This window comes from Larus michahellis, chromosome 15, assembly GCF_964199755.1.
Source record: "Larus michahellis chromosome 15, bLarMic1.1, whole genome shotgun sequence".
Classification (NCBI taxonomy): Eukaryota; Metazoa; Chordata; class Aves; order Charadriiformes; family Laridae; genus Larus; species Larus michahellis.
In genome coordinates this window covers 3,521,645-3,765,437 of record NC_133910.1, presented here as the reverse complement: position 1 = coordinate 3,765,437, position 243,793 = coordinate 3,521,645, and the positions used below count along the sequence as shown (strand labels likewise).

The 243,793-nt window shown below is 51.9% G+C and overlaps 3 protein-coding genes and 1 long non-coding RNA gene across 30 annotated transcripts; all 4 read right to left on the bottom strand.

Moving 5' to 3' along the window:
* Nucleotides 1-1,864: 1,864 nt before the first annotated feature.
* On the bottom strand, nt 1,865-17,654 carry LOC141751602 (uncharacterized). Its single transcript, XR_012590031.1, has 4 exons — nt 17,575-17,654; nt 17,157-17,228; nt 7,653-7,792; nt 1,865-2,001 (listed from the first exon to the last, which is right to left on the bottom strand). It is a non-coding gene; the product is annotated as an uncharacterized LOC141751602 (long non-coding RNA).
* A 5,710-nt stretch (nt 17,655-23,364) lies between these two features.
* Nucleotides 23,365-147,298, bottom strand: EHMT1 (euchromatic histone lysine methyltransferase 1). 25 transcript variants are annotated; one of them, XM_074609333.1, is made up of 29 exons: nt 126,571-126,663; nt 126,312-126,421; nt 88,056-88,143; nt 75,821-76,377; nt 73,128-73,169; nt 65,204-65,381; nt 63,746-63,882; nt 62,654-62,842; nt 61,872-61,952; nt 59,683-59,803; nt 57,879-58,010; nt 55,773-55,918; nt 52,895-53,038; nt 51,104-51,330; nt 50,236-50,400; nt 49,641-49,723; nt 48,238-48,344; nt 45,816-45,938; nt 43,291-43,392; nt 42,404-42,508; nt 39,569-39,723; nt 38,587-38,754; nt 38,061-38,205; nt 37,012-37,089; nt 35,711-35,826; nt 33,098-33,184; nt 28,435-28,513; nt 25,100-25,275; nt 23,365-24,835 (listed from the first exon to the last, which is right to left on the bottom strand). In XM_074609333.1, the coding sequence occupies exons 3-29, from the start codon at nt 88,099-88,101 to the stop codon at nt 24,652-24,654; spliced, it is 3,873 nt and encodes a 1,290-aa protein (XP_074465434.1). In that variant the 5' UTR covers nt 88,102-88,143; nt 126,312-126,421; nt 126,571-126,663; the 3' UTR covers nt 23,365-24,651. The 25 variants fall into 25 exon arrangements, with proteins under 25 accessions (XP_074465434.1, XP_074465422.1, XP_074465418.1 ...); XM_074609321.1 differs by having other exon boundaries at nt 59,683-59,923; nt 126,571-126,620; XM_074609317.1 differs by lacking the exons at nt 126,312-126,421; nt 126,571-126,663 and adding an exon at nt 147,207-147,257 and having other exon boundaries at nt 59,683-59,923.
* Nucleotides 147,299-153,210: 5,912 nt separating this feature from the next.
* ARRDC1 (arrestin domain containing 1) lies at nt 153,211-190,349 on the bottom strand. Of its 3 annotated transcripts, none has more exons than XM_074608846.1 (8): nt 190,140-190,349; nt 172,227-172,337; nt 158,691-158,741; nt 157,966-158,120; nt 157,299-157,481; nt 156,739-156,915; nt 156,144-156,555; nt 153,211-155,139 (listed from the first exon to the last, which is right to left on the bottom strand). In XM_074608846.1, exons 1-8 carry the CDS (start codon nt 190,255-190,257, stop codon nt 155,075-155,077), a joined length of 1,272 nt encoding a protein of 423 aa, XP_074464947.1. In that variant the 5' UTR covers nt 190,258-190,349; the 3' UTR covers nt 153,211-155,074. The 3 variants fall into 3 exon arrangements, with proteins under 3 accessions (XP_074464947.1, XP_074464945.1, XP_074464946.1); XM_074608844.1 differs by having other exon boundaries at nt 156,108-156,555; nt 190,140-190,345; XM_074608845.1 differs by having other exon boundaries at nt 154,940-155,139; nt 156,108-156,555; nt 157,299-157,478; nt 190,140-190,345.
* A 14,584-nt stretch (nt 190,350-204,933) lies between these two features.
* Nucleotides 204,934-211,376, bottom strand: LOC141751537 (glutamine synthetase). The gene is made up of 7 exons (XM_074608545.1): nt 211,351-211,376; nt 210,962-211,137; nt 210,258-210,419; nt 208,379-208,525; nt 207,362-207,489; nt 205,956-206,155; nt 204,934-205,676 (listed from the first exon to the last, which is right to left on the bottom strand). Exons 2-7 carry the CDS (start codon nt 211,125-211,127, stop codon nt 205,355-205,357), a joined length of 1,125 nt encoding a protein of 374 aa, XP_074464646.1. The 5' UTR covers nt 211,128-211,137; nt 211,351-211,376; the 3' UTR covers nt 204,934-205,354.
* Between the last annotated feature and the right edge of the window lie 32,417 nt (nt 211,377-243,793).

The window sequence follows — 243,793 nt, the reverse complement described above, 5'->3', positions numbered from 1 at the left end:
TAGAGAAAATTGTTAAAGACGGAGGCTCCGGTCTGCCAGACGACGCAGAATGGCGTTATGCAAAAGACAGCAAGGGGAGGGCAGTGAGAGAGGTGCTGTGTTATCCTTTTATCATGAAAAAAAGGATTGCAGAGTGAACAAAGGGAAAGAGAGGCCCCATAAAGATCCAGCTCCGTGTCATGGTTGTGGTATCGTCTGCAATACGAACAGTACCCAGAGCTGCTGGGGCCAATTACCATTAGCTGCCGGGCAAATGCAGAGTAAGAGAGACCCTGCCCCCAAGAGTTCATCGGTTGGGCTGGGACTATTGACGGCAAAGCCCCTGGGTTGTATCTGCTTGACACAGCAATTCCGGCTCCGCACGAAGGGGTGCACAAACCTCCAAGCTAGCGCCATCCCAAACTCACAGCACCACACAGCTGCCCCAGCCCGGGAGAGCAGATCAAGCTTACCATTTACAAGAGCTTAGTCTAAACAGTCAAACTGGAGGAAAGGGAAACTGAGGCACGGCGCTCACAGCCACAGAGCAGGTCAGGAAGGGAAATCGGGCACCACGAGTCCCAGCTCAGCATCTTCTCCACATCACCTCTCCACCTTGAGCGAAGCCCAGGAGCGGTTGCACTCATTCTGTTGAACATCATTCCCTTGTAGATGGACCGTGACATGAAACCCAGCAGCCATTCCTTGATGGTGGAAGAAGTTAGCTGAATTAAGGCTGCTGGCATCTTTGCTTCATGTCCCACATAGCTAAATAACCAGGCAGTCAGCTCAGAAGGTACTTCAACAAGCAGGACCAAAGTCTAAATTACAACACACTAGAAAATGCACAGCTGTAGATAACTACAAAATCACAGGACGCAATGAAGCAAAGCTGTCCGTCTGTTGAAGACAGACAAGAAACCTTCTGCCTGGCACCCAGTGTCCCACTTACAGCGTTACTGTACCGTATCCGAGCCCCAGCAACACCATAGCAGTGTTTGCCCTGTGGAAAAGCCACCCGCCTGCACGCCCCCAGTGCTCATGGCGGGGGAACGGCAATGAGATGATGGATAAAAAGTGCTAGCTATTTTTACATCAGGCTTCACGCTTTTACTCTCCTTGGTATTTCCAAGATCATTCCTACACCACCGCTCTCCAAAACTGACCAGCCAGGGAGGAAAGGCAACAAGCTCACGCCTTCTCTTCCAGTGCTGCGGACCTCTATTCCACTGAGGACTTCATCATCAGAAAGGGGAATTTGGTGAATCTTACCCTGTCTTCCAGTACATCTCTGTCTGTGGTGCAAAAACAATTAGACATCTAATCCTCATTAAGATTCCCTCATTAAGATTCAGGTCTATCCTCTGCTTAGGCTCTTCTAAAATTCTACCTAGATGCTTCTCAACATCTAGATGTCAAAACATCTTTTCAAATCTGACTTTAGACAAACTGAAGTGACGTATAGGCTTAGCCCTGAGTGAGCATCACTCTTAAAATCCAGGAGTGAGAAGCACCATAAGAACTGACAGAGCACCAGGACTCTTCTGGTCCAGATCAGGAGCTAGATGAGTTAGCAAAGGAAAATCAGAAAAGTTCGGAAATTTCATCAGTCACTTGCCCAAAGGTTAACGCAAGTTGAAGACAGCCCGCTCCCAGGTTCCCTTCCACGTAAAGCCAGCAGTGTCTGTACTTGTCCCCCGCAGACGTCTGCTGCGTATTATGCAAAGCTCCCAGCGCATCAGGTGCATGTCAAATCACACCGCAAAAGGAATCACACTTTGCCTGGATTATTTTCAGCTTTATTATTGAATGCAGATTGATTGAGGAGCAAGGGCTCGTCATCTTCTCAGTGATGGGCAAGAGAAGCTACTGAGGCATAAAGAGAGAAAATACAGAGAAACGAACATACGGGGAAATGGGTCCTTGTTTACAGTAGCCAAGTCCTGGGTTGAGATGCCCAATGACAAGGTGTAGAAGGGCCCAGATTTCCAAGGTCCTCTAAGGTTTTGAAGAACTTGGGGACTGAAAAAGAACATTACACGGTGAGTATAACACACTGCAAAGCCCTCTTCTTCCTCAGTTGTAGGCTGGCTGTTGCTGTGACAGTTCATATTCTAAAACTAAGGGAAGATGATGGTTTGATTTCTGGATACCTGCAGCTTCAGTGGGTGTTTCTGCACCCAATATTTGCAAAAATTTGGCACTTGTGCATGCAACATCATTAATTAGGTACTTGCTTATGCAGTAGGTCTGAGGGAGGTCAGGTAAACAGTATTTTCATGCACTACAAAAAAAAGAGCCTTTCCTCTGGAACAGCTGGAAACAGCTGTCTGAGCAAGCTTGTCTCCCAGAAGGCATCACTATGGAGCAGAGAAGCGGTATGGAGTAAAGACAGCATCTAAAGTGCTGCAGCTGCAATAAGTGAGCGCTCCCCTTCAACCTTTGATACAGACTTAGGAAATCCTGACAAAGCTAGAACCAGGTTAGTGGCACTCACACATCACTTCCTCTTGCAGAACACTATTGCAGGGAAATATTCCTAAAAGTACGTTTGAGCCCTTTCACCAGCATGTCCCAAGTCTTCCCAGTTTCAAGATGGTTTTAGTCCTTTTAACATAGGAAAAGTAATAGGTTTTAGTGACGTGTGGTCAGATGAGAGAAAACAAGGTTTAGTTTCCTGTAGAGGGTCTTCAGCTCAAACAGCACACAAAATAAGAGGCAAAGCATACAAAAAAAGTGGACAAAAGCCGTCTAAAAAAATGGGCATTTAACTCATTTTGACTGACTTAGATTGCAGCTATATATTCAGCCACACATGACATACGCAGGCAGAGGCAAAGCCAGTGCAGCGATAACTTCTCCCCCTTCCCAAAGGCCTGCAGATGCAGGAGGTATTTTGGCCAACACGCAGCAAGCCTTATTGTCTGCTGGCAAAGTGCTGACCCAAGGGCCAGGAGCCGTGGGGGCCACCAAGGCTTTTCCATGAGCACTCTTAATCTTTGGTACGTGGGCACAACGAAGGCCTTTAAATCACTCTATTTCCCCCATCCCGAAAGAGGCATCAAGACATCCTTTGCTTAGCTTTTCCCTGTTTCAGTTATTAACTCCATAGTCCTGGGATGCTCTTTCCTCCGGCAGAGTGCTCACCTCAGCAAAGCTTCGAACCCACTCGGGACCTCCAACCCACCTAATACATAAATTTAAGAGAAAGGCTGAAGGTCTGATGAGGTGCTCAATGAGCTACAGTTAATGGGTGGATGTGCCGTTACTCTCTCTAGGACCAGATCAAGAACCACGCAGCAAGCAAGAATAATAGGAATTAAAAAAAAGCAACGCACACTCCACAGCCTTCTAAGATCTGAAAGGTTAATGCACACAGAAGGGGAGAAACACAATAAAAAGCTCTGGAGCTACAGATTAACTTTAACTTCTCAGAATCTATTATTGTCATTAAGGAAGATATTGAAAGGCAGAAATAGGAGCTAGATGCCCTACTTCCACTGCCTTGCCCTGGGAGTTGGGGTTTTGTTTTCTTTTATGCCTTTCAATATCTTCCCCCTTTTTTTTTTCCAACCTGCAGTGAAATGCAAATCACGACGACTTTGATAAGCAGCCTGAAAGCTGAATAATATTGAGAGGCAGGGAATCCCCCAGGCTTAAGGCAGGTTGGTGAATTGTAAAGCAGTTCCCCTTACAAAAAAAATGCTCTTTTGTATCTGTTTGCCAGCCTGAGCCGAGGCAGAGGGGAGCCAAAGCCTGCGCCAGGAGATAGCTCCATTTATAATGGTACACCTATTAGGCAACCAATCCGTTTAGCTTGGGTGCTCATTGTTTATTCAGCTAATGGTGAAAGTTATGTCCACATTCTAGTGTAAATTAAGTATTCAGCTTTTTTACAAGGCACAGTAAGTCGGTCAGCCTTAGCCTCAGTAATTAGGGCTTACTGTTTAATTAATCTCTTGTGGTCACACACATGATACAGCAATCTCTATCACACTCTCTCTGTTGGCCTACATGGTAAAGTGAAGAGAGGCTGAGGAAAAGGAGGAGTTAATCCTTTAAGCATATCACTTATCCCCATTGCACAAACACGAAATGAAGTGGGGGGGTTGCTTTCCCTCACCGGTGGGAGAACATTTAGGTTGAGCCAGCAAAAACCACTCCAGACATTAGCTCATTGCCCAGGAGACCTGTCACACCTACAGACGGGACCAAGCAAAACCCATGGGGACCTGCTAAACGGGAAGGAGAGGGCTGCTACAGCGTTGGCTTGAGAAGCGCTGAGCTAAGAGGGCTACAGCTTCCTCCTTGCCACAGGCCTACAGGCAGCACAGCCTCCGAGCCCCATCTCCCATGACTGCAGTCCCAGGCACGGTGACCGTGGACCACGGCAGCGGGGGACACCTGGAAAGACCCGTTTCAAGGCCAGGCTGGACGAGGCTTTGAGCAGCCTGCTCTAGTGGGAGGTGTCCCTGCCCAGGGCAGGGGGGTTGGAACTAGATGATCTTTAAGGTCCCTTCCAATCCGAACCATTCTGTGATCCCATGTCCTTGCCAGGAGCAGCAGCAGCCCAAGGCACACACAGGGGCTACGCTTCCACTTGCTGCAGATGGGGGAGTATGAAGAGGTCAGAGCCCCCATGAAGGAGTGGGGGGGAAGGAGAACATGACAGTGTGCAGCCAAACAGAAGTGTGGTACAGCCTGAAAAATCAACCCCCAGGGCCACAAAACAGGGGAAAACCAGTCATTGGACCAAGATGACTGCACTAAAGAGGTAAATAAGCAATCTGAAGATTTTCTTCAGGTAATAGAGCCAGCACAGAGGGGTTTAAGAGGGTGCAAACTGCTGTCAATCCGGAATACAAAAGCGGGTGATCACCAGCATTTTAAGGTGCTTCTCCCTTTGACAAGAAGTACCGGCTGCTCGGAGCCAATTGAGGATGCTGTAAACCCTATGGGGCAAGAGCCCCCACGGAGGGACTGGAGCACACGCTGCACCTGAGCTGGTGGCCAAGGGACAGAAACCCCAGCCAGGGTCTGGCCTCCTCAGGCTGCCCAGAGCTGCTGGGAAGAAGGTGGGAAGCTGCCTGGGAGGAAAACCATTCACCTCCAGCCTCAGCTTCTTTCCCTGCCCGGCTCCGCGCTGCCGAGACAGGTATCACCCGTGACAGCCAGCCTTTGCGAGGGGGAACATTGCCCATCACCACCACAAACCTCAACTAGCAGATTGATCCTGCCAAAGCCGCCCCGCAGCCGTGGGGCAGCAGTGACCAAGCCAGCACCGCCTGGGTTCCCCTTCCCGCCGGGTCGCTCGGCCCTTGCGTGGGTGGCAGCGGGAGCCGAGGGATGCGGGAGCCGCTCGCTGCAGCCTCAGGATTTTTCTCGGGCTCCAGCGCCCTCTGTTCCAGCACGGACAGAACTGGAACTCCTCTCACCCGGCATCACATCCCAGACGAAGCTGTGGGTACCACCGACCCACACCCACGGGCTTCCTGCACCTCTGCAGTCCGGTATCGTCACCTCTGCCTTTGGCTCTCCCCATGCTCATCAACTCCTGGCACTCAGGAGGGTGGCCTGACAAATTAAGCAGGTTAGTGGTTTATACAACACTTTGAAAGACTAATGATTTGCACGGAAATTTGCTGGGGGAAGTTTACAACCATCTGCCCAGCCCAGGGACATCGGCTCATCGAGGCATCTGGAGCATCTCTGCAGAGAGCTCTGCTTATGGCTCCATCGGGAGCACAAGACACGGCCTCAGGGCTGGCACTGGATTTTAAGCAGCCACCAGTGCCATGCTGTACAGCTTCTCCATCCTCAGCACGGGCACAAGTGGCTGCTTCAGATATTTATACAGATACTCAGCCACTCCTTGCTGATTCCCACAAGCTCTGGGAGCAGGCAGGAGCAGAGCACCCACTGCCCACCACAAGCTCTTCCTCCCGTGATGCCGGTCTCAGGGAAGCTGGACCCCCGCCAGGGCTCTCATCCCTGCAGAGGGGTCCAGCTACCCCACCACGACCTGGGAAACCTTTCTCCCGCTTCCCTGGGGTCGGGCAATGTGAGAAGTTGGTCTGCATGACAGACGGATGACCCCATAGCACAGAGCCACTCCTGCAGCTCCTTTCCATACTCATATGCCAGACTCCACAAGCGGGCCAGACTAAACAAGCCAGTCTGTCTCAGCCAAGGGAAGCTGCTAGCGTTCATTCAGAAAAGCTTACAGCCGAGCCTCCCAAAGCAAAGTCACCCTGCTCTGCACGAGAGAGGTTTCCTCTCAAAAGAGGAGAGCAGTGACTTTGCCCCATGGTGGGTCCAGTCAGTCACTTGTGTGAGAAAGGCAGGTGTTGCTTTTGCAGAGGAGAAAAGCCGTTTCCATCAGAGGTGACATGATAAGGGAACGACCAAGAGAAAGAGGCTCCAGCAAAGGCTTGTAGAACATCTCTTATCACACAGACAAAAGGACAAACTGATTCCTACTGGACTAGTGTCTAGAAGGGCAGTCAAACATTTAACCAGGGCTAATGACACTGAGCAATCTTTTACCAAAAAGGAAAGAAATAAACTAGTCAGATAATCCCTTTAGGTGTAGCATAAAGAGAAGTAAACAGAGGCAGGACACGTGGGAAGAATTTTAGGCGCCTCGGACAGACTGTGAACCCTGGAGTACCCAACCAATGGGAAACAGGGGAGGGAAAAATTTGGCTGGGATTAGGGAATAAAAAGGTGTGTTTCAAGAACTGGAAGTGTGCCTACTTGCTAGGTCACTCGCTCTTGCAAGAACGTGAATGAAAATGTGCTTCACAGAGGATTCTGCCTGAGCCTATTTCGTTCGGACCGGAACTTATTTCTCACTCTCGCAGGGATGAAGGAAGTACTTTTGTCCATGTGCTGGTTTCTAGCACTGGAACCTGTTGTAGGTAACTGGGACGTCATGTGCACAATTAGTCATTTCTAAAATTTTTTAAGGAAAGAGTCTAGCTCTTTTTGGAGCAGCTTTCAGAAATGCATATGTGTAAAGCCACTTACTCGGCCCTTTGCTGTTGCAGAGGTGACCATCTCCACCAAAACCTGCAAACCCCCTGCCCAGCTGCTCCCTGGACTTGGGGGCACCTTAAGTCTTTAAAGCTCCAAATTTCCACCAGAAAACTTTCCTTCATCTCTAAACACCCACCTCTGGTCATGCCTGAAACTACCAAAGCCGTTGCAATGCCAAGCGAATAACCCACATGCTCACATTTATCATGGGTCAGGCACTTCCCTTCTAATGGGCTGCACCCCAGTTGAAGCTCCTGATGCTCCCATCACTGGGACACTGCATAACAGAGGTGCCACCACCTCCTCCGAACCAGAAAGTCTTCTGAGAAGACCAACCTCAAGCAGAGGGCGTGCAAGCTTCGACTTGAGAAATAAGCACAATAGAAACAGTTCAGCATCCAACAGCTGTGTCCCTTTGGGTAGTTAGTGGAAAAGTCACACCTTTCCCCATGATATTTCTCCCGGTTGCCCTTTGGGAATCTCTTTCTTAGGCACTTGCCTCTTCCCTTATACCTGGTAGGTGCCCAGAAGCTCAGTATGTGCTCCCAAAGCTCTAACACCACCACCACAAATATTTCTATATACATGGATATATATATATATATAAGCATACATAAATATAAATATGTACGTACACATTTATAGCATAGCACTGGGTTCTGTCAGGCCAGGTCGTGCATGCTTCCACCTCGGTACAGATGAAGGGATGGCAGCATTTTTCTCCATGGTGGGGCTATTTGCAGGAGACAGCCAAAAATCCCGAGATGCTTCATTCCTGTCATAAAGGGGTTACATAAAACAATAACAGGTCACAGCCAGACATCGGGGACACCATAGCACCGCTAGACTCTTCAGGCAGTGACATTACAGGTGGCATTAGGGACCAGCGGGTGATCGGTGTACACCACACGCTAAAACCCTGCTGTAATCACCCAGCATCAGGACACAAGGAGGTGGCATCTCAGGAACACAACTCTGATGATTTATGATGCACTCAGGACTCTCCAAAGGCATTATTTATTTGCATTACCAAGACGTCTTAATTATTCCTCCTCACATTAGAGGAGCTACTGAGAGCTTCTATTACTGAGAAAATAATTTTTAATCAGCAAACAGAGCACATGCCACTACCAAGCATTTATCGCAAGTGAAGTCAGATGGCTGAAGAGTTCGTATTTCAAACCCTTGCTGTATACAGCTGCGTGTGCCTGAACTGCACGGGCTGAACCATAAATGAGGGAAACCACCAAAATGTAGCAAATCTGAGCAAGGTTTTCGGTGGGTTGTGATGCAGAAGAGCCCCAGCAATGCCAGAAAGTGGGACATTAGAGGAAGAAACTGCAGCTAACATTTTCACATCACAAGAACTGGCAAGAACGGGGGTTAAAAATAACAAATAAAGCAAAGCAAAGCAGATTTAGGACCAGGAGGCCCATCTTCTTGTCTGAGTTTTGGCAGCAAGTGGTGTCCAGTGCTCAGAAGAGGGGCCCTGGAGGTACCTGGCAACTCTGCACAAGCACTAAACCTACTGCCAGCTTCTGGAAAACAAGCACACTGTAAACAGCTCTAAAGCATTTCCATTTTAAAAAATTATTTTAAAGCAAAATTTCAGAAAGTGTTTATAGCCCTGTGGGATTCTCATAAGCACCTCGCCAATAAGCACCCGATTCCTGATGAAGTCAGGATTACTGCAAAGTGGTTTTCCTCTCCCAGAGGAGCTGAAAGCGTGGTGGGACACGTCTGCTGGTGTTACCGTAGTTCCCAAAGGGGACGGTGACATCAAAGATGCAGCGATGGGCCCCATCCAACCTCCACAGGAGACATGTCTGCTATTTCCAGGCTGGGGCAGTCCAGAAGGTGATGCCCCATCACCAAACACCCAACACAGCAACCCAAGGTGACAACAGCCCCTCAAACGGGGCTGCTGGGTGCTTCCTTCCCCAGGAGCTCACCACTTAGACTAAAGCAGAGATCCAAGTCTCTTTTTTTCCCCCTGACTGCAGTGAAAGTTTTTTGCAAGACAAAAAGTAATGTCATTAAGAAAACCTGTGGGAATCCAGAGGGGATTCACATGTATTTTAAAAAATTTGATTCAAGCCCAGGGTTGCATTATTGCTAGCAAGAAAACATTCCTGTGCCACTGTTTGGTTTTCTGGGATCACAGAAATTGCTTATGTTCTTAAAAGAACAGAGAATCGATCTGAAGCAAAGAAAAAAAACCATCCAAACCCCAGTCTTGCTCTCCTTGGAAGTTACCCTGCCTCAGTCTGCTGCAGGCTGGGACCTTTCACAGAGAAAGAAACCCACAAAACTCAGGGACAACTGGGACTCAGGGCCCAGCTGAGGAAGGCAGGCTGGCTAGAGGCAAGGCCATCCAGCTGGAGCAGTCTGCCTTTCACGAGCAGCTGTTAGGTGATCTCTTTAACATCTAAGAAGCCCGTATGATCATCAGATCAGACACTTCCCCAGTTAACTAACCAGTCGTCTGGGACCTTTAGACCAGTTGCAGCCAGGAGTGCTCCTCTCCTTGGGTCAGTTCTCCTCCATGAGCACAGCAGTGTGATGGTCTCTCCCCCCACCCTCCCAAGGAAGCGGCGAGTCCCCATGTTCCTGTCAAACGATGGCGTTCGCTATTCAAGTTACTACTTGGCAAAGTACAATTGTACAGCCAGCTTTTTAAATACTGGCATCTCTACAAGTTAAATATAGTAATTACGGCTCACAAGCATTCAGGGGAGGGACACGTTTCTCTGCCAGTGAATGGGGCATTCAGTATCCGCTTGACATTGTCTCCTGGAACGTGAAAATTAGAGGGATCAGCACTGGGGTGGAATAGAAACGTGCACTAATGCCGGCAAGCAGGGTGGTCAGCCCAGCTCCCAGAACCATTTCCACTCTGCCTCTCCATGGCATTATTCACCTGAAGCTACTACAGAGCAACCCCCCCCAAGGTCTAAAGACCGACATTCACCAGGACCACAAGTCAGCCAATGACCAGAAGGGCTTGGTGTTGAGTAGACAGAGATCTTTTTATTTTTGAGCAATGAGGACAAAGTTAAGAGCAACAGGAGCTGCTGTGGGAGCAGGACTTGGCTCATCGGGTATTTGAGCTGAGCAAGGTTGATGGTACCTCCTATATGGGCAGCAAGGTTGTGGCAGTGGCTCCAAGGCACCCCCAAAAGCATCACCAGCTGTTTTTGTAGCCTGAGCTAAGTGGGAACAAAGTAATGGTACATCCTTGTGCTCACAAAGCTGTCAGGACCACTATCTGCTCTAAACAGTTATCATGGGCAGCGGGGTGGAGGGGACAACCACCCAGATGAGCACCATCGAACCACCATCCTGAACAGAGCAGGGACAGGCCCACCAGCCATTTCTGGGGAGGAAGAGTAGACCACATCACTTGAGCAGGTAGCCATAGCCATATCCACACAGGTTGATAGTTCTATCTAAAAAACACGCGGAAAACCAGTACACCTTGTAGGAAAAGCTCTCAAAAGCAAGGAGAGCCAGGCGGCGTGTTAATAAAAGACTGGCTTTGTGCTCAGGTTCTAACAGCAGTAGAGGGCACGAATGAGGGAAAAGTTACAAGCAAAACGAATCACATCTAAATCATCAAGCCTCACTGTTGTGGCAGTGTGCTCTCCCCTTTCCTCCCCCTCCCCACCCCCCCGGCTCCTGCTCAAGCCACAGCCATCAGCAGGAGTTGTTATGAGTTGCACCTGGACTTTGGGGGGATGGCTGGCCCCACGGACAAAACCCTGTCTGGAGTGGGGACCTAGATGTTTTGTTCCCACGTGAATATGTCTATAGGTCAATTCTCTTACTCCATAAATAGTGGACAGCCCAAGAGCCCTTTGAGCTCTCCTGCACGGCAGGGGGCTGCACGACAGGATCTCCCCTTGAGTGGGGACGCTCACTTAAGGTTCTTCTCCTCGAGGCTGAGAGATTCCTTGCCGCAACAGATTCTCAGTGACTAATAGCACACTAAACTTTGAAATCTTAGCTAAGTGATATAAAGGATCGATCGTGCATATATAATCCTTTAGACATAAACCGTTACCCAAGTCTGGGACTAGGATTGGATCCAGCCGCACCCAGACTCCTCTCTGAGAAGGAGTTTAGAAAGCCAGGGGGTCCTTTCTGAGCCTCGGGACTCAACGGGAGGGTCTCCCCGAGAGCTTGTCTGACCCTGGCCTCTATGCAGTAAATAACCAAGTGTACCTTTCCATCAAATCTCATGAAACACTGTCACGTTCACTACTGACTTTGTTAAATCACTGGTTTAGATTAATAAATATTTCCCTACTTCTCTCTTGCAAGTGAAGTTAATCACTCCGCCAGCGACAGCTGCGACTGATTTACACTATCTGGGAAGAGAAAATCTGAAAGGAGGACGACTATTTTGCCCACTTTGAGGTCTCGTCTTGCTGCCAGGATGGAGGAACGGGCCTGCAAGGTAGTTCCGTACAGCTCTGCTCTTCTCTTCAGTTCAGCCCCAGCTCCATCAGCCTCCTCTGCCAAGTCAGCCTGCAAACATGAGGTCCAGCACTGTGCTTGCGCTGCCAGGCATGGTCTTCAACCATCCATTTTCTGACCTTTCCAAGCACGTCATTTGTTTTAGACACAACCAGGACAAAAATTCAATATTTTAATCAGAAATCAGTCACTTGCTTTAGTCCTAAAACATTTGATAACACGCAAGAACTGATCAACCCGGTTCACTGTTTCAAATATTTGTTTACTGAGGTCTTTACTGTTCCTATTTCAGGCAGTTTAATAAAGGATTAGTTCTTGGGAACGGATGCATTTTTCACTTCACTGAGAAGTAAACACATCAGGCTCATTTTGCTTTGCAAGTGGCATAAAAGCTAAAGAGCTCAATACTTTCCAAGAGAAGTGTTATGCACTCTTGGCGTTCCCTCCTTGTCTCACCTTGGAGCCCTATAAACCCTCTCCTCGCTCAGAAGTGGATCTTCTTCCTGCACGAAGCCTGCAGAAACACACACAGAAGGGTTTGGGGGCTGCACAGACCAACCCCAAACACCTGTGTAACTCTGGGCAGCAGCTCCCAAAGCTGGAGGACCATTAAAATCATAGAATGGTTTGGGTTGGAAGGGACCTTAACACCCATCCAGTGCCACCCCCTGCCCCGGGCAGGGACACCTCCCACCAGCCCAGGTTGCTCCAAGCCCCGTCCAACCTGGCCTTGAACCCCTCCAGGGATGGGGCAGCCACAGCTTCTCTGGGCAACCTGGGCCAGGGGCTCACCACCCTCACAGCCAAGAATTTCTTCCTCAGATCTCATCTAAATCTCCCCTCTTTGAGTTTGAAGCTGTTCCCCCTCGTCCCATGGCTCCCCTCCCTGATCCAGAGTCCCTCCCCAGCTTTCCTGGAGCCCCTTTAGGGACTGGAAGGGGCTGGAAGGTCTCCCCGGAGCCTTCTCTTCTCCAGGCTGAACCCCCCCAGCTCTCTCAGCCTGTCCCCACAGCAGAGGGGCTCCAGCCCTCCCAGCATCTTTATGGCCTCCTCTGGACCCGCTCCAACAGGTCCATTCTTATGCTGAGGACTCCAGAGCTGGACACAGTGCTCCTGGTGGGGCCTCATGAGAGTGAAGTAAAGGGGGAGAATCACCTCCCTCACCCTGCTGGCCACACTTAGATGCAGATGCGTTCGACAGCATCCTTGTTTCTTCCCTCATTGTGTTCCTCTCTTGTTATCTACTGAAGACACAGTTGAAAATAACATTTAATAATGCTGCTGGGTTGTCAGTGACCTGCAGGACACAGCCTGCGCGAGACTGCAATCCAGCAAGTGTTTGGCATTTCTGATGTGGGGGCCTTTCTCCCAGGATGTGAAAAAAACCGGCTTCTTAATTAAGTCCTGGATATTGATTTCATTTTCATCCTATTAACTGCTTTGCCCTACATGTGTTTGCTACACCGTAGGATTCCCCTTACCCCTACCCTGTGTACATACAAATGGAAAAGATAAAACAGCTTCATTAGTCCTATCTACTCTTCAGGCACCAGTTTCATTTTTTGCTTTAAAATGCTCATGAAAGGGCCTCCGTGACAGCTTCCAGGCCTGCGTCTCTGCAGCAGAGTGAAGATGCACGAACCATCATCAAGAGTTCTGCTTCTTTTGAAAGAGAAGAAGAAAAACCTCCGCACAGCCCATAAAGAAACCCATCTTCCAGGTAGCCTCACACATCTAGCGTGGGGTAGGTGACAGGAGGTAGAGGGGCCAGAAAAGCAAAAAGTCCCTAGATCTAGTGCCACATGTTGAATTTTTTTTTTTTTTTTGGTAAAACAGTAACAACAGTTTGTCCTTAAACACTGAGCCCCAGCAGGGTCTGAGCAGCACAAGGTCAGGGCACCCTGTGCCGGAGCTGCTTTTCCTGCTAAGAGGAAAATCAAAGCTTTTTTTGTTCCCCCCCCAAGCAGATACAGGAGAAAGCCCCACCCATGAGAGGCGCGAGACAAATACCAGGTTAGAGAATGAAAATATGGAGAAGAGTAGGAAGACAACAGATGGAGGAGAGCAAGCAGAAAGCCAGCGCTTTCCACAATGCTAGAGAAGAAAAGTACTGAAAGGTCTGAGATTTTATACTGCACCCTCTGAGGTCACTTGATCAGTAACCACCCAGGTCACGAACTTATACAGCCACATGGTCTTTGCCCCACAGAATTCACAACCAAATTAAGACTTCACACCAGAAAGGAAAGCAACTAGAGGGGCGACATATTTAGACAAGTGAATCAGGGAGGCATGTAAACATTTGAGGGGGGGGAAAAAAAGCAGTTTTCAACTCTTCATTGTCATTTTTTTAGGATGTCAAAGAAGGGGACTAAAGGAATGAGAGTTGGCTGGGAAGCTCAGGGATGACGTTCCCTGCAGAATTTAGAGCTGGCAGAGATAAGGTGAGGATAAAGCCCAGACAGGTTTGTCAGGGCTTTACTGCACTCCCCAACCTCCATACCTTTGAGCTCCCTTTGATTTTGAACTGAAGTCCCAGGAATTTCTAGCACTCACAACTGTGAGTAAATATTTCTGTCATCCAAATCTGGGAATTGGCCTGGAGTGCAGCTGGGTAAGGAAAGCAGCCTGACACTGCTTGGTGTCTTAATACCAAGGGCAATTACTTAAAAGGTCAATGAAGAACAGTCAATCACCTGAACAGTGAATTTAACTTTCTCTAGCATGAATACCTGCTGGCTTTCAAAAGCATGGTTGATGGCCAAAGGCTTCTGGTAAAGCTTCGCATTTGGATCTGGCTTGTTTTTCCAAAGCAGAATTGAGTTAGATAATTCGCCTAGCTCTAGGACAAACTTGGGTGTTTACACTGATTTAAGAATTAGCTTGAAAATTGTACTACGTGCCAAGTTAAGTGGCAGCAAGGCCTGGCTGCATAAGAGGGATCTGGGCTCTATTTCACTGTCCAGATTTTTCTTTCTCTGTTTTGCTTCAAAAATTAAGGCTCAATAACATCAAAACAGCATGTCCTTAGGTCCACCCTCAGCTGGAAGGAGTCATCATAGACATCGCCGAAGCTACATTCGCTGATGCTGCGAGAAGCTCTTGGTTCTGCAGATCTGTAGACCAGGCAGCACTTATTTCAACTGCATTAGCAAGAAAGGTCTGGAATAGTTAATTGAAATTATTTAGCCATAATGTTTTGCCCTTCTCCTCCTCTCCCTGGCATAATGTTTTCTAAATTGAATTCCTTTAACAGAATCCAATATGCAGCAAAACTGTTGTTCTAGAGAAATGTAACATTTCAGGTCTGGCTGACGGCCGCCCCCGCAGCTTGGGGAGGCAGCAGCTCCCAGGGACCCCTTTTCTGTCCCCATCCTCTGCCCGCTATCAGCGGGAGCCGGGCACCGCAGAGTCCATGGGGCAGTGATGACTCCGGGATCAGCCAGGCAGTGCAGCACGGGTCCAAGGATGGCTCAGCACCAGGAGCTGCATCTCCCATCCCATGCTGGAAGCGCAGGGAAACCCTCACTGAACAGGGCCATGCAGCCCTTGTCCTTTTTTCCTGCATGTAGCTTATGAAAGATTATGGAGACATTGCAAATAATTGGAGGAAAACTGATTCTGCGCAGGCCAGTAGGCCTCGAGGTCCAGGCACCGTCCAAAACCAATGTGTTTCACCCACAGGGGAGGTTTCCACACACAGTCAGGGCAAACGCAGAGGCAGCGATCAGCCTTCAGGCAACAGCAGAGGGTCCGGCAAGTGCTTTTCTAGGAAACAGAGCTGCCACGCCAGCAAGCAGCTCCCAGCACAGGGACCGTCACCTTCCAGACACACAGAAACACAACCCTCGTAGGAAGTGAGATGCAGGAGTCTGCATACAGCTGAACCCCTGCGCAGAGAAACCATTTAAAGTGTTATGCTCCAAAGAGGAGGTGGCTGTATTTGTCTGTAGTTGCAGACCCTGGGTCTCCTGTTATGGGAGAGCTGGAGAGCCATACTGGGAGGTTTCCGTGTCCTGGGAGGTGCCCAGCACAGCAGCATGGGAGGCTGCTAATTATCCCAGAGCCACATCCATTCGGCAGCCAGAGCACTGAATCCAGAGCACACCCGGCCTGGGGGTTTGCCACCACCTTTACCAGCAGATACGCTGCACAGAGAGACAAGGATGGAAAGTTTCCAGGTCATTCGGTTTTCTTTTCCCTTCTTCGCAGTGCGCTAATGAAGTTTGCAATAGTACTTTCACCACCAAAAAAAACCCCTAAAAATATATATCTGCCGAAACAATTGAGTATGTTTTCCAGAAGAAGCTTTGTCCTCTTAAAAAACAATATTATACCAGACTCTCTTTTTGTCTCCCCCAATGCCTTCACGAGTTCGGATCCAAATCCCTGGCTTTCTATCAGTCTTCATATGAGAGCAGGAGGGTTTCCTCCCACAGGCACACACAGGACCCAGCACAGCAGCACCCTCATTAGCTGTTAATGACTTGGGGTGAGGTTTTCAAATACCTGGAAGCAAGTCCGGAGCACAAAGGACCACCCAATCCACTGGGAGGTTCTGTTCTCATTTTACTGATGGGGAAACTGAGGCAAAGAGATATCTTCCAGCTGCTGAGAAGGCAGAGGAATGACAGAGGAATGTATAGAGGGATGGGTAGGAGGATCTAGTTAAAACGCGCCACCTCCCCAAGACACGCAAAGGCGCCACCTCCCCAAGACACGCAAAGGCGCCACCTCCCCAAGACACGCAAAGGCGCCACCTCCCCAAGACACGCAAAGGCTTGATACAGGGTGAGCAAGAGGCAAGGCAGGGGATCGATTGCTCATCCACCACCAAACACAACCAATCCTGGGGCGGAGCAGGGCACATTGGGGTCTCACAGCTGAGCAATTTAGCCACGTTTGAGTTCAAGAAGGGGACTTACACCCAAATGAAATGCAGGGATAGCTTAGGCACAAAGCGCATCGACACAGACCCACCTGAACCCATTTTTGCCTCCCATTTAACAGCCAGCAGCTCGGCACTTCCCGACTCCAGTCCCCGCGCTGGGTGCGGATGCTGAGCATCACGTATCCATCCCCCGAGTCATCAGCTCCTGCTCTTTCTCCACCCCAAGCTCCGCAGCTGCAGCTTCCCCTCAGGTACCGAACTTGACCCAGAGGAGCTGCGGCTGCTCTGGGAGATTTGCGCCACAGGCAGAAAAGCAGCTCCCTGCTGGAGCAGGAGGGAAAACACGCGCCATCCTCAACAAAACAAAACGCTTTCTTGCCACAAGAGTTCCTCAACTTCTTCCAACTCAAGTCTGCATCAAAGGAATGTTCATGATATAGTTGAGGATGTTCTCCCCAATCCTTTTTTACTCATTCATACAGTTATTTTTGCTAATGTTGCAGACCACATTTGCTGTTCGCAAATTCCCAAGAAACATATTCCAGCTATTTTCCACCAACAGCTGCACAACTAGAGAGAAGTTCTCCTCCCAGCAGAGGCAGAAGAAAAGGATATTTGTCATATTATGTCTGGGTGAAGCTTATCTGCTGTTCGGAATTATATTTACAGAGCACAACAAAGACAAAGCCAAGTGCACTAATTGCTGCTGCTCAGGTGGAATATTTTCTGCCCACCCTGAGCCCTGCATCAGTGGGGCTTTATACTTTACCTGGTATGAGTGAGCCACACAGAAGGCTTTTATTATTTGCCCATCACCGCTCTTTCATTGCTGCTACACTTTCTGAAAGAAGGAAAAGAAACCCTCAATGATTTCTTGCGTGTTGCTCTGCTTTTCAAACAAGGATTGCTGATTATTTTTTTTTAAGCTCATTACAAGTCACAGACAAATATACCACTATTTAAACCAAACTCACTCTGAAAACACAGATGGAGGCTCCTACAGAGGATGGGGAAGCTACCAATAACCAGGTGCTTCACACCCTCGACACGGTGGCCTCCAGACACCCACCTTCCTGGGCTCTCAAGGGATGAGCACAATACAGTAAGCTACACCCAAGCAGAGAGAACTTCTGGCCCAAACATCTTGAGATTTTCTACCTTCTCAACACCACAAATCCTCATCTTACCTCTAGTCCTGCTTATTCAGCTACAGAGCACCCCACCAACCCCAGCAGAGCCCAGGCACCAGCACACAGCTCCCCAGCACTGATGTTTTAAAGCATCCCCGGCAGGGTGGGATGGGAATTACTTTGCTTTTAAAGAGGGTCAGCTGGTAACACTTACCCTTCTCCCCCTTTCCCTGGGGAAGGGAAGAGCATCCCAAATGCAAAATGCAGCTGTGGTTCCTCTGGTGTCCCCCCAGGTGCCTGTCCCTGTCCTGCTCCCCAGCCACCCCCATAAAATTAACTCAGCACAAAATGCTCTGCCTGGGCTTTTTATGCCTTTTGCAAACCCCCCCTCAGCGGTTCGCTGGGCGCGTAGGATCCATGTGTGTCCAATGCTTTCTATTCCTGCAGCACCGTTAAAGACCTCTGCAGCCAGGGAAGTTGGCAAATGGATCCCTCTTAAAATAGCCGGCCCTTTTCCTAATGTAATCTCTTGTCATTCTTGTTAGATAGCAGAGCTCCAAGTATTTAAACAACGTCTTGGCTTACTGTGCCGATGCCTTGCTCCTACCAGGTCAGCTGGGGAGGTTTGCTGTAATGACGAATTTAATCCAGCCAAACACGAGGCTGTGATGGCTTTAATGAGAGCATTGGCAGCCCTGGGCATAAACCCCCTGGTCCCAGCAGGTCTAAGGAGGGGACAAGGACCAGGACCTTCACCTTAGGTACCTGTAAACCCTTCAGGCCTCCACGAGAAAGGAAGGTGAGGAGCTGCTTGACAAACCCCAGCTGTTCTGGCCACCTCTGCACATGCTGATCAGGGTGTAACGTGGTCGGGACTCTCTCGTTGCCTGAGTTTCCTTCCTTCCACTTCCCCACCCACCCCAGAGGGGCTGGCAGGGGGGCATTTATTCATTATAAATACAAAATTTAGAGCACAAGTCTGGTGAGGAGCGGCTGAGGGAGCTGGGGGTGTTCAGCCTGGAGAAGAGGAGGCTGAGGGGAGACCTTCTCGCTCTCTACAACCCCCTGAAAGGAGGGGGTAGCCAGGGGGGGTCAGTCTCTGCTCCCAAGGAACAGGCGATGGGACAAGAGGAGACGACCTTCAAGTTGCACCAGGGGAGGTTTGGGATGGACATTAGGAAAAATTTCTTCACTGAAAGGGTTAGCAAGCTTTGGAACAGGCTGCCCAGGGAATCCTGGAGGTATTTAAAAGCTGGGCAGATGTGGTGCTGAGGGACGTGGTTCAGTGGTGGTTTTGGCAGTGTTGGGTTGATGGTTGGACTCGATGATCTGAAAGGTCCCTTCCAACCTAGGCGATTCTATGAGATACAAAATTTCCAGGCACGGGGGCATTTCCTTGCTGCAAGGGCTGTTGAGGTCCCTTTGGCGCTGCCGTGAGAGCAGAGGTGACGCGAGGGTTGGGCTCTGCCCGAGCTCCAGGGGAAGCAGCTCTCGCCAGGCTGGGTACGGAGCCCTGGGCAGCCGGGGCTGGCCGGGATGAGCCGCATCCCACGCTGGAGCTGCCGCCGGAGCCGTGCCGTTCGGTGGCTGCAGCTTCTCCTGGCCCCAGCTGGACCGAAGGGCGCTGACACCTCCCCGGGCATGCAGGTCCCTCCAGTAAGACCTCGGCCCCCTGAGCCTCCCACCCGGCACCGCCAGCAACACGGCAGCCCCGGCAGAGGCTCAGTGCAGCCGGGAGGTGCCGAGGCCTCTGTAACGACTCTTGCGGCTGTTAAACAGAAATTAAAAAGCTGAGTCGAGCAGGAAAACTCAGGTGTGAGGCTGAGCTTGGTCAACCTCCCCCTCCCAATTAAAACGGCAGCATGGCACCTCCGCTCGCAGGCGGCGTTAAGTAATATTTTCTTTTTCTGGGCATTTGCTCCATTAGTGCTGTTGCCTGGGGAAGGGTTGGGGGGGGGCTGATCCCGACCTTCCGCCGGCATCAACACCTCTCTCCTCGCCTGCTTCATCGCCCCCATCCCATCTGCAGGCTTTAAACCTGACCCTCAGCCTGACGCGAGGCTCCCGTAGCCGACAGCCGGGATATCAAGGCCCTTCCCTGCCGGCAGCGCCAGCGCCCGTGGCTTTTCATCCTGCCCCGTAACACTGGAAAGGAAATTAAAAGGGTGATAAGGGAGCTCTTTCGGCAGACGAAGGAGCATTCTGTGCTATCAGTGAGATAAACTCATATTTCTTCCTGCCCTGGCAAAGGCTCAGAAATGAGACGTGGGGTGAAATCGTACGTTTATAGACCTTTTATAACTCTTACCTGCCGCTCCCAGGCTGTGGGATAACCGTCGCCCTCGCTGGCATTTCCTCGGTGAGGGAGGTCAGCGCTGCGGGACGGAGGGAGAGATGGAGTCTATAGAGAGCAGAAGCCGGGTCAGCTCCGGCATTTCAGGGTCATTCTATGGCTTTGCTGGGTAAGTTCAGCTGCAGGGTGATGGCCACCGCCTTCGGGTGCCTTTCTAACACACACCCCCCTGCCCGGCACCCCCTGGAGAGACGAGCTCAGCAGCTCCACGACCTCTCGGTGACGGCAGGTTGACTCGGGGAAATGCTGTGACATCCCGTGCGGCTGGTTTTGATCCATCCACGTGTCACCCCCCTGGCCCCAGAGCAGGCGATCGGCCCCTGTGCGATGCTTCCTTATAGCTATAGGGGGCTGATGCCTCTCGGGAGGGGTTGAAGGATGGAGCCCGGCTCAGTGTCACAGCCCGGCCCCCCGACAAGGGACCCCGAATCACCCGGCCCCGCTGCTGCAGTGCATTAGCACAACCCCCCCCCGCGCCCCGAGCTGTGAGCGCGGTGCAGCACCCCAAAAAGGGCCGTCGCACCCTCTCCCGCAGAGTCAGCGCTGGGCACAGGACACAGCTCGGTCCAGACCCACAGTGCACCCCCACCTTGGCCTGGGGCATCCCCAACATTCACTGGGGGGGATCCAGTGGGAAGAAGGAGGGGAGCAGGGATATCCCATGCATGGAAAGAGAGTGGCATCCCCTCCAGCTCTGTAAAATCAGCTTTTTTGCCCCATTACCCTCCTCCCAGCCATGTGGATGAGGGTGGGATGCTGTGGGGTGTAGAAGATGCCCCACCTGAGCTCCGCACCCAAATCCAGCATCCAGCCCCTGGTCCCGCTCCCCGGCATGGCTGCGCAACCATGGGGATGTCCCAAAGCATCGCAGACCGAGTGCCGAAATCCCCAGGAAAAGGCAAATGAAGGATTGACGGTTTCTTTGCATCTCTCACACCACCCTCAGAGTGAAAAATTCCTGTTCAAACAGACAGCCCTGCTGCGGCTCATCCTCACCTGTGGAAATGTGGTGAGGCATTAAATATGTAGATTTAATTTTCATTTATTTGCACAGAAAAGCAAAAGCTGGGGGTTACCTGTGACTCTGCGCGAGCCGGTGATGTTCAACCTCTGCCCATCTCCCCCGGGAGCAAATCCCCTCCGCACCCAGGACCAGCATCCCGTGACCCCCGACACCGCCGGAACCACGGGTGTTTCCCACCCTCAGCCCCAGGAAAAGGACCGGTTCCAGGAAAGTTATGTTCAGAGATTAGATTTCTCTGGGGGTTTTCCACTTCTCACCTTCAATTAAAGCATATTATTTTCATTATAATGCTTAATTATACAATATTGGAAAGTATTATTATAATTAGCATTAGCCCGTAGTTAAATGGTCTCGACGTGAGAGGGCACGTGGGTCGCTTCAAGGGCCCCGCTCGCTTTCCCCAACAGCTCTGGCTGTTCCTGACTGCGCCCCTCGCAATTCCAGCGGCAAAACCCCATCGTTTCTCATCCAACGCAACCAACCTACAGACACGGTGTTTTATTGACCTCAAGCTGCCAGACGTGGGTGGTTTGGGAGATCTCACCTTCTCCACCAGCAATGAAAGTGCCCAGAGGGAGGAGGACGGCAGCAAGTGTGCCAGTATCTTTCCAGTTTCTGAAGGGGGCCTACAGGAAAGGGGGTCTCCCTACAGGAGAGGGACTTTTTACAAGGGCATGTAGTGACAGGACGAGGGGTGGTGGCTTCCAACTGGAGGAGGGGAGATTTAGATGAGATCTGAGGAAGAAATTCTTGGCCGTGAGGGCGGTGAGCCCCTGGCCCAGGTTGCCCAGAGAAGCTGTGGCTGCCCCATCCCTGGAGGGGTTCAAGGCCAGGTTGGACGGGGCTTGGAGCAACCTGGGCTGGTGGGAGGTGTCCCTGCCCAGGGCAGGGGGTGGCACTGGGTGGGCTTTAAGGTCCCTTCCAACCCAAACCATTCTGTGATCCTAAGCCCAGAGCCCAGCTGGGGCTGGGATGGTGCAGGGTGAGGCTGAAGCCAGCAGGGACATCCCCAGCATGGGGAAAAACCACCTGGGAGCTGCCGAAGCTGCCAGCGGGACAGGGATGGGAATAGCGACACGGATGGGGACGAGCCGTGAGGTTCTCCAGCCGCGGGGCTGCAGAGTTGGAAGCCGGGAGCAGCTCTGTCCCGAAGCGACCCACGGATGAGGATGATGAGGGCACCACGGGGGCTCTGCAGGCGACGAAGGCTCCTGCTGGGTGGGCAAGAGGTGGGTGAGTGTGTGCAGCCGTAGCCAAAGCCCTCCCTCCTCCTCCCACCCCGCCGGCTGGCATCGGGATGGGCTTTTCCTCCTGTTTATGAATATTTTTGTGAGCGATCGATCGGCAGTGACTCAGGGCGGCGCGTGTTTTCCCCGATGCGGGGGGGTTGAGGGTGGCCGTGCTTCGTCACCCAGCCGGGACCTGGCACCCCGGGGACCCCCTGGCACCCTGGGGCCCCCCCCGGCCCCACTACCCTGCGACTCACCCCCCACAGCAGCCCCAAACCCAGCCCCTGCCACAACCCCCCAGACCCTCCCCACCTCCTGGGGTAGGAAACAGCTCTGGGGGCTGCGGGTAAGTAGGAGCTTCTCCCCCTCACCCCTTTCTTTGGCCTTTTTAATTTATTTAATTGCCCCCATGTGGGTGCTGGGGGGGGATCACGGGCCCCTGGAAGCTGCGCCGAGCTCTGCCCAGCCGTGGGCACCGGCGCTGCCCCCCCCGCCCCGCAGCCAGAGCCCACACAGGGTGAATTAAAGATTGAAAAATTAGGCAAAATTTAAAAACCAAACCCCCCCTGAACAAGAGGAAAATGGAATCAGGTTTCTTTTTTCCTTGCTTAAAAGTTTGCAAAGGTTTGGGTTGGTTTTTTTTTTTTTCTTTGTTCTTTCTTAATTTTCTCTTCAAGGCCAAGGATGAGAAACTCCCCCCTGGCACCAGCCCCCGCCCCGCACGCTGCCATCGCCACCAGCAGACATAAAAAGCCAAACTCCTTTTAAAGCACTTTTTTTTTTTTTCTTTTTTTTTTTTATTGATTTCATTGAAAACAGAACAAGAAAATGATCAGAGCCCAAAGACTGCTCCTTTAAAACTGTCAAAAACATTAACAGAAAAAAAAAAATAATAATAATAAACATGACGGCATTATGAATGTTCTAGAAGAGATGAACAAAAAAACCTGTTACTGCACTAATTACAGTATTTAAAGATATATGCAAAAAAAAAAAAAAAATTAAGATAATGACCTGCCCAGCCACCACACAAAAGGTGATGGCAAATTTATTCACACTACAATACTAACAATTTAAAAAAAGTTTTGTTTTTTTCCTGCATTTTTATACTAAAATCACTTTGTTCTTTTTATACAATTGATAGTTTATATTCACGTGGTGAGCAAAAAATCACACCAGAATCAGCACCGTTTTGTTTTGTGGTTTCTTTTTGTTGTCGTTTTTTTTTGTTTGTTTGTTTGTTTGTGGTTTTTTTTTTTTTTTTTTTTTTTTTCTTTTTAATGCTAGTCCCCAATGTTTCGGTAATGGTAAAAAATAAATCAGTTTATTGAAACCTCATAGCGTGTGGCTTAAAAATTAATCGAAGGTGCCCAGCGTTGAGAAAAGTGATGGGAACAGACGAGCTGGTGGCATCTAGGATCTTCTCGCCATTGACGTGTCCCGTCTGCTGTTGGCCCCAGCCGGCGGACGTGAGTCGAGGTTCTCTATTATATATATATCTCATTCGCTTTATTTGTTAAAAAAAAAAGAGAAAAAAAAAAAACAACGACTGATTTTCTGAAGAAGTTAGTGTCTTGTACAATCCCCATCAACCTTCCCTCTCTAAAAGCGGGGCGAGGGAAATCCTTCCACGGACGAACCGAACACTGAGACAGAAACGCGGCCGAGCGGCGCAGACGAGAGCTGGTTTGTAACGGAGAAAGCCCGGGAGGGAGCGAGGTCTCGGGGGAAGTGTCTCTGGTGGGCTCAGGAGAGAGCCGGGGATCAAAGGGATTGTAAGGACTGTGGGTTTCTTCTCCTCGGAAGAGAAAAAAGCCGGTGGATTTGGGAACAAGGAGGGTATTCGTTAGAAACGCCCTCTAGCTCCTAGGGAAAGGCCCCACCGCAACGTCCTGCGAGATGCGGGAGAAATCCATGATTAAGAAAAAAAAAAAAAACCAAAACCAAGAAACAAACAACTAAAAACCAACCAAACCAACAAAAACCAACCAGCAGAACCTGCCCCGGGGCTGTGCCGAGCAAACCCAGAGGCCGGCACCTCCCTCCCCCTCCCTGCTCCCCCAGGCTTTTAGAAAGAAAGTCCCATCAAGTATTCAAAGTTTATTACAAGTGAACTGGAGATGACTTGGCATGAGCGATCCATTCAATTAACAATAGTCGGAGGACGGCGGCTCTCCCTTGGCTCTGACAACACTTAGCACATTAAGAGACGGAGGCCAGGACAGCTCGCATGGAAAAAATAAAAACGCAACAGCCACCCCTCCACACACAACTGTGAAAACCAGCAGCTTTCCAGGACCGGGGAGGGGAGAACAACATCACGGAGGCGGGATTCGCTTTTACTTATTCCTCAAGTAACAGTCGGTGGCACAGCCCTAAGTGTCACAAACCCCTGGCTTTCCTTGAGCGGTTTTTTTTTTTTTTTCTTTTCGAGTTTTTTTTTTTTTTTTTTTTTCTCTTTAAATGGAAATTCAGACAGTATGTGAATCTCTAGGGTTAAAACAAGTCAGTCTCTGGGGAGCGGAGCCTCAAAAGGGGCCGGCTGCCGTGGCAGAGCTGGTGTCGGGGAGCCCGTTTTCCTGCGTGTCCTGGGACGAGGTGCTCGCCTGCCGCTGGGCCAGCGCTGAGCTCGAGTGTTTGCACTTGGGTGAACCGCACTGACAGCTGAAGTATTTGCCTTTGATGTCCCAGAACCTGTCTCCGTAGTCAAAGCTGCCAAGAGAGAGACAAGAGACGGGGGTCAGCGCAAAGCACCAGCAGGCAGGACCAAAAGGGAGCGTGGGCAGCGCAGCACACCAGGCTCAGCAAACCTCGGTGCTGCCGCCATCTGGGTTTTAGAAAGCTTCAAGGGACGGAGCGCGCTTGTAGGATCCCTGGGGACACGGCCCAGGGAGTGAAGGGACGGAGTGAACCAACTCAGGAGTGGCAGAGCTTTCATCCCTCCTCACCCCACCTTTCCCCGGCGACAGCACCTACCCGATTTCTTCTCCGGCTTCTATATGCCTGGTGCTGAAGAAGGCGATCCTGGGGAAGCGCAGGTCCTGATGCGACATGAAGACTCGCACCGGGATGAGGTTTGGCTCGCAGAGGTGGTTTATAAAGCGGCTGATGTTGCCGTAGAAACGGGCATCTATGCAGTACACCTCTCCATCCTAGAGGAGAAACGTTGCATCTTTCATTAGATGAGGTCGGGTTTCGTGGTATTACTGCTACTTGTTTTAAAAAAAAAAACCCAAACAACAAATGACCAAACTCTTGCTCATTCCCCTAAAACTCTGGAGAGCTTCAAGAACCACCACATCATGGCTGGACACCTACTGTGGGTTTAAAAGGACTGAACACACACACTTTCATATTCAACAGTACTCTGAAAATACAATTTTCTGCACGTCCCTCTGTCCCCACAAGCCCAAAGATCTTTTAAAATGCCCCTGCCACTGGCTGCCACATCAGCTCTCCCCAGCCCTGCTCCACTAAAGCACCAGTTTGGCGTAGTGGGATCGATGTTTGGTGCAGACAAACACCTTATGGGTAAAAGCCACCGGGTTAGGGGATCCGGCATCTGTTCAGTCCTCTAATTGAACACGACAGCTAGGAAACACAAAGCCAGAGCCTCGAGAAAACACAGTTTTTTGCAGATAAAAGTAAAAGTGAGAACACAGAAATTCCCTTTCCAGAGAACAAGTAATATTTTGTTTTCCTTGAAAATAAAAGAACCCCCCCCTCAGGGCTTTTTTATTCCAGCAGAGAATGACTGTGCAAAGCAGAGACTTTAATTACAGAAGCTAATTTCAGTTGCAAAGAGGCCAAAAGCAAAAGGATCCATTAGCGGTGCTCAAACCCCCTTTTGGGCAAGCACCTTGCAATCGTTAATGGATGAGCTGTGCCAGATCACACCACCCGCCTGGTCCAGCAGCCCAGGGAAGATGTCCCAACGACTCGGGGAGGCGTCACCCCACATGGTCCCACATCACACACGTCGTTGCCAGCTCTAGTTTCAGTTATAAGTAATTCCCATCACCCCCTCACTTCCATCCATGGAAATGCCATGGTTGGTGAGGACATCATCACCCACAGCCACATCTAGTGACCACCTGGAGAGACCTGAGCTCTCCACCATGCAAGTCAAGATGTATTTCTTGAGAAAGGAGCCTCCTGCCTTGACCAGCACAGGCAGCATCCTCACTGTGAAGCTGATGAGGAGGACAAGTCCCAAAGCAAACTGCTTCCCACCTTGCTACGAGGGTATCAGGAACCTAAGAGTGACATGGTGGCAAGTAGAGAGGAAGAAGAGAAGCCATGAACCTGCTCTGGCATGAGATGAGTCTCCTTCTCAAGAGTGGGAAGGCACCAGGGTTTCCTAGAAGGGAGGACGCCTGCAGAAAGCCCTTCTTGCCCGGAGGCGGGGGCACAGGGATGCAGCAGCACCCAGCCCCCACCACTGCCACTCCTCAATGGAGCGCAGCAGGGCCACCCGTGTGAGCAAGGACTGCAGAGGATGGGCCTGTGTGTGGGGAAGGGGTGGCTTAACACGACCAGAAAGCAACCACAGCAGCTAAAACTCAACCTCGTCTTCCCAAGAAACTGCATGGGTTTTTTCCAGCTCTCTAGTACAGAGACAAGAAAACCACCCCTTTAGCCAGTGGAAGCTCCAAGAGCATCTCTTGTGCTGTGTCTTCCTCCTGGGAACCCAGCACCGGCAGTAAGTTTTGGCCGTTTGATGCTTGCCCTCTTTCAGGCATGGAATGGGATGTGACTGCAGGACCTGGCACACTGAAGGGTTCACTGTGCACGTGGCCTTGCGTGACAACTCAAGGTACAGGGACATCAGAAATGACATCCTCACCCTTGTCTCTCACTACAGCACCAGCCCACCACCCCTTCAAGACACACCAGGCCCCCACGGCTGCCCCTCCCAGGGTTGGGGTTCACAGCTTTAATTTCCCATTGTTCAGGAGGCTGCAGGACGCGTCTGGCTCTGCCCTGCCCTCCTCCACCCAGCACCACAGGCTTCTCGTAACCATCACTCCATGACTTGGTGCCTGGTTTTCTACAGATGCACCACTACGAAGACACCATGAAAAAAGATAACGTGTTTGCACCCCTACTTAGATCTCCACTGAAGGCTTGACACGAGCAAACGCAGAGGTTCTCCCTCAAGGCAGCCAGGCAGGGGTCAACCTAAAGGCAAGGAAAGGCCCAGGCGAGCTCTCGCTCATAAATGCACAAATCTTAGAGTCATAGGGTTGGCAGGGCCCTCTGGAGATCACCCAGTCCCACCCCCGGCCAGAGCAGGGTCACCCAGAGCAGGTGGCACAGGAACGCGTCCAGGCGGGGTTGGAATGTCTCCAGAGACGGAGACTCCCCCACCTCTCTGGGCAGCCTGTGCCAGGGCTCTGCCACCCTCACAGCAAAGAAGTTCCTCCTCATGTTGAGGTGGAACTTCCCATGCTCGAGTTTGTGCCCATCAGACTGAAGTCTCTGCTGCTTTTCAACTCCTTAATTACAGTTTGACCCCTCTTGTTTTCAGACTGACTACCAGACTCAGTACTTATCTTTTTTCAGTTGTTGAATGTCTGTTGCTTTAAAAAAAAAAAAAAGTAAAAAAATAAAGTAAAGCTTCATTGTCACTAGCTGATGACAGAAACAAGACAGGGACTGTTTTACAGCCTTCCTTGGAAGCCACCCCACGTCTCTGAGTCCCCAGCTCACCCTTCTCCTCTTTTCCTCTCCCAAGGAAAGTCTGAAGTGATGGCCTTGCTTAAAAGCTTTAGATCGCATTTTTCAAAGCAAGATTTCTGCTCTGAGACAGCCCTCCGCAGAGCAGCCCAGGAAAACTACCAGCAGAACAAGCCTCACGCCCCTGCCGGGGTATCTGATGGATCCCTTTATAAGTGAAGAGGGCTGGGTTTCTTTTTCAGTCTTCCAGCTCATCTTTTTATGAAGAACTTACAGAGCTGCCAATCACCACAGATGCACGTCTGCATATACACACTTGAGCATCGAAAACTGAACAACTGAACTCAGGATGTCCAAATGGTTTTGACAGAAGAGGATCTTGCACCGAAACTGGCGTGGGCAGCACGTACCATGGTGACCCAGCACTGCCGGACTCCGTTATCATTTTAACAAGCCCTAAACCTTACCTCAAACACTCTATATTTTGATTAAAATGCACCGAGGACGTGGTCCTTCTCTTTGCGGGCTTTCAGATCACGCTGTACATCAAGATGGAGATAAATACTGTCTCTGCTCATTTGGAGAAGCAAGACCTTGGGTTTGTCTCGTTAAGACGCCTTCCGATACAGTACCTTGTTGTCAAGGTCAAAGAGGTAGGAGTCCTCTTCACGGACGTCTGCCTCAGAATCGGATATCAGCTCACCAACATACCTGCGGACAAACAGGAAAGGCAGAAATAAGATGCTCGTGCAACCACAAGCTTGGGGTTTAACACCTCTTCCTGGGAAGAAGGAAAGAAAGGGACACAGCCCGGCTACGGACGGCAGCCCACAGCCTGGGCAGCGCAGGCCATCTCAGAGCCACCCGGGCAAACTCAGCTTTGCCAACTCACAGCAGCTAAAACCTGGCTCCAAACTCCGTCTTTTCAGGGCAACAATTTTAATATTAAAAAATGGAGTCCTCCAACAAAATTCACTTTTCCTGAGGACTATGTTTCCGTTTGCAAACCTCTTCCTTGGCCAAGATCAATCCATTAAGCCAATTCTCCTTATGTTCATGGTGCAGAGTCGGCCACATCCTGGCTCCCCCATACACCCCTGCAATGCTTGTGCTGGTTACAACCCAATGCAAAATGTTTGTTTCCGTCCTTCCTATATTTTCCAGGGTACTTCGACCAGTTACATATACTACATACCTTAAAAAGTTTTGGTTTACAAGTCTTAACTCTAAAACCGGTCCTTACCTGCCCGGATCTAGGCTTCTTTCTCAAGCCCTTTCAAACTTCTTTCTCAAGCCCTTTCAAACCTGAATAAATCAGAGCTGTGGTCCAAGTAACAACCACCTTGTTGTAAAACTGGTGCAAGGCAGATCACAACCAGGTCCTCCGAGCACTGCAAAGCACGTGCTGCTTGGCCTGGCTTGCCCAGAAGGACTAAACACACGCACCACCTTTCACACCCCAGAGGGATGCTGGTTTTGCTGGGAACTCCCTTGTTGCAGGGGTCCCCGTTGCGCTGGTATCCCCACATTTACATCCCCGGCTCCACGTTAAACAGTTTTAGGCTGCCAAGGTTCAACGTTTCCTGCCCTGCCCTGCTTGCAATCAAAGTAGGAGACACAAGAGGCGAGGTGCCAAGCCAGAGGGAGGATACGAGAGAGAAACAACAGCAACGGTAGATTCTGATATGTAAATCTTCCCAGTGTTTAATGTGATGCTAATTAATTATAAGCAAAGGATTCACAATACGAATAAATATTCTTCGCAGCATCAACAGAGACTTCCATGATCGGCAGCCATTACAGCAGCATCCCTCTGCAGCTCGCAAGGCATTTTCGAAGCGTTAACCAACCGCACCCACTTCCCCCTGTGGCTCACGGCAGCGTTTAACTCTAGGGCTGGGGAAGAGCAGAGCCACGAAACACCAACCTGGAGAGGACCCACGCACTCCGCGACAAGGGATCGCATGGCTGCAGTTCCCAAATGTGAGCGATCCGGCCAAGTTGCTCTGCCAGAGCAAGAGGCTGCCGCCGCATGTGATCTGCCTGTTTGCCCCCACCCCATCTTGTTATTTATTAAGCGCTCCCATAAGGCTGCGGCGTTACTGGCAATCACATGCTCGTTGGTGACCTAAAGCAATACGAAGATGATGGCCAGAGAGGGAGAGGAATTGCTGTAGCACGGCACAGTAGCCAGCAGCAGCTGAGAAACAGCTGAATAATGCTGCACGGAGAGACACTCTGCTCAGGGACAGCCACTTCACGTTTACTACCCAGTGAAACAAAACCCCACAATCTAATTAAAAATTGTTGTTTTGATGTTCCTTTAAAGACTATTCCTGTAACTCATTTCCTTTCCAGGACTGCTTCCCAATACAAACGGTTCCCTACTTGCCCAGATGCAAGATTATGGAAGGATGTGCAAGATGTGCATGTTTCTACCCCAAAAAAGAGCAGGAGCATCAGTCCCTTCAGTTGTGGCTGCCCCATCCCTGGAGGGGTTCAAGGCCAGGTTGGACGGGGCTTGGAGCAACCTGGGCTGGTGGGAGGTGTCCCTGCCCAGGGCAGGGGGTGGCACTGGATGGGCTTTAAGGTCCCTTCCAACCCAAACCATTCTGTGATTCTATGATTTAAAAACTCCTGCAGTCAAGCCAGTATCTTTCTTCTCAGCAAGACATTCGGCATGCTGATGGCAAGTAACTACATGTCAGAGCTTTACAGTGCCACTCATCACCGCAAGATCAGAGCACGCTCCATGCAAAAATCCAGAGCAACAAGCTGTCCCTAGCACAGGCTCCAGCAGTTTCCACGGATGGGGGAGACAGCACGTCTAGGGCTTCTCTGGCTCAAGGTATGGCTAAAATACCTGGCTGGATGCAGATGGTATCTTATTACAGCATCACTGTTTTGTACAGAAATTAAATATTTGGAAACCACATAATGGACATGCACCGAAAGGCAGAGAGCGGATCCTCACAAACCTCTGGTTTCTGCATCCCACTAATTCAAGGCCTCTCCAGTAACAGCTCTTAACCAGCTGCGCCGCTTCCAGAACGAGCAGTTACACCATCTGACAACCAAGCACCAACAGAGCAGATCCGAAACAACCCACAGCAACAGGGCGAGCAACGGCAACGTCTGAGCACTGAGAAATTTGGAGGTCGGGGAGAAACCTGCACACGAGCACCTTCCTGAGCATCTACAGGATGAGCCTAAAATCTCCATGGGAGCCCAGCGGGGCAGGGAGGATGGCACTGCTGCATCTCCCCCCGCTACGCTGCTCCTTCCAGGATGGCGCTGAAGGTACTGGAGACTGTTAGTAGGAGGGTCTGGAGCTTCTGAAGGGTCGGAGGAGCCCTGGAGATGAGGGCGGGAGGGCTGGCTGTCCACCGCGCTGGCGGAGCTGGGCTCCCAGCTGCCAAACTGCTCCGAGCGCTGCTCAACGCTCCCTACAGAAGCTGCTGCGGGCTGCCAGAGGGACAGCCTGCACGCAAGCAGAAAGGGAAAGGGAAACCATTTTTGGAATGATTACTGAGAAAAGCTGAAAGGTACCTGAAGCACGGAGCAGGCTGAAAAGCAGTATGTGTGTAAGAATGGCATTTACACACAGAACCAGTTGGGATCAGGCAAGTTTTGCAAAATAAAAGTGTTGTGAGAACTATTCCAGATTTGCCTCCCATACGGGCATACGTGAAAAATTATGGAATAAAAGCCATCCTTACACCAACACAATTATCATCCTTCCAAAGCAGAGTAATAACCCCCGCACAAAGCGAATACCCGCTCAGGGCTCTGATCCTGAGGTTTAATGCAAAACACTCTTCCTCAGGAGCCGATCCCGGGAGCTGCTGTGTGCAAGCAGCCCCCAAGCACTTTGCCAGAGACGAGGAAAAGAAGAACCCAAGTCCGTAGGCTGCACAAAGCCTCACAGGAAGGACACCAGTGCAGCTGGCTTGAGGAGGAGAGAAGGACTGGAGCTGGTGAGTTGAATAAATAACGCGTGCGTCTGAGAGTGACAGGATCCTGCACGGGCAAGACATAAATTAGCTCAGTTTTTTAGTATGCAGCTCATTTAGATGATGAAGAAGATAGCGCCTACCACGGAAACAGTGTCAGCAGCTCCTGGCAAGGGTGGAGGAAGAGTTAAGCGTGGTTGTGGTATCCGCGCCCCATCATCTCTGACGCGCTGCACAACGCGCCCATCGCTGGTAATTACACCATCACGCAGGGCTGCCCCGTTTCCTTGGGCTGCCCGTTCACCACTGCTTATTTCTCTCAAATATTAGCATTCCAGTAGGATTTGGTAAAGTCTCTGCCTTTTTTGTTTGGGAGTCATTTGCTCGCAGACGCTGGCTCATCTCTGGGCCCTGACCCAGGACACAGAGACTTTTGGTACTTAACAGGAAGCTCCACCTGAAGACAGGCCGAAGACACTCCCCAAAACCAGCAATTTTAACCTTTACCTCTGAAAAAACATTTTATCACCTGGCAGCTCCTAACGTGGAAGAAATACTTGGCTGATTCCCTGCCAATTTTTTATTTTCCTCCTTTTTTTTTTTTTTTTAAATTCTGCAATGATCTTCCTCAACCCCCCGCCCCAATTCTATAAAACATCAATAACTAGTTCCAAAAAAACCCTAGCACCTACTTCCACGAAGGGCATGAGTCCAGCCTTATTAAGGTCTTAATCGCTTTCCAAATACTTTCCAAAATATTTAATAAATATACACACCGCTTTTAAAGCCTAAAAACTGCGGGGTTCTACAGCAGTTTTTTCATTTGACATAAATCTGAACATTTTTGTTCTTAAGTACTCCGTTGAATCAGGGCCGAAACATGTGCTCGACGCCAAGCGCTTTACTGTTTTGCTGAATCAGACTAAAGCCGGAGCCGTGACACTGGAAAACCTCTTGAGAAGTCAGTATTGAAAAAGAAAATGATCTGATATAAAAAAGTCATTCCACATTGCCTTGGCCTTAAGTGTCCTATATCCAGGGTGAACACGTGAGTTGAGCACATCTGCAGCACAACCCAAACATTTTTCCCCCACCGCTTGCGTTTCAGAGGGGTCCGAGAGCGGAGCACAGATCCCAGCAAGACAGAGAGGGGTGGACAAAGCTCCACGGTACAAGGAAAAGGACAAACAGACCAGGAAACAGAAGCAGGAAACCTCTGACTGAGGGCAAGCAGCTCAGCCAATGTGATTTGCGTGAAAACCTCTCCTTAAAGAGGAGCAAACCATCCCGGCCCGCGGGAAGCACTGCGTTTGCCTGAGCTAATGAAAGCTGAATAACTTACTCGCACACAAAGGTTCCCAGTGGAATGTCTTGCATTGTTCGCACACCCCAGCCCATCTTTTGTGTCCGATAGAGCTGCAATCGAGTCCTAGAAAAGAGGAAATGAAGCCACATTAACTGCAGCACTCTGCAGAAAGACAACAAATTTTCACAGAGATGAGCAAAAAAACCCAGCAGCCTTCCACCAGCACAAACCCAACGATGATTTCGATATTCGACACCTCCAGTGCTCACGCTGGCACCACTGTGACTACGCTCCATCCCACCGCCGCTCTGAGCCTGCGGGCACATTCTGGGATGGGAACTGCCAGGGAACAAGGGACCGGTACCCACCAAGCCCTTCTCCCTGCCCAGCCGCACCTCGCAAGGTGCACACCTAGGGACCGGGGAAGAGCGTGTGGGACTGGCTGCTCTGTGGGGTTATCCTGTTGATTTACCCGTCGGTAGCGGGGAGATTTAGATTGGATCTCAGGAAGAAATTCTTGGCTGTGAGGGCGGTGAGCCCCTGGCCCAGGTTGCCCAGAGAAGCTGTGGCTGCCCCATCCCTGGAGGGGTTCAAGGCCAGGTTGGACGGGGCTTGGAGCAACCTGTTCTGGTGGGAGGTGTCCCTGCCCAGGGCAGGGGGTGGAACGGGATGATCTTTAAAGTCCTTTCCAACCCAAACCATTCTACGGGACACCAGTATCCCACCACCAGCATTTCTTATCCCTTCCCTGCGCGCACTCGGGGGAAGGCAGGGAAGGTGGAAGGGGACTCAAGGTAGCGCAGCTCTGCAGGGAGGGGGCTGCGAGGGGAAGGCAGGAGCTTACGCTGAATTAAGAACACCTTGAGCTGAGTGCTCTGATCCCTTTGCCCTCTGCTGAGGCCAGTGCATTTAGCAGCTCCATCATATCCAGCTCCCTGGCTGAAAGACAAGGAAGAAACGCTGCAACTTGAAACTTCTTGGTGTAATAGCCGCTCTGTGGAATTTTACTGATGGAGTTTATAGGCAGAGAAACAATCCTGTAAGTCATTCTGCCTCCTGCTCAGCCAGAACTTGAGTTAAGTGCAGGATGAACGGTCTCCAGGGCTAGGGAAGGCTTGCTCTGTCCCCAAGGGAACTAAAACCCACTCTCAGCAACGCTGTTATCGGAATAAAGAGAAATGTGATGCTCACCTTAACTTCACCCTGTTGCTTTTTCCAGTACTTCTCTCCTCTTCCCCCCACCCATTCCCTCCTTGCACCGTCAGCTCAAACCAGGGGCTGTGCATGTTCTCACATTTGCCCACAGCTCCTGGAGCCTTCACCAGGGCAAAACATGACTTTAAGAGAACAATCGCTCTCAGATAAACCCGTTATAATGCTGTATTTCAGGCTTGAGGAAAGCTCCCCCATGTCTCGCTGCGTCCATCACAGCAGAGCAGAGAGCCACGCTCAGGTCCAGGCTCTGCGGGGCCGCAGCTCCCACCTCCGCTTCCCGGCTGAGCTGGGTCAGCCTGCCAGATGGAAACGTGTGCGCTGCCGAGTGGAGTTAATTTGGAGGAAATCTGATAAAGGAAGCAGCGAAAATGGAGCAGGAGCACCCATGTGTCACGCTGCAGCCCAAATGCAGGAGGTTTCCTCTGTGGCCTCCCCAGGGACCCCCAGCACAGCTCTGCCAAGACACCTGACCTCATCCCTAGCTTCCCAAAAAGCCGCTCTCCCAGCCTCCTGGTCAGGTTTCCAACCCTTCCAATCTTTCAGAAAAATACTTTAGCAAGGCAAAAAATGCAAAAGAAACAGCTCGAGCTGTACAGCTCCTAAATAAACACCCACGTAGACACCGGAGCTCTGGAGCTTGGCAGGCAAAAACAGAGAGGGGTAAAGTTCTGTGGAAATGCATCGAGCTTTTTCCTTACTTATTTTTAACGTTGCAAAATGTCATTGAAACTACAAAGCTTGCAAAAAAGAAAGTGGTGTCAGTACTACAAAAAATTTGCAAAAGTCTTTTTTTCCCAATGGGATTTCTTTGAGCTTAATGTGGTGACAAACTTCTCCGTAGCACAGGTCCACAACAAAACATGTACATTTTTAGCCTGGCACCAAAATCCTAGCAGCCTAATCTGCAGCACCGAGGCCAACAGGTATTCAGGTATCCAATGCAGGGGGAGTCATGCCAATAACTTGGAAATTTTAAGCAGCCAAGCCTGGGCATGCTGGCCTATATTCCTAACATAGACTGCTAACTTACAAGATCTTCTAAATGAAGGTTTTGCAGTTTCTGTTGCTGTTATTTTCTTCACAGATCTTCACCTGAGAAGTTATATCCAGGCTGCTCACGCAAACCCACAAGCCGTTTATGTGTTTGATGGTCAGGCTGATGAAGAATGCCGCAGTTCCACGTGACGGCAACAGGGGCAAGGTGCAAATATTAATTGAGCTCATCAACCCACTGCTGCTTCATTCCCACCGGCAGCACACAGGAACCCATTTGCACCCCACCACTGTGCGGTGGCACCTGCCCCAACTTCTGTCTCATCTCGGGAAGCCCTGGGTTTGGGGGGTTATGGGCGAGCTGAGACTAGAGAGCCAGAAAGCTCAGGAGTTTGGTGTTGGTCTTGCCGAGACAAGCTACTTTTGGATCCTCCTGCTCACCTGAGCCCATTCTGCACCACCCGGTTCCTACAGGTCCGCCAGCACGAGCACGCGTGGTTACACTCAAAGATCAGCGGCGGCTCAGCCATGTTGAATTCAGGCAGGAGTCGGCCGTCCTGAAGAGGAGAGGCATTCAAGACTGGGTTAGTTGGCTGTTCTTGTGACGCCCCCCAAACCAGAGGCAGGCCAAGAGCAGAAATTGCCCCGAGTGTAAAAACAGGCCAGAGAACCCCAAGGTAGAGGCATCCCTGACCTCCCCAAAACCAGCCTGAGACCTCAGCTTCTGCAGTGGTTTTGCTCAACCCTGACAGCAGCACAGTCGCCACGACCACCGGCAGCTGACAAACGGCAAGAGACCGTCTAGATTTTTGCTGCCTGCCATCACCCTACTCACCACCGAAAAAAAAATAATGTCACAGTGCTGTGCAAAAAAGCGGTGTGCATCATCATTATTATCATTTTGCAGTGCTGGAGGGCAGAAGCGGATGCTCCGTCTGGCTCTGGAATAGAGCCTAAACTTCCAGATTACAAGGCCACTACACCCAAGTTCTGTGAACCACATTATCTTCCCAAATAACACTCCCAAAAAAAGCTACAATTCAATTATTTATCAACCATATAGGATCAAGGAAGCGATAGGCGCAGTTCATCATATTTAACAAATTTGGCTTTTAAGGCTTGAAAGATGTAATCGCCTATTAACGTGTAAATAAAATGGCTACAAAGCAAAGAAAGATGCCAGTATTCCCCCTGGGAGAAACTTGCAGAAATATACAGAACTTTTGATCTTAGCAGAACCTGTCCAAATATTAACCTCAAAACCTCCCTGGAGGACTGAAGCATCCTTACCCAAAACAAACCAGGCTCCTGGCAATGGTGCAGTTAAAACATCTTTACTTTGCCTTCATCCAGAAGGATCACAATAAATAAAAGCTAGGAAAAAAAAAAATCTCTCTACTACCCTCCCCTTGTTTACATATTACAGCGTTTTCCGTGTTGCTCTGAAATGGAAGCTGATTTCACGCATGGATTATTAAATGCTCTCTATCACATGGGTGTAATTAATGGCTCAGTTGGCATGACAGTAACACAAATAAATAACACAGAAAAGCTTCCCTCAGTATGCATTTTGTTATTGTCACATACTTTCAAAGCTGAGACTACAACTTCAGGCATTTTAAAACAAAACGCAGAGGAGCTGTGCAAGGCGGTGTTTTTGAAGTACTATTATAAACCCTGAATTGTGCAAAGTTCAGCTCACGAACACGAGTCTAACCCACCATGAGGTTCTGCGTCCTCACCTTATCATACCAGCAGCGCATACTGAGTTGGCCACACATGCAGTTACTGGAGGAGCAGTCGTCTATACACACGCAATACTGGAAGAGAAGAAAAGGGGTTAACTCCACGCCACTCACACAGAACTGAAAGAGCAACTTCTGTGACGGGTCAGAGAGGAAACCACAAGCCTTCGCCTTCTCCTGCTGCAGCTCATTAGCCAGAAAGATAACCAGCCTCGTCGGCTCAGTGGCATTTTTACTCCATTATTTGTTTCTGTGTGCAATGAATGTCAAAGTACTCCAGCTTGCAGGAAAGGATCCCATACTGAGCCATCCTCATTGCTCATAGGAGGACGTCCCCGCGTGTTAAGTAACCTTCCTCCATGCCCTATGAGCTGTATTCCACGCTTGAGGACAAGGAAGGCTCCAAGGAGGAACCAGAGCTGGGAGATGATGCAACGCGATGTCTCAGTCCTCCCCTGCTGCTCGCTTCTTCCCACACGGGTGCTCCAGCTGGCTGCTTCCCCAGCACTCCCAAACCAGCACCGTCCCACCATCAGCTGCCACACAAAGGGCTTGGGCACGGGACGTTCACCTCAGCCATCTCAGAGCTGTGGGTCACCTTCACCCTACACTTGCCCACCTCTGCTTTCACAGCTCAGCCCTTCAAGGACTTCCAGTATCACAATGAAGCCCTTGGCCTGGATGCTGCAGGCAGCAGGGAGACAGCATGAGGAAGGTCTCCCAGCAACTCACTAACTCTCCAGATACAGAACAGAGGAAAAGGATAAATGGGAAACACACCAGCCAGCACCAGATGGCTGATGCTACAGCACAGAGCTGATTACGGAGGTTAGCTTAAGTCTCAGAAAGGAAGAAAAGCAGAATCCCACCTCCTAGAGCAAGAGCTGGAGTTTAGGACTACAGCCTTAGCTGGAATTTGATGGCAATAATAGGATTTGCATTCCCATTTTGCATGCAAAGCCGGTTCTGAGGTGCAGTGCACTGCAACAGCTCTGAATGCACACACCAGGACAGGAAAACACACGTGGATACACACGCTCCCTCACCTGTAAATGAGTGATGTTTCTATCAATGTCCATCGGGGAGGTGACGCAGTTCTGTGAAACGTATTTGTAGTTGCTAGGACAAGGCTCGCTGTCCACTGAGTTGACGCAGGGAATCGGGATCCGCTCATAACCCCGGGCAATGTCTCTGTCAGTGGGAGAAAGAGAACTGTCACAGAAGAAAACCTCCCCCCGAACAAGGGGCCATTCAAATGCCATCCTGGGGCAGAATTACTGTCTTTGATCACTGAGCGTTCAAAGCCGGAAAGCAATTCAGACTAGAACAGAGTTTACTTTTTTCCACCCTGCCTTACAGATTGTTCTTTGTGCCTGTGAATATTTCCATTTGGAGGATGAATTTACAAACCACGGTCTGAATCAGCATGTGCTTAATTCTTGCTGAGCTCAAACTGACCTTCACACCAGTTTAAAAAGCTAAGCGTGCCCCTACAGTCCTTTCTTAAACCAGGCCCCCAGCCTCCCCCATGCAAGGGAGGGGGCCCACAAGCAAAGCCAGCCGTATTCTCACCTGCTCACGACCTTCTCTATCTGGGCAGGCTTGTCAGTAGATGATTCTTTGAGAGTCTTGTTCATCTGTAGGGCCACCCAGACCTGAGAGTTAAGGCTGGAGCACTGGAGTGGAGTCTCACCCTCCTTGTTCTTTAAAGTGACATCCGAGCCACGGGAAAGAAAGAGACTGCAAAATAGCAAGAAAGGATAAGCATCCCCCAGGAGAAACCGCGCAAGGGGAAAATGAGCTGAATCACATCCTCCAGCCAGCCCTTAAGGGGCAAGGAAGAATCTGTAGTAGTGAATAATCACCTGAGTTTTCTTTATTAAGCATGGTTCAGTGAATCCTTCTACGTGAAGGCGCTGGCAGAAGCCACAGACTGGAGCTCTAGGCACTCACGAGAGCTCTGGGCAAACCTCGCCTTGCTTCAGGGCATGACAAGTACCTTGCTGATACCAGCCTGACTTCAGACAGGCTTGAAACTCTCTGGCAGGGAAAGATATGAGGGGGGAAGAGTAGGCTGGAAATGGAAACGTGCCACGGGAAACTGGTATTGGACTTGGCCCTTGTTTATACTCACCAGCTTTTGGTGAGTAGACATGATGACTTTATTCGTAACAATGATGAAGCAAAGGAAAAGCCCTGTTATGATATTATGCAATATAATTGCAAAAGAAAGAGCTTTAACGAAGGATGCCCGACGCCTTTGTGCTGAGGAGCCCAGGCTGAGCACAGCCCCTCAAGCTCTCTGCCCAAGACTCCAGGACCACTCCACCTTTTCTGATCATTTTTTACAGCAGCTCTGGCAGCAGCGAGTATTTCAGACCCACTGCCCCTCGGAGCGGGGGCAATGGAGAAACAAACCCTCCATCCCAATTTTGTTTTGTGCTTAAATGCCAAAGGCATTCCAAAGGATCTCCCGAGCTTGCCAGCCAGCGCCCAGGCAGAGGGGAGTGAGCAGGGGAAGGGAGGGAAGCGGCAGGGCTGGAGCCGTACTTACACCACGCACTCGTAGCGGTTCTCTCTGGCTGCAATATGCAGGGGGGAGTCCCCGTGAATATTCACTGCGTGTAAATCACACTTAGCAGCCAGCAGTATCTCCGCTATGTCAACACAGCCAGAAAAAGCAGCCCAGTGCAAACAAATATTTTCCTCCTGGAGGGAAAGAAAAGAAGAGTAGAGGCTGTTTAGCGCATTAAAACCCTATCGCTTTGGGACTTCACCATCCTTAGCTCGACACCTGCAGCGTTCAACATGTGGCTTGCAGTCTCCTTCTCTACATTGCTCCTTCTGGCTGGGACTAGCAGGGCGGGCAGGGAAATCTCCGCGCAGACAAGCAGGGAGTTCTCACTCCAGCCGCCTCCACGCACCAAAGACGGGGAGGCTGCACACAAAGCCGTCCATCGCCTGCCTTATACACGCAGGCAAATCGTCTGTCTCTAAGCCACAAAACAATCTGGATCAATCCACGAGAGAGGTGACAGACATGAACAAACACGCCAGAAAAGGCTAGAAGCTGAGCTTCCCCAGCCCAGCCAGACAGGGAAGCCGCCTGTCTCCCAGTGCTACAAAATGAAAGAGAAAAAGAGCAGAGCACAAGCTATAGGCTGTATGAAGGTGCTAGAAAGCGAACCATGAGCCATAGGGAAAGCAATCAATCCGACTTCAGGCATCTCTTAAATACTGTATGTGCTCATCCCTCACTAGCAGCACTAGAAATAGCTGGACACTCATCTTTTTGATGGAGATATTTTAAGCGATGATACTCTGTTTTCTGTTACAGTGCAATTTGCAGCACACTCCGAACCCTTCCCCATGACAAGCTCTAAAGACATCGATTAGAACACTGCAATGATAGTAATGATCACTTAACTTTTCTCTTTTTTTTTTCCCCTTCTTTTTTTTTTTTTTCTTTTAAGCAAAAATAAAGCATATCTTTTAGTCATCGCAACTTAACTTAGATCCTTCCTTAAATGGGGAGGCTACTGATATACACCAGGGAGTGGGGAGACCTCTTTCTATACGGCTTCTGCCTCCCATTATGTGAACATCTAGAAAAAAAAAAATCCCTAATCAGCATCACATACCAATCTACAGAAAAAATTAGTCCTGTCGATTGCACAGCACGTGCTGCTGCTCAGACAGGTTACAGACACCCAGACTCGCTACTTTGCCTTGCATTGGCCACTGCCTAACAGCAGCATAATTACAATCAAAAGCATTTCTCCTGGAGTATGATGTTTCCCAGCAGAAGTGACATTGCTCCTTAATGCCTGCAATCAGCAGCCACCAAACGTAGGTACAGTAACGGATATGCGATATGTACATCTGCTAAGAGGATATTTTTCTTTCAAGTAAATTGTTGACTGAGCTGATTTGATTTTCATCGTTTAATGTGTGATCTTGTAACTGGTAGCCAAAAGGCTTCCGTGACAGATCAAACAAGTCAGTTTTGTTCAGAGTCAGCACAGGGGTTCTGAAGCAACGCAACAACCCAAAAAGCCCCCTCTCTCACCTTGACTTTTGCTTTTAGGAACAGTATCAGATCCGGACCTCCCTGGGAATTATCGAAGCTACCAAGGAAATAGAGCCCCTACCAAGAAGGGGCTTTCAGACTGGGGACAGCAACTCCTCAGGAACAGCTGAGTTTCCGAGTCCCACAAGACAAACATGCCAACACCTACCCCTGCTAGCACCCAAGACACAAAACGAGGCATTTGGGGAGACAAATCCAAACCAGCTGCTTATATCCCTTGGATTCAAAAAGCACTAGGAGCCTCAGATAAGAAAATACACTGCCACGAGGCATGCCCGAGTGTGAACTAACGGTGGGGTAGGTATAACTCTGTGCAAAAAGCAGAAACCCTTCATTTATCAAACTATCTCGCGTCTACCAGCCAAAGCCTGGAGTAGCTCATCGCACCCCCGGTTCACACCCAAGCTTGCCTTGCAGGTACTTTCAGGGGTTTCAATATCCTCAGAGACAGAAAGCAAGAAATGAGAAACATACTATTAATAAAAAAAGAAGAGGAGCAGCGCTGATAGAATGAGTCTCTTGAACAGAAACTTGGATGACTAGGGAAAAAAGGAGATGGCATCTCCTCTGTTTACTTGAAAATCCCTGTGAAACCAGCTGGCACAGCCCGACACGCAGCACTGCCGGTCCCACGGAGCTCCCAGGGACTCAAGTAGGGAGTACATCCCACTCGAGCAGGATTTACAGAGGTGAAGAGCAGGCCAAGAGCCACCTCCAGCACGCTGAGCTGCCAGCCTGGGCACACTCTGTCCATGTTGGTGGCTACGTGCCTGTTATGCCTAGGAAAAGCCAGGCTTGTGATACTTGCTGGCAGTGTCTGCCCAATCCATCCAGAAAACACACGTACAAGCTTATGCCCCTCAAAAGGCGCACAGGATATCCCTAACCCTAACCCGCACCCAGCGCACACTGGCCTGTGACCAACGTGGAGCTGGTAAGGCTGGACTCGAGGGGGACCTGCCTGGCGCAGCGTCCGAGTGGCAGCACGGTGGACCCAGGTGGATTAGAAGCAGCGAGGCACAGAGCTGACTACAGCCTGCAGCATGACAGCCAGCATCCTCATGGGCTACGTCAGAAGGGCTGAAGGAAAAGGACTTTTTGCCAGCCTGTAAACTTCTTCCTAGAATATGGAGGAAAGTTCTCCCACCAGACACCATTCACTCACTGCCCCAAAGCACCTTTGTCAAAAGACCACTGCACCTCCCTGCACTGAGCCCCAGATCTGCCTCCTTGGGCTTGTTTGGTTTTTAAACAGAGATTGTGACTAATTTCTGAAACGGATTGCAGGAAGAACCTCACATTGTCACGGATGTTGATGTCAGACCCCTTCGCAAGCAGCAGCTTCACCAGCTCAATATGCTTGTACTCGGTGGCCCAGATCATCGGCGTCCAGCCTCCATCGTCCTGAGGAGGGAAAGGAAAGGAAAGGGTAAGACACAGAGAACGGGCAGGACAGCTCCTGCTGGCTTCACAAGCCCCTTGGTAGCCACAGCAGGGTGCACCTTGCTTGGGAGCCACAGACCCCTTCCCTCCCCACGTCTGTCTCATCGCTCTCCTTTGGCCTACACTGCTGCAGGGAGAGGTCCCCCAGGGTCCGGCAGCCCCAGGGTGATTCCATCCAAGATGCCTCAGCAGGTTGGAGTTTATTTGCAGCTCAGCACACTGGCAATGGATCTCCAGGGCGTTCAAATACAGCTGACTGTCTAAAAGGCACATCAAACACTCAGCTTGTGTAAAAGCTCTTACAAAGCGCCCTGAGCAGCTTGAGGGAGCTGGCCTTCCCCCAAAACGAACCCCAGTCCAGCGCTGCCTCACCCAAGGGAATGGATAAGTTTGGTGATGGCAAGTGCCAGGTTTGACCCATCCCACGGCACGTCCATGATCCCGCCACCCCCCTGCTAGGAGGAACACAGGGACACCCTTGAGCAACACGCTCCACCAGCAAATTCAGGCTCAAGGAGAAACTGCAAACCCAGAGAGAATGCAAGAAGGCTTCCATGAGGTCAGCAGAGGGGACTGCCTTCCCTGGCACACCAGGATGCCCATGGCACTGTCACCCTATAATATTTTTCAGGTGCCCCCCAGCAGCAGGACTGTGTTTGAGTAAGCACTGCGCAGACATGCTGGTGAGACCTGGGTCCCTGAGCTGAGAAAAGCAGCTTCTGCCCCTCGCAGAAAGGCCTCACCTGGCAGTTGACATCCATCTTCCCGTTGGAGAGGAGGTACTGAACGACGTCGTAGTGCCCCTTCTTGGCAGCCAAGTGCAGACACGTGGAGCCCTCTGCGTCCTGGACACAACCACAGGACAAGCACTCAGGGGACATCCCTTCCCACCATCTCCCATGTCTGCGTGACACCAGTGACACTTAGGAACAACAGAGAAGTTCACAGACGGAGGACTCCAAAGCCCTCAGCCTGCTGCCAGGAGGGGAGAGCACAGCAGCAACCAACACCGTTACGGAGCAGAGGGAGCTTCCCACAACGCTCAGAGGTGCAACAGGTGCAGAGCAGGAGGCTGAGAGTACAAAGAATATGGGAAGAGACGCCTTTGCAAAGCCTAGGGAAGGCTTTGCAAAGCCCCAGACTCTCGCAGACTGATGCTGCCGTTTCCCAACAGACCCTCTCCAACTCTTCTCCATGTGCTGCAGAGCCGAGGGGAGGCAGAAATCCCTTAGAGAGGCAGAGCTTGTACTTTACATCAGAAAAGTAGCCTTGTCTCAACCTGAAATGCTCCGTTTATACAGGTTTTTTGCTGTGTTTTATTAGCACAAGGCCTTATCCCAGCACCTGGCAAAGAGGCAAGGCATGTCCTCCACAGGGGCCACGAGCCTCCCGAGAGGCCGAGTCCCCAGAGAGGCTGAGTCCCCAGCCGTGCCCGCAGCCGTCTGCCAAGATAGAAGATAAAGAACAATGCGAAGGTTGAAAGGAAAAATGCCTTTGGGAGCTGAGAACAGAGGGTCTGGTGGAGATGGACAGGCTGTGAGTCATGACGGAGACACTCCCACACTAACACCAAAGATCTCCGTGGCTGGAGCCTGATTTTTATCAAGCGTTTATATCCCAAGAGCTTAGCACATAGCAAGGCCAAGAGACCAGGAAATAAGGAGGAGGAAATGAAAGACTGAAAAACCAAAGCGACTCCTTCCTGCTAAGCCCCTGGAAGCAAAACCGGAGGAAAGAGCTTTGGGATGGAGCCAAGCATAAAGCGCAGCACGGGGTTAGGGAGCAACCTCCCCGAGCAAGGATGGGACGTTTCAGGTCAGGGATTACACTGTGTGGGCTTCGTGGGGTAAAGAAGGGGTTTCTGCACCCCTTAAGTGCCTAACATAGCTTTCCCCTTAGAAGACCATGAGCCAAGTGCAGCTTCTCAACCCTATGTTGTTGTTACTGTAATTTAACATAAAGTTTCTGCAAGTTTTGAATGGGGCTTTTACGCCCTATTAACAGGATCGACAGCTTTGCCCTGGCTCTGACAAGCCCCCCCAGCACCGCCCCGCACCGTCCTCAGCATCCCCTGCACCCGCAGTCCGGCCGGGCCGGCTCGGCACACACCCGCAGCAGTTAACGTCCCCATTTCTCATCAAAATGGCTGGAGTTGATTTTAAACTGCAATGATGCTGCTTTCAAAAAGATGACTAATTTAGTGCAAGAAACTAATTAACATAATAAACTAGTCTAGACTTCAGACGTGATCTCAGGCTTCTAATTTGCTTTTGCAAGCTCAGGATTTTTTTTCCTTCCCTTTACCTTTAGAAGCGAAAAAAACACCCCTCTTATCTTCCACTTGAATAAATCAGGTGAGAGATGTCTGGATTACTCCAAGATGCTCAGGACAGCGGCCAGCATGAACCCACACATCCTGTCCTGCCCTTTCCCCCTTCCTGGCTCAGAACCAGGCTCCCAAGGATGCGTTTAAGGCTCGGGGTGGGCAGCACTCGGTATCTTTGTGCAATCGTCCTGGCCCTGCCAGCTCCTTCGCAAAAAGAGCATCCTGGCCCCGCCGTCCTCCCCAGCAATAGCAGAGGAGCGCGCCAACAGCAGCAGGTTGTTACAATAAGAAGTTTACGTGGGGAGGGTTCCTGTGCTCCAAATAGCATCTGATTTATGGGACTAATAAACGATCTGTATATTTTCCAAGATTGCAAAGCAACCAGAGCACGCTAAAGGCAAACAGACAGCTGCATTTTATTGTATTTGTTTAAATTAAAGGGTAGGGTTTAAAGACAGGGTCCAATTTTGCCACTGCGGCGTGATTGCATGAAACCGCACATCAGGCCTTTGGAAAGCAAAGCTTCCTCTGTCATTTTTGCTGGCTTGGCAAGCACCAGCCCATTTTAAAATGTCACCCCAAAAGCTCATCATTAGAGTCTATAGAGAAGCAAACTCCGAAATCAAACCCCTAATACACTCCAATGGATTTGTGACACTAATACTTCGTGGTCCCGTATGAAATCAAATACCCCCTACGTTTCGTGCCACAAACTAACGTAGCAAGTGGCAGCACCTGCCCCGCGCTGCTCACAGCCAGGACACTGCATCATTAAAATGACACCACCAACAACCACAGCCTTGCCAAGCCTTCGCGCCCAAGACAAGCGAGTCCGTTTCCCCTGTGCCTGCGCACTTCCACCCAGGGCTTAGTATGCATCAAGAATGAAATGGTGGACAGAGGCTTCTTCGGGAGAAAAAAAGATAAGGAACAAACTGCTACCTTAGGATCTACTAGTGCTCCAGCCTTGATAAGGTATTTCACAGTTTCCAGATGGTTGTTTTCTGCTGCTTCCATCAGTGGCGTCCTCTGGTCTTCAGAGCAGGTGTCTATATTAGCACCAGCCTGTTAAGAGGCCAAGGAAACACAAGGACAATTACAACCATCACTGGTTAGCAGAGGAAGGATGTGGTAGTAGAGATTTAGCGGCGAGTTTTGAAGGCAGTCCAACTTCACCTGTTTTGGAAAGCAGCGCGCACTGCCTGCCCTCTCTCCTGCCTTCTGCAGCCAGTAACTGGGGCATAAGGAAGCCAACAGCTGGTATTAAATAACTCTTGTTATTAAGGCATTTTGTACTGCCACTTTCTGGATACTGTTTCTGTAATAAATCAGACAAATCGGCCTCCTCCTTTTCGCAGCAGCTTTGTTCTAGGTCTATCATTTCTATGGACGCAATGAACAAAACAACCAGCTCTTCCCAATGTCACCAGCAGCAGGAATAACTCACTGATTGCAACAGAGGTAGGAGCTGTAAAAAAAACAAACTCTGGAGATTGTCTAACTATTCCTGTTGAAGTCAACGGTAACACTTCTAGAGAGGTCTCTGAGCATGGGTTCAGTTCAACATGGAGTGCCTTCGACCAAAACCATACCCTTTTCCAAAACGCACCTGTGCCGTGTATCTTGCCTGCGTTAGCTCTTTGGCTTAGCTCAGTAACCCACCCAATCTTAAACCAAACTCTCAGAGACAGCACAATTCTTGGCAGGCCACGCATGCACACACGCACGTGAAGCACAGACCTGTTTACAGCACGACACGCTGACTCAGGTTCACCTGGCACAAGGAGTTGGCCCCGTTGCTTCCAGGTGCCTCCCACTGAATGCATTTGTTTGGATTACTTTTAAACAGCTACAGCTATTTAAACCAGACCAGAGAAGAGGCATTTCAAGCTTAACAAGCTGGGGACATTCCCAGCCAAATACTGTGGTACTGCAGTAGCCAGACATCAGGGAAGAGATGAGATGATGAAGGATTTGGGAAACGAACCAAGCCTACTGATACTCGTTTCACGTTGTTTGTAATATCTCGCAAATTTTGCTCCTTTTACTCATACAAGTCTTCACGTGCAGTAACTGAATGAGCGAGAGCAGCAGGGCAGGCCCATGGCTGCATCTTCAACCAGCACTTTGAAAGCCTCTGACTCCAGATGATGAAACGCGACATCCCAGCATGCTCATTTGCAAAGACATGGACGGCATTGCTGCTTTCTCAAAAGCCCTTTAAGGTCTCCCAGACACACAGGGTAAACAAAACATACTTCCAGTCACTCCAGGCAATGTATGCCAGTGCAAAAAAAGAAAAAACTATTAACTTTTTTAATCCTTCTTTTTTCCTCACATCATTTTGAAGCAGGTTCAACGAGAGCACCCCTATGCCTTTGGCCATCTTCCCTCAATTGGAATCCAAATCTCAGCCAATAAGCCAAACTTGCATCTTTCATAGAATCATAGAATCATAGAATGTGTTGGGTTGGAAGGGACCTCTAAAGGCCATCCAGTCCAACCCCCCTGCAGTGAGCAGGGACATCTTCAACTAGATCAGGTTGCTCAGAGCCTCATCCAGCCTGGCCTTGAATGTCTCCAGGGATGGGGCCTCCACCCCCTCTCTGGGCAACCTGGGCCAGTGTCTCACCACCCTCAGTGTAAAGAACTTCTTCCTCATGGCTAATCTAACCCTGCCCTGCTCTAGTTTAAACCATTGCCCCTCGTCCTAGCGCTACACGCCCTTGCAAACAGCCCCCCCCCAGCTTTCCTGTAGGCCCCCTTCAGGGACTGGAAGGCTGCTATAAGGTCTCCCCTTCTCTTCTCTTCTCCAGCCCGAATCACCCCAACTCTCTCAGCCTGTCCTCTACTCTTCACATGTGGCACATTTACACCATAGAGGAAAATGGTGCTGGAGTTACGCAGGTTTTGACAGAAGGGAAGACAAGAGCCTGCTAGTTTGTGGGCTCCAGAGCCTACCTGCCTTCATGACAAAGAGCAACTTGGCGGCAGCTTGCAGGTCACCCGCAGCCTGCCCGCGGTCACCTGCGCTGGCACATCTGGCACAGCGCTGCTCTGCTGGCTGCGTTTAAGCAAATAGGTTGCCACATGCTCCACAGTGCCCTACACCGAAGCTTCACGTGCTCGCTGCCCAGGCTGTGAAGCTTGCTTGGAGAACTGCCTAGAAAGACAGCTTCGGTCGTGTTCTCCAAGCCCTCACGCTACTCTCCACCACTCCACCCTCAGCAAACCCTGAGAACAAGGAGGGTTTTATAGGAGGGACATTTCAGCGCTGATTTCCGAGTGTGCATTAGCCACGTGGGGCAGGAGACCAAAAAACACAGAAAATTACTTGAGCAGAAGAACGTAAGCAGAGACAGACCTGAATCAGCATATGGCAGATGTCCACGTGGCCAGACTCGGCGGCAGCATGGAGAGGGGTTCTCTTACTCTGATGCTCCATTTTAAAATTAGGGTCAATTCCATCTACTGAAAAACAGAGCAGAGATGCTTTCAACCACGATTCAGAGATTAGAGAAAAGCGTAACAGGAGAAGCAGGTCTCAGCTAAAGGCTTTTAAGGGACGGGTTCCCAGTCCATCCTCAGCCCTTCCCATGACTCACTACGCATTTTTAGGGTAGTCCCACAGACACTGGATACCTAACAGCCCTCAAACCAAGAGCTTCAGGAATACCATGGAATTTAATACCTTTAAGGCATTACAATTCCTACCCAGGCCATCTCCCTCAGATTCACAATTCCTCACCCCTCAATGCCACAAAACCAACCAACGCTACACACAGATAAAAAGGAAAAAGAAATGCTGCTTTTTTTAAGGCAACACAGAAGCTGGAAACAACAGTCTCATTACTACCCGGCCTTTATGTCTCACCACTGTTAACTGCAATTAGTCTTAGTGATCCTCGTTGCATCACTGCAAACACGGGGCTACAAAATGGATGGAGCGTCTCCAACTAACACGAGCTCAGGATCTGGCCAGAGACTCTCACAGCTGTGCAAAGACTGACAGATGATGATGACGGCCAGACAAAGATGTCTGGGCATGATAACATGTTGCATATGATGAGGCCGTACTTAAATATCAATGAATAACATTTTTGTGCTATTGAAGACACGAACAATGAAGCTAACACTTGCTAGAAGAAAAAAGAAGAATCTGATAAATGAAAAGAACAGCAAGCGTCCAAAAATGTATTGCGAAGTACTGGAGTGGAAAGGAAATGATCCCAAGGAAACATTGTGTCCTTCAAACGGGGCTATTATTTGGGAGTATTTGTTGGTAAAAACAAGCTCAGCAGCTCAAAGTCACCTGGTGACCGACAACTATGTACCCCCCAAAGAAACCCTGTGTATTGACGGGCTCCTCCTTTCTGCTTTCTTGCTGATGGGTCTCAGCATAAGCTGACTCCCATCTTTTTACCTCTTGACTGGATGCAAATACCCAACTATCCCATTGCACGGGGAGGAAAAGTTCTGTCGGACTGGAAAAATCACATGTAGGTCATTTGGGGACAGAAACAGCTTCTCTAGATAAAACCGTGCCCAAACGCAGAAACAAGCTGGGAGCAGGTCCACATTTCACAGAAAGATGAAGCCATTTCCAATGACACATCACTTGCAAAAGTGGCTTTCTCCTCCAACAAGGCTCACAGGGGCAGTGGGGAATATGACGTGCTGCCATGCTGGGAACTGGACTCTAGCAGCTGCCTGGCAGGAGCTGGGAGTACTGCCAGACACGCAATGTCCTGGGAAGGAGCCACCTACCCAACATAAGCAGGACTTTTTGCAGCTCTCCTTGCCTCGCAGAGAAGTACAACTGCTTTGGATGGAACCGTAACTTCTTGGGTCTGCAGGAGTGGGGAAAAGAGGCGTAATTAATACTCACTGAAGAACACTCCCAGCATTTCACCCCGCCCCACTGCTACCCCATGTGCTTGACAAAGTCTGTTCCTACGGTACAGCTCAAGAGTGCCAGCAAAACACAAGAACAACAACTCTCCAGAAGGAGATCTTCAAACGTCCAGCTCCAACCCCAGCCAGCCTAGCTCTAGCGAGGGCCGTTATCTATTCAGTGCCGCCCATCAACAAATTCTAGGTCTCACTACCGTAAATGGGAACTCCTAGTAGTTACAGCTGCGGTTGGAGGGCCAGTGAAAAACTAAATCCTCCAGATAAATCAATAAGACATTTAGAGCGATAACTGTTTTCTTGAATCTGTAATCTGTTGGGGGTGAAAAATAACTGAAGTCAACAGAACAAGGTCTGAGTGAGGCCAAAATCCAGAGAAGCTATATCTCAGTCTTCTCTAGGTTAAGCATCTTGCCTGGGAACTGGAGAGACCCAGCAGCCTTTTTCTTACTTTTCAGAGTCCAGGGCAATCAGGGCACTTTCCAGAGTTTCTTTAACTGGTCCCTGGGCCAGGCTGGTAGTAGGCTTTGGAAAAACTGAAGACCCAGCCATGTCAAACCCTTCAGCAGCTGAACTTTCTGGCTTGTCTTCCTCTGACAACCGCGTCCCAGTGCCACTGAAGAGAAAAAATGAGAGACAGCCAAAGCAAAGTCATTAAAAATACACAACGTTGTGTATTTTATACCAAAGAAGGAAAAGAAATGGATTTTGAATACAGATACATGTAAGTGAAATCGAAACACAAACCAATATATTTTACAGCCTTTTTGAGAAGAACTTGCCCCAAAAAGGAGTTGCACTGCCCTATGATTACTTTTTGATGTACTTTGTGCTACAGGAAACCCAGGAACACGGGGCAAGTCATAAATGCCACCAGAAGATGATCAGATGGTAAGCTGGAGCACTGTTCAATGCAGGGATGGCTTGATTTGTGTTCTCCTCTGCTTTTTCATCCTCTCTTTATACTTGTTCCCATTGGTGCTATAGCTAGGTACCACATGAATTTCCCCGTCCCTTACCAGACCTGGCAACACCAACTCGTTCCACTAATTTCATTCCTAACAATAAGAGGAAGGAATGGCTTTAACTCCTGAACCCCTCCTATCTCCATAGCTTCTGCTCCAGCTCACCCTGTGGTCGTCACGTTCTCCCCTGACACAGTGAGCAACACAAAACACGCTCGCAGGTTCCTGCAGCTGAGTTTGGCTTGTCAGAGCAGGACCAGAGAACACCTTGCTCCATCAGGAGCAGCACAAGTGTTCAAATGCAAAGCACAGTCTGGCATGAGGTTTGAGATTGCCACGTGCTCCCAAGCTCACCTCCCCGTCGTGGTGTCGGCCCTCCCCTCCACAGCCGCTGGTTTCTGCTGCTCGTAGGTCAGCGACACCGTCGAGGTCGTGTCTGCTTTTGCTATTGTCACCTCCTTTGCCTTGGAGGCCTCTTCCCCGCAGTGTGGGCAGTAGCTCGTGTCGTTGACCTGGGAGGCACAGTTCTTGTGGAAACGGTGGGAGATGCTGCTCTCCGGCTGACACTCCATGAAAGTGCCCTAAAAAAACCACAGAGAAGAAATTCACACCTTGGTCACTACGTGCCTTACCCCTTCTACATGCTTCATCCGCAGATCTCTTAAATACTTCATTCATCACCACTCTTGTCCCTGGCGCTTCCAATACAGTAAGCAAGCACTGCCACTTCTTTAGAAGAGAACAAAACCAAGGCAAAGGGGAAAAAACTCACTTGGTTAGGGACTGCAAAGCAAGTTTTTTAATTGCGCTTGGGAAACAGAACCAAGAAGTCCCAATTTCCAGCTCTTTCCTCTAACGCTTGAAGTCCTTGCTTACGTTTCTAGAAGTGCCAGTGTACTGTAAGGACGCCCCCAAAACTGGAAAAGAAAACTTCAGACCTGTGTGCTAAGCCAGCATTAAAACTACCTAACAAAGCTGCGCACAAACCATTCGAGGACCTAATTAAATCAGCTGTTAACCCCAATGTAACCTAAAGCATGAGAATTCTCTGCTTGGACCAGCCCCGTATGCTGTTTAACCCCAATAATGTGGCTGACTACTCACTCAACAGATTTGGGCAACCTTTCTTAAAATTATTTTCCCTTTCCAGCAAAGTCCTCCAAACTGAACTGAAGGTACCCCAGAATTCACTGCCCTGTGATATTAGCGCTACCCAAAGCCCTACTGTGCTCTGTGTTATTAGTGACTGATAGCACAAACACTCCCAGGTTCACCTGTATCAACTATGACACGTCCCTCAGAGATGTACGAGCGTGTAAGGAAAGGCTAGTTAAAACCCATTCTTCTCCTGAATTCACGGTCCTCCCAAGCAACCTAATTAACTCTATTTCAGCTTTGCAAAATGCGTTTAAGGGTTGTGAGGATTTCATCTTTTAAATGATCTTTGACTCAGCATGAAAACCCGGGATGGCTCCGTTTATTACAATTATGCTTGAGACTACTGTAGCATCCTTCATTGAGTCATCTTGAAGAACACTAGCATCAGACAATTAAGCCTCCCCATCACCCTATGGGGCCCTCAACTGGTGTTTTTCAGCTTTACCAACAGGGAAAGTAGGACGCAGATGACTTAAAGGAAGGACGCTGATGACTTAAAGGACTGGACCAATGCTATTAAAAGCCTCGGTGGCAGAAGCAGCAGGAGATCTCAAACATTGCCTTGTTCCAGCGCCATCACTCAGGTTGCTCGTCTAAGCCCTCGTGAGCAGGCGGGAGGACAGAACCATTCTTGTGTACACAGATTCATTTACAAACCAAGCTAATACAATTTTTGATGTGATCGATCTGTACAGAAAAAGAAAAAAACCCCTTGTTCCAAAGAAATTCCTATGGCGAGACTTCCACTGTGTGAAATCCCAGTGGAAACCCTTCAGTAACACCCCTTGGGGTCTCCACGTAGATAAAGGTGACGATTGCAGCTACCCTCACACACATTTCTGTTGAAAACACCACCTGACGTGCTGTGGAACGAGGTGGAGCTGATGCCGGGAAGTCAGTAAACCCCTTTAGGTACCATCTCCACCTTCAGCTCTTCCAGCTACTGCGACAGGTACCCCCTTCCCTAGATTGAGAGCACGGACTTACTGCAGTGCAAAAGTATCCACAGCCAGGGCAACACTGGTGTTTCACCATCCTCCCTCTATGGTCCTCACACAGCACCAAAAGCTGGACTTTGTTAGACGGGCGCATCAGTTCATACTTAACCACACTGTTTGTGCATCGGCCCAGCTGGAACAGGAGAAATTAAAGGAAATGAAATTACTGGAGACCAAAACACTCTCTGTGCTTGTGCGGAGGAAGATTTTGCACACTGCCTTGATGAGGCCTGGCTTTTTCACAGTAATTCCGATGTGTGCCAGATAGCATTAGCAGTGCAGCAGGAAGCTGTGAAAGCTGCTCTCACAGGAAGAAATGCATCATTTACTAACTAACATGCATGTGGACTCTGGGTTGTTTGTTCCTTGCAAGGGAAAAAAAAAAAAAAAAAAAGGTAACTGGAAATACGCAACAGCCAAGCAGCGGCAGAAGGGGCAGTCCCATGGGCCTGACTCACACAACATACACTCTCCTTTTGCCAGGAAGAGCGGGTGTCGGTGACCGAGAGAACAAGACCATACGCACTAAATCTTGTTAGCGTTCAAAAAAGTATAAGTCACAGGAAGATAAAGGGAAAAATAATCGCTCTCCGTTGCCAGCGAAGTTATCGTCTGTACTGGTTCCAGCACTGGCCCCTGCCCAGACCACAGGGATGAATAGCCAGGCTTTCACGAGAGCTCAGCTAAAGTCACATTTTAAGCGTGTTTTCCGAAGGATTTCACCAATGTACAGCTCTGGGCCTAAAAAGCTGTCTTCTCGTGCACCACCTTGTTGTTAATGACAGCAGGCTCCATAATTGGGGTTCACTTTTCCCAACCGGCGTTACTCGCTCTGCTGCGTCAGAAGGATCAGCGCTTCCTTCTGCTGCCCCTGTTCAAACATCTACGACATTTTCACATCCCCGTTGCCACCTGCCAGCGTGACGCGACACTGTTTGGGTTCTGCAAGTTCCTCTTGATAATAACCTTGCTTTCCCCAGATGCTTGGCAAAGGACATTTACAAATGAGAAATATAAACGTGAAAGGCTGCTAGGAGGAAACATCCCTACCGAAATCCGTGCACAGTTAACCGTGCGCTGCCACCATGAGCAGGGGAGTCAGTCGGGAACACGGTGACTGCTCATCACCAACAGCCTGTCCCTCTGGTCTAGCTGAGGTTTGATTTGCTGCTTTTTCCTCAACAAAACTAGACTTTCACCCTAATTTTTTTTTTAAACTCCACTTCTCCTGCAGAATCAACACCCCTACAGAAGAAGAGAACGGATTTGAACCTAGGCTCATCGCTCACCCCTAGCATCTCTGCAACTTACCCTCATTCCATCTGCAAAGTCTACCTGCGGTTGTGACGCCCTGGCTGGACTGGTCACTGTTAACACACAGACCCCAGGGGCTGCAGGGGGTGGCAGGAGAGGACCCTTCCATTGATTTTTTTTTTACTTATGAGCCAAGGAAATCTGATTAACACGTGAAAAGCTGCACTGTCCATGTGAGGAAGTCCCTGCATTATTATGTCACACTATATTATTTGTTAGAAACTCTAAAAAAGTACAAAATGATTAATCGCTATTTTCCAACCATCAGAGAGTGCAGCGGGGTGCTCATAACTATTTATAACATTCTCCAAGGACATGACAGTCTGGAGAACCCACTATTCACACGTATAATATTCTTATTAACATCTATGAGTCACTTATTCCATTATGAAAAAGAATCTAAGATAAAGCATGGCCTTTGCTATTCCTCTCTCTGATTTACCCAGGGACAGAACTGCCAAACCAGCGTAGACGCGAGAAGGAACTCTTTCATATACCTTCTGTTTATTTAGAAACCCTGGGGTCCCCCTCTCTCCTGTAAGTCTCCAGGCCATTCTCTCTTTAATGAATCAATTTTGCCATGCTTTGGAAATTCACTTCTCCGTAGGTACCAGCACGTACTAACAGAAGCAAAGCTGGGCTGCAAACCTGATTATCCCTTTCTCCCTCCATTCACCTTTCTCCTGAGATCCTACAGAAGAACCAGGGATATTCTCACTCCTTGTCCTACCACCAGCAAGTATCAGAGCACTGCAGTGTGACTGCAGCTCAGCTGAAGCTTAGAAGAAACGCAAGCGCCTCCCAGTAAAAGGAGGATCTACCGAGCACGTTCCTGTCCTGCAGTCTCACTTTCCAGGCTCTGGGAGGGAGTCACTTCTGCCATTTATTTCCACACTTCTGGAACCAGTAGAACCCAACTAGCCCAGCTGTGATCGACTGGAAGGCATCAAGTGCAATCGTTTTCACTCAGTCAGACCTGGAGGCTGGGCAGGGTTGCCAGGACATAAGAAGCTTTGTAACAGAAGCCTCCTGGGGGAGGAGGAAAGAGGAAGGCTGGGGCAGGCTGAGCCGGTGGAGGGCATGCCAAGTTCCCGAAACTCAAGAGCTGGCTACGGAAAGGTTTGCATCAGCTCCTTCGTAGTCAAGGGAAACCAGCTCCAAGCTTCTTCTGATTGGATTTTCTCACTTTGATGCATGCTAATGTATTTTAGCCCACTTGGCCTGAAGTTTGTCTGTTACACCAAGTTGATCCAGCGGCACAGGTCAGGACAAGCAGGAGAGACCCACCCAGCGCCTCTCCAACTGCAGACCGCACCGTCTCCTCCCTTCCCAGTGGCTTCAACCCGACTGTGCAATACACGCAGAGCGCTGGAGCCCTCAGCTTAGCGAGCGAGATGTTTGCCCTGCCATTCCTGCACACCAGTGGGCTCCCGGTCTAGCAGGCTGCAGAGACCCTCCGTGACCCCACAACATGTTCCCGGCATAGCTTTTTATTCTTTATGTCTCTGTCCTCGGCAGAAAAGTCTGCGAGAAGCTGAAAGACAGGCTCCTACCTCATTATCCACACTCTCCGTGGCCATGCACTGGTTGTTGGCTAGCGTGGTGATCTCTCTGCTTTTGGGGGTTTCCATTCGACAGCTACAGAGGGGGACTTCCTGAAGACCATCTACTTCCATTGCTTCAGGACCATTGGAAAGACCTGGAGTACAGAAGATCAGTAAGTCAACTCTGAAATTCTCTTCCAGGAGAAAGGATCAGTCCATCAACACCACCCATCCTCTAGCATCCTCCCGTTCCATGTCCTGAAAAACTTTCAAGGCATTATCTCAACCCTGTAAAAATACTCCTTTGTTACATCAGCTGGAGTTTGCAAAAGCATCCTGTACTGTTTCAAGTCCAGCCACACTACAGATGCCTGTGCTGAAATCAAGAATAATCAGTTAAGAACAGTTTACTCTGAGAAAAGCTCGGGAAACCTAAGGAAAAGCAACAATGAGGTACAAACTTTTACCAGCCTGTTTCTCCTCCCCACCTGCCCCAAAACACTGTGGTCTGGCACCAGGAAATTCATAGGAAACCCCTCAGAGTTGGAAATTTGAATAGTTAGTGGAGTGATAAATAGAGAAGATAGGAAGGCACAAACTTCTCTTTGCAGAGGCTTATTATACAGATGGGAAAACAAAATTCCTGGCACTATTTGGTCTCAGCCAACCAAGAATTATTTATTTTGGAAAGACAACAAACCAGGGAAAAGAAAGGAGCAAGATGCTCAGACGTTCTTGCCTTCTCACGTCTTTCAGATTTTGAACATTTTCAAAACTATTTAAAGGTGGATAATGGCTATTGAGGGGGCTCACCACCAGGTATGGGGGCACAGCGTGAATGTTCTTGTGGCTCCTCTGGATTCAACTCAATCACTAGGTCACCCATGATTGCAAAACACTGGCCTAATGATAAAGGGGTTGCTTTTAGTCCTACACTCCTAATCTAACCCTACAGAGTTGTAATGTCTCTTTGCAATGTTTTCACTACAGCAGCAAGCCCTCAAACATTTGCCTTTGGACTGGTTAACCTTGAAGCGTCCCAAGCTCTCCCTACCCAAGCCTGCTGTGGGACTGAGTCCCAGGGAGAAGGAAGCCTGCTGCTATTGTTTAAGCTTTTGAATTGAAAGGTATTTTGCTGCAAATTTTCAAAGATGAACTTCATTGCTGAGGGAGATTCCCTTTTAGCTGCCCCGGCAATGGCAGCACTCCCCCCGCAGCACCTTGCCCATGGCTGTGACCCCACCAGCTGAGCACAAGCCCCTTTCATCTTGCAAGAGTTTCCTTTAGCCAAGAAGTTGCAAGACCAAGCCTAAAGAAAGGACAGGGTATTTCAAGACATACAAGCAGAGGGAAAGTCCTTGCAGTTTTCATGTAAAATCCTGTCAAGATATTAAGGGTTTAAGAGCTTTTTCTAGGACCGCAAATCACAAAGCTCATTCCTCGCCTTCCCAGCTGTCACTTTCATAATCTTTTTGACATCCAGAGGCTCCCATGAAAGCATCCCTCACCCATCCTGACCCTCCCTTGGTGGTGAACACTCCCACCTGCTCTTTGATGTGCCTCTATCAAAAAGCCAGACAACTTTTGAAAGCGAAAGAGCGATGGGGGACAGATTGACGGATCCAGGTCAGCCAGGAGCAGCTGGATCAGAGGCAAGTTCAGCACTGGGAACCATGGCTGGGGGCGAGCACCTAGGAACCGCGCGGCTTGTTCAGCCCCGGGAAGAGGAGAGACAAGAGGCTCTTGAGGGGAGGCACTGGAGAGAGACTAAATTAGCGTCCTTCAAGGAATGGAGGGGAGCTGCTGAGCAGGACAGGAGGGCTGGGACCCCTTGCTGAGGGTCTTCCCGAGCCACCCTGCTCTACCTGAGCCGGGGACCCTGTCCCCATCTCATCCCCTTTCCTATGCTCATCCCTGGCCCCAAACCCATCCAATTCCCGTCCCCATCCCGGTCCCCGGCAGTCCCGGCGCTCCGCGGCCGGGCGGTCCCCGCCGCCGCCAGGGGGCAGCCTGGCCCCCGCCGCCGCCCCGCCTGCGCCCGGCGAACAAAGCCCCGGCCCGGGCCCGGGCCCGTCCCTGTCCCCGTCCAGGCTCGTCCTGGCCACCCCCGCTCACCTCCCGCCGGCGGGGAGAGGAGCCCCTTCACCCGCAGATCCAGGGAATCCAGGGACACCTCCATGTACTCCATGCTGTTCTCCTGGCCGGGGCCCTCTCGGCCTCCCAACGATGGTTTATAGGCTTCGGCACCTAGATGGAAACACACGCGTATTCACACAGCTAAAAAAAATGATAATAATAAAATAAATAAATTGCGTGCAAGGACGCGGGGGTGTAAGGGCCATACTTAAGCCAGCAGGCTGTATGCAGGCTCCTCAGAGGCCATGACTAGAGATGCACATAGAATTATGAAAATGCAACATCTGGGCATATATGGCACGACTGATCTCTTATTTCCTCCCCTGTCTGATCAGACAGATTTTCCACTTAGGTAGGTAACAACTTAAAAAAACAAAAGAGCAAGTTCTGCCTCTGAAAGGCACATCTGCCTGCTGCCGTACTGCATCGGCAGCAGAAGCTTAAATGGCACAAGGAAGAGATGAATCCAGGGCTCAGCGCATCCTCCTGTCTCCAACCTGCTGCAAAGGGCTCCAGGTACACTCCGGCCAGGCAGAGAGAGATGGCTCACCATGGGTGTCATGAAGAGGACAGGACAGGGGACATTCGGCTTAACGGGAGGAGGAAAACATAAAAGCCAAGTTCTGGCTCTAACAAAGCTGCTGCTGGGAAGAGACTGCATGGGGGAACCCTCCCTGGGAAGAGACCGCATGGGGGATCCCTCGGAGCCTTCGTGGGAATTGTCAATCTCTTCGCACTCCCTTGGCTTCGCTTTCTCTCCTGGTTTGCTTCTCCCACTCGGGCTTGGCCAAGAGACTCGCATTAGTCCAAAGGACTGGCTACCACCATTATTGAAGGGGTGGAAAACCAGTCTGCATCGGAAATTAAGAATTAGCTATTTGCTCTGAAAGGGATCAATGGCCCTCACCTCTTCTTGAGAAAGGGGCCGCCCTGGGAGGCAGAGGAGCAAGCCAGATGACTGACAAACCCCAGGCACAGACCAGAGGCTGAAACATGCTCATTTAGCTCAAAAGCAGCCACAAATCTGCTGATTAAAAAAAAAATGACCTGTTTGCAAAGAATTAGCAAACACAGATGAATAAACCCTTTGATGGCAGCAGATGTATGAAACCTTATTAACAAAGCTGAAGGCACAGCTTCACTTCAGAGACTATCCACTTTTTTTTACCCATGTTGTTACCTTTCCTGAAGAAGTATCACACCCAGCCTGTACTCCTGGCTCTCCCCACCCCACAGCTTTCAGAAGACAAAGGCCAATGAAACCTTCTTTGGAGTGCTGGGTAACTTCGGTCAAACAAGAACGACCACCTGAACGACATCCCCACCATGAGATGGCCCAGAAGTAACTCATTATAAACACTGTGGTGCGTTCAGCGTTAAGCAAAGACAACCTGCACATTCCATTCAGCTGGACAAACATCTGTACAAAAGCAACTGAGCATCCCTCCGGGGTGGTTCTTCCTTTCCCTTCTGCATCTAATCACACCCCACATGGACATGAGTCCATGAGGTCTTTCTTGGACACTCTAAAATAAAGGCAGTTCATGAAGAAAAAACGTTCCTCCAGCATGTCAGGCATAAAACCACCTCATATTTACCCTGCTCTTTGTGTGCACACCACCAGTTACCGCCAGTGAGACCCAAGTTCACACCCTGGTTTATCATCCTTGTAAAGGAAGAGTGAGCTCTGCAGACAGCCACTGCCCCACGGGCCTCAGGCCCTCACCCCTCCACCTGGAAAATTAATTCCTGGGTAGTTAAGGAACGAAACGCAGTTAGTTACCTAGCACACTGGCTTGTTTCTTTTTATTCCTCCGTCTCCTCTTGCGGGTGGGTTTCAGCCATGGACTGTCCGTCTTTCCTTTCCTCTTCAGCAGCTTCTTCTTGATGCTGGACTCCGAGCTCTGAATAACCAGAGAGGCCACGTGCATGTAAGGCATGTTGGTATCAACGTCCCAGCAGTCCTTCGCGCCCGTGCGAGAGAGCCTTCTCACAGCTTGAGTTGTGCAAAAAGGCCTTAAGGACTGGGGGTTTGAAATCGAGTGGTGCTAAGTTGTCTTTATAGCACGGAAAAGGAAACACAAGCACACGTGTGGGTGTATTTCCTGTCATTTCGATAGTGCATGCTTCACTTTCTCTTCCACGTAGGCTCTTACACCACACTCATCGCAGTAGTAGCTGAGCACCTCGCGCAGCAATGCAGGCACACGCACGCTTTGAGCTTCTCCCCAGAAAAAAGGTGTTTTTCTCAAACTGAAATATTCACATTGCTCCACAGTCGTGCTAGAAATTGCCAATAAAAACCTGCCTTGCACCTAAAGAGCCACCTTCCAGGGTTGGGATGGACCCAGGGGAACTGAACTCTACAGCAGCAGAGCAGCCCCCTCCCTGAGCAAGGTACAGGGTAATCGCATCAGCACGGACCAGTCATGCAGCAAATAGTCAGACACGTATATGAATCTAAACAGGGTTTGGGTTTTGGTTTAAAAAAATACAGCTGTCGGGTGGGTTTTCAAAGTCAACACTGGAACGGGGACTTGGGCACCCCATCCCTGTAAGGCAGCCTTCAACGCATCAATCATAAAATTCATGTTCAAACTGAAACTGCCAGCTCCTGGTGCTTATCCATCTCCCACCAATGCCTATGGAAAACCTCCTGCTACCGTTAACAGCGGCTGGATCAGGCCCTACCTTCATGGCCTACCTTGAGAGGAAGCCGATGCTGCACCATGCCCTCTTATCACAGTGAGCGAAGCCGGGCAAAGGTGGGGCTGAGCCGTGGCTCTCCGGGGCAGCTCTATGGCGTGTCTATGCTGCCCCTGATAACCGTCCCCGAGCGTGGGCCCAGTTGTGCCCCGCCACGTGGCTCACACCAATTGCATCACACCGCTTGTGGGGGAGAGGTTTGCATTTGAGCCAGTCCCTGTCAAGGGAACAGACTGACTCACCAGATACGAGCAGAGCAAAAGCCACGTCTAGGACGTGGAGATATGACTTGGGAGTTTGGTCTTGACTGCAAGCTCAACCCTTGGTTTGAGCCAACGCTACAGACCGGCCTCAGCTACCCAAAGGAAGGGGGAGGCTACACAGCCCCTGCTGCTTGGTCCTCTCTGGCTCCTGTTGTGTCAGAGCACAAGGAACGTGACCCTTAAGAGCTCCAGTGAATCCCTTGGTATAGTCATTTCTACCTTCAGCTCAAAACATCAAGAAAATGAAGCCAAGAATTTTCAAGGTGACTGAAGAGTTGGGGTGCCTTAAATGCTGGCTCCTCAACTTGAGGTGCTGCGGAAAGGGAGTAAAATTTTAAGTGAAGTGGAGGGTAGGGAACAATCAATGAACAACAATTTAAATAGAAATCAGGTTCTCTTCACCGGCCATCCAAAAATCACCAACAGCTGGCAAAAGTCTTGCCCTAGCACTATACAGACACCATCCTAGGGGCGGTGTCTGTCTGTCTGTCTGTCTGCTCTTTATACATCTCCCTGATAAGAGCTGCTGGCTCATCTGGTACTGGGAGGTTGCATGTCAAATCAATGTGAATTTAGGCTGTGGGCTGGGCCACTGGATTTGTGAACAACTCCACCTCGGCTCCAAAAAAGGCGCACTGAGCTTCAGATTGCCAAGAAAACATTGCTGGCTCCTACCACTCCAGGTCTGCATCTAAAGAACTTAATCACCCTTAAATATTTCTACCAACATTCAAATGATTAAAAGCAGTCAACACCTTGCTGAAAACAACAAACAAAAGCCCATTAATTAGCAGCAGAAAGCAATTAATTGTATCACAGATCAGGGTTAAGCACCTTGTGGAAAACAATACTCTGTGTGTGGGTGGTTTCAGAGAGTGAGTTTTGTCAAAGAGACCTGAAACTATGCTGCTCGCTCTCGCTCTCTTTCTGGCAGCAGCGCAAAGGGGGAAATTATTATCAACAGGACAAAAGGCTGAAAGATGCATTTAGCAGCCAGGCTTACCAAGTCAGACTCATCTCCGTCTTCCTCCTCCTCCACAGACTCTCCAGACTCCTGCTCCTCCTCAGACTCGACATCATCAATCTGCAGCCACCATTTGCCCAAGAACAGAAAGAGTCAGTCAGGTTGGGTCTCTCAAAGCAGAGCATCCCCCCATCACCCTGCTGTGGCCCCCACCCGGCAGAGCATCCCCCCATCGCCCTGCTGTGCCCAGCTCCAGCCTGCACATGCACTAACAGAATTTTCTCTCCAGGACAAGAACTACAAGACTCTTAATGCACATCATTGTACATCCATAGGGATGGTACAGGGGGAAAAAAAGCATAAATTGAACCCAGAAGAAAGTTTTCCGAGCAAATCTTAACGTCTGTGACCATCCAAAACCGGCCTCATGTCTATACTATGTATCATAATTTGGGAAAAAATTATCTAAGCCAATGTTAGTGCTTTACAAACCCGTTACAAGCAAGATTAGGAAGACATCTCTTACAGGTGACATCTCTTACAGGAAGACATCTCTTACAACTAAATGTGGTGGGGGTTCTGCATGTAGAGTGGACCACAGACTTATTTAGCAAGGCTGAAGGTGGGGGGAAGATGGCGAGATTCTCAGGGGCGCAATGGCGAGCAGGAAAAGGTCATCAAAAAGCCTCACTTCCACTGCTGTGCTTTCTGCCATCCCTAAGAAAACCTAGAAATTGCCTCAACTCATGCCACTCCTACCCCTTGCATACAAGCCACATCCCATCCCACTCCTTCAAGTCCTGTACAGGGCATGTGAATACCTTTCTGGTGTTGTCTGCATCGGATGCACTGTCTTTAGAGGTCCTGTTATCATCTGCAGGAAACACAGCTGCCTGTTCTGCTCCATGATCATCCTCCTCTTCCAACTCATCAGAGTCTTCCTCTTCAGAGTCTACATCTATGCTTTCCCCATTCACGTGAGGGGGGCCATCACCCAGGTCCTTTTCACTCTGAAAGTCGTCCCACCACACGAGCCACAAAGACAACGTCAATTCATAGGAAAGAGCAGCTGAACCCATCCCCAACCGCCGCTGCGCTAAGAGCCTTAATGCTGCCAGGGGCTGGCTACATGTCCCTCCAGAGCTCTTCAACGCTGCCAGCAAAGTCAGCCTGAGAGCCTGCCATGTGCCACCGAACCCTGTTGACCTGGGGAACGAGGAGCCACGAGGAGCCATTCCAGACTCATGGGTGTACCAGGCACTAAGGGGAGGAGGGCTGCTGGGCAGGAGCCTTCAGACAGAGCCCTGCAGTCTAATTCAAACATGGAAGGGCAGCTCCACCGTGGCATACCAAGGCTGCAAGAAGGTTTCTAGGGAATTGAAAGGGAAGTTAAATCAGAGGGATTTTCACTCCATTCCATGAAAGCCTAGCACAGTATTCCTTGAATTCAAAGACCAAAACTTCAGGGCATGCGTTGCAGCAAAAGCAGAATTTGACTAGAAGGGAGTCCCTGTTAAAACTTCTTAAAGTAACCAATTGTTTTGCCGTACAGCCTCAAGCAGCAACACTAGACGGTGACCTTGAGGACTCTGAAAGAAAAAGGCTACCACATGGGGTATGCTTGAAATCTCTCCAGTTCCACAGGACTCGTGGGACAGAAGGTGAATGTTCACTGGAAAATGTTTGTTTAAAAGCTGGTATCTGAACAGCCACCCTCAAAGAGCCATTTTCAAAGCTGCAAGGCTGCTACAGGCAAGACGCTGCCACCAGAGAGAAGACGTAGACTCAGTATGGAAGGTGCTGACGGTAACAAGCCAGCACGTTCCTGCACCTATACATGGGGTTGGTGTGCCAGGACAGGGGATGTGTATGGTGACAACAAACATGTCCAGTGGGCTCAGTGCTCCCCTCACCTTGGCACCCGCAGAGGAATGAGTTATGCTCTTAAACATCTCAATCATTGTTCTCTGTTTTAACACTTTGGTCTTTTTCTTGGGAACCAGGCTATAGGTTCCCATTCTCCGTTTTTTCTTCCGAGATACTGCAGCAGCTGGAAAAGAAAAGCAAAAGAAATCCAAGGTTTGCTCAGGAATGAAAAGAAGAAGGGATAGAGAGCAGAGGCTGTACTGGGGGAAACCACATTTGAGGGCATGATCTCAGAGAAAGGCTTCCCGCTCCAATTTATTTACAAGTCAACCAAGAGATGACACACACGTACATGCAAACGCACAAAGAGCTTTCTGCCAGTGCTGCAAACCCACCCAAATTCTGAGTATCCTCTCCATGTTCCTTCTGGCCCCTACATCACCATATATAATACCAAACCCTTACATTAGCCCACATTTGGCAGTACTGCTGATACTGTAGGAGGCTGAATAGAAACCAGCTTGCTCAAATAGATACTGGAAGGCCAATAACACCAGCTTACAATGAAAGCAATCGTACAATAACTGAAGAACACACGGGGAAAAGGTACCTTAAATAAAGAGCCATTTGCCATTTAACCTCATTTCACACCTGCTATGGAAGTTTGTTTGATTCCTTTCACTACTTTGATTGGGTCTTAATTTGTTAAGTCTCCCTCCTGGCCTTCTAATCAAATCAGTCATCACACCTCACTGCCTGGTGATGTCTTTGGTGAATTCACATCAGAAGGATGCTTAGTGCAGGCTCTTGTAAGAATAGCGTACAGCAGGGAACAGCCAGCTTCAGCATCAGTGTTATCATTTGCAGCTGTACAGCTTGTTCCTTGAAAGCATTTCTTCATCTCCCACGACGATGAAATTTTACCAAAAATTCTACTATGAGACCTCTCCAAAAAATCTGTTAACCCAATTAAACTCATTTACAAGGATGTAGTTTATGGTGATATACAAAAGTCCCTCACAATTGATAGAAACATCTTCAGAATATCACATACGAAGATGGGATGAAAGTGTTTTCTCTGATAACGAGTCTGAGCAGAAGGGTGATGCTCAGTGTGGCGGCACCTGACAGAGCACGCCCACCTGCCCACGCCGCCTGGGATGGACCTGCGCCCTGCAGAGCGGAAAACCGGTGGACTTCACTTGGGAAGCTCCTTTAACGGGGCACTGCAAGAATGTACCCTCTACACCATCCACAGGTGACCAGAAGAGAGTCTGGAGGACACAAGCATCACGCTTGCAGAGAAATGGCTACATGAAACAGCACCTGTCAAACAAGGTCTACAGCAGCAGCATTACTGATGCCAGCAGGAACAGAATCCCCAAAGGAGATTCAGTGGGAAAAAGGTACTGAGGTTTCAGTCCTCGTCAACCTGCCTCATCTCCCACATACACACACATCTGGAAGGTGGGTGCTACTAGGAATTTTAACTCTGCCCTCTTTACCCGTCTGCGACTTCGTGGTGGCCACATAGCTCTGGTTCTGAGGTAGTGACTGGTGAAGGCCCGGGAGAGAGGGCAACGGCAACGGCTTCCCAAACTCCAGGATGTTTTTGTTGCCTTCCTCCTTGGATTCTTTTTGATCTCTGCTGTCTCTCCCATCTTTGGGGTCTTTACTTGCATGCTGGAAAAAAAAATGCAGTTAAATTGAGCCTCCGTATTTTAAAGGAAAAAAAAAAAATAATTAAGAGAATAAACTTAATTCCTTTCTCTCAAGCATAGTTGCCATCGTTTGCAGATAGAACCACACATTCACAGCAAATGCCCACAGCCCCTCCTCTAGCAGAGAGTGTTACTTTGCCTAAAGACTGCAGAACAGCCCCAGCCTGCTGCTGCTTCACCTGTAGTAAGGCCATTGCCTTTGAAGGGGAAAGGCTACCTCGCAGAGGCAGAGACAGCAGATCCTGAGCAACGGCAGATAATGAAAAGGATCAGACACTATTTACACAGGCATTTGGTTGGCTCTGGAAAGACGAATGAATGCAGCAAATACACCTATTCCCTGAAACACGCCTCGAGCACGGCTGTCACACAAAGCACGCACGAGAAGAGTGTTGCAGAATTCAGAAAAGCAGGCAGCAACGGGAAGGGATCCTTCCTTTCGGACAGCATTTGGCACAATCAGGTCTTAGCAAAGGCTCCCACCCCTAGCGTAGCACACACCAAAACACGGGCAAAGAAGTTATTTGCCTGACACTGCAGGTTCCTCTACAGTGCCGCCACTGCCACAGCAAAGACCTGCCCAAGCCTACCCTAAACCAGCCAGCGCAGGTTCTCCGCATCTGGCTGCTGCAACACCAAACACGGGGCAGGCTACAACCTCCCACTGAAAGCCAAGAGAGTTTTGTGGCCGCTATTGCACTCCCCGGCGCTGGAGCCAGGCTCCCAGGCCCCAGCACAGCTCGCACCCGCTCCGATCCAAGCTGCAACTCAATTAAAAGTCTCATTCAGCGGGGTTCCCACAGCTCCACCTCCCCCAGCGCTGCACCTCCTGCAGCAACCACTGTATTAACAGAGCACAAGGTAAATGCTGCCACTCTGATTTGACATTTTGCACCGGATTTGCCCCCTCATGTATTTAACGTAGCTGCATCCACGCTTCTCCATACATCTGTCCACTCAGCTGCCAAGCAGGAGGCAGGTTTGGCAGAGATGCTCCAGAGAACCAGGAGCACAGTTAGCAGATTGCAAATTCTGCGGTGGCAATGCTTTAGTACTGCTCCACTTGCAGGAAAAACACTTCTTATGGGACTTCTGAAGCAACAGCTGAAACACCAAAACAGAAAGAGGAATCCAGACAAAAGAAAGAAAGGAATAAAAAGCAGCAAGCAATAAAACCACTTTTTAAAGCCCAGGCTCAGACAGGCACTCTTAGACACTGCTTTCAAGTGATGTGACCTTGTGAACAAAACGGGAAGCGACTGATTCTCCTAATTACGGCTCTGCCATGTGCCCACTGCCAGCAGAAAGCGAGGACTCGGTCACAGGCAGAAGAGCTGTAATGATAATCAAAAATGACCTGCATAAAAAGGCCATCAAATTGCCAATGATTCCTGCATCAAGCCCATAACTTATGGATGAATTGCCACAGCTTTTCTTAAAAGGCATCTAGTCTTGGATTAACAATTTCAAAGACGACAAATCTACCATATCCTTTGATATGTTGTTCCAACGCTTAATTGCTCTCGCTGTCAAATAATTAAATGCATTATGCTTTTTCAACTAAATTAAAAAGCCCTGTATCATCAGAAACTCTCCCTCTCTCACTCCAAGTAGATACTTATGGATTATGGTCAACTTTTCTTTTTTTTTTTTTTTTTTTTTTTTTATTTTCTCTTCAGTAAGTTTAATAGAATGAGCAAATTAAGTGTGCATAGGATCATTTTCTGGACATTGGATCACTCCTGAGACTGCTCCCAGTTGTTCTACCCCTTAAACAAATGTACGTCAGGAGTGCTGGGCACAGCACGCCAATAATAGTCCCAACAATACTATTTATACCTCTTAAAAGTCCCTAGTTTATAGATCGAAAGGTTACCAGTAACTCTTGGCTATGAGATTATTCTGAGAATTCCCAAGTCCCTTAGAACATCCATTTCTTTCCATTTTTAACTTAAAATTAGAAAAATGAGCTTGGGAGAGGCAGGTCGGACAAAGAGCTGCCTTCAACAAGCGTACACAAGGGCTGCACTTTTTGTCCTTTAAGCGCAGGTTCTTGCAATCGGTCTCTGATAAAACGTGCTGTTACTCCCAAACATCAAGAATTCACATTCAGACCATGCCAGACTGTTTGGAAGAACATAATCAAATTTTAAATGAAAAAGTACTATGGTATTAGCTTGGGGTTTTTCTCTCCCCCTGTAATTACAATATGGAAATAAATTAAAAATCTTCAATAGGGCTGCATGACAACTGTTAAATGTGACTTTTTCATGGCAATTGCGGTAAAATAGTTCTTAAAATCAAATTAAGCCATGTGAGATCTGGATTATTACTTGGAGGCATATACAGCAATGCTAAAGAACAAGAATTCCCACGGAGAGGTGACCAGATCTCTCAGGAAGCCTGACGGCACGGGAAGCTGAGCAGACCAGCAGTAAAAGATGTATCTCTCTCATACATGTGTGTGTATATATATAAAAAATACTAAATCTAAGGATTGTAATAAAAAGAATCAGCAAAGATTTGAAAGCACTTACACTCAGTTTTCTCACCATCCGTCTTGATTCTTAACTAGATAAACCAGTTACATCTTTGCTGTTCTTATTAAATTTTACTCTTCCAGTAAGTGGATGAAACTTTATTCTTTTCCCATTCCTAACGTCTCTGAATTCTGCCAGTTCCTTAACTCCAGCCTGTAGGTACAGCCCATCCTGGTCTCCTGCACGGAGCTTTTATTGCTCTGTCTGCTCCAAATTTAAACACTCCCAGAAAAGAGGCTTTGCTAATCTAGCACATCGGTCTGCTGGGAAATTTCTTCTTCCTTCGAATCCCATCATCACAGAACCACAGACTGGTGGGGGTTGGAAGGGCCCTCTGGAGATCACCCAGTCCCACCCCCGGCCAGAGCAGGGTCACCCAGAGCAGGTGGCACAGGAACGCGTCCAGGCGGGGTTGGAATGTCTCCAGAGACGGAGACTCCCCCACCTCTCTGGGCAGCCTGTGCCAGGGCTCTGCCACCCTCACAGCAAAGAAGTTCCTCCTCATGTTTAGGTGGAACTTCCCATGGTCACGTTTGTGCCTGTTACCTCTTGTCCGGTCCCCGGGCACCACTGAAAAGAGCCTGGCCCCATCCTCCTGACACCCCCCCTTTCAGTATTTATCAGCGTTGACAAGATCCCCCCTCAGCCGTCTTTTTTCCAGACTGAAGAGACACAAGTCCCTCAGCCTTTCTTCATCAGAGAGGTGTTCCAGTCCCCTCAGCATCCTGGTAGCCCTTTGCTGTCCCCTCTCCAGCAGTTCCCTGTCCTTCTTGAACTGGGGAGCCCAGAACTGGACACAGTATCTGGACACAGTATCGTGCTGGCCAAGAGCTGGTTCAGGCATACCTGAGCCCCTCCTCCCACCCATATTCTGCATCCTTCGCTGCCCAGGTCACAACCGGCACGTGACACCTCTCAGCAGAGGAGAGTGGGCAGCTCCAAATAAAAGAATCAAAGGCAAAAGATGAACTATGTATTTGGGAGTAGGGTGAATGGGTGCTTAGACCATTTTGGGGCACACCAGACTCCCATCAAAGCAAAACAGAAACAAAAAATTACAGTGTTCCATTTAAACCCAAAGCTCATAGATCCACCTGCAAGCTCCCAGCACCATCAGAGGACTTCTCAAAATGCTAAATGCACATCCATTTAGCTCCAGAGAGTTTCCTGTTAGGGAAAAGGCTATCCTAGGAAAACCAAAGATGAAGGTTTCTCCTACAGAACAGGCAGAGCAGCTACCTTCAGCTCTGCCACCCCATGCCCCAGCCTGGGGTTGGTAGGAGCCAGCTCGAAGCCACCTCTGTGGGCTACGCTGGCACAGCTGATAGCAATTAATGCTTCTGTCACGTGCCACCTTCTTCCAGTTTCATGATAGATGGGTTCCTCCCGCCCTCCCTGTTCCGAGCACAAGGCACAGCTCCAAGCAGGTATCTAGAAAACTCCTTGCAGCCCAGTATCCATCCAAGAAAACTCCTGCTTCCTGGCTTCATACCTCCTCCCAGCAGAGGACACTCGTGCTGGCAAAGCACGAACAAAGGGGGCCGCAAACAGCAGGCGCTTCAACAAACCCAAGGGAGCTGCTCACCCAACATCTGCTCACCCAACTTGCTGTGCCAAACCCTAAGACATTCCTGCTTCGTTTCCTGAAGACTCAGAGTCCTCTGCTAAAGGTGGAAAACACCAGACTGGCAACACTGGAGCAGGAGTGACCATGGCAGGAAAGCGATGCACGGCGTGCAGTGATCTGTTGGGCTTGGACTGATCTGCTAAGAACACTAACGAGGGTACGCGCACTTTGAGTCACCCGGATTTTTAACTAAGCAGGCTCCTATGCTCAGAAATTGGATGAAGATCATCCTCCTTCACTTAAACGAACAAACATTTAAGAGAGCAGAGGTGCTTTCATGTAACACCTACATGGATTCCACTGCAAACAGCAAAATTAGAGGCAAGGAGAACTATTCCTGACCCTAAATAAGTAAAGTCCATTGCTATCTGTTATCCCTGTCCAAAACAGCTGTGCTATTTTTCTTCTTTCCCCAATTATACTTCTATTCAGCAGTAAAGCACAGTTTTCATCTACAGCTTTAAAAAACTACGGTGAGGGGAACCCCGTGCAAAAGCCACTCCAGGACGCAATTTGCACTCCCTGTGTTCACATGTTGTGCTAACCACCACGCGTGTGGGCCACTGGCGGCCAAGAAAGGACCAAAAATGATAGAGAAAGAAACTGTATCACTCATGTCTTCATTTCTTGCAGCTTCTCATCTGGTATCAGCTGTAAAGTCACTACTTCATGGTGGGCATTGGAAGGACCAGTCACAGCTATTCCGAGGCTCAGGCCAACGTTTCCAGAGATGCTTGTGGAGACCACAACTATATCCGACACCATTGTGAGAAAAACAGTCAAAAAACTGCTTATATTGGGGCAAGAACACAGTATTTTCTGTGTTTATAAACGTTAAACTCAAGTGCTTTCTGCATTTTAATGGGATCGACCATGTTTCTATTATTGGCACAGAAGTCCCCTGCAGCAGCAGGGAGAAGTTACTGAAAATGGCAAAAGACAGATTTTTTTTTTTTTTCTCTCCCAAAAGCAAAAATACAGAACAAACAAACCTTACTAATTAAACCCCGCGCTGGTTCGACAGACCGCACAAGGCATTCTTCCCACAGCCCGGCAATTAAGAGGTCTTTCGTTACCAAAGCAAGCAAGCTAGCAACAACCAAGGAGAAACCAGACCAGAACTCCATCCATGTGCTGGTGTAAGGACACTGGGAAAGGTCCTGCAGGTCCTGCTTTGGAGCGGGGCAGCTTCGAAGAGCGCCACAGAAGGACTGACAATCGCTCTCAAGACCTGACACCATCTCCAGCTCAGACATACAACCTGTCTCGTTCCTTTTCTTTTAAGGACCTTCATCTCTGGCGAGGTTGAAACCGAAGCCAATGAGCCAGGAGGACTAAACTAACTGCCACTGCCACCGGGCAACACGGCAGCTGTCACGGAGCAGCCCTCTTCTCTCCATCCGTCAGCTGGACGCGGAGGGGTAACGAGATTTGTACCAAGACACTGCCTTTGAACAGCACGAAGCAGCAGCTCCCAGGGGTATCTGCCTCTAACAACTGGTGAATGATATTTAAGCAAGAAATATCAGGCTGCTATAAAAAAAAATTTATCGCAAGCAGATGAGAGTGCCCGTAGGAGCTGCAGTGGTGCTACTCTCCCTTTCCTTCACTGCTGCAGAATTACAGTTTTCACTACTGAATTTCATCGCAGGTGCCCGGGGGATCCTGACCCCTGCCTAAGCCTTACCTTGGAGCAACAAAAGGAAACCTGCAGGGCTTTGGTCTTAAACTAGATCAGACAAGCCACAAGGCTGATCCACCTATTAACGCCCTTTTATCTGCAGATTAACACATGCCCATTTAGAAGAGCCACTCCTGATTACAGCTGCACTGATTTGCGTGTGGTCAGGTATCCGCATAAAATCATAGGGGTTCAGGCTGTCAGGCAGACTGCGCTAAATCAAGCGACAAACCTGCACTTAGTGGGTTTCAAACCAGCATCACCCAGAGGTGTGGGTGCTGACCCCACTGCCCGTCCCCGTCCCCACCCAGACCCGGCAGCTCGAGGGGAGGGAGCGTCACACACCAGTGAGAGCAGGGCAGCTCAGACCAGGTCCCACAGCAAACCTCCGGACAGAAACAGGTCCTGCTGGGGAGCTGGGAAGGTTATTTCTGCAGGCTGTGGTCGGCCGCTGGGGCAGCCACCTTCAGCCGGCGCAGCCCTGTCAGCAGCACGAGCACCACCAGTTAAATACGAAATTAAAAGTACTGCACAACATACATTCACTTTCTACCTCCCTCTAAAGCAAACCCTCTATGTAAGAAGCCCAGTGGCAGCCTATGGCCTCGTCACTCCTGAAGGACATTTCTCATAGGGAGTATTTAATCGTGGCCAAGCTCGCACACATGGACCTCACACTTCCAGTCATCCACCTGCACACCTGGGTACCGCTCTGGAGAGGGTCCTCCATGGGTGCACCTTCTAGGTTCAGACAAGCTGACAGCAGCACTTGCAATCAGATGGAGAGCTCTATTTCACTACGCCCTGGACTCTCATTTCTATTTATTTCCCCCCCCGGCCCCGGCCCAAGGAGACAATATCCCCACCACCATCCACATTAGGACCTGTCCTTTGAGCTTTCTACATATGGGAGGGTCTGAGCCTGCTGAGCAATCCCAGACGCTTTGCAAAACACCAAGTGCCACCTGCCTGGCCCTGGGAGATGAACACAAGACGTTCTTAGGCCGGGAGGTCCTGCAGAGCAACCCACAGACCACGTCAGCACACTGCCGCGGTGCTGCTGGGCACCGACACGGAAAAGAATACTTTACAGCAACAGCAACACCTGTGTGCACGCAGAAAGCAAGCAGCTTACCAGTCCTGGGATGAGACATTCAGTGGCAACACTGCTTAAAGGTATAGTTTGATGAATATCGGTAGAAACACCAACATAAGCAAAGGGTCTCCTGCTCCAAGCTCCTCCTTCCTGCCCAGGCTTTGTCTCCCTCAGTTAATATTGGTACCCTACGTTTTGGGCTCACAGCGTGAAGCAGGCTGAGGTACTAATTCTCACAGATTTCTGCACTGTTTCTTCTGACAGTTCAGTTCCCCTGACCCGCTCCTCTGCACGGCATAAAAAAATACCACCAGAGACACACACCTCAAACTACAGCCTCATGGTCACCGAGTCATGAACGGAAACATAATTTGGGATTCCCAAGTCAGCCATTTGCTTCTCCTATCTCAAGAGATAACTATGGGATTCCTTCACTACATTTATCATCCTTTATCCCTTCCAGACACATCTTAGTGATGTTAAGCTCAGAAACAGCAGTTTCCAAGCAGGAGGGGCCTCCTTCAAGCACAGGACACACACACACACGTTTTTCAGTCTGTCTGTTGTCTGGCTCTGGAAACTTTTGGGTTCTCAATAGGGTTGTAAATGGATTAGGAAGGAAAAGAAGATTCTTTCCTTCCAGGGGCAATGCCTGTGTTACTGCACTATTTGGAAGGGGAGCAGAAATGACGCTGTCAACAACTCTTCCGAGCCTCTGTTCAAAAACCACCTTAACATGCGACAACATCAATTAAAATTGTCACCTGTTTCAGATTCAGCTTCGATCCCAATTCAGGAAGCAACTCCTAAACAGAGAAAAAGCTGGTTAAATTTGTGAGGAAATTATTTTCTTCCTTTCAAAGAACAATCCACACGTGCAGGAAAAGGCTACCAAGATCCCCTGACAGCTATTGGATTACAGAAAATAATTTTTTGGCCCCAGTGGGTTTCTGCAGGAGCCGGGGGGGGAACAAATGTTTACACGTTGCAGGCAACAAAATACCTTCCCCCCGCTCCTTCTCCCAGGCAGCACAGGTTTGCAAGAACAGCCTACCCAGAAAAACAACAATGGTCTAAAAAATATTAGCAAAGAAAACTACTAGTGTGTCCTGTAACATCAAAGGCTGTGTGTATTTCCACAATTTATTTCCTGGAATCCAGCACCTGCTATCACGGTGGTTTTGAAGGGGAAAAGGTGTGAACGTGGAGGCTGGTGCATGAAAAGTTACTGCAAGGCTGTGCTGATGAGCCTCTTATACACAGCTCAACAAAGAAATAATCAGGACAGAAAAATGACAACTAGCAAGGACTCCGCTACTCAAAAGAAAATAGCATGTAAATTTGAAAGACAATCAGGAAAAATTAGGTAGTAATTATCAGGAAGGCTGAACAAAACAGCTGTTTTATTGTCTTGCAGGAATGAGATCAGATCTTGGGTTCGAATTCAGATGCAGAGCCTCCAGCAGAGAACATGGGAACGGCCTCTTCTTACCACCCTTCTTGCGAATTTTGTTTTTTCTCTATTTTAAGCCTGAGGGAAATGGCCAGAGGGGCTGAAGACAGGCTGCGCACCTTCTCCAGTGGCCCAACACCTACTGCAGGCTTCCGCTTCTGGAGCCGCTGTTACCATGTGAGCAAAAAACGATCAACAGCACCATCACAGCAACTCGTGTCCGCAGCCCTGCAAGCATTCCCAAACGCTGCACGCGGCTTTCTAGAGACAAACCCTGAAGCCCAAAGGGGTTGCGTAAAAATATTCTTTTGATGTATCATAAAATATGAATGAGGCAAACACTCCCTCCTAACCTAGAAGTTGTTTTTTAGAAGGGAATTGCCTCTTTCAATTGCTCAGCCCCAGGGGATCTCTCCCTGTCAAATTCCACAAGGGTCTGGGGGTTTGCTCGGCCTCATTTAAGTGCACAAGAGGCTGCTGGAGGAAAGCTGTGAGGCAGTTTCGGTTGCAAAAAGCCTTGTTTGGGCAAGAGACAGCCTCATGCGAGACTTTCATCAGGCTGCATGTATTGCATCTGGGCTTCTCCCGCCTGCTAGCCAAAAAAACCCAGCAGGGCTGCGAGAGAATTCAAATGCAATCAGGGGAAGACAGAGGGGGAAATTAGTGGTTTAGGAGAAGGGTCGGGAAATCATGGCAGGCGTGGTTTCTGCCCCACTATTGAGGGCCCACGAGGATTCTAATCTTGATGTGCTCTTTGGACTCCCACCTGCTTCCGGAGGCGCAGGTGGTGCCGCAGCCAAGGGCACCTCTCCCCATCTGGGGCTGGCTAGCCGCCACCCATCTTTTTTTAGGTTTTTTTTCCTCTCTTCCCCTGCTCCAGACCGCAGCAATTCACAGCTTTGAGACCTTCACATCTACTGCTGTGCTGCAACAGGTGGGTGACATCTGAGGATCGCTTTTGTGCATTTTCTGGTCCGTAATACGCCGGTCGCTAACAGCAACCCATGGCACCAACCTTTACAAAGCTGCAGCAGCTTCTCCTTTATCTCCGGGTGTCACTCACACTTGCAATCCTTTCCTTGACCTAGGCGCAGGACACCTAAAGGCCAGTCTCTCTCCATCACTAGACACAGCACAATGAGATGATCTAGCTCATTGTAGCTAAATGTGTCACAGGGCTGGAGACCAAGCACTCATAGCGGAGATCTGCCTATTCCAGTACCTATTCCCTACCTTTGGCAAAAGAATAAAAAAAAAAAATAACCAAAAGAACCAAATTTGGCCAATGACAAAGAAAGGCCCATTTCTGTTCACCCCACTATAACATGAACACACCAGATGACTTCACATCTCCTTTTGCCTCTAAAAAAAACCAAACACCACAGAGCTCTGTTTCATTAAGTGATGGTAAATCCACCCCTAAGGATTCTGGAGTGAAGATTTCTGAAGAAGTCGCATTACTGCGGGCAACATACAGCGAGAGAGTGAAAACATCATCTGGTTTACTGCTATAATGGTACGACAATGCAATCAAGTTGCCTAACATATCAGCTTCCTGACAGCTTCCAAGCTCAAGAGAAGCCTCAAGTTAACATGCTATGCTTAATTTCCTTTGGGTCGAACTTAGAAGAAATCTAATTTGTTTCACAAGCAGCTCTGGATTTCAGCAGACAGCTGATGAGCAATACAGCCAAGAGAGAAAGGCCATTTAATGTCTCACATAGATCTGTCGGAGAAGGTAATTGATCAATTATATATTTAGAAACACATTGGGGAAGAGAGCTGATGGTGGCCACGTGATTCTATTCTAACACCTCTGTATCTCTGTGGGAGGAGAAAAAATAAAAATAAAAAAGTATATATATTACAAAACAACGTCAATCTACTCAGTGGGACCCCTCCGAATTAGGCGTGTTCCCATGGAGCAAGGTATCCCTCTCACGCGCTCAAAGAAAGCCAAGAGCAATCTCAGCATCAGCACCGACTGCTGGGCATATACATTACCAGGCTAGGGGTGGGTTTAGGCATTGTCTTCCGTGCTCTGTGGACCTTGACTTCAGCGTTAGCAGCGGTGGCTCTTTTAGCATCCATGTCCTTACTGCCCTCCCCGAGCTTGGTTGGCATCGTGGCTTGCATCTGAGAAAAGGAGCCCACAGTTCTCCCTTTGCTTGCTCCTCCTGGAAGGGTTTTTGCAGCATGGCCGGTGAGAGAAGCAAAGGTGCTGGTAGTCCTTAGAGGTTGCTCCTGTGCCATCTGCTTGGTTAGAATATATCCATTGCTCCCTGTTACAGAAGTCTGTGTGAAGTCATTAGCTTTCATATGGTTTTGCTTCCCAGTCTCACCATCTCGTTCAGAAATGCCATTTTCTGCTATCCTATTTAATTTAGTACTAGAGTCCTGCTGGCTCGCTTTCGTATTGTCCTGAGTGTTTTTAGCTGGGTTTGGGTGGCTACCAGCTTCGCTGTGCTCACAGGAACCGTTGGTTTCACCGTCTACTGCCATTTTTGGTTCCCCCGCTTGCTTTTCCGTAGCACTTTCATCTGCAGCCATGGCATTAAACCCTGGAGAAAGAGGGAGGATAAGGAGGAAGAGAGGAGAAAGAAAAGGGTCACAAGTGGTAGCGAAACTCCAAAGAGAAGGTACAGCTACTTAGTGGCTAATGAAGAGCAAACCTCTCCCCCAGAAAACTGCTTGCTATATAAATAGACACCCATTTAGGCTGCTCACTCACCTACCTGACCGGCTTGCCCGGATCCTCAGATGGTGCAAACTGGGGTGGGTGGCTCAGTTGAAAGCAGCGCACTCATTCTCACTTGCCTCAGCTGCAGATGCGGCCATTTATTCCCAACTATGGATTTTTCAAGGTAAATATTATCTTTAGCTTTTCCAATAACTACGTTTATTGGACCATATGTCAACACCTCGCACGTCAAACAAAACGCTGCTCAATCTTGCACTTAGATCTCTGGCAAAGCCCTTCACGGTGCCAGACTGACACAAGAAAAGCTTGCTGGTGGGGCTGCACGGGTGAGCTTTTGTGGCACAGACACAGCTCAGCGGCCAAATGTCTACATCAGGGCTTTGCTGCGACAAGAAACACCACAAGAAGTAACTCCCTGGCAATCACGGCTCTCCTGGGAATGTCATCCACTGGAGACTGGCTCCTTCACTGGAATGAAGCAGCACAGGAGCAGGATTCAGTGTCATTTCAGAGGCAACAGCCGGAGCAAACACGGGGTGAAGCACGTTAAATGCAATTTTAGACCGAAATAATTACGTGATTCAAATGCAGCGAGATTTTTGCAGACTGACTAAAAGCTCACGCACAGATAAAACAGGGGTGCGCATGTAAAAAGTTTTTTTTTCCCTCTCCCTTCCAAATATTTCCATGCTCCCCCCATCAGTGAATTTGTCCCATCAGAGCTGAGCATCAGACCTGAGCTGAAAAAATCCAAGTATGAGCACCATGTACTTGCAGGAAGGTTTCTGACATGACAAACTAGCAACTCCCCAGGCAACCAGGAGTGATAACAATTCACTGGCACGTTCAAGTAAAATGATTAAATCAACCTGCTGTTAGGGATTCCTTGTATTGTTTCCCTTCCAGGGGCCAGACAGTTATGAAACGCATCACAAGTACCAGCAAAAGCTTTGTCCAAGTGGGCTGTCAAAGCAGGCAGGACTGATTTACAACCAGCTCCAATCAAAGCAATTTTTGCCTACAGTATTCAGAAGAGCACAGAGTCAAACTGGAGGACAACTCTGCAAGCCAGACCAGCACGCTGGTCTCATTTCATACTGCTTTTGAAGCCCAAGCGCTCAAGGAAAAGAATATTCTGAATGTCTCTGCTGACCCGGCAAAGCATGAAGAACCACCAAGATCCCGGATCCCAGGACGTCAAGCCCAATATACCTGGGCTGATTGTTCAAAGCTGAGCTCCGCAGGGCTTTCCGCATGCCCCCAGGCACTGGCAGCTCAGTGCCAACCTCGGCAGCGCTGCACGGCTCACCCCAACAGCTCTTCCCAAAAAGCACCAAATTCCCTTTGCAGTTAGTGGTAAATTGTGGGGAAAAAAAATTTAAAAATCTTTCCCCAACTATTTGAGGGCCCACCCACCCACTTCTTTCTATCCCTTTTTAATGTATTCATTCAGTCCATCTCCTTACCATTGGGCTGATATAAAAGATTTTGACAAATATTTCTGCACTAATAGCACTTGCAGATCTAGACTCTACAAGCAATGCATTCCAATACCTAAAACAGCCGTATTATTCCCCAAACTTCCTGGGTTTTCGTGCTCATCTGAGATTTAAACATTTCCAGCATCAAAACGAAAGCCATCTTAGAACTGGCAAACACACTTCAAACATCCAGCCCCTGGCTTAGCATCCAACCTCTGGCTTCAAGCGTGGTCAACGCTGAATTCCAACCAGGTTGGCCAGGGCTCTGCCCAGGTGGGACCTGGTCCAGTCCTACCCATAAATTGCAAGGGGACAGTCCCAGTCCTGCTCCTTATTTCCAACTGAAAGCCACAGATGTTGGGCACTAAGCATCTTACCGGGAAGTGTCTTCAAACCCCAATGCCAAGTGGTAACTCCTCCCTGGGGTTCCACTCTGGTCATTTTTCCTGATGAGACATCTGCACTAAGTGGTCCATTCCCCCCAAAACCCAGGCAGCACAGCCTGCGATTGCCTCCCACACGGACTCTGCTGGCTCAGACCCCCCAAAGAGCTCCAAAACCTCCAGAAAGAGCTCGCCGGTGCTTGCCGGAGCGCACACAGGGGGGCAGAGGCAGAACCCCCATCTCCAGTAGGCAGTAATTGAGCGGCTCTCTGAGCAGGATTCTAAGTTATCACCTCCATCTGCTGCCCTCTCACGCCACCCAGACCACCTTCTGTCTACGGAAAGCTCTGATAAGACACACAAGGCTTTGTTTTGAATAGCAACAACTCTGGGAGACGATGAAGTGCTAGTTTTTTCCCCGTTATTTAACTATTTGAAAAGTCTTGGGCAGAGCGAGCCAGCAGCTCTGCCCTTATTCCTTCAATCCTTGTTTCTCTTTCTGCATTTGGTGTCTTTAAAAGACCGTGCTATGGCCATTTAAGTAATTATTTCAGCAGTCAGAGCCAGAAGAAAACAAAAAATGAGCTCCCTAACCACAGATGGCGGTTTCTAGAGCTCAGCACTAGGCACCTGGCCGAATGAAGCCTTCAATATTTGTTGATTTAAATACTGCACACTCCCAGCAGAACAGTCAAATAACTTCAGTGGCTGACTATTAGATAAACTGAATAAGCAGAGGGCAAGAATTGCTCTACCTGCCATGAAGGCAACCAAAACAAGGTAAATTAGAGCACTGCCCTAGGGGAAAGAATAACTGCGTTATTCCAGAAAGCGTCACGGACTTTATGAAAAATCCATGAAGCCAAAATTAAAACCTCACATACAGTCTCTCCCCTCCCCCGCCACACACTCTTATTAAGTGTGCAAAATGCAGTCTGCTTGAGTGTGGAAGTGCCATCAATCTCCTATAAACAGGCACCAGACTTCCAAATCCATATGACTGGAGATTTGACAAAACAAAGAGATGAAATTTCATAGTCCCGGAAGTTGCACAGAAATGGAGAACTTGACAGCAGTCGTCAAGGGTATGGTTCTGATTTAACAGGATTACGCACCCACTCTGCCCTGCTGTAAATGACTGCACACGTTACAGGGCAAAGCAAGGTCCTACAGCTTCCAGCTCCAGCCCCAACCATCAGAGCTGCCACCACTCAGCGAGCCCGAGTGTCACAATTCAGTGCCAAATGGAGACACACCCACAAAACAAAAGCTGTTATGGCAAGTGGCATCACTGGCCCGCTGGCTGGCAAGAGTCAGCAGAGGCCAAGGACTGAACGGGAAGAGATACTACCTCCCTTCTCCTGCCTCCGATGGGTCTGAGACACCATGGCAACACCGTCCTGAGCTGCTGGGACGGGCTTCTTTGGGGAGAGATCATCTCGAACCTCCTGCTCCCTTTTCTGGAAGCACTAAACCAAATTCATAAATGATTTAGAACAGCACTGTTTTCTCCAAACTGAGTTCCTGTACAGCACAGGGCTCCCGCAAGAAGCGCCACGGCCAACCCACTGGTTGCAGAAGCTCATCACCCAAGGGTCCTACCTGAACATCAAATTAAAGAGACACCCATGAAGGAGTAGTTTCTGTCAGGAGCTACGTCGCTCCGTAAGATGTGGTAACCCAAGTAAGCTTGTCTGGTTTTCACAACCAAAATACCTGGTCTGGTAATAGGAAAAGAGGAGTCACCATCCCAGGCTGAGCCACCGCTCCACTTGCCATGATGCTCTGCCTCCGAGTCGGTGTTCCAGCCTCGTGTAACAGGACACGTCAGCAAGTCTGGCCACCTTCAACAAGTCTCAGCTGCACTAAGTGCACACTTACAAGCACTGCTGAACAGACATCATTCAATATATATGTACACTTTTGATGAAATACGGCCTGTAGATGGGGATGGGAACACAAACTACAGACAGCAGGAACCTCACAATGGAGAAATACTGAAGAAAACAGCCTAGGGAAGCTCTCCAACACCACCAGACAGGTAAAGAAACACTTGTTCCTGACATGACTTTTTCATCTTCCCATTATTTAAAAAAAAAAAAAAAAAAAAAAAAAAAAGTTTCACTGCAAGCCTACTAAAATCTTGATTTCAAATACACTTCATGGCAATGAGTTCTCTTCTTGAAAATGCATTTCAACAGCTTTTCTGCTCTGTACATGCAAGCGAATAAAAACCTAAAATCAGTATTTCTCTAAAACTTTACAACTTGACAGTATTCATTCTTTCTAAATAGAGCAAAACTATGTTTCTTCTGTATTTACTTTCCTGTCCAAGTCCCTCACTGTTGTCTAATCTACAACCATTCTTTAATTAAAAACAAAAAAATGAAAGGTAGAAAGAGATAGCCTACATCCATGGAAGCGTAACCTCATTTACTAGAAGCACCCTACTATTTTCAGAGCGCCCTTACGCATCCCCTACGCCACATGCAGTGGTAAAAGCTTGTCACATTGACCACACTGCTGCCTGCATCCTGATCCAAGCATTCGTTATTAATTTAAAATCCAGTATCGCGTAGGACGGGTAACTTGCCCGAGAGATTTATTTTCTATTATGGCGTTTGTTATCGCAGGTAGGTATCTGAAGTTGATACCAAGTTGAAAGAAACTTCAGTAAAGGTGTATCTTCTAGGAGCTGGCTACATTTTAGTAACACAAGGAATTTAAGACTCAGAAAATTATGCAGCTACATTATTCCCGCGACTCCACATGACAAAGAATAATCAGTAACAGATTTAAGATCGCTTCTCTGAATCAACAAGTCATTGAGAGCAAGGAAGAGCTCCCAGACCTCCCACCTCTCCCCAGGCTCAAGCAGACCCCCTGCAGAAGTTTCAGTCTCAATATCAAACACTGTCATTCAAAAGTGAATTAAAATTGCCACGAAGAGAACAGAATCGTAGGGAAGGAGGGGAGAAGCCCAGTCAGACAGGATGAGGACACCTCATCTCATTTTAGGTGTCTAAAAGACATCTCTTACTCCAGGGTACCCCAAAGCCACCACTGCAACCAACAGAAAGAAGACAACAGCTCAAAAAGCACAGTCTGACTTTAGACATCTATCTTTGGATAAACTAATCATCGCCTGGACATGCCTGCCACATGTATGCAAAAGTGAGCTGGACTAGTTCAGAATTAGAATGACAACTTCAAAAAAAACCCCTAAATCAGGCAAAACGAAACCCACCTCTGCCCTCCCAGCCCAGACTCCTGCAATGCTGGTTCCTCTCCGCTGCCTTTGCCTGTCGGGTTTCCAGCCCTCCCAGCAGAGCCAGACCTGGCTCCAGTTCTGTCCTGGAGCTCGGTCCAGCCTGGCAAAACCTGCCCGCGGGCAGAGCCCGTCCAACAGATGTGCTACGGTCCCCGCCAGCCGGCCCGGCCACAGCCAGAGGGAACCAAATCGCCTCTGCGGAGACCAAAGGGGACGGACGAGTAGTGACCAGAAACTTCCCGTATACAGGCAGCCAGATGATCACCTCAAAACTCTGTACTACTTTGAGAAGGCTCTGAAAAAAATAAAGTCTTAAATATGTTTTTTTTTAAACTCAGATCTCACTGCTCAGGGAGACAAAATAAGAAAAATATGCATGTGTTATGAGCCCTTATGCTCCAGGCCAAAATTCAATCATCACTAGGTCTGAGGGGGAAAAAATTTAAAATAAATAAATAAAAAAACCCTACAAGCGAACGCACTATTATGTGATCTGGAACTTTTACACTTTTTTCTGAAGATCTTGGTACTGAGCACCGGTAGAGGTGAGACACCCCAGTGCCCAGGTCTCGCACGATGTTTTCCATGCACTCCCAGTGCCCCCAGCACAGAGCACTGGGCAGCTCTGCGCCTTCAGCAGAGCCACGAGCTTCAGCTGTTGCAAGAGAAACGTCGAGCTCCGAACTAAGCAAAGACAGCGCTTAAATGAAAAACTCACCATTCTGAAGTGCAGTACAAGTACTGCGTACATTTATATTTACATATACGTCCATTTCACAAATGTTTTACCTTGAGCACTTTGCAGTTCACCTATAAAACACCACAGATACCACTCCTTTATTTGATACCCAACTGCCCTGCTGCATAAACTTTTAAAAGCAAGAAATGCACCTGCTTATAATCATTGTGTTACAACCGTTCACTCCCCCCTTCCTCCTCCAAGTCAAAAAAAAGAAAAATGTAAAGCAGAGAGGAGTCCAGCTGACAAAAAAACAGATGATAAAGAGATGGGGGCTGAAAGCGTACAGACCAGGGAGAGCCAGTGGCTGGAGATCCTGTACCCATTGGAAGGGAAAGCACCACCTCGTATCGCTCAAGCCAAAAAAGCAGAGCATTTTCAAGCCAAGAAATGAAGAGAATTACATGTTTCAGGCCAAAGTTCTTCTCCGGGACGAGTCATTGATGGTCTTTTCTCCCCCCCACCCTTTTAAATCCGTGAAGGCGGGTGATGTCCATCCAAGAGCCTGGCCCTGTATTTTCAAAACATAAGTGCCACTCCTCACAGTGCCCTGGAGCACTGCCACCCTGCCGCAGTGTCACCGCTTCCCATCTCCCATCAGACGCACCAAGAGTCAGAATGGGAAAAGAAAGAAAAAGAGAAAAGAAAAACCAAGAACAACTTCTGCTGTGAATGCTCGATACCGAGATCGGACAGGTCGGGTAAATGGGATGCGGCGTCTCGCCGGTGGGCTGCCTGTGAATGCCGGCGGAGGCTCAAAGCAGTTTAACAGCCTGCGTGAAATTAATTCATCCCTTTGCCACGCGATCAGGTCCACGGTGTTACAGCGCCGGCCACGAGGCCCTGAGCCCATCCGTGACCGAGGGATGCTCCTGTTCCAGGGCTGCCAGGCTCCAAGCACGTTTTTTCTGCTGCTGCAGCCTGTCTGCCGCAGGGCGCAGCTCCCCGGAGCAGGGCTCTCGCACACAGGGAGCACCTGGGCAGACATCTGGGAGAGCATCTAAAATACCTAAGCATCATTCTGCTCTGTCTGGTCTCCTGGCTGTCAGTCTCAGCAGGGGAGCCCAGTGCCGAGTACAGCGAGGCGACGAGATTATTCTTTTTTTCCTTTTAAAGCAGCCATCTCTGCACCTGGGAATGCAAAGGTTGCAGCTGCTCAGTGGAAAGCAGCACCTTTCTCACTCATGGCAACTTCCTACCTGCAATAAGAGGGGAAAAAAACAAAAAAAAGAAACAAAAAAAATAAAGAAAAAAGGCCCCTCCAGGAATTTAAAACCCTGACGCTCTCTAAAAGCAGTGTGAAGTTTATTTGAGAGCAAAGTGACTCTGCACGTCTCATGCAGCGCTACACTCCAGCACCATTGCTCTCGTAAAACAGCTGCCTCGGGTGAAGTCTCAGAAACGCTGAGGCTAATGGAGAACTTCGTTACCAACTCCCCTTCCTGCTCCTTCGTGCTGCTGCCTTAGTGGAACTTTCCATCTCTGGGGCTGGGCAATCAGAAAAGGAGTGGTTTGCCTTGAAAGGTCAAGTGAGATGCAGCACGGAGTCAGGAGCTGTGTACATTAGGAGATGAACTGAAATCACTCGCAATTCTTGCAAAGAAACCACTTTTTAATTAGTTTCTCTCTGAGTCAGAGTAAAGACAATATGGCCTAATAAAACAGGAGAGCAACTTTTTTCCGCTCATCTCTTCCATCTCCCTGCCCCTTTCCCCTCCCTGTCAAAGGGAAAGATGGACCTAAACTCACACCCACGTGTAAAGCTGAACGGGAACATTTCCCCACGGACAACAAAACACAGTCTCATCCGCAGCTTTTTTTCTATCTGTATTGAGCAATCTTACACAGAAGGGGACACTGAGTCTAACAAACAACTTACACGGGGCTTTACGCAGGCTGGGACTCAACCCTAGAACTGGAAATTAAAGCACTTGCTGGAACACGCAAAGATCTTGCTCCTGCAGATGTATGTTAAACTTATAGTTCAATTATTTCTCTTTACCAGTGCCACGATGAAGCCAGAAGAGGACATCCCGGCCTGTAACAACAGCGCATTTCTGCAACACCTTCCACTTGAGGAACAAAGAACAAAACACCACGACTGCCCACCCAAGGACCTCCCTACCTCCAGGCTGCTCCCTGAGAGCCCCCACCCAGCTCCCTGCCCCAGCCCCACAGCTCGTCCCCTGGGGCAGCAGCTGCTGAGGTGTCACAAATGACAGGCTGGCACACAGAGGACAACAAAGAACGGGGATGCACTGCCTCAAAACAGCACATTATAAATTGGGGCAGCTCAGCCACTGCTCTCACAAGAGTACGAGCCTTCCATGTGACAGGGTACCTGCATGGAGATCTCCAACATGATGATCTTCAGCAGTGGTGGGGCCAGACAGCAGTCTCAGGTGCTACTGCAGCGCTGCGGATGCGCCTTGCTCGGGGGACAGCCCCCTAAATCTCATTCAAGGCTGCAAGCTACCTGAATTTCCTGGCTCATCTTGGACACCAAGCAAGCAAAAGTTTGTATACAGAGGTGGAACTCAGGCCATTCACAGAGACAGCAGGGGAGCTATGGTACATGCTAACATGGTTCGAATGGGGATCTGATGCTGACCCTCGTATCAGTACCCTTCTGAGTCAAGGGGGAGTGAAAGGAGGAGAAAACACAGTAATTCACACTGAGTCTTTAGCCTAAACATCAGCTTTAAATCAGTCTTTGGACCTGCAAGTTCAAGGCTCTTTAAGTTTTAGATCCCAGGTTCAACATTCAGAAATAACCTGCCAAGGGGATTTTCCCAAAGGGAACAAAATCCAGAACATAACTGTCTTATATTACAGGCCGGGACTCCCATCAAACACACGATCAGTTCGCTGAGGGAGCTCAGCCTAAACTAGAACCCAGAAGCACCAGCAGACTTGTGCAGATTCCCATTCCCATGCATCGTAGAATGGTTTGGGTGGGAAGGGACCTTTGAAGACCATCTAGTCCAACCCCCTGCCATGAGCAGGGACATCTTAACTAGATCAGGTTGCTCAGAGCCCCATCCAACCTGACCGGGGAAGTTTCCAGGGATGGGGCATCTGCCACCTCTCTGCGCAACCTGGGCCAGGGTCTCACCACCCTCAGTGTAAAAAATTTCTTCCTTCTATGTAGTCTAAATCTTCCCTCTTTTAGTTTAAAGTCATTACCCCTTGTCCTATCTCAACAGGCCCTGCTAAAAAGTCTCTCCTCATCTGTCTTATGAGCCCTCTTTAGGGACTGGAAGGCTGCTATAAGGTCTCCCCGGAGCGTTCTCTTCTCCAGGCTGAACCCCCCCAGCTCTCTCAGCCTGTCCTCACAGCAGAGGGGCTCCAGCCCTCCCAGCATCTCCGGGGCCTCCTCTGGCCCCGCTCCGACAGCTCCGTGTCCTTCTGCTGTTGGTGCTCCAGCGCTGGAGGCAGCACTGCAGGGGGGTCTCCCCCACGCGGAGCAGAGGGGCAGAATCCCCCCCCTCGCCCTGCTGCCCACGCTGCTGGGGATGCAGCCCAGGATGAGGGGGGCTTTCTGGGCTCCAGTGCACATTACCATCTCATGGCCAGCTTTTCACCCACCAGTACCCCCAAGTCATCCTCGGCAGGGCTGCTCTCCATCCCTTCATCCCTAGCCTGTGCTGATACCAGGGGTTGCCCCAAACCAGGTGCAGGACCCTGCACTTGGCCGTGTTGAACCTCATGAGGGTGACATGACCCCACTTCTCGAGCCTGTCCAGGTCCCTCTGGATGACATCCCGTCCCTCAGGTGTGTCACCATACCACTCAGCTTGGTGTCATCTGCAAACTTGCTGAGGGTGCACTCAACCCCACTATGTTGTTGGTGAAGATATTAAACAGTACTGGTCCCATCCCCCTCGCTAAAGGAAAACGACTGTTCAAGTAAATTTAAGAGAGAAATCTCAGGCTTCAGGGTGCTTTTCCAGTCCACGCATCCCAGCTCCGTACGTTTCCACCCATCCCTGAGTCAGGAAACTATTTCATACCATCTTGCAAGTCTGCTGGCATGATTCATGTTCACGCAACACTCAAAAATGTAAATTCTTTGCCAACACTAAACACTGTTATTAACAGAATTTAGGGACATTAACTAATCGAACTCCTATGACAATCACAGCTGGGTAATGAAGGTCAGCAAAGAACAGCACATACAGCACAACAACCAGGCAAACTATTGTCTTTTACACACATGGTATGCTTCGGAAGAGAAGGATACAATCTGAACAAGAACAGAGACTATGCAGTTCACATTTTAGGACCTTTCTTTCCCCAGTTACAGAACTGGACAATAAGCTGAAGTGGGTGCAATATGAAGCCTCAAGACTGCTCCTTCACAGGGAGGGTTCTCAGCTTCGTTTTGATACGCAGCATTTGCTTTAAGTCAAAATCAGCCAAGACACACAAGGCGCAGAGATGTCTCTCTTCCCACCCTCCTTCTGGATTTGTACCTCCACAGACTCTTGACACTTACCTTAAGATCAACCAAGAGCTAAATAAACTAGCTTTAAACTCCTGAGCCAAGCAAGGCAAGGGATCAAAGTGAGAGTCTCCTCCCAGAGCAACGCGACCTCCCACCGACATCTCAGACTTCATCTCTGGTTTGCCCGGACCAGAGGTCCACATGCAACCAGCGTCAGCAGCAGCACTCACGTGCTCCCAGTTAATATGCAAGCACCGTGGCCACGTCTGACACAGCATTCAATATTTTGCCTGCTCTGAGCTTTACTTTCTAACTAGAGCAGCTTGACAAAACATTATGCCGGACAGAAGAGAAAGAAAAAGCAGTGCTGTACTCGCATGCATCTGAATTAAGTCCAAAATTTTATTTCTAGTAAGATTAGATATTTTGATCGGGCCAGTTCAGTACTTTTCTAATACTCATTACTATGGAAAGAAGAACAAAAACACACCAAATCCCTGCAGAGCTATGAGAAGTAACTAGGCAAGGAATAATAAAGCCATGGAAAGAAAAGGGGGAAGAGGGGGGAAGATTAAAGGGTAGTGGTTTGGGTTTTTTTCCCTAATCCCACCGACACATTTATTAAGCCCTCAGATTTGTGTGCATGCAACTCACAGGCAACCACGCAGGAAAGACTTCATCGAATTAACAAGTGCACTGCATCCTGCAAATTAAAACCAAGCAGAAACAACGCAGAAGCCACGAAGCATCCCACAAGGGCACAAGGTGCGGAGTGTCTAACCCCACCAGCCATCCTCCAGCAACCGGTGCCTGTTTTGGAGCAACAGAGAAACTCACAGGAAAACAGAAAGTTAACTTTAATAGAGGGAGGAAAAGGGGCTAGGTCATCGCGTGGCGGGGATCAGAGTTCAGTTAAAACCAGGCACACAGAGGAGGTTCAAAGTAACTCCTTTGCGCTTCACAGACACACCAAAGCAGAAGTGAAAATTAGATGTCATTCTTTAGATGGGTGCGGATGGATGGACTGAAAAGCAAATTTGCATCTTCTGGGGAAGAGCCCTGCTCAGAATAAACACAGGAGAAAGGAGCCACTCCGTTTGTGGGAGCACACCTGAGACCCTCGGGGGACAGAGCACATCTCCAGGCCCCCAGTTTTGTTACCATCACGTGCCGATCTCATAAGCAAGGTCTGGCCCTCAATCGAGGCAGGTGCTCACCTTCTTCTTTGTTGTTGGTGATATCTTTCAGCAGCTCAGTCTTCATGCAGGCGTCTTTCCTTGTCTCTCCCTTACTCAGCACTGTTCGCTAGGGGTGGCGAGAGAAGGGATGGGGGGGAAAAAACAAATAAAAAAAAATCATGGTTTAGCTCAATGTTCATACACACGTTGCATTTAAAACAAGAGACAATCATGGACGCATCCTGTTTACATCATGGGCAAACCTCATTCTGCAAAATAATGCTGCCAGGAAACTGCCACCAAGGCACGGGTCAAAGATAAAAACCAGCAAGAGTTGCCCCAGCTGCTGGCCCGTCTCGCAGGAGAAGCAGAGGGGTCCAAGCTGTGCCCAGGGCCGAGACCTCACACATCTTCAGTTAAGATGCAGCCAGTTTTTCCGAGTGTAACATGCTTGGAAACCCAGCTGAGTACATCTGGACAGGCGTGGATTAAAATGGTCATGAAAGGCATCTCAAGAAGGTGACCCTATTCCCCCAGAACTTCTTAGGTTTTGGGTGGGGGGAGGCAGACCTACCAGACTTCTCATTACACATCATTTACCGACATTTGCAGCCCAAGTATGCATTTGGTGGTTTTGGTTTTTTTTGTAGTTCATTCAAATGTAACTTATAAAATGCAAACCATCAGTGAGCAACAGCCAACTCATCATTCATAACATCCATGTTTATTAAAGTTAATGAGCTCTATTTTTAATTCTATAGAAAGCAATTTTTCTTTTTTCCCCTCTTTTTTTTTTTTAAATATTTTTTTTTGTAAAAAGAGAACACCTGCTCGTCTCCTGCCTTTCACATGCCTGGAATCACGATGCTAGATCAGGTTTGCAGCCCTAGTACCTTCTCTCTTTTCTTTTTTTGAAGTAGCAAGACACACAAAAAAATAGAAGCTACCAAAAACAAAAGGAAAAAGGTATTAAAAAACCCCAAACACACAGAGAAGAGAAGGGATCCTTTGACACAGCTCTGTGTTTAACAGGATGAGCTGGTCTGAAAGGTAAAGATGGTGACTGCCTTGCAAAGCTGCTGTGTGGTGGGGGAGGCAGTGATGTCCGCCTTTGGCCGGGTGAAGGGTTCACCTCGCTGCCTGCCACGCAGGAGAAGAATAAGCCCAGGTCACGCCAACCGCTGCAGGCCAGCACGGGGAGCAGATGGCGCCTGCAGCCATGCAAATCGCAAGGTTTCAAGTGCACTGAGTGATAAAGAAAGAAAAAAAAAGCCAACCTGCCCATCTTCCATAAAGCAAGCAAACAGAGACAAGATGCACACACGAAGCCCGGTGCATCAGCTCCAAAACCATTCCCAGCAGTAGCTCGCCCTTCCCCACATCGGCTTCTGTCCGAAGCTAGCGGAAGAGATGAGCTTTGGTGCTGCTATTGCTATTACCAGCCACCCTCTCATTTTTATTTCGGAGTGAGCTCAGCTGCAATGCCAGGTATTGCAGCGCGGGGTCTTCCTTCCTTCCCCCCTGATCTCAGCACCCCCCTGCCCTGTGCAGACCAGGGAGGGCTCATCTAGCACCGGGTCCCTGCCCCTGGGGTGCCTGCAGGACCACCTTGCCCTGCACCTAAATGCCACCATCTACAAAACAAGACAGAGCCGATGGGAAGGAGGAAACTTAAGGGACGCTGGCTGGGCACAGGGTGCTTGGGAAAGCCTCCATCGCCTGCCTGCACGGAGCTAAGGGCAGGATTGCTCCTCTAGCGAGGAGGAGGAAGGTGGTTGTGGGTGGCTGCCTGCCCCCGAGCACAAGCAAACACCAAACACGGCCACGTCTGGATGCTCTCAGCAAGAGGGAACCTGTGCCCCACGCACACCACCTTCAGATTTTCAGACACACCCCAAAAAGCAAGCCATATGCATTTGAAACCTCAGCTCAGCCAACCGATCAGACAGCCTGAAACAGAACATACCCCCAGCAGACGCTGGCCAACAGTTTCCATCAAGAAACAATCATAAAAGCACAGCCCAAAGTTTGAGCATTGATCAGCTTTCTTTATGCATTTACTTGCTAACCTAATAATATATATCCTTCCTGCAAACATCTGCTTGTAAGCCCTACCTCTCCTCTACCTGGACTTCTTGTAAACTGAGAATAAATCCATGTTTCTCACGGACTTACCCTGCTGCAAGACTAATGCAAAGAGAACTGCAGAGAGCTCAAGCGCAGCCCCACGGCTCCCACCATGGGAAGGGGCACCCAGGCCCCCGCCACAGACACCGGCAGCAGATAAAGAGCCTCAGTCTAACAGAGACCAGCTTGTTCTCCCAACCTCTGTTGATATTCCTGCTATCAAACTGACTCATACTGGAAGTCCCAGGATTTCCAGCAGATCATTTTTACCCATTCGATTCCCAGTTTTTCTTTATTTTATAAGCAGCGACCCCACTCCACAAATCATCCACGCTTTCCCTTCCGCAGAGGTGTTGCTGCTGCTGCTGAAGAAAAGCCACGGCAGGAACCCTGGAGTCAATCAGATCTCGGCAGTTAACGACCACCCTCCCTCCTCGCTGCAATTACCAGGAGCTCGGGGCTGCCCTGGGTCCTGGCCAGCGGCGGAAGCTCTCCAAGTAGATTTTCCAACACCAAGAGAGGCCAGAGATAAATCACAGCTTTTTTCCCGAGAGAGTAAAAAAGCTTGGTGCCAAGGCAAGGCTAACCGAGGTGGCACCTGAGGGGTTCTCCTGGTCCCTATCTCAGAGACACATCAGAGGCAGCTGTACAACTTCCATGCCTTGCTCTGAAACAAACAAAACTCAGCATCAAGGTAGAAAATATATTAATAATTTAAAAAAAAACAAAACAAACAAAACCAAAACCAAACCCACAACTGTGAATTTTGAAGCATTTGGATCAAAAGGAAGCTACAGGAAGCACTCGAAGCCTCTTCCCCCCAGGCCAGCGCTCTCCCCTCCGTGCTCCATCACCACCCGGCAGATGCAGCAGACCCAGCACCGAGGGGCACCCACCGGGCACCCACCGCCAGCCGGGCGCCCCATTCATTCCCACCGCCCCACAGCTCCACCCAGCCAACTTCGCAGCAACTTCACCGCAAGTGTCAATACCTCCATTTGTGTGTGTGTGTGTGTGTGTGTGTGTGTGTGTGTTGGGCTGGTTTTTTTTTTCCCCACCTCCCCTCCCTTAGCTTCAGAGCAAACTTCCCTTGCTGCTCACACTCCCCATGCCCAATCCGTCGGCTCCCGATTGGCAGGGAAATCCTATACCCACCCTCCCCGCCGAGAAATGTCTGCTCTTGCAGCAGTCCCAACAAAAGCCAACTGCCAAGCACAGGCTGCTTCACAATAAAAGTCTCACTCTTTCCATTATTCCTTTTTTTTTTTTCCCCCCTCCTTTCCCCCTTTCCCGCAGCCGTTCCCCTCGCCGACCCCAGACTGATTATTAACCTTCCGTGGACGGAGAGCCTCCATAAAGAGTACACACCACCAGCAATGAAGCATTATCCCCCTCCCCAACCCTTTAATTTTTAGGTTTCAAGGGGAAGGAAAAATTCTTGCATCTTAAGAAAGACTGATGAAGTCCTTGAAAGGGTTTTAAAAGCCATGAGGACCCAAGCAGAGGAGCTAGTGCTGGTTTAGTTTTTCCTCTCCACCTCTGTTTACAAGAAAACAGGCTTCCTCTCCTCTGTGAGGTCTTTGGAGGGGATGGAAGACGGGTCAGACCGGCCAAGGAAAGGCTCTGCAGCATTTCCAAACAGATGACTAGAAACTAGAGTGGTGCCTTTAAAACAAAAAAAAAAAAAAAAAAGAAAAAAAAGCCCACAAAAAAAAAAAAAAAAGAAGACAAGAAAAAGAGCAAAGCTGGGAAGCACAGAAAGAGCTTAAGAGCTTTCTCAGCCTCCTCCTTGGCATTTTCATCAGCCATTCGGGTGCCCTTCGCAAAGGTCCAAACAGGTTTTATAGGCAAAGACAATGCATGCACAGCAAAACTCCAACATATCGCAGCTTACCAAGCCCAAGAGACCAGTGAGTTACATCATGGACCAGAGCTCTCTCCAGGCAGAGCAGGAAGGAGCGGAGGCTGATGTGCTAAGATGTCTACCTTCATCGGGGTCTTTTTTTTTTTTTTTTTTGTCTTAAACATCAACTGTCTTGGAACCTGAGGCTTTGCAGCGGCGTTATTCCGATCGGAGCCCTGCAGCTGAAGCAGGTTGATCTGAAAGAGGGCTGGGCGCAGGAGGACCCCTCTGAAACTCTTCTCACTCCCATGCGGGGCAGCGGCTGCACCAGCACATCCGCATGCAGGACGGGCAGGACCGATCCTGCCAAGCCCCCAGCCGGGAGGTGGACACCAGCCCCTCGGAGGTGACACCACCGGGCACAGCTCCCCACGAGCGGCTGGGGCACGTGCCCCAAGGCCAGGACCCCGGCAAAGCAGGATTTCACCTCCTGCGGAAGGCGGCGGGGAGGTCTGCAATACGTACTGTTAGCAAGGCAGAGCTCTCAACAAATGATGCAACCCCAGCAGCAGCAGATTCTCATTCACTCATTTTTTTCCCCCCTTTTTTCTCCTAAAAAAATAAATAACACAACCCAAGCCAGCTTGTTCATCGTAACCTTTGCCTCAAAGAGAAGACAAACATTTTCTACTTAATTATACAGGAAGTGATGATTAAGAAAACTCTTGTAGAAAGAGAGTGTTTCTTTTGTAGGCATGTGAAGGCTGCTCATTTCAGATCTCGGCGCTGCTCGGGTCCTGCTGTGCACGGGCAAGGTCTGGGATCACCGTTCGTGGGGACGCTGACCACGGGCCTGTCATTAGAAGCAGCAGCAGCATTTGATCTGGAGAAGGAAGGAAGTGTAACCACCAGCATACCTGGCCTACAAAGCACTCACCGGTCTCAAAGCTCCTTTTTCTTAGGTTAAGGCCACTTCCTTATAAGCCTCGTGCAATCATGTGAACGTGGAATTTTATCTGCAGCTCACAACAAGCACTGCCCTCAGCCTGAAGTTTGTCCCCAAATCAAATTCTTTGCAATTCTTTTGTCTCCTGAATTCCTTTCATCCAGACTCTTCCTAAGAAAAAAGAAGCATTTCCTCCTCTACCCCCATGTCCTCTCTCCTATTCCAGCTGCACAGATCAACTCCCGAAACAGGGGGAAGGGTAGAAACGAGGCGCAAGTCCCTGCATGCAACAGCTGGGAACAAGGAGACACGTGCATGAAACACAACAGGACTTAAAGTGACTTCTCGTCAGCCAACGCGGTCCACAATGGCGTGCAGGCTTCAGGCGAGGGGGGTTTGCACAACCCGTGCCCTCCTGTAAAGGGGAGAGGGATTTACGCCTCCTCACTGCTTCCACGCTGGGAAGCGTCGTACCCATCTCGCTGTGTCCCAGTAGAGTTAAAGCCAGGGCAACTTGTATGTGCAGGCAAGTGTAAATCCAGAGCAGACAAAGGCATCTCCTTCCCCAGGCCGAGGTTAGCAAGGAGTACAGCTGCTGCCTGCCTTCCCCTAGCGCCTGCGAGGGGAGGGGGGGAAGAAAACCCCAAAATGGAGACCAAGATTCATCACTACCTCTAGCAAAAGCAAACCAACCACTTCAGAAACACCCGCTCCCCCAGGAAAGGCTCAGCCAGGACAAAACCATAGCACCAAGAGGAGCCCGGACCAAGCAGGTTGCAGGGGGAGGGCAGCTCGCCCCCATCAATGGGGCCCAGACACCTCTTCATCCTCCACGCTCCTCTTCCTCCCACCCCCAAAGCACCGCGGCCGGCGGAGCAGCCCCCTTCTCCCCTGCCCATTCCCGGGAGGGCTCCTTGGGGCGGCGGAGGGGGGAAAAGCCCCCCGTGGGCTTTCCTGGGGACCTGGAGGACCTGGCTGGGCTGCCCACACCACCTCCGTCTGGGCCACCTCCAGCCACGCAGAGGCCAGCAGCACGAGAGCGACGCCTGCGAGCCGGGAAAGCGGAGAGGGGGAAAAGGAAGGGAAGGGAAGAAAACAAACGAACAGACCAACCAACCAAACAAAAAAAAAAAAAAAAAAAAAAAGAAGACAAAAATAATACTAATAATGAAACTTGCACCCTCAGGCCTGTCCCTCTAATAACTACAGCAAAACCTCACCAAGGCTTTACTCTCCTGGAGGGTGAGAAAGCGACACAGGGCTGCCCAGCACCCGGAGTCCCGGAGGCGGGAGATCCTCACACCCTCTCCTCCATGGCCTACAGGCTTCGTCCCCGGCGTGGGGCCTTTTTTTTCTGCTCTGTCATTAAGAGTGGAGCCTGGTCTTTTCCTTCAATCCCAAGAATTGCACGGAATTAGATCATCTTTCTCGGCTCACCTCCCCCTACAGGCAGCTCCCGAGCATGCTCAGCTCGGCCTGGCGCTGCCATTTCATAACGGCATTGTTTACAGACACAGCCTGACCTGCCATTTTTTGACAGGAGGAGAGGAGCGGGGCCTTCGCCTCCCGCCTTCGCCGCCCCCCAGCCCCTCGCCATAAAAAAAATCCGCTTCCGAGGAGGGAAATTGCAAAAGCGTGGGAAGCAGCAGGCTGTGGGTTTGTGGTGGTGGGTTTGTTGGTTTTCTTATTGTTGTGTTTTGGGTTTGGTTTTTTTTTTTTTTCTTCCTTTTCCCTCCTTCATTTAGGTCAAAATCCACCTGTTTTTGGAGGGAGAAGTTAACCCCTTTGGGGGCTGGGGGGAGAGGGAAGGAGAGGTCTCACAGAGCGCAGTGCGAAATGCCAGCCATGATTTTTAGCTCCTTCAGATCACAACCGTGCTTCGATGTCACCTAAAAATATAATACCCAGCCCAGTCTGCCATCCTCTGTCAAGCCTTCCTCTGCGAGAGAAAGGCTTGGAAAGATGGTATTTCCCTTGAATAAACAAGTTGGCTTAGTCCCAGCACATACAGTTTTCTCCTTTAAATGCAAACCAGAGTATTTTTGCAGGCAGACAGGAAAACGAGGAGAGGAGGAGGGGAAAAAGTTCCTCATTTAACACCAAGAGCTCCATGAAAAGCCTTGCAAGGTTGCTCCGAGCCCCTCTCCGTTCCAGTCCTCTCCCCGTCCGTGCCGATCATACTTTACAGGTGAAAGCAGCTCTGACTTATGATGGAGAGAAAATGCCAGAAGAGCTGGAGGTTTCCTCATCCTTGGAACAAGGACAAGTTGTGAAAAGCTTCCTTTGCGAGAGGCACTGTGCTGCTCCGACACAGTATGGCAGCGTTGCAGGGAAGACGCTTGCACCTCAGATCTTCTTAACCCCCACCACGTCCACCAGCCTTCCCCTCCTGATGGGGACTGAAGGAAGAAGATAAATAATTTACCTGTTCTGGGGGAAGCAAGCTGTTGTGTTGGATCCCAGAATATTCTTTTAAAAAGCTTGCTCTACATTTTTTCCCCTCTGATTTTTTTTCTTTTTTAAGAACACTTTCCAATTAGCTCGTACAGTGTGCAAGCTTCGCTCCGGCTGCTTGCCTGACTGTAAATCCTGGCAGGCAGTGCTGCCCGTCCTCCTCCTCTGCCCCCCTCCAGGACCAACGCCACCGTACAGCAACGCCAGACATTTCCTTCTCCACCCAAGCGACCAAGGAGCTCGCACAGACACGGGGAGGGACGGATCCCACAGGACCAAGGGAAACACCAGGGGACATAAGGGTCTACCTCTGCAAAGAAGGGCTGGTGTCAAAACTCCGAATTCACAGGAGTCAAAAATAACTGGCTGGAAATGGTCGTTAAGGGTTATAAATTCCAGATTGGTTTCCAACTCACTGACATTACATGTCACTGCAGGAACATATGGTCCTCCGAGCCTGGCAAGCGGGGAGCACACTCCAGAGCCCCGAGCCTTTCAGCTAAGCCAAGAGTTAGGTAGCTCTCCTGCCGTTGCGATTCCTCGACCGCTCTCTGCTCCAGGAGCGGGAAGGGGAGAAGGAAAAACTTCAGGGAAAAGCAGCAGAAGGACAACAAAGAGGAGCAGCAGGAATCAATCCCCCAAACCAGCTGGCTAGGAGTGTGAAGCTCCTTAGAACTCCTTGTTTACCTGAATAAAATAGCTCCCTGCCATTGCACGAGATGCATGTGATCCTGTGTCATTAGGAGATGGCACTGCATGGGAGAGGTCAGGGAAACAGGGCTCCAGCCTCAGCAGACGGAGCCCCGGGATGACGGCCACAGACACAGCCTGAGTCCCCAGATCTGGGGCCTGATCCTGCCCACCCACACCTCTGCTGCCAGGCCATGGGGTTGTCTGATGAAGGTAGGATCCACAGAAGATATGCCCCACGTGTGCTGCAGAGCCTAGTTCTGTCCAAACATGTTCTTGGGAAGAGGGGAAGAGCTCATGCTGGCACTTAAAAGTCAGTTAAATACGTGAAGGGGAAAAAGCTGAAGACCCCAAGGCCCCAGTCTGGGGCTCTTAACCCTCGCTGGAACGCAGCACCAAGTGCAGACCCCGGGTTTCTCTCTTCCCTCCAAAGTAGGTCAGGCTTTTCAGCGTCTCTCTGCAGATGCTTTCAACGGGCATCAGCCAGCAGGGACAGAGCATTAGGTGTTTTCAGCCAGCTGTCACGTCGGTGTCATGGTGGTCACCACCATACAGCAGCACACGTTGCACACCTCAGCATTTTTTTTGGTTGCTTGTTTTCTCAGCCTTCATCAAACCCAAAGCACATTTTTCCCCCTGGATGGGAGCCGATCAGGCAGCACGTCAAGGCCTCTGCTCTTCACTGTTAAAAAGAAATCTCATTTCTCTCCCCATGACTTCGTCTGATGCCTTTTCCTGCACACATCTTCCAGATGACGAATAATGAGCATATTTATAGTCCAGCGGAGACACGACAGATATTTAGATTAGGTATCGCAGACAGTCCTGTAAGCTCCCTAATCTTTTAAATGCCATCTTCATGTCTCAATCCTCGATTGAAAATGCAGTATCAGATCTGCATGGCAGCTTCAGGGGTCTCCCTCGAGCCCAGCAAGCGCCGGCTAGCTGCCCAGACCCCCCACAGCCCTGGGACCTTCTGTGTCCGCCCCAAGTCCCACCAAGGTCTGTGGCAGCCAACAGGGCTGTCTGCGTGTAACACAAATGACAGCCGAAAAAACAACCCAAGAGCAACGCAGGGTCAGGGGTCTGAATTTTAGGCAACTTTTAAAATAAGCTGCAGACAGGGGCCTCCTGCCATGAAATCAACCACGGATGTTTCGTTTTAATCAGCTGTTACCTTGGATTGCAAGCTACTATTGGGGAAAAAAAAAAAAAAGAAAAGAAAAGGAGAGGGGAGGGGAGGATGCCACCCCAAAATAAAAAGGACTGCTTCTTCCTGGTAAAATAATGTTTGCTCTTGCCTGCAGCCAAAGAAGTGAGCTGTAGGCTCGCCTGATGCAAGCTGGATGCAGAGGCTGTCAAAAGAGACCTGGCAAGAAGGCGCCATGTGGCCACAGGCCCTCTCCTCCCCTTTGGAAGTTCAGTCTTCGAGCGGCTCAGACACCCCAGGCTTTGCTCCTCTTGCTTACAGGAGCTGCAAGCAAGGAAGGCTCCTGGGAGAATCAAATTTTCCAGAAACTTCACACTTTAAAAATTAAAAAAAAAATAATAAAAAAAAAAATCACCAAAAACCCCCCAAACACACAAAAAGAGAACGCCAAACCCAACCCCCAAACAAGCCTCCCCACCCCAGAAGACAAATAAAAGACCACCCAGGCGCAAGGAGACAAAGCCTGAGCTCTCCTGGAGCCCGGCGAGGTCGGATGCAGCAGTACCTGCAAGCCCATGGCACAGCGCAAGGCAAGGACCATCCCAGCACAGACAGAGCCCGGCCAGCCTCCTCCAGCCTGCTCCCAGCCTGCCCCACGGGGCAGGAAAATAAAGGTATAGAGAGACAAATAAATAAATAACCCCCAGCCATGATTCCCCGGAACTGCCTTCCTCCTCTCCGAGGCTTCTCCTACCCCAGCGGGAGCCAGCCCGCCTGCGGGCAGGGCCGGCGGGGAGCGAGGCATGGGAGGTGGACCCTGCTGTACCTGCGGACATCTGTTGTCTTCTTCTGGTGAAGACTCAAAGAGTTGCATATTCCAGATCCTCATGAGCAGTGATTCAGTTTCTGCTCATGTGATAAAAGCTCCCTCTACAGAGTGAGCATGCCCAGAGGAGACCATTTCACTGCTCCCTCCAAGCTGCAGCCATTTCACAGAGAACCTGCCGGCTCCAGGGCGTCCATTGGAGCGCGATTATCCCGGGCATCCCGGGGACGCACCGGTAATGCAGATCATCTGTCAACTTTCTGACAGGGTGCCAGGCCTCAAAACTGATCGCTCGCCTGAAAAAAAAAAAAGCCTTTTAAACCATAGAGCGAGGTGTTCTGTCTCGGTGGCCTTCAAGAGTAGCCCTTGTCCGCAGGAGGAGGAGAGGTGGAGGGACAGGGAGGGATGCTGCGTGGCTCGGGGATGCTCCCGTGATGATTTTGTTCTGCTTAACGAAGTGCTGGGATGAGGGCACACGGTTAAACTGGTTCAGTGTGCAGTGACCAACTGCAAGTGCATTTGAGATCCGATCTGCTGAGCTGGAGGGGAGCTGGGTTTCACTTTGGGGATTAATAAGACAACCTGACCTGGTACAACCAACCTTAAAAGGGTATCACAAATGCAGTCATTAAGAAGAGGGGAGGGGAAAAATGTAATGAGGGGGGAAAACCCTAATGAAGGGACGGTGCACTACGAGGTGTAGGAGCTCTGAGCTCAGCCTATGCCAAACCATAGGATACAGCTGGCCCAGCCAGCAAGATAAAAGAAGAAATTTTAGCTTCAAAATAAAAGTAGTTTGTCTCTGTTCCACTTAACAATTAGGCATAAACTCTTGGCAACCTTCATATCTGCTCCAGCTCCCAGTAAAACTGCCGGAGCAAGTCACAGGAACATCTGTAAGCAGAGCTGGGCTGGAAGGGATTCAAGCGCAAGACGGGCATTTATGGGAGGCAGGAGCAGGAGGCGGCTGGAGCCGGGTGTCGCGCCCGAGAACCTCCCACCGCACAGGGGGAGGGCGGCCGCAGCCCCGGGGAAGAGGCCAGAAGGGAGAGGAAACTCAGAAATGGACTGTGGCACCACCCGCTTCCCCTCGGCCAAAGAAAAAAAAAAACAACAGTTTTCCCAAAAATCAGAGCACAGAGGAAATTATATAAAAAAAAAATAATATGAAGACGAGCCGAGTGTAATGTGTTACAGTGGGCTGGGGGGGGCAGGGAGCAGCCTGCACCATAGTGAAAAAAGCCATCGAAATTCATAGGGAGGTTTAGAGGAACCCAAGGATTTCGTTCGCCGTGCACCAAAGGCAGGGTGCAACTTCAGGGCTTCGGCAGGAGCAGGAAGCCATGGCCTGCTCTCCTCTCCCCGTCCCCTCCTCTGCTGAGTGTCGCAGGAGCGTGTCCTGCCATTGCTTTATCGTAGCTTGGAAACATCCACCGGCCACATTTTCTCCATCCCAAGCAGCTAATTCACCACCGTGTCCAGGCACATTTGCGAAGCAGCAATAGTTAAAAGCAGAGGAGCCTGCTATGGATCTGCCTCCGCTCCGAGGATGTTGTTTTCCTCTCCACACTCTGGAGAAGTTTCAGTACTAAACAGTTAAAACACACAAGGCTAAATCGAGATGACTGAAATTCATAGGGAAGGAATATCTGAGGTGACAGTATAAAGGAAGGATCTCTATTTCACCCACTGGGTTGTTGTTTGATGTAAATCTTAAGTTTTAATATAAACAAAATGAGATTTTCCTGGCCTTTCTATCAGTCGCTGAGAGGTGTAGAGGTAACTCATTTAAGACAAACTCGAAAATCCCCAAACAAAAGCAACAAAACCCGACTACACAGTCAGAAGTTGTATTATCCACCGCATCAAAAGATTACTGTAGTTCAAACCAAAGATGGCTTTGAAACAGTTGACGCGTTGCCCTTCCTTACAGCATGAAATTACCAAGCTTTCATTAAAACCCCAGAAATAGAAACAAAGGTGTCAACAAAGGCAGCGGCAATGAGCTAGCCCACTCAACATCCCCTTTCAGAGAGAAAATAAGAAGGGAGAACCGCGCCGCAGCCGCGGCCTTCCGCGCATGCAGAAGGGCAGCACTCCCCACTGCATCTCAACACGAGACGTAGTTTTACTGCTCAGGTTAAACAGACACTGAGAGCAGAAGCTACCAGAGACGCTTTGCACATCTCACGGACATCCTTGAAAGCACTAAACACTGTTTAAGAAAAAAAAAAAAAATTAATAAAAAGCAAAGCCGATGAGGGTATTGCAGATGCTTCAACCACCAACTTGAGCAAAGCGATCGATGGGCATCGTACCAGCGTCTCTGCCCAGCGCTGCGTTCGCGGGGGATGCTTGTGTGTTGATTAATAAGACCTTAAATTTATACCATCTGAAAGGAGAAGGCAGCTTCCAGGGCACAGGCACTGCTGTGCCCGAGCAGGGCCTGGGGGGGTCGGAGCGGTGCGTCCTGCCCCGGGCCCACATCTCCCCCATTTTGCAGAGGTAGGCTGCAGTTTTTCTAACGGTGTAGGATAAGAACAAGCCCATGCCCCGTGAAGTTTCACCTTTATTTAACCCAAGTACTCCCCAGCAGATTCCCCACCAAGCTGAGACAGCACAGCTCCCCCCTTTTCAAAACATCTTCTACCAGGGACCATCAAACTACAAGGTATTTTTCTTCTGGGGCTCTCGGGCCTCCATTCTCTGATTCCAGGCTCAAATATCCCTTTCAGAAAGCTCACATTTTCAGGAGGAAGGCAGCAGCACAACAACCTCCCTTCACAAAGGACACTGGGTTCCTCAGGGCTTTTGCTTAATTACACCATTACGTATGGCATTTTCACAGCTCCCTTCCAGAGGAAGCACAAGTGGGACGCAAGGGGAGACTTTTCTTTCCATAGGAAGAACAATATTTAGCTCTGCAAAATACAGGGTTTTTTTCCTTATTTCCATCAGGCTCCTCTTCTTCCAGAGCCTCCAGTTGCTCAAATCTGAAGCTCCTTCCCAGCCTCCTCAGAAACAATCCCAAAAGCACAAGAAGCTGAAGGGACTTTCGATACAAGATGAGCGTTTCTGCTGGAATCCTGATTTGCTTCTGCGCTGCTAAGAACCGCTCCTCAGCTCTGCCACAAGCTGTTAAAATGCCTCCTTCCCTCCTCAGCTGTTACGTGTGATATTGCCTAACCAGAATTGCCCATTCCGAGGACACACTGAGTGTTCTCAGCATCCTCCCAGGGAGCCCAAACATCCACCTCCAGGCTCAGGGAACAGCCCTGAAGGAGCAGGCAGTCGTTAATGAACGCTTCTGGAATCACAGCTTTCTCCACCTTTCAAAACCTGTTTTTTTTCCCCCCCCAAAGCTTCCAAGCCATCTCTCTCCCTCCCCCTTTTTCCCCAGCAAAGTTGAAAACTGCTTTTAGTTAAGAGAAAACATGAAATGTTCCCTGGGACGCTGCATTGAGTACATCACACACACACACACCCCCCAAGGAAAAGGAAAAAAAGAAAAGAAAAAAGTTGCTGTTGCGACAGATGTTGAGATGCAAGCTCTCTGGGAGATGTTGCTATGTTTTGATAAGAATATGCGTTGAGTATTTCATTTACAGGGCAATCCTAGGACTTTATTTAGAAGCATATTGGCCAGACAGCTGTAATTTAGAACATGCTGTATTCCTAACAGTTCCCAATTATAAACTCCTTCAGCGTTAACTTATAGTAACCACGGCTCCTTCTATTTTGGAAATCTAACAGCACCATTTCTCCCCTTCATTCAGCTATCGCCTATCAACAGCTTCTACTGTACAAACACAGCTCGAGAAGGGTCCTAAATTCAGCATCCTTTGCATATCCCATCTCAGTAACTGCAAGCTCATCACTTTCCCCGCACTCACCATTTGCTCCACAGGCAAATATTTTATTGTTTGATTTAGAGGACGGTGGATGGGGTGGGGACCGGCCCCGTGGCAGTGCAAAGCCATCCTGCTTCTTAGTAGCCTTCTGCCAGCAAAGCCGGCTGTAAAAATGGCTGCTCACGTTCCCTCTGGCTCCTGCTGCAACGCTTTGCTCTAACACTCGGTGTGTAGATCCTGCCGACGAGCCTCACGTGCGCAACGTGTCCCTGTTCTTTGACCTCACACCTATTTTTTTTTTTTTTTTTTTTAAAAGGATTAGGGCATTCACGTGAAAATAAGCAAGTTCTTCACTGGAGGAGGAGCAGTGCTTCACGACGCTTTTATAGCTCTCCCCACATCATGAGCTCGCCTATGAAATATCGCGGTTGATGGCTCTACAAGCAATTCCGCTGACATTATAAAATTTTTGCAAGGAACAGAAGGAGCAGATGAACTCTTTAAAAACGCAAAGCTCCTGCCTCCATGCAAATATCACTAGTTAAGAAGAGGGGAGAAATAAAGCAAGCATGACGTGTATAGAGAATTGGCTCTAAAGAGGCTGCTTTTCAGCAACTGCCATAAGGTGGCAGTGGGTCTTTAAGGCTACCTTACACCTTTCACACAAGCACAATAGGAAACTATCACCCCAGTGGTTTTCCAGCATCTGAAACTGTTTAAGGCAAATTTCCTCATCAAGGGAGCCAGACCATACGTGAAAACTTGGGGCTGAGATCACCTCAATGCCAGTGTCGCACGAGGAGAAAAAGCCATAAACGCAGCCCCCATCTGAGCCAAAGAAAAATCAAACCCTTTTTCCTTTCCGTGTACAATCACAATGCCGTTTATTTTACAGAAACGCTTTTCTTTGTGCGTTCATCCAACCATAAACAAGGCAGCGTCCATTAAAGAGTAAGAGAAGTTCTGCATGGCCAGCAAGCCAGGGCTCCAGCAGATTTTTATGCAGGGACCATAAAAGCAGCACCAGTGAGCAAGATGGTCACCCGCTTAGTGCGGGGCTGGCATAGCAAACAGGCTCAGAAAATGCCGAGGAAGTGTTGGGTACGCAAGAAATGTGGAACCAGGCAATAAACAGACAAGTTACTTTAGGTTATAAAGTGACTCATCATGCAGATTGACCCCAACTGCGTGAGACCGTCACCTGGGACGAAGCAATAAAATAAAAATTTATGTTTTGCTCTCTACCGATCGCCCCCTGAACTCACTATGAAGAGCGGCCAGAGTTGTGCTGAAGAAAGAGCCGGTCTATCTTACTGCATGCAGGCTAAAGATAGACCATGACCACAGAGATTTCTGTTAATAAAACACAATAACTTTGTCATACCAACATCTTCACAGTGCCCTAAGAAGAGCAAACCTCTTGCCTTACCTTTCCTTACAGCCAGGCTCAAACCAGCGTGGACACCCCGTAACACACCTCCCGTAGGAGACAGGGTCCGCGAGGGCTGAGGCTCGCGGCCGACATCCCCCCCCAGCTCCACACAAAGTCAGATCGTCCCTACACCTCACTAATACAAACAGCGAGAGCCAATGTAAATGTTTTATTGGCACTTCACCACGCCGCTTGCTTGTACAACAACTGGAGTCAATCGGCTCATGCAGCACATACCTGCTGGTGCTTACACATTCCTTGTAAAAAGCTGGCAACGACAGACCAAATCCAAAAGCCCAACGTAGCACAACTCGGAGAGTCCCCTTCCTTTCCCCCAACCCACTCGCCAACACCTTAAACCCCTGCAAGAAGCACAGAAAATCTCTCAGCCAAAGGAATAAACATATCTCAATTCCCTCCTCTCCTTGCCAGTTTGGAGGGCCTGATGTGGCAAGGTTTGTTTGCAATCCTTGGAATGCAAAATAAGCCCAAAAAAAAAAAAAAAAAAGAAAGGGAGTTTGAGTTTGACATTCTTTCAGCCTCCCACAACCACGGACGGATCTAGATTTAAACTGCAGAGCAGGTCTGCGCCCTGCAAGGCTTCCCATTAATAATAATTAGCCACCGAGCCGCGCAGCCCACGACGGAGACGCGATCACATGCCTTCCAATATGAAGGCACAACCCAGCAAGTCCCCGCAGCCCTGGCTGCCAGCCCCTGCCTGCTGTCACTTTATGTCACCACCCTGACATGAGACAGGTCCGTTCTTTATATAGGTCCGCCAGTCGGGAAAGGTCAGTATTTTACAACCCCTCCCCGCTGATCCGCAGGAAGCGGTTTGAAGCCATCTCGTGTCAGTGGTTAACTCTGCTGCTTTTGAATCGATTCCAACAGTTTTTACTCCATCCGGTCTCCTGGCTCCCCCGGCCCCGGGGGCACAGGAAGGACTCGGCCGGATTTGTCCTACCTCCATCCCGTCCGCAGGGAGCCGCCGGCTCCGTCCAGCTCCCGACTCCAGGCCTATCTATCGCTCCTCCAGCCACAAATCCATCGCGCTCCATGGGTGCAGCCTCCACCCCGGAGCATGCTCAGAACAGGCCGAGCCTCAGCCATCTCAGAGCTTTAATGAAATGTAAGCATAAGGAAGTGTCATTAGCAAAAAAAAAAAAAAAAAAAAAAAAAAAAAAAAACAGAGAAAAGGTGCAGGATTCATCCCGATCCGGCCAACCTTCCTGTTCCCATCCTCTGTCAAGGAGGTGAAGCTCTCGCTGCGGGGATGGCAGGCGTTTTTAGGCAGCGAGCATCTCGTTTTAGAACAAAAGCAAGGAAAATCCTGTCTCAGGCAAGCCTCGTGCAAAAAGGAGCCTTTCCCAGTGACACTCAAACCAGCAGATTTTTCACTCTGGGCCTCCCACAAATTACAATATTTTCATGAAATGCCATTAATATTATTTTTTTCCCCCCAACGGACTTCAACCGAGGCTTTTAGCTCACAATGCAAATAGTGCTTCCCATCCATCTTAAAGCTAAACCCACCCCAGTCCACCCTCTGTCACCTTGAAGGTTATTTTAACTCCATTTGCAAGAAAGTTAAAAAGCAGGATGGAAGGGGGGGGGGAGAAGAGACTACAGTACAAGACATTTCATGCTATGTTTTTCTAAGGATCTGAATTTTACAAGAGGTTTGTTTTTCACTAGTCAGCCCTGAAATCGCTCCATCGTTACCTTGTCTCCTCAACGCAGTAAGACCGTTTCAAAGAAGAATTAATAGAGGATTGTATTATTTTTTTTTATCCTTTCCAGTTTTCCAAACAACAAAACATGCAAAGACACACAACGCTGAAGTCCAGCGGGCATTTTTGCTGCCGGAGGAGGACAGCCCTGCACACTGTGAATTATCTGCACACGGATCTTGACTGTTCCTTAAAAACTTGTATTTCCCTGTATATCCTTTGCATATCTCGTAGAGATCCCTACCAGCTCTCCGAACTACTCCAGAAAGCAAACATGGCTGTTGCAGAAGTAAAGCTTTGCAGGCCAGGACAAAAATAGGTTATTTAATCCCAGCAAAGTTTTAATGTATACCCTGTTCCGCACGTTGGGCCCAGGCCAAAAAAAACCTCTGGATGTTCAAATCCGTTAATTGTGTGTGCGCTCGGCCGAGCGATGCTGCCTTCCCGTGCACGCATGGCTGATACTGCCGCCATGTATGTACGGTGTCTGCTGCAACGCTGAAGTTTTGATCCTTCAAAAGAAGATTTAAAAAAAATAATAATAAATAAAAATATCAAGTCACTTTATCAACACAGAATTTCAGAAAAAAAATCAGGGTGACAGACAAATGCCACAAGCCAGCTTTTTTTCCTGAACCAAACTTCCAAGGGAATCACAAAAATAATAAGAGACTTTCTGTACAGTGCAATAAGCCAAGTTAAAGCCAAGATTTTCATCAGCCCACACCACATTCGTGTCAGAGGCACTACGCAAACAATTCATAACGTTGTTCTCTCATCTCTTCCCTGATCAATCCGTCCCAGTCCTCCACACCGAGCTACAGCCTTTTAGCAAATTATTTGGGACACTATTCGCATCCGACTTCTGAACGCCAGGCGGCCATTTGCGCCAAGCGCTGGCAAGTTGCGTTCTACGAAAATATTTTTAGAGCAAAAACCGTTTGGCAAAGTGACCCAGGATAAACCATAATACGTTGGCACAGAGAGCGGGTGCTTAGACCTCTGTTTCCGCGGAAGGATCTCACGGAAGCAAGGGCCAGGCGCGGTGCCCCGTGGTCGCCGTGCAGCCCCAGGCTGCCCCTTCTCCGGGGACCATTGTTAGCGACCTCCGTTTTCAGCGCAGGACGCAATTCTCTCTCCACCGCATTAGGCAACTCTAAGATACCGCACAGTGCCTTCATTAAGCGCAGATTGGTAAACCCTGCTGACAAATTCTATTCTCGTCCTCTCCCTTGCCTTTAAATTGGAGGTAGTTTAAAAATAATATTCAGACCATATAATCCCGAGGCATGTCTGCTGAATCTAGCAGTGTTTGCATCTCGCACAGCTCAAGCATGTCAAGTTTGTTTCCTTGGAAACAAAGGCCAATTTGCAAGCATTGCTTTCTTCCTTTTTTATTTTTTTTTTTAATGTAATGAAAACATACATACCTGCAGCTCTTGTTGATACAAAGGAATTAAAGCAGATTGACTTACAAACCAGGTTCATAAGAGAATTATTAATATATTTCGCTAATGAACAATTGGCTTTTTGCACTAAGGGAAAACCACAGTTCATCACTATTTAAAAATCCCGTTTTCCCTCAACAGGCACACACCGGAGGCATGGCATTTCTATTGTTTCCTTAGGGACAGGTAGCGAAAAAAAAATAAAAAAAGGCAGAGCCAGAGTCATTTGCTTACCCTAGGCTGGGTATGCTGGCTCCAGGGGAGGAACAATCTAAGAGGGAAATCCTGTATTGCTCCTACATGACTCCAAAAGACACACTGGTACTGCCCAAATACACCTGCTCGCAACACAGTCTGAAGAGTCCACACAAGCTTAATCAAAAAGAAAGCAGTAACATCTTCTGGATCTGTTTTGCCAGTTTTATGCCCAACTTTTTCCCATGGAGGGCGTGCAGGAGGGTGTAAGTGGGAAGCCAGCTTTTCTCTGCTGCCGTAACTCTTCCCTAGAGCCTGCTCACATCAAAGGTCCTCACGCTGAAGGCAGTAAATCCTACGGTGACGACACACAAGCTCTCTGCGAGGGCAAGGAAGAGGGAGGGAGGGCAGAAAGTGTCAGAGGCGAGTTATCCACAGCCTCATTTGCCAGGGCAATCAGTACCTCCACCCTGCAGAGCCTTCATCGGGAATTAGAAGAGCTCAGCACCTTTCAAAAATCTGTCAGATATGGCGTAAAATGGACACACATGAGAACAGCAAATAAAATTATGGCTCTTTAAACGTGCCCTACCGGAGGCTTGGGCTGAGGCCAGGTTGCGGTCTCTACTTGAGAAGATTTCCTTCAGATCCGAGGGAGCAGAGTCCCAAACTTCCCTTGTTCCTATTTGCACCGCCACATTACACAAAGCCAAGGGAGCTGCACACGAACAGAAGCTGACAGGAGCAAGAAGAGCTTCCTTCCTCCACATAAGGGACAAAGACTCCCAGTTCCTTGCTCCTGGAGAACCCCAGTGCCATTGCTAGAGCCGGTGCCCAGCACTAAAGCTGATGTGAACCCCGGATGCTTCACGCTCACGAAAGTCAGGCCTTGGACTCCCAACAAGGTTCAGAGCGTGCAAATGCCACTTTACCGACAGAGCAGCCTCGCTGTCCTCTTCAATGTGCTAACACTAGGACCAATGCAGTCACCTGGAAGGTAAACTGTCAACAAAAAGCACCAAAAAAACCACCCCAAATGCTGTAAACGTCCAGCAGAACTGCTAGAAGGTCTCACCCTACAGCTGGAAAAATTAATCTTTTCTCAGTATACCGACTTTGCAAGTGTGGCTGAAGAGCATTCGGCAGGAGCAACGCAGGTTTCTGTTCCTGCTGCAACCAAGTAAACCTGGAAGCAAATCCCCCAGCCCACACTCTGCAATGGCGTGCACCCTTTACCAAGTATTGTCGTTACTTAGTTTTATTCCAACCCATGCCACGGTCTTCAGGAGTTTTGGAGACTGTTCTAGCCACCATGAATTCTGGGGGAAGAGCAAGGAAAACAATCTAGTTCTTCCCGATCAAAAGCAGAGCAAATACCGAAAAAAACCCATCTAAACATCACCATGTGAAAAAAGAACGAGATAAATACATTGTGATTTGCTTAAATGCATTGCAACAATAAAAATGCTTAGGACTTTTTATAAAGCCATTTATAATAAGAGATGGGAATAGCAGGTAATATTTATGTCTCCATTTTACAGATAGGAAAAATCAAGGCTTGGAGAATTAACTGCCAAAAATTTCTGGAGTGGTCCTTCACAAACGTACGGAGCAGAGGAACGTGATACAGGAGACCTAAACGCGAAGTCGTGCTCGCTGGTGCGTGACTGAGTCACCCCGGCTGGCCAAGCTGGGGCAGCAAAGAATGCGTTGGGACAGCCCTTTCGGGATGACTCGACTTGGAACCTCAGGGAAGTTCGAGCACTTTGAGCTGCCTTGCTAAAAAAAAAAAAAAAAAACAAACCAAAAACCAACAAAACCCCCACCAACCCGTAATCCTCCATTATTTAAAAACAACCAAAAAACCCCCCAACACATCAATGTACACGACAAACATATCAGTATTTTCTCCCTCTGTATAGTATTCCCTGTAACTAACATGGTTTTGGAGGGGAGGGGAAATATCCAGAACAGCAAGCCTGCAATCACTAGGGAGCTTCTTACACCCATTGCCAAGTTTGGAAGCGGGCAAATGCCGTGCGGGTGAATCTGTGACACCAGGACACAGCCCAGGCTCACACAAGAAGGCCATCACGTCTGGATCCGCCAACAGGAGCACGCAATTCAGAGAAGTTACTGAGACGTTTTTTTTGTCGGGTAACTGGGCTGCAAGTCAAAGCCCTTGGGGCAAGGGCAATGAGCTCCCTTACGGTGGTTTAATGCAGATGCGTTAAACACCTGGCAAACGCTTAGGTGAAAATATTGTATAAAAACAAAAGCAAATGTGGAAGTAGAGTGAGATTACACCACGTACTAACAAATTTAACTATTGCTTCCCTTTCTCTTCCCCCTCCAGCCCAGTGGCCACTCCAGCACGCTGCTTGCGGATCTCAGAGGAATAAAGAACTGACGGATGCCACGAGCCCCACGTGTGTCTGGAGACTCCCGAGCACAGGTTAGATTTGGGGTGGTAGCCATGGGATTTATTTTAATGCCCAAATCACTAAACCATCCTATTTTCTTGGGTTTCCAGAGCTACAATGCTAAAGACTTGCTGTATTACGCAGGACAAACGCAAGGATGGTACTAAGAGCTCAAGTCTAAGACTGATGAGCTCGTTCTGATGCTTTCCCACATGAAAGCCCTGTAGAAAAAAAATAAGAAAATTAAAAAATTTCAAATCAAGAGTCACATGTTGATTTTGGTTGGCCAGCTCAGACAGAGTTTTTCAAACCTGCTGAGAGCCTGCATCTCCTAGAGATGTAGAGACACTACAGCAGGATGCAAACGGTCAGGACACTTGAAAATTAAACATTGGTTTCACATCAAAAATTAAACCACTCTTTCAAAAAAATGACTTCCCTCAAATTCTCCCACCTCTCCCCACCCCCTGTGTATAATACCCACTTAACTTGCCTTGCAAGGAGGCATAGAGCTTAATTTTGTTTATATTTTAAAATGAAGGACTCAAAATGCAACAAAACACTAGGGACAAAAAACAACCAACAAGAGAACCCAAACAAAACACAAAAAGCTGCAATAACAAGACCGACACTCAGAACCTTGCAAAGCGCCTGCCATTGAGCCCAGCAGCCCCTCTCCTCCTTCCCCTGCTCTTGGCCACAGCAACCAAAATCTCTTTTGGAGGCAAAACAAGGGAAGGCAGGGGAGAGGTTTGGCACACTGAAAAAATACCATTTGCTCTATTTTTATTATACAAGGAACGGGAAAGGGCTTCACCCCTCCCAGTGCTCTGTGCAGAGCCCAGACTCTCCCTCCCAGCGCTGATCTCCTGAATTCAAACGTGCTTCAAAAGCATCAAGACCTTTGGAAGCTTCTCCTTCGCTCTCATGCAGCCTTACCCCAGAGAAAAAGCAAGCAGAAACGGCTGGTTCTGGTTCAGTAATAGTACCAAAAATAAAATAAAATAAAAGTGCACAGGCAATAGAAAAAAAAAAAATCCTGAGTATTTTTCTTCTGCAACATGGAGTCAAATGCCGGCCTTCAGCAGCTGCTTGATCACTCTCGGGCTTCAATTAAACAAACTCAAGGACTGCCGAAGTCAGCTTCCTTTCCTCAAGCAGTTTTGTAAGACATTTGCTTGGTAGCTCAAGGCTCTAGAGTTTCACATGAAACTTATTAGTGGCTGGATCATCCCTGTCACTGACTTCAAACCCCAGAACCAGAGCATCGCACTGAGACAGCTCGTTCCCGTGTGCCTTTGATTAATGACTCCTCCTGCACTTGGGAAACTGAATTTCGGCATTGTTTTCATGCACAAGCCAAGAAAAAAAAAACAAAACAGCCAGCCGGGCAGAATATGGCCCTCCAAGAAAGATTTCCAGGATTCCCTGCTAGTCAGCAGCCGACAATACGCAGCCAGACACCGTCGGCGGAGGGAGGGTGCTGCTCAGCGTTACCATGGCATGTTCCTACGCCTCGCACAGGCTGCGGGATGATCCTTCCTTCCCCAGACGGCTGAGAGTCAAGCAAAGAGCTGCCGCATCACCTGGCAAACATCACTGAGCTTTTTTATTGCCTCCTCGGCACGTTGAGCTCTTGCGACAGACCGGCATCAATGTGGGAGCTGTGGCTCTGGCCCGGCAAAGCACCTGGGATCCACCGCTACGGGGCTCGCCCCCGACACCCGACCTCCAAAACAGTTCCTGTTGAAAGGCATGGGGCTTCTTCAGAATTAACGTGCCCTCCTTTAGGCCTAGCGATACGTTGGTTCAAAGCAAAAACCCTGAAAAGTAAAATCCTTTGCAATCTTTTGCATGGATACGTACCCTGCACCATTCTTCTGCTCACAATATAACTACAGCCCAAACAACACGGAAGTGTTCAAGGCCAGGTTGGACGGGGCTTGGAGCAACCTGGTCTAGTGGGAGGTGTCCCTGCCCAGGGCAGGGGGATGGAACGAGATGATCTTTAAGGTCCCTTCCAACCCGAACCATTCCATGATTCTATGACTTCAAGCCAGGTCCCGACCCTGCAAGACAGGGACCTTCCCAGCCAGTGCGGAGCACCATCGCTCTGCAGCCTGCCTTGGAGACAGCTGTCCTGTCTTCTCCTCGCCAGACCAGCAGACACCCGATACAAACACAAATGCTTCTAAGCCTTGACTGCGCTTAGACAATATTCTCATCCTAGCAGAAGGATTGCTCAGCAGCTTTCCCCCACACACCTTTAAGAGAGGGGGAGGGAAAGGCTCACTCAGATCATGATAATAACCGACCTCAGCCCAGACGGTTATAATGGGAACATCCCTTGGGTACTGCCACCATCACAGTAATATTTTTTTTATATTCCCCTTTCCTGACACACCTTAGAAGTTGGTGTGAAAACCTGCAAGGGTGGATATTTACAGGTCAATATGCTGTGACATGCCTGGAGCACCAATATTTTTTTCTAAATCCTTCTTTAGAAGGAACAGAGTAAAAGGATCAGTTGTAAAGCAACCCACGATGCCTGTCAGTGCCAAATGCATTTAACGCCCTTCTACCTCTCCGTACGGAATTAAAAAAAAAAAAAAAAAAGCATTGTAGCAGTTCTTGTGTAGCCCTGCATGTCCCACTGCTAACCTAAATATGCCCCATTCCCAAGGGGACTGAATGGATGTCATAAATCAAAGTTTGACTTTAAACACTCAAGAAGAGGCTTCATCCACTGCAATGCACAAGCAAACAAAAATAAGAAGAGAAACGTCATAAAAATTTTCCTGCAGCCGTGCAGTTCATACACCCCAGTTTAAATAAAAGCCAGTCTCCCGTGTTTATACGGCAGGACTAGCTCTGCAGGGAGGGATACTGGTAAATGGGACCTTCTGTCCAGATCTAAGTGATGGGGGGAGGACACCAAGGTGTATACAAAGCAACCAAGTGCAGTAATTTGGAGGATTCTTATCCATTTATTTTTACCGGGTTCTTGTACCTCATTTCTAATCCCTGTAATGCTGCCTCGCACTCAGCAGTTACCTTCACCTTCAGGAGTCTGTCAATCTGCTTGGGAAGAAGGAAGGTTGCCGCCATCACCGTGTTTTGAAGAGCTACATCCCAATGGGTGCAGCTGTGTTGATTTGGCACAGTCACATTACAACAAGCTCCTTACAGAATTAAGGTCAACTCAGCCTGTATTTCGTCATAAAAACTCACCAAATATTTTGTCAGGTAGATATAACACACTTCTAGAGGTGAAAGCCAAACTTCTCGGTAAGAAGCAAACTTCACCGAGCTCACGCTTTTCAGACTTGCAGTGTCTATCAGCAACACAATTAATTGCTTTCTCTCCATGCAATTGATAATTAAATGGAGGATCTATCTTCACTGCAAAAGCCAGTGCGCGTCTGTGTTAAAAGGGCTACTTGAAGACAGGTTACACGAAGGCTAAAATTATATTACCTTGCCTTTGCTAGTAAGGATACATAGGACGAAATTGCGAATTAACTTTAACTAGCTGTACAGGTCAAAAAATCCCGTGCTTTGTCTGCACTGGGCCGCAGCGCTGAAGCTGTCGCCTGTCCCGATGCGAACACAGCGCTTTCGGCATTGCCGACAGTGCAAGACTGTGACACAACCGTAAGACAGATGTGGGAAACGTGACTTAACACGATTTCTTCAGTTGTGTTCGATCTCCCCTCCCTTCAACCATTCGGGGGTTTTGTGGGAGACCTTCAAAACCAGAAGGTTTCTGGGCCTGGTAGAGCACCGCCTTCTCCAGCCTCCCCTAAAGGATGGGAACTGGAGACCCTCCGAGATGCTCCCTGTGGAGAAGGGAAGGGTCAGTCCTTCCCATTCATCACTCCATCAATATTCAGGGCCCGAGGGACTTTTTTGTATCACTTTTTTGTCATGGGTATAAAATACAAATAAAGCAAATACTCTGCAGCCTGCTGCAGAGACAACGACCAGCACTTCCCTCCCAATCCCGCATTTTGTTGGCCATCTTCACCTGCTTCCCATCTTCCTGCCCACATATCCTACACATCCAGGATGTGTAGGCATCAGAGTTTTCTTTGGGGTCAGAGTTTTTTCTGTTTGCAGTCATTCACAGGCACAGATGCCCAATCCCTCACATTTCAAAGCTTTATCATCCATGCCATTTTCTCTCTTCTGTTTTGAACTCTCTTCCCCTATTTTTAATTCCTGTATTTTCTTCTCCTGTGTTTCTAATTTATTCTCTCCATCCCACTTTTTTCTTTCTAATCCTTTCTCACTATCCTCTCGGGGCAGGTTTTAAAACAAAGATCCTGCTGCCGCTCACCTCGAGGTGCGGGCAGCACCGAGGCTTTACTGCTTTATTCTGCAGACTTTAAAGTGAGCAAACCCACATGGAAACAACCAAAACCCCGCCAAGATTCCTGCTCTAGTCTCAAAACCCACGAAATTCACTCCAAAGATAGATATCCACTTAACTCACCCAACAGACAGAAGGTTCTGCTGCTGCAGGAATGGTCTCTGGTATCCTAATACAACCTAAGGATAAATCTAAATACTCTTCCCCATTAATGCCTGACCAATGAAAAGTGATAATGCGTATAACTCTGAGCATATATGTGCACACATCCATGTATGTGGAAATACAAGGAAGAGTTTTCTTGCTTCTCTGTCCTTTATTTAAGATTTTTCTCCAAGCTTGGCCTACCTTGTCCTGCCTGGCTAACGATGCTGCTCTATTAAATGCATATGGGATCCTGTCTGAAAATTCCAGTTTTAAACAGCTGCTCCTATCCTACTCATAAGGTGAACTATTAAGCAAGTATTAGTGCAGCAAAAACATAAACACAGTCCAACAACAAGGAAAAACATCCCTTTGCCAATAAAATCGGTGTGTGAAACAAGCCGTGGACCTCAAGCCTCCCCTCACCCCCCACAGCCCACTGGGAGCCCTGGCTGCCCATCCTGCCAAAGGCTCGGGCAATATCAGATCCCCCCTTCTCATACAACACCCATCACTGCAGGTAACCCAGGCTTTTCTGCTTAATCAAACCCCCCGAAGTTCATAATTACTCTGAAAAAGTGAGGACCCCGTAGGTGAAGGTCTGTGCAAGGCAGACACCTTGGGACGAGCGTGCCTCTCAGCTTCTCCCGCCTATCGTAGCCTTGACTCTGCAAGCTGCAAGGCACTTCGGTCCAAGGTAGCCACACATTTTAAGCATAAAAAGCCCTGCTTAAGTAAATTAAGGACCTGCTTGAAGTGGAGTCCCTACAGCAAAGCTGAGAAAGCCAAGAGAGGGCCAGCGGGATGAGCCATCAAAGAAGCAAGTGATGATGGAGCCATTGGACCCGCTCTCAGGGACCTCGTTGGGGCTTGGACCCTCCACGTGGTGCATTTTGCAGCCACAAAAACTAGCCAAAAGAAGGGTTGATGCCAATTTCTCTTCTGACTCCAGACCTCTGCCTCCCCAGCGCGCCCATTTGCTTTTGCAGAGGACATTTACAGCAATGACCTCCATTCCATTATGCCGTATATTTTCACTTGCTTTCTTCCAGCATAAATCATTAACAACCCCCATTTATCATCCCACAGTTATTCTTCTTTAATTTAAAGTAATAAAGGAAATCGCACTGAAGCTTCAGTTTTGGTTTGGGTTTTTTTGGGGGTTTTTTTGTTTGGGTTTTTTTTTTAATTAAAAAACTCAAACTATCCCACAGAAAAGTAGGCACTTTGTAGTAAAGAGGAAAAGAAAAAAAGAGCAAGTAAAGCAGGGTTGAATTTTGAGCCTCCCAACGTTCTCCACTGCCCTTTTCAGGTCTGACAACAAGGACGCGTGAACGCTGTCAAGTCACACACAGGTACAGGCAACACGATCCCGCTTTGTGCCACTTCCCAGCTAGCTGCTCGTTTTAATACAACGCAAGCTGCCACGCGATTAGAAAAGGCCCCAAAACAAAAGGCTGCAGAAAAAAGTGCTAATAAAGCCACCTACCCTCATTTTTAACCTTAAACAACAAACAAGGCACCAATATCGAACTAGTTTGGCAATTGTGTCAAATTTAAAAACAAGCAGAGCCCCCCCTCCCCCCCATTAAAAACCCGCCCAGCAGCGAAGTTTTCTCCGGGCTGTATATTCTGAATGTGTCCGAAGGCACCGCAGACCGTGAGCAGTTTCACAGTTCCCTCTCCCATCCGCTCCGACATTCACAGCGGCGAAGCCCTTCCTCGGCACAGCTGCATTTCAAGCGGAAAAAAAGAGGGCCCACCTTACCACAAGGCAATTCAAAATCGGGGAATTTAAAAAAAAAAAATAAATAAAAAATAAAAGCTCCATGCTGCTGGGGGATAAACTACCCAGGAGACAACCCGCTGCTATGTGCTGCTGAGCCATTTAAGTTTAGAGGCATTTTGTCCAAGGGAATCTTTAGGAAACCCCAACGGAGTGAAGAATCGGGAGTAAAAACCTCTTAAGGAAAGCCTGGCACGATGCATACCTCTCCGTTTGGCCGTGCTGGCGTTTTAGATTCCCGTCGAGGATTTCGGACCGTGGGAGGTGGCGAGCAGGATGCTCAAAGGGAGCAGCATCCTCCCCGGCTCCATCCCATCGTGGCCCCGCGCTGGAAGGGGAAGCGAGGAGCCGGGATGCTGCGCCGCTCCCAGAGCCTGGCAGGGGGAAAGGAGGCGAATCGAGGAGAGCTGGGACAGTTTTTAAGCATTCTTGATCATTCTTCAGAATAAAATTAAAAAAAAAATAAATATATATATATAAAAAATTACTCATCGAACGATTAAAATGTGCAAACATTTTCCTTGGTGTTCCGACTGCCACATTTAATATTTCAAACAACAACCAGGCCAATATTGTTGCTTAATTTAACATAACTGGATCCCAAATGCATTTCTAACAGATTAAACCACAGAAATATCCACATGTTTTAATGAGGAATTGGCACTACTCGGAGCCAAACAGATTTTAGCAATATTTCTGGACTACAATTTCTTTCAGAAGAAGAGAAAGCCCACTGGTAATGGATCTGCATTCCCTACATTTCCAGCGTTTTTGGATTTAAGTGCAAATTGAAAAACCTAAATATTTAGTGCCATTATAACTCGAGCAACATCTGGACAATTTTCTTTGCCTCGTAAAAGATTTTAGCCAGCTTTGCAGAGGCTCAGTCCATGTTGCTCAGGCAGAATGGCTCCTTTTACATTTGCATACTTCCCTCCGATTCTGTAGTTTCTATGCCAACAAGCATTTGTAACTCTTTGAAAGACACATTTGGAAGTGGGGGGAGAAGGAAGATATGAAACGGGATAAAGATTTTTTTTTTTTTTTTTCTTGTTTGGGGATTTTGTTGTTGTTGTTGTTCCCCCAAAATCGAAATCATCCATTCCGCATGTGTTTTCTCCGAGCCCTAGAAACCTCAAAAAAGGCCCAATCAGCATCATCTCAGCCATGGCAACTCTTCCGCCTGCTTCAAAATGCAGCAGTGACTCGGAAAGAGGAAAGTTTGTTCAGTCAATCTGAGATGGATGGATGGATAGATAGATAGATAGATAGATAGATAGATAGATAGATAGATAGATAACGTGTGTGTGTATATATTACTCCAGTTCTCTCTCCAGACAACGAATCAATAGCAAACGTCTATTGGTGTGCCTTCAGACAACAGCTCTATGGGGAAAGCAACAAATCCGCAGTGCCGAGAGACGAGCCCTCCGGACGTGCCCCAGCCCAACGGTGAAACTCCCTGCAAATTTACCTGTCCGTCCATACTGCAGCTACGGGGCCTCTGCGAGCTTCCGAATCCCCAGGAAAAGTAAACAGAGACAAGCAGCTACTACTGAACTGTCACTCAAAATCCAGCAGTTTGATTTTTAACCAGATTTTTGGAAGTGATGCCGGCCCTTCCTCCCCACCCCCCCATCCCAGACCTCCCAGATGGCTCCAATTTCATAGTTGCCACTTGTGCTCCGCGCTGTGACGTTATAGGTGCGCGGAGACAGAGAAAACCACAGCCACGAAAAGCAAAATAAAACATTCAAAGCAAACAATACTACTGACCTTACGAAAATAAGAGAAAAAGCTATACTTTTCACCCAGAGGCAGCCTGCTAGACAGACAGTCACCATGAATTCCTCTTCCACCTGAAGCTGACATGGGGGACCTCGCGATGCCTTTGGAGCTGCCATCCCGGGAATGCCAGCTCATCACAGAGGTGCCCAACAGAAAAAACAGTCAGCCCAGGCCGCTTCACAGCAAGGACGGTCAAAACAAGCTGTTCCCACCAAAAGGCAGGGGGCTACGGGGGTGTTTCTTGGGGAGCTGCTCCCCAGGAGGAGCTGGAGAGGCAGCACCTACCATCACCTGCTTCTCATGATGTTCTCCTCCATGAGCTCCAGGGGATGAAAGACCAGATCACACAGTGATACTGCCAGCACTAAACATTCATATACAGGCTTGTCGTTACCGATGGAGATCCATTAGCCCCTTCAGTCTACCTCCTGTGCACACGCAATACATAACCTGATGTGCTGGGGGGGGAGATGAAGGAAAGGCTGTTGAGGCCGTGCAATAATCAATACTAGCCACAAGATCAAGAGAAAATACTCTTGAGGATTCAAATATGATAAACTTCTCTTACTCCAGCTAGACAGGGGATACAGAGAAAGGAAGACTGGATGCCCTTAGCCAAAGCAAAATGTTTAAAACGCTGCTATTCTGGCAGGGCACCAGCTCTTTCCCTCCCGGCACAACCATAGATGATGCAGTGCATCAGACAACCGATTTCATCAGCAACCCGGGATTTGTTTTCGCAAGCAGGGATCAGGATGAGATCCAGGAAGGGCAAAAACTCCCTCGGGGAACAGGAGACAAAAGGACAAGATTATCAGTATAGCGGTAGTGACTAAAATAAAAAAAAAAATAAGTCATTTTCAAAAGCAGCATTGTCTCACGGGACTAGTAACAGCCCCCAGCGAACAAACACAGTTACTCCTGCAAAGAGCCATCAAAAGATCAGGAGAAAAGGCTACCTCTGTAACACACTTCTCATTTGAAGAAGGCCTATAGGTCACTGCCTAGCACACCAAACGCCTGGAGCATGAGGAAGGTGCCTTGCAAAACACAGCCATTAACACCTGCTTTTCCAGCTGAAGGGGCACAAGTCCTCCTCTAGCCCAGCTCCCCTCCTCTCCCCTTCCTTGCCATGATTTCACAACCTTTGCCATTACAAAAGCCCTTCTGGCAACCACACCAGCAAGCAGGGAGCTATTTTACACAAGATTCTGCGTGACTGAAATTCAGGCTTCTCCCTCCCCATCACGCATACGTAGCGTACACTGCCTACGGATCAGGACCATATATGCTGTAAATTAAGAGTATTTTCACCTACTTCAGTGAACTGTATGGGTTTGCACTAGCTGGAAATACAGCTCCATCTGTGATCTAAGAGACTGAGCTCAAAATACTGAAATCAACAGCAGCTTTCGACAGACGGGAGGTTGCCACCTGAGTCTTCTCTGTCTGGGATAACTTCTTCCATGCTTTGCGCAACGAGCCGAGTGCACCGACAGCAGGAAACAGCGATCCATACCAGCTAGAGAACGAGCAGAACTGGGCAGTTTTATGCTGCAGCCTACACTTACACCCCCCCAGGCCTGCTGAACGGGGAGGGGAGAGAGCTCGCCGCTATTAAGAGGAGGGAGAGTGATTCCAAATCAATCTTTGGCAAAATCAAAGTCTGTCGGGACTCGTGTTAATGAATTCCCCTGCCAGGTTTATGATGTTTAACAGGAAACAAAAGACTGTTGTATGCACGGCACAGCAGGTGAGACCTGAGGAGCATATTCACACACCTGGGTTTATGTTCCCTAACCAGGACTCCCCCCTCCCTCCCTCGCCTACGCTAAGGGACATTCGGGCCATGAGCCGCTACCTCACCTGGCTCCGATGGTCTCCTGGAGTTGGGTGGTATTAAAATACCTCCATTGTTCTTCTGCTTGAGATGGCAGCACAGAACTCTGGCTGTAAACGCAACAGATGATCATGTGTGCTCTTCAGCTAATGGAAATACCCGGGGGCCACGGGTCCTTTGTGCCGAGCCTTCTCCCAGTGGGTCCCTTATGGGATTACTGCAGCAGCCAAGTAAGACAAATTACTATTAGCTGGACTAAATGCTACCGAAAGATCATGAAAATGAATTAACTCCTACCCTTCTCTCTTCCGTGATGGATTACACCCTGCTCCTTTGGAGCAATTTCAGGTAAGGGAAGGGGGAAGCATACGACAGATATGAGGAATGTATTGCCATGTGGTTTCTTGTGTTGAAACACAGCACTGAAACTGTCCCCAACGCCTCCAGTCATGCTGTGAGATGAGGAAAGAGCCAGGGCCACATCCAGGGCTGTTGCCAGCACCTTTTCCCTGAACACAGTGGAGATGAGCCCCACCTCCCCTGTCCCTCCGCCCGGGGAGCCCACACCTGGATGTGCAACGCTGACAGGGACGCCAATGACTGGGCAACGAACCCTTTTCGTTACGCAAGACTCTTTGTTTTTAACACATTGTGCCTTTTCTCTTCACCCGCCCTCAGCATAATCCACCATCAGAAGTAAGGCCATCCCCAACTCCAAGTTTTTACTTATTTCCCAAAGCTTGTTGGAATAAAATTGGGAAGCAAAGTAGAGGGCAGATTCACCACTCCCTTGACTCTGGCTGAGATCTGGAGCTGTGCCACGGCTTCCACAGCAGCTTCGCCAGCGTGCCCAGCTAGCCAGGGGCCCTGAATGCCTAGCCTGGTATAAAACATAAATGTGTTAGCTGATAAAATATGAAACTCCCTTCCTCAACCAACGCACCCACAAAAGCTCTAATTTAGCTGTGAGATTCATCACCGAATATTACATCACTTCTGAGCCTTTTAAGGAAGCACTCCAGCATTTTCCCAAATTAATCGGGTAACTACTTTTTTTATTTTTTATTTTTTTTTTCCCTTTCTCAGTCAGACAAAGTTAAAAATAGCCAAGAGCCAGGTAGGTGTCAGTGAAAAGCTCCTGCAGGGACACCTGTAAGGAACGAGGTCCTTGCCCATCGCCAGGCACCGAAATGCAGCAAAACCACCTTCCCGGCAAACAAACAAAAACACAACGAAGCCCAAGGACAACGCTCCCCATTAATGCCGGCTAAATTTAGGGCTTCAATTGCAGGCAGTCCATATTGCTAGCGAAATCCTACGTAAGACTTGCACTATCTACCACAGCAGGCTTGACCCCATTTTCATATGCAGAAGAAAAAAAAAAAACCCATCCCTCATAATCCTACAGAGCACAGAGCAAATAGCACTCTCTGGGACTACTTGAATACCACCCTATTAAAATACAAACATGTTCCTACAGTAGCTCAATGATTTTAAACATTCACCATCTTTTCATTTCAGGTTTTAAGCACTTTGCCTGGCAACTGTCTGAAGGGCAAATCATTATGGAAATAGGAAGACAATTAATTTTCCTTTATTCTAGAAGAAAGGATTATTGGAATAAATAAAATAATCAGCTTAGACAAGAGCACAATTCACAACTTATGAAAAACAGAGGACGACGACTTTTTTTTTTTTTTTCCATTTTTCTTTCCAAAGAAAAGGTTTTCTTGGATGGAGTTTGCAAGGCAAGTGCAGAAGTTTTAGAGTTAAATAACCTTGGACTGCTAACTCACAAATAACTCCCTATATGCCATCAACAGGAGGAGGGCTGCCATTTCAGGCACTCTCAGAGCCACTTTTTATTATTTATTTAATATAGTAACTTAGAACTCCCAAAAAACCAAAGATACAAAGGCTACTTTCCAATTTCATCTTGTACAGAGGTGACTCTGAAGCAGCCCCAGGCTGGACACAGCCCCAGTCCGAGTGGGAAAGGCACGGCACCGGGCAGGGCACTGCTTTTTTAGGGTCCCCTCCCCATCCAAGCCTCTGCCCCCAGTAAATCCACATTGAGTCTGTTAGGATTACTGAATTCATCTGGATTTCAAGCACTGTAGAAGATATTGGAACCAGTTTCAAAGGTCAAGCAAAGGAAGGTTATATTCTAATGCTTGCTGGTGAATGCAGAGAAGAGCAACTGTTTAATCAGTGCCACTGCTTGACGCCAGTCCATAGAACTCGATGCTCAGCATCGTGAATAATATGGTTAAAGGAGTATCCGATACGCTGCGACATGCATGTATACCTACAGATATAAATTAAGTTAAAGGAAAGGCATTTACCTCCCAAAGCCCAGCGGGAAAAGTGAACAAGAGGAAAAGGAGAGCATTCAACTTCGCATGAGCAAGAGATGAATTTATTATTTACTGAGAAAATTTGGGGATATCTTGGTAAGAACTGTACAGTTATTTCTGAAGGACTCCTCTAACAAGCACGTGTGATAAAAATAGTAGGGAAACTGTAGTTCAAGGTTGCTACAGCCTCGAAAAAGAGAGATAATTGATGGAGGCACAGATTCCCCGGAACACTAAGGACTGTAAAAGTACTGAGAAATCAAATTGATGATCTGGAAAATAAGATGAGATTAAGAATGATCAGGTTAGTGGGGGCTCCTGAAGGAGCAGAAGCGGGAGAAAGCAGACTTTTAGTTTGCAGTGGATTATTAAGGAGGTTAGGGATGAATAATTTCTACCGTTGGTATCGTGTGCTGGTGAGCCGTGTCCCCAGCCAGGGCAGTCACGCAGTGCCCCGCAGCCCTCCCGGGGAGGGAACTCGCTCCTGCATCGAGGAGTGTTTAAGCCAGCTCATAAATCTGAGCCTGGTTGCAGGATCCGGCACTGTCTCCCTCCACGGCGGTGACACCAGAGGGAAATGCATGGCTCAAAGCTGTGCCCTTTGCTTTCTCCGGCAGTGGCTCTACAACCTCCAGGCGCCTGGCCGCAGCCACACCACCAGAAAGAGCTCCCGCCGGAGCCGGCGCCCCTGCCCTTCCCACAGGGAACAGCCATTTCTTCTGTTTGCTTCTCTAGCTGCAAATCACTGTGGCAGCAAGTAGGTCACAGACTAGATGGCGCTTGAAGAATCACCTGCGGTTCATTTCCTCCTCTTTTTTTTTTTTTCTTTTTTAATTTTTTTTTTTTTTTTGTGAGCCACCAAGTCACTTCACCACCTTCAAAACCAGCCCCATCCATCCCTCCGATCCTCTTCTCCTCCGACTGCCATGCCGACAGCCCTGTCTCCTGCCTCTCTGCTCTCTCCCTGCTCTGTTTAATTCCATCTTTCCCCTGCGGTGGATGCAGGTCTTTAAAGCAGGATTTTTCTTCCATCTTCCCTTTCACCACAGACCCTGTTTTTCCAAGCATAACATACGGCATTGTATTGTTTCCTTAACTCTCAGAAGCCCAAACGTATGTCCTCCAAGATGATCAATTCATTAAGCCTCATCCACCATGGGGAATGTAGTTATCCTACTAATTTCACAGCCAGGTTAAAAAATGCAGCTCCTTCCCCTATGCCCGTAACTTCAGTTATTAATGCTGAGGGTGAAGGCGGGGAAGGGAGTCCCCTTTGCCAGCGGCTGCTTTCAGGCTTGCTCCAGTCCCCTCTCAGAGCAGGGCTCCACCAGCATCCCAGGACACGGGGCTCCCAGGGGATCTGCTGAGGAGGTGCCACAAGGGCCTTCCCTGCTTCACCCAGGATGAGCAGAAGACCCGGCAGCCGGGCTCGGGGCAGAGGGAGAGCACCGCGAAAGGGCACGAAGCAAGGCTGCAGCAGCAAGGAGCTGGTTCGAGGTGTTAAGGAAGCTGAAATGCAGCCATAAACTGGGTTTCAAAATGGCCCGGAAGGCAGGAGAGCAGGAGAGAAAACTTCCCCTCTGAAGTGAGCCTCGGTAAGGCGTGAAGGTGGAGAAATGCTGCGTGTTACAGAAAACCCTTCCACACAGCTTCACAGCAGAAAGAGGATTCATCACAGCAAATAATTACAAGGCTTATATCATAATGTCTGGTTTTAAAGTCATTGCCAATTGACTAAAGGTTGGCCGAAGCAGTTAGAAGGGAGAGAAGCAAAGACACCAGGCTTTGAAGTGGTCATTACTTGATTATTAAAGACTAGGACTTTGATGCAATATATTACCCAGCACAGTAACTTTCTCCTCCCTGTGATTGCCAGGGTTGCATAAGGTTTTAGATGCACCTGTAAGATTCAGTTCCATTTTGTTCTTTCTGTTTTGAACACAGTCCTTGGCTGCTACGATACCAAAGACATGAGCAAGTCCCAAATTCAGGTTTCAGTTCTTCCACTGAACAAAGTTACGCTGACGGAGAAAGAGACAAAACTGGCCATACGGGCAGAATTTGTCACAGAAATCTTAAGATAGGAGCCTGCAAACACAGGCAATGAATCCTCCTGGAAAGCCCACACTACCCATCTCAACACATGCCTCCAGGAGTCCCCTGCGCTGCATTCCCTGCACACACTGCCATCCGCACAGCCCCGTCCGTGCTGACCCGAGGGACACGCGACTGAAACACGCCGGGTAAGGTTTTCTCCAGCAGGGATCTGCAGAGCTTCTCCGGCAGAGCCCGAGAACACATCCAAACTTTAAACCAAACAGAAATTAAATTTGGATGTAGCTTTTTTTTTTTTCCCCTTTCAGACTTATCGGTTCCAGGGCTTGTTGGAGAGGAGCTGAACACCTTCTTGGCAGCGACGAGCCCCCCTGCGCAGGAGGGAAGCGGCCGTGGGCTGAGGCTCTTGCAAAAGCTGCTCCAGTCCAGAGGCACAAGGTCCCCAGGCCACCAAAGGCTCAGTAAGGCTGAAGCTCGGTGCTCCATGCTAGGGGCTCTCCTCAGCCACTGAAAATATCTCATTTTCCCCATTTTACACTCAAACAAGAAGAGGAGGAGGTCTTTACTCTTTGGCTTCGAGCCAAGAGGCATGGCACTAAGGAAACAGTGTCACCTTTGTCCTTTTGCTGAGCCTTTCTCCTGTTCTCTGGTGCCAGAGATGCCCGCCCTGGTACTGGAGACCGAAGGAAAAAGTTTAAAGCTGGTCCAGCCGTTTTAGGGATGAAAGTGACTCCCTTTCCCAGTGAGGTTGCAATAAAGAATGAGATGATGGATCCAGGCTCCCTAATGTCACCCACTGCAAAAGGGAGAGACAGCGATGACCTGCACTGGGGAAGAGCCAGGGACAAGCACCTTGTCTCAGCGTACAGACCAGTCCTGCTGCCACGGGACCTCGCGGTCCTGTGCTGGTAAAAAAGCCCCTCATCCACGTGCTTTAGGTTAAAGATATATATATATATATTTTTTTTTTTTTTTACACCCTGATCAGAAATAAATTTTAAGGTATACTTTAACTTTCTTGCTTTCACCTTTGCTTTTCAAAACACTTCAGCCCTTCAACCAAATAAATGCACTTTCACCAGAATGCCATCATCTTCCTCCAAACTGAAAACCCTTTGTCGTGGTGACAGATACATCGCTGGCATAAGATAAAGATTTGAAATAGAAAATACTCATCCACCGCTGAGAAACATGCAACACCGCTGGATCCCGACAGAACCACGGTCCTCCAAGAGACAAATCTTTGTTCTCACGATTTCCAAAACAGTGTTCTGAAAACAACGTCCCTCCCTATATAGATTTGTATTGCCATATCTCTATCATTTTCCTTACACCCATCAAAATGAAGATATAATTAACCCACCCTCAATAGAAATTACAATGATTTTGAAACAGCAAGAAACAATCTATTTGCATTTGGTAGCTAATTATTCCCCCTACGCACACAGCCATCAATGTTCCCTAAAACCATCCACAGAACAGACAATCTGTGCTAGCCAGAGCTTCTGGAAAGGAGGGGAAAAGCATGGACTAAGCAGAAAACCTCAACATCGGGGTGGCAAAATATTCTTCAAATAGGCAGCATCTCGAGCTCAGCCAAGTCTGTAATAGAATTGCCCTTCTGAACTCATCCGACAGCATTAGCATCCACCTGTGTATCGCATGTAAGCTGACAGCTACCACAGGACGAATCTAGTGGGAGCCACCGATATTTGCAAAATTATTGAATCATTATTCCCTTCTTCACGCCACTCCAAGGAAACACGAAGCCATTTTCCAATACACAACATCGCAAACAGATCCTGCTGCTGTTGGACATAAATTTAACACCGGCTAACGCCAGGGCTACTCTCATAGCCATACAACACACAGATTTTCAGTGGCACAGGCAGAGTTGCATCTGTTATTATTCACTCCTCGAAGGAGGAAGGGTGTGCCCTTCTTCCACTCGTACGCAGTCCCGAGGACTTGCTGAGGACTGATCTCTACCAACACGAGCTCAAGGGGAGCCGTTTATTCCCAGTTAGGCAAACAAAACTCAAAACGATGCCCTTCACCACCCCCCCCACCCCAAGCCAGGCAACTTTTGCTGACAGTTCACCTCCATTTCCTCATCATTCAGAAGGATTAGCTAGATGTTTTTAAGAGGTAAAGACGCAAGCCGTGGTTAGTGAGCACTGCCTCTCCCAGCTCATGAGCTCTGCTGAAGCAGCCTGAGACAAATCAAGCCAGCCAGGTATTTCTGCTTGACGCCCTGGGAGCCCCCAGCTTGGCCCTCCATCGCTTGTGCTGTAAGTATTCGGAGGGAGCTGATATAAAGCATCAAGGGTGGTAAATCACATCCTCCTTCACCCACGCTTTCTGGAGGCGAGTAGATAAAACGCTGTTCACTCACTGGGAACTAACAGAGGTTTTCCTTCCTCCAGGATGCACCCCACAGCAGCGACTGGGAAGGAAGGGGCTCAGGTTCAGCTTGACGCAATCCGTGTGCCTGCAACACTTACCTCGCTGGCAAGGCATTCCCTCCTCAACACGCGAGAAGTGATCATCCTTTAAAGCAAAACCAAAATATCTCAACGAGTATTTTCCTTCCCCCGTCTGACACAGGTTTGCAGCTCCTCAGGCATGGGGAGGAGGGGGAGCAAAATAATAATTAAAAAAAAAAAACAAACAGACTATTATTCTGTAGGCAATCAAACCTAATCTCTTTATACATTTTTCTTTCCAACAGAAGCATGATATATCGAGTCCCACTGGGTTCTGATCACAACTAAACAGGACTAGGTGTTTTCAGCTCCCTTCTGCCAACAAAGCCCAACGTGCAGCAGGCCTCACCTCGTATAAGCATTTAACTCAACACGAAGTCACCCTGGTGCTCTACCCCAGCTCTAGAAAGTCAGCCCGTGCCTCAGTATGGCCTTGCACAGAAATAGGATTACTTTGGCCTGGAGGAAAAAAAGAAACCACAACATGAAGGTCACCCATAAAATCATTACACAGATCCCTCTTCCCCAGCTCTTAAGAGAAAAACCTTTATCAAACCCTCAACCTTAAAGTAGAAACACAAAAAGATATGTACATTAATCCCATATACCTCCGTCAATTTTTTTCCTCGTGTCTTTAGAGCAGTTGTTTACTGCAGCCAACTGCAGAGAAATTACAGTAGCTTAACTCTCCAACTCCCTCTAAAGGATTAATCTTCCAGTGAGCATGCTCACGCGAGATCTTTTTTCAGCAGTTGCATCCATTTCATGAAGTGAGGGCTGCTGCAGACATGAGGAAATGCCATTTCAGGACTACAGGCAAAGTGAAACAGCCCCCAAAATAAGAGCTAAGCCCTTCCTCGAGCTCCAGAAAGGATCCCTGCCCAACCCTCCACCTCCAACGAGGTTTAAAGATTTCACGTTAATGTGCCCTTGCAGGAAGAGGGGGGGTAGTGGTTTCCCTGCGACACACGTTTTAAATGTCTGATCTTGGCTTTTCTCTACAAGCTGGTGGACAGTTCATCCACTGAATCTTAAATCCAAAACAGCTTCTTCTCACTGGCAGATTTTTCTTTTGTATCACTTGTTGGCTTATCTTTGCTTTTTAAAAAAATCAGGAAGATAATTTGGGGGGGAGGGGGGGGGCGGGGAGGGGGAACATTCAAATGAAAAGGAACAGCTTTAAAAATCTAGTTCTCAACTCTGCAGCACAGTAGATAACAGATCCTGAGACACATTTAACTCCACAGATTAAGCACCCATGCAAATGAGGATTTGCTAGTAGACAACAAATCCAGTATCTAAACAAGGCTGTTCAAGTAATCTTGTCCATTCTCTCCTAGACCACTGTAGATTAAACTGCTCTATTTGAGGTATTTCTCCCTCACCCCAAACGATGCAACCTTGAATCAGAGCTTTCCCGGTGAAAATAAAGCTCCAAAATTAAGGACAAATATTTATACGTTAGAAATGGACTCTTCCATTTTCATCTTCCCACATTACCAGGGTACTGCCGTTCCCCTTCCCATTTATCTATTTTATGTCCTGTTGCTTAATTGCTCTTTGTAGCTGATAGAGATCCAGCCTTCCCCTCCCCCCGAAAGGCTCTTATTTCAAGTTCGAAACCCTGCTTGAGTCTAGGACACATCGAGACCAGGCTGCAACCCCTCAGCGCTGGGGAAAATCCGGAGTGGGCTGCAGCCGAAGGTGTGAGATTGCTTCGCAAATCCAGTCACCAGACTTCACCCCAGCCATTACAAACATCTAAACATTATCTTCTTTTTTTTTTTTTTAAAAAAAAAAAAGAAGTCAGAAGTCTTGAATGTCTTTGATGCCGTGAAGCCCCTTGTATGTTTTAAGCCCTACTCGTGAATCCACAAAAAAGGCAACGTGTCATGATAGTGTTAAATAAGGGCTATGTCTGCTTTTTAAAATGAACGCTCACCATAGCGACAGTCTCCATAAGGAATGATAAAACGTATGGTGACACTGGATATTTTGTTCTGTTGTCACCTAAATAGAATCACCCACAGAAAGGAAATCTCTGTTACCATGCATTAAAATAGACGCTTTGTTTTATTTATAAAGCATCCAAACTGGTTGGTTTGGATGTGTCATAGCACAGGCTGTTCATCCACCCCTCCCTGCTCCATCCTTTGGGGACTCACTGAACGATGCCAGCACTCATCCTGCCCTCGCCTCCCACTATCTCAGGTGGTGCTGAGGCTGCTCCAGCTTCTCTCTCGGAGGAAGGTTTGGAGCGAGGGTGGGATCTGCCCCTGAAAATCCCTGCAAAGAAAAATCCCAGGCTTTAGAGCAGGCAGATGCATGAAAGCCTTGATGCCGGAGGATCATGTCCTGCACTTCCTCCTCCATTGCAGGATTACACCCAAACATGAAGTTGGGATATCAGATATGGAGTTATCCTGACCTGTCATTCCCAATTTGGAAACCAGTCATACTCCCTGAGAGTTTAGACTTTGAAGATTGACTGCTATTGATTCTTCTTCAAGCAAACAGCCCAAGCTGGCAATCAGTCAATAATAAGCAATTACTCAACAGCCTCTTATCTCCAGATGCCAGCCCAGACAGCTCGAGTCACAGAGGCAGCAGGTCAATAAATCAAAGCTGTTCTCAAATTTTAAAATATCATCATTTAAAAACCCACCCAGCCTTCAACCTGGCTGAAAAAGCAGCCAGGACAGAGAGATTCCCACAGAGGAGTATGGTGGCGTATTACTAATTTACCGAGTAGGAGATGGTATGTGACGTGGTGAAATCCACCTCTGACACTCCTCATTTGTCACGAGTAGCATGAAAGTTGCAGCTGGATGAAGATGATGAGAGAGAAAAGAGGAAGCAAAACCCTTCTCCTTCAAACAATCACTCGTAGGGAAGAAGCAGAGTGGGGCAGCCTTCCTTAAATGCTCACCGTTCCTGGCTGGCTCGCTTTGACCCACCTCGCTGTTTGCTGACCTCCTCAGAAATACCAACCAAAGCGTGTTTAACAACGCCGTGGCAGCAAATTGATGGCACCTTTCTAATATCCCTGCTGTGGATATTAGAACCTCTATACCCTGTGTATACAATTAATCATTTCATCCTAGGAAATGCACTTCTTTGCTCTTTCATGGACTAAACATGATGCAAGTATGCGAGCCAAAGGCTCTTCTTGTGCATTTCACTGTGACCCCGAGGCGACGCTGTTAAGTCCAGTGGTGCCAACACAGTGCAGCAGAGGAAAATCAGCCTTGCCGAAAACTCTGTATGTCCTCAGCGCAGACTCCCTTTAAAGACTCATTGGTATGAAAAGAGAAATTTGCAGGAGACCACGCAGCTGGAATGCAAGCCTAGTGCAGTGGCAACCTTCTATCTAGTACTGCAGAAACTAGAAACTCTGGTACCTGCAGTGCTCATCCATGGGTTCTCACAACAGCCTAGAAGTACCAAAAGAACAGAGCAATACTTAATAAATAATACTGCTTCTGCTGCTAGAGGAGGTAGGTGGCCTACAGGATGCTGTATCCTCCACATCAAGTGTCAGCCACTGGCACAGAAGAAGGAGGTACACACGGTACCAACAAGCTGCAGAAGCACAGTAAATCCAAGACCCTTGGAGCCCATGATGTTTTCTGCACATGCCGCAGATGTATCAAGCTTGGGGCAGCTCCACCAATGTACTGCAGTGTGGCTGTGACCTCAGCTAGGCAGGCTGCCAGGGTCTAAACAATACTAAATACATAAGAAAGCCAAGAGAAGAAGGCAGCATGACTTAGGAAAGTATGGGGGACCAGCAGCTCCCAACAAACACAGGGCATGGAGGCTTCTCGCTTCATTTGACATGATCACTAGTCCCAGGAAGGAAAATATTTGTATAATGATGACCAAATCTTGCAGACTGAGCATCTCTGATCACACTAGCTTGAAAAAACCCAAGATTTCGAGCCTAATATCTAAACAAAAAGGGGTGACCCGCTGGAAGCGGGATCAGCCCCATGGCTGGTACTCACTCGTCACACTCCATTTGCCACCAAACGCAGGCATCTGAGGACATGGTCAAAACATCCTCAGTCTTCAACAGCTTTCAGAGGTCTGGGAAGGATGCTCAGACGAAAGGCAGCAGATAATGAGTTACCTCCATCGTACTTGCCAGTTGGGTCGGACTTCTTGTGGAGCAGCCTACTGAGGTTTTCACCTCTAGCTACAGACAGTGCACTTGGGTCTTTGTTTCATCAGTGTCTGGGACAGCAGGGAGCTGTGGGAATGTACGCCCAAGATACGAAAAGGATTTCTCCTCTTCTTCTTACCCACAGAGCACCTACAGGTGGCTTTTGCACTGTTAGTCTACTCTGCAACATCGTGGCAAAGCATGGAAGAGCATTCAGGAGGAACAAAGAGTGTTAACACATAATACTGTATTACTATCACCATTTATAGTAATGCCACAAAATGCCAAACCAGCTGACAGGATCCCACAAACCGCACTGCAGAGCGGCAGCAGGCTCCTGAGTTTTGCAGCCTACCAGAATGATTTTCACACAATACCTGCATTTTTCTGGTATGAAATATGGTGCCCTTTTCTCTCCCCCTCCAAACGTACAGCTGAATGGCATCCGGGCTGTAAGGAGAGTCCAGTGGTAGCACAGCTCTAAAGAGGAGCCTGCAAAACTGCAGGAGTTGCTGACCACTGAAATAGTTATTTATTTCCTCACAAAGGAGAGCAGCCATGCCGCCTGCTATTGCCCTGGCTTCAGTGGATACACAGCCGCAGTCTAACCTGCGCTGTTGTACTCCGCAAAAGGAAAATAACCCAGCAACATTACAAACCACAAATGCAGCGGTAACACAAGACTGTTTCTCATCTTTTATGATGAAAACAACGCCAGTCACAAGACTACGAGATATCACAACCTGCCGTTCATCCTTCCCATCTCAAGGCGTGACCATTTCATACAAAAGCTGGTGGTCACCTGTTGTGCTCTGCTTCCTTCTTTCAAACCGCAGCGTTGTGTTAGCACCAGGATCCCGCTGCTCTGGGTCTGACAGTGTCGCTGGAGCAGCAAATGCTAGAAACTGGGCCAGAGAACAAAAGGGCTCCACAGCCCCACCAAGGATGCCATCAAGGAGATGGCAAGAATGTAAAATGGGCCCAAGACACCTCTCTCAGAGTAGGGAAGTGCCATCTCCAACGGGCAGAATGATAATTTAGAAAGTCCATCATCTCAGGAAGAAATTACAGCAGCTCAGCCCCATGTCTCCTTCTTATCAGGAGCCCCATGACTGACCGAGGCATTGCTCCTCTTCACAATCCAGTATTTCATGCCCAGCACAAATATGCCATTGCAGTCCAAGACCTCACGGCAGGAATTAGGGGACAGAGTTCTCCGTAAAAGCAAAATAAATCCCTGCTTGCATGTCTAACAGGTTGTCTTTGCAGAAGGAGACGTGGTCAGAGTACCTCTCATTGGACAAATACAATTTAGGTTAAATTCCAGAAGTTCACTGGGGCAGGGTAGACAAAATTAGTCTCTTAATGGGGTCTCACTGTATTCCAGGCACCTTTCAGGGCTTATCAGAGTGGCCCACATGGTTGCAATGAATATGGATGCTTTAGAAAATAATCCTCAAAGCAGACTGGTTAAGGGTCTTTCCTTTGGTCCTTCTAGCACCTTCAGCATGGAGACACCACAAAGATGTGTGCGCAGTGCCCCGGTTGTAAATATGACCAACTGGAGCGTGGGGAGGGGGAGGATGGTAAACTGCAGGCTTCTGGGTGATTGCAGCCCACTGTCAAGATCCATCCGTGGTGGTTTGTGCTCCCTGCGTCATGCTGTCTGCAGCACCAGGTTCGATAGTGGAGAACTTTGCAAGAGCTCAGAAGATCCTCATACTTCACATGCACGCGGATTGGTTTTGCCCCACGCTGGTCACGAGGATCCAACTAACACTGTTTAAGGGCGTCCTTTTTCGTTTAGCCGGAACTGTCCCCCTGTGCCTGGTCTTCCTATCACCCACACCAGTGGCTTTCAACCTTCGGCCTACCAACTACACCCTTCCAGAAGGGTCTGAGAGGTACCTAAGAGAAGCCAGCCACTTGCAGTAGTCATGTTTGCTATACAGACATTTACACCCTGCTGGCATGGGATTAAAAACCACTCACACAAAGTAAGCAGAAGTAACAGAGAGGAAGTCCTGGAGGCATCTGGCTTTACGTATGAAAGTAAAAAAGAAAAAAAAAAAAAAAAAAGTTTTTTTTTCAAAGCTTAAGCAAATGCTTTAGTGAAGCTGACAAAGAGACAAATTCTCATGGTGGCTTACAAAAATGAGCATGATGGCTAGCAAAGGCAGTACCAGCTTCAAGGAAGTAAGGCTCAAAGCCTGGCTCTGCACTTGTAACACCTACAGAGGTTACAAACCAAGCAGTGAAGAGGATGAACATTATTTCTCCACCCTCTGGATTAAAATTCAAAGGTGGAGAAGTTACAAGAGCTGCTGAGGATCACAGCACCGGGAGACCGCCTTGCTCTGGGAACAGATGGCCAAGCCCTACGCTCTCAAGCCTGCCATAACGCACGGTGAGAATCCTGACCTCAGAAAACAGAAGGATTTTACTGCAGTTTAATCCAAAGGCCCTGACAGACCAAGACTGTGACTGCAACCTTCCAAACAAGTCGGGTATGAATGCTCAGATGCCTCCTAGTGAGCCTCCTCACAACTCTGGGAGAATCATTGCCTCCTCCACGCTCTGAGCCTTCCTGTTTTGCTCACCAACATACCTTTCACACGGCATGCAAAACAAACGAGCAGTGGGATGTGGTCCAACCTCACCTCCACTGGCATCAACATCCCAGCTTTTCATTTGTATGTTTCCAAAATAGCTCATTCCCCATTTGACCCATTTAAAAAAAAAAAAAAAAGAAAACCCCAAACACAGGGGAATACAAACACATAGAATGACAAACACTGAAATAATATAATGTTAAAAAAAGTAAATTAATTCAAGGACCTGATTGCTGGTCCATCCACAACTTTTGCACCTTTTAGCTATCCCTGGTAGAGGCATCCTTTATAGTATGATAGTTCTGTTGAGACAATTCAAATCATATTCAAAGTTATACCAACATAAACACACTTCTATCAGCATGACTTGGGCCAACACACTTGCATGACGTGCAGCACGGCCACATTTACACCAGCATAAATGTGCTTATACCGACATGGCTAAGCCCTGTGTCTTCACACGAATTAGCTACGCCAATACAAAGTGCTAACTTTAACTATATGCTAATTGGGATTTGTAGAGGTTCAGTCTGTATATGCTAAGAGCTGTATGTAAATGAGCTCCCACAGGATAGTCTTAATTAATAGTCATAGCTTTCAACACGCAAAGGAACTGCCATGATCATCCTGTCAACGGTTATTTCTACAAATCCAATGAATGGCTCATGGCTGAAAACCTGCAGCTGCTGTCTAAAAGACCTCACCATCATCTCCCGCTCCTGGCTTCTCTGCTCTGCTGAGGGCTGCAGCAGCCCCTAGCCAGGAGGGAGGGCTTCATGCCATGGAAGTAGCTTCCTTCACTCAGGAGGGCTTATTTTGCCAGCAAAACTGCATCCACACTCAACCAGTACAAGACACCTGCACAGCCTTCCCAAGGAAGCATTCCGAGATGGAGGCACGGCTCACACCTACCCACACATCTAGGGCTTAGACCTGCAACCCTACATCCACGGCGCAGCCAGCATCCGAGCCATTATGTCACCGATGAACCGCTCTCCCTGTAACGCTGAATATTAGGGCATATTAGTAATTATTACTCAGATGTGTAAACGTTCGCAAGATCAAAACCTACCTGTCTAGCCGCACTATGTAATTACAGAGCGGAGCACTCGTCAGCACGCAGTTGTGCTCCTCTGCTGTCTGATGTGGATCTACAACATACCATTACAAGAGGCTCCATGGGCTCATTCCCATGTCCAGCTGCTTTCATATAAATAACCTATGCCACGGGCAGAGCACTTGGCACGCTCATGGGGGGCTGTCGGGACAGGATGGGGGTTTTGTGTGACTTTGGGCACCTCATCCCTGGAGAAGCTGATGCTGTCACATAAGCAACTCGTAGGATCTAGTAGAAAAGAGAGAGATTTTAACTAGTCCTCCCATATGCTGCCCAGCCCAGCAGGCAGCGACGCCGCGATACAGCATACAGCATTCTCAGGTCAAGAGGGACAGCCCTGCTTAATGCCACAGTGCAGCTGGTGAGTTAAGGGGAGGAGACACATCACCAAGATAATGGCAGCGTCTGCATGAAGATTAGCTCTACAACTAACCCTGGGGAAACAGCCCCTGAATTCACATGGAGAACAACAAAAATTTTGATTCAAGTTTTCCTGTAGAAAGAAACAGGGAAATGACTGTATTCCTGGAAATTCATTTGCAGAGGTGGCCTATGGCTAACAATCCCCAGACAGCAATGATGAAGGATCAGTATGCTGAGACACGCGGGGCTGAAAACCCAAAGGACAGGTAATGTCATCTCTCCTCCTTCCTCTGCTCCTCGGGTGATGCAACACACAGAGATATTTACAGTTAACAGAAACCGTCGCCTACATTGGCCAAACCTTCCCAAAGCTCTGACAATGGAGCAAAAAACCAATACTGGTTGATTTGCCTTCCATGCAGTGTAACTTCTAGTACTCGATATAACACGCTCCTTCCCGCTTTTGTGCCCAGAGCCAAACGAAGTGGATCTGCTGGAGAGTGAGGTTTAAGTAGGATTTAAGATATGCCTTGAATTCCTGATGGCGATCCACGAAGGAGTGGATCCTACTCAGGCTGAGCAAGGGACTGTAAGCACATGGTTTTGTCATGCATAGAATAAAAGAAAGCGTTGTGAATTCATGCCAAAATATTGAGGGCTTTTTCTCCTTCAAAAAAACCAAAAAAAAAAAACCGGCTGAATCAACCAACAGAGCGTAGCTTTTCCCAGTGCTTTTCGCAAGGTCAGAGGCAGCCGCAGTCAGACTGTGGCCGGGAGGAACCTGCACCGGGCGCTCCCGGGCTGCCCGGCCGAGACACAGCCCACAGCAGAGGATGCTCCTAGGGGGTTCCAGCCCTCTCAGCCCCCTCTCTGCTCTCCCCCACTTACCTGCACTGCAAAACTAGGCCTCAACCTCCAGCTGCAATGGCCACACTCTTGCAAAACCACATAAAAAAATCCAGATGTAAACAAACAAATGGGAGAGTTCACCAAAGTGACACTTTTCTACCCAACATTTTGCTTTAGAAAAGTCAGTGACAGGTTGTCAAAGCAGATTTGTTTATTAAAAGTGGATCTTTCCTAGCAAGGGGCACAGAATGACCGTACAGTAGATGCCATAATTACATAGGTTTGTTAATAATTGCATAGGCTGGAACAGGATACATTAGCCTAATTTAAGCATGGAACAAGAGAACATGTGAAAGATTACAGATCAGATTTTCAAGATAAAGTCCAATGTTGCTATCAGCAAGAAGAGGCGCTGGGCATTTGGAGTCATACTGTCTTTGATCACAAATAGTTCAGATGTTACAAAGCGCTTCTAGAAGTTTCCTATTTCTTTTAATCAGATCCACGCATGTTCTCAAGGACTGAAGCCAGGAACTAGAGAACATAAATCAGAGCATATAAAAGAGCGAACATTTTGACTTAGGTAACTTGCCATCTCTTACCCAGTGAAGATAACCTGTACCTTTAAAAATTAACATTCTACATTTCTACACTACTTCCAGTTAAAGGCTTCTAACAACAAGTCAGGCCTTATAACTTTGTAAAAATATTTCCTCAATTTTACAGATGGAAAAAGCATCACAGGGAACAAAACATCAACCAACCTGTCCCAGGGACAAAGCGAGCAGCACAGGCTGCAGAACCCAGCCACCGTGTTCAACCAGGACACTCAGGGGAGGGAGCCTCTGCTCATCCTGGGGGACGCGACTGGCACAAAAGGGACCGAGGGACATGTTCGGATGAAGAGACCACCCAGCAGACCTCACAGGAGAGCAACCCATACAGATGCACGCACCTAATCTCATCAGACTCAAGGGACTTCCAAACACACAGATCCCAAACTGATGTGAAATAGCAAATTCGGAGACGGCAGCACAGCCTCTCCCCTGCGCATACGCTGGCAGCGCACGGCTGCACCGTTACGGCACGCAGGCTGCTGACAGCAAGGCCACCGCATTCGCGGTAGACAAAGCACCACAATGGCGGTGCCAGGCCAATTAGCAGAATTTCAATTCATTGGCATTTAACAAGACTACAAGTCGTCTTGGGCCCAGCGGCTTTTCAGCAGGGGAAAATTCTAAATCTCATAATCAGACTCCGCCAACCAGCCTTGCTTGGACAGTACTTTCAATTCTTTTGTTTAAATTGCTGACTGCCCCACTGCTTGGGTACACTGCAAGCAAGCCGCTCTCACTGAAGCTGATGGCAAGGCCCTCCCCCTTCCCTGTGTTTTTGGATCAGGTCCCAAGACTCTTTTTAATGTAATACTCTACTTTAGTCTATGTAATCTTCTGCCTTATGGAGGGTCAATGTTGCAAACTCTCCTTGCACTTAAGTCCTATTATCTGTCTGCACTAATTCTGCATACAGGGCATTTATAGGTCCTTAGCTCTCCGTTCATAGAGCTCCACATTCAGCAGCCCCAGTCAGCCATGAAGCCGGGCCTCGGCTAAGTAAGAGGGGAAAAAAAGAAAACAAAACCCAGAGATTTACCTTGCTTCAATATTCAGCCGCACAGTCAGTTTTTCCAGTACTCTCATTTTGCACATGGCACAACACACACTTCAGACACTCTGGGAAACAAGCAGGTTATGTTCTGTGCTTGCAAAGCAGCACCATCTATACTTACAGGGCAATAAAAATTAGCTTAATTAATAATACATCAGCAAGAAAATGTTAATGAGCACCCAGCAGGGAAAAGGACTGCTGTCTAATCTCCTTGTGTGGATTCCTTGCTTTGGCAGCAATCAGCAACTGCATCAGCATTACCATCCCAGTGCAAGCGGAGATATCTGACTCATCAGGGAACGCGCGCAGGAACCACAGGGCCTCGTGTCACCATTTATATTTCTCTTTAAAAGCAGACACTGTTGCATCAGGAGCAGCTCTTGGCAGCTCCACGCCAGCTTCCACTTGTGGAGATTTTGGTCATTTAAAGAAGAATTTAGAATATCCCCGGGCATCCAGTGTATAAATACACATAGATGGGTGCCTCCTGCAATTGGCTCTTCGGCCACAGCTGCAAAATATGCGTCTCTGCATCAGCTTCAAGCTGCAGACACAACTGTGCTGCTGGGTCACAAGCACGTTGGGGGGGAACCATATCAAACCTCCCTATTCCTGGGAGCTCACCGAGAATATCTGAGCCCTTTCCTTGGGACTCGCCTGCCCTCGCTGAGCAAAGACTCAAACTGCTGAGCTGCCAGCTGCCTCGGTTAGGTGCATTTCAAGGCAGATAATGGAAATCCCCTCTCCCAGCTGTTTTTCCTCCATGCTGCCTCCCCCCTTGTCCCAGGAGGCTGTTTTGGCAGAAGCCAGCACCCCACGGGTAAGAGCCCGGGGCTGGCAGCTGCCAGCGCAGCCCCGCCACCGGCACGCATCCACACTGGCACTCGGCCGCAGCGCATGTTCGTCAAGGGCTTGTGTCGCATGGGGAGGTGGTTTCCCGCAGCCAATGGAGGAGCTGCCGTTCCTGCCTTTCATCAGAAGCGTGGCTGGAAACAAAGGCCCCGGTGAAGAAAGGCAAGTTGGCTGGTAAAACTTCCGAGCACGAGCCAAGCCTCAGACCTGACAAATCACCCTCATTCCTCATCACCTCCCGACCTTCTCCTCCGCGGCCAGGCTGCCTCCAGGATCACACCGGGACCTGTATTTAAGCCCGCACGCTGGCTGGCAGCGAGGAGGATCTTTGTGTCGCGTGTCATTGCTGATGGCAACCTCGAGCCACGACTCCAGGACAAACAACAATATAACATGCATCTCGTAATTGCATAAAGCACCAGCATTTGCATCCGCAGCGGTAGGTAAAAAATTAGTCTACTGTCACATAGGGGCAGAAGATAAATTACGTCTATAAAACAGCTTCCATGAGGATAGTCTAGAGGTGTGGATTTGAGAAGATACCAAACCAATCAGTTTTTAATAAAAGCCAGAAATTAAGACCAATGTGCTATCAACATGGAGCTGCATGAGAAAAGGTGCTAAACTTTAGAAACGCAAGAGCGTAAGCATATCACCAGCACGAAGGGTATTTTCAATAGGGAAGGAGAATATAAAACTCACAGACGAAGAAATCCCCAAAATGTGGGAGTTCGGCAGGGAGTACACCGTTTGTGACAAAACACCTGGTCTAAATCTTAAAAAAAGATGGGAAATACAACTTTGTAGCAACTAGAAAACGAAGTGGAAATAACCAGGACAGAATACGATCCCCCCTCGCTGGCCTTTTCAAAGGATGCAAGCTGGAGGCTGTGCTAACCTCTCCCCACGGCAATTCTCAGAAGTCAAATCAGACGAGTCTTCAGCAAATGTGCTCAGTAGCAGTTTGTTTGCTCACTCGTGGCGTCTCCCTCGTACAGGGGGATGTTGATTAAAAGCCAGCATGGCTCCTCACCTCCCCTCTCCACGCACGCTCTGAAAGCTACAGGATCTGGCACTACTGCAAAAGTAAATATTACATCTCATCTGAAGGCCATCTTTAAAGGCACATTTGTTGTTTCTCCTCAAAGCGTGGCAAAAAAGATTAAATATTCCAGATGTCATCTCCAAGTCCCATAGGACACTTGCTTATAAACAATCATCTGTGCATATTAAGGAGGTATTAAATCACCAATCTGAAACAACGCATCCTAGCAATACTAAAAAATACCTTCCTGATCCAAAGAACAAAAGGATTTCTAATGTATGGAACTCACCGATCTTTAACATTTAAAACAGAGTTGGAAAAAGCTATTACAAACAAGTTTGCAATTAAAAAACACCTAATGTCTTGGTCACCAGTTCAGCAGTGGTGCTTTTTGCAAAGCCTTCTGGGTGTTGATTTAATCTATCAAATATTAATAATGCTCCTCAATTAATAAAATATTTAGACTCATGCTTTACGTTATCATCTGGAGGTTTATGTTCAAACTTGCAGGCCAACAAGATACTAGATGGAATCATAAAAACCAGCTCACAGCCTGATTGTTAATGCTTTCATCTCCCGAATACTGATAACCCTCTTCTTTACACTGATAAAACCACATTTGACAGGGTGTAAATTTGCTACCTACCCCCTGGGACATAAGAAATGCATCAAAAAAATAAAGTTAACTTCTCAGGTCCTAAAAACGCAAGTGACTTAAAGGGCCATCTCCTATTTAGCACCTGATGAGCACCTCAGGTGTTGCCTCTCCAGCCCCCAAATCCCCGACGCGGCCATGGCTGGCGATGCGCAGGGTGTGTGGAGCCGCAGGAGCTGCGCAGCACTGCCAGCCTGCAGCGCCGTCCCACAAACCCCTTCCCTCCTGCCAAACGCAAAACTCACCAGGAATGAACTCCAGTCAAGGGCAGCATAAAAACGTGCCTTGGATAATACCCCAGGAACCGAGACAATCAGGAGAGGATAAATTAAACTACAGGGAAGAAATAGTAAAAAATACATATGGTTTCGCTGCCCAGCTGCTCACACCTGGGCTGAGCTAATGCACCATCAAAAACTCCAGTCAGTTTGGAGGTAGGGCACGGCTTTGAAGTCAAAGGCCTTTGGGCATTTGCATTCACTAGACACACGGCCGAATGTCACGTCTCAATAACTACCTCCTGATACTGCAACAGGCGTACTTTCAATTCCCAAATCAACAGCTGGATGAAACATGTAATTTTGAAACCCATTAATCCTTTCTAAGTTTTCCACCATGTGCACGTTTAATTTCCCACTTCTTGAAACAATATTATGATTTTTGAGAGAACTTAAGTATAGCTTCTGAATGCTCTGGGTCAGCAGTATGAAACATCCCCAATTACCACTGAAGTTGGATAAAACATTTGGGTAATTTGCCTTCTGGCTTTGAGCCTCTGGGAGAAATTACCTATTAAAACTTCCTCTGAAACTGCAAGGACTAGAAATGTGTGGCTGGAGATGAAGAAGGTAGCTGAGATTCTCAAGAATCCAGGAGCTCAGGCTTAAAAAGGAAAAGAAGGAGGGGGAAAAAAAAATAAAATGTATTTCACTGCACTCAGGGCTGTATTCAAACGCATCAGCAGGTCATGGCCAATAAATAGTCCTGGGGAGACCAGGCTTCCCTTTTGACAGTTAACGTGCTAAAATATATCTGTCCACATCTACACTTGAGTTCTAAAATTAATCAAAAATCTGAAGTAGGACTCTGAACAACACATAGACTTTTCCTCTTAACCTAACCAAGGCCAAAGCACGGCGCATTTCAGTTCAGACACCTGCACTGCAATTCTCTCTCCACGGAGGTGCCCGTGCTCTCGTGCTGTGCTCCCTTGGGCTCTACAGATGACTCAAGCGGTCAGGTTCATCCTGGCTGTCCTCCATCCTCAGAAGGAATAAGCACCATGTTCCTCCTCTTTTTAGCAATGAGACAGGCACAAGAAGGCATGTTTTTCTGCAGCATCACAAGCCTCCTGGACTTGGCTCAAGCACTTTGTCCCAAATCCCAGGTAACAGGCCTGCTGTGTAGTCTTTGGGCACCACTATTATCTCCACCTACCTCAATTTGCTCAGCTCCCCAGTTCTCCGCTGTTGGTTCTGAATGCTGTAGCCACGGCAAGCTCAAAAACATCTCCTGGGTCATGGACTGCCCTAGCTGACCCAAGAAGCTATAATTGCTTTGGTTATTTTTATCCCTGTTTGCATAATTTTACATTTCCCTGTAACAAATGGGGTAAGTCACTTACCTGGCTTTATTTTGAGTTTATCCATGTCAGCCTGGTTATCTTGCTCTGTATTTACTTCCTCCCCAGCTGCGCCACCTGCACATCTCCTCCCTCTCCCGTGTGCTGTCTCTGCAGGATGATTAGCCGTATGCAAACAGAAGTGGACCTGAATTTTCTGCTCTGCCAGTCCATCCCACTCACTGTCTCCCTGTCCTAAACTGACACCGCTCACCACTGCCTCCGAGAGCTCTCCCTTGAGAAGGGGATATGACACTGAAAAGGATGGATTTAATATTTAATAGCTCACCTCCACCCCCAAGTCAGTCCCTTGCACACACGAGCAGCTCAGCCCTACACTGCATCGGCTCACCTTGCTCAGCAGCTGTCTGCAGTTAATGTCAGGCAGCGTGTTTGAGCGGTGACTCCTCCGTGAAGCCAAAGTATCTTAAACGTAAACTCAGGCAAAACGAGCTGGTATGGAGGCAAGACAATGGCAGGGATCAGGCTGGGCATTATGGAAACAGGAATCCTCCTGGAAGAACATTTCCTACTTGAAAAGAGGATACGCTGGGTGTCCTTGATACTTTGCCTATGCTAGAAATTTTTAATTAAAAGCAGGAAAGCCTTTCTATTTTAGATGCAGCAATACCAGCATCAAGCTCTTTTATAAGTACAGTTTATTCTGGGTTTATATGCATTTCACAGAGCTTGGCAGCCAAGCGAAGTCAGCAGGGCTACAGCAAACTTCCACTCCCTGTCGGATTTACTTTACCACTTCACCCAGTCACCAGCCATCACCAACTGCCTGCCCACACACTGAGGGAGGATGTACTCACACAACTTCTCCCTGATCCGCCTGAGACACAGACGGCAAGGTGAGCCTTTCACCACTGACCTTTGGCTCCCACAACAGTCAAGGAGGGGAAAACCTCCAGCAAAATTTGTCTTGAAGCACTCAAATGGACCCCTTGAACCTCTCAGTCCTGCACAACGTGTAACCCTCTTTCACCTCCTCCTTTTCAGAGGCCCATTGACCCAAACCACAGGCACCAGCTGTGCTCTGCTCCAAGCACTTTGCCAGGGAAAAGCAAGAGGAGCATGGCCTGCTGTCATCCCCTCCACAGCTTCTGGAGAAGAGAGGCCACGCAGGCAGCATTGCCCCGGCTTCAGGAGGGGAACAGACAGATCACAAAATACTAGACAAGCTGATAAAAAGCAAGGCTCCAGACTAGCGTTTCAGATCAGTGGCAACACAACAGTATCAGTCCCTCATCATTTCGATATCAGCTGCTCTCCTGCACATTGGGAAGTGTGATACCCCAGGGTACCGACCGGTACATTGCTCCCTGCCAGCGGCAATGAACCGCTAAGGGATGCTGATGCCTCCATCAGCTGGCACAGCTGCTTGCAAGGTGAGCGTCCGTCCAGCTCTCCCTGCCAGCACAGCTCCAGTCAGTTCCCTCCGCGGAGGAGCTGTTTGTTTGTTTGTTTTTCTTCTTGTTGTTGGGGTTTTTGCTGGTAATTGCATCTCTACCCGGACTTCTGCTGACACAGCTATGGTGGAAGGGAGAGCAATTTCTTTGCATTTGTGGACAGATAACTTAAGTCGGCAAAACTTCTCAAATGTAGACCAAGCCTCTGCTTTGGGAAGCAAAAAAATAAGCTACCCTGGTCTAAAATCACATCTAAACTAATACAGCTACATCCACAGCAAGGACTTTTATTAGTGTGACTATTTCAGGAAGGAAAAATGAAAAAATCATCCTTGCCAGTCAGCATAATTATATTGGAAGAGCTTTTTTTAAAGTATAAACCAGGCCTTTGATTCTGCCTTGACTGACAAAACGTTCTTCAGATGTTTTTTCTTTTCAGCCATGTTAGCTTACCACAACTGAAGGGCACTTTTAAGGCTTTCTTAAATCTTCAGAAGTCATATTTGCCCATTCTGTTACTATTCAAAGTTTGTCTACATGGAAGAAATGGACGAGTTCCCAAACAGCCTTCGCTAGCCCATGGCTTTGTTCAGCATGTGAGAATGCATGTTAGGAAAGTAAATGTCAGCATCCATTTGACACGGGGTAAAATTCTGTCATGGACACCACAGTGTGTAATTTTACCATGTTAATAAAGTAACCCTTGTGCGAAAGCCCCTAACTGATACAGTTATAAACTCTCGTTACTAGGTGTTCAGTATCAGAGAAGGGAGAAAAATCTCCTTTCTTCATACAAAGGTACAGCTAAAATGTTGCAAACTATGTTAAGGCTGGTACCCCAGAAGAAATCTCACACAACAACTGGAAACACACATCTTTTTCCTGTGTTCATGTCAAAGTAGTATCAACATCGCTCACTGCACTAAGGAGACTGAGGAAAACAGTTGTCCTGCAGCCATCAAAACATGCAGGCTTCCAGACAGCTCACAAAGGAGGAAAGATGATGGGGTTTAAAATGCACCAAGTTTTCCAGATGCAGCTTCCTGAAACAGACTCCGTATTAAAAGCAACGGCCCTGGGAAAGCAAAGCCCTCTCCTCACTTGCGATACCAGCTGGCAGGAGTAAATGAGAGAGGAGGAAGGGCAGGGCAGGCCTGAAAGAAGCACTGGATTTCACGTCACCTGCAAAACAGAAAGTGGGAAACTGAAGAAATCATCTACACACTCACGGCTCAAAGGCACTGCTCATTAGGTCCTGGCTTTTCCTATTATCACTCCTGCACTCGGTGGCCTATTACGGCAACCTCCTTCCAGCCAGGGACCCGTGAATAGGAAGCGCTTTGACATGAGTGAATGTTGCCCCTTAATCCAGTAGGGAGTTCATTGAACAGGCGGAGGGGCTGCCTACAGAGCTCCCGGCACCAGCTGGCGGAGGGGATGAGAGCAAGGATCAAAGCCAGGGCAAAGCCTCAGCACCACGAGCCTGATTTGCGAAACCGCTCAGCCTGTTGAGTCCTCGCCTTTAAAAACGTGGGGAGCTGCTGGGTGCTGAACTCGTCGGAGATGCAGCCTCAGCTGAGGGTGCTGAGCAGTGGGGAAATCTGTCCTCTATGTGGCTTGCACGCCGTCTCTTCACTTTAAAGATCAAAGCTGCATCTCCAGAAAAAAGATGTTACAGATCAGAACAGATAGGAGGAAAAAAAAAATGATGAAAAATGCAGTGTGACTTCTGAAGAGAACCACTTCATTCAAAGCCACACACACACCTTACTTCCTGCTTAGCATGCAGGCACCAGCCTTCCCGAGGTTAGCACGAGCCTGAGGAAAAACATCATGGCTTGAAACCTCCCTTTTCAAGCTCACACCAAACGATCATTTTAGGAAACACAGAAACACAAGGTCAGCTGATTCTCTTCACTAAACTGATGCAAACTGGAGTAGCAGCATCAAATTCAATGAACCTGCACTATCATAAAACTGGCTGAGTAAGACAAACTCAATTCCTTAAACTTTAATCTTTAGCACTGCATTCACAGTACGTCTGAAATACCTAAAAGCCGCAAACCAGGCTGGATATAAGACACCTGCTAAAGAAAACCAACAGTAAAACCAGGCTTCTCTGCAGCAATGGGGTTATGGCACTTAATGGCTACTTACCCGGCAGCTCAACCACTTCCCAAAGCACGGAGATTGCTCGGGGCAGCCAGAGGAGAATACCCACCAAAGTTTACAGCTCAGAACTCAGGAAGAACTTAGTGTTCAGAGAGATTCTCCCTCACTCGCCAACACACAGATTTGGCAAGAAGCTATTCTATACTGGAAGCTTTTAGTCTTGAGTTAACTGACTGCCAACAACTTTGTCTGTAGAGGTGGTGTGGACACTCCCTGGAGACACACAGACAGCCCTCTTCCAGCCCGCAGGCTCCCACCCTGCTCTTTGCTCAGAGCAAATATCTCCTCCCAGGAACACACCTCTGCACCTCTCTTGACCAAGGGAAATAATCCCTCATTTCTGCTCCATCTTGCACATGGCAGAACACCACGGTTGTGGGTGTTAGTCCTCGCTCTACCCTACAAGCACTGGGGAAGCAAAGAGCATCTCCTCCCCTCTCTAAATTCCAGCCTGATTTATGCCAACTTCCTCCCCTCTGGCCTCAGAGGGGTATAAGCAAAGGCAGATCTGGCCTCAGATTTGACTGAGTTTATGGGGGAGGGGAGGAATTAAACTCCAAATGAGTCACCGTTCCCTCCCCATAATCCACAGCAACATCTGTGGATATTAAGCCTGACTCTAAGAGCAATGTTTCTTAATGCTCTACATACAGAGCAGACCCAGCCAGGACTCCTGGGAGATGCTTCCCAAAATAAAAAGCGTGCATCTGTAGTGTTGAGACTGACCTGGGCCTTGAGAGCTGATGAGTTAAGAGCCAACTCCTGCCCCCGTTACAACCAAGCCATCCTCCTGAAAGCAATCACACCCAGGAAGCCGAAGGCAAAACCAGACCATGGAGTCACAGAAGCACCTGAGGGCTGATTGCTCTATCACAGGGCAAGATTAACACCTGATCCTCTTCAAAAGCACAAAGGGCGGACAGCAGGATCAGGCCTCGAGATGCAGTTGTGATGAAACAGAAGGCATAAGGAAAGCCTTAGACAAAACTCAATGCTGAAGATGATGGGAATCTTGTCTGAGTAATAAATTCAAGCTGTCTTTGCAGTGCTTCGCAAAGAACTGCTGTTGCCAGCTGCGTGACCGTGCTACAGACTTTATCCCACACAGGGCAGAAGTTCCCTGCCGCAGCACAGCCTCTGAGTGCGGTGTTTCAGAGAGAAGCTGCAGCACCCCCCATCACGCCTGAACGGCGAGGTGTGAGCCAGCCGCCGGGAGATGCCGATCCGTAACTGCATCTGGCTACAGTTCCGGAGCATCCGCTCACCTCCAGCTCTTACTTAGTTCATATAGAAATGTACACCTGTGTTATCTCATTGCTCTCTTTGTGCCTGTGAAGGCTCAGCAGCCAGCGCGCTGCATTCCAGTGTCTACCTGAGGGCAAAAAGACTTACAAAAAGAGTTCATATTCTCTTAACAAAAGCAGGGAAAAAGTTTCAGTCTGGCATAAAGAAACACGGCAAGCGCAATAAGTGTTCAGCACTGTGTGCCACTCGCATAATTGTATGGGGCGGTTGAGCTGTGTGCTGTACTCTTTGGAGACATTTACAGATCTGGCTAATTACGGCTAATTGTCATTACATGGCAAACTTCGTTTTCTTTGGGGATTTTGGGTGCGATTCCAGTATTTCCTCAAGCCTCGCACTCGGGGCCTTTAAAACCACTCTCCCGCTAAGGGGAACAGAGCTGCGTGGAGGAGGCCAGTCCCTCGCACTCCCGAGGGGCTGCTGCTGCCCCTCCGGGGCTCGCCGCCGCCTTCCCCCCTCGCTCCTTCAACCGAGGACACCCTTGCGGCCTGCCCGATGCCCAGGGCCGGCGTCCAGGCCCCCTTCAGCGGGCAGCACCGAGGGAAGGCCAGAGGAGAGGCGGCCCAGGGGAACCGGGCTGCTGTCCCGGGCCGCCCACCGTCTGAGGAAACTCGGAGTTTTCTGAAGAAAAAATTAAGAGTTTTCTGAGGCAAAACTCAATTTTCTGAGGAAAAGCTCAAGAGTTTTCTTCTCAAAAGCGACTTGGCCCCGCCTCGGCCCCTCTTCCCTCGAAAGCCGGAGGCTGCGGCCGCCGGCACGGCCCGCCTGACCGACGCTTCCCGCCCGCGGGGCCTCCGAGGGCAGTGCGGAGGACTCCGGGCCCCGCCGCGGGGCCGAGCTGCCCGCTGCTGCCGGTGCGCGGGGCCGGGGGCGGGCCGGGGGCCGGGCCGGGGCCGCCCCGCCGCCGCGGCGGGGGCCCAGGGCCCTGCATGCCTCATGCCTGCCCCCGCGCGGGCGCCTGCCCGCCGCCCGGGACCCTGCATGGCTCATAGCGGCGGCCCGCCCGCCGCCGCCGCGCCCGGCCGGCCCTGGACTCTGGATGGAGCCGCGCCAGCGCCGCCCGCCGCCCCGCCGCATGGGGGGCCCCGGAACATGGATGTCCCCCCCCGCCTCCGCCACACGCACTCGCTCCCATTGGGGGGAACCCCGGAACCTGTATGGCCCATACCACTGACTCACCGTGGAGGGGTGTTACTTATACAGAGTCCCGGGCCCCCCTACACACAATGGCAGCAGCTCCCACATTCTTCCCCTCAGAGGAGTTGGACTGAACCATGGGGCGGCGGGGGCACGGCCCCCCTCCCGGCCTCCGACAGAACCCGCCTGGCCCTGGGCGATACCACTCCACGCTCCCCCATCTTCCTTCCCCCCGCCCGGGCAGATGGACGCCGCCGCTCTCACTCACCTCGGCATCCACTGTGGCCATGGCCGGAGCCCCGGAGCGTAGCCCCGCCCCCTCGGCGGCTCCTCACGCCTTGGCTCCGCCCCTTTCTCCTCATTCTTCTCAATGGAGACGCTCCGCCGGCCACCGCGCATGCGCGAGGCAGCATGGCGGCCCCCGCGTGGGGCTCCTGCCGCCGTACGGCGTCATGGCGGCGCCCGTCAGGAGGCTGCCGTACAGCTGGAGCCGGGCGGGGGGGGTGTGGGATGGGGACGGGGTGAGACGGGGACAGGGGTGGGACGGGGACAGGCGTGGGGACGGGGCCCCTCGGCCCCACCGACATCCCCAGAGCGCAGATTCGTTACTGTTTGTACCGAGACGGCAGCACCAGCCTCTCGCACCGCGGGTTTTATCCCACCGCCCACGGCGGGGGGGTGGGGAGAGCACCAGCCACTCCTAATTGAGCAGATAATGAATTTCCCAAACTCTCATGAATGCCCCGCCATGACGGCGTCCAGCACTTGCCCAAAAAACCTAAACAAAATCCGTGCAAGATCCCCCAGAAAGAGTCACAAAGTCCCTCCATCCTCCTGCCAAAAAAAAAAAAAAATTATCCTTTAAAAATCGTCTTCTTTTGCAGCTGCTCCCACTTTTGTGTTATTTTCAGCCTGGCGTGTGCAAGGTCTGAGGCGCCCAGGATGGACGGGGGGAAGAGGGAGCAGCTCGCCGCGCTCCGGCCCCGGAGGACCCTGGGGACGGGTGCCCTCCGTCCCCCTCGCTCCCTTCCCGCACCCCCAGCAGCTGCTTCCCCCCTCCCCAGTCCCGCTGGGCCCCTGCTAATGCCCAGGCCTGTAAATCCATGATTGCAAAACAATTAGCTCTTTTACGGCTCCTGAGTAAAGCAGGAGATACTGCACGAGGGGGAGATAAACACCTCTGAGGGCTCCTTGGCCCCAGAGCTGCTGCCGGCGTCGCCGGGGGGACGCGGGGACAGGCAATCCCTGATGGGGAACACTTGATTCTTGGAGGGAAACAGGAGCCTTCGAGCGCCCTGATGTCAATTAATACATTTATTATCAGCTGTCGGGAGGAACAATGTCCCCTCCCGTGGTCCATGGCTGAGCTCCTGCAGCCCCTCGCCGACCCCTTGCTCTGTGACGACCCCTCGCTCCATGATGAGACCCTGCTCCTCCCCGACCCCTCTCTCCATGACGAGACCTCGCTCCTCTCGGGGGGCAGACGGCCATGGGGGTGGGTTCGTTCTGCAGCAAGACCCTCGTCCTCCAGCACTGCAAGCGGCACGGGCCGCGGGGGTGAAGAGCCGTGGCCACCATCTGCTTCTGGAGACCTTCTCCAGGAGCCGGGTCTCAGTGCCGGGGTCACACCGGGGGGTTCCAGCGCCGCCGCAGCGTGGGTGCTCCCCTCGACCGGCTCCGTGGGCGGCCATGGCTGCACCAGGAGATGCGTTTCGTGGCACCGGGAGGATTCAGGGCAGCAGGGCACGGGGTGGGCAGCGGTGCCACCGCGCAGACCCGGGCAACTCGGGATTCGGCCCATCTTTTGACAACAAAGCGACCTTGATAGCCCCAGGCACCGGGGACGCGGGCCATGGTGGCTCCTCCATTGAGCCCGGCCCTCGGCCACTCCCGGCCCGGGCCCGATCCCTGTGGGGACCCCCGGGGAAGGGGGACGGACCCCAGAAGCCCCCTCAGCGCCTCAGGGGAGGCCCCAAGGTACAGCGAGAGACGCTGGCGGCCGCCGGCAGAGGAGGGGAGGGTAGGCCCCGCCGAGGCCCCAGGGCCCGGCCCGGTGGTGGCGGCGGCGGCTGCTGCCCCCGCCCGGCCGCGCCGCGGTCAAAATAAGAGTCCCCGGGCCTGAGGCGGGACCCGCCGCCTCCTCCCGCCACAGCGGCCCCCACGGCAATTTAGCAGCTGCTTATTTATTAATTAATCCACCCCGCCCCAACGACATTCCCTCGTGCGCCTCCCAACCCCTCCGGTGCCTCCCGCTCTTCGGGGACCCGGGGGGGCTGTGAGGGTCCGTGGCCTCCTGAGCCGGCCCAGGAGGGTGGTGGCGGGGATGGGTGTCCTTCCCCCTCCGCCCCCCGCCCCGGGATGGAGCGAGGGCTCCCCGCACAAAGCAGGACCACCAGCACCTGGAAATGGTGCCTCAGGAAAGCTCCGAGCGTCACCCTGGAACATCGCCACCATCCCACCCGGCACAGGGGATGCCCAGCTTGGCGCAGGAAGCGGCCATGGAGGGAGGCAGGGAATCACCGGCTCCCGTGAACCACCTCGCACCCAGCTCCCACGGCACCCTCGTGCCAGCCTCTGGGACAGGGACGAGGGACACTGGTGGGGAAAGACGGACGATCAGGGTCCGGTGGCACTTCACCAGCCTTTGCAGGGGCTCCATCCTTCCCAGCTGGAGCCGGGGACGCTGCGGCCACTGGGATGAACCTCCCTGGGCTGTGGGGAAAGGAAAGGGCTCCTGCAAGAAGCAAAAATAACTGGGAACGTGCAGAGCCCTTGCAGCCCGCCACGGCCCTCGGCCCACCTCAAGCCCCGCAGCTCCACCGCTTGAGCCTCGTCTGCCAATTGATGTGAGCGGGGCGAGAAGATCGGTTTGGCAACCAACTCCCCGTTTCCCTGAAGCGGCTGCTGCGAGCCTGGGCCAGCGTGGAGCCAGCAAAGGGCTTGGCCATGGCGGCTCCATGTCCGTCCCTGAAGCCGGGCGGACACCGCCCTCTCCCGCACCAAGCAGGGCCAGCAGGGACCCACCGCCACATCCCGGGATTCCTGCCCGCAGGAAGAGAACGACCCAACTGCCCCGGTGCTTCCTCCGCCTGGGAGAGGGGGTCTTTCCAGCTGCATCTTCCTCCACCGCAGTGAGGGAGGCTTTAGATCAGCCCCCACACCTCTGCCCACCCCAGCGGCTCCCCAATAATTTGGAGGAGACGTGGCTTTGCTTTAGCGTTGGCCATAAATCAGCTCTGGAGCTTCAGCCGTAGACATGGATGTCTCTTCTGAAATCCAGCAGCCGCTTCTTGCCCTCCCGGCAGGTATGGGCGCTCAGACGGCGCTCATCACACATTCACCCCCAGCAAAAGCACCCACGGTCTTAAAAAAGGAAAGCTTTATTGACATTTTTTTCAGTTCTTTACATTTGGTGGTTTAAAACCCAAGACAAAAAAAAATATTCCCAAGAAGCAGCCATGGGAAACATGTTCACATTTTAAAACCCAGTAATAAATTGCACAGAAGTCTTAGATTGTACAGAGCCATCACAAATATTGTTGTATAAAACCCCAAAATCTGTAAAGAGAACCACAGGAATAAAGAATTACAGCCACGAGTATTGGTACAAGAAAGGGCACAAGTTTTGAGAATTTTGCCCCACCGGTCCCTCCTGGGGAGGAGGGATGGGACATTCCTGTTGCAGATAGTTGGAAATACTTTAAAATACAGCACAAAAACCAAACAGACCCCAGAACACCCTTTATCTTCTCTCTTGTGCTGGCTCAACAGGAAAACTTCCTAGCAGGAAATACTTACTTACAAAACTACTTAAAGTTTAGTGGAAAGCTAAAAAAGAATCACTGTCCGGCAAAGAGAAGAGCCTTCGCTCCCCCATCTCCCCGTTCCCCATCTCCCGCAGGCAGCGGGACGGCAGGTGCCCAAGCGGAGCGTGGTAGGACACGAACAACACTGAAAAAGCCAAAAATATGGAGGCGGCACATGTGGAGAGCAGGACAAGAACAAAGCCATGAAGGACAAAAAAGAAGCAGCAGAAAAAAAACCCCACACAACAGAAACAACAACAAAAAACCCCCCAGGACAGATGATATTTTTGGTATTTTCCATTGAATGCTGAGTTTGGAAACAATTAGCTCACAAGCTTCACTCGCGCCCCACCGCTTCCCCTCCCCATTTCAAACAAAACCAAAAAACAATTGCTTGCAAATTTGAGCCAGGAATTGGAATGAATTCCTGCGCGCTGAAGTTTTTTTACCCAGAGCTGGGTTTGGAAAAAAAAAAAAAAAAAAAAGTTTTTTTTCCCTCTTTATTCCAGAGTCCTGAAAAGAGGAGAGAGGGATGACCCGGGGCCTGGAGGAGCTCCCCAGGACTTCAAGAGGTTGAAGCCGGAGAGGCTGGGGAGAAGAGGGAGCAGCGAGGCAGAGCACAGGGGGACTTGTCCGCTCGTCCTCTCCAGAGGGGAACATGCTCACACCCAAACACGGGTTTTAGCCCCATCGTGCTCATCCAAAGTACTCATTTACCCTGAGGGCCTTGCTGTCACTGCGCCCTGAGGCCACAGCTGCGGGTAGGTTTAAGAAGAGCTGGACTAACTCCTCCATCCTGCAGTCCCGGACCGTTTCAAAGCGGTCCCTGAAACATGAGGGAGGATCTTTGTGTCAGGCTTCGGTTCCCTGCCGCAGCGCTGGGGGACGTTGGCAACCACAGCGCTTTGCCAGTTGTTCCTGTCCGCTTGCACAACAGCGAGGTTGCTCAGAGGCATCCGGAGGGTGCCAACCTGCTGCACCCTGGCCAGAGCCGCCTCCACGGTCTCCGAGAGGCCTCTCCCTGCAGGAGCTGTGCGTGCCCAGCCCCAGAATCCACAAGAACAAGGACCACCATGAGGTCCAGCTCTCATCCTTCCTTCTCCCTTCACAGCAGCCTGCGGAGATGGACACTGGAGATGGACACTCCTCACCGGCAGAGCATGCCCGCTTGCTCCTTGCTTTGCAAAGGGGACTCCATGTACAGCGAGAGGTGCTGAAGGACCAGTTTGTAGCAAATATAATTCAGGTGAGGAAGCTTGGGTGCACGGGAACACTGCAGAGACGTGGGGCACAGCACAGGAGCTGTGTGAGATACAGCTGGCCTCTCCTCTCCATGGTCCCCACTAAGAATGGTGCATCCCCAACTCTAAAGGTTAAGCGAGGAGGACAGACACTGTCTGGGGGTCTAGAAGGGCAGCCCAGTGGCTCTGGCCACAGTAACCAAACAACATTCAAGTTTTCCAGCCAAGGAACACGGCCTGGACACATCACCAGCAGCTTGGCTTCAAGGATGGTGAACAGGGAACTGGGAACCCAGTCGCGGCACAAGCTGCCTCTCCCAGGCCCCAGCTGGGTCAGGAGCCCAACCCAGCACGTCCAGAAGCACTGACAGCTCACAGGAATTTCTCCAGAGGCGTGGAAGGGATTTGAGTTGAGGGTGAAAGGAGCGATACGTACTGCCGACAGCAAGGAAGGCCAGAGGAGCTACGGGCTGAGCCAGGCAAAACAGGTTCACTAATTGGGAGGATGAGGAAGAGCACTGGGGAAGAGACGTACCATTAAGAACAAAAAAGCACCTGCCTTTGACTCCCTGCATATCAAGAATGCTTTCCGTGGCAGGCACAGGCCACCAGGAAAACGGGAGAGTCCGAAATAATAAAAGCTGGGCAGAAGCGTAACTTGAGCAGAGGGCGAAGAAGGATCCCCACGTCTGAGACACACCTCAGGCTACTCGCAATGACAACATCTGGGCAACACCTACATGCTTCAGCCATGGTAACGCCAAACTGTGGGTGCAGGGAGGAGCCTTCTTCCATTTTTATCCAAAACTTAGTGAAATGATGGTCTCCAGCCCTTCCAGCCAGACCTTGGCTGTTCCATCTCCATCCTCCTCCACTCTCCCCTCCCTCCCCACCGGTCACCTCTCCAGTCAGACAGCAGAGACCCACAGGCCACCTGGACAAGCCACGGCTTGGGGACACAGGGCCAGGGGAAGCAGCAGTGCAGTGGCTGCTCTCTCCAGAGCCCAGCCCACATGGTGCCAAACTCCCTCCAACCACCTGGAACAAGGAAGCCAGCTCCACGGTCAGGCTGCACCGTGCGTCTTCTCCCCGAGGTCCCCATCCTTCCCGGGGAGAGCAAAAAAACTTGCTTCATTTGGCAAGAAATTGGCAAGGTGCATTCCTGGACTTGGCATGAACAGGCACATGGATAAACATCAGAAATGGATGAAAAAGCACAGCATTTCTCTTAGAATAATTTATTAAATACAGCATTAAAATTTGTATTTATGAATTCAATCATTAAAAACAGAACTTCATCTCATATATATATATATATATTCAGGGACAATGACAATCATTCTATCAACATTGGTGCATGTTGTGCCAGCACTGCTCAGAACGGCACCTTCTCTACGCTATCTTTAAAGCAGTTCAACACTTAAAAAAAAAAAAAGAAATAATACAAAAGAAAATAAAAAGCATTTGCAAAGAAAGAGTGCAAAGCAGGGCTTGTCCCCAGCTGCCTGCCGGGGGTGTGCAGAGGCGGGCCGAGGTGAGGAGGCAGGGGCTGTCGTGCTCCTAACAGGTTTGGTTGCTATCGCCCGCCCAGCGAGAGGCAGCGTGGAGACCAACTCTCAGAGGTGCCAAAGGTCTCCACTCCACAGTTTCAGCCGTGGCTGGATGCCCGCGGCTCTAAAGTATCTGGTTTGTGGTTTCCTCAGCTTGGGCAGTCGATACTAAAAAAGCTAAACAAGGAGAGGGGGTCGGGGGGCGGGGGGAAGCGCAAAAGAAAAATGTTTTACATCTAACAGCTTCTTCCCCCGACCTGCCAGGTCCAGCGGAGGCTGCAAATGAAGCGGAGCACTTTGTGTTCCTGCTCACCCATTTTCGCATCCTGCTGTGGCTCGAGGGGCAGCTCAGGACACGAGCGGTAAACCAGTACCGGAGAGAGCAGTCCCAGGCCAAGCACCTCGCGCACTGCCTGGGCGGCGTGGAGACGCCCGGCCGAGCCTGGAGGGAGGGTCGTCCCACAGGGAAGGGCTTCCACGGACAGGGTCCTTGGGCAGACTCAGAGGTAGCATCGGACAGACTTTTGTAACTTGATTGTCATGTAATTCTGGCCTGCCGAAGGCAGCCGCAGCTGGGATGGAGGGAGCACCCTGCAGGGGTGGGAGATGGGACAGGGGGCACGTGGTCCCCCCGCTTGCAGACCGGTGAGTGCTGTTCATCCCGGGCGCCGCAGTCCGGCAGCGAGCAAGGATGGATTGACTGTCTCCTACGGGGCTTTTCAGAGAGAAGTCGCTCTTGCTGAAAAAGGCCAGAAGCTGCTGCTGGGCACCCCTGGGAGCACCGGGCTCTCCCTCACAGCTCACCAGGGCCTCCTGGGTTATGAGCCAGTGCCCCAGCGAGCTCCCCGCTGCCAGAGCCCGCTCTCCTCTCTCCACAGGCAGGCAGCGGTGCAGCTCCCTGCGAGAGGGCCAGAGGCTGCCGGTCACTCACCCCACAACACAGGTATAGCGAGGGCTTGTGCTTTTGGCTTTTTAAGAGTCCCTGACCTTCCGAACCTGCCTACTCCAAGAAACCTCCTGTTTCAGCTACCCTTAGGACCTACAAGGACAAGGAGGAAGGGCTGTCAAAACCATTTCTGGAGAGCACACGGCCCCTAAAAGAGAAGAGAAAGTCCACACAGCCCAGCCTTTGCCTACAGTGGAGACATGCCAAGTCAGGAGCATTTCAGATAAGGCATCGCAGGTGCTTTGATAGTAAAGCAGTTAGTGTTGACTACAGTACTTTAAACACAGGCTGCTGCAGAGGGCATCCCTGGGGCAAAACCAGTTCCCCAGCACTTGGTGAAGCAGGAGATGGCTGGTTCAGTTTCCCAGACCTCTCCTACACACACACACAGGCTGCTCTGGCTGCCCGTTTTGTTTTTTTTTCCCCCCTCCCTAGAAAGAGACTTAAAAAGCCCAGGATGGGATGTGCCATTTACCCCGACAAGCAGCCAGAGAGATAAAAAGACGCCTTGTGCTGTACCAGACTTCGCAGTAGGCAGGCGAGCCGTGGCGCCTGGGGGTGGGCAGCGCCAGCGGGGCTCCAAGCAGGGGAGGCTAGTTGCCGTTGCTGATGCTGGAGTTGGCACTGCTGCAGCTCTGCTCGTAGGATGGAGGCGCCTCTGCGGGGGAAAGAAAGAATAAGAGTGGTTACGGTGGGTGTTTGGGAGGTTCCCTTCACCCCAGCCTATGTAACTCGGTGAAGTAAAGCACGCTGCTAACACGTCCACGTGGCATGCACACAGGGACTCTCTCTACAGGACCCTACAACCTGCCCCACTGAAATATATGGGGATTGCGTGTGGTACCCCTTCTGCACACGCAGAATTTGAGCCAGCCAGTCCCATCCCTGTCCTGATACCTAAAGGGTATCAGGACCTAATACCTAACCTAGGGGTTAAAATCAGCGCCTCAAAGTCCTGTTCTGTTCCTCCCCTTCTTTCACAAGCATCCTCAGGTACTCCAGCACCCCCAGATCACAGGTGACCCGTGCTCCGTGTGCCCCAAGCCAGGGCCGAAGTGACACATCGAGTGTCTTCGTTACCCCGGTGCCACAGATGGGTTTATTTGGGTAGGACCGTGCTAACAGTCTGTCTGCGCCAACAGACACCGCTGGTCCCTGCCACCCCAGCTGTCTGGGACGAGCACGGCTCCAGGAATCCAACGTGCTGGGATTTCCCCAAGCTTTTCCACTCTGGACAGTCTCTCAGCTCCCGCCCCCACAGCTTGTGTCTCCAGACCAGCTGCAGGCCCACTCCAAGTCAGACAGAAGATTTCAGTTACATCATTTTCCTGGCTCTGCTCCCACCAGCCTCACCACAAGCCAAGAAGTTTTTCTATCAGTGGGAGGCTGAAAGCTCCTTTAAGAACAGGGAGATCCTCTCACGACAAGCCCAGGGCAGGCACGGGCGTAGACGTGGGAACAGACAGCCAGCTTTTACAGCTGGAAAGGGGACTCCTCCAGAGGCTAAAGCAGGCAGAGAGATCTCATGATCCCCTCTGACATCAGCCCCTGGCATGCTGACATCCCTATATTGCCACCCAGTTTGCAGCCCGCAAAGAGACTCTTGTAGGAGGAGACATTCACTACCATGCTGCCAGTCCGTGGAGATCTCAGGCTGCTCACCGTATGGGTAGCCCCATGTGCTGTACTCCGGAGGCAAAATGAGGGAGCTGGCCGTGGGGACCGGCACCACGTTCCCCTCAGCGTAGTAAGGGACAGTGGCTCCCGTCGACAGGCAGAGCGTGGGATGGTTTGGGGAGCCCGTCTGCTCCGAGTCCACCCTTATCTCCTGGAAGCTCAGTCCTGGGGCGTAGCTAAACGGCTGCTGCTGGGAATGGCTTTTGGTGGGGATCAAGACATTGTCCATCGGGTGGTAACCGCTGGCAGCCTCCTCTTCCTCTGGGGGGGCACTGGGTACCACTGCAGATGGTATGTGCTGGATGGACCGGGAGGGGCTCACGGGCACCCTGTTCACAGCAATGTTACCAATATAAATGGGGAGAGTGACCGAAACCTCTGGCGACTTGAGGGAAACCTGGAAGAGAAGGAAAAACAGTGGCATCCTCTTCGTTATACACTGCACTGGGAAGGTTCACCTGATATGAGGGCCACCCTCACCACACAGCTACGGAGTTCAGCGATCGAGCTCAACCCAGAAGGGAGCACAGAAGTTGCGGCACAGCCCACTGGAGCTCCCCAGGAGCATCGAGGTACTCACTTGGATGTAGTAGTCGATATGTATGAGGCTACAGCCCTGCAGAATGGACTGAGGCAGTGCCGGAACAAGGATCTGCTCCTTCCATTCTGCATGTTTCCAGGCTTTCACTCCCGAACCTTCCACCTCCGCGATGGTCCTCAGGTCGTAAATCCAGCGCTTGGATTTATAAGCCACTTTCTGCACAGACAGGAGAAAATAACAGCTAGCAGAAAGGTTGCAAATGGCCCTCTGTCTCCCACAAACATTAAGTCAGGAGACAAAACCACCCAACAGCTTCATCAAATAAGCACAAGCAAAAACTTAACGTGCATATTATAGAGCAGAAATACCCATCATTATATGAGAGACTGAGTTGGCACAAGCAAGACAAACTCTACCAGCTCTTTCCCCAGGAAGGCAGAGAGAAATTGGAGTTAGCCAGAGGTCTGGACTCCTTGCTGCCACCTCCCAGCTACACACAGGAGACGCACAATGTGGTGAGAACTGCCACAGTTTCCTAGAGGCCTCAGGGGGGTGGATCTACCAACACAAGCCGAAGAATCACCCTTTCAGGTGCTTACCTGGAGCAGACTGGCTACCACAGCCCCGGTGTCCCGGCCCGATTTGTTCTCTATGTCCGTGCGGAGCTGGATTGCTTGCCCCACGATGTACCCTTTCAGATCCGAGGTGGCGGTCAAGATAATGTTGCCACTTTTCACAAGCTTGTAGTTGAACTTCTTGGTGATTGACATAGTGTTGGGCTGCTGCAGGACAGCAGAGAGACAGAGATGTTGGCTCAAGAGAGTCAGAGAACCTCCAGGAAAACACTCAGAAATTCAAAACAAGCAAGCAGAAACATCTGGTCTAAAGAGGACCCAATGAACCAGCAATACAGCACTGCCCCAGACAACAGGTCTCTTCTCCATCCCCCCAGTTTTGCTGTCCTATTAGTTGCTCTTCCTTCTAAAGCAAGTTCCCCAAACCCAGGTCTCTACAAGCACCAGGTGCTATTGGCAAACACCTCTCTCTGCATGCTGAAAATTCACCTAAATCTTCCAAAGCAACGTGTGGAAGAGTCAAAAATGGCTGGGAGCAGGGACTGGTGTCAAGGCAGGACAGATCAGGAGCCCCTGTCCTGCTCTTGCACAGTCAGAGAGTTGTCCAACCACCCAGCTATTCTCCAGACAGCACACAAGGGCAAGTGCAGAAGCCTTGGAACCTCCCAGCCCTGCTCCTCTTTGTTCTCACCTCAATGTCGGGGATGTCGTTCAAGTTGAGAGGGCAGAGAACATAGAAGATCTTGTTGCACTTGTAGTCCTTGGAGAAGCGAGGTGTGTCTATCACAGCTTTTACCTGATGGAGGACCTTGCCAAAAGGGCCTTCAAATGATGTAGGAGCAGAGGCTAGAATCAAGAGAGAAAAAGAAAAGGATCATAAGGCTGAGTCAGGCCAAGTGTTCCTGAACTGGAAATAGATAGTTACTATAAACATCTTCCCTCTTCACCCAAGGAGTTCTGCAAGTACCTTAGAGACAGAGCACATGGGGATTCCCCCAAAGAAGACCTGGGACTGAACACTTAGGTCACTCGGAGACCTTGCTGCAACCTCCCTGCAGAAAGGATCCTCTGCAGCCACACGTTCCAGAGCAGAGATCCTCTCTCCGAGCACACTGCCTGCAGGACGGCCGGTTGGCCACGGAACAGGCCTCCTGCGCACACCCAGAGAGCTCGCAAGGTCACACTTGGAGAGGCGTCAGTGACAGCTCAGACCTGGCTTTGCACCAACGCAGAAGGTACTCGCTTTTCTAAGCTCCTCTGCTGTCTGTGGATGACCTTACGCTCCCTCTAGCGTCTCCGGGCCAAGCTGCCAGCCTGCCTCTGCCATCCAGCCCGAGTCCCACTCAGCACAGCTCAAGAGGCCGCAAAAGCCCAGGCTTACATGGAGGTGCCTTTGGCTGTTTATCTGCATCGTACCTGGCAGCAGGAACTGGAAGGGAAAGTTGTGCTCTCCAGCTGTCAGGACCCCTGCGGGAAACAAGAGTAACAGGTAAGTGGGACAGGCCATCGCCTTGGAACAGGGTTTTTGGAGCACGATCTTCTGGAGAGAGGCCACCACCTGGGGAACAACACACAACTTCAGCTGCCTTCAGCCCACTGGACAACTCCATGCTCATCCTCCACATCCAACAAGCAGCACTTGAGTCAATGTAAGCATCTGCTGCCACCCACCTCACCTCGGGACAGGGGACATCTCCATTCCCAATGACAAGTTCTGCAGTAAGATACTCCAGAAATAAGGTGGTTTGGGGCTGGATTTAAGGGATCCCAGTACCACAGCAAGTGGTTTGCCCCAAACTACCAACACAGGCCATGGAAAAGGGATGCTGTGTGTTCACCTCTCCTCAAGTAGGCTGCGGCCAGTCAGGTGGAAGGTAAGAAAGCAGAGGCACCAGCTGAGGGCAGTAAGGAGGTGTGGTGGGCATCAAGCCGCTATTGCCTTGGTCGCACACCAAGCCCCATGCAGATTGCACAGAGTTCAGGAGCTGGAACTAGAGGTCCATCTCCCAGGCCTAAACCCACACCCAGTCCTGAGAAGGGACCTGCAATACCTCAGCCCAGCTGACTAGACAACAGGAGCCTAGGAGATTTCCACAATGTTAAAACCTCAACACTGGTTTTCTTCAGCTGCAGCCCGCTCTGCAACGGCGACCTTGAGGGCACAGACCAGGGCCAAGGCTCAGCACGGAGCTAAAACAACAGCTACAGACTCGGACTTGCTGACACTACCCACCCTCCCACCCTCCCATCTAGGCTCCCAATTCCCTCCCAGGATAGCCACGGTGGCTGAACTGGACCCGCAGTAACATGAGGCAGCTCCCAAAGTTGCCTTCAGTAAGAAAAGCACTGAGGTTTATCCACGTTTGTTAAATAAGCGTAAACATGAGAGGTTTTGTTTTCAAGGGGGCAGTGCTAAGAGGAGACCTGGGTCTCCTCAAGCCGGGTTTATGCTGCTTTGTAGGACCATTGCTGGAGGTGCCAAGACTCTAGATGTGGCCAACTCTTCTGTTGATGCAAGACGGAGGAGGCAGCTTGCCCGACAGCCACATTGGCTCCGCAAGCTGACAGTAATAGAGTCCTGTCGTCAGGGGATTAAGCGGATTATGTGTCGGGGAGGTGGGAAAGAGAGAAGGGTAAATCCCCCCCCACTGACACTGCAACCCAGGTAAGGAGGCAGGGGAGGCGGCGTTTGGCTCGGTACAGCCTTCAGGCCCTGAAAAGCTGCACCTCTGCCCGCCGGCTCGCACAGCCACCCCATGGGGACCTAAGGACATGCCAGGTGGCTGCATCCCACCTGAGCACAAAGGCAGGGAGAACAGATAATACGGCAAGTGACCCAGCACGTAGCGCTGCAAAGGCAAGTCAGGAGAAACCTAAGAGATGCCCATTTATGCACTTCGCCCTTACAGAGAGGAGCAAGATTTGCTCGTTGCCATTACCCCACCCAGAACACCTCCTCAGTGATTTCCCTCCCCGTCCCCCAAATAAAACCCAATTATGTAGGCTAAAATGCAACACTCGGTCTTGTCACCAGGTGGAGGCACAAAGCCAGTCACCGCCTTCGCTGCCAGGCTGATGCCTCGCAGAGCTGGGACAGGCACCGCCGTGTGGGGCAGCTTCTCCTGTTCCCTTCTTGGGAAGCCTGGCTCGGGTAAAGGCAGCAGTTTGAGATGTAGCAGGTGCCTTTGCTTGTTGGTTACAGGGTAAAGCCTGGCTGATATGAATGAATCAACTAACCCAGTGGCTGTTTGCTGCTCCGAGGGTTTCTGCCTTTTATCAGGCACCATTCAACGTTGACCTTATACCCATTATCCTTACTTTTAGAAAGCGAATCGATAAACTGGAATACATCAACTCTCCTGTGCAGCTTCTGCATTGCAGTAAGGGGACGTGCTCCACCTGAAAGGGACACAATGCAGAAGAACGGCAGGTGGAGAGTCCCAAAGGGGATTGGCCACTGAGTTTCCACCCAGACCTGGAGACTTTCCAGCTGTCTGACCTGCAGAGCCCCAGAGGAGCACGCAGGCAAGGATTTCAAGTCTCCTGCTAGAAGCATGAAACTTCACAGCCTTTCCAGGACCCTTAAGAAGAGCCCACAGATTTCACATAGCGAAAGTCCCTCTCCTACCTTACAGGCGGCATGATCCAACAAGTCATTTCAGTCAAGCTCCTGCCCAGCTCACACACGCTAACAGAAAGCCGGGCTGGAAGCGACCCTGCAAGCACTTCATGTTCACAGTTTCTAACCCCCTGCAGAAAACCAGGATCCTGAAGGTTGCTCCCAACGGTAGCACCGAGCGAGGCAATACGTTCTCCCAGCAACACGCGTGGCCAGCATCACTCACAGAGGATGGGGCTCAGCTGCTGGAGCCACTGCGTGACTTGGTGGCACTGATGCAGTTTCCCACTGGGTAGCCTAGCCTCCAAGTAAGTCGCCAGATGAGAACTGCCCACAGGTCAGGGCTGACCACCCCAACAGCTCAGATGAAGCCCAAGAGCCCAGAAACATGCTGGCTCACTGCATTCTCAGACTTGCTGTCACCCCACCGGGGGCAGGGAGCAGCCTGCAAGTCTCTCCCGCAGCTCCTGCCTGCGACAAGCAGCCCACAAGGGCTGGAAAAGGCTGTTCCTGCTCCTCACGGCCAGTGATGAGTTCCAAGACCAGCCACAGCAGACTGAAGTCGTGCCCCGTCGCAGCTCGCGTGGGCCGAGGGCATCGCAGCAGTGCTTGGCTCGTGGCCACAAGAGCTCAGACGTCAGCCCTGCGCTGAGCAGGGAGCCAGGGAAACGCACTGAGCTCTGTTCTCCATTCCATTAAGCAGAGAGATTCTGCAGGCAATCAGCAATAGCTTTTGTTTTCAGACCTGCTCCTTCCAGCCCACAGTCTCCTTCCCCCAAAGAGAGAGAAGCATCTTCATGCCAGCCCTGGGATCCTCCACATGCAGGGAATTCTCCAGCAGGCCGGACCAAACACCCATGTCCTACCCACAGGCGCAGACACCACCGCATGCAGCTTCATTTACTAGCACGGCTAACAAACAGCCGGCTGCTCGCAGAGCCCAAAAATCCAGCTGAACGTCTGCGTTTCTTGCTCTTCTTGCAAGCACAGAGGCTGTTTGAGCAGGTTGCTGGTGCAGAGGCTAGGAGGGGCGGCAGCACCCTGAGCCCCACGACCAGCTGGGGACCCCCAACCCCGGCTGCAGGCACCCTCAAGCTGGCATTTTGATGATCCCACTGATGAGCAAAGTGGAAGGGATGTGGGAGTTAATTGCCAAGAGCTAATTCGGAGACAAGGGTTAATAAAAATAGATGAAGAAAAACAGACGAACCTGACCAAGACAGGAGACTCCCATGAAAGCATGGGCACAATCCCGCATGTCTGGCAGAGCGACAAGGCAGCAGAGACTGCAAGCAAGTCTGGGTCCTACCTGCCTCCCACTGCGGGAAGGGGAGGCAGATATTTAGATGCTTGCCCCTCCTGGCAGGAGCTCCTCCAGCAAGGACACTGAATCCAACATGCCTTGGATTACAAAGCCATTTCGGGCTTTTGTCACCAGTCTCATGCCTTTGGCAGGTGGAAAGTTGGCAAGTTCCAAGCAAAGTCCCCCCCTTATACTGAGAACAGAGGTGGCAACTACTTTTAAACACTTCAGACATCAACTCTGCTCTTAAAGGCTGAGCTTCCATTTCCAAATGCTGACTAGTCTCGCTACAATGGGGAAAATCTGCAATTTCCCTTGTCCCAGCCACCCCGTGAGCGTGGGCAGGGCACAGGCTGACTTTGCCCCAACACCCAGCTACCTCTCGCACGGAAAATGGCAGCAAAAGCCACCTCAGCTCCCTGGGAGGGACACTCGCAGTGCTCGCCTGTCCCACACAGCCACCGCGACAGCAGGACCGGGCAACATGTGCCCTGCTAGCCACACATGTGCCCTGGGGAGAATCCCCAGACCACAGCAGAGGAGACGCAGCATCGTGCGCAGCACACAGAGCCGTGCTGCCTGCCCTGCCACATCCGCTGTGCAACTCCAGCACCCAAGCAGCAAGGGGACACAACGCCCACGGGAAGCCACTCGCTGCCCCTGTCCCTCCAGCCCCGAGAGCTTCAAGTAAAAATCCAGGACATTTAATGCGATGTTGACCTGCAAGTTGACTTTGCAACAGAGACAGCTGTTGGTAGCAGGTGGAGGTGAGATGGTTTCCTCTGACATGCAGACATCCAGGAGGAGCAACGCTTTCTGGATGCTCCTTTCTGAGCTGCTCCTGAACCAGGAGCTTTGTTAAAGCAAGCCACAGTGGTGAGAGCGGGTCAGCAGGAGTTCAGCATCGCCGGACGGGTCTCCGCCAGCCCCACGTCGCGATGCTCCTGAGCTTACAAACGCACTGTGAGGGGAAAGGGCTGCGCAAGCCACCGCAGCCGTGCTGAGCCGTTACCTCCCCATTCCCAGAAGCCTGAACAAAGGGCACACTGTGCTCAGCCGCAAAAAAGCTTTTCCTGAAGTTTATGTGCAGCTAAAAATACCTTGAGAAAGTCATTAGGCAGCAGAGGCAGCTGGATTACCAAGGTTCTGCTGTGGAGCAGTACCTGCAGCAGCCTTTCCTCCGATAGGAGCCGAGCCAGCAGAGATTGGCTGCCCCCGCACGGCCTCTGGAAACACCCTCCCTAAAAATTCCTGGAGGGAAAGGAGCTGCTGCCCCAGAGAGCCTGGAAAAAAAAAACAAAAACAAAAAAAAACCCAAGACAACAGGAGCAGCAACAACACGCTAACAGCATGGAAAAGCAGTGCAAAGCGGAGAGTGACCTTGGAGATTTCCCTGAATCCAGCAGAGATTTGTCTGGAAGAAAACGGACTCTCCCGTTCACGGCTCAGCCGCTCCCCTCCCCACCACGCTGGGACGGGGGGATGTTCGCTTGTACCAGCGGACGTGGAGGAGGCCTGGGAGGACCCATCAAGTGCAGAAAGGAAACGCCTTGACCCACAGGGCTGATGCATCCCCAGGAGGTAACCTGGTGACAGCCTGGCCTGGGTGGGGCTCCCCTGGGAGATCAGACCCCACAAAGCATCACCAGCAGCGGGGAGCGCAGCCCCGAGCCCAGCCCTACACAACACACCAGACCCGAGTGCTGCAGCACCGTCCCACAGCACTCGGGGCATCTATGGCCACGCTGATGTGCGGTGGAAGGACAGGAATTAGTGGGTTTCCCACGCAAAGCTCGAGCTGACCATGCCCCTGAGCCCACCCTGCTGCTGGATGCGTCGTTTTCTCCCCGCAGACAGCTCTGCTCTGATCCACGAAGGTTTCCCTGTGCTCACTGCAAACCAGCACACCACGGCACAACCACGTGGGAGAACATGACACCGTGGTGACCGTGTGGAGGTGAAATGACCACATGGCCTTATTTACACTGCTAAACAAGTGATCCAAGTCAAGCTTACACTGCCACAGCTCAGGTGCTGAAAGGCTTTGGACTCTTTTCCGAGCAGTGTAGCTCCCCTGGCTGGTGCTGCCAGGCCCCTGCGCAGGCAGAGCTGGCAGCCAGAGAAGCCACCAGCCCTTCAACACCGTCATCCCTCCAAGAGCAAGGGGAAACTGCTGCCCACACCCTGCCCTGCCAGCACGGGGTGAACCGGCAGCCGGCCGAGGGCTGGGAAAGGTCCTCTGGCAGCCTCTGCCCCGGCAGGAGAGCAGGGCAGGGCTGGGCTCAGGAGGAGACAACCAACCACGCAGGAATAAAGCCCTACCTACTGCATCCTGCCTGGGCTTCCCAGGGCTGTTATGCAGCTTCCTCGGTTAGAGCCCATGCAAACAGGTCAGTCTTACAGTACCGGCGGGGCCAGATCTGCCTGGGCTGCACGTTCAAACCAGTGCCACCACAGGGACATCTGCCAAACACCTCCTCCCAGGGTGGCTCCCCCAGCCCCAGCGTCTCCGTCCCTGGGGAGCTGGAAGCCACAGGTGGTCAATGGCCGTCTCTCCGCAAGACAAAGCCAGGACCTCCAGGTCAGTGTCAGAGGAGGAGAAGCCAGAAGAGGGTTGGGAGATGCCTTGGTCACTGATGCACAAACACGACAGACTCAGCCGAGCCTTATTACTCACCCCTGTAAAATCTCACGCTCTGCTGCGCTGGGAGAGACAGCCCAGACGGCTGAGCACGCAGCAGGCTGCAGGGCCAGGAAACAGCAGCGTGCAGTACAACACACCCCTCTGCCTTGCCAGGCTTCATCCACAGCTAGACCAGGGCAAAAAAGATGAACAGTTTGTGTATTGCTCCCTCCATCCCCTAAGGAGAGGGTGCTATTTGCTCCACAACCACAACTAGGAGCCTGGAAGGTGTCCCTGCACCCCAGGCAAAGCAGCCGGGGAGCGGCTGCAACGGGGCTCCTGCCCCGACCCCCGGCTCTGCCGGCCAGTACCCACCAAGCGGACGGCAGCGGCTCTGCTCCCTCCTGCTGCCTTCACAGATGCTGCTGCTCTAGAGCAGGAACAAGCTGCGCCTTTGGAGCACACATACTTTTTTGGTTCTTCTAGTAGAGGAACAGCAGGCTGGGCCATATGGCAATTTCTCTCTGGCTACTTAGTGAGTGATGCAGTTACTGTGCTGGCCAAATCATGTAGTACGGAAAGGTACCTGGTGCCTGCTGGTCCGCCTGCCATCGCTTGTAGCAAAACAGTCTTCCTGCTGCCTAAAATCAGCCCTCCCGCTCCCCTGGGGAAGGCGAGCTCCCCTGAAGGTGCTGAGTTTGATACCAGCGCTGCCGGTGCACAGCTCGGGTACTCTCCTCTCGAGGGGCTCCAGGCAGAGGGCAGGAAAGCAGCAGGTTTGCGTTTTGCACTTTGGGGTGGAGAAACAGGCAGCTCTGCCTCTGCCCTGTGCTACAGGCTCCCCATTCCCCAGCTACTGGAGCAACCGTCGCTCTCGCTGCAGTCCTGTCAGCCAGCACCCTGCCCTCCCGTCCCTCCCATCCACCTTTGCAGCCCAGAAAACAGAATATTAGACATAAGCAAGAAGGTGAGAGCCTCGCAGGAGGCTGCATCAGAGATGTCAGATGGGAAGCATTAATTTTGTCTGTGTCAGGACACTGCAGGCGATGCCAGGCCATTGCAGCTTTAGCGTTGAGGACTCCAATTCAGTCTCTGGTGGATTAAGCTAATAAACGGGATTACAAACTGCAACAAATGAGGGTAAACGCACACATTTGCTCTCGCTATCCCTGCAACAGATACCGGTGCCTCAGCGGGAACAGCCGACAGGCAGCAGAGTGACCTGCCAGCCAGACCTGCCGGGGAAAGACTCAGCGTTTAGCTCAGCTTAATTTTGCTCGAACGAGAGCTCTCTGGCTACCGAGCAGCACTTCATCCAAGCAGAGCTGCCATAAGGCAGTGAGGGAGCACCGCGTCCAGCAGGCTCCAAGCTCCCGTTCAAAGCAGCAACTCGCTGACGCCGGATTTGCATGCACGCAAACACACAGCAGGAGCAACCTCCTCCAATACGGTTCATGCTGCTGAGACAAACCCTTCTGTAACACGGGAAGCATAGAGAGAGGAAGAAAACACACCAGAAAGCTCAACGCTGAAGCCAGCGTAAAGGCTTCACTGCTTACAAATCTGTGTCAGCATTTTTCAGTGAAATTTTCAATGAATTAGCAGGATCTGGTGGTATGGCAATGCCAGAAAAAAACTCCGAGGATTAACAGCGATCTATTAAGGCAAGAAAATGGGAAGTGCTGAGGAAGCTGCTGTGACCTGAGGCAATTGCAGCTCCTTCCATGTGGTTTTCGTGGCCTGAACCTGCAGTCACTGCTCCTGAATCCAGCAGCAGAGTGTGGCCAGGGGCTGGCACCGGCATGTCCTTAATGGCTCACCACTGCCCGCGGGCACCCTTCTGCTCTCACCTGGCCAGGGGCTGTCCAGGAGCATCACCCGCTGCTTCCTTACCTCCTGCCCGCACAGCGGTTCCTGAACACAGGACAAGAAACTAAAGTCTCTCAATGCCTGCTCAGTCAGGTCACCACGCTTTTTAAATTCAGCTGCAAGGCAGGATCGTCACCCTGTGCCGCCTGTTGGCTGCAAAGGTGTTGTTCCAGGCCAGCAGAGAGCCAGCCCAGGGAAGAGGTGATGCACAGCTGCCCCTTTTTAGCTCTTTGTACAAGAAATCTGCCGGCAAAGGAAGCGTGTGGAGCAGCCAGGAATTCCCTGCAGCGCCTTGCAGCTAGCTAACAAGCTGCCAAAAGTAAGGTCAGCTGGAAATTACAGCCAGTTCCCTGCACAGGTTCAACTCAGGTACAAGTGGGATTTAAAGAGGGGGGGGAAAAAAAAGTCTCTCTTTGCATGCACAACCCATCCACAGGGCAAGAGCTGTGCGTGCACTCAGAGATAAGGGGCATCCAAAGAAAACAGCCCCGTGTGGGTACAGGCGCACAACGGACCTGCTCCTCTGCGGCTGAATAAGGGCAGAGCTGCAGCCAGGGAGGGGGAGAGGAGCAGGCGGCCTCCGCAGAGCTGAATTACTCCATTATATTGGAGCAAGAGAAGCATCTCTCTGTAGGAGAGTGGCGGGTACAAGCAGTGCTATTTTGTACTCGCTGCGACTGGTGTACTTGATCTCCTGCACCGCTGACACCTAGAGAAACCCAACACAAGGTTCTTCCCACCCCTATTGCATTTCTTCACAAAAAGAAGACCCAAGAAAAAAACAGCACCAGGGAGCAAGCGTCCAAGTCAAACCCAGGCCAAGCGGGAAAAGCAAAACCTGCCTTGGCGTTCCCTCCGGGAGGCAAATAACAGGCCTCCCCTGAGAGCCCACCCGTGGGCTGAGGGACCTCCCCGGCGCTGCGCTGCGTCCTCCAGCAAACAGAGCAGCGAGGCAGCGAGGGGCTCCGGAACAGCTGGTACGCTCAGCGCTTTCCAGAAGCTCTTATGTCAAGAGCCCGAGTTCATTGAACCGCTGCCCTGTGTGTTATTGCCAAGGCTACAGCTCAGACCCTGCACAATCCCCCCAGCCGCTCACGGGTCCCGCTGCCTCCAGCTCACTGCTCGGCCCTGCTCAGCCCCAGTGAGGGGCTTTCCCAGAGCACGGATGTTGCTCTGCTCGAGGAGGAACAAGTACAGTGCCAGAACAGATGCCAGCAGGGTCCTCTGCAGCAAAAACACCAGTCACCAACCTGCGGATGCTCCAGAGGCACAGCTGAGCCCTCCACACCCTGGGTGCTGCTCCAAGAGGGGCGAGAAGGCAAATTAAGGATGAGGCCAGTGCCTTCAGTAAGTGCCTCACATTGCAGAGCAGGCACTTAGGTTACTTCAGGGACTGCCTGCTTTCTCACACAACATATGCCCTTAAAAAAAATATTAAAATAATCAGTGTGTAATACAAGCGACATCTGATGCTACAGAGGACGAGCTGCCCCCTCACTTATTTCAGTGCAGAGGTGTGTGGGTGGAGAAGTGCGTAGTTGCTCTTAGATGCTTAAAGAGCAACGCAAACCTCGATAGTTTTGCAAACCTCCTCTCCCCTTCCCCCTACGTGTCCTCAAAGAGCACGGCTGGTTGTTTTTTAAAGTTACTGCTCAGGATGTGGGAAGGCAGAGAGCGAGGCGGGTTGTTTTTCAGGCTGAGCCTGCCTCCCCACGCTGTCCCCCCAGGTGCCAGCTCTGCTGCAGCACCGCTGGAGCACGAGCTGCTCACCAGGGACAGGTGAGATGGCCTTGGGGACACCTGTGGTCCTCCCTACAACCAAGTCGAGATGTGGGGCTGGATGAGCCCTCTGCAAGAGCGCTGGGAATGGTGCCAGCATCCTCTGCCCAGGGCACAGCTTGGCTGCCAGGTCCCCCCCAGCAGGGACACCCCGCTCCCACTTGCTTTAATTTTTTAATGCACAGGTTCAAAAAGGAGCGGTAACAGCATTGCTGTAAGGCAGGGAGTGCAGGAACAGAAGAGTCCTCTGAGGAAGAAGCAAATTCCTGCCCTTCCTCCATTCGTTTTCCATTTGCGCTGCCGGGTGGTGACATCCCCCATCGTGGGTAAGATGCTCCTGCAGCACCCCAGAAAGGCAGCCCCCCACCTGAACCGCAGGCCTCCCCCAGTCCCTGCCCTCCCTCCTGCTCTTTGCTTTTCGGGGCACGAGAAGGAAGAGTAGGCACAGCCAGCCCTCACCCCAGGGGGGTCTACATGTGTTGTGGCTTTTTTTTATTTTTTATTTTAAACACACATGGCAGGACCATCCCGTACACGACCGCAGTATTTGTCTGCAGCCGCAGTAACCTCTGCTCGTGGTGCTCGCTGTCCGATGCTGGCTGGGGAAGCAGTCGCGAGCCGGTGGCCAGGCTGGCTCCTTGCTCCTTTGGGTGTCCTTGCTCAGGAATGCTTCCAACTCCCTTAACTCACCCGCACTCTGGGCTCCTGCCGCCACCCACCAGAGAGCATGGCCCAGCTGCACCAACCCTGCCTCAGTTTCCCCACCTAGCTGGGTGCCAGACCAGCATGGAGGCACCCTGGGGAGCACCGGGTGTGCTTCCCCAGAGGCAGCTGCATCCCAAACCACTCCGCTGACAGACACCGGAGCAGCCCATCCCTGCCAAATGCTCTCAGCCGGAGTCACAGGGAAAGGGACAGCTCTGCTTTGAGCCGAGCAGGCACCCAGGGACAGTCCGTCCGTTTGAAGCTCCTTCACGCTCTGTTCAGAAAAGGCCGAGGCAGCTGAGAGCTATTCCTGGGGAGCCTAAAAACGCTGTGGCTGAGTCAGCGCCGAGGCCCTGCCCTGCTGCTCCTGTCCACAAGGCTATTGCAGGACCCCCCTGGCAAACCCCAGCCGCTGCCGCGCTGCAGGGCTGTGCCATGCCAGGACGCGGCAAGGCAGGCAGACAGACAGGCAGAGACAGGCACGCGCAGAGGCAGAGTCACGGAGATTCCCCGCTGCTCCGCCGGCCAGGACATGCATCAATGTCACGGCGAGGGCTGCGACAGCAGACAGTTATCTCGCTTCCCCGCGCTGCAGGATGGAGCGCTGCCAGCCCCAGGGCTTTTGTTTCCATATCCGCACAGGCCAGCCACAGCAATTGCACTGGACACTTTCAAAGCTGTCTCTGGTGGAGGACTCTGGTCCAAAGGCAGTGTTGACACTGCCCTCTCCCACCGACGTCCCATCGCTCGCTCCCCTGCCTCCTTGGGGCATGGGAAAAAGGGCATGGGACAACCATGGCGAGTCCAGGACGTAACTCCTGAGCTTGTACCAGTCACACAAAAAGCAAATGCCCCACAAGCGCTGCCCTTGGCTGCGGTCCCATGCGCAGGGACTGCCCGCCCTCTCCGTATCTGCTTCCTGGCAGCTGGGAGCCAGAGGCTGAGAGCTCCCAGTGGTTTTGTCCACTGTGACACAAAAGGCAGAAGAGCGCAAGTCAGCGACTGTAAGCACCTGGCACGCTGCTCCAGGCTGATTGCTGGTAGTTCACACCAGGTTTCTCCCAGTAACGGCACTGTAGCTTCGGAAGACAGGACAGTACCGACGCTACAGCACACCTCAGTTTTCAAGCACAGGACTCTACAGGGACAGATTTTCCCTTCAATTCATTACATCTCTGGTAACTCACGCACTATGATTTCTTGCCACGCTTGCCTGGAGCTGCGGTGGCTCTGGAAGACTTCAGCTGGCCCGTTTTGTCCCAACCACACCCCAGGCGCGCTGCTGGGCAGCTGCCAGCTGCGTGACCGGCTCCAGTGCAGAGCCAGCAGCCCGGCCCTGATGCCCCAGCCCTGGGCACCCACTCAAATCTCAGGCTGGCAGTTTGCAATACCAGTGGCTTGACAGATAGCAGCACTGCACCGGGCAATACACAAACCTCTGGGTCCCAGAAAATTAAGAGCCAAAAAACTAAGGCTTTCCATGAACAGTTTACGAGCTGGGAATACCAAATTTTGGCCATCTTTGGAATTCAGGCCTTCACAAGGGGACACTACAGAGCCATGATAGCATGTAGCCATCAACGCATTTTCCTTCCAGCCTTCCCAGTGCACACTGGTCCAGCTGTCAAGGGGATGGCTCCCAAGGGCAACCTCACAAGAGCGAGCTGCCGAAGTGGCTATCAAAATCTCCCAGGGGCTGCAAAACCAACAAACAGCACACCCACCTCTTCCCACTCCTCCCTCCTGGCTGGCTTTTGCCCCCTGCTCAGCTCTACCAGGACAGAACGGACCACAATATCACAGCTCTCCCTTGAAACGTTAAATATGAGAAACAAAAGTTGGAAGGTGCATTTCTCAGTGCAGTTCCAGGTTTAAACCTCTGCAGAAGTCCACAAATACTCGCAGCCTCCAGCTCCCAACTCACCTAAGCTCAATAAATGCAGCACCTTATAAAGCCTCTGGGATTTAGCTACCGCGATATTCACAGCTGGGCTCTCTGGCCATGCTCAGCGCCACATCCAAAAGCGGGCAGGAACATTTCTCATTGCCCGCCCAGGCAGTTTACCTCCAACTGCAGCCCCTGGGCTATAAGCCAAGCCAAGGGGCGAGCCAGCCAGCTGCCTCCCTTCTCCGGGACCTGAGAGCAAGCAACGCTCTCTCCAGTTGCTGCGAGGATGAGGTCAGTCTGCCCTCAATGCTGAAAGCTCTGCTAGAAAAATGGCTGAGCTAGCAGAAACTGCCACTTCAGTTTTACCCATTTCCTGTTATTAGATAAAACAGCACCAGAGAGCTGCGCTCCTGCCAGCCTGGGCTTTTGCCACATTAGTTACCGCTACAGCCACTGCCTTCTGCAGGTGAATACTGGCACGTCTTGATTTCAACAGGAGCCAGGGCACAGCATGAATTATTTGTGGTGCGGCTGACCTATTTAACAGCAGAAAGACAGCATTCATTCGAGCCCAGATTCCCCAGAGGCTGCTGGTGTCACTTTACCCCAGAGGATAATAGAACCCTGTCGCTATCTCTGGGCCTCTTGGCTTGCTGGGGGTGCATGCTGGTAACCCTCTAGGCTGTTCCTCTAGCAGGACAAGTGACACCTCCGCAACCCTTTCAGTGCAAACTACTCCTGGCCTGCAACTGGCTTCAATTGACCAGCTTTGATCAGTGTTTTGTGACCGCCATAGACACGCACATAGGAAGCAGAAGAGGGTGAACCCACAGGGTCCTGAAGCAGCAGAGAAGTCGCTGCTGGCAGCCCCGTTTGAGGTCGATCAGGGCCAGAGGATGTGCAAGCACTGTTTGCAGTGTGGCTGCCAAGTTCTGCAGCTATTCAGGACGCCTCTCTGCACAGCTCCTTCTAAGCTCTTCTAGTCTCTAATATTGGCTCCCATCCTCCGTGCACAGGCCAAGGCAGCCTGTGAAGGGGTATTTCACATCGAGAAGATGCTGAAGTCCTGGGGATACACTTCTGTCGACCATCTCAGAATCACCCATCTCTCTCCCAGTAAGAAACAGCACAGCCACAGGTCTCCACCACGTCCTTGCGGACCTTACCTTTGTCTGCCAGCGACAGCGTGCTGTTGAAGTACTGCTCCTCCACGGTCCATGCTGTGTCATTGATCTTGTTAGACACCCCGCAGGATCCAACGCAGCTCACCTTGATGGCTGTGGAGGGGAAAGCACACGCGTAAGCACTGGGAGAAAGTGAAACCTCAGGTTCAGACTTGCTTCAAGTACTGTATGTGGAGTTGCACACGAACAGTGCCTCATGAAAACACACACAGGGTAGAAAAATGGAGCAGAGGAATCAGGTCACACACACTTTCATTTCAGCAGCATTTTTTCCCCTTACTCTCTGCGCTGTTGCACACTCTCTGCTCCCCCAGTGCTATTCCAGCTGTTATCACCACTGAAGCCCTTGGGCTGGCTGCCTCAGACTGTGAAAGCCCTTAACAGCAGTGATTTCAGCTCCCCGAGAGGTAACCCTCTCTAGTTTTCTCTCAAATGAAGCAACATCCCCTCCCAATTTGTGCACCAGCCCCCACACTCGGGCTGAGGGCAGAGACCTTTGTGGCAGCGACGTTTTCCTGTACACTCGGGTATCCCTGTTCAGACAGGGATGAGCGGCAGAGGGCTCTGCTTCTTCTCATCCCACAAAGAGCTGGGCATCCCACCAGCCCTGGGAGGAGAGACGTGTTCGGCAGGAGCCCATCACTCAGCTAAACAAGGCGTATAGCCCTGTGCACAGCAGCAGCAGAGAGCTGAACCCCCCCAGTGCATCACGAACAAGCCCAGCTGCTGCTCAAGTTCTGGGGTGACTTTCCCAAGGCAAAGGACAAACGTGGCTCAAATGACTCTCCTTGCTTTGGGAAGGTCAGACGGCATCTCAGACGCTTCCAGACCTTGCTGCACGGCTTTGCTGTGAGCCCTGTGTCTCTTACAGGAGGAGGAACCCACTCACTCGAAGTGGCGCCTGGCTGCTGAGAAGTAACAGGCTTATCAAGGTGACTGGAGGTCCTGGTGCAGGACAAGCATGAATGGGCAAAGTGGCTTTCAGAAGAGCTGGCCACAAGACATTTTCAGTTAGTCTTGGCCAATTCACAGCAGGTTGAAATCAAGCTCTGATGTCAACACTGGACCACAGAGCAGACAAACATGTCAGACTGGCCTTGTTGCAGAGCAGGAAATGATCTGCGGTGCTACCCCCCACAGGGAGGATGCAGCGGCACAAACTGGGCCTTCAGGGTTGTCCCAGCCTGAACATCTCCTGTCCTGGTTCTCACCAGGTTTTGCAACAGCTTTAATGGATCCCACAGAACTCCCTCACTGAATTTGTCCGGTGAATAGTTCTGCTGGCTGGAAGAGGGCAGGAACTACCAGATAGAGCCTTTTCCTGCTTCACCCATCTGCTCCCCTGCATTCAAGCCGCGTCTCACAGGGAGCATCTCCCTGGGAGGCAGGCGGCCAATTCACATTGGCTTAAGAGCTCTCCCCGTCCCCGCTCCATGCTGATCTCACCATTTCCACCCACCTACCCAAACACCGGGGGCTGCAAGTGATGCTACTTGCAATGACCTCAGACAGCTCTCCAGAGCATCTGCCTCGCCAGTGGGACCATGGCCTCCACGCTGACTCAAGACAGGGCTGAAAGAAACCCAAACCCAGCCCTCTCTGCAGTGGAAATGCATAGCTCTTACGCCAGCCCCCTAACCAGCATGCATTCAGGTGGCATGGGTTCCTCAGGGTTTAAAGTCTCGAATCCCACAACAAAGAACAGCCTCTCCCCATCAGATTTGCTGCAGTACAGCCTGGTCATGATTTTGAACACCAAGGCCCATCCCAAGTGCTGTTTTGTATTCAAGGACAAGGGATAAGCAGCTCCAGATGCCAACTCTCATTAAGCAAACATCAATATAGCAGCAAGGCTGACACACTGACTCGCTTGTTTGTGTCTGCGATGTGCGTCGGCACTTCCGAGGCAGTGGAGGAACAGAGCGTGGCCTGCAACGGGAGCTGCCCGCACCACAGCACACCTGCTCTGAGCTGACACAGGTCCCCTCCCGAAGCAAAGCGTGACACTGAACCCACCTTGCACACCCCCGGCTGACATCCAATCCTCTCTTTTGCCAGGCGGCAGAGCCAAAACCACATAGGGGTTTCAGCATCAGAAGGAGCAGGGAGCGGTTTTAGCAGGGCGGCATCCTGCTTACCTGTGTTCAGTACCATCGGTACCAGCTCTCTTGCTCCCACCTTGGGCTCACCGCCACGTCTCTGGGCTCACAAGGAGCCTGCCCTGCTCCGAGTTAGCCCACATAACTCAGATGGCTCACGTCAAATCAAGCCCAGGCTCAAATGCTCCACTCCCACATTTTCACATAGGAGAAATGAGCAAGAAAAGCCCAACCAAGAGCTGGAGAACATTCACATCCTTCAGGAGCAACAGCCTCTGAACAGGCTCCCCCTCAGCCTCCCTTCGCCACCGAAGTTTATAGATCACCACCATCTGTTGCAACAGCCAGATAAGGGGATGATGGTCTTGAATTCAAGCCCGCTTGCTGCATTGCGGTGCTGAGGCACTCCTGTTCCCGGGAGGTGGGTGGGTGGGCATCTTCAAGCACATACATGCTATGGCCCATCTCCTTTCCCACAGGAGACACTCAGCAACCAAAGGCAGTGGGTTTGCAGCCTGACACTCCAAGCCAGACCTTGGCTGGGGGTCCCCACTGTGATGGTGGGAGACCCCTCTAACCCACCATAAGAGCTAAAGTCAGACCGTATCTAAAACTCTCACTGCAGCTAGCTAACGAGCTCTCCATCACAGGCACAGGAGCTGTCAGCTCCAGGGCTTCTCAATTAACCACCGACATCCGAAACCGGTGTGGCCACAGCCAGCCTGTGCCTACAGAGGAGGGACGGCTCCTGGATGCAGAGCTCCAGGGCTCTTGGGCATCCCAGTCCTGTATCCCCACTGAGGACAGCCCTCTCCAGCCACAATCCTGACCATCACGTACACTGGGGCTGCCATTCCAGGTGCGTGAGGACAACTGAAGGGGCAGAAAGCAACATTTCAAGCCAAAAAGCTTGAAGGCAATTTCACAGCAGTGGAGAAACTCTCTCTCTTACTCTCTACGCTCTCCAAAGTTGCCAGCACGCCGTTACCAGGCACACAGAGTCACCAGATGTAAGACAAGGCCAAGACTCAGGGCAGTTCAAGTAGCAGAGGATTTTTTTACGGAGCATCTTTTCCAAACCTGCTCCAGAAACATGAACACCCCCTGCCTCAGTGGAGGAGAAATGGGATGTACAGCCCCGAGCAGATGAATTGCCCTGCAGCTGGGAGCAGGGCTGTGACTGGATATGGGGATCGCACGTCCCAGCTCATCCCCCAAGGCTCCTGGAGGTGTCATCAGATCCCCAGGCCCCCACAGGGTGGGCGACGCTGGGGGCAGCGGGTCTAGGGCAGCCAAAGAGCCCCCCCATTTCATGCTGCAACCACAGCAGGAAAGCCTGGCAGCAGCTCGGGTTATCCAGGAGGTTTCTGAGGTGCCTGGTTCAACAGCTCAAACCATGCATCTTGTTCCTAACCAGGTTTTGAAGCAACTAACCGCGAAATCAGCCTCTCCACAAGCATCCCATGGGCACAGGAAGACACAGGGGACTTGCCTGGCTGTTGTGTACGGGCTCTTGCCCACACACGGGAGGAGGGACACAGGGCAGGTGATAGGCACAACTCGGGCACGTGGCACTGGGGGCAGCCGCAAGCTCGAAACAGCGTTGGCGGGACAGGTCTGGCAAACTGGCACCAATCAGGGCTGCAGCAACTGGAGCCACCTGAGGTGCAAAGCTTGTCAGCCTGACTGTCGGGAAGCAAAATGTGCAGTCTGAGCCTTTCCAAGGAAAACTCTGTGCCAAACTGCAGATAGAGCAAATAAGAAAACTTTCTACATCAGAACAGACCAGTTCCAGTTATTAGAGACCCATTAAAAATGCCTCTGGAATCCAGTGCGACCAGTGGCCCCAGTTGCCACAGTCCTGCTCCCTGTTTACCCAGGCTGCTTTGAATAAATACAGAAAAAAAAAAAAGTCCAAAAACTGTAAGGGAAGTGGAAGGGGGAGGCAAAGAGCAGCAAGCAGAGAAGAAATGAATTACAAAGCCATGCAGAAGACAAGAGCCTTTCACCTCTGCAGTCCCCCGGGGACTGCGGGAAGCGGGCAGCTTTGCATCCAGCCAGACACATCTTTAGCAACGTGCTGCAGCACATGCCAAACGCTGGAAATAAAAGGAGACAGCTCAGCCATATCCATCTCTGCACGAAGTAAAAATAGAGATGCCAGGAGCTGGGCACGTCTGCCTTCTTCCAAGGTGATTTAAGGAGAGCAGTCATAGACTTCCAGTTACTTTTTCTGGTGACCCAGTGAGGTGCCCTCCTCGTGGCGGGGGAGGGAGCTGGTGTTGCACCTCGGGCAAGAGGAAAGCAGGGGACACATATCTCCCTCCCCTACCAGCAGCAGGTTGTACGTGCACATCCCTGCTTCCAAAATCCAGTCACGTCCTGGGCAGGCGGAGAGTCACCGGCCAGCCTGCACTCGGCAGCAGGGCCAGCCCCAGTCCCAAGTGACCCTCTCCGGCTTCAAGTCCCATCCATGTCACACACCCACTGCAGCGGGTACGGGCAACAGGCAGCAGTGGGGGAAGGAGATGCCGACAGCTTGGTTGGTTTGGGTTTTCTGGGGTGGGGAGGGGAAGCAGCGAAAAGCTACAACAGTCAGGGGTGGCGGCTGTCACATTTGGCAGCAGCTTACGCAGGACAAATGGACTGTCCCGTTATTCTCCTTGCTCTGCAGACGGACAGAGAGGTGACGACTGAGCTCTGAACCGGCACTTACAAACAGCCCTGGGGTTGTGCCAGCTGAAGCCTGCCCGAGTCAGCACACGGGCTCGGCCGTGTCTGTCAGACCCGGGGGGCTCCAGCCATCCCCGCTGCAGGGAAGGGGGTGCCTGGCCCTGTGAATATGGGATGAGATGGACGGCAAAGCCATCCCATGTGTCTGCACTGACCACACACAGCACAAGGGACCGGAGCACGCATTCATAACGGGCTCAGAGGGTACCCAGGGACCGAGATACCCATCGGAAAACTTGTGCACAGCTGGATCCAGATAACAGGAGAGCAGAGGGAGCGAAAGTGCTGTGGGAGATGGGCGAGTCTGCATCAGGTATGTCTTCATTTCATGGAAACCAGCCACAGGAAGCCAAAGCTCCCTTTTCTCATCCCTCTCCATCAGAGCCGCGGCAGGCAGCTATCACCACCTTTTAATTAGATTCCCTCAAGTTGCCATCTGCATGCATGGAGCTGCAGGGACCAAGAGTCTCCTGTGAGCTGGGAATGAGCCACCTCCCCTCTGTCCTTGCAAGCCACAAGGGCCAAAAACAGCCCCAGGAGAAGGGGGTGATGGATCACCCCAAGCCCCAACCACTCCCCGACCGATCGCAGTGGGGACCTGCCCTTGACAGATCGGCTGCCGTGGCAGCAGGAGGCTACCTCAACACACAGTACCACAGCTGGAGGTTGAACCTCTGGGTTCAAGAGACAAAAAGCACAAGTTTTGGTATGCCCTGAGACATTCTGCCCCTGTAAAGCCCCTGCCCTGGACCTGGGTGAAGATGATGGGTTTGGGGGTTACCCACTCTCCCAGCAAAGCAGGACCAGATGGTGCTGGAAAGATGGAAAGCCTAGGAGTCAGCAAGAGCTGTAGACAGAGCAAGTTACTCTCAACCAGTCTGTAGAGACTGGGTAATTCCTAGAAAAGCTCCACAAAAAGTGGACACCGAGAAAGGCGAGGCCCCAAAAAGGAGCAGAATGAGGCTTTCGTACTGATGGCGTTTACACAGAAACGCAGAGGTACAACCCCAGACACAAAGGGCTCGTGTCCTCTAAGCAGGAAGGCTGGAAGCTCACAAGATACACTACTCCCCTGGCACCCAGCCCTCATGGACGAATATACTGAGACACTACTAATTAAACCAACAGCTCCTAATTAATTCTCAGCTGTCCCCATCCTTCTGGGTCTATCCTGTCAGTTTTTGAGACACAAATAGTCTTGGGCATTTCACACGCCAGTGAGGCAAGAGCAGAGCTTACACTGAGCGCTGGAGGCAGCGGCGGGTTTGGCACGAGGTTAACGATTGTCTGGGGAGGTTTTTATCTTCTTCCTTCCCAAGAGCCCAGCAAAGGGGCAGGAAGGGGATTCGGCCTCTAATGTAGAAGGATTTGTCTAAAAAAGTCGTTCAGACGGAAAGCATGAACTCAAACACAAGCCCATAGCCGGGCCCTAGGAAGTGACTTGTCTGGAGCTGACACTCCAGCTGAGTGTCGATGCTGCTGAGCTCGAGCAGCATCTCCCACACCACCAGCACCTCCAGCACTCAGAGGACTTGGCTGCTGCTCCCTGTGACCCAGGGGGACACCCCACCTCCCGCACCCTGCCAGCCCATCGCACAAGTCACACAGCTCTCTTCTCCAAGACTGCGGCAGGCTCCAAGCAAAATACAGTCGTTCCTACAGTTTGACCCATCTTTGTCCCTGCGGGCGATGCTCCTGCCACACACAAGCCCAGCTAGGGCTCAGGGCCACCCTGCAGCCCCCTGCACAGTGTTGTGAGCTTTAGCACCATTTCATCTCCAGAAGCGACCCCTGCTGCTCAGCCATTCCTCCCCCAGGCTGCCACTTGCCCTCTGTGCCCTGCAAGAGACTGAACCAGCCAAATCTCTCAGAGCAGTGGAAGGCACAGTCCCTCCCTTCCTGGCCCTGACCTTTTGGTGAGCTGATTTCCAGGACAGCAGAGCCAGCCCTGCAAGCCCAAGCTCAGCAAAACCCAACCTGAGGGCCAAGAAGGGCCTGTTCTCCCTGGCTGTAGCAACAGGGCTGTATTTACCTCCTGTCAGGCTAAGGCAGCAGGGCCCAGCTGGGTCTCCCACACAACCTGCAGGAAGCCCAGACTCACTCAATGCAGCCCCACGCTGCAAGAAAGCTGGACCAGCTCCCAAACACAGCCTGTAAAAACTCCATCGGTAGCAACAACGGGGGAGTGTCAGCTCTGCTACACGGGCAGAGCGACCCAGAACCATTATTTTGGCTACACATGAGTTATTTTAGCCAGAGTCCACCCCAGCACGAGAAGGGGCATGTCCATGCAGGTAGTATCAACACAACGAGGATGTCCTCACTCTAGCAAACGCAGAGGTGTGTGTGTACCTGTAGAAAAGCACAGCAGCAAATGTTCTCCGAGTCCTCTCCCAGGCAGGTCAACCCTCTCCCTTCTGCAAGCACTTTCTTCCGTCAGGTTGAAAGCAACAGGGAAACCTACATTTTCCAGCTCCTCCCCAAAATCAGGGGTCACCATATATCCCAAGGGAAGAAAGCAAACTCTTGGGCTCCTGTTTAGAACAAACTCCTGTTCAAACTGGAGGCTTTTCCTCCCTTGCAGAGCTGACAGGCTTATTTATAGCATCACAGTGTTTTATCAGCACGCTGGCTGCCCTAGGAGGAAAGGGGTCATCTCGAACATCTGGAACAAAATCCCTGGTTGATCACATTTAACAAGCCTGTCTGTGCACACGTTGGGCTGCGGGTGGAAAAAACTCACCAGCGAACAAGGCCACACAGGCTGCGGGAGGGGGACGGCCACATGCCACAAAGTTTGTGCGTTGGATCTGCCAGTTCTGCTGCCAAAGGCAACCGCAGCTCCTTGGCGACAGGCACGAAACGCCGCAGCATCCGCAGGCCGGACCCCAGTGATGGGCTGCACCCCATCCAGCCCTTCACCCCGATCCCTGCCACGCTGTTGCTGCCACAGAATCACAGAAAGGACTCCTCCAGCATTTCCTTTCTCCAGAACTGACTCTTGCAAAAAAAAGGACAAGTTATTTTGTTTTGAAGCTTCAGGTTGATGTAGGTCCCAGTCACCCAAACAGCCTGGGAAGAGAGCTGGGGAGGAATGGGGTCACTCTGCCTTGAGAGCCCGTAAGGGCAGAGGTGGTTGGACCATAACGGCCGGGCAGCGCAGGGTTTGTGCAATGGGTCTGGCAGGGGTGTACAGCCACAGAACCATCGGTCCGCTTGCCATGCCACCTACCCCAGCCTCCCCACTGGAGGAACTGGAGGCAGGCTGCCAACCAACACACCCACGGGCTTCCTGCAGCAACAGTCCAGGCTGGGCCCCTTGATGATGGCTATAGAGACTCGGGGAAGGAGAAAGTTGTACCTCAAACCAGTGTTGGGAGCCCAAACTCTTGCTCCATCCTAAATAGGTGACATGACCCAGCAGAACCACTCCATACAACGCGTGCTGCCACACAGAGGGCAGGGGTCGGTGATGCCAGCCCTCGGGTCCTCTTGCAAGGAGAGCAACCGAGCACCACCATAGCGTGCTGAGGGACCAGCCTCTTCCTCCCAAGCCAGGATGGCAGATGCAGACAGCCCTGAGCGCTGGGAACAGCCAGATCAGACAGCAGTACAGGAGGCACTGAGGGAAGCTAAGTGTTTGGCAGGGAGCGACAGATCTCACAGCTCACTATGAAAATCTCCATGCCAGCCACCCACCGCAGCCGCACTGACAGCATTCACAGCCTCCTCTCCTAATATCCATCTCTCGGAGTATCAGAGGGGAAATGCAAAGAGGCTGCAGAGGAGCAGAAGGCTGGAGGAGATAGCGGCAGCATTTCACGTGGATCTTCAACCGCTCTGGTGTGTGAAGCCAACTTTCAGTCTCAAGAAACTTATTTCCTTTCCACTTCTCTGGACAGAAATTCAGAAGAACGGACTGATCTGTTGGGAGACTGGTGTGCCTGCCCTCCTTCCAGAGCAATGCTGGAGACACACTTCCCATCAGGCTGCACTTTTACTGGGATGGGACAAAGCTCCAGGCAGGGCCTGCAGCAAGTCTCACGCTAAGAGCAGCTCAGCGTCTTACCCTACAGATCCCAGCAAGTAACACAACCTCTGCCACTGCCTGTGCTCTCTCTTCCTCATCCTCCTTTGGGCACAGAGCTCAGCACAGCTCGGTATAGCCCAGCTCCTCAACTCACCCTTGCCTCGCTGCCCAGAGCCGGTACACCCAGCCCTGCAGGGCTGAGGGCTGCCTACCGACACCGGCACCTCTGAGCGGCAGATGCTGCCAGGTTGGTGCAGAAACACCTCGCGTTTAGGATCACAGTGAGGTCCAAGCAATTTACTCATGATCTCCTGAACAAGGCAGGTCCTAATTTACTGTCATCTTTCTCCAGGGACCTAGGCAACTTAAACTTGCTTTTTTGAGCCTTGGACAATCTCAATTTAAGCAAACTGTGCTCTTCAAAGCCAAACAAGGCTGTACCTATATAGGCAGCCAGAGCATCTTAATCTTTAGTGTTTGGCCCCTAGAAGAGCCCTGTGCGAGGGGAATGCAAGTCCCCAACGTGCAGCCAGGCAAGTGGAGCAGAGCCAGCAGCAAGCCCCAGCTCACAGGAATGCTGACAGGCACCAGGACCTGCCAGCTCTCAACACTTCATCCAGCCAGGGACCACAACCACCCTTCCTCGGGCTGAGCAGCACCGAAAGAGAAGAGAGGAACCTCTTTTTTAATAGCTTGCCCAAACTGAAATAGGTTTCCACCCAGCACTTAGCACTACTTTAGGCCAAAGCAGTTAAGATATTCTGGTACACTTGACTTGGCTGTCTAAAAAAGGAAGAACTGGGCAAGAAACCCCACCGCAGTCTACCACACAGCACTGCAGGTCCCAGAAGGCATTTGCTGGGTGCTTTAAGATCAGTCAGATCTACGCTGTAACTAACTCCCCCTTTAAACTCATTGACAAACTCTTTCCCAGCAAGTGCAAAACCACACACCTTCTCCCACCTCGCTGGCAGAACAAGCTGGCGATTCTCCTGACACAAGAAGCAGCCAGGGAGGCTCAGCTCTCTAATGTCCTGGGAACACACCTCTGTTTGCGACCACCGACAGCTCTTCCCACACCCCGGAGTTCTCTGTTCTTCCCACACCCCGGAGCAGGTTTAACAAGCTCTCCCCCCCAGACAGCTCCTCTGCCCCCTGCCGCAGGAGCATCACCCCTCCACGCTGGGTGCAAAAGCCAGTGCAGGCAGATAAACGGCCGACTGATCAGGTTTCTCTACTTTCCACAAAGAGGTTGATTCACCAGAGCCTACTCCCTTTTCAGACTCTTTCTAAATAAAGGCTTCAAAGAGTTCTGGAAATTCATGCTTAACAGGCTTACTGTAATGCCAGAGCGCAAGGGCTCTTGTGGGCCAGACTCTGCTGCGGGACTGAGTCACGCTCATTTTCTTCTGAGACTCTCAGATACACTTGTCTAGGAGTTAAGGCTCGAACAAGTCCTGTTGGCTGATGCTCATTTTGGCAGATCCTCGCTGCTACCCAAAACATGGCCTGACACAGGTCGCCTGGTATTCTCAGCAACGGCCAGCCCTGCAGATGCAATGCAGACACTCAGGAGAGGAGGTGATGCTCCTCCATCCCTTCCTGGGGCTCCAGGGATGCTCCTGGGCATGAACTCCTGAGTGCTCAGCGAGGAGCACCCACAAAGTCAGCTCAGCACCTCGACAACCAGAAAAAGGCCTGTTTGAGGCTGGACACCCCCCCCCACCACAAGCACCTGGGGCCGAAAGGATTCAGCACAGACAGTATTGCCATAACCAGGCATCCTGAGCGAGCTTTTGTTTCCAAGGCACTGAGAAGGATTAAAGCAGCAAGTTCAGGACTGCTCAGCCATCCTGGAAACAACAGTTTTGGCGTGAGGGGTTGGAGCCTGCGTACCAGGAGAGAAGAGTACGGGGGACAAGCAACCGTGTGTAACTCTGCACTAAGGCTCGTCCACCCTGCCACTGCGCCCCAGGCACTGAACTCACAAGTCAGCAGCTACAATTTGCTGAGACACCTCCAAGTGATTTAGCACTGCTGCAGCTCCCCGGCACGAGCCCGGAGCCAGCTCACCTCCTCCTAAGCAGGGGAGGTTTCAAGTGCCTTTTCCTGAAAAGTCTTCTTTATAAGCAGTTAAGCAACCCTGCATTCCTCCTCATTCCGCCCAGGTACCAGCGCAGGCAGGTTCTCCGGTGGGGAGGCAGGAAGGTGCAGCGTGGGATGGCGCGATGGGAAACCCCTCACCTGCTCCCTGCTGAAGATTTCACACGCCACAGCGAGCTCTCGAGCATTGCTTTCACACGTCTCGGTTGTCAAGAAATCCCCCTCCCCCAGCATCTTCAGAGAAAGCAGCCAGAATCCACTTCATTGTGCATAAGAGCTGCTCCTATGATTTTCTTTCATGCCATTCAATGCAAGCAGCTGGATTCTCTATTTATAGCATGATCATCAGTTTGGAAAAACGACTTATGTTCTTGTTATTATCACAGCACAAGATACATAACAAATCATTGCTATGCTAGGAGTACTACAAGTTGGTAAGTCCTCACGGTCAGCCTGGACACCTGCAGAGGTCCAAGCAGACAGAAAACAGAGCATTCCGGGCTGAGAGCCAAACCCCTGGACCTGATGTTCAGTCCCATGCTGACACACCCCATCCAGAAGGCACCAAATGATACCCATATACTGAGCTCTCCTCCCTAGAGATGTCGCCTTCCGAGCGAGTTTTCTTCAAGTCTTATTGCAAGGTGCATTTGGGATTCAGGCAGGTGCGTTCAGGAGGGATGGACACCAAGCTGCTGCAGCATTGTTACCTCTGGCGTGAGCTGCTGGAGCCAGAACGACCGAGAGCACGGTTCCATCAGCAAGAACAAAGGGTTGGAAGTCATAAGCATTAGCGCTCCAGAAATGATTCATGCTTCTTGGAAACAGCCTTTTCGCTACGGATATCTGATAATTAAGATTAAAGGTGCTGAAAGGTCAGGGTGTTTTTACACTAGGTCTCTCAATAATTCCAGACTGGCACTAGTTTGCCATCCCCACCTTGTCAAGGGGGTCAAAAGCAGCATCCATCCTTACCTCAGGACACCCCCATATCCTCTCCACCGCTATCATCCAGCATCTCAGGGTCCCGAAACACCCACGGAAGTTTGCTGAAGCCATTCAAATTTAACCACATGGCACTGACCACCCTTCTGAACGCAGTACCTGATGCTGGACAAAGCAGTACCTAGCCACAGAGAAGCACTTTCTGGTGAAAAGCCTCTATTCACCACAAAACACCCAGCTCACGCTTGACTCTGTCACCCCATCAGCTAATTTTAATTGACGCAAGAGAGATGGGGGATGTGGAGTTGCTGTTTAAAAGCCATGACAAGGAGGCAGAAGCCTGCGTATCTTTGTGGCCTGAAGCCATTTCACCTCCCCTTTCAGGTCCTAAACATGACGCAGGGACTGAGAGCACACGCAGGCACAACCAAGCACAAGACAAAAATCCACTGACTGGCAGCAGTCTGGTCCTTTGCTCGTTTTCTCCTCTCCTAAGCACTTTGCACTTCCACAACAGAGATCTGAAGAGTGACAGATTTTAAGAGCAGCATAAAGAGGTAATTAACTTCCACAGCAATTCCCATCGCCAGACTTCAGAGGTCACAACAGTAGCCTAAAGGCTGTACCTTGAATATCTCCGCAATCAGCCCTCAAGAAAAGAGGCACCAAACCAAACCCCAGCCCCTGGTGTGCTTGCCAGACTGTTTCAGGAGCATCTGTCGTGAGCAGGAGGAGGAAAGAATTGCCCCAATGCCTGGAAGAGCACCTTCCTCTATGCTTTGGCACAGGTCGGGTTTGCAGCAGCCTTGCAGCACCATCCAACCACCATTTGCCCTTCTTCTCTTGGAAGAGTCCAAACATACCCTTCTCTAGACGGCCGAGGATGGTCTGCATGTCCGTCCTACTCTTCCCGGCTGTGAGAGCCTCTAGCAAGACTTTGCCAAGTCAAGTGGCAGCTATGTGGCTTCTACAGACTTACTTCCTCCTCAAGGATGACTTTCAGGAACAGGTATTCCACAACACGCTATGAGCAGAGCATGCCCATCCATGCACCCACACCTCCCTTGGCAGAGGGGCCGGCCAGAGCCACCACCCTCCCCCTCACCCAAACCTGCCTGCGGGGCCACGCTGAGGATGGGGAGCCGCCTCCGGAGGACAGGGATGTAAACGCACAGATTCCTTGCTTCCAGCCAGGGAGCCTCCCTGCTGCCTACCTGACTCCAGCCCTGAAAGATAAGCTGCATCTCTGCCAGCTCAGCGCCGCTCCAGGGAAGGAATAAGCACTCACACCCCCTTTGTCACACTTGGAAGAAAAACAGACAGACAGAACTCCGCTCCACTTGTTCTCCCATTTTGTTAAACAAGAGCGGGGAGGCCACAGCATGTCTCCTCGCCAAGGAAAAGTGGCAAACAGAGTTTTTCAGATGAGCACAAGTGGTGCACGGGCAGGGGGAGCAGCGCAGAGAGGCATACACTGCAGCGATGAGACACAAAACAATCTCGTGATTAGTTATTGACTCGAGAGGAGTTGCAGCTCTAGCAGCAAGCCAGCCAGGAGAGCAAAAATCCCTCTTTTGTTCCACAGCCTCAGACAGACTTGGCCACACAGCTCCCTGCTGTCTCACTCCAGACAATGAGAAAAGAAAGTTAATCCACTTCCCCTATGGCAGGAGCCATCCAGCCTGCCGGAGCGATGCTGCAGAGCAATACAGGAGCATTCCTGCGCATCAGTGCCAGTCCTGGCACCCACCGCCATGAGCGGATGCCAGACGGCTCAAGGACCTCACCGGGCACTGCCGGTACCGCCAGGGACAGTGACAGCATTGGATCCGCTCCTGCCTTCCAAACTCAGCGGGTGTGGGGGTGCCCTGCAGGCACTGCGCTCTCTTGCCACGCTGCACCCTGAAGCAGAGACCAGCTGTGGGGTCTCTCCCACCCCAATGGTTTATAGGTGACACATGCTGCCAAGCACAGAAATCTCAAATCTACCTTTACAGAAGACAGACTTCCACCTCGGGATAGAGCAAGCTTCAGACAGCTAACCAGGGACAGAACCCAACCTTTCAACATCACTTTCCTAAGCAGCCCACAGCCCTTCTGCAGGAACACCGTCTTCCTCTGTTTCAGAGGTCAAGTGATGCAGAGGATCGTGGCCCACACAGTGTCACCTCTTTTGCCCAGGAAGGACGCATCAGAACCACCTTACATGTTAGCCAAACCCAAGCTTCTTCCCACTGCCCTCCTAGGGAAACAGAAGTCATCTTTTAGTTTGGACATATGACTTGGGATTTGAATGACCTGCTTTTCAACCCCCTTCTTCACCACAGCTTTCTCAGTTCTCTATAGGAGAAGTAAGAATATGTACTGCATTTAAGATTAGAGAAGGAAATCGTTATTTCTGCTCTGCAGAAATGGAAATTATGTACCTGTGTACTTCTAGAGCATGAACAGACGTAGGTACTTGTGTCTGGAGCTTTGTAGTTCGAGGGAGTGAATTTAAAGTCAAGTCATCACTGAATAAACCTGGACAGCTAAATAATAGAGTGGAGAATAGCAAAGTGCTGAAATCTGCTCCAGAAAGCACTTGCAGTTTCTCTACTCCTAGTGACCTGGGAGAGAGGGCTGTTATTTTAGCATTACACTTCTGCCCGCGAGAAGCCTCGCTAAATGGCAGGCGGCAGGACCAAAATAATCTGCACGGCCCCTGGAAGCCGCTGAGTTGAGAGGAAAGTGCTCCAGCACCCCCGAGCAGCACAAGCCTTTGTTCCAGCACGCTCCTGCCAGCGACCGGGGCTGCCTGCCCTGCTCTCCACGAACTTATTTCCCTCCTCCCTCCCCCCAAATTAACTCCATCTCCAGCTGTCCCAGCGCCAGCTTCCTGTTAAGATTAATTATTCTTTGTACGCTCGTGTTTGATGATTTACCCAGCAAGCCAGGCACAATGATTAGGAATTCTGCACTCCCATCAGCGCTCTCCCCGGAGGCTCAGAAGTTTTCAGGAAAGGACCTTCAGCCTGGGGTAGCCACGGGGAGAAGTGTGCCTCCCCAGAAGGTCTGCCTGGGTCACCAAGGGCCAGTTGTCATTTATGACGGTCACCAAAGGCCAGGCATCATTTGTGACACTCGGTCAGCTGAAGAAGATGTGCTGCTGAACAGCCATGACTGCTAATCAGCAGGGCTGGCACAGAAGACAGCGTAGGTGGGAGCATTTATGATCCCGAAAGGTGTGTCTGCAGTTACGCTTTCCTATGACCCAAGATTTCTGGCACGTTTAGCAACGCAGAATGACCTTTGTTTGTTTGTATTGTCCACTTTTCAGAAGGTACAATTTCCAAGAGCTGCTGTGTGAAGTAGTCATCTACAGGCTTGTTTGCACGTGTGATCTCCCAAACCACAACAGGGAGAAGCCACCGCACCAGAACTGGTCCGGCTCAGGAAATGGAAAGCACCAAGCCTCCGTGCTGTGGGCCAGACTGCAACGGGCGAGGACTTTGTGTCTGCTCCTGGGAGCTGTTTATTAGTCTGAAAAGCGACTGCTGGTCACAGAAGGTGCAGGTGTATATACTGTATAAGACAAGTTGATGCCACCCACCTCTCCCCACACCCCAGCAGAAAGCCATAGCATCTCGGAGGTTGTACGATTCCTCTGCTGCCGAGCCCGTGGAGCTCAACAGGGCTGACTAGTCCCTTTAAGACCTCTTTCCAGCAAGTAGTTGCCTGCTGTAACACCAAGAAAGATGTTTCAGCAGCTACCAAGCTGCCTCTGAGGGCGAGACACTTCCTTCAGCCACAAGGAAGGAGCCCATCGGAGGGATCCCCTCCCAACATGGAGGGTTTAAACACCAGAGACCATAAGATACAGGGCAGCAGAGAGGACACACAGCAAAGAGTCACCTTGCGCTCTGTAGCTGTTGGTGTCACATCCCAACGTGACTTATTTGGGCAGTTCAGACCCCAGTTACGGAAAGTGTCTGCCCCAGCCAGTGAAGCCAATTTGCAGGGACCTCAGCCCAAAACAGCTGCTCAGGTCACTTTTGCACAGAAGCACAACAGCCACAAACAACCCACCTCAGATTTTGGCTTGATGCTTCTGCCAGTTCTCCCTAGAGATCTAGAAGCTGCCCCAGCTTCTCACCAAAATCCCTACATTTGCATCAAACACCAGAGAGCAAAACCCCTCCTGGCTACAGGACCAATACTTACATCTGACCCCAAAGTTTCAGAGTCAAAGCAATAAGGAAGCAGAAAGAATGTCCAGAACAAAGAGACACCCTCCTCCTTCCCCGCAACAACCAGTTGCAGCACACCGGGAAGCAAAGGAGATCTGGCGTAGAGGAGAACCTAGCAGCTCTTCTCCAAGATGGGAGTTGTGCAGGCAGCAGCGAGGTGTAACCGTGTCCAGCCCCAGCCAGCTGGGCAACACAAGGGCCAGCACAACTGAGACCTCCAAGGCCAAACGTGCTCATATCACCCAAGAGGCACCTTCAGGAACAGGGGTGGAAGTCAACACGATAGGCTGAGGGTGGAAGTCAGCCACACTTCGTTAAGAACGTTTTTGCTGGAAGAAGTACGGCTGCGAGTACCCTCCAAAGAGATGAACGCTGGATGCACAACTGTTTTGCTCTGACAGGAGTTAAACAGGCTACAAGTCTGTGCTTGTCCTAGATATTTTTTTTCCTGAGGAAGCTTCCAAAAAGCTGTTGCAGACAACTGGGAGAGGTGCTTGCAAAAGCAAGACATAGGCAAGCACAGGCACCATCTCCCAGGCTGATGTCTCTGTTTCTGAGGCTTTACAGTCTATATTCTTTGGTCTTTTTTCCCCCCAATAATTTGTTATAAAGGAAGAAGCATGCACACAGGAGAAGCAAGACAACCTCAGGGAAAACAGCACATCAGTTTGCCTTTCCACGGCACTGAGCACAAAACTAACTTGTAAACGCAAATCACTTCTCTAGGGTGGGGGAGCAAGTTCCCAGTTTGGAAGATCTAAACCGAGCAGCTCGATTTCCCCGAGTCCATCCCCATCCCTCCGCCCTGAAGGACTGCGCCCGCCACCAACATGGCCTGGGTCTCCCTGGGAGTAACAGCCACCCACATGCCCCGATACCCCCCGCACCACGAACGCTCGGAAACCGCCAGTGCCTGCCCCGTGGGCAGGTACTCTCCCTGCACACACAGGACCACGCGCTCAGCCTGGACCTCTCCCAAAATGGTACTTCCACGACCCAAAACATTCAAGTTCATTCAAGACGTTACGAAACGGTTGCTCGCTGTGGTCCGTGCTTGCAAATGGGCGGGCACCCATCTTGCTGGGGCAGCCGCCAAGCCGGGACACCCCATCGCCCACCCCCTCCCAGCGCCCTGCTATAAAAAATACACATTTCGGCACCCCAGCAGACACAGGAGCACCAGCGCCCGGCGTTCAGGGGCCACCGCCGCGGCGATGCCGGCAGCCCAGGGAAGCCACAGGGCTGTGGGAAAGGCTGGACGTGGGGACCAGGCTCCTCCGGCTAGCCCAATGTCACCACCCCAGGGACCCACCAGCTTCGGAGGCTCCTGTGAAACAAGCCTGTGCTGGACTCTCTTTTGGGGGGCGGAGGGGGGGGTGGTTTTGGGTTGTGGGGTTTTTTTTTGTGTTTTTTATGAGATGGGAGGAAGAAGTAAGAGGAAGCAGAGGAGGAAATAATTCAGCAGGTTACTCCTGTCCTGGCAGGACGAGGAGAAGCGAGGTGCAAGCCCCCAAGGCCCCCGTCCCCAGCGCCGGGGGAAGCGGGGGGGAACCCGTCTCCTCCCCGCGCCCCCCCTCCGCCCCGGCACCAGCTCCACGGACCCCCACAGCCCCCCTCGACCCCCGGGGCACCCGCACCGCCCTGGGGCCCCGCGGACAGCGGGTGCCCGGCCCGACCCCCCCTGGCCCCGCCGCCCGGGGGAGGCGGGCAGGGGGCACCGCCGTGCCGGGAGGCGGCGGGCAGGCCGCGCGCTCACCTCGGTATTGCAGCGAGCCCGAGAGGCGCACGGTGACGGTGCCGGCCAGCGGCTCTCCGGGACTGTAGACGACGCGGCTCTCGCCGAGGCGGATCTCGAAGAGCTGCACCTTCCCCATGGCCGCGCCGTCCCCACCGGCCCGGCCCGCTCCGCCGGCAGCGCTACCTGCCGCCCCGCTCAGCGCCGAGCCGCGCCGGCCCGCGACGTCCCTGCCCCGGCGGGGCCGGCTCCGCCCCGCCCCGCCTCCTCCCGCCCCGGCCCGGCCGCGCCGTGGGGCCGGGGCGGGCCCGGGCAGCTGGTGGGGCGGGGCTGGGAGGGAAGGAGCCGGTTGTGGGTCCAGGTTGTGCTGTGGGGGAATGAGGCGGTTGTGGGGCCAGGCTGTGAGGGAAAGAGCCGGTTGTGGAACCGGGCTCTGAGGGAAGGAGCCCGTTGTGGGTCCTTCGTGTGAGGGAAGGAGCCAGTTGTGGGGCTGGGTTGTGAGGGATGGGGTAACTGGTGGGGTTGGGCTGTGCTGTGAAGGAAGGGGCAGGTTGTGGGTCCAGGCTGTGAGGGAAGGAGCCAGTTGTGGGGCTGAGCTGTGGGGGAAGGAGCCGGGTGTGGGGCCTAGCTGTGATGGAAGGAGCTGGCTGCCCCAGCATGGGGCCATCTTGCCTCCTGGTGCTCCCTGCTCCCTCTAATCTGATCTCCTCCCTGTAATTCTCCCGGCCCAGCTGTCACCTCTCCCCCCTCCTATTTTTATAACCCCAATCGCTTTAAGAGTCCAGCGAGAGGCAAATACAGGGGGCCCGATGGCTGCCTGGGAGCAGGGCTGGGGGGTAAATGACAGCCCCATGCTCTCTGCAGATCAGCGGGGTGAAGGTGTCTGACCCGCCTGGGATGTCCTGGGGGACGAGCAGCGGGCTTCCCTCCATCACACTTTCCATGTCCCCCCTCAGCACTGTGTGACCGAACAAAAAACGTGTGTAAAACCCACGCCAAACACAGCGCTGGGGAGAGGCACCTCCTGGCGAGGCCTCCCGGCTGCATACACAGGCAGAATGAATAAATACAAACTGAGCTGTTTATCTGTAGAGCACACCCAGCCCGGACCCAGCCGGACAGACAGACGTCCACCCACGGACCTGTAGTGACGCCAGCCCAGGCACACGGGGCTGCAGGACCATCCGCGTCGCAATATAAACCCCCTCATAAAGCACCAAAGGAGTTTGTGTATTCGCAGCGCACAGGGCGCCTGCTGGGAAGCTCTTCCAGGCCCTCCCTCCTCCCGCATTTAAAAGCTACCTCTTATTTTTCCAGCCTGCGTGTAGTCACAGGCAACGTACGCCCCTGTGGTCCTGTGCCAAGGCTTTCAGCAGCTCATCTCCTCCCGCGGGGCGTACCCTGGGATGCATCCGCACACCACTCTCCTTGTGCTGCCCTTAGCTTTTGTTTTGCCAGGCTACGCACGCTGCTTTTCTCATCTCTTTTTTTGTAAGACGAGCCTGCAGCCTCTTTCATCAGCCTCTGCAGCCCCTGTTTAGCTCTGGCAGCAAAACCAAATAAACCGGGGAAGGGGGCAAAAGCACCCTGTGCTACAGCAGATTTTACTGAACCCCTTTCCCTATGGAAAGTGGCTGAAGACTCAGGGCTTCGTGCACCATTGGGGCCACCCCATTGCTGGGGCAGCACCGGCACCCTCACCCTGGAGGGACACAGCCCACAAAACAACCCAGTGCGAAAAAGAAACAACCCTTCACCCAAACCAAGCCCCACACGCTGCGGCGCAGCTCTCCTGACGCACAGAGATTTATGCGCCTTCTTTGCAGAAAAGTTAATTTTAAGCACGGTGAAGTTGCTCGCCCAAGGTCACAACATGAATAAAAGCGATTCCTGCGCCAGGACCTGAACAAAGGCTCCTGGGCTCCAGCCACGGCTCTGCTCGCTGTGGCACAGCTAGAGTACTGCAAGAGCAGCGCCCTGCGCTGAGACACAAATACAGGAGCCCTTCTCATGACATGGCTGGCAGCGATGCCACGACATTAATCTATCCTCCAGACCGCAGCCGCACTGTGCGTAGCAATTTCTAAGATATAACTAGGTGGGTATAATCCAATGTATTTGATGCCAGCGGCGTCAGGGTACCTGCTGTTCCCGTACGTGGCCCTGTGGTGCTGGGTTCAGGAGGGTTTTACTCACTGGAGTCAAAGGTGTATGTGCATTCCTGCCTCCCTGCTCACCTGCGTGTGCCCCGGAGTCACCCCTGTTATCTAATTGCGTGAGGAGTCACCAGCACTGAAAATCAGAGAGGGTAAAAAAAAAAAAAAAAAAAAAAAAAAAAGAAAAGCGCTAAGGATGTTTGGTAAACTGTAAAAGATTTACTTCCCTGCTATTTTTGACTATTGTTTTGCTTTAAAAACATTGTTTTGAAGGTTTGTTGTGGTGGTGGGAAAGCTCACTTCCTCCGGGTTCTGTCTGCTCTCCCTTCCTCCTTTCTCCCTTATTAAAAGGGAAATTTATAAAAGAGAGAAAAGAAAACCAATGTCAGCCTCGGTTTTAGAGTAAAATTTTCCTTTCAGATGTCAAGTTCCCCTAGCTTCAAGGAAAATGAAAATTATTGACAAAGAACATTCAGAAAGTTATCTAAAAAACCCATTTATTGATAAAACACCTGAGCCGTGCTCTGCCTGCGGCACAGATGAGCTTTGACCACGGGCCCTGGGAGAGCGGCTGTGAGTGCTCTCACGTGTGGGCAAAGTGTGCCCACGAAGGGATCAGCTGCTGCTGCAGGTCTTGTACCACCTATGTAAGTGTGGTTATATGCATGCAAAAGACTTCATGATTAAGTCATAGGCATTGTCTTGTGACTTAAATCTGTTCCTCTTTTGGTATTCCAGATGTTGCCCTGCAGCTGTGCCTGGTGACACAGAGGAGGTCCAGCCCCACCCGACTGTGCCTCAGTTTCCCCTGCACTGGATGCCCCAGCTCACGCAGTGGGGCTGAGCGGAGCGAGGGACCCTGGAGTCCTCCGGGAGGGGCACCGCGGAAATGCCTGAGAATACCTGAGCGGTGACTGATACAAGATTTAATGATGCGAACACTTCTGGGTGAGGCAGTGGCACGTTACCCCTGGGGCAATTTGTAGTTTGCAAGGTCATTTCCCCTCCCGCTCTGTCGCTTTGGGGTACGGGGGTGCTGGGGAGACGGGCCAGCCTCGCAGGGCGCTGCCTGGCCTCCCCTGCTTTCTAACCCCTCTGATACAAGGAAATAAGGAATCTTTCTCTCAACGCTCAAGTTTTCTCACTTTTGCTTTTCCAACCTCTCCCCCGTCCGACTGAGGGGAGCGAGCGAGTGCGACTGAGGGGAGCGAGCGAGTGCCTTGATGGGAGCTTTGCTGCTGGCTGGGTCAGCCCACAGCCCCCTGTAAGAGATAACGCAGCAGAGCAGCACGCCCAAGGAAGTTGGCCATTAGGTTTCTTAAGCTTCCCTCGGACTAAAATACACCCATGTGAACATCAAGCCCATAGAGTGCTCACTGCTGGTGTAGCTATGCTATATGCACCACTGATAACTATTCTATACACCTATGTATGTATATAAAATACATAATACTGATATATTTATATTACACTTACATTTATTACCTTTCCAAATCACTTCCCTGCTTCGCTCAGTACGTCACCGCTCCTCAGCTGATTCCCTGGCCAGTCAACCACGTCATCTGATACCAACAGCAACAACAATTACTCATTTGTTCTGAGCTGACACCTTTCACCAGTTCACAGGTACCCAGCATTATTCAGCCACACCTTCCCGCACACCTGCCCTCTCCTCGCAGGAGGCCACAGCCAAGGTCCCCCCTCTCCCTTCTCTGGGTTCACGGGCTTGGCTGTGGGCCATCAAAGCAGCTTCCCCAAGGTCTCACGGTAGCTTTGGAGCTAAATGTCCCACTGTTGCCGCACGAAGCTCTGGGATTTTGACGTCCCAGGGCTCTGCAGCAGCTCCCTGCTGCTCCCGGAACTGCCGCTCCCTGATACACCCCATGCCTGCACCAAGCCTCCTAGATGCGAGGGCCACTAGCCCTACCGCAGCCCCACTGCTGGGGCTAGTAAGAAGAGAGCAGCAAGTCATCAGGAGCAGCCCACACAGAGCTGGTGGCACCACTGCTCCGGAGCTCTGTGAACAGCCAGGCAGCAGCTTTAGGCTCCATCCCACGGGTGCTTCATGTCCCTGTGCCGAGACAGTGTCCCAGGCCTCATTCAAGAAAAAAAATAAATATCTAAGGGGCTGTAACAGCATAATAAATGTCACCCACTCACCCTCATACCGTGTGCCTGATCACAGAATAGTTTGGCTGAGACAACTCCACCAGAGAGATGAGACTGCCCTTCACCAAGGGACACAAAACCCTGCCATGTCCCTTGGCAGTTTGCTTTTGCTGCTAACGCGCACGCCTGCTTTTTAGTCCAGCTTTGGCAGCCTTCAGCTGCCGGGTCTTGTTCTGTCTTTCTCTGACATTAAAGAGTCCTTTAGTGCTGAGTAATTTCTCCTTCTGGTGGCACTTACACACCAAAATCAAGACGCCTCTCAATTTCCTTGATAAACTGAGCAATTTGAGCTCTTCAAGTCTCTCCCTGTAAAGCGTTTTCTTGGTGTTATTGTGCTGGCTTGTGTCTACGCAAGCCCACGTACTGGCATTTGTGTGTCGATGGAAAACTGTGTGGAGCAGCCTCCCACCTACGGACACGTGCACACGCAGGAGTCGATGTGTTAGAGTTTTTCTGTCCCCAAATGCACACAGAGGTATGTGCAAATGCTTTAGCTCACATCCCAAGGGACCAGATGAGCACCCCTGGCTGCTCCTGACCCGTTCTTCTCCTCCATACATTAACCCTCACCCCTGGGGGAGGAGGGCAGGCTCAGGGCCATCCCTCCTAACCCAGCTCCTCCCTTTTAATCTTCCCCCCAAGCCACGGAGAACAGCGAGGGCAGGGAGAGCGAGGCCCTGTCTGAGCCGATGCAGTCCCGTGATCCAGCTGGCACCCATCCCCTTCAGTGGGTGCTATTGCTTTAATTAGTTAATGCCCAGCCAGCACCTGGCCACCCTCACTAGAAAATCCTTAGAGAGAGGTGAGGTGTTAATTACTATCATTATAATTCTAATCACTCTGCCTGCATTTCAGATCTCCTCTGCTGGAAGAGCCTCTGTTGCTGAGCAAGAGTGGAACTGGGGAGGAGGATCAGGTGGTGGGACCCCTGGCCTCCCTTCCCCACGGGGGTCAGCATCCCCCGAGGCAGAGCAGGGACAGCGGTTGGTTTGGGACACCTGCGGGCTCTGGGGGCAGGAAGGTTCACTCACTCTCCCTCAGTGATCCCAGCGGGATCTCGCCTGAGGAAAGGGCCAAAGTGAAACGAAGGGCTGGACTCTCATACCCCCAGCACCATGCACTATTTTGCATTTCTCCCTCGCTGTAAAACTCCGTGTATTTGGGCACGGGTTGCCACAATGCCAGGGAAAGGCATCAGTGGCCATTTAACACGTATGATGATGTCAAGGCTCATAGAGACCCCAGGAGGTCTTCATCAGGGAAATGCTGTGCTGTGGTCCCAGGTATCTGCTGTCCCGGGCAGGCAGAGGGTCCAACAGCAGCGAGATCACTAACCCTGGTCACCTCCTGAGGCGCAAGACATTTGGATCCTGTATTTGACCTGGCTCTCATGTCTCCCTTCCCTTCATTGGCCAGTTCTTCTACCTCCCTTTTCCCCTGTAACAGGTTCCTCTAACGTCTGCACAGCAGAGCTGTTTGGGAGAGCAACCTGCTACAACCCCAGCCAGCCATGCTCAGCCCTGCTCACGCTGCTGTGTTTGGTACCACACCTCCCGAGATGCCCCACCACGGAACCACCATCAGGGATGTGACATCTCATCAGCCACTCCCATGCAAAGTCCACCATCTCACCTCCTGCAGCTCTTTCACCTAAATCCACTGAATTCCCCCCAGAAAGGGCTGAGTAGCACCCCTACCTTGCTGGTTGTGGTGGAGATAACCCCCAGCAGAGAGGCAGTGATGAATATCCAGGGACAGAAGGCAGCAATGGTGATACCCGAGACACCACAGCTAGCAATGAGAGGAGTGGACAGGTGGACCTCTGCATGGCTCAGCAGTCCCCTGCTGGGATTAATTTCCTTCACTAGCCCAGACGTCCCACTTCTAGCTGGTAAAAGGCTGTGGGATGGACCATGTCCTAGATGCCAGGGACAAAAATCACCAAGAACTCGCCCACCCCTCCACGCAGCCCAGAAGGACGTGTCTGGGGAGAAGAGATTATGCACCAAGGCCCATGCCAGCGACCCAGCTTGAGACCCCTGGGGTGGGGGCACCCTGCAACACTCGCTCCTCTCCCACGTCTGGCTGCCTTCGCCAGCACACGGAGAATCCCACACCCTCTCTCAGCACACGTTTCCCCCCGCTGCTGAGATGCTTCATTTTCCTGCTCGTCCTCAGTCACTCCATGTGTCCAGAGTAAAAAATATCAATCCCCAGCATGGAGAAACATGTCCCAGCAGCTGCTCTCACAGGAACACAGAGAGCCACCCTCTAGGCACACGTCAAAGCAGGACGTCAGAGCCAAACCATGGCTTGATGTAGGAACAGGTGCGTCCAGAAGACTCGGGCTCAGGGTGACACTGACACCCCCCCGACTCCACCTACAAGCAGCTCTGGTGGGGTGAGCAGCCCAGCACACAGTGACACAGCTCAGCGTCCCCTTCTGAACAAAAACACACCTCCATAGCATAAGGCCAGCCGACGTGCAGAGCCCCTTCCCCATCACCCAGGGCCTGGGTAAGGGACAGGATGGCACACCAGCAGCACTGACCCCAAGGACATGCCATGGGGTGGACCAGAAAGCCACCCAGACCCAGGTGTGCAGGGGAAGGAGTTAATCTCTCAGCCTGAGCTGCTGCTACGGCAGGGCGCTCTGCCTGAGGGCATCCCCAGCCGCTCAATGCTCAACGTTTTTCTTGGTGAAGTAATGCTTTCCAAAAGAGTTTGCTGGCTGGCTGCATCCAGGGTGGATGCTGGGTGGAAGAGCAGGGGGGCACGGTGTCCCCTGCACCGCAACTTGCTGTTCCACCTCTGCTCACCCACACTCTCACCCTCTGCCCATAGCAGGGCTGTCCTGGGATTGTCCCTCTTTGGGTATTTCCCTTTTTCTAGTCATTATCGATTTGGGTTTCCATGAGCTAATACACCAGGCTCAAAGGCCACTGGTCTGAGGTCACCCAGCAGGTGAGTCACATCTGACAAATCTGCCTTGGCTAGAGCAGGAGGTGTCATTAAAGAGTCCTCCACTTCCACAACATGAGTAATGCCTGCCCCAGCCTCACGTCAGCACGGTGCCGCCCACACGAGGAGCTGACAGAGGCTCTGCCTGTGCCAGAACCATGTTGAAGGTGAGTCTACAACCCATTTTCACCAAGTGACCAGGCAACAATGACACTTGTGTGGACAGTTGCTTGGTGGCCCTTGTGTTGGGCCAGTTGGCAAATATCAAACCCACTGTCCCCAGGGGGACACAAGCAGAGGACAGACCAGCTCGTGACATGTTCTAGGAGCAGCTCCTGCAACACTCCTCCTGCCAGCAGCCCCCAGCTCTCTGCACAGGGAATAAGTGCCCCGGACTACTGACACAGGTCCATTGGGGGTGCAGTGTGGTGACAGAAGAAAACACACATGATTTTGGTGAGGGTCAGGGCTGGACGTGGGTGCAAAACTGCCATGGGGAAGCAGCCAGCACCTGCCACCGTGGGTAAGTGAAGGCAAAAAGCTGTTGGTACATCCTCACTGCTCTGTCTGCATCCACACCCCTCGTCCTGGTGGGAGCTGAGCGGGATGAGCTTCTGCATGTCTGTGTCCGCTCCCCCCACACTGCCCCTGTGGGGGAAACCTGCCAGGCTACAGTCACCAGTTTACCCCCTGGGGCAGAGTGAGCTGAAGCCACCCTGCCACCCCAGGGTCCTGGCAGAGGGGCCCAAAGGGGCTGAGCCAAGCCCCATATCAGAGGCAGTGGCAAAAGCCTCTGGCACCCGAGAGAGGTACAAGGGTGCAGCCTGGCAAGAAAGAGGCAGAGAAACATGGAGCGGGTGCAGCTGGGAGGGCAGAGCACACACCTTGGATTGCCACAGACGGGGATCTAAGTTTCACCCATTAAACTGAAAGCCAAGAGCAGGTCAGCGTGTTACCCCAGCACAGCTGGGCAGAAAACTCAGGGCAGACCAGTAGTGAGCTATGTACAAAACCTGATAGGTTTCCCCAAAAATGTAGGGGAGTTGGGAGAAGGACGTGCTAGGCACAAAAGAGCTGGTGTAACAAGCCATGGCGCCCTTGTCCGAGGGCAAGGAGGAAAGAGACAGGGTATGCCTGGTTTAATTCAGCCAGAATGACTGTTAACAGCGTGCTTCAGTTCCCTGTGAACATGCGGGCGAGGTGGAAACATCCCAGGGACAAAGTGGGTCTGTGTCCTGGATTAAGCTCCATGGAGAAGACAGTCATCCTAGCTAAATCTCCCCACATTGACCTTATTCTCCTTGGGGCTGGGATTTGCTTTACACATCATCTGTCAAAACTTCTTTTACTTTCCCTGAACTACATCACAGTCATATTTCCCCATCCTCCCTGTATCCGGTGAGCTTGAGGTGGTTTAGGATGAAACCAGTTCTTTCGCTAGCAGCTCTGTCTCCCAACAGCACCCACCACCTTCACATGCTTCTCCCATGGGCAAGTATTCCAAGCCCAGCCCCATCTCCAGCTATTTTTACACAGTCCTCCTAAAACCTGCCTTGCATTGACATTTCAGCCACTGAAAACACCTACCGTGATGTGAATCAAGGCCAATGAATGCATTCGATTTGTGTTATCACAGTTATTGGCCTAGAGCAGCACCAGAAGACATTGCTTCTTTTGGGTTTGGATCATCTCTCCAGCAGACACCTGCCTGCCTACAGCACAGGTACAGCTTGACCCGTCCCTCCTCCTCTTAGCAAGCTCTGCCCTTATAATTTCCCCTCTGGCCTTCCTTGCTGCAGCCCAAGCACCTGCAGGCGCTGCAGAGAGCTTAAACCAAATGGGCTTGAAAAAGAGAACGACATCGGGGCAATTGCATCTCATTGTCCTCTGCAGATCCATTTCCTGCTCATGGCATCCCACCACAGGCATCACGTCTCAGCCGCTGCAGAAAGTGGGATTGAAGAAGAAATTGAATTCCCCCAGTTTGCCACTGCCTGTCCCCATGCGCAGACAGGGGACATCTCTGTGTGAGGATGCTGTGGGGTCCAGTTTTCTGGTTTCCCAGCCCCTCACCTGTGTCTGTGCACAGGGTATCACCATGGGAAGCTGAGCCCAGGCCTCAGTGTCACAACAGAGCCCTGCAGGGACTGTCACTGTGGCAATGCAGAGCACATCCTTCCACCCCAAGGGCAGCCAGAAGAAATTTAAGGCTATTGTCCCTCTCTCTTAAGCCTGGCAGATGCCAAAGCCACATCCTCAACAGCCTTTAACCAGACAGATGCCAGTGACATTTCAAAAGGCAGATACCGGTGAGGAATCTGGTCCTGCACTCACAAGTGCAAAGTCTGCACCCACCCACCAGCAGTGCCCGAGAAACCAGCTGCAGCTTCACGGCTCAGCCACCCCTGCGCAGCTCAACGTGTCACCTCCCTCCTCTGCACCAGCCACCCCAGCTGTGGGTACCGCCAGCCTCCGAGGGCCTTTACACTGAAGAAGCACTGGCAAACACCACAAGGGACACCACGGAGGAGATCCCCCATCCCAGCAGACCCTATAACACCTATACCCTATAGCCCCCCACAGCCCCACACTCCCAACTTCCTATTTTCTCCTGCAGCCCTTTGTACAGCCCCCCCCCCCCAGCTCCCCCCATCAGGGCACAGCAAGGGCCAGGGGCTCCCAAAAGTCCAGGAAGCCAGAAGAGACACCACAGCTACAGGGCAGAGTCTCACCAGCAAGGGCCCTGTCCCTCTGCTCCCGACCACAGCCGATCCAGAGATGATGGAAACATTCAACCAGCAGTCCAGGCCATCAGGGAAATTCCTTACAATAATGCAGGTCTGAAATCAAGCCAGAAAAATCAACCTTCAGCTCAGGCTTGGTGAGGGTAACACAGCCTGGTGATCTTCCGGCAGGTCCACAGTGGTAGGGCAGGTCCACTTGGAAAATCAGTCCACAGGTTAAGGTCTGGACAACCAACGCTCCTCAATGCAACTCAGGAAGGGAGTGATGGCCCTGGCAGAGCTTAAATAGACCCCCAGGGCCCATGGGCTGGGGCTCCAGGTGAGGCTGGTCAGGGCCATTAAAGCCTGTTAGTGCCCTGACACCCTGTGCAGCTCCTGCCCCCACCCAGGTCCCATGCAGCCCCCAGCCTGCAGCTGGTAGGGTGCTTTTGATAACTGACCTGGCCCTGCTCACCCGTCAGCAGGACTGGGTGCTCAGGAGGGGTGCTGGGGGGAGCAGAGGTGGCTGCTGCAGGTCATAGGTCATTAAGGACTCGTTTGTGGAGGCTGCTCTAGGGACACCTAGGGGAGCTGGATTCTTTGCAGACCTTTCTCGAGCCATCCATCAAACCGCTGCTGTGAGCTTCACAGTGCTGCTCCGCAAAAAACTCTCATCCCGGCAAACCACCAGTGCCCGCCACAGCAGGGAGCGCCAGGGCAGACCCTGCCCCATCCTCGCCAGAGGACCAGCAACTCTCCGCCTGTCCCAGCGTGGCTGAGAAGAGCAGGGATGGGGATGGTGCAGCCCTGCGGGGGCTGATGGGGACATGGGGGTGATCTGCTCTGCACCGTCACAGCCTCTGCCGGCTGCTCTCCCAGGCGCAGGAGGGCAGACACGTTGGCTCCTCGTACACCCAGGTGTAAGCCCCAACTTACCCCCAGCCACTCGCCACCAAGTCCCCAGTGCCCCTACAAACAACCCCGCAGGCTGTGGGTGCTGCCACAGGGCATCGCATTGCTCGTGGTTGCGCTGTGTTGCATCTTCCAGGCGCAAAGCAGGCGGGAGGTGTAATTGCAACTGCTGGGCCCATCTAACCTCCCCCAGACTAAATCCACCCCATTTTGTGGATGAGGTAAATGACTGTCTGCTCCCAGTGCCCTGCCATGGTAACGGGCTTTCCTGGAAAGTCTAATTGCTGTGTCTTCCCAGCAGTGAGCGAACGGCAGGTTTCTGTCAGCCTGTGTGACCCCTTCCCAGCTCAGCGCCGGTGACGGAGCCCCACGCTCAGTTTTAGCAGCGGCGATGCCGGGCAGGTTGATCACATACACGAGAAAACCCATTGTACATCGCCAGGTTCTGGGCTGCATCACCCTCTCAGCAAGACACTGCTTGTCACCTGGGGTGTCCCCGGGGACTCCCCAGACAGCCCACCTGGAGCTAAGGCTGGGCTGCTGGGGCTTTTCCATCCCATGCTTTTAGGGACCAAACTGGGCTGAAAGCAGCTGGCTGCAAACCCAGCACCAGCCTGGTGGAGGTTGACCACCTACCTGCCAACTGGGCTCCTTGGGAGCAAGGTTCAGACCAGGAGAGCCGTCAGGGCTGGTGGGGGACCAGGACTAAGCACCCCCTGGCCAAACCTCTCCCTAACTCCTCTCCTGGCACGTCGGGTGCTGCTGTGCGATGCCTGTCCCCCTCCAGTTGCATTTCAACAGCAGCGAATGGCTGGTAATGAGCCGCGTCTCTCTACAAGCTGAGAGCCTTCGAGATCAAAGATGCTCTTACACAAAACCAAAATATTATCACTGGCCTTTAAAGGCCAGACTAAGCTTCTGAGGGAAAAAAATTTCAATTTTCAGTAGATCTAATTTGAAACCATTTTAATGCTCATTAAGATAGAGAGACCCAAGCAGATTGTGCAGGCTGGAAGACAGGGAGGGGAAAAAAAGAAGTTATTATTGACATTTTCGTTTAAATCTTTATTCTACACAGAGCTCCCCACTTCTGGCCAGCAGCTTTGAGTAATGCTATTGTTAGCACCAGAATTGTAATTCTAATGTCCTTTTTATAACTGGCTTGGAAAAAAAAAATCCTGAAGGCTTTGACTGAATTCAAAGTAATGGAATTTATATTGATGAAAAACTATCTGAAGATGAAACCTCCAAGCCCCCACGCTGTTGCTCCCTACCACGGGGTGGTCACGATGCTTGCCCACCCTGGGTGTCCCCCTCTGCAGCGCCTTCCCGGGGTGCCCGGTGGTAGGGGACGAAGGAAGGGACCATAGTGGACGCCTGGTCCTTGTGTGTCCCAACTTGGCAGCCCACCGGAGCCGTCTGCCGCAGCCACTCGTACATCTGCTGGGTCACAGCCCCGGGGACAACTCTCCTGAGGGGCGACGCACCCCTCGGCAGCACCCAGCTCCGTGCCTCCAGCCGAGAGCTGCGATGGGTACAGGAAAGAGCCCAAAAGGGTATTTATTTGCCACTATCTGCGAGCGCTGGTGTGGAAAAGCCAGACTGGGCGAAGGCGCTGTGCCTGTCCAGCGGGCGAGGGTTTGGGGTGTCCTGGGGGAGGTGGGCACCGTCAGAACACGAGAAAAAGGAGGTCGTGTGTCAGCGCCTCCCGGCATCGCCCGCCCAACGCTCTTTTAGAAACAAGACTTTTGTCACCCAGCTCCTCCGGCAGCAGCCCGGGAGGAGCCGGGCACAGCCCGACCTGCTCCCTGCGATGTGGGCCTGCGCCTGCGGAGGGCAGCAAACCCCCGGGAACCGCCTCCAGCCCCCCAAACCCTCCTGCTCCCCAGCCCCGGGTACCTGTCACCCCGCCGGCCCCGGCGCAGTCTCCTTTGGGAAAGCCCTGGGTAACGGTAACTGCAGCAGCCCCATCCCAGGGAGGATTCCGTCCGGGGGTCTGGCACTGCTCCCAGCCTTTGTGCTCCAGCACGGAGCACCAGGCGATGCCGGGTGCTCCTCCCGACACTGCCCAACCCAGGGATGAGGATGGGGACACCATCCCCCCTCATGGCCTCAGGCCCCAGCCAGGGGGGCTCCGCTGGCTGACCCCCCCTTCGCCAGCAGCAGGCACACCGAAATTATAAGAAAAGCTCTTGTGGGAACTTGCCGGTGTCCTCGTTTCCCCCGTGCTGCGGGCCCTGTGGGTGGGAAACACTCCTGCTTTAGGGAAAAAAAAAACAACCTGGCATATGGTTTCTGGCCCATTTTGGCCTCAAAAAGTACAAGCGAGAGCTGTGTGTTGGCAAAGGATAGCATGGAAGCGTTCAGGCACACAGCAACTCCAGCCGCACCGGGACCAGCAGGCGGCATCCCCAGCGAACAGCGGCCAGGGCTGATCCCAGCTCAGGGAAAATCCCCAGTTGTGGCTTTGGGTGAGTTCTCGGATCTCCCCTTCACTGTCCTCCCCCAAAGAGGAGGGTTTCCTGCCAAAGGGGAATCACAGGGTGACACCCAGGTACAAAGTGTTTAGATGTGCCACGGTGCCATGTCCGGCCAAAGCTGTTTGTGTGTTGGCAATTCGGATTCAGATGATTCTCCGAATTTAGCAGGGGCTGTGCAGCACAGCGTGATGAAAGCTGAAGTACTTTAAGGCACTGGTGCAGTCAGGAAAACAAACATGAGCCTTCCTGCTCCAGATTTAGCTCTTTATTGATTTTCCAGCTGCATCCAGCAGTCGCTGTCCCAGCGCTCAAATTACCCATTAAAGGCATCATCGAAATGAGAGGAAAACAAGACAGCACTGTGGTTTTGATGAAAAACGTTGAACATCCCAGACAGCAATTTCTGGAAGGAACATTTGTCCTTCTGAGGGTGGGAACCGGGTTACATTTATTCTTGAACAGCTCAGAGACAACAAGGGCTCCTGGCTGCCTGCGGTCCAGGACATGGCCACCTCCCCCAGCTCCCGCTGCCCTGGCTCCCCGCTCCACTGGCAGCACCATGACCTGCAGGAGGGACTTGGGGACCTCCATTTCAGCTGGTCACCTGCGTCGGATTCAAAGATAAAGGCAAAAGCAGTTTCAAAATCCCCATGACTGCACTGGAACGGACACAATGTCCCCTGTCCGTTCATGCTGCTGGTACCACTCTCCTTCAGGTAACCCCCCGCTGGTGACTGCAGCTGGGTGGCATCCTGCAGGTCTGTCCAGGGACCTGACCTGCCTGTTCAGGGGGTCCCTGTCCCCTGCGCTGGCATCCGATTCCTCCCCACAGCTGCAGCATGGAGGGACCCCAAGGGCCTGGCCAGTGGAGATCCTGTTGACACCCCATCTACACGGAAGTGTCCCCACCTGGGGGCTTTGCTCTGTGAATAAAATCTATGATTCCCCCTGGCAAAGACATTCCAACCCCAGGAGCTGTGCCACGTCCCTGCAGTTCAGTTGGTCAGGGCGCTGGGGTGCAGCAGGGGGACGTCCCCGGGGCTCCCCTCCCTGAGCCAAAGGTGTCCCTGGAGAGGAGGGCGCGCTGTGCCCAGCGCGGGGCTGGCTTTGCTGACTCAGCAGCGCACACCCTGTGTAAACGCCCGCCAGCTGCTGCCCCGGCCGCTGTTTGCTCAGCCTGTGCCGCTCTGTTTGCCTTTCGGGGGATCACGATGGAAGGAGATGGCCTTTCGGCCACCGGCAAATGGGGTAACGCAGCTCCAGGCACCTGCCCCAAGGATCCTCCGGCATCTCCGCTCCTCCAGCCCCTGCGCCCAGGGCTGGTGCGGGCTGCTCTGTGGCTGCAACCCACCAGCAAGACGCAAACGAAATCCTCCCTGGACCTCTAGGAGCTACAGAAAAATGCACCCGCCGCAGCATAACCTGGCTGCCACGCAGCCAGGAAAATTATTTATTACCATTTCCTTGCAACAGAGATACGGAAAAAAAGCACCCGCCCTCCCCAGGTGCAAACAGCAGCAGCTGCAGCTTCCACGTAGGGATCTATGTACATCACAGTGTAAAGTCCATCGGGAAAAAATTCAATCCAAGTTTTAAAAAAAAACAAACTTCCCCACATACGACCTAAAACCAGGAACCAGAAAAAAAAGTGGTTGAGAAAATAGGTTGGGTCCCTCCCTCTTACTATAAAATATATAAATTTCTAAGGCGACGTTTCACAAAATCAGAAGCGAGGTTCCTAAAGAGTCTGAACTTGCAGCCGAGGACACCAGAGGGGCACAAATCCCACGTGAGAAGCTAGTGTAGAAACGAAAACCTCCACCCACCCCACGGCCTCAGTGGTCAGCATAGTCCTTGGTCTCCACCCCGGTCTCGTTGAGCACCGTTGTCCTCATGATGGCCTCGGTGACTGCATAGGGGTCACAGTTGGCCGCCGGCCGCCGATCCTCGAAGTAGCCGTAGCCATCCTGGCCGACCTGGCGCGGGATGCGGATGCTGGCGCCTCGGTTGGCCACGCCGGCAGAGAACTCGAAGATGTTGGATGTCTCGTGGTGGCCGGTGAGCCGCCGGGAGTTGTCCCTGCCGCCCCGCGGGTCGTAGACGCAGATGTGGTAGTCGTGCCGCTTGCTCAGCTTCTCGATGGCGGCTTCGATGTGTCTGCGGAAGAGGAAAATGGGGTTGGGTTTGTCAGTAGGTCCATTTGGGGGGTGTTCCCATGGTTGGGAAGGCTGACACCCCCTCCTTCTGTGCAGGGACGAGGACAGCCCCGGGGACATTCTCAAATGACCAGCTGCTTTTAAACTAAAATGAGCTTGGACAGCCCCAGCCCTGCCTGGTGCAGCCACTCAGGTATGGAGATACACGCTTTATGGGGAGCCAAGAACACCCCAGACCTCCCAGGTACATCCCAGGGACCCCCCCCACCCCAGGACTTACTTAAGACCCCCTTCTCTCCGCATCTCCTCAGTGCTGTAGTTGGTGTGACACCCGGCCCCGTTCCAGTTGCCGGTCATCGGTTTGGGGTCCAGAGTAGCCACGACCCCAAAGTCCTCGCAGACGCGGTGGAGGATGAACCGAGCCATCCAGAGGTGATCCCCCATCTCGATGCCTTCGCATGGGCCCACCTGGAATTCCCACTGGAAGAGGCGAGCGGATGTGCCGGTGAGGATGGGCAGGTTTGTACCTCCCCAGCCATCACATCCCCGCCGCCCCCCGATGAGGGCTGCCAGCCTGGGGTAAGCTGAGCTATCCCTCGAGAATCAGCAATGGGGATGAGGAGCACCAAGTTAAGCAACAGGACAGCTTTGGAATGCAAAAAAAATGGGAATAAACTGCTCATGACACCACAGAGAAAATTTGGGGGTGGGGGGTGGGGGGTGGGATGTTAATTAAAATGGAGGTAAATAAGCACCACGCCTGCCTTTGAGGCTGATGCTGGAGCTGCTGGTGTGCTGGACCCCCCCAACCCACACTGCAAACAGGGCAGGGGACTAACGAGGAGCCTGTTCGCCCTTTCCGGGGCTGCTGCTTTCCCGGCCGGAGCCGGGGTTGCGCCACCCACGGTGACTAAGCAAGGGGTGACGCATTTACGGCTACCGGCATGGCCTGGCTGAGACAGAGCCCAGGATGCAGAAAGCAGCCAAGAAGGACCCTGAAAAAGCCAGGGCAAACAGCAGGGTTGTTAAAAGTCCTGCCTCAGCCACACTGCAGATAAGCCCCTCCGCTTATTGCCGCCACATCAGCAGCAGGAGAGTCAGCGATTCGCAGGCTGCAGGGCCGAATCGCCGTCGGTCAGTCTGGCCACCTGCCTAATGCAATCAGGGACTCCCTCCGGCTAACTCCTAAATAAATCCAATCCCCCCCCGCCCCCAAGCTGCTTCCCAAGGCCATATCCCATGGGGTATAGGAGCTCCCGGGGTAGAGGAGCAGGACGCAGACATCCGTCGCTCCACATGCTGCTCCTGCAGCCCATCCCGGCTCACCCTGTGCCCCACATCCCTGCTCCGGAGGGGAAGGAAAGCTCGAGGGAGCACCCAGCTCCACACGGGCTGCCAGAGCCCAGGCTGAGCCGTGCGAGGAGCCCACTGCGGTTTGGCTGGGCTGAGATTTCACTTGCCTGCCCCAAAACGCAGGAATTTGCACGCCAGGGTGAGTTAGGAGAAAACCAAATGTGCGCATTTTCATCACGGCAGTGCAACCGCTCCTATCCAGGCAAAACCGATGTGGGGAGTCACTGGGTTTGGGATCCCAGAGGAGCTGGGAGTTGCTGGGGTTATTCCAGCCTCACACTAACTCATATCCCTCCCTGGAAAGCGGGGCTGCGCGGGGCCGTCCCCACCTACCTGGGAGGGCATCACCTCCGCGTTGGTGCCACAGATCTTCACCCCCGCGTAGAGACAGGCCTTGTAGTGGGACTCCACGATATCACGCCCGTACACCTTATCTGCTCCAACCCCGCAGTAATAGGGGCCTGGAAAGGAAAGAGGAGTCGCCACCCAAGTAAAGCTTTTGGGAACCACAGCAGCACTGCAGAGTAATCCCACCACTCCCACCAGGTCCCAGCCATCATCTGCAGAGGATTTATGGGAACTAAATGGTGCTGCCCTCCACGGTGCATCGAGCCACCAACCCCTAGTCCAGGACGAGCAGCACGAGCGATTCATCTGCGCAACCTCAGCTTTATCTGAGCAGTTCAACAGGACTTGTAATGCATCAACTGGGAGGGGGCCAGGAGATAAGGAAAGCTTGGCTCGATCTGCCCCATGGCACCTCGCTGACCCTCCGAGCACATCAAGTGTCCGAGATTGTTCTGACAACAGCCGACATTGTTCATGGCTAGAAAAGTCAACTCGCTGTGGTTTTATAGGGCTCTTCCTCATTCAAGCAGGTCAGATGAAGATCTTCTCCCCGCCTGGGGGAAGGGAGATGTTGAAAGTGGCCAGCCTCCACAAAAGGCTGGTTAAGTCAGGTTGGGAACCCCCTGGCCCTCTCCCAGGAGGCAGCTGAGGCGCTTGGGGCTCGTTTGCCGCTGCAGGAGGGCACGATGTGCCGGCCCTTTTCCAAACAGCCACAGGGAGGAGGTTTTTTCAGCCCAGATCTCCAGCCCTTGCCAAACAAGTTGTGCAGCTGAGCTGTTTGTGCAACCGGGGTCCGGCGGGAGCGGCACTGCCGGCCGGCTCAAGTGAGCTGCGGGCACCCGGCGCTCTTGGCAAATGCTCCTGACCTCATTCCGGCTCCTGCCCGGTGTCCGCCGCGATGGGAAAGCTGTGCCCGAGGTCGGGGACGGGATGCCTGCTGCCGGGCAGCAGCAGGGTGGGAGCCGAGGGGAGCACGGGTTGGGGAAGGGAGGGAGCACTTACCCTGCGGGCCAGGGAAGCCGTTGTCAGGCCAGCCGTAGGGGTGGCCGTTGATGCCCAGCAGCGTGTACTCCTGCTCCATCCCAAACCAGGGGTGGCTGTCCTTAACCAAGTCCATGACCTTCTTGCACGTGTGTCTCAGGTTGGTCTCTGGGAGCAGAGAGGTCCGGGTTAGACCCACACTGTTGGCAAGCACCCACCATGCTCCGCTCCAGCCCGCCCAGAGGTTGGGACTCCACCACTGCCAAGCGCTTCCCACAGAAGCCTTAAGGAAACCGGTGAGCAGATCTCCCCCTTCCTGTGATGCTTCTCTGCTCACCTGTTTCCTCCTTGCAGAGCTATTCCATCGCCACAACATCAGGCCACAGGCCATCACCTTCTCCCAAAACCACCACTGATGGTCCACAAACATCCTCCTCTTACACACCGAGAGACCAGGAGCCATATCCCACACCCTTCCTACAGACATCCAGCAGATCTGGGACAAGGGACTATATATCTTCCATCACAACTTCACCGCCATCCTCTTTCTACGAGCCTCTGCTTAATTATCCTAATGTTTCTCCTGCTCCACATTTTTGGTCAGCATCCAGGCTGGCTGACCCTGGCGTGGCCCTTCGTGGTGGCAGGGGTGCTCAGGGCAACCGGGGCTTTGCCAGGGAGATGCAGACATCCCGGAACGATCCTGACATGGGACAACGTGCCAGGCAAGGGGACTGAGAGTTTGGACCGAAACAGCAGGGCTGAAAAACTCTTGTCACAGGGACAGGCAGCAAATTCTGCCTTTAAATGGCAATAAGAAACCCCAGAGCAGCTGTGACATAAAGCCCAGGGCGTGGGACTGGAGAGGAGCCGTGACACCTCCCTTGCACTGATGGGAGAACTGGGGAAAGGCAGTTGCCCCCCTACAGCCCTTAACCTCCATGGAGACCCACCCTGGGAACAGCCCGGGGGTGCCCCGCTCTGCTCTGCGGGGTGCCGCAGGGCTCTGGGCTGAGCTCTCTGCCCCGTGCCAGCCCCAGGAGCTCCAGGGCCAGGGGCTCTTTACAAACCGCTCCAGCAGAGGAGCTGCTGGGCAGAATCCCGGCCAAGACGCTTCCCCCACCGCTGAAAGGCATGACGCTGTTTGAAGAGGAACCAGCCCCATCTTTCACCATCGCTGCCCGCAGCCTCTCCTCTCCCTGGCAGATGTGCGCACCACCCCCCGCAGATGCCGCCTCCCTCCCCCCACGCACCCAGCGGGGACATGGCCCTGCTTTTCCGGCAAATAACCAGTTATTTGCTGGCAAATAACCCCTCTGGGAGCCCCTCAGTGTGTCCCTGCAAACCAGCTCCCCCTTCTCTGTCTGGGACTTTATCAGACGGACGGGACAGACGCCGGGACTGCAGACTTCTGCCTGCAGTGATAAGACCAAGAGCGGCGCGCTCCGGGGCTGCTTACAAAAGGTCACCCCAAACGAGCCCGCACCGTCCCAGCACCTTCTACCTCCTTTTCTGCAGCCACCCATCGACAAGGAGAGCGGCCACAAACCCAGCACGTTAAAACCCCCTGCTGCTTCCAGCCCCAGCTCTTCTGCCATAACCCAGCGGCTGGGTGTGCTTGGGCTATAAAGCCGGGTGACGCCTTGGGCGCGCTCGAGTTGGCGAGTGCCGCGAGCTCCACGTCTCGCTGCTCTTCTCCTCGCCCTGCACCGCCAAAACAGGTTCCTGCAAACAACCGCCACCACCAGCGCTTGAATTTCGGAGCCTGGGGCCAAGTGCTCGGTGCTGAGCTTGTCCCCAGTGCCAGCGGCACAGAGCAGGCGGTCCCTCGGAGGGACGGCACCCTAAATAACAAAGGGGTGACCCCCGGGAGCCAGGGGTGCATGCCGGAGGTGCTCACCTGCAGGTTTCCTGTTGTACTTCAGCACTTCGCAGAGCACCAGCTTGTTGGGGTCCAGGCAAAAAGGGTCCCTGAACATGCAGACGGGCACCAGGAACATGTCGCTGTTGGAGCCCTCTGCCTGCGCCGTGCTGGAGCCATCGAAATTCCACTCGGGGACATCTGCAAGGCAGGAGGGGGACAGAGAGGGGAGTGGGACTGGGAAAAGCCCTCTCTCACACAGATTTTGCCAAGTGCTGGTGGCTTACACCCGGGATGGAGCACCCAGAGGGCACCGAGTGCCAGGGGACGATGGCCACAAAGGTTTTCTCGCACATCCCCAGAGCCCAGTGGGGCTGATCCCTGAGCATCTGTGTTCACCCCCCCAGCACCGTCGGGGCACAGCCATTTCACCTCCCTCCGCCAGATCCCATCCAGATGCCAACACGTCTCCACGCCTGTTTGCCCGGTGGAAAGGGGCGAGGATCTCATCCTCCCCTTCCCACCCAGCGCTAATGACAGAGATTATGGATTAAGCAAACCGCAGCGACGCAGGCCAGATATTTACCCTGCCATTTGATATAACCCCATGAGGCAACCACAGCCAGTGCCACGCAACCAGGGGCAGCAAGTGCCAGCTCCCACTGCCCAAAGCACCCCAAAGCTTTTCCCCAGTGATGCTCGGCGCCTTCCACCACGCCAACTGTCATCCAGAGCGGCGTTACCTTCGATGCTCTTGGGTTCCTTGTCGAGGGTCCTGCTCTTGCAGCGCACGCCCTCACCGCTGCCATCGATCCAGACGTAGGTGACCTGCACCAGCCCATCCTGGGGCAGCCGCATGTACTGCTCCCGCACCAGCTTGTTCAGCCTGGAGCTGTGTGACACCGACATGGCGACGGCCCTGCGAGAGCGCACAGGTGAGTGCACCGTCCCCCCCAGCCCATTTCCCTCCCTTTATTTTAAAAGCAACCCCTCCCTTAAAAAAAAATAAACCACCACCACCACCCCCCTCCCGCCCGGCCGCCCCCGCGGGTGCTCGGCGCTGCACACACAGCCCGGGTCCGGCTGCCCCCTCCCCGCCGCCGAGCGGAACGTCCCCCCGCGGGACTCGAACCCGCGGCCCCGCCGCTCACCGGCCCCAGCGCTGCCCGCGGCCGCGCCCGCCGCGCTTTATACGCGGCCGCGGCCGCCCCGCGCCGGGAGGCGGAGCGGGGGCGGCCCCGCGCCGGGGTCCGGCCCCCACCCCGGGGGTTACTGATTAAAAACGTTCATTATGATTTTTTTATTTCTTATTAAAATGTTACTTATTAAAAGCGGTACTTCTTGCATTGTTAAAACATCGTTTTATTAATAAATGACAAGTTACTTGCTAATTAAGTTGCTATTTATTAAAAAATAACAGGTATGACTCATGGAAAATATTATTTACCACCTCGCTGCGCTCCCTCCTGGCGCTTTGTTTTTGTAGGGTTGCCCTCTTACGTGCCAGCGGGTGTTTTGTGCCCCCCGCAGCCCTGCTTCAGGGCGTGGGACGCGGAGCTGGTGTGATCGGCACGGTGTGCTCTCCCCCGGGCACCCCAAAAACCTCGCTGGGACTGTGTCCTGTGGAGGTGAGATGCCTGGGAACGGATTGGGGTGCCTGGCTGTCCCTGGGGACAGGGGCAACCAAATGCTTGGGGACGCTGACAACCAGGACCCTGGGGACACTAACACCACCCCTATCCCCCCACCCTGCGCTGGACACCCCAGGAACGACTCCTGCCCCTCGCGTTGGCAAGGCTGCACTGTCCTCCAGGCACAGCCACCCCCTCCGCAGCGAAAGGGTGTCCGAGCTCTGAAGGAACGAAAGGCTGCAGGGATCGCTGCTGGGAAAACACCAAAATCACCCCCTTCAATCTATAGATTATTTAGCTAAAGTGCAATATTTTGCATTTTGAAGCACCGTCAGCATAGTTAAGCACCTTTAAAAACAAAAATTATCTACACGTAGCAATGGCTCTGGTCTGATTTAGTCAGCTAAAAAAACAAAGCCATCAGGTGTGAATTTGAGTAGATTATTTCAATACAGCAGCAACTGCCAACCATTGAGCTGAACCCAAATCTAAATTAGATTAATTAAACGGGCCGCTGCCTTTTCAGCGTTCCGCGGGTACGGTGTGACAGGGTTCACATTTGTTCGAGCAGACAGATCCGAAAGGTGCCAGCGCGGGACCGGCTGCGAGCGCAGACGCGGCACAAACAGCCCGTGCCGGCGCCTCCCGCGCCTTATCTCCAATGCGCCGATATTTTTTTTCTGGGAGGAGGGTAGGATGTCAAATAAACCCCCAGCAAACCCAGCCAGGTGAGCGCGCCGCAACTCTGCAGCCTCAGTTTTTCAACGTTACAAGAGGAGAAAAGGCTTCAAAGCATGACGGGGCTCCAAAGCAGTTTGGGGTTTTGCTAATTCCCCCGGTCCTTAAGGCAGACTCATGCCTGCAGCTGCCTGACTCACCCCCAGGAATGTTTTTGTGCAAAACAGTAAAACGTCTGCACTGGGGCAGCTAAAAAAAAAAAACCCCTTCATGCTTGACGTCCCCCTCCAGAACACGTCCTCGCCAGACACAGACCCACAAACTGTCCCCCCATCACACCTCCTCGCCGGGCACCCACCCCAAAGCCCCAGCTCTGGTTGTCTTCTGAAGGTGTTTTGGTCCCGCGGGCGGATAAACAGCTCGGGGAGAAGCCCGAAAGCATCTGTGATTGCACAAGAACCAGGAAATGAGATTGGCAGAGAGAGAAGCAAAACTTAATTAGCAATTTTGGTCGCCGGGTGGTGACATCAGTGGCAGCGGGCTGTGGGAAGGCCAGACGTCACCTGCCCCATCGCCCGCAGGCACTGGCCTGAGCGGAACCCGGGCGAAGGAGGTTGGCACCCCGGGAAGTGCCCGAGGGTCCCCGGAGCAGTGGTGGCAGAGCCGTGCGGGTCTCCTCTGTGTCACTCGTGTCCTCAGTGCTGCCCGGGTGATGCAGGGTCTCCCGTAGCTGAAACCAGGGTGCAACTCGAAAGCAGCCACCTCCCTCTCCGGGGTGTTTTAGGGACACAGCCACGAATGTGGCTGCAAAGCTCAGCGTTTCCTCATTCCTGTTTGGAAATAGTCCCAAGCAGGGCAGCAGCGCAGGAGGAAACATACCCCTGGGTGTGCAACCCAGCGGCGGCGTTTCCCGGAGGCGTTGCAACACGCGGCCGAGCCAGCGTGAGCCACGGACATGCCAGAGGCTCTGCCGGGTCCCGTGGCCCCAAGCGCCCATCTCCATCCTGCTCGGGGACCTGGATCCCTCGGGACTGGCTTCGGGGCTGGTGAAACAAGGGCTGATTCTGAGCTTTCACGAAAAGCAGGGAGGACGGAGATGGACCTGCATCCCATGGGAAGCATCGCAAACCCAACTGGGGAGATGTGAGACACATCTCCAGAGCCTGACACATTGCATCCTTCATGGCAGACAGCGGGACCAGCAACGTGGGAGTTGCCAGGGTTTGGCTAAGACCCTGCACCTCCCCAAGCCAGCTAGGTATGGAAAAGCCTCACTTTATTCCCAGTGAAAGCCCTGGCTTCCCCCTGGATGTGCCCAGTTATGCAGAAACACCCCAAAGCACGAGAGGGCTCAAAACCATGGAGAAACGAAACAAAATTCAGGCTGTGTTGATGCTCACTAGGAGCTGGCTCTGGGGAGCAGAGCTCTGCTTTGAATGGCTGGAACCACTGAGCACCAAAATCCCCAAACGGGGAAGACAGAATAAACACGGATAATCCCTCACCTGGTCAAAGCCCACCCGGTCCCAGGAGGGCAAACACCGTGTTCGCCCTTTTGGTGGTTTTGTTTTGTTTTGTTTTACAGCTGTTTGGGGGCAGCAGGGACGACGCCAGCCTGCAGGCGCACGGCCAGGGCCCCATCCCTGCCCAAACACCCCAACCGAGGCCACTCGCCAAGTATATGATTGATGCCGAATTCTTTCATGTCAAAAGGGATTTAAGTAAGTGGGGAAAAAGTATTTCTGCCATCCAGTGTTGGGCACCTGCTCATTCAGGTTTTTCTCTCAACCTCGGGATCAAATCTTACCTCGCCGCAGCCTGATTCCAGCCATTTCTATAGCACCAACTCTAGGTTACGCTAGTGACGCCAAACACAATTCACACCTGCATCCTCGAGCCTCTTAAAGAGTATTTTATCCCCCAAGCAAGCCCCAGCTGAGGCGCCCCACGCTCTTTGCAATCAGCGGGCTGCTGCCTGCTCCCCTCTGCGCCAGGTACAGTAAATATTAACCACCATGAGGCACCCGACTCGGAATCAGCGACTGGCCCAAGGTCAGGGGACCGGAGGCGCTGAAGGCAGGAGGGGAGCAGGGATGTCCTTGTACCAGTAAAAGGTCACAGATTAAATCCCCAGAGGACTTTGCCGAGGACCGTTTGGAGCTGTGGCACGGCACGGAGGGGTTTCTCCAGACAAAGGGCGGCAGGAAGAGAAGCTGATTCCTGATGTATTGCCGCAGTGCAGAGCAACCATCGCCTCCGCCGCAGTGGTTGAAACGCCATCCCGGTACCCACAGGGATCACCCGGTGTTGCAGGATGCAGTGGGGCTGTTGCCTTTCCTTTTTTTTTTTTTTAGACCTTTTTTCTTTTTTACCTTTTTTTTTGGGTGACAGCCATCAAGCTGCAGCCAGCGATGCCCGGAGAGCTCTCTTGGGGAGACCTGCCCAAGGCCTACATAAAACTCTCCATTTTTATCTCTCTGACTTTGAGACTTTATCGGCCTGAGAATTTTCCAGCCTTGCCAAGATACACCAAAGATATTATTTAAAAGCCTTAGCAAATTTTCCAGGTTGAAAACCTTCAGTAACACAACAGGCTTTACCAAGAAGGGGTTAAACACAGACTAACTTACCTCCTGGGGTGACTTTTAACACCTTCATACCAGAAGCTGCAGCAGGGCAGGGACCTGGGGCTGGGGACCCTACGGTTTGGTTGCCAGGTCCCTCCCCACGACTGCCTGGGAGGGATCACCGCCAAGCAGGGGGGAAAGCAGAAGTATTGGGATGGAGAGTTTGGTTTTTACTCTAAATGATCCTCTAGGAGTCAGGATGCTGCTCAGAACCTGGGGGGTTTCACCCTGCTTGTCCCTCTCCCTGCGTGCGGTGGGTTGAGCCCCAAAAGCATCTCCTGGAGCGTGGACTGACGAGCCCCAGGCAAGAGCTTTCCTCTCCCCGGCTTCGGTCCAAAAAACTTTGTCTCCTGCCCGAACTGTTTGATGGGGAGATTAGAGGGGAGGCAAAGAGCAGGGTCGGTGTGGGGGAGCCCGGCACAAACACCATAAAGGGATTAGCGGGGCTGCGGGGGAGAGCGGCTGGGGATTTTCCTGGGCTGGGGAAGAGGCGGTTTTCTCCAGCCGAGGAAATGTGAGGGGGACGCCATGAAGCAAGGCCGGCGGGAGGGTGTGTGTGGCCCAGCAGGTCTGCAATCACCGCCTGGGGTGCTGCCGGGTGCTGGGATGCGGCAGGAGATGGCCAAGGTGGGTCCGATCAGCGCCGAAGGGTTTAGCAGAGATCACCCAGCACCGCGCTCGGGGGGGGGCTGCGCTGGCATTTCCCCGTCCCCGATACACGCTCACGGTTACACTTTTCCTACAAAACAGCTGAACCGACAGTTTCCCTTTGCAGTTAAAACACATTTAAGCGACAGCAAATCTCCTTATGTCTAGATGTTTGCATCCAAACCACTTTCTCTTCATTCAAGTCACGCTGCTGTACCTTCTTCTGTACATACTCACACACATATAGATACATAAACACATAGACAGACTTCTTCATGCCTGTCTTAACAGAACGTGCCTGGGGAGCCCACAGTCACAACTCAAACAGTATTTTGACGGCCACCAAAGTGCCCAGCACCAGCCCGTGTCCCTCCTGTGGAGCTGGGTCCTCCCGCTCAGACTCATCCCACCCATCTTCCCCCTGGACACGGGCAAAGCCAGCGGCAGGAGAGCCCAGCCAACGCACCACTTGTTCCTTCCCCAGAGGAAGCCCCCAAACCATGATTTTCCTCCTCTGTCCCCCTGGGAGGGCTTCAACCCACTGGCGCCTCGAGATCCACCAGAGCCACCCCAGTCCAGGCAGGGGAAGCCCACGGCAGGGGCTCTCCCTGGGCACGGTGGAGTTTCAAACTCTGCTCTGAACCAAGCGAGGAGGGATTTCAAGCAGGTCCCTGCTGTCCTTCAGCCTTCACGCACACGCGAGGGGGTATCTGGCCTCTCCACCTTCGTAGCCAGAGCTAAAGCACTCATCCTGGAGGAGCTCAATGCCAATGCGGCGAAGTTTTGCCCCTTCCTCCGCAGGCCACCCGGGCTGGTTTTGGCAGCTCCTTGCTGAGCTGGTTTGGGAGGACGCCCTCCCACGCTCACACCTCTCCCAGGCAGCCGCTGTGGGAAGTGAGGTCTCCTCGCGGCAACGGGGAGATAACACCTTGCAACACCTACCAGCTTTCAGGAGCGAGGAACTTACTCAAGGTCGCAGAGGAACCCCGTTGCGAAGCCAGTGATTCCCCTCCAGCCCCGCGGGTCTGGTGTGAGCTGCCAAATAAAAGCCCAAGCTCCCTCACAGCACAGACGGTGCAGTAGGGTCTCTTTGCAGGAAGCTCCTAAAAATTATTTTGGAGGTTATTTTCACCTTCAGGGATGTGGGGGGGGATTTGTTAGGGTAAGGTCGCTCTCAAATAGGCAGCAGAAAGGGCTCAGAGAGGAGGGGACAGGGCACGGGCTACCCTGAGCATCCCCATGCAGCCTCCGAGCATCCCCGCTCCTCCAGCCCACAGGCAGAATAAAACCCGGGTATAATCCCCAAGCAGTTTCCCCCTGCAAGGGTTTTGTTTGAATTTACTTTCTAATCCCCTGGCAGTCACTTTAGGCCATAGCAAAAGAAATTGGGGGTGGGGGGGTGGGGGGTGGAAAAAGTCCATGCAGCACATGCACAACCTTGGGAAGCCAAAGCGGATGGGGCCGATCTCCGGCCAAGCAGGTACAATTTGCAGATTGCCGGTGCAGGAAAAGCAGCACAGGGCGGCTCGGCACGTGTAGGAACACAAAACCCGTTAGAGAGGTGAACAGCTGGGATAAATTTCACCCGAGCCTTCCTCTGGGTCACCCACAGCCCGGAGCCGGGGAGGAAAGGCTGCCTGCAGGAGCCGCACACCAGGGCTGCCCCAGCTCGCTGAGGAATGGGTAGTGGGGCCAGGGCACCCAAGGGTTTCTTGGTCATCAAAAAGGACCAACTTCCCTGTACTCTCTGCTGAGATGGGCCTGTCGAGCTGTGACTCATGGGGAGAAGTCCCTTCTCATCTCTTTAGAGAAAAATCACGAGCTGGAGCTCCCCCCGTCGCAGCTGGGAGACCTGTCCCATGGGGGTCTCCCACAGCTCCCAGCTTTTTCTGCAGGTCTTGGCTTCGGCGACAGGACTAAGGGTCCCATTGCTGCCCAGTGAAATCCCTCGCCAGGCTCCAGCCAGCTTCCCGGGATGCAAATCCAGGGGATTTTTTGACCAATTCGACCAATTGATTTTTTTTTTTTTAACCAATTTATTTTACCAAAACTAAAGCTCAAGGCACCTCAAAACTCCCACAGCAGCAAAGCACTCTGAGCAGAGTCTCTAAATAAGCCGCGAAACACCAAAAAGATTAACTACCACTTATCGTAAATAGGATTATAAGCACCAGCAAGCGACGCACCCGAGCAAGACGGCCGGCTCGCCGCAGCCTCCTCGCCCAGCTGGTTTCCCAGCCTATATCCTGTTTGGCAACCCGATTTTGCAGTCTTACACAAATGCAAAGCTATTTCACTTCCCTCGCTGCTCACATCAAGCCCTCGCTGATGCCAGCCCGGGCGTTCAAACCAGGGTGACTCTTTGCCGGAGTCATGAGGGGTTGGTTTTTTTTTTTTCCCCCCCAAAGAAAATACGAGGAGGATCTTTGTTGGTGGCTTTTGTTATGTCTGTGCTTACCCAAAAACAGTGTTTTTTCTGCAGAAGGAATGTCATCTCATGCAACCACGTGCTTTCAGGGAGCTGGAAATGTAAAGGGGAAAAAAATTTAATTAAACACTTTTAAGGCAATTCTTACAGCTGGCAGGATTTGGCCCTAGATACACAAAATAAGGCTGTCTTGAAGAGGTGCCGTGTAGTGTCTGAGCCATTAGTGCAGCTGGGCAGACATTTGAGGGGCAAAAGCTTTGTTTTTTGAAGAAAAACACCTCATTGCCAGCTAATTGCAGCCTTTTACACAAACAAAAGGCAAATTCTGGCAAAAATTGCCTTTGAGCTAGCTCAGAGTGAAGGAGCCGGGTGCACTGGAGCGCTCTGGGTAGTGTGGTTTGAACTCGCAGAGTTTCCAACTCGTTTCGTATCCTGCAAAACTAAAACCAGAAGCGCCCCCCTCAGAAGGGCTTTCATGACAGTTTAAAACAAACCTGCCGGCCCTAGAGACTCCCTTGTTCTGGGGAAAAAGGCCCACGAAGGACTTCATTTTGGTCTCGTTTAACTCATTTTGCAAGTAGATTAATTCAAAAGGAATTACTTTTGGTCCCTAGCAGAGCATCCCCATCCACGTTGGCCTTCAGCCCCTCCCAGCAGAGATTTAAGCTGATGCACATTTGCTTTCCTGCAACAGCAACAACCATCCCGGAGTTATCTGCCCCTTTCGGTGCTTGTCCTGTGCCCCCAACATGAACCCCCTCCAAAAGCTACTGAGACCAAAACGCAGCTTCTTTTGTTGCCCAAACCTCGGGAACCTCTCCCAGCGCTGCCCTGGGTGAGCTGGCAACACAACCCGCATCGTAGCGGCTCTGCAGAGAGAGACCTGGGAGTCCTGGTGGACAACGGGATGACCGTGAGCCAGCAATGGGCCCTTGTGGCCAAGAAGGCCAATGGCATCCTGGGGGGCATCAAGAGGAGTGTGGCCAGCAGGTGGAGGGAGGTCATCCTCCCCCTCTGCTCTGCCCTGGGGAGGCCACAGCTGGAGCACTGGGTCCAGTGCTGGGCTCCCTGGTTCAAGGACAGGGAACTGCTGGAGAGGGGACAGCAAAGGGCCACCAAGATGCTGAGGGGATGGAACACCTCTCTGATGAAGAAAGGCTGAGGGACTTGGATGTTTTCAGTCTGGAAGAAAGGCGACTGAGGGGGGATCTTATCAACGCTGATAAATACTGAAAGGGGGGGTGTCAGGAGGATGGGGCCAGGCTCTTTTCAGTGGTGCCCAGGGACAGGACAAGGGGTAACGGGCACAAACTTGAGCATGGGAAGTTCCATCTCAACATGAGGAGGAACTTCTTTGCTGTGAGGGTGGCAGAGCCCTGGCACAGGCTGCCCAGAGAGGTGGGGGAGTCTCCGTCTCTGGAGACATTCCAACCCCGCCTGGAGGCGTTCCTGTGCCACCTGCTCTGGGTGACCCTGCTCTGGCCGGGGGTGGGACTGGGTGATCTCCAGAGGTCCCTGCCAACCCCCACCATTCTGGGATTCCATGATCATCACCTGCCCCTTGGGGCTTTTTCTGCCTGGCACAACTGGGGACATTATTGTGCCCATGGGTTTACCCTGCCTTAGCCAATTAGCAGCCGAAACCAAAAAGCCAAACCGATGGCATGAGGCAGAAGAGCCCCAAGGCCAGGGTGGGCACAGTCACGCACAGCAGCCCCCACGTGTGTGCAGGCAGGGGGGGTCCCAGGTCTGGTCCTCCAGCCTGGCCAGGGGGGCTCCAACACTCCAACATGGCCAGAGACACCCCGACACATCCAGAGCTGGTCCCTGGGAAGCTCCCTGTGCCGGCTGGTGTAGGGTGGCACAGCAGCCTTAACCCCACCCCAATCCATCACCCTGGGCCACCCCTGCCCCTCTCTGCAGCCTCATCCCTTTTCCCCGTTTTACTCCCTGAGATGGGGCAAAACATCATGGAGTCATGGAATGGTTTGGGTTGGAAGGGACCTTAAAGATCATCCAGTTCCAGCACCCCACCATGGGCAGGGACACCTCCCACTAGACCAGGTTGCTCAAAGCCCCATCCAGCATCCCTCCAGCACCTTTCTCTCCAGCTACGCCAAAATTTGGCAGCAAAATCCCCTTGCAAGGAACTTATTTGTCTCTGCTACCCCTTTCAATTGGCATCTCCAAAGCCGATGGCCAGTGTGCTGCTTCCTGCATGGCCGGAGCAAGGCCTTAAATCAACCCTCTCTTCCACCCTCTGGCTTCATAAGGCTGCAAAGTCACTAATTACTCCTTGCTCATTAATGCAAAATGGTCTGGGACCGGTGGTGCTTCCTAATGGGCTGCTCACCTCCCAGCACAGTTGGCAGGGACAGTTTAATTACAAGTGTAATTTCTCTTGTGTCCAAGCTGCGGATGAAGCCAGGGGCTCTGCTGCCCTCTTGGCTAAAAGCTCAGGTGGCCACGGGACAAATCAGAGCAGAAAAAGTCATGGAGGAAAGTTGAATTTAGCGTCTTGCAGGACTGAGAGTCTGCCTCAGTGCTGGATAAACCTTTCGAGTGTTTCTCTGCCCCTTTGAGCCTGACCTGACCCCCATTCCCGCACACTCGGTCCCTCCACTGAGCCCTCTCCAGCTGCTCCATCGCCTGCTTTGGCTAATGGCACACCGGGGACTTCAGGGGACAATAGCCCCCGGGGAGGGTGATGGCAATGCTACGCCAGGAGCGGCTCTGTATGAGCGTGGAAGGGGCCCTTCTCCTCCCCACAGCACCCAGCCCAGGGCAGCGCCCCTTCCCCAAACCTGGGGGCATCCTGGCTTGTCCTCCGGGATTTCTTCGGCTTCTTTCTGCCTGGGGATCCATCCATCCCATTGCACCTGCAGGGGAACGATTCCTGGTTTTCTACACTGCAAAGATGAGGAGAATTAATGGAGATTTTAAAGCAGCCCCTAACACAAGGGGTTTTATGACCCATGGACCAAACCCGCTGCTGTGACAGCAGGGACACAGCAGAGGGATGCAGGGACAGGCAACTCCCCGGTTCAAGCAAGAGGCTTCCCTCTGCACCAGTTTTCTTTCCAGCACTTGGATGGGCAACAGAAAGTCCTGCCCATGGCCAAACACTGGCCAAGGAGCTGCAGGAGACTGGGGGCAACGGACAGCAGTGGCCAGAGGGAAAGGAGAGAAACAGCAAGGCCAAGCAAAGCATCGCTTCTGGGTCAACGAGGTTTTCTCTGTGCTCGGCTGGGGTAAGACAGCAAGAGCTCATCCCTGCGCTGGGCTCAGGTCCTGCCATTATTGGGTGGGTCTGGGAACCAGAGAGCAAGTTTGTTGGCCAAAAACCAGCATCTCAGTTGCACAGGATTCCCCCCCAGCCCCATTTTATTCGCAGGTAGCTCAGGACTCTTTGGTGATGCCTAGGGATCCACCCCGGCAGGGCTTTGCAGGAGAAGAGCTTTGGAGCTGGCACACAAACCCTGGCATTGCCAGCACCCTGCGGGAATGACTCAGTGCAGCACCAGCAGCCCACCAAGGGGCTTTGCTAAGCGTGAGGCACCCAGGAAGCAAAAATAAACAAGGAAAGTTTTTTGACATTTTTTCCCCTCATTTCAAAGCCTCACTTGCAAAGATGAACCTCAGCTACTTCTGCGTCCACTGGGTAACACACACCAAACAGGACCAACAAGAGGGGCCCCGCGGTGCTCCAGCCGCTGAACACCCCTTGCATGAGGCGGCTTTGTCATGGAGGGGGGAAACTGAGGCACGGCACGGACCAACCCGAGCTGCCAGACACTGCTGCCAGCGCGATCAGCAGCAACCAGCTGTCCCCAGCCCAAACTGCCCCAAGAACCATAGTGGTTTGTTATCTCTCACTACTTTTACACAGCCCCAGCTGGTGAGGGACCACCAGCATCCGGTGAGCAGGATAGCGCCGATGCAGGATCCGTCCCAGAGAGGGCTTGCGGGGGGGAGGAACGGGGACGGCACCCCGGGGCCCAGCCTTTCCCCTCTCCCCCCACGTTACCTTAAGCGAGCTCTCGGGGCTGAACTCCTCTCCCTCGCCCCAAGACTGACTGCACGGAGCGGAAAGCCACAGCCCTATCCCGGCACACAACAGAGCACTGTGCGGAGTGGGTGTAATTATAACATGGGGGTAAAGGGGATGACCCAGCTGGCCCTTTCCTCCCCAGCCAGCGGCTCTGTAGGGATCAGCCCTGCCCCGAAGCAACCCCAAGCAGCAGAGCCCTGTCCCACTTGGCTTGGGGACAGGGACACAGCCAGAGCTATGGTGTCTCCAGCATCCCCTACCTCCGGTCTTACCTGCGGCAGGGTGGGAAGGACACAGCTCCTCGTTTCATGGGGTCAAAGAAAATACGTGCTCAGCTTGCCCTGGCTGAGGGGGGACCAGGCTGGGTGATGGCAACAAGGGCAGCCCTTGGGGTTGCAGAGCGTCCCCCAGGAGGACTGAGAACAGCCCCATGTGCAGATCCAGGCCTGCTTCAGCCTCCCAGAAGCCAGGCAGGAGGAAGAAGAGAGTGGCCCAGAGCAATGGATGCAGGAGCCAGAGAAGCTTGAGGAAGGGCAATATCCCCCATCCCACAAAGCCAGTGTCATCCTTACTCCTTCGGGGTCCACCCAACCTCCCCAGATCCCAAAACATGATGAGACCCCCGCAGTCCGGAGCAAGGCCCACAGCCAGCCAGGTCCTGGTGCTCACAGTAAAGGTCTGCAGCCCTGCCCAGCATCCTTGGGCTGGCCAGGGCTAGTCCCTCCCCTGGGGCTTTGTGCCCTTGGGCAGCACCTCCAGCTGCGGGGGATGATCATCCTTCATCCCACACCCACACCTCCCAGCAGTGTTGCGGGGGCAGTTTGATGCAGCCCTTGGGAGTGGGGAACGGTCTGGCATGAGATCAGGACCCCCAGCCCTGAAGATTTCCCAAGCAGAGGAAGAAATCCCTCCCCCAGCTCCCCACACTCAGGACTGGTGACAAACTTCAGCAGCCGAGGGCAGGGAGGGAAACTGAGACAAGGCACGATGAGGCCTTGCAGCCAGCTGGAGGAGGTGCTGGGGCCACGGTGGTGTTCCCTGCGTCTCCTCCTCTCCGAGATGGACTCCCCTGGCAAGGCGAGCTCTCCGGGGCACCCAGCATGAAACAGAGTCCCAGGAGCTGCACGATGCCCGCTTGGCCTTCGTTCCCTTCCAGCTCCTCGGTGGGGTTGCAAACGACCATTTCTTGGGTATTGTCTCCTGAGGCAAAACACCAACTACCTCCAGGCCCAAACATGGCTCTTGGCCCCTGTTTTCCCTTTCCGCAGGCGTGACCTGTGTTTTCTCCAGCCGTGTGGGTGCCCGAGCAGGGGTGACCTTGCAGCACTGGGCTGGGGCAAGGGATGCCCTCAGCTGCTGCTGGGTGCAGGCAAAAAGCAGCACATCTCCGCCCCATGACGATGGCCCAGGGCTTCCCCGTGCTGCCCCCGGCGACCTGCCTGCCAGTCCCATGGTGGTGACTGGCACAGATTGCTTTAGCTAATCCTTTTTTTAGCTGGGCTGGGCTTGGAAAGGCTGGTACCTGGCCTGGGGCGGTGAGACGCCAGGGAGGCCGTGGGTGTGGACCAGCCATCACCTGCTCAGGGCATATCGGGGCGATGCTGCTCCCCGCAGGACCGCACTGACCAGCAGCACACACCAGCCCCAACCTAGACCCCAGCAGGTTCACAGGGTGCAGCTGCAGCTGATAATGGCGAGCCAAGAAACCTTGTCTTCTTCTAGACAGAAACGGAGGGGCAAGGCAGCCAGCGATGGCTCCTTTCCCAGCAGAAGTGGGTTTGGGTCGCGTTTGTGCCACTTTTGGTGGGAGTGACCCCAGCGGGTGCCATGAGCCAGCCCGGCGTGTGGCTGAACAGAGGCCGGGGGGGCAGGTTTCAGTGAATGGGGTTTATTTTAACCAAAAATGGTGCCAGGAACATTCAAAGGCATCTTTTCACACAAATCCCTCTTGCAAACATTTATTCTGCCTGAGTCTCCATCAGCAAGCACCCGCAGAGGTGCGCTGGCCTGATCCAGAGTCCTCTCACCAAGACAGGAGCTTTTAAAGCCGCTTTGGTTTGTGTTGGAAGCCGAAAAAGCCACCACAAAGTTCCTGGTTGGCAGGTCTCAAGGGACACGGCATTTCAGTCTCCAGCCTCTGGCTCCCTGCAAGTAACCCTCGACGACAGAGCTGCAGATTTTCCTAAGTCCACTTTCTGGGTGTTTTGGGTGCAGAGCCAAACTGGAAAATGCAGCTCATCCCCTCCAGAATGCTAAAGCTGATTTTGTGATTTGGAGCCTTCCGCTGTTGGGTTTTTGAGATGTTGGATGAGCTGTTGGGGCTGGCTGAGCAGAGAGTGAGGTGGATTGAAAACTGGCTGAAGGGCCAGGAGGGTGGTGATGGGTGGCACGAAGTCTAGTTGGAGGCCACTGACTAGTTGTGTACGCCAGGGGTCAGTCCTGGGAATCCTGTGTCAAGGCCTCTTTAACATCTTCGTCAAGGATCTGTGTGATGGGGCAGAGTGGACTCCCAGCAATTTTTGCTGATGATACCAGACAGGGAGGTGAGGCTGAGATGCCAGAGGGTTGTGCTGCCATCCAGAGGGACCTGGAGAGGCTGGAGAAATGGGCTGGCAGGAACCTCCTGAAGCTCAACGAGGAGGAGGAGGAGAAGTGCAAAGTCCTGCCCCTGGGGAGGAACAATCCCAAGCACCAAAACACGCTGGGAGCCACCCAGCTGGAAATCAGCTTGGCAGAAAAGGACCTGGGGGACCCCAAGTTGCACCTGAGCCAGGAACGTGCCCTTGCTGCAAAGAGGGCTAATGCCACCCTGGGCTGCATTATACAATGTATTGCCAGTAGGAGAGGGTAGTGGTCCTCTGGGCTCGCTCTTCTTGAGCTGGGCTCCCCAGCAACCCTCCTGCTGTGTATCCCTGGAGACGGGGGCCACTTCAGGCCAAAGCGAACTGACAGGGCTCTGGGAAGCCACTGCCAAGGCCCGGGTGGCTGATTTGAAGCAGCAATGCTGAACACACGCCAGAAGATGTGGGGGATGGAGCGGGCAGTGACGTTGCCGTAAGCCCCGAGGCGTGTGCTGGGGCTGCAGGGCTGCTGGGGCGAGCGCTGCAGACGAGGACGGGCCATGGTGGCATCCCTGCGCCATGCATTAGGACATCCCCCGGCCATGCCTTGTGACATCTCCCGGCCATGCCTTGTGACATCACGGCCCTCGGTGCTTATATTGGGGCACCCGGCCTCTCCCAGCCGGCTCGTGCGTGAGTGCTCCAGCTGAGCGTTTGGGCGAGGTTTGGAGTGCGGAGCAGAAGCCTTTGGCTCGGTGCTGGGCCGGTGCCCTGGGAGCTGGTGACTGCAGCTCTCAGTGCCCGTCCCCGCAGCCACTGCAGGTTTTTCCCCGGCCCTGGCTGGCTCAGGCAGCCGGGGCAGACAGGAGACGCGCTTGCTGCAGCAGAGGTGAGCTGTGCGGGAACCTTCACCCTGGGGAGCTGGGCGGGTTTCCTCCTCCAGGGACCTGGGCTTCACCCCAGCCCTCCCTGGGCCAGGCATTGACCGTGGCCTCTCTTCCTCTCCTAGCGGGACACCCGCCGCTGCAGCGTGCCAGAGGAGGAGGAGTCCGTCCCCACCAGCTCTCCACAGCCCACCGCAGCGTGTGCTGAACATGGCCACGGCCTCGGAGGAGCACTGCCCCATCTGCCTTTACACCTGGAACAACGCAACCTGTCCGGTGCGATGCGACCACCGCTTCTGTTTCAAGTGTATCCAGCAGCAGGCAGAGACCGACCCCGAGTGCCTCGTCTGCAGGAGGAGGACAACGGTCATCCAGCACTTGCTGTGCGGGGAGACACTTGAAGAGGATGCGACAAGACCACCTGCGGCATCCTTGGGCAGGGCCGAAGAAGAGGGAGCTTATGGACTGCCACCTCCAAGAGCATCCCAGGTACCCCGGCCAAGCAATGGGGATGCAGAGCTCCTGGGCGGCCTCCACGCCATGGAATGGGGGAGCCTTTTCAGGAAGCACCCGGCTCTCCTGCAGCTCCTGTGGCCCTGGCTGCGTCAGGAGCTGGGCCGCATGTTTGAGGAAGATCCTCCTCAGGCGCTCATGCTGGAGGAGATGGTCCTGAGCGCCCTGCCCGTCTACGGCCTGCACGAAGGGCACCTGGTCGAGGTGCTGCGGGCAGACTTGGGAGTCGGCACGATACTGTTCGTGCAAGGACTCATTAAGTTCACGGCAGAACACCTGGAGAGGCCAGCCCACCAGATCCTGCGCCAGGACGAGTGCCGTGCTGCCAGCAGGTCGCAGGACAGCCCTGGGGCCGCCGTCGGCTCCGCTGTCTTCAGCTGGCGGCGCGAGTGCAGTCCTGGGGCCAGCACGAGCTGGGTGGCCTTCCAAGAAAGACTGGAGGGCAACCTGGTGGTCAGAAGCACCTCCGCTGGCTTCTACGAGGCAGGGGAGTTCTGTGTGGTGAACATGACCGGCTGGGCGGACATCCAAGGAGGACGGGAGTGCAACCCCGGGGCCCACACCAGCTCTGCTGCCTTCCATGGGGGACAGGAGCTGGGGGAGGCTGTGGTCAGTGCCTCTGCTCCCAGCCGGAGCAGGAGCTGCTCACCTCGGGGGCCCCGGCGCCCTCTGAAGAGGAAGGCCGACAGCTCCCAGGACTCGGACGCACCCGCCAAGAAGCCACCACCCCGCGGATGCTAGAAGAAGACCCTGGCAGCTGGCAAAAGGAGGGCTGGGCCAGCAGCGGGGCCATGTGCCGACCCCCACAGGCTCCAGAAGGCCCTGCTCAGGACTCCAAAACCTACCTCTGACAGCAAATAAAGACATCCTTATCCCACCCGTGCTGCTTTCTCCCCTTTTTCCTGCTGCTCCTGAAGGCCTACGGGGTCCGTCTGGTGGGAGAGGGGCTGGGCCGATGGACATGGTCCGTTGCCTTGGGCCATGGGTGCCGGATGGTGCCTGTAGGACCTCTTCAGGCCTACGGGGTCCGTCTGGTGGGAGAGGGGCTGGGGTGATGGACATGGTCCATTGCCTGGGACACGGTCCTGGGCATCTAGCTCTGGGTAGCCCTGCCTGAGCAGGAGAATTGGACCTGATGACCTCCAGAGGTGCCTTCCAACCTTAACCGCTCTGGGGAAGAGGAAGAAAGCTTTCACAAGTCAAGGCAGCATCCAGTAAATGCCATGAGAGGGGGATGAGCCGAGCTTTGGCATGGCATGTTCAGCCAGGCTCTGGTTAGGTTTTATCATCTCCTAAACAGGAAGCACATTTGCAAGTCATCAGCCAAAACTGTGGGTAAGTGGCCATCATTCCTGCTGGGCAAGTGGGCTCTGCCAGTGCTGGCTGCACACACACCAGGTTGGTGCTGCCAGGATCCTCATGCAGTGGGTGAAATAGATCCTCAGTCCTGTCCAGCGGGGCGAAGCTGAGGGCTTTCCCCAACCCTGCGTCAGCAGCCAGCCAGCCAGCCCCAGGGACTCCTTCCTCCCACAGGCAACCACTGGAAATGCTCACAAGGGCTCTGACCTCATGAGAAAACCTGCCCATAGCTCACCGGCCAGCATCTTCTCTAATATGCAAATAGGCTGATGTTTCCCTGGGGGTGGAAAGGTTGTGGGAAAACGAGGGAATCTGCGGAATGAGGTGTTTGCGCCCAAAGTGATAGCTTTCTGCTGAAACATTGAGGGATGGCTCTCCAGCCTCGGGGGTAGGACCTGTTTATAACACCCCAGCTCCCACGTGTGCTCTGTGCTGCGGCACCGTACGAGGCAAACCTCGATGCACTGCACCACACCGTGCAAAACCATAGAGTGCAAACCTCAACAGGGTGCTGCTGTACTTTGCAAAGCCTGACCCGTGGTTTGGATTTGGTGTCATCTGGGAAGAAATCACTGGCTTAATCCAAAGGCTGAACCCAGCTGCACCATGGTAGGCACTTTCTGACCGCGCTCCAAGACATTGCCATGCTTTCTAGTCTTTTAACAAGCTTCTTTTCCCCTACACCACCTTTGCTGTGCTGCTCCATGAGCTTAAATACAAAAAATCTAAAATAGAAGCTGGTGGATCAACAGGGGACCAGGATCTCCATGTGATGAGGTCCTAAAGGGGGACTTGGTGCCATGGTGGTTTTCTGGGCCTGGGTTCACCGGGGCTTTTCCAGAAGATCATCATGCTCTACAGAAAACCAGCTGCAATGCTCAAGTCGGACTTATGTTTATTTGCCTGTCTCTCGCTTGTGAGTGCAAGGACTCAAGTCACTGAAACAACACGCACGTGCTCCCGCAGCCCTGCCGCAGCGGGCTCCCAGCCCCAGCCCAGTTGACATCCATCACAGCACCACCAACAGCCTTTCTCTAAAAACAGTAAATTATCCATGAGCCAACAATGTGCCCTTCTTGCCAAAAAGGCCAATGGAATCCTGGGCTGCATAAGGAAGAGTGTGGCCAGTAGGTCAAAGGAGGTCATTCTCCCCCTCTACTCTGCACTGGTGAGGCCACGCCTGGAATACCACATCCAGTTTTGGGCTTCCCACTTCAAGAGGGACAGGGAACCACTGGAGCGGGTCCAGCATAGGGCAATTCACGAGAGCTCAGCCAGTAACCGAGCCCTTTACACTCTGTCCCATTAAAGCTCTGCCATCTGCACCGCGAGTGAGGACCTGATGGCTCTTTCCCTGACCGAAAAAAAAGAAAAATCTCACTCGAGGGAATAGTAGTGGAAATCACAAGCTGATTCTGTGCATTTTTAACCAAAGGGATATCACATCATGGCCCTATGAAAGGGTCAGCAACCACTGTGGTGCTCACACACACCGTCTGCGCAAGAACGAGTGACGGCAATCCACCTCCTTGGGAGGGTGAAGGATCTGTCAGGCCCGGGCAGCGACTGCACGTGTGAGCCAACCTGGAGATGGGTGGTCATCGACGGCCATGGCCTGTAACGCTTATGCTGAACTCAGGCTTCCCTCTCCCCTTCTGCCCAGCTATGGAGAGTTGGTTGATCCCCATTTTCCGATCTCAGCCCTCAGCTGCATTTTGGGGGTGAACCAGGGCCTGGGGATTGGTGGGAACCAATGTCACTCGAAACCACGTTGGCAAAGATGGTGTCAAGATCTGGAAGCCTGGAAGCGGCAGAGGCCAGACGCCCGAAGCCATCAGGGTCTTCCTCTTTGCTCAAAGCTAGAAACCAGCTGTGTTTTCCTGCGAACCAGACCTTTGGTGCCCTGGGCTAGTGGTCTGTCTTGTTCCTTCAGGGCAAGGAGGCCAGATCCAGTAAAGATGCAGCTACCGAGCAGTGACAATCTGGATTGAAGCAAGTAATGGTATGGTCATGCTCCTTCTAAGCACACGAGTTCATCTCAGAAAGGCATAAGAAAATCACCTTAAAATATTAAAAGCTTCAAATCATTTTCCTCATAAGCAAGTGAATAGGGACCATATTCCTAAAAGTTTCTTGAAATCAAACACGTCTGGAATGAGATGGCTTTACTGGAGTTATTGAATTCACAGGAACTGCTCAAACCAAGGAAAGACAATAGGATTTGTGGTGATATTTCGGGTAGGTTTTGGGTTTTAAATGTAGGATGAGACATAGTCACTTGCAGGAGCGCAGGTGGGTTTTAGTTGCTGCTTATTTGCCGTATCTGTGCTTGCCTGAACCACTGTGAAGCCACTGCCAAGGCCCGGGTGGCTGATTTGAAGCAGCAATGCTGAACACACGCCAGAAGATGTGGGGGATGGAGCGGGCAGTGACGTTGCCGTAAGCCCCGAGGCGTGTGCTGGGGCTGCAGGGCTGCTGGGGCGAGCGCTGCAGACGAGGACGGGCCGTGGTGGCATCCCTGCGCCATGCATTAGGACATCCCCCGGCCATGCATTGTGACGTCTCCCGGCCATGCATTGTGACATCACGGCCCTCGGTGCTTATATTGGGGCACCCGGCCTCTCCCAGCTGGCTCGTGCGTGAGTGCTCCAGCTGAGCGTTTGGGCGAGGTTTGGAGTGCGGAGCAGAAGCCTTTGGCTCGGTGCTGGGCCGGTGCCCTGGGAGCTGGTGACTGCAGCTCTCAGTGCCCGTCCCCGCAGCCACTGCAGGTTTTTCCCCGGCCCTGGCTGGCTCAGGCAGCCGGGGCAGACAGGAGACGCGCTTGCTGCAGCAGAGGTGAGCTGTGCGGGAACCTTCACCCTGGGGAGCTGGGCGGGTTTCCTCCTCCAGGGACCTGGGCTTCACCCCAGCCCTCCCTGGGCCAGGCATTGACCGTGGCCTCTCTTCCTCTCCTAGCGGGACACCCGCCGCTGCAGCGTGCCAGAGGAGGAGGAGTCCGTCCCCACCAGCTCTCCACAGCCCACCGCAGCGTGTGCTGAACATGGCCACGGCCTCGGAGGAGCACTGCCCCATCTGCCTTTACACCTGGAACAACGCAACCTGTCCGGTGCGATGCGACCACCGCTTCTGTTTCAAGTGTATCCAGCAGCAGGCAGAGACCGACCCCGAGTGCCTCGTCTGCAGGAGGAGGACAACGGTCATCCAGCACTTGCTGTGCGGGGAGACACTTGAAGAGGATGCGACAAGACCACCTGCGGCATCCTTGGGCAGGGCCGAAGAAGAGGGAGCTTATGGACTGCCACCTCCAAGAGCATCCCAGGTACCCCGGCCAAGCAATGGGGATGCAGAGCTCCTGGGCGGCCTCCACGCCATGGAATGGGGGAGCCTTTTCAGGAAGCACCCGGCTCTCCTGCAGCTCCTGTGGCCCTGGCTGCGTCAGGAGCTGGGCCGCATGTTTGAGGAAGATCCTCCTCAGGCGCTCATGCTGGAGGAGATGGTCCTGAGCGCCCTGCCCGTCTACGGCCTGCACGAAGGGCACCTGGTCGAGGTGCTGCGGGCAGACTTGGGAGTCGGCACGATACTGTTCGTGCAAGGACTCATTAAGTTCACGGCAGAACACCTGGAGAGGCCAGCCCACCAGATCCTGCGCCAGGACGAGTGCCGTGCTGCCAGCAGGTCGCAGGACAGCCCTGGGGCCGCCGTCGGCTCCGCTGTCTTCAGCTGGCGGCGCGAGTGCAGTCCTGGGGCCAGCACGAGCTGGGTGGCCTTCCAAGAAAGACTGGAGGGCAACCTGGTGGTCAGAAGCACCTCCGCTGGCTTCTACGAGGCAGGGGAGTTCTGTGTGGTGAACATGACCGGCTGGGCGGACATCCAAGGAGGACGGGAGTGCAACCCCGGGGCCCACACCAGCTCTGCTGCCTTCCATGGGGGACAGGAGCTGGGGGAGGCTGTGGTCAGTGCCTCTGCTCCCAGCCGGAGCAGGAGCTGCTCACCTCGGGGGCCCCGGCGCCCTCTGAAGAGGAAGGCCGACAGCTCCCAGGACTCGGACGCACCCGCCAAGAAGCCACCACCCCGCGGATGCTAGAAGAAGACCCTGGCAGCTGGCAAAAGGAGGGCTGGGCCAGCAGCGGGGCCATGTGCCGACCCCCACAGGCTCCAGAAGGCCCTGCTCAGGACTCCAAAACCTACCTCTGACAGCAAATAAAGACATCCTTATCCCACCCGTGCTGCTTTCTCCCCTTTTTCCTGCTGCTCCTGAAGGCCTACGGGGTCCGTCTGGTGGGAGAGGGGCTGGGCCGATGGACATGGTCCGTTGCCTTGGGCCATGGGTGCCGGATGGTGCCTGTAGGACCTCTTCAGGCCTACGGGGTCCGTCTGGTGGGAGAGGGGCTGGGGTGATGGACATGGTCCATTGCCTGGGACACGGTCCTGGGCATCTAGCTCTGGGTAGCCCTGCCTGAGCAGGAGAATTGGACCTGATGACCTCCAGAGGTGCCTTCCAACCTTAACCGCTCTGGGGAAGAGGAAGAAAGCTTTCACAAGTCAAGGCAGCATCCAGTAAATGCCATGAGAGGGGGATGAGCCGAGCTTTGGCATGGCATGTTCAGCCAGGCTCTGGTTAGGTTTTATCATCTCCTAAACAGGAAGCACATTTGCAAGTCATCAGCCAAAACTGTGGGTAAGTGGCCATCATTCCTGCTGGGCAAGTGGGCTCTGCCAGTGCTGGCTGCACACACACCAGGTTGGTGCTGCCAGGATCCTCATGCAGTGGGTGAAATAGATCCTCAGTCCTGTCCAGCAGGGCGAAGCTGAGGGCTTTCCCCAACCCTGCGTCAGCAGCCAGCCAGCCAGCCCCAGGGACTCCTTCCTCCCACAGGCAACCACTGGAAATGCTCACAAGGGCTCTGACCTCATGAGAAAACCTGCCCATAGCTCACCGGCCAGCATCTTCTCTAATATGCAAATAGGCTGATGTTTCCCTGGGGGTGGAAAGGTTGTGGGAAAACGAGGGAATCTGCGGAATGAGGTGTTTGCGCCCAAAGTGATAGCTTTCTGCTGAAACATTGAGGGATGGCTCTCCAGCCTCGGGGGTAGGACCTGTTTATAACACCCCAGCTCCCACGTGTGCTCTGTGCTGCGGCACCGTACGAGGCAAACCTCGATGCACTGCACCACACCGTGCAAAACCATAGAGTGCAAACCTCAACAGGGTGCTGCTGTACTTTGCAAAGCCTGACCCGTGGTTTGGATTTGGTGTCATCTGGGAAGAAATCACTGGCTTAATCCAAAGGCTGAACCCAGCTGCACCATGGTAGGCACTTTCTGACCGCGCTCCAAGACATTGCCATGCTTTCTAGTCTTTTAACAAGCTTCTTTTCCCCTACACCACCTTTGCTGTGCTGCTCCATGAGCTTAAATACAAAAAATCTAAAATAGAAGCTGGTGGATCAACAGGGGACCAGGATCTCCATGTGATGAGGTCCTAAAGGGGGACTTGGTGCCATGGTGGTTTTCTGGGCCTGGGTTCACCGGGGCTTTTCCAGAAGATCATCATGCTCTACAGAAAACCAGCTGCAATGCTCAAGTCGGACTTATGTTTATTTGCCTGTCTCTCGCTTGTGAGTGCAAGGACTCAAGTCACTGAAACAACACGCACGTGCTCCCGCAGCCCTGCCGCAGCGGGCTCCCAGCCCCAGCCCAGTTGACATCCATCACAGCACCACCAACAGCCTTTCTCTAAAAACAGTAAATTATCCATGAGCCAACAATGTGCCCTTCTTGCCAAAAAGGCCAATGGAATCCTGGGCTGCATAAGGAAGAGTGTGGCCAGTAGGTCAAAGGAGGTCATTCTCCCCCTCTACTCTGCACTGGTGAGGCCACGCCTGGAATACCACATCCAGTTTTGGGCTTCCCACTTCAAGAGGGACAGGGAACCACTGGAGCGGGTCCAGCATAGGGCAATTCACGAGAGCTCAGCCAGTAACCGAGCCCTTTACACTCTGTCCCATTAAAGCTCTGCCATCTGCACCGCGAGTGAGGACCTGATGGCTCTTTCCCTGACCGAAAAAAAAGAAAAATCTCACTCGAGGGAATAGTAGTGGAAATCACAAGCTGATTCTGTGCATTTTTAACCAAAGGGATATCACATCATGGCCCTATGAAAGGGTCAGCAACCACTGTGGTGCTCACACACACCGTCTGCGCAAGAACGAGTGACGGCAATCCACCTCCTTGGGAGGGTGAAGGATCTGTCAGGCCCGGGCAGCGACTGCACGTGTGAGCCAACCTGGAGATGGGTGGTCATCGACGGCCATGGCCTGTAACGCTTATGCTGAACTCAGGCTTCCCTCTCCCCTTCTGCCCAGCTATGGAGAGTTGGTTGATCCCCATTTTCCGATCTCAGCCCTCAGCTGCATTTTGGGGGTGAACCAGGGCCTGGGGATTGGTGGGAACCAATGTCACTCGAAACCACGTTGGCAAAGATGGTGTCAAGATCTGGAAGCCTGGAAGCGGCAGAGGCCAGACGCCCGAAGCCATCAGGGTCTTCCTCTTTGCTCAAAGCTAGAAACCAGCTGTGTTTTCCTGCGAACCAGACCTTTGGTGCCCTGGGCTAGTGGTCTGTCTTGTTCCTTCAGGGCAAGGAGGCCAGATCCAGTAAAGATGCAGCTACCGAGCAGTGACAATCTGGATTGAAGCAAGTAATGGTATGGTCATGCTCCTTCTAAGCACACGAGTTCATCTCAGAAAGGCATAAGAAAATCACCTTAAAATATTAAAAGCTTCAAATCATTTTCCTCATAAGCAAGTGAATAGGGACCATATTCCTAAAAGTTTCTTGAAATCAAACACGTCTGGAATGAGATGGCTTTACTGGAGTTATTGAATTCACAGGAACTGCTCAAACCAAGGAAAGACAATAGGATTTGTGGTGATATTTCGGGTAGGTTTTGGGTTTTAAATGTAGGATGAGACATAGTCACTTGCAGGAGCGCAGGTGGGTTTTAGTTGCTGCTTATTTGCCGTATCTGTGCTTGCCTGAACCACTGTGAAGCCACTGCCAAGGCCCGGGTGGCTGATTTGAAGCAGCAATGCTGAACACACGCCAGAAGATGTGGGGGATGGAGCGGGCAGTGACGTTGCCGTAAGCCCCGAGGCGTGTGCTGGGGCTGCAGGGCTGCTGGGGCGAGCGCTGCAGACGAGGACGGGCCGTGGTGGCATCCCTGCGCCATGCATTAGGACATCCCCCGGCCATGCATTGTGACGTCTCCCGGCCATGCCTTGTGACATCACGGCCCTCGGTGCTTATATTGGGGCACCCGGCCTCTCCCAGCTGGCTCGTGCGTGAGTGCTCCAGCTGAGCGTTTGGGCGAGGTTTGGAGTGCGGAGCAGAAGCCTTTGGCTCGGTGCTGGGCCGGTGCCCTGGGAGCTGGTGACTGCAGCTCTCAGTGCCCGTCCCCGCAGCCACTGCAGGTTTTTCCCCGGCCCTGGCTGGCTCAGGCAGCCGGGGCAGACAGGAGACGCGCTTGCTGCAGCAGAGGTGAGCTGTGCGGGAACCTTCACCCTGGGGAGCTGGGCGGGTTTCCTCCTCCAGGGACCTGGGCTTCACCCCAGCCCTCCCTGGGCCAGGCATTGACCGTGGCCTCTCTTCCTCTCCTAGCGGGACACCCGCCGCTGCAGCGTGCCAGAGGAGGAGGAGTCCGTCCCCACCAGCTCTCCACAGCCCACCGCAGCGTGTGCTGAACATGGCCACGGCCTCGGAGGAGCACTGCCCCATCTGCCTTTACACCTGGAACAACGCAACCTGTCCGGTGCGATGCGACCACCGCTTCTGTTTCAAGTGTATCCAGCAGCGGGCAGAGACCGACCCCGAGTGCCTCGTCTGCAGGAGGAGGACAACGGTCATCCAGCACTTGCTGCACGGGGAGACACTTGAAGAGGATGCGACAAGACCACCTGCGGCATCCTTGGGCAGGGCCGAAGAAGAGGGAGCTTATGGACTGCCACCTCCAAGAGCATCCCAGGTACCCCGGCCAAGCGATGGGGATGCAGAGCTCCTGGGCGGCCTCCACGCCATGGAATGGGGGAGCCTTTTCAGGAAGCACCCGGCTCTCCTGCAGCTCCTGTGGCCCTGGCTGCGTCAGGAGCTGGGCCGCATGTTTGAGGAAGATCCTCCTCAGGCGCTCATGCTGGAGGAGATGGTCCTGAGCGCCCTGCCCGTCTACGGCCTGCACGAAGGGCACCTGGTCGAGGTGCTGCGGGCAGACTTGGGAGTCGGCACGATACTGTTCGTGCAAGGACTCATTAAGTTCACGGCAGAACACCTGGAGAGGCCAGCCCACCAGATCCTGCGCCAGGACGAGTGCCGTGCTGCCAGCAGGTCGCAGGACAGCCCTGGGGCCGCCGTCGGCTCCGCTGTCTTCAGCTGGCGGCGCGAGTGCAGTCCTGGGGCCAGCACGAGCTGGGTGGCCTTCCAAGAAAGACTGGAGGGCAACCTGGTGGTCAGAAGCACCTCCGCTGGCTTCTACGAGGCAGGGGAGTTCTGCGTGGTGAACATGACCGGCTGGGCGGACATCCAAGGAGGACGGGAGTGCAACCCCGGGGCCCACACCAGCTCTGTTGCCTTCCACGGGGGACAGGAGTTGGGGGAGGCTGTGGTCAGTGCCTCTGCTCCCAGCCGGGGCAGGAGCTGCTCACCTCAGGGGCCCCGGCGCCCTCTGAAGAGGAAGGCCGACAGCTCCCAGGACTCGGACGCACCCGCCAAGAAGCCACCACCCCGCGGATGCTAGAAGAAGACCCTGGCAGCTGGCAAAAGGAGGGCTGGGCCAGCAGCGGGGCCACGTGCCGACCCCCACGGGCTCCAGAAGGCCCTGCTCAGGACTCCAAAACCTACCTTTGACAGCAAATAAAGACATCCTTATCCCACCCGTGCTGCTTTCTCCCCTTTTTCCTGCTGCTCCTGAAGGCCTACGGGGTCCGTCTGGTGGGAGAGGGGCTGGGCCGATGGACGTGGTCCGTTGCCTTGGGCCATGGGTGCCGGATGGTGCCTGTAGGACCTCTTCAGGCCTACGGGGTCCGTCTGGTGGGAGAGGGGCTGGGCCGATGGACGTGGTCCGTTGCCTTGGGCCATGGGTGCCGGATGGTGCCTGTAGGACCTCTTCAGGCCTACGGGGTCTGTCTGGTGGGAGAGGGGCTGGGGTGATGGACATGGTCCATTGCCTGGGACACGGTCCCGGGCATCTAGCTCTGGGTAGCCCTGCCTGAGCAGGAGAATTGGACCTGATGACCTCCAGAGGTGCCTTCCAACCTTAACCGCTCTGGGGAAGAGGAAGAAAACTTTCACAAGTCAAGGCAGCATCCAGTAAATGCCATGAGAGGGGGATGAGCCGAGCTTTGGCATGGCATGTTCAGCCAGGCTCTGGTTAGCTTTTATCATCTCCTAAACAGGAAGCACATTTGCAAGTCATCAGCCAAAACTGTGGGTAAGTGGCCATCATTCCTGCTGGGCAAGTGGGCTCTGCCAGTGCTGGCTGCACACACACCAGGTTGGTGCTGCCAGGATCCTCATGCAGTGGGTGAAATAGATCCTCAGTCCTGTCCAGCGGGGCGAAGCTGAGGGCTTTCCCCAACCCTGCGTCAGCAGCCAGCCAGCCAGCCCCAGGGACTCCTTCCTCCCACAGGCAACCACTGGAAATGCTCACAAGGGCTCTGACCTCATGAGAAAACCTGCCCATAGCTCACCGGCCAGCATCTTCTCTAATATGCAAATAGGCTGATGTTTCCCTGGGGGTGGAAAGGTTGTGGGAAAACGAGGGAATCTGCGGAATGAGGTGTTTGCGCCCAAAGTGATAGCTTTCTGCTGAAACATTGAGGGATGGCTCTCCAGCCTCGGGGGTAGGACCTGTTTATAACACCCCAGCTCCCACGTGTGCTCTGTGCTGCGGCACCGTACGAGGCAAACCTCGATGCACTGCACCACACCGTGCAAAACCATAGAGTGCAAACCTCAACAGGGTGCTGCTGTACTTTGCAAAGCCTGACCCGTGGTTTGGATTTGGTGTCATCTGGGAAGAAATCACTGGCTTAATCCAAAGGTTGAACCCAGCTGCACCATGGTAGGCACTTTCTGACCGCGCTCCAAGACATTGCCATGCTTTCTAGTCTTTTAACAAGCTTCTTTTCCCCTACACCACCTTTGCTGTGCTGCTCCATGAGCTTAAATACAAAAAATCTAAAATAGAAGCTGGTGGATCAACAGGGGACCAGGATCTCCATGTGATGAGGTCCTAAAGGGGGACTTGGTGCCATGGTGGTTTTCTGGGCCTGGGTTCACCGGGGCTTTTCCAGAAGATCATCATGCTCTACAGAAAACCAGCTGCAATACTCAAGTCGGACTTATGTTTATTTGCCTGTCTCTCGCTTGTGAGTGCAAGGACTCAAGTCACTGAAACAACACGCACGTGCTCCCGCAGCCCTGCCGCAGCGGGCTCCCAGCCCCAGCCCAGTTGACATCCATCACAGCACCACCAACAGCCTTTCTCTGAAAACAGTAAATTATCCATGAGCCAACAATGTGCCCTTCTTGCCAAAAAGGCCAATGGAATCCTGGGCTGCATAAGGAAGAGTGTGGCCAGTAGGTCAAAGGAGGTCATTCTCCCCCTCTACTCTGCACTGGTGAGGCCACGCCTGGAATACTGCATCCAGTTTTGGGCTTCCCACTTCAAGAGGGACAGGGAACCACTGGAGCGGGTCCAGCATAGGGCAATTCACGAGAGCTCAGCCAGTAACCGAGCCCTTTACACTCTGTCCCATTAAAGCTCTGCCATCTGCACCGCGAGTGAGGACCCGATGGCTCTTTCCCTGACCGAAAAAAAAAGAAAAATCTCACTCGAGGGAATAGTAGTGGAAATCACAAGCTGATTCTGTGCATTTTTAACCAAAGGGATATCACATCGTGGCCCTATGAAAGGGTCAGCAACCGCTGTGGTGCTCACACACACCATCTGCGCAAGAACGAGTGACGGCAATCCACCTCCTTGGGTGGGTGAAGGATCTGTCAGGCCCGGGCAGCGACTGCACGTGTGAGCCAACCTGGAGATGGGTGGTCATCGACGGCCATGGCCTATAACGCTTATGCTGAACTCAGGCTTCCCTCTCCCCTTCTGCCCAGCTATGGAGAGTTGGTTGATCCCCATTTTCCGATCTCAGCCCTCAGCTGCATTTTGGGGGTGAACCAGGGCCTGGGGATTGGTGGGAACCAATGTCACTCGAAACCACGTTGGCAAAGATGGTGTCAAGATCTGGAAGCCTGGAAGCGGCAGAGGCCAGACGCCCGAAGCCATCAGGGTCTTCCTCTTTGCTCAAAGCTAGAAACCAGCTGTGTTTTCCTGCGAACCAGACCTTTGGTGCCCTGGGCTAGTGGTCTGTCTTGTTCCTTCAGGGCAAGGAGGCCAGATCCAGTAAAGATGCAGCTACCGAGCAGTGACAATCTGGATTGAAGCAAGTAATGGTATGGTCATGCTCCTTCTAAGCACACGAGTTCATCTCAGAAAGGCATAAGAAAATCACCTTAAAATATTAAAAGCTTCAAATCATTTTCCTCATAAGCAAGTGAATAGGGACCATATTCCTAAAAGTTTCTTGAAATCAAACACGTCTGGAATGAGATGGCTTTACTGGAGTTATTGAATTCACAGGAACTGCTCAAACCAAGGAAAGACAATAGGATTTGTGGTGATATTTCGGGTAGGTTTTGGGTTTTAAATGTAGGATGAGACATAGTCACTTGCAGGAGCGCAGGTGGGTTTTAGTTGCTGCTTATTTGCCGTATCTGTGCTTGCCTGAACCACTGTGAAGCCACTGCCAAGGCCCGGGTGGCTGATTTGAAGCAGCAATGCTGAACACACGCCAGAAGATGTGGGGGATGGAGCGGGCAGTGACGTTGCCGTAAGCCCCGAGGCGTGTGCTGGGGCTGCAGGGCTGCTGGGGCGAGCGCTGCAGACGAGGACGGGCCATGGTGGCATCCCTGCGCCATGCATTAGGACATCCCCCGGCCATGCATTGTGACGTCTCCCGGCCATGCATTGTGACATCACGGCCCTCGGTGCTTATATTGGGGCACCCGGCCTCTCCCAGCCGGCTCGTGCGTGAGTGCTCCAGCTGAGCGTTTGGGCGAGGTTTGGAGTGCGGAGCAGAAGCCTTTGGCTCGGTGCTGGGCCGGTGCCCTGGGAGCTGGTGACTGCAGCTCTCAGTGCCCGGTGCCGTCCCCGCAGCCACTGCAGGTTTTTCCCCGGCCCTGGCTGGCTCAGGCAGCCGGGGCAGACAGGAGACGCGCTTGCTGCAGCAGAGGTGAGCTGTGCGGGAACCTTCACCCTGGGGAGCTGGGCGGGTTTCCTCCTCCAGGGACCTGGGCTTCACCCCAGCCCTCCCTGGGCCAGGCATTGACCGTGGCCTCTCTTCCTCTCCTAGCGGGACACCCGCCGCTGCAGCGTGCCAGAGGAGGAGGAGTCCGTCCCCACCAGCTCTCCACAGCCCACCGCAGCGTGTGCTGAACATGGCCACGGCCTCGGAGGAGCACTGCCCCATCTGCCTTTACACCTGGAACAACGCAACCTGTCCGGTGCGATGCGACCACCGCTTCTGTTTCAAGTGTATCCAGCAGCGGGCAGAGACCGACCCCGAGTGCCTCGTCTGCAGGAGGAGGACAACGGTCATCCAGCACTTGCTGCACGGGGAGACACTTGAAGAGGATGCGACAAGACCACCTGCGGCATCCTTGGGCAGGGCCGAAGAAGAGGGAGCTTATGGACTGCCACCTCCAAGAGCATCCCAGGTACCCCGGCCAAGCGATGGGGATGCAGAGCTCCTGGGCGGCCTCCACGCCATGGAATGGGGGAGCCTTTTCAGGAAGCACCCGGCTCTCCTGCAGCTCCTGTGGCCCTGGCTGCGTCAGGAGCTGGGCCGCATGTTTGAGGAAGATCCTCCTCAGGCGCTCATGCTGGAGGAGATGGTCCTGAGCGCCCTGCCCGTCTACGGCCTGCACGAAGGGCACCTGGTCGAGGTGCTGCGGGCAGACTTGGGAGTCGGCACGATACTGTTCGTGCAAGGACTCATTAAGTTCACGGCAGAACACCTGGAGAGGCCAGCCCACCAGATCCTGCGCCAGGACGAGTGCCGTGCTGCCAGCAGGTCGCAGGACAGCCCTGGGGCCGCCGTCGGCTCCGCTGTCTTCAGCTGGCGGCGCGAGTGCAGTCCTGGGGCCAGCACGAGCTGGGTGGCCTTCCAAGAAAGACTGGAGGGCAACCTGGTGGTCAGAAGCACCTCCGCTGGCTTCTACGAGGCAGGGGAGTTCTGCGTGGTGAACATGACCGGCTGGGCGGACATCCAAGGAGGACGGGAGTGCAACCCCGGGGCCCACACCAGCTCTGTTGCCTTCCACGGGGGACAGGAGTTGGGGGAGGCTGTGGTCAGTGCCTCTGCTCCCAGCCGGGGCAGGAGCTGCTCACCTCAGGGGCCCCGGCGCCCTCTGAAGAGGAAGGCCGACAGCTCCCAGGACTCGGACGCACCCGCCAAGAAGCCACCACCCCGCGGATGCTAGAAGAAGACCCTGGCAGCTGGCAAAAGGAGGGCTGGGCCAGCAGCGGGGCCATGTGCCGACCCCCACAGGCTCCAGAAGGCCCTGCTCAGGACTCCAAAACCTACCTCTGACAGCAAATAAAGACATCCTTATCCCACCCGTGCTGCTTTCTCCCCTTTTTCCTGCTGCTCCTGAAGGCCTACGGGGTCCGTCTGGTGGGAGAGGGGCTGGGCCAATGGACATGGTCCGTTGCCTTGGGCCATGGGTGCCGGATGGTGCCTGTAGGACCTCTTCAGGCCTACGGGGTCCGTCTGGTGGGAGAGGGGCTGGGGTGATGGACATGGTCCATTGCCTGGGACACGGTCCTGGGCATCTAGCTCTGGGTAGCCCTGCCTGAGCAGGAGAATTGGACCTGATGACCTCCAGAGGTGCCTTCCAACCTTAACCGCTCTGGGGAAGAGGAAGAAAGCTTTCACAAGTCAAGGCAGCATCCAGTAAATGCCATGAGAGGGGGATGAGCCGAGCTTTGGCATGGCATGTTCAGCCAGGCTCTGGTTAGCTTTTATCATCTCCTAAACAGGAAGCACATTTGCAAGTCATCAGCCAAAACTGTGGGTAAGTGGCCATCATTCCTGCTGGGCAAGTGGGCTCTGCCAGTGCTGGCTGCACACACACCAGGTTGGTGCTGCCAGGATCCTCATGCAGTGGGTGAAATAGATCCTCAGTCCTGTCCAGCGGGGCGAAGCTGAGGGCTTTCCCCAACCCTGCGTCAGCAGCCAGCCAGCCAGCCCCAGGGACTCCTTCCTCCCACAGGCAACCACTGGAAATGCTCACAAGGGCTCTGACCTCATGAGAAAACCTGCCCATAGCTCACCGGCCAGCATCTTCTCTAATATGCAAATAGGCTGATGTTTCCCTGGGGGTGGAAAGGTTGTGGGAAAACGAGGGAATCTGCGGAATGAGGTGTTTGCGCCCAAAGTGATAGCTTTCTGCTGAAACATTGAGGGATGGCTCTCCAGCCTCGGGGGTAGGACCTGTTTATAACACCCCAGCTCCCACGTGTGCTCTGTGCTGCGGCACCGTACGAGGCAAACCTCGATGCACTGCACCACACCGTGCAAAACCATAGAGTGCAAACCTCAACAGGGTGCTGCTGTACTTTGCAAAGCCTGACCCGTGGTTTGGATTTGGTGTCATCTGGGAAGAAATCACTGGCTTAATCCAAAGGCTGAACCCAGCTGCACCATGGTAGGCACTTTCTGACCGCGCTCCAAGACATTGCCATGCTTTCTAGTCTTTTAACAAGCTTCTTTTCCCCTACACCACCTTTGCTGTGCTGCTCCATGAGCTTAAATACAAAAAATCTAAAATAGAAGCTGGTGGATCAACAGGGGACCAGGATCTCCATGTGATGAGGTCCTAAAGGGGGACTTGGTGCCATGGTGGTTTTCTGGGCCTGGGTTCACCGGGGCTTTTCCAGAAGATCATCATGCTCTACAGAAAACCAGCTGCAATGCTCAAGTCGGACTTATGTTTATTTGCCTGTCTCTCGCTTGTGAGTGCAAGGACTCAAGTCACTGAAACAACACGCACGTGCTCCCGCAGCCCTGCCGCAGCGGGCTCCCAGCCCCAGCCCAGTTGACATCCATCACAGCACCACCAACAGCCTTTCTCTAAAAACAGTAAATTATCCATGAGCCAACAATGTGCCCTTCTTGCCAAAAAGGCCAATGGAATCCTGGGCTGCATAAGGAAGAGTGTGGCCAGTAGGTCAAAGGAGGTCATTCTCCCCCTCTACTCTGCACTGGTGAGGCCACGCCTGGAATACCACATCCAGTTTTGGGCTTCCCACTTCAAGAGGGACAGGGAACCACTGGAGCGGGTCCAGCATAGGGCAATTCACGAGAGCTCAGCCAGTAACCGAGCCCTTTACACTCTGTCCCATTAAAGCTCTGCCATCTGCACCGCGAGTGAGGACCTGATGGCTCTTTCCCTGACCGAAAAAAAAGAAAAATCTCACTCGAGGGAATAGTAGTGGAAATCACAAGCTGATTCTGTGCATTTTTAACCAAAGGGATATCACATCATGGCCCTATGAAAGGGTCAGCAACCACTGTGGTGCTCACACACACCGTCTGCGCAAGAACGAGTGACGGCAATCCACCTCCTTGGGAGGGTGAAGGATCTGTCAGGCCCGGGCAGCGACTGCACGTGTGAGCCAACCTGGAGATGGGTGGTCATCGACGGCCATGGCCTGTAACGCTTATGCTGAACTCAGGCTTCCCTCTCCCCTTCTGCCCAGCTATGGAGAGTTGGTTGATCCCCATTTTCCGATCTCAGCCCTCAGCTGCATTTTGGGGGTGAACCAGGGCCTGGGGATTGGTGGGAACCAATGTCACTCGAAACCACGTTGGCAAAGATGGTGTCAAGATCTGGAAGCCTGGAAGCGGCAGAGGCCAGACGCCCGAAGCCATCAGGGTCTTCCTCTTTGCTCAAAGCTAGAAACCAGCTGTGTTTTCCTGCGAACCAGACCTTTGGTGCCCTGGGCTAGTGGTCTGTCTTGTTCCTTCAGGGCAAGGAGGCCAGATCCAGTAAAGATGCAGCTACCGAGCAGTGACAATC

What these genes read in the sequence shown, in the direction of transcription:
- EHMT1 (XM_074609317.1), bottom strand. Translation starts at nt 147,227, where the DNA reads ATGGCCACAGTGGATGCCGAG. An exon ending in ATGCAGACAACACCAGAAAG is followed by an intron (nt 61,953 to 62,653) that starts GTATTCACATGC and finishes TGGTGGCTGCAG; the next exon opens with ATTGATGATGTCGAGTCTGA. An exon ending in CCTCTCCCCGCCGGCGGGAG is followed by an intron (nt 55,919 to 57,878) that starts GTGAGCGGGGGT and finishes TCTGTACTCCAG; the next exon opens with GTCTTTCCAATGGTCCTGAA.
- ARRDC1 (XM_074608844.1), bottom strand. Translation starts at nt 190,257, where the DNA reads ATGGGGAAGGTGCAGCTCTTCGAGATCCGCCTCGGCGAGAGCCGCGTC. An exon ending in GCTGTCGCTGGCAGACAAAG is followed by an intron (nt 158,742 to 172,226) that starts GTAAGGTCCGCA and finishes TGTTTCCCGCAG; the next exon opens with GGGTCCTGACAGCTGGAGAG. An exon ending in ATATCGACTACTACATCCAA is followed by an intron (nt 156,556 to 156,738) that starts GTGAGTACCTCG and finishes CTTCTCTTCCAG; the next exon opens with GTTTCCCTCAAGTCGCCAGA.
- LOC141751537 (XM_074608545.1), bottom strand. Translation starts at nt 211,127, where the DNA reads ATGTCGGTGTCACACAGCTCCAGGCTGAACAAGCTGGTGCGGGAGCAG. An exon ending in GTACAACAGGAAACCTGCAG is followed by an intron (nt 208,526 to 210,257) that starts GTGAGCACCTCC and finishes CTCTGCTCCCAG; the next exon opens with AGACCAACCTGAGACACACG. An exon ending in CGGAGGTGATGCCCTCCCAG is followed by an intron (nt 206,156 to 207,361) that starts GTAGGTGGGGAC and finishes CGCCTCTTCCAG; the next exon opens with TGGGAATTCCAGGTGGGCCC.